Source organism: Agelaius tricolor, unplaced genomic scaffold (assembly GCF_023055355.1).
Source record: "Agelaius tricolor isolate 1412-34295 unplaced genomic scaffold, bAgeTri1.0.p SCAF_12, whole genome shotgun sequence".
NCBI lineage: Eukaryota > Metazoa > Chordata > Aves > Passeriformes > Icteridae > Agelaius > Agelaius tricolor.
Window position 1 is genome coordinate 9,834,973 of NW_027269272.1, and position 288,358 is coordinate 10,123,330.

General features: G+C 41.5%; 3 protein-coding genes across 16 annotated transcripts; 1 reads left to right on the forward strand and 2 right to left on the reverse strand.

Annotated features, from left to right (window-relative positions):
• Positions 1 to 19,841: 19,841 nt before the first annotated feature.
• On the forward strand, positions 19,842 to 38,500 carry LOC139594890 (guanylate cyclase soluble subunit beta-2-like). Its single transcript, XM_071437501.1, has 16 exons — positions 19,842 to 20,103; positions 21,310 to 21,383; positions 22,366 to 22,460; positions 22,654 to 22,814; positions 23,224 to 23,323; positions 24,447 to 24,667; positions 24,756 to 24,861; positions 26,518 to 26,621; positions 28,083 to 28,299; positions 29,853 to 30,173; positions 30,890 to 31,038; positions 33,236 to 33,382; positions 33,667 to 33,821; positions 35,270 to 35,484; positions 35,573 to 35,695; positions 36,406 to 38,500. Exons 1-16 carry the CDS (start codon positions 20,101 to 20,103, stop codon positions 36,555 to 36,557), a joined length of 2,343 nt encoding a protein of 780 aa, XP_071293602.1. The 5' UTR covers positions 19,842 to 20,100; the 3' UTR covers positions 36,558 to 38,500.
• CCDC195 (coiled-coil domain containing 195) lies at positions 38,494 to 45,342 on the reverse strand. The gene is made up of 3 exons (XM_071437502.1): positions 44,944 to 45,342; positions 43,327 to 43,588; positions 38,494 to 40,369 (listed from the first exon to the last, which is right to left on the reverse strand). The coding sequence occupies exons 1-3, from the start codon at positions 45,200 to 45,202 to the stop codon at positions 40,237 to 40,239; spliced, it is 654 nt and encodes a 217-aa protein (XP_071293603.1). The 5' UTR covers positions 45,203 to 45,342; the 3' UTR covers positions 38,494 to 40,236.
• Positions 45,343 to 55,616: 10,274 nt separating this feature from the next.
• On the reverse strand, positions 55,617 to 199,707 carry DOCK10 (dedicator of cytokinesis 10). Of its 14 annotated transcripts, none has more exons than XM_071437513.1 (57): positions 199,535 to 199,707; positions 142,524 to 142,640; positions 134,957 to 135,046; positions 126,775 to 126,857; positions 122,992 to 123,064; positions 122,541 to 122,675; positions 122,111 to 122,245; positions 117,564 to 117,747; positions 115,862 to 115,947; positions 113,339 to 113,422; positions 112,289 to 112,444; positions 110,572 to 110,793; positions 109,711 to 109,833; positions 109,033 to 109,115; positions 104,746 to 104,868; positions 103,408 to 103,487; positions 102,127 to 102,314; positions 101,442 to 101,507; positions 100,460 to 100,552; positions 98,419 to 98,542; positions 98,154 to 98,275; positions 97,405 to 97,491; positions 96,766 to 96,858; positions 94,638 to 94,756; positions 91,877 to 91,946; positions 90,017 to 90,130; positions 88,859 to 88,930; positions 88,319 to 88,465; positions 87,198 to 87,281; positions 84,524 to 84,620; positions 83,872 to 83,916; positions 83,244 to 83,419; positions 83,001 to 83,117; positions 81,960 to 82,071; positions 81,131 to 81,252; positions 80,931 to 81,045; positions 80,698 to 80,764; positions 79,918 to 79,965; positions 79,179 to 79,280; positions 78,184 to 78,308; positions 77,699 to 77,811; positions 76,814 to 76,951; positions 75,146 to 75,328; positions 74,483 to 74,593; positions 72,884 to 73,099; positions 72,130 to 72,187; positions 71,705 to 71,803; positions 70,013 to 70,119; positions 69,422 to 69,544; positions 68,380 to 68,493; positions 63,352 to 63,498; positions 62,809 to 63,019; positions 60,635 to 60,825; positions 59,878 to 59,978; positions 59,402 to 59,540; positions 57,431 to 57,506; positions 55,617 to 56,333 (listed from the first exon to the last, which is right to left on the reverse strand). In XM_071437513.1, exons 1-57 carry the CDS (start codon positions 199,646 to 199,648, stop codon positions 56,266 to 56,268), a joined length of 6,588 nt encoding a protein of 2,195 aa, XP_071293614.1. In that variant the 5' UTR covers positions 199,649 to 199,707; the 3' UTR covers positions 55,617 to 56,265. The 14 variants fall into 14 exon arrangements, with proteins under 14 accessions (XP_071293614.1, XP_071293613.1, XP_071293612.1 ...); XM_071437512.1 differs by having other exon boundaries at positions 142,524 to 142,643; XM_071437511.1 differs by lacking the exon at positions 199,535 to 199,707 and adding an exon at positions 174,253 to 174,992.
• Between the last annotated feature and the right edge of the window lie 88,651 nt (positions 199,708 to 288,358).

The following is a 288,358-nucleotide window of genomic DNA, read 5'->3' on the forward strand; positions in this document are numbered from 1 at the left end:
AAGAGCAACACAATAAACAATGATTGCAACATGACTATGCAATAGGAACCAGTCCTTTTCAAAATTACAGTATAGTCAAAATGCAGATCAAAGATGAGAAGGGAAAGATTACTGGTTGTTAATATGAAGAATATGGCTTACACATTGTTTCAATATAATTTCAATGTAATTTCTCCTCCTAAGTATTTTCTTTGCCAAATGAGGATAACCTCTTATGTTAATGCAGGTTTTTTCCCAGTCCATAACAGTTAGGATAAAATAATTTGAAAATGTTTGACTCTTGAAAAAACAGTTTGCAGAACTAAAATAAAAGTAAATTTATACTAAAACACATATTTTTTTTCATTTTGAAAATGCTGCAAGAACTCTTTTCAATAAATTTAGTGCACTTTTCAAAACCCAAAACTTTCCCCACAAACCATTTTTGAAGAACTGGCATTTCTTCTTTCAAGAAAGAAAAAAACCCCAACTTCTGTCCCCAGTACTGCAGGGAGTTTGGGATTAACTTCTCTGATGATTGCTTCTGTGCTTCCAGAAGCCTTATGCTTATGGCAGCCCTGGACAACCAGCCTCTTTGCCTTCTAAGTTAATGCACATTTTTTATCTAAAAGTAGAAGAGTGCTGACTCACCCTCAGACACTGTTCAGGCTGGCACATAACACCCAACAAAAAATAAAATATTCTCCTACTAAGTAATCTCTATTCTCACATCAAAAAGCTTCCTTTTACACATGAGTTTCTAGCTACCACACACTAGCTCAAGTGTAATGATAGCTCTAATTTTATTACTAAATGCTGAATTTGGAGCCTGAGCCTTCTCTTTGTGCAGATTTATGGCCCAGTGTGTCACATCTGCTAGCACAGATTCCTCTGGAGCTCCTTCTTTCATGTCTGAGCTCTGTTCTGTGGCTGTCCAAGGTGCAGACAATTACCATTTTTAGTGCAAATTTTCTATTTCCATACCTAATATCCAAAAGGAGGTTTCACTATAAGTTACCTTTTAAGCTTACACAGAGAACTAATTGAGATGTTTGTTAAGTGCTTATAGTGTTAATTCCAGGTGGGTCTAACCAGAAGGAGGACAGGCAGGTGGAGGAGGACAGATCAGCACAGGAAGGGTGATGCACCCTGTGGCTTCCCAGGTCACCCCAGCTGTGTCCCAAACCTCTCATGTCCTTCTGTGGTGCAGCCACGAGGGAATGGTTCTTGTGCACAGGAGGGTCACCCCTGTTGGAATGTGAGCGTTGAGCAGCCTTAAACCCAGCTTACAGCAACCACAACATGCAGAGCTATGAACAGCCCCAGAATCATTTACCCCAGTGCAGAGAACAGCTCAGCATGATCCTAAGAAGTCATTTACAGTTTGGGTTTTGTGTTTTCCTGAAGTCCTGTCAGTCCTCTGATTTCAGATACTGCTGATCTCACTAAATGACAGGGGACATTGCTGAGGTGCCCGCCAGTTCACACAGAATATCTCCACCTGAATAACACATCACCTCCTTGCTGTCAGCACCAGCGGGATGGCCCTTTGCATTGACCTGGATGTCTTGAAGGTCACAGCAAATCTTTAATTATTTAAATACTGGGTTTATAATCTGATCTATATCTTAACATACAATTTTAATCATGTGAAGGGCATCAGAAATTTTAGAAGAATGTAAAGAGCACATTATATTGGAATTGATCTAAATTTACATTTTTGTAATTAGGCCTCTAGGCAGAACATCACTTGTGCTAACTTCCAGAAAAATATTCAATATATACCTGTGCAAATATGATTTCTTTATTTCAAATCATGACTTTCAGCTTGGTGAGGCTTAATTGTGTTTCACCAAAGCCAAGAACTGTGACTTATTTTTTTAAGTAACCGTCCGTTCCAAGGAGTCATACATGCATATTCTCAGGTCTTCCTTACGCAGGGGTGAGGGATTGAAATACAAAAACATAAAGAAAGAAAAGTATTTCTATCACAGAATGACCACATCCTGGTCTGCAGAGCACTAAATGCCTGACTGCAGACTCAGGGACAAACATTGCAGGGCTTGAACTCACTGTAAGGTAGAAAAAAAATTTCCTTGTGTGATGGGAAAAAGTGAGATCCCTCCCTAAAAAACCCAGATTCAGAAGGAGGGCTCTGCCCACCCCAAATCTTTTTTATTTTTTTCACTTTTTTTTCCTGTGAGTGCCTGGATCATTTTGCACGCAATGGTTGCTTTCAGATTTGCATAATTGATACGTGACACACTAACCATATACAAGCCAGTTCAAGCATCCTATGAATGAACCACAGACTGGCTTTTAACTGATTATATTGAGGATTCTGCCAAAAGCAGAATCTTATTCTAAGTCACTGAAAGGACAAAAAAACAGCTCAGGACAACCTGATAAATATATACTTGTAATGCCTTAATTCCTTCCCTGCAAATCACAACCAACTGACTGATTTGTGTACGGGATTCCTAGATTTCAGTAGGTACAGGGACAATAGCTTCCTGTAGAAACAGGATCAATATTTAGAAATATGATTTACCAAGATGCTATTACATTTCTCTTTGAAGAAACAGAACAATTTCAAGGCATAACGTTTCTCATTATTGTTTCTCTATCCATTTAGAGACTTTTTTTCCCTTTCATGTATGTCCTGGATGAAGAAAAAACTTGTTTTTATCTTCCTCAATCACTATTTCAGAGAAGTTTAGGCAGAGGTATAATTCACTGTAATAAAGCTACTTGCATTTCAGGTAGATCTGTAAGTTTGGAGTTGGTTTTTTTTCCCCTTATTTCTTCCTTCTCTGGAATAATGTACAAAATATTTTGTTTGCTCTAACAAGGATCACAGTTGGGTTTTATTTTTTGTTTTGTTTGGGGTCTTTTTTGACATGGTAGGGGTGGCTGAGAGGCCTGGGGGTGCAGCGAAAGGCTGTGGAGTGCTGAGACAAGAAGGAAAACAAGCAGCATAAAGTTACTTGCTTGCTCACTCATGGAAACTTGTTGCTTGGAACATTTAGCTAGGATATGTTTAAATTTAATTTCTGTTGCATTTAAATGCCACCACAAACACAGTAAATGCTAAAATATGACAGTCTAAATAACTCAACAGTTTCAAAATTAAAACAGACTAAATTACTTTCAAATATTTTTGCAAGCAGGAAGAGATGTGGAGGTACTGTCTCAACCCTGTTTTCTCTGTTCCTGCCCTGACTGACAGGCAGAGCCCTTGCTGCTGGGCACAGCTGAAGGCAGGCTGTCCCTCAGAGCTCTGTGCATGGCTTTGAGCAGCAGCAGCAGCAGCAGCAGCACAGGCTCAGCAGCACTGGTTGCACAAGACCTGCCTGCAGTGCCGGCCGGCTCACAGCGGGCTGTTTACAGCACGGTGCTCAGCATGGGCAGGAGGAGATGATGAGGCTGCTGTAATGAGCACATCATGTAGTGGCACATTTCAAAAACAGGTCTAACCAGACAATGCACATAATAACCAAAATTAATGCTGTCCAAACACCACTGGCTTCCCTTTCAGTACCTGACCCACTTCAAGTTCGTTGGAATAACACTGAAGTCCTTAACAGGCTAAGTCAAGTGTCAGTTCCAGTGCAAACTGCCATCTCTGATGCAGGTCGTTGGCACTGATCTTGCACAATGTGACTGCAGAAGACATGAGCAAACCATGGCCTGCAATTCCTGTAATTTCCCAGCACTGCAGCTTCCCTGATGGCAGCAATCCACACCCTGCCTGGTCTGTGTCAAGCAGGGGCTGCAGCAGCACTGTGGGTCAGTGTGTCTGTGTGTCTGTGTGTCCTCGCTGCAACAGGAGAGGCTGTCCCATCGGGAACAGGCAGGCTCCTGGCATACTGCCCCAGCTTTGAGCTGTGAAACCACTGCTTCACTCTCGAGGGCAGAGTGTAAACAGACTTCCAGGAGTGTGACAGGAGATGTAGTTGGAGCACGTTGTTTGTGCAAGGCTCACATTAGAAAAAAAAATCATGCTACAGAGTTCCAGCCAAGGGTGAAAGCTGCAGTGGTGCGGTCAGACAGATGGTTCAGTGTTGCAGTAGTTCAGGTTCAGATATCTTCCCTGTCACATCACAACAATCTGCTCTTAAGAGGTGAACAAATGTGAATATATTGTGTCAGAAGATAGCCTCAAAGAGCCAGATGCTTCAAAACACTCGAGGCAACCTTTCAGGAAAAAAAAAACCAACCTGCTTTCTGTGACAAACCACAGAAGAAAATACTGTGCACCAACCCAAGTAAAAATTAAAAAACTGCACCAGTACCATCATCTACACAAACACCTACCAAAAGGTTAGGGGTAACTTGTTCTTGGTGCATAAAGCACCCACCTGGGAAAGTGGTTTCTGAGAGTACTGCCATTTAAATCTAGTAGGAAAAGAGAGCCCGACAAATTGCTTGGAAACTGAAGCAAGATCAAAAACAATGCAACACCAAAGACAATTATTCCTTGCAACTATTTACTTACATATGTGACAGATGCCTCATTATTCAACCTGTCAAATGAAGCTTAGTAACCTGCTAAATACCAAGTCAGACTCCAAATGGGGTGAATTCTGTCAGGAGTAGCCACTAATGCTACATCCTTCCAGAACCTCTGGATTTAGTCACTTTAGTAATAGCAGCAGCAGCTCTTGGCATCATCTGCAGATGCAGGTGTGTAATGTAGACTTTTGGGAGCATTTACCTGCTGCTTTGTGTGGCACAGACAGGGCTGATGGAGAATGTCTGAGATAGCTGACAAATCTTTCTTCTTATGAGATCTAGTGTCTTAGTACCAATTCAGTTTCTGTGGGACTGGAAGAAGTTACTTTGAAGCTTGAGGGAAAAACACGTTTCACATTTTTCATGGTTACATTCACCAGAGATTACTTTATTTGTGGCTGTTGCTGACTTTCACACCTCAGCTATTCTGACGTTTCCTGTTTGATAACTGACAGAGAATTGCTTGTCTTGCATACTTAAAATGCCTGTACATTTGTGGCCTTTTCACATTCTCTAAACCTAGGTAAAACTCTAGGTTTCCCACATGTACATTTCTTCTAAAATGTACATATTGTTCTAAAAGTTACTTTTGCATAAGAGAAGGCTCTACCCAGGTGCAGTTTGCATCCTTTGCAGGTCCTTTACACTGCTACAACAGGCCTTGGGCTGTCAAGTGACTAATGTTCAGTCTCACATCATGCATTTAGTGGCCAAGCAGCTGTGCCAGTTTAAGATGTGACCAACATTCAGGTGTTTGTCATCACTCTGCAGCAGCTGTACAGTCAACACAGAGTATAAAAAGCGACATAAAAAAATCAGTGTTTAAATTCCAGCAGAAAAGTCAGGTAGATGAACTCACATCACTCCTACCAGCACTTACTAACCTGCTGTCTTTGCACTAAAACTCATGATGAGTGCCCAGATGATGTATTCTGGCATCTCAGCTGTACCAGGAAGAAGGTAATTTTCAGCTTATGGCTGGAGATGGACATCTTCAAGTGCCACAAAGCCATTTCTACAGTGACCACGTGACTGAAGCCTCAGAAAACAGTCATTATGTTACAGGCAGCTGGTAAACATCCTCTTCCAGACCTGGTTCTGCAGGCTAAAGATGCCAGGCATCTGGAATGGGCATTCCCAGCTACCAGGGCTCTCCCTGGAATGAACTGGAATTGTGCTGCAGTTTTCCTGCTCTGCCTGACACAAAGCATGCTGGTTTGTCAAGCCTGCCTTTGGCAGCTGTTTGATCTAACCCACCAGAACTTGCCTGGAACAGAGTAGTTAGCGAGCATTAATTGCCCTGGTTACACCTTTTTAGCAGAGTTGTGCTGTTGGTAACTCCTGGTTGTGATGAAAATGCAAAACTGGGGACAGAGAGACTAAGATTTCAGAAAAGGGGTTTGCAAAATGGGAATGGCACATGACCATCAAGTAGTCAAGTAAATTGAGTAGTACAACTGTCCATTTTTTTTCTAGTTCTGATTAAAAAATACAAAACATCAATGATAAACACAACTGTCTTACGGCCCTTAAACAGCTCTCAAATCACAAGGTTGAGTTCAATGCAAGAAATGATCTTTTAATAGCTTTTATTCCATGACAGTGAATTGAGACAAGATGCCTCTTTAAACCACAAAATTATTGCTACTATCTTCACTACACTGTCATCTGAGAGGCAACAAACAGTACTTTTATCTGGCACTAGACAAGCACAAAAAATAGACAATTTCTGCAAAAAGATTTGCAAATCATGCAGATATGGGAAAGGTTATGGGAAAGGTGTGGCAGGAAGGAAGATGTGTTTTCAGGAATGGGATTATGGTCCTTGGCTTTACAGTCTGAAAGGAGGCTTGAAGCAACAGAGAAAAAGAAGAAGGTCACATAGTAGATAAACTGAACCTGGTGTGAACATGCATGAGATCACCTTGGTGTGCATCTGTCTCTTGTACAGAGTCCAGTGGGTTTGGCAAAGCAGGCCCACGTGTGCTGAGCCTGGCTTTTGGAACAGTCATGACGTGGATGCAAGGTAAAAAAGCAGCTTTGGATTCCAATGTGTTATTTATTTGATCTTGGAGAAGTACCTAAATAAATAATCTCCTCCTGAGAAAGAATGGTGTGTTGGTAGTGCAGACCCATTCCCATAAAACTGCTACAGTTTCTCAAGACATTAAAAGACAAAGTTCAGAAAAAAGAAGAGTTACATACACCTAAATAAAAATCTATATGCAAGACCATCTTCCTCGGATGGATGTATCAGATGCATGGCAAAATTTTCCTAATATAAATACAATGTATCAAGAAAAGTTCATTGGTACTGATGTACTTTATACAAGCCTCCTGTGCTGGTAAAAAGAAAATAAATATTTGATCAAACAATGTCTCCTTTTCAAGGTGATGCTCAGGTTGGCAATCACATTTCTTTGTGTCTCTCTCACACCCAAATTCTTTCTAGGGATTGAAATCAGCTGTGGCCATATCTCAAGGCTTATTTGGCTCCAGCTTCATGGCTAGGGGATGTTTTATTCATGTCATTACTAAAATCACTACTTCAATTTAAAATGCTGTCAGACAGTCTGCAGGTTCTGCCCATAGAGGATAAGCCAAGCAATATTCCTCAAATGAGCTGTATTGCACATAGCACTCTTGAAAATCAATTTTTATTGCATATACCATTGATATTTCTTAATTTGAGCAAACAGCAAGTTCAATACCACTGTAAAAAATGTGACTCTGTAAAGCACTTCTGGTTTAGTATGGAGAGAGAATACTAGTAGTAATGCTAAGACAGACAATAAGAATTATTTTTAGGAGATATTTTTCTTCTATTATTTCTAGGAGATATTTTTCTTCTTCTCTGTTTAATGGGGTCCTTCCAATATCTAACTGGGAGTGGAGGGATTAAAAAAAAATTCTACAAATTTCTTAACCATAATTTCCCTCACCAACTTTTCTGGTTCTTCTAATTGAGAAATTACAACAGCTAGGAATAGGCACATGTTATTATCAGAGACCTTTTGCAACTGGTAACATGGATCCAGTTATACGCTTCATTACTTTCTATTGGTTTCTATATGAGTGTAGTATTAAAAAACCCCAAAAAGGACAGGAAAACACAAAAAAAAACCCCAATATTCTGGCATTTAAAAAATGTTATAAATTCATTTTTTGTCAACATTAATAAAAATTTCCTTCTATTTTACTTTAAAGGCCATTTTAAGGGATATTTCTGATGTCTGCAGTATGCAGGACAACTGTGTGTATGCATATTTATTGGAAACCCCATCAATCCACCTGTCTTTAAAAAGGCTCTTAATTAACTTGCAAGGGTTTGGGTTCACGTTAGCTAAAGACCCTCAGAAATTCTCCTCCTCAAAGATTTCCAATTTTATTTTATTTTTTAAGCGAAGCAGGCATCTTAGCAGAACATGAATTTAACAAATGTGTGTATTAATGAAGTGAATGTGGGATGAATGTTAATTGCAAACCTTGTCTTTAGTACCAGATTGTTCAGGAAATATAAGTAAGTAAATTCTAGGGTAGTCTTGAGGTGTTTTAGAAATAACAGGAACAACACTTGTGCTATTTTAGCCATTTTGTTGTTGAAATGCTATGACTTGGAGTTTAGCAACTCCTAGACATCAGGCAACAGCTCAGCAAACCCAGGTTTGCAGATTTCTTCAAACCAGGAACGTCAAAGAGTTTTCTTCTGCCAAATTAGACAAAGTCAGCCAAATGGAAAGGTGTAAATCCTGTCCTCTTGAGCCCTGAGCATCTCTAGCCCCCTCCAGGGCCTGGCAGAGGTCGAAGCTGTCAGCTCTCAGCAGCTGTAAAGAGCATGGGGCATAATGCCAGCTTTTAAATTAAACAAACAAAAATACTTTTCTTGTTGACTTTTAAAGGCATGTATATTTCTTTCACACTTAGTGCTCAGTACATGGTCTTATTTAAGTGAGTGGCTGGAAAAGTACCAAGGACTTTTATATGCTTTCATTGCCAAAAGGAAGACTGCAGGATTTTTGAATGCAGGATCTAGGAAGAATCCCCCGCTCCATCTCTGGGCCAGCTGGACTATTAGGAGTTGGGAGTATTTTTGACCAGATTGGAAAGTCCTAAAGGTCATTTCACAAGCCCCATCAATCAGCCTAATGCTGGGCCAGTTGCCATAGCAGAAACATGTTTAAAGAATTTTTGATTAGTTAAAAGGGCGATCCATTTAATTGTAGGCTTTTACCCAGGAAGAGTGGCAAGTGTTTGTTTTTTAATTTATTTTATTAATTTTAATATTTTTTTAATTTAATGCTGCTTTCACATTGCAGAACAACCCTGAATTAAAGGATTTGTCCTAATGAATGGAAATCTCTTATTCAAATACAAATGTTACCCTTAATAAAATATTCCAAACACTTCTTCACCATGGGTAAGAGAAAACATATATAAATGCTTTTCCAAAAGGGGGAGAGAACTGATGAAAAGTGACTCTCTTACTGGAATTTTGCATAAGGTATAGCTGGTGCATCATATACAGGAGGGGTGTTGTTATTTAGCACACACACGTGGGTTGCAGTAAATGCAGTGCTGGGCTGTGGAAAGAGTGACATACAGTGCTTACTAACAAGAAAATATGTTCAGTTGCCTATGAGAAGAAATGCTATGATATTCTAGAGTTGCTTTTTTCCCTGCAGCTTCCCAGATGTTGGAAAGCATCCAGAAAGAAGAGAGTAACTTCAAAGTCTGACTCTGTGTACCTTCTGCCAAACTTCCAAAATCCTCATATGATATGAAGAGGGCTAAATAGCTGAAAAAAACATGTGGTGGAACAGGTGCAATTCTTTCCACGGGGAACATAAATTTTCTCGTTTCCAGAGCACAAACCATTAGCACTCTCTGTCTCTCTCTTCATGTCCTTTTCCATTTCTTGTTTCTTTCCTAGTTATTCCTCTCCAAAAAACCCCAACCAAGCCAGCCTTCCCTACATGTAAATCTACACCACACCAGCCAGTCCTTTACATAACTCTGCCAAGCTCTTTCCACACATTTCAGCACTAGCTTGTGACATTATTTTTAGGCTTTTTCTTTCTCGTTGAAACTCTTTGCACCAGCATCTGGGACTCCTCCTCCAGAGCAAGCTTCCAGAGCCACCATTGTGAAACTGCTGCAGCACTGAATGCAACCAGAGCAAGGCAGGAGGCTTGCATTCCTTCCTGCAGAGGTGTTACTGGCCCTGATGTCTTGCTTTACAGACATTTATATTGTATACATAGACATATATGTACATTTCTTCTCAGTGGGGAAGGACCTCCCTACTCATTCATAGCATTGTACATATCACCAACACATATCTTGAGGAGGCCTTCTAAACCTGAAGGTCAAACATTTAATTAAAAATTACTATGCCTTTCAGGCCTCCTTGCACATGAGATCCATGGGAGCCCAGTTGCTGTGTGTGGTGAGGCAGTGCCAGGCTGGCTCTCAGGTGCACAGTCAGACCCACTGCTGGCAGGGAATTCATCCAGGGTCCAGCTTCTGCAGCCATAAGGAAAAAAAGTATCTACTTTTGGTTGGCAGGAATGTAATGATTCAAGCAAGATTTGTACTCACAGTGTTTTCTTCTCAGTATTACACAGGGGGTGGAATGCAGAGGACTTTGCTCTGTGTTTTAATGAAGACTTGCAGCGGAATTTTTCATTCAATGATTTTTTACCGGCCTACAAGAATGACTTGGCCTGAAGGATTCGGTGTCCAAACACACAGATTACCCAATGCAATCTATTATTTCCCTGGTGTTCATTAGTCCCAGTCCTGTGAATCAAGAGCTCTGTTGGGTAATCCTGCATGCATTCTGATGACATGCATGGATTCACAGGATTCTTCAGGATTACTTTATGTACCAAGTGCTCTCATACTGCATGGCTGTTGGATAGCTCTGCCTTGTCTTCCCTTCTTTTAAAACTGTGCAAGGAAATATTTGCAATACAGAAAAGACACAGGAATCACAGAAACAATCCTGAATGTGGGATGGATTTTCAGACCATCATGTCAAAGGCATTACTTGTCAGAAGAGCCCAAAGCCTGGGCAGTTTCCATGACAGCAGTGACCTTACTGCTTGTGGCCAGTCTCTGTTTTGGCATCAGAATATTCCATTGCTATTCCCATCTCTTTTCCCCAAAGCATGGAAACCAAGGCATATGGTTGAGGATGTTATCCCATGTTAGAAAAACAGCCTCAAAAGGTACTCTAATATTTCTTACCCAATTAACAATTCTCTCACTTTCAGGCATGGAAGCAGGAAATGTTATCTTCTCCTTAATCCCATTAAAGAGATCATTCTTCCATGTGAGAAAAGAGGTATTGCCTAGATCCCTGGCAAGTTTCATAAATACAACACCATTAGAAATTTTGGTAGCTGGATGTTGCCATAGGGCAAACAAGGAATTAAACTGTTGGCTTATGAGCAGCAAATGGAAGTCTGGGGAGCAGTGGAAGCCCATGTAACTTAGACTCTGTCATCCTAATGGCCAATCCTTGAAAATCCTTGTCACTAGAGATTTGGGTTGGCTTTACCTGTGATATTCATTCCTGCATCTCTGCATCCAGCTGCAGGTAAGACTCTAGTAACTAGCCTGTACATGTTACTGGACAGCAGGATTATTGTTGTTTTTAATGTATTACACCATCAGGCAAGCTGTTAGGACAGAAAGCTGTACAAGTTGGTGCTAGCCTCCTCCAATTAACTGCATGGTGGTTCTGCTTCTCACTTAGAAGCTCACATCTCACCACCTATGCATTTGTACTTGCTTATTTCAGCTAATAAAATGGGTCCAGAGTACAGGTCTGATGGCCAGCAGCTCTGGAGTTACATGCTGGATCATCAGCCCTGTGTCCCATTGCACTGCTCCTCTGTTTTCCCCCTGGGAAAATGTGGCCATCACCATTCCCCTGCATTCCAAGCACCACTTGTGCAAGGCTTTGAAGAGAGACACAGCATACTCTGGTATCTGATGTTGACTTTATACAATACTCACACCCATCCAACACGGATAAAATTAACATTTAAGAGCTAATTCACCAATTAGTTTAAATCTATTTCTCACAAACACTGTCACTGTCAAAGAACTGAGGTCCTCCATGTCCTTCAGGCCATTCACCTGCCTGGCAGTCTTCCCTTGCAGCTCACACATACTGTGATGGCCACACTGTGCAGCACAGATTTTCCTCGTCAAGGTTCAACAGGAGCTGGTTTGTTTGCACTGCAGTGCTTCAGAAACACCCTGCTTTGCCTTCCCCACAAGGCTACTCTGTCAGAGTAAGGAAAAGAAGGGAGAAAAGCAAGGGAAACTAGCAAAGCAGCATGAAAAGAGGGGAGCAAAGCCCCAGCACACTCCTTGAGGGGCTACAGGCGCTGCTGTGCATGCTGCAGGGAAGACAAATTGTTCCTGCATGCTTTGAAATGGTTCCATGCACACAAACACACTGCAGCATGCTTGCTGGCCACACAGACACATGCAGGGCTTTGCTGAGCCCTGTGACTCCATGCAGCCAGAGACAGCACTGCACCTCTGAGCTGTAAAGGTGCTGCAGTGGAGCTCCTGTTTCCATGTGCACACATCATCCCCCTGCACTGATTCCACAGCCAGCTCCCACACTCACTTGTGTCCCTCTGCCTCCATGGAAGAGCAGGATTTGGATTCTCCTTCTTTCAGCAGGGAAATCCAGTCCTGGTCCCGACAAAAAATGGAGCAAAGCTGGCATTCACACAGCAGTAAGAAGTTAGCTGTACTTGCAAACTGTGTTTGTAAAGGCCAGTGATGTCCAGATTTGGGCAGCTCTCTGCTACACCCCTGGTGAGGTCAGTGCCAGTTTCCCAGTGTGTGACACATCTACACTGGAGCATGGCACACACATACATCTATTGTCTGCTTCTGATCCTCCTGGTGGCCCAGAGATGAGCACCAGCAATTCATCTTGCTTATTGGACAGATCTTACACTCTTTGGCAAGTTCTTTGTTCTTCATCTGTCTGGGGCAAAACTAGTTCAAGCAGCCTAGACAGGGGTGCAGATATAGGTTCTTATTCTAAAAAAAAAAAAATAGCCTTTCAACACAGCTCCTCCCTAGACTCAGAGACACACTATAAAAAACAGTTTTGATGAAACCAAGATTGTTCAAGTCAAGAAAGGAGAACACTGGTTTTGGCAAAACAAATTATCAGAGGAAAAATCAATCTCAAGGGAAATGCTGGAGATCTCAAATAGTTGTAACCCCACATTTACATTAAAACACTCAAAAATCTCAATTTTAGTATATCTAGTGTTCATATCAGTGCAATACAAAGCACAAAACCAAAACCAGAATAAAGACCACTATTGTCCCCAAATTAATCCATAAGGGCTATTAGATGTCCACAGCAGAGGTCAGAAAGGTGCAGTGCATTTTTGGTAGCTAGCCTAAGCTAGAAAGACTTTTTTTATTATTGCTAGTTTACAGAAAGGTATTTTCTGTTCCTGAGGATGAGTGTAACTAGCTGCAGCAGAAGTCAGAGCAATAACTGAAACTGTGTGGTGAACCTTTTTAAACATCTAATGCTGGCTGGTTTGGCTCTATTATTTTGATTGGAGAGGGAGGGAAGGACCTTCCTGCATTCCAGTATAAATCAAATACAAATACACAGGGAAGTCAGAAGACAGAATAATCATCAGCAAGCACCAGAGGGATCATTTCTCAGGTTTTCTTGGTAGTATAGATTTTAGCTCTTGTCTTCTCTGCTCAACTGCTCAACACACTGGGCCTTCCAAGTTTGTTCCTTGCTGGTTGGATGGAAGTGGGTGGTTTAAGGCTGAAAGGAAAATGACAGAGATTTTGGGGTAATTCTCTGAAGGGACTTGCTGGGTGACAGCCACTCCCCCATCACATGATCCAGCTGCCCTCCAAGTACAAATGTCTGGCTAGTCAGGTGCTGGTTAGATCAGCACCAGCACCTCCAGTTTCGAAAGCAGAGATCAGAAAGGAGATTGTAGTTGTAGGCAGAGACAGAGGAAACACAGGGCTGCCTCCAACTACTTCTTACTAGTTGCTCTCAGCTAGTCTGTGAGCTTCTCATTCCCTCAGCTCACCTACCAGACACACGTGTGTCACTTTAATTGTCCAGCTAAGCCCTTACCCCTTGTAGAGCCCATTACAAAAAATAAAGCTGCTCTAACATCCAGCAAGCACCTGCCATCTTCCTCACTCCTGATCACAGCATTTCTCCCTGTGCAGGAGGAATGGGAACCACCATCCCTTTGTGCCTTTAAAAACCAAGCTGACACACACTGGTCACAGAGGCAGCACTTCATGCTTTCAGTCTTCCTTTTCCTTTCACTTCGATAGAATTTACATTTCTTTCTTAGAACTTGAATTTTTTAAAGTCATTAACCATTCTGGCTTTAACATTTATAAACTCCTGGCTAAGAGCCCTGCTACTTGACAAATCAACAGGGTTTCCTTAGAGCTTCAGCCTTTGGATCCCTCTTGTATTACCATCACAGATCTCCACTTGGATTTTCCAGCAGAGTCTACTACTCCCTATTTAGCATTCATACTAAATTAATAATTTTGGAGTTGTTTTTTGTATACTTCCTCCTTTTCATAAAGTGCTTTGCTGTCAAAGCTCAGGTCCAATTCTTCTTGGGGATCATGGGAGCTGTTGTCCTCTGGAAAGTCAGAGCTAAAGGTGTAGACCAGCTTGTCCCTAGTGACAGAAAAGGATATTAAACTTCACCTTTGCATAGAATGGATTCAAGTATTTTTCAAAGGTACCCCATGGGATATAGTTCATAGATTTAGTTCAAACAAGGAAAGCTAGAGTAAACATGTATTTGCTAATAATGGTATGAGAAATCTAAGCTTGCTGTATAATTAATATTATTGCAAAATGTTACTTGGAGGAGTACAAGCAACAAGGAAGCAGATTGTTACCTCTGAAGGTAAGAGAGGTAACAGAGCATCGGTGGTAGGTGGTTCACTGGGAGAGGATAGCCAAGCAGAAAGCTCACTGGATCATCACATACCCAGTAAGATTTGCTATTTAACAGTTGGAGGTCATAATGCCCACAGGCACAGGAAACCTTGGCCCACCTCTTAAGCACAAACCCCAGCTACTTATTATGTCACAATGGAGGATATCTAGATTGTAATTTCCAAAAGTAAAGGACCAATCTCTCACAATATGAAAGACAAATAAAGCTACAGCCAGGATTTACCATTTGTTGGTTTGACTTTATCAGTGATATGCTGCTAAACTGCTTTGAACTGGGCCTTTGGAGATTTTGAGTTACATGGCAGATGATTGGTGACATTATATTGAATATATATATGAATATTCCAGGAAAGGCCCTCTCTTCCAATCACTGGTGAGGTGGAAGGGAAATACACCACAGAGCCCTCAGATACTCCCTGTTTAGCAGCACCTCCTACACAGGCTGGTACTGCACTATTTCTTCATTTGGCACAGGCACCTTGTCATTTGGAGTTACATTTCCAAAGGAACAAGATGCCAGAGAGTGACCAAACAGCCCCACAGGCTCCTGTGCTGGAGCTAGGAGGCTGGAGTACAATACAGATACAATAGCAAAGCACCAGAGATTGATGAGCCTCACCTTTTCCCCATTTTTGCATTATTCTTGACTGCATTCTTCCAGTCTCCTGCATAGCTGTGCCATCTGTGAGCTGCAGCTGAAAGGAGCCCGGCCCAGGCACTTGAGACAAGTGATTCTTTGTAGCTCATTGCTACAGTGATGGTACAGCTGGAACCAATTTCATTAACTAGCAATCAGAGGGGGAAAATACAAGCAATGAGCCATTTTCTGTGCAGAAAACAAAGATATCAGATGCTAGCTCTTGAATGTGAGTAGCCATACAAGAAGGGAGAGAAAGAAAATACCCAGAGGAATGTGCACAAAGACTTGAACCAGAAAGTTTCATGCAAATGTACCTCCAGAGCCTGTTTCTCCTTGGCATGAGACATTTCCAGGGATACAGGCCTGACTCCCATGGATCAGAGGAGTGCTGAGGAAGGGAAACCTCAGGGGATCACACACAGGGAGAGCAGAGCTCCATGGCAGCAGACATGGAGAGCCAGGGGAGAGGGAGCTATGCCACTGACCATCCAGCTCTTAGAGGAATTAATTTCCTCAGTTCCCTCCCCGTCTGCATGCTCAAAAGCACCTGTGGATAGGTTTTGGACCTGAGCTGGTGGCTTTTTCCAACTTAATTCCCCACTAAAATATTATTGATGGCCTCCTATCTCCAGCTCAGCTTAACAGACAACCAGAGGAGCTGGGATTTTTAAAGCTTTCTTGAGGACAAAGCCTGCACTCGTGCAGTTTCACTGCTGTTGAGTTGGTCTGCATTAATGTCATTCAAATTTTGCCCAGGGTCTTTAATAAGAATTCAAATATAACTGCTGGGGGTTTAAAATATGTGTTTTGAAAATTGGAGCCATCCAAACTATGCAGGACAGCACATCTCCAGTGTTTATTTTTATTCCTGATCTAGACTCTGCATCAGCTGTCTTCATGGTTTGGTAGTGTGAAGTACTGGAAGCCTACCAATGCATATATATATATATATAAAACTTCCCTTTTGGTTTGCAGCAGTAGAAGGACAGATTCTTTTTCACTTTGAGTCACTAAAAAGTCACTGTGCAGGCTAATTTAAGACAAATGTGAACACATGATATCTGAACAACGGATGTGAGGCTGTGTTTGAAGGAAGTATGCTGAAAAGCCCTGCATCCTTAGGGGTCTTGGGTAGGAGACAGTGCTGGCAACCACTTGCAGAAAGGATTCTGTTACTGCTGTGGTATTTTGGGCTCCAGGGTGCAACATTTAGAATGTGCTCTGCTCAGACAGTCATGGAAGGAGCCCTTCCACCATGGCAACTCACATCTGACTTTGCATTGTTGGTAATGATCACACAGCAGAGAGAAAAAGAAGAAAAAGGGGGATGGCCTTGCATACGCAGACCATGACGGGCTATGACTGCATTCTCCAAGGCTGTAACCAGGAGTTATAAATTGCTATATTGCCTATTTTCACCTCTCATCTAATTGAAGAAACTCTGTATACAGCTTTGCAGATGGCCCATTTATTTTGCTGAACTACCAAGGCCTCAAGGATTCTGTTTAGAACTAACTGGGTACAAGCACAACAAAGGCCAGGGGAAATTGGCTCTTGAAAACATCAATTGTCAGGTATGGATGAACATATTTTTTGCAAGGTCACAGCACCTCCCTTCTGAATTAATGAACCTTTTGCCACAAAGGCAGAAAAAACATAAGGCACACTTCCTCACAAACTGCCAGGAATGTTGCAGAAGTTTACAGAGTTTCACAGAGCACAGTCCTCAGGTTGCTGTTTGGATATCAGGAGGAAGGAATGGCTATGTGCAGGTGCAGCCCCTGGAGGACTTTTCAGACACACTTCACCTGAAGGTATCCTGTGCCCTTTGCAAGAGGCTCAGCCTCCCAGGAGAATTCCAGTGTGCAGCTCTGTCTGAGCCTATGCCTACCCACCCTGTGTGCTCTGGGAAGCAAGAAACCCTCTGAAAGCAAAGCCATCCTGCCCCAGCCTGCCCTCCACATCCCCAGACATACCTGCTCTGATGCAGCAAGGGGCAGGTTGGGCCAGTGCCAGATCTCTGCAATGAGGGCCAGAATAGGCTGGGAGACCTGAATGGGCTGTGCCAAGAGAGACCAGAGTCACCATCCCCAGAGCACAGCAACAGATTGGAAAGGGGAGTATTGTTTCCTTCATTTCACACAGAGTGGGCTGAGATACAGAAACATGTTGGATGTTGTCTTTGATTACAGACTGGGGGTTATACACAGAAATAACTGCTGATTTCAAAATTCTAGGAAGTGTTGATTACATTGTGCCAAAGGAATAAAGAATCCTTAGTGACACCAGAAGTGTATTATAATTTTTTTACCCCTTGATTTCTGTTCTTTTACTTGGAAGGTTTCTGTTCTCTCACTTGAGATGACCGAGGACACATTATGGACCAGGGGCTGTGAAGGATGAGCAGCCTAATGACCCACAAAACCCAATCCTGACTTGAATATTCTTTATCCAGATTTCTCTCATAATCACAAACAGACCAGAAAAAACAAATAGAATCAATTCACTAACCAAAGAAGGGCTAAAGCAATAATGAATTCAATTACAGTATGACTTACCTTGTACAGTATAGGTGTAGTAAATAGGTAAGTTATTTGCAGGGACCCCCGTGGCAGGGAGGAATGATGAATCTGACTCCATGTTCTCAGAAGGCTCATTTATTTTTTTGTGATACTATGTTATATTAAAGCATACTAAACTAAACTGTACTAAAGAATACAGAAAGGATACTTACTAAATGCTAAAAAGATAATAATGAAAACTCATTACTCTCTCCAGAGTCCCGACACAGTTTGGCATCCATTGGCCAAAGAGCAAAAACAACTCACAGCAGAATCCAATGAAACAAACAATCTCCAAACACATTCCACATGTGAGCACAACACAGGAGAAGCAAATGAGATAATATTTTTTTTTCCTTTTTCTCTGAGGTTTCTCAGCTTCCCAGGAGAAAAATACTGGGCAAAGGGATTTTTTCAGAGAATGTGAATGCCACATATAGGTACTAATGTGAGTTTTGGATAACTTACCTGAATTGCATCTCCAAATATTTTTGATAGTTGCTAATCTTTGCTACTAAAATCACTGTGTTGCTTATTTAGATGTCATACAATGAGAAAAAGAAAAGATGCTAAAGCACTAGAAGAGAGGATACTAAAGTTCTTACTGTAATTGCAAATCTCACCAGTGACTCAAGTTTTATAAACCTTAAAATGAGTTTCATTTCTGTATAGTATAAATTAATTTAGACATGGCAGGCAGTAAGCATACCTATACGATTGTTAGATGACATGGTGTTTATTCCCCCCAGGTACTGCTGGCTGGCTGGGCTGTGGGGCTCAGTCTGTGGGTCCAGGACCACCTCTTGCCCTGCAGCAGACAGGGGTGCTCCCAAGAATCAGAGCAGGGAGAGAAAACCAGGAGATAGGAGCTAGGCCATCTGTTGTGCTGGGCAATGCTAGCTCCAACAGGTGCGTGTTTGAACAAATATTTGATATTGTCCAGGAAATACACAGGGTTTGTGTACATGTTTCTGTGCTAAACTAGTGCTCTGCACACAGCTCTGGGAATACAGCAGGGCACAGACTTTTGTCAGTTCTCTTCCCCTGGGCCTGGCTCTGACAGGCTTTGGCTCATGAGGCAGCATTTGAGAAGAGACACAGGTCTCTTAGTGAGGTCACTGGTGGTGTGGGACAGAAAGGCTGGGAGGAATTTAGAGGAGGCTGTGGGAGGGCAGAGACAGCACAGGGCTGATGGGAAGGCTGTGATTGCCAAAATTTCAGTGGTTCTGTAGCCTGGTGGAGGGCTTTGGCCCACATTTTGATGTGTCTGCTGAACACAGCAGTGGAGGGCTGAGGATCAGAGACAGAGCCATGAGCACAGTGCCTTAGAATTACCACACCAAGAGCAAACCCCTCCCTGCCAGACAGGCACAGAGCCCTGGCTGAATGCACAGACCCCTGCAGCATCCCACAACCCTGCAGCAGACAGCAGCAATGAGGTGGTGGCACAGGGCTTCAGCATTCACTGCCTCTGCCAGTTTGGCTGATGGAGGACAGAAGTTCATCTTTATCAAGGGGAGAAGGGTTTTCCCCAAATAGTTCCTCATTCTGCTCCTTTGGGACTCTCAAACCACTCAAATCTCTCACTCTACAAATAATTATTTAAAAAATAAACCTAGGAAATGAGATAACTCTGCCAAGCACCAAACCCCATGAATTCATTGCACCTAACACCAATCACTGTTCCTGTTAACATCCCTGCTGCTGTCCTTCCCTCTGAGACAGGCTGGGTGGCTGCAGACACAGCCTGGATGATGGCAGCCACATGCAGGGAGCTTCACCTCCCGCTTCTTGTCAGGCCTCTGGCAGCAACTCCCGGCTCAGAAGCAGTCGAATGGAAAGTGCTGCTTCTCCCCACAAACCTCCTGTCCTGGGGTAGGGGTGGCTATCGACTCCACCATTCCTGCTCCTGCTCTGCTAAGGGCAGTTTTAAGAAACCCTTGGCAAGAAATCTCCTCCGCTCTTATCACCCTCCCGGCTCCCTGCCCTCCGGAGCTTGGCATCCGCTGATCCCGGCCGTGCCCGCAGCGTCCGGCCGGGGCTCAGCAGCGGTCAGCGGGCCGGGGACCTGCCGCGAGCTGCCGTCGTGCGGGCGATGCCGCGGCCCCGGGATGCTCCTCGGCATCGCTCGGAATTCCCGACACAGCCGCAGCTGCGGGGAGCGCGTCTCTCCTGCGGAGAGCAGCCGGGCCCGCGGGGGGACCGGCACCGGAACCGGGACCGCAGCGCGGCCGGCGCGTCCCTGACCGCGGCCACCGAGCGCTACCCAGCGCTACCGAGCGCTACCGGGTGTCACCGCCGCAGGCGAGCGCGGCGGGGCCGGGCCTGGCCGGGCCGCCGCCCCCCGGGCCGGCAGCGGGAGGCGCGGCGGGACCGGCGGCAGCGGCAGGATGGTGAGCGGGGCGGCGAGGCGGGCCGGGGCACACAGACACACAGACAGATCCTGGCAGGGACCGACAGATAGACAGGTAGCCCTTGCTGGAGACAGATATGCAGACAGGTAGCTCCTGTCGTGCGCAAACAGCTGCGGCCGGGGACAGACAGGCAGCCCCTGCTGGGGAGGGACGGACAGACAGACGGGCAGCCCCTGCCGGGGACGGACGGACAGACAGACAGACAGACAGACAGGCAGCCCCTGCCGGGGACGCACTAACAGACAGACGGGCAGCCCCTGCTGGGGACGGACGGACAGACAGACGGGCAGCCCCTGCCGCTGGCCCCCAGCCCGAGAGCCGGGGCTGAGCGCCGTGCCGGGCAGGCTGCGGGGCACTCGGGCGCACCGAGCGGGGCTGTTGCGCTCTGTTTCCCGGGCCGCTCTCCCGGCGCTGCCCCGGTCCCAGCGGGGCTGGCGGTGCGGACGCGGCAGCGCCGCTCGGCCGTGTCCCCGCGGCTGCCGCAGCCGGGCCGGGATGCTGTGTCCGTGCCGGGATGCTGTGTCCGTGCCGGGATGCTGTGTCCCTGCCGGGATGCTGTGTCCATGCCGGGATGCTGTGTCCATGTCGGGATGCTGTGCCCGGGCCGGGATGCTGTGCCCGGGCCGGGATGCTGTGCCCGGGCCGGGATGCTGTGTCCATGCCGGGATGCTGTGCCCGGGCCGGGATGCTGTGTCCATGCCGGGATGCTGTGCCCGGGCCGGGATGCTGTGTCCATGCCGGGATGCTCTGTCCATGCCGGGATGCTCTGTCCATGTCGGGATGCTGTGTCCGTGCCGGGATGCTGTGTCCGTGCCGGGATGCTGTGTCCGTGCCCGGATGCTCTGTCCATGCCGGGATGCTGTGCCCGGGCCGCAGCTCCCAGCTCCGGCCGCAGCCGCACAGGGCACCCCCGGCCGGCCCGGCCTCGGCCCTTGCCTGTGAAACACCGCTGAGTGCGTGCTCTCCCGGGCTGAGTGCTTGTGAAACGCTGAGAGAAACGCTGCGCTGTTTACTGAGAGATATAATGGCTGTCCAACATTACTTTCTCTTTAGGCCGTCATGCATTATTACTTCTCTTGCAATATAAAATTAGCAGAGGAATCTGAAATACAAAAAGGTGGAGTGTTGGGGCAGCATTTGAAAAACCAGTACATCTTTTCCATGTTCATATATTTGCTTTTGCAGTATGGATTTATAAACATGTGCCTGAAGTCTTTGGTGGTTGAAAAGTATGGTGAAGAAACATGGGAAAAATTAAGGTAATGTGTTCCCAATAAATGTAGTGCATTGAAAGAAGGTGCTCAGGAATTCAGCAGCAGGGGATATAATTTCTTATTGGTAAATGGTAGCTGATGTATCTCAAGTAGTAATTAGGATTAACTAAAAGGGCAAAAGCAAGAGTTTCTTGCCTTGTAACACTTCATCCTCTGATACTAATTCGTCCCAATTAATTTGTCATATCAGATAATTAAAGATGACATTTAGTCTTATAGACAATTTTGCAATAGACTTGCTGACTCACATGACAATATTGAGAAGTAATTACACTAAAAAGATGTCATCCTTAATATAAAGTCAGTTTAATTCCAGTACTCAGAAAAGCAGCTAAATCATAGAATCACAGATCATCTGGTTCCAATCCCCTTGCCATGAGCAGGGAACCTGCCACTAGACCAGATTCCTCAAAGTCCCATTCAATCTGGCCTTGTTATCATCTCTGGTTTTGTCTTTTTTTGTCTTTTATGAGCTATATGGATTTCCAAAATACATAAATGATACTTTGATGCCATATAATCCATCCATGATATATTATCATCCATTGAAGCCAATATAAAAAAAATCAGCAGGTTTGGGGAGCCCCAATAGCTATTGTGGCTATTGTGTCCACATGAAACAACAAACCAGTAGACCAGAAGACAAATTAAGACTCCACTTGCTCTAGCACCCCACAGTATGATATCCTAATCCTTGAAAGAGTTTACTGTAATACCATAATGTGAAACAGCAGAAATGGTGAGGTGGACACCACCATTCAGCCATGTTAAAGCAATTTAATTAATTTAAAGCACTTTAATATTAAACTTACATCATTAGGTGAAGTAGTATGTTCCAATACAATGCTTGAGGGAGGTTGAGGAGTGCATTCACAGCAAACAGTCCTTAAGACATGCCAGTTGGGTCACCTAAGCATGTTGTATTCACAGCACTGCTGAGACAAGGATATTGTCTTCTCTGTTGCAGGCTGCAGGCTGGAGTCCAGGATTCTTTCTTGACTTTTGAGGTTTACAAAGATGAGATCACAATGCAGCTTGTGGACAAAGCCTGCAAAGTATTAGGTATGTGTTAGCATGCCTCAAAATCGGATCAGCCTGGGTCAGGCCTGAGACTGCAGCCCAGCTTTTGTCTCCTGTGCCCTTGGGAATGCCTTCCCTCTGTTGCAAATTTTCTGCCTTCAGTCTTAATCCACCTGACAGCATTGCAAGAACTTCCAAACCCTTCTTATTCCTTAAGGTATCTTTATTTTGCCAGGTGTCCCTGCTGACATTGTTCTGAGGGAGTTTGGAAAGTATTTCTTTGAATTCTGTAAGCGCTCAGGCTACGACCATATGCTGAGGACACTGGGTGGAAATCTCTATGAGTTCATAGAGAACCTGGATGCACTGCACAGCTACCTGTCCCTTTCTTACCAGGCAAGTCTGATAGTAACTGCTGAGCAGGTATGGATGGATGGACTCTGCCAGAGTGCATAACACAAGGAACAGCATCTCATAGGTGTGAATAAATAATCACCAAAGCATGTTCTCTTCTGCTATGTTCTGAAACAGATTACTCCAAATGTTAGGATAATTTCTAAAAATTATTGGTTTTGAATAGTCCTCAACATAGGTATTATTTACTACATTTGCTCTAATGCCTAGCAGATTTTTCTTCACAGGTGAGAATATTTAATTTTCTGGTTTTTAGCTTATTTATATTACAGTTTATGTTATAAAGGCATGAGATGCTTTTGTACTAGTAGAATTCATCAGTCTACTTTCTGAAAAAGCAGACTTTTCCAGAAAAAGAGATGCTGAGGTTTGGTTTTGTTTTTTTCCTCAGGAGATGAATGCACCATCTTTTAGAGTAGAAAAGAATGAAGATGGGTCAATGCATTTACATTACTATTCAGACAGAAGAGGTCTGTGCCATATCGTGCCAGGTAATGAGACTTAATGCAGAGTACAGATCAGTGCAATACACATACAGGGTAATCATATATTTGCAGGTGCACTCAGAGTTCAGTATCTTTTTTCAGCTGAGGCCTGGCCATGGAGTTGAAGCCTGGCAGACTTCAGTGTCCAGACTCTGAACTCAGTGTTTCCCTAATGCCTGATCCCTCCTAGCTCCCAGTAAATTTCATCAAAAGTTGATGAAATTTTGGGTATGACAACCCAGGCCATAAAAGTCCATTCTTGCTATAGAATTTCCTCCCTGGAAGAAGAATTCAAGTTCATGGTGTGTATCGTGTCTAACTGTTTACTAATTCTCTGTGGCTCGTGCTTTTTAAAGTCCCGTGAAGTAGAAATTCCAGTTGAGTTGAAGACATTCATCCACCCTGTAGTACATCCAATCTGTGAAACTCCTACTGAACCCTGCTCCAAACTGAATCTTTTACCAGCATTTACCAGCATCTCCAGAGCTGTGCTTGTGCAAGCATTAGAGAGCTCTAGGTCTGTAAGAGATGATCATATTCCTTTCTTTCATAAATGATGGTGAATTTAGAAGTTCATCAAAACTTCCCTTGTTGTCAAAACTTATTTGATATTGAAAGCACAGAATTATTTGTAATTTCAGACAGAGCTTTTGATGTGATTTTGATGTCCAGTATTTTGCCTAATACCTGACCAGAAATGAGAGAACTCATTGTGCATCTGCATGAAAGATATTTCCTTCCTTTCAAAGTACAGTACTCTTCAATGACTGAAATAGATTGTATAGCACAATCTCTTTAGACTCCCTGCATTCTTTGGGTTGATGGGAATTCATATTTTTGCTCTATGGCTACTTGAACACATTCTTCAGATACCCTGCTGAGCTGCTCCTGGTGAAAACCAGCATTTATCCTCAGCCAAGGCAAAAGCAGCAGCAACTTTGAAGCTGACCTCCTAGGAGCATACTCTCATCATGGCAGCTGCAGCAAGGACGACACATGTTGCTTTCTTCTTCCAGAGTTCTTTGGGAAAGTGATTTCTGAAACAGTGAAATTCCACTGGGGGCCCTCTAAAAGGGGAATTGAAAAGGTTTTGTTCTTGGCAATACCTTGTCTTTTGTTTCCCCTTCAGGAATCATCGGTGCAGCAGCCCTGGATTTTTTTAACATTGAGATTTCAATGAAAATAGTCAATCAAACAGAAGAAGAAGAAAGAACTGGGAAAAAGGAACATATTGTTTTTCTTGTCACTCAAAACCCTCTATTTCCGTGCAAGGAGAGAAATGAATTTTCTTCCTCATCTCAATGTCTTGCTGACTCTGAAAAACAAATTGAGAACCAACTGAATAAAGAGGTATTTTTAATATTCATTATCACCATGTTACTGAAATATATTTAAAATAAAAACACCCTTGAATTTCCTTTTGGATTTATTTCAACAGGACCTTGAAAAAGCCAAGAATGCAAATGGAGACAGAGGAAACTCTGTTTGTCCTGTTAAAAAAAGTCACTGGAAAACATTAAGAGGAATAATCACATTAGGAAAAGGTGAGAGATCATTCAGAAGGAGCTCATCATGATTTGAGTCTCTTCAGCTAGAAAGTCCCCATCCCCACCCACCCATCCATTTTGAAGCTACCATTTATATTTCCTCTGCAACTTTTCAAAATGTTTCTGGTTAAGTTTCTTTCAGTTTGACATTGATGATCAAAGAAAAATTGCAGATAATAAGCATGCTTAGTAATGACAGATACTTAAGTGGAATATGACCTATCACTTTTGTCTCTTAAACAGGGCTTTCATCTGAAAAGTGTTCTTCTGTAAAATGCCATTGTGTGGTGAATTTGATTCTTCATTCTTATGTCACTCGGTTTAGGATGCTGAATTTAAATGTGTGTTTTTTAGCTTGGTAGATACTACTCCTTTCCAAAATTATCAACTGTAGTAAATTTTGAAAGCCAAATTACATCCTCCACTACCAAAAGTCTACTGCTAATCTCTAAATCTCTGTTCTTGCCTCTATGTATTAGATGTTTATATATGTTTATAAAATGGAAAGAATTTTTCAGTTAGGATCTTTTGATTCCCCAAAAGGAATGAGAATCTAGCTCAGCATTGCCAAGATGCCTGCATTCTGGGATGAGTGAAAAATTGAACCTGGTATCACCTGGTGCAGTGTCACATGCATTACAAGGGCAGATATACTAAGTAAGAAATGAATATATATTCAAAATAAAATTTTAGACTAGCATTATTAATAAAAAAATATAATTCTTTAGGAATAAGTAGGATTTATCAAGAGCCAGACTTTGATAAATTAAAATCCCACACTGACTTCCCCTGAAGCAGTAAGAGGTCTAAAAGCTAGGTTCTAAGTTTGCAATAATTTGCATCAATTTCCTGAGTGACTTGAACATTTGTTCTCAGCAGAACTTACTGGAGTAACTGTCATAGCCACCTTCAGGGGGAAAGAGATCACTGGATGCAATCATCTTTTGATTCTGCTGGGTTACTGGGAATCCAAGTATATGCCATGAAGATCAAGGGTTTTGGGTGCTTCACTCAAAAGATGAGCTCTTTTGATACTTTACCCACTGTATTCCTTTTACAAAAATATCTGCTAGTAAGCACAAACTACTCTGTAGATTTGTGACCATTCTGTAAAAAATTTCAGGGTAAGTAAACTAGAAACCAAACAGTAATTCTATCTCTGTGCTATGGACATTGTACATATGGTTTATTGTACAGGAGATTAAAACTCAGATCACACTGGGTATTTTTCTCTTAGTGTTCCTTAGTAGCTGGCAAAGTGTATTAAATCCACTTCTGTGCACGTTTTTATGGGATGTGCCTGTGTTATATTGCTATGGCATCTGCAGATTCATAGAGAAATAACATCTAGTTGTTCATCTGTTTTTATTTTTTCAATCTAATTTCATGCATCTAGTGAAATCTAGTGCTCTATGTTTTTTGTGTGCTTAAGTTTTAAACACTCAGCCGACTCAGATTAGTTGCTGATCAGCTGTGGATTACACTGCAGAGCATTTAGCACAGATGGGGGCACATTTCTGGGCCCACACACTCTTTACTTTGTCTTCACTCACTATGATACAGGGTCCTGTCTCACTGAGGGATAAAAAGTCATGCTGATTGGTTTTATGAAGTGCAGCCTGATTTTAAAACAACACATCTATCTCACCACAGGTAAGCTCCTGAGAGGATTTGATCCTGTTTATCCCAAGAGCCTCTGGATTGACACAAAAACATTTTGCAATGGACTTCCTTTTCATATGGTTTTTGACAAAGAGGTAGGACAAGCATGTGGGCAGGGCTCTTAGTTTGCATAAACCTCAGAGTAATTTCCCTTTGTTTAGACTGTCCCTGCTGCACGTGCTCTGTGTGCAGTGTACACTCACTCACAGGATTTGCAGAAATACTCTGTACAGAGACATGCTCTCTATCACTGCAGATAGGAATCTCCTTTGAATGCATTGAGTTTCCCATGTCTGAAACATCTGCAGATATGCTAGCAAGGTTTATTGCAGCAGTCTATCTGTCACCAAATAGTGAGCAGAATTTTTTGAGGTTTCTGGTCACCTTCCTGTCCCTGCATACACCAGAGCCATGCCCCATCCTTTAAAATGCCTTTGCATTTACAGTTTCCCTCTCTCCTCCCAGTTACTGATCTGTCCCACAGCTGGGAGGGCTTTGCTGGCAGCTGAGGCTCCATGTGCTTGCTGAGTCTGCTCCTACCTGCTTCTGCTGGGAAAGCCCAGCCACCTCCTGCACCAGGCAGCCCCTGTGGGACCCACAATCTCTGTACCTTCTGGGGCAGCACTGAGTCTCCTCTGCTGTGCTCACCCCTCTGCAGCCCCTTGGCAGGGCTGTCCTCTGGCTGCTCCCCTGGGTTCCCACCCAGGTACAGCTCCTCCTGCTCTGAACCCTGTGGAGAGAATATTGGCTTAAACAGGAGCAAAGAAAGGAGAAGCTGAGCATGGGACAGCAGAAGAACCATGAATACATTTCCCTCAAGGAACGTGTTTTGGCATTGTGCTGATCGAGATAGCAGAACATATAATCTGCTTCATGCCACTGCCCATGTCAGCCAAAATACAGACTCTTAAACCTTTAACCTTAAACCTAAACCTTTCTTTTACTGGCCTGAAAAGAAGGCCAGTATGCATAATTTAATAAAATTAGTAGTGTGCAAAGAAGAAAAGTCCTACACCCACTACTGGTAGCCAGGTCAGAGCTTCAATAACCAATGACAACCAGAGAAGAACATTTCTGCAGAATTTAAGAGCTCATGTATGGTCAGCAGAGTAAGGAAAATGACTAAACCTTTACACTTCCTTAAGAGAAAGTAACCCATGGCATCTATTAGAAAATTAATATTTGCCAAGGCATTTTATGCCACAGTTATTTTCATTTTGGAATACAAGGCACTCCAGTATCTCAAATTTTCTCCTGTAAGGCTGTTTGTGAGGCCTACAGAAATGCAAGCAGGGATAATAGCAGGTATCTTTGGGGGATTTTCACAATTGACAGGAAGGAGCATTTTAATAACAGCATGCCTTTCTTGGGGCTTTGTCTTGCTATGAAGGGCATGCATTCAGGGCTGTGTAGCACTACACTGACAAGGTAGAAACTTTGCCCAGAAATAAGCCATGTGCTCTAGAAAGGCTAAGTCTGGAAATGTTATGAACAATTGCTTGGTCTGAATCCAAAGGGACATGAATTGTAACATTTGTCCGTGTTTTCTTTTTAAGCTCAAAGTGAAGCAAGCTGGGGTGAGCATTCAAAAGATTGTACCTGGCCTTCAGACCATGGGCATCTGCTTGGATCAGTATTTCAGGATCATTCACCCAGAAGTGCCCTTCACCATCTCCAGCATTCAGAAATTCATCAACAGCCAATTTGTGTTCCAGACTAGAAGAGAGATGATGCCTGAGTCATGGAAAGAGCGGCCAATGCTAGAGCTGAGAGGTACTTCAGTGTTTGAGTAGCCTAAGTGCTGATATTAAATCAGGAATCAGGCTGAGGTGCACTCCTGACCTCACTCCACTCCTATAAATAGCCTTTGGCCAGTGAGGAGATTAGATGGTTCTGTTTAGAGAAGCAGTAGATGCTTGTACACAAATTCTGCTATCACCTCACCAGATTTTGAAGGCTTTCACTCAGAAGCAACAACTCTGCTCCTATTTGAAAGGCTTAGAAACATGGTGATTTTTCTGATACTGCAAAACCCACATGTAGATACATGGTTTGTTCTTAATTTATGCCTTTGAGGGGAGTTATTTGCTGCTGGCTGGGTTTCCAATGTGATTAAAAATAGATTAGTTCCCTGTGCTTTTATTTTTTGTGGCACATTTTCAGGTTCTGTCTTCAACACCCCCCCAAAGCCACGTAAGAGAGTTTACCAGTTAAAATTATCTCAGCAAAAAAGATACTGTATTTTCTTTATTTTTACTGAGAGGACTGAATATGGGATGATCCTCTGCTTGGTGTAATTAACTATAGTGGCATTTGGTTTAATTGTTCTGTGACTTCAGTTTTTCTTTTATGAGCTATGTTATATGACCTAATTTTCTCTTGTCTCCTTTCACCTTAATGTAATGAGTGTCAAATCTTGTTTTCCTGGGATTCAGAAAAAGATTGAGGGTTTAGGGACAACCTTGAAAAAAGTAATGCTACCAAAACAAGGAACTTTGACCAGCCATGAGTACAATTATACTTTCTCTTATGTTCTAGGGGTTAGTTCACATGTATTTCTGATGTTTCAATCCTCTTAGTTTTAAAGCTGTTCATCCAGTAGCCCTGGGGATGATGTGAAGGAGAAAGAAAGAAATAGGAATTTCTAGATTGCTGTTTAGAAAACAATGATACTTATGAAGTAAGATGGCAACAACAACAACAATAGTAATAATAATAATACCTCAACCAAAACTCAAAAAACTAGATTCCCCACCAAAAATCCCTTTTACCTTTCAGGCATTTTTGTTACTGCTTATTTAGATTATGTCAGTAACTGAAAGTTCCAATTTCCAGGGAGGAAAGTGCCACTGACTTTACCAGGACACAAACTATGCACTGTGAAATTAAACTTCAAATGTTTTGCTTAATCACCGTGAGTCTCAGTTCCCCTGTGCATGATTCTGACTGACTGGCTTTGGGAACAGCCTGAGAATTAGGAGGAGAGGAGGGGAAAATGCAGAGAGGAGCAGAAAGGAGAGGGGAGATGTTGTGAGCACTGGGGTTCCTCATGAGAAGGAGGGAATTGAATCCTGGTTGGGCTCTGCCCAGCCCCTGCAACACCTGAGGGAGTGACTGCTTCCTGGGTTCCAAAATTTTGTTTGCCCAGTGTGGCTCCTCTCAGCAAGTTCACCTCGAATTCCTAGGAAATAAATTCCTGTGATCATTCAGACCCTACAGAAACCCCCTGACCTTAGAGCTCATCCCCTAGCGCTAGCAGCAGTAATGCAGAGCCCCCTGTGAAAGGCCACCCTGCTGAAAAGCCCTGCCACGGCTGTTTCCCCCAGGGCAGATGATGTGGATGGAGCCCCTGCAGTGCATGCTGTACCTGTGCTCGCCCCTGCTGCGCACGCTGCACGAGCTGGAGGAGCGGCAGATGCACATCGCGGACATCGCGCCCCACGACGTCACCAGGGACCTCATTCTCCTCAACCAGCAGAGACTGGCAGAGATGGAGCTCTCCAGCCAGCTGGAGAGGAAGAAGGAGGAGCTGAGGATCCTGTCCAAGCACCTGGAGGAGGAGAAGAAGAAGACTGAAGCTCTGCTCTATGCCATGCTGCCCCAGCACGTGGCCAACCAGCTGAAAGAGGGGAAGAGAGTTGAGGCAGGTGAATGAACAGGGTGCATTTGGGCTGTGTGATTTGTGCAATGGGGATGGGGATAGAGAGGCTGGGGTGCTGGCACAGCCCCTTTGCCACTGCATTGGGGTCCATTCTCTACTTGATGACATCCATGTGTAGGAGGATGATCACAGACCATTAATTTCACTGATAATAAAAATTAGGCTGTTCTTTCAAAGAAAGCTTTGGAAGCTCTTTGCCAAAATTGTTTCTAAGGTGGTGAAAGGTGGTAGTGCTGCCCATTCAGTGAACAAAATTCAGTGTTTCAGCAGTAATCTGAGATTTTGGTTTTAACATGGATATACAGGAAAACGAGGGCTCAGGAGTGAAGGGAGTAAAGAAAGAGGTCTTTGCTAGAAAATTCTCTTAGTACCTTTATGCTATTTATAAATGTAGGATCATGATGATTCCCATTGTTATTAAGGGTAGCAATAATATGCCTAAATTCCCTTTAGTAAGCACATATATGAAAGGGATAAAGAGTTAAGTGTTTCCTGTATATGGTGCATTCAGATGTTTGGGTTGTTTGAGATGTGCAATTACCCTGTATTGATACATTCTTACTCTGACACCTCTCCTTCATCTCAGTACCTGGGTGAGGTTATTACAACTGAGAGGCCATAGAATGATCTTTTCAAGCAAGCCTCAAACAGATCCTGTGACTGTGCAGCCATGACAAACACCACTGCTCTTTGTGCCCACAGGAGAGTTCAAGGAGTGCACTATATTGTTCAGTGATGTGGTGACCTTTACCAACATTTGTGCCCAGTGTGAGCCTATTCAGATAGTTCTCATGTTAAATTCAATGTACCTGAGGTTTGACAGACTGACCACAGTGCATGATGTGTACAAGGTAGGTACTGATCAAAAAAAGCTGCAGAAAGTTTTGCTGGGCTTTTTTTGTTTGTTTGGGTTTTTGTTGTTTTGTTTTTTCTTTGTTTTGTTTTAAAGTACTTAAATCCTCTTCACCACAGCATGATTGTTGGATAAACCATAAAATATTACCTATTTGTAGTGGCCACACAAACTGAAAAACAGGAAGAAGTGCACATTATTGGACAGGAACACAACTTCTATCATAGGCTAAAGACTCTTTCCACAATGCCAATAGCAGAATGGCTCTCCTTTCATATATATTTCTCTCTCCCTCCTTTCTCAAATGCCTATCCAAGATGAATAATTTGCCTAGTTCTTTTATTTGTACCTCTTCTAAATAGGTCACTTTGTCATTGTCTCTTTTGGTGGGAAATAGCATTTTAGACAATACCCAGACAATGGGTAGACTTCTGTTTCATGGAGATCTTCAGCAATGGTATCCTCTCCTGCTAACCCCCACAGAGCATCAATTAGACCTAGAGGGTGCATGTGGTCTCCAAACTGTGCTGGAAAGATCAGAGCCCTGGCTGGCCTACAATAATAGTGCTATCAACACTTCCAGAGGTACCAGATTTGATGTGCTGAAGAACAGTTCCTAAGTTTCTGTCTGTCCTCAGCTCATTAAATATTTAGGAAGGCAGAAATAGTAAAGGGTGAAATCCAAATCTCATTTATTCTTTGCTCAGGCAAGACTTGCAGTTCATCCCACAATAAATTGTACTGGGAAATCAGAAGCATTTCTTCCTTGGCAAGGAATCTGTATTCAATAATTGAAGAATCCAGGACATGGCCCATGGATTTCAGGATGAATTAGCATCATATTCTATCTAAATCATCCATCAAAAGTAAATGATCTGTCACTATAATAATGTCCTTTTGAAGCCTGTATATAACTCCTATTAATATTGAAGGCAGTTACTGGGGTACAGAGAGCAAGGATGAGATTACTATTGCAGGGAATTGGGAAAGCAATGAAATAGTGACATTGATCAAACAAACTTGGCCCAAGCTTATAAACATCAGAAGTTATGAATAAGTCTTGTTAAATTAAATCTTCTGCTATGGCCGAAAAATAATTATGGTATCTATTTGCATTAGTAACTTTTTACAGTTGTTTTTAATTTGTTACAGAAAATTACTGGCATCACTGTGGGTTTGGCTGTCTGATAGAAGGCATGGACAGGAACACATTCTTTGAGATTGAAGTGAGGGACTGTTTTAAGTCACTGTTTGTTAATGAACAAACCCAAATATTAAATTATGTTTCCACTCTCCCACTGGTGTTAATTTTTAAGGCAATTAGTTTAATCTAAAAGATCTCTTTTTTATGGATGATAAATGGGCCAGTGAAACCTCATAAGAGCAGTTTAGAAAATGTCATTACCATGTAACAGGCTTTTACAGTGGAACGTTTAAGAATTCTCTTTTTTAAACAGGTCTGCTCTATTCCTAGCAAAATTTCTGTTACAGGAACAAAATCCAAAGTATTTCTCAGGTACTTTAGCATGAATTTCAAGGAGACTGGGTGCCTGAAGGAGGACAAATCCTTCAGCATTTGTCTCAGAGACTGCAGCTGTTGTGGGAAAACAGCTGGTTGTAGGGAAGGATGCTCCCAAACTGTTTAGCTCACACTCTGTTCTGTGAGATCCTTGAGACTGGAGGTTCCTTAATTTTGTGTGAATCCCTTAATCATAATCAACAGTGAATGGGCTCCCTTGCTGTATTGTGACTTTTAAAAAATAAATCTCTCTAAAACAAGAAATACACTTTTAGCACCAATTGTGAATTAGAGCTAATTAACAGCACTCATCTATCAGGTAACCTCTGGCTCAGGAGGCTGTGCCTCAGGCCAGCTCGTTGCACATCCCCAGGGAAGGAGGAAGGCAAACAGCCTGGCACTGGCACAGCAGCCCTTTCTCCTTAGGGTCTCTCACTCTGATATCTAAAGTGGCTCAAGTGAGCAGGGCCAGAATGCCATGGAATTTTTAGTGTGGAGTGAAGGAGAGAATCTCCATCTCAAGGAAACTCATGTGTACTAAAGCTTTTCAGTGATTGGAAGCATCTTTTAAGAGAAAGGGGGAGTTGGTGCAGATGAGAAGGGCCCTGAAGAGCAGAACAGAAACCTGAGTGAGATGCACCTGGCGTGCTCATGTGCTTGTCCCTCTCAATTAAAGGTGGAGACGATTGGAGACGCCTACATGGTGGTGGGGGGGGTCCCTGTGCCTGTGCCCACTCACGCAGAGAGAGTTGCTAATTTTGCCTTGGGCATGATAATGGCAGCCAAAGGAGTACAGAACCCAGTTTCTGGAAATCCTATCCAAGTAAGTCAACACAAAGGTGCATGTGTGTCTCCCTGTCTGCTTCTTGTGCTGAGCTTCTGCTTAATGTATTGCAGCAGCAGCTCCAAGAGCTGCTTCTGACTCCTCTTTGGCTTGGGGCAAGGCCCATGAGGGCACATTTCCATGAGGAGCCTGTCCCTGTGCATATTTGATATCATACTGGCACCCAGTGTCGTGTTGAGATGAACTTTTCGGTGTCTGCACAGCATTAAGAAAGATGTTAAATAACAAGTGACATTTTTGGGGGGTGTTTTATCTTTGTAAAGATTCGAGTTGGGATCCATACAGGTCCTGTCCTGGCGGGGGTTGTGGGAGAAAAGATGCCTCGTTACTGCTTGTTTGGAGACACGGTGAACATCGCCTCCCGCATGGAGAGCCACGGCGTCCCCAGCAAAATCCACCTGAGCTCCAGCGCCTACCAGTGAGTGACCCTGAGGGAAACCTCACCTGCTCAAATCCATGCTCAAATCCACTGCCCTGGCACTGCACCTTTCAGGGGAGATGGTGCTTAGTCACTCCTTTAAGCAGCTTGTAAAGGGAAGCCACTGCTTGTAAAGAACCTTATGTTTTTCCTACTTATTCCAAATATACTTACATATAGAAATAGAGGTTTGAGAGTCTCCATGCTAGATAGCAAAATATTAAAAAAAAAAAGAAAGTGATAACTTATTTGGAAATACTGATAAATTGATGTAGGTGCTAGAAAGACAGAACATCTAGAACATTTAATAACAAAAGGTTTAAAATCTCTCTGATTGAGCACCATAATTTGTAGTGAAACAGTTTCATTTACACTTACTAAGGACTAACTTCATAAACAGCTATCCTCTTCATGCTGTAATTTACTTTCCAGAAACTCATGTTTGTAAAAAATTAATACTGCATTTCCAAGAACTTTATGTAGGCATAAAACCTGTATGCCAGCGTGGAAGCAAAGACAAACTCCAAAGGAAGGGGTACAACAACATTATCTGGGCACACAGGAACGATGTTGGGAAAATGAGAGCTCAGCTGGCATTGAGATGGCAAACAAAGTTCAAAGGCAGTCAGAGGAGCTCTGCAATGTTAGAATATAAATAGAAACATGGACCTGCTGTGGCAGGTGATTTAGTGACAGTGTCCTGAAGAAAGGCTGAGTTACTCAAGGCCTCTCTTGCTTTGGCCTTCACTGATGAGATCTTCAAGGTCCCTGCACCAAGAGTGAGGGTTCAAGGAGTAGGTGAACTATGAGTACTGGAAGAGGATCAGAGCAGGGGTCTTTTGAGAGATCTCAATCTACAGAAATGCACAGGAGCAGAAGGGATCTGAGGTAATGAGAGCTGGGTGATGGCAGTGCTGGCTGTCAGCACTGGAGCAGCTGAGGAAAGCTACAGCTGTATGGAAAAATGGCAAGGGGACATGGTGAAACTGCAGGCTGATCAGCCTCATGCCAGTCCCAGAGAAAATCAAATGGCCATTTCTGGATACATGAAAAAGGCAATTGGGAATAGCAAGTCTGGATGTAAAATAAATGAGTCAATCGTGCTTGACAGACCTGATTGCCTTCTCTGATGGAATGACTGGGGATAATTCTGTCTAGCTGATATTGGCTGCCTCAGTGCTTCATTTCTATTTACTGGTAAATAAGACCCCTCCAGCCTACTGAAGTATTTGACTTTATAATCCATTAGTTTTTGATCAGGCTGTATGTGTAATGCTATGAAAGCACAGCAGGCTTGAATAAACAGTTGAAACAAATCCTCAGTTGTTCACAAATTGAGACTCTTTTCCCCAGACTGTTGTGATTTGATCACTCAGCTCTTTGAAATCATCAGTGTCATTTCTACTTGTCTTGAATTTTCATGTGTCATTTTGCTTCTGATACTTTAGGTGCCTAAAATACAAGAATTTTGAGATTACTGAAAGAGGAGAAATAGAAGTAAAAGGCAAAGGGAAAATGCACACATACTTCCTCATTAGAAATAAATCTGCAACTGAGAATGAGATCATGGGAAGGCCAATGAAAGATTTAGACTCTGGCCATGAATCTGTTCAGTCCTTTCCAGAAGGCAAGACTGAAACTATACCAAGTTCTCATCAGCCAGGTAGAGTCAGCTCAACACATATTTTCCTCCTTGAACAAATGAACAATAATACAATCCAATTAAATGTCCTTTTGTATTCTTCTTTCAGCTACTCAGACTCAGCAAAAGAAGGACCAGACCCCAACTATTGCAATGAAGTATGTTGATGGCCCCACAGATGCACAAAACAGCCTCAAAAGAAGGAATCAGATGAAAGCTGGAGGTTTAACAGGTAGTTATTTAGTTACCATCTCACAAAGACCACAGAACTAGGAAGTAACTGAGGCTTAATCTTGCAAGTACTTCATATTCATCTTCTAAATAACCATAGTTTTGTCAAGCCAGAAATTCATGCTAACATTTACACATTACCCTTCTGCACAATCGTTAGGGCCAGACAACTTTCACCTCTGGAGCAATCCCAGGTGTTGGTTGGCACCAGTGAGAGAGAAGCTGACAGAGCTGCCAAACCCCAGAACCCCTCTGGGAGTGCAGATAGAATGGATAAACATTAGACAGCTCTTCACAGGGCAGACCCATGAACTGTTCATGTACACAGCTTTTCCTAGGAAAGATGTAGTTATGGGGCAGCCTTGCCAACTCAAGAGAGACCTCAGTCCTGCCTGCTGCAGGAGTCAGGAGGATTTATTGCCATGCTCATGTTCTGTGACCAAAGTTCATTCTCCTTTGAAGTAGCTGATACTGAGATAACAGATTTGATGCCATAACAACCTAATCTAATGCAGCAAGTCTTGTAGTTCTATTTATGTGCTTTGTGGATTTTAAACAGACTAAATATGTTGTCCCTAATTACTAGAAAATATTTTACTGCCTTCCCTCCCACCTGCTTAGATGTGGTGGTTAATCTAGTATGTGGTGTGCTGACAAACAGAAACCTCTCTGGTCCTTCAAAACTCACAGTGCAGGAGTGTTTCCTTTCAGGCAGAACTTGTGATTCCAAAAGCGATGGGAGTCTCCATGGCAACCAGCATGCAGACGATGGTCCTCGTCCTCCAAACCAGGGGAGAGTCAAACCTGCTGCTGAAGAGCCACAGAATAGAAATGTTCGCTCCAATTTTTGCACTTTACTCTAAGTTTCTTACTTTTGCATTAAACAGAGAAATTTTATTATGATTTTGTGCATTTTGCTGTTATGGGACTGATTTTGTATATGAGTACCACATGATTTTGTAAAAAAAAAAAAAAAGTAAAAAGATATTTCATCACAGTTTTCAGTAAAAATAAAACAGCGGAGGAAATTTTTTTAATCCATCTACATGGGACATATAATATTTCCAGTAGAGAAAGAAATCCTTGCAGGATGCTTTGAAGATGCATTTTCAGCCTGTGCCACATCTTTGAATATCCTTGTGTAAAAATCATGTGTTGGTATCTGATGCAGCAATCGAGAAAGAGGTGACTCATCCAGCTAGAAATATTCCTACTCAAATGAGCACTTGCCATAAAAGAAACATTCCCTGAAGTGACCATCTGTCTTGACTCCAGCACAGCCAACAACTTCCCCATGTAAGGTTAGCAGCATTCCTCCTATGTTTTAACTGCAATAACAGCTTAATTTCCTGACAAATCTTTGGTTGGGTCAAGGCATTATGAAGTAGAAGTGCAGAATAGATCTAACACAACCTGTATTTTTTGCATCCTGAAGAGAGAATAATGTGTACTTGATAGCAGCCAACAGTAGAAAAGAGCACCTGTGGTCTCTGAGCCAGCCATACATACTGTGCAAAGAAGGACATGGAAATGGTGGAGTTACAAAGCATCAGATTTGTCACAACACTGAAGGACTGTTCAAGGCCTACAACCTATCTGAGACCTTCAAATAAGTTTCAAGTTTATTTCTCATTTTTTCACCCCAGCTAGACCAAAACAAAGCCCCAAAACAGCAAAGATTCTGGACTGCAGGAGGAGACTGTCAGTGCTGGAATTAATGTTGCTAGCATCATTGAAAACAACAGCATTAGAGATCAACATTACCTGGTATCAGAGGCTGCTCAACTGAAATACTTCCATGCTGACATATTCTTAGATTGGGTCTGATCAGAAACAGGAGAGAAAAATTGAAGCTCATTTGTCAGGGATTTCAAAGAGAGGAGCAAAAATACAATGGATATAAAGGTTGTAGACAATTTGGTGCATCATAAATTGTGCTCTCACTCCTATAAATGGAGCTTGGACTAGGTGGGTGACTTTGACAGAAGATGTGCCCTGCACACTGATTTATTACCTTTGGCTGTGGATTCATCGACTAAGGATGCAGGCATGAGACCAATGTGAACTCTGGGCTGGAACTCACTGGACAAGGTGATAAAGTTACTCCTCTCTGACAGTCTGGAGCATCACATTTCCACCTCTGTGTCTGCAGCAGGAGCAAGGCTCTTTAAACACCAGACAGAGAGCAAAGACTGATGAAAGGCATCTCCTCCTCTTTATAGTATAGCCAGATGAAATTTCACCTGGTTAGAGTTTTTTTTTCCAAATCTCTGAGACAGGAGCTGGGCAGCTCAGTCTGCAGCAGCAATTAGTGCAATTATTGCAGCAGAGGAGGATGCACAGAGTGAAACCATTGGTGCTGTTCTCCACTAAAGAGGTGTTCCAGGGGTTTGCCAGGTGTGGTCCCATGCAATGAGCACCTGTTAGGTTTTGGAGCACCTCACAAGCACAGGCTCTGGCTTAGCTTCCTCCAGAAGAGATCCATTGAACACTTGCTTTGCTCAAACCTGCCCTTCTTGCTCTGAACAATCTATGGGTGTTTAATGTTGGAATGTTTTAATTGCCAGTAAGTGCTCCATGGTAAGTTACTTCATGCTGTCCTGTGGTAAAAATGGTGTGCTCAGTGGTTTCTCTGTGGCATCTGCTACAATCTGGTTCTCCTTGAGGTGCAGAGCTGGGTGAAATCTGCACAGCTGCTTCTAAACATTAATGTGCCTGTGCATCATCATGTGTTCTTAAATCTGTAGGCACTTCTAAAGACTGCAAAAATATAATTCAAAAATAAATCTTTTCATTAATATACCAACTGCCATTTGTCAGTGATTCCTTTGATTCCTGTCCTTCTTTTCCCTTCCACCTTTTCTATTCTCCTTTTCCTCTAGGCCTACAAAAGTGCTCAGTCTTTGTGTCAGTCACAGATCTACAGTGAATTGACACAAAAAGGGTGGGAGAAAGAAATTCCCACCACTGCTTCATGGAAACTGAGGCTTAGAGAAATTAAAAGTTGAAACTTTTGAAAGCTTCCTAAAGCATATGAATTCCCAAATCCCATTAAATCTGGTGTTAAAACCCTAACTGTAAAAGTTTAGGTATCTTAAAGGTCCGGGGGCCAGATTTTTCAAAGACTTTTGTTACTTTCCTGAGGGAAAACAACTGGATTTAGGTGCTTAATTGAACACATATGAAGTGTTTAATTCCCACAAATGATGCTTTCCTTAAAACATTTATAAAGCACTTCCTTGTAAAGCCTTCTAAAATGGGCTGTTTAGTAAACTTTCCAAACTAGAACCTCATTAGCATTAATTCATTACTTCTGACATTACAATGCAACTCTGTATGGATCCAAGCTGAACATAAAAATGCACAAATAAAATAGCAGTGAAAAATTGAAATTATTACTTCAGTAGTGAGAATATATTAAAACCACACTTGAATATAAAAAACTATGGTGAAATTCCAAATGAAAAAGGAAACACACAATTTCATAGAAGTGGACAACATCATGGAAATTCCAGAGAATTTTTTTCCTACTAAGTCTCTGCTTTCCCCTTAGAAAACTCAAGACTTTAAGAGTAGACAATGAGATGAAAATCTTCCTTAAAATTATCTGTACAAACATCTACTATTCATGTATTCTTCATACAATATTCAATCATCAGTGCTTCCTGTACAGAAAAAAATAGCAGTGTGCAGTATTTTGATTCCATAAATAGTTGTAATCAAAATAAACACATGGAATGTTATCTCCACTTATGTGATTAGACTAACAAGCACTGCTAATTTTTTGCAAGCTGTCTGTAGTTCTGTCTCACAGTTTTGTTATACTTGCTTGCTCAGACCAATGGTTTTTGGTCTGCGCTGTGCTGAGAAGCCTTTCCTAAAAAATTCTGATATTCAGAGTTCTTCCTATTTTGACTTGGTGTCCAGCCTTTAGTCTCCAGCTGGATAAGCACACCATGTGAGAAGATTTGTAGTCATATTTTCATACCAATAAGCACTTTGCCCTGTGCTCTGTTAGAAGTGAACCCCCAAAGGACATAAACTCATTGCCAAGCTTTACAGAAATTCAGGGCAACATTACCTGACTCTGTAATATCTCCTTAACTTTGCTGTACTAGTGAAGTCTGAAAGTTTTATCTACAGAGAAAACCTCCCAGGCTCTTTGATAGTTCTTATTTTGTCATTTGCATCAGACACCTTTCTGTCAAGGGAATCAGCAAACACAAATGGTGACAGTTTCTGCTTTTTGTGACAAACACACCAAACCTGGCTTCAGCACCCTGTTCTCATCAGTCCTGAGGTATCCTTGAATGCATTGCCCAGGAGCACTGTGTGGAGGCACCTTTGCAGTGTCTGGGATTCCAGCTCCTTGGTTGTGGTTCCATTTCCATGCCGAACACCAGGCCAGTGACCCAGACCACGGCTGGGTGATGCTCTGTGGGCATCCTGCCAAAACGTTTTGCAGGAGAGGAACCTGACACTCAGCTATCATTTAAGGGCAATTGATCTCAGGAATCAATGGGCCTTTAAAAATTCACCAGCTCACATATCCTTTTCAGTGATGGTCATCAGATGTTTCGTGCTCTGATTTTGTGGGCTTTTGAGAGAACCTTGCTTTTCAGCAAATGATGACATATCTGTTGGTAAGAGGAAACTCACAGCCTTCACTTTACCCCTGGAGAAAAAAAGAGAAATCATTATGAGGATTACAAATGTATAAAACACGCAGAGAAAGTAAAAAAAAACAAAACCAAAACACCAACCTGACTGAGGAAAAAGTAAATGCTTTCAACTCTTGCAGGATTTCTTGCCATTCACATGGCCATCCCAAAGGACCAGGCATGGTGCTCTCTGCTGGAAGCATCTGCCTTTTTCCATCGAGTCTCACATCTCCCTGACCTGTGTGTACAAAGCTGTGTGTGCACAGAACCCTGGGGGTGCATGTGCACCCACAGAGACCCTTCAGTTATTTTAGTATAATGGCTCTGAAAAGAGTTCTTAGCCTCTCTTATCCTGGATTTAAATATTTAATGGGGTTTTTTCATTCACCAAACACAGTGGGAATCCCTTGGTAGAAATAATACTTTAGCATATGTGAATTAAAATATTTTAGACGTGCAAATTAGAGATGATCTGTTAGCGGTGCTGTTTTTTTATTACTTGGGTGCAATGGCACTCTATAAAAATTCAAGGTGATACTTCTAGAGAGTTAATTTTAAAGCAAAAATATTCACATCACATACAGGATTATAGCTTTGGAGCAAAATGTGAGGAAGCTACAATAAACTAAGAATAGGAAAACCCAACATGAAGCAGCATGCTGAAAAGCAAAAAATGTCATCCTTGTAAAAAATTAAGCTTAATAAGCTTGCTGAACTAATTGCTAGAAATTACCTTGCTGGAGAAAAGCTGCGATGGGTGTCTGTGTCAGACATTTGAGTATATAACAGAAGTATCCCCCATTAAGACCATAAAGCATTCTAGGTGGCTTTTTTGGGTGTAAGAAACACAAAGCTTTGTGTTTCAGGGTACCACCCAGCCTGCTGAGGGGGTGAGGTGAGAAACTCTTCCCACAGCCCCTTCTCCTCCTGCAGGCAGCAGGGAGTGCCCTGAGCCACTGCTCAGCCTGACAAGGCAGCTCCAAGGGCAGCCATCAAACCATCACTGCTGCCTCTGGTCACGGGGCTCCCAGCAGCTCCCCAGCACTCCATGGAACAGATCTGGGCTGCAGCTTTGGCTGCTTTGAAAGCTCTTTCCCCTCGTGAGCCAGCAGCAGGATTTGCCATTGCCATCCCAGGCCTGCCCGTGCTTGCCTGCACGCACACCTCCCACATGAGCTGGCTCCAGGGCAAAGCCCCTCTGGAAACCCAGGGCACTGGGATATTTCTCTGTCTGCTCTGGGGTGCCCTGACCCCCAGGGCAGCACTGACTTTGACCCTCATTTGTGGAGAAAGTTTCCCAGACTTCAGGATAAACTAGAATCCACAAAAGTGTGAAATAGATTATAGAGAGCAGTGCAGGTGTATCACTTTGTAAGAAATTTAGGTTTTGGGATTTTTAGTGTGTTGTGGGTGGCAGCAAGATGGAGGGCACAGGGTGTGGTCCTGGGTTGCTTCTTCTTCCTTCTTCTTCATGGGTTTGGGTGGCATTTTGTAATTGGGCAGAAAAGTCCCCATTGGAGCTCTTTGGGATCAGTTATTGGGTTAAAAGGGAAAATAATCCAGGTGTCATTTCTCAATTGCATAGTTTAGTCTTAAAAGACCTTGGAACAAGAGACTGTTGGCCATTTTGTGCCTTCTAATGAAAAGCTGCCAAACTCACAGTACTGAGACTGTTTTACTGATGAGAAATAATAAACACCTGAGGCCAAACATGAATTACTGTCTCAAGTGCCTTCAATCCAGACCCAGGGAAACCCACAACTGGGACCCCACAACCCCCAAAGTGTCCATGTGCACCCAGAGCCCTGAGTGTCCCTGAGCCAGCAGGGCATGCACAGAAACCCAGAGTTACAGGGTCAGGGTGATTTGCAAAGCGACACCAGTTCCCTGCCAGGGACTAAATTTAGGTGTCCAACTGCTGTAAAACGCCTGACCCTGAAATGTCCTTGCAGGAAAACCCAGGTGCCTCTGAAAGCTTGACCTTGCTGTCCCCTGCAGCCTCTCAGAGAGGAGCTGGGCCCCAAATCAGCTTTGCACAGGGAGTGCAAGGGGCTGGGCACTGGTCTGCTCTGAGGATTTAGGGGGACAGAGCTAAAGCTGTTGTGCCATGCACAGGCACCTCCACACAGGTGACACAGCCACAGTGTCAGCCCCAGGGTGGCCACTGGAGCCCTGTCCCAGCACATGCAGGGGCAGGCAGGCAGAGCCTTGGGCTTCTCCCTGCTCAAACACCTGCTTTGAGGGTATTTGGATGATTGCCCTTCTGAGCACAGCATGATTTGCTGAACCCAGGAATCAGCATGAATTCCCAAGGTGGATGCACCAGCTACAGGATGTGGCTGGGCTATCATACATCACAGTCCCACTGCTGCTGGTTCTACCTGTGGTTCTTGTCCTGTGATGGAAAGCTTCTCATCAATGAGCAGAGACACTCAGGGCTGGTCCAGCAGCCATTTCACTTAATTCAGAAGCTGTCCTCTGACTACTTTTTTCGAGGCTGAAAGCATTAACTTGTAATGCTTCAGTTACAGGGGAAATATGATACAATACATCTAAATCCATGAGCCACAGCAATCACACTTCTAAAGGTATAGTGCAGAGTTCCTTGGTATTTCTGTACTTTTTGTTCAAAGTTTAAAAAGCCCTTTCAAGCTTAGCTTGTCAGAACATCACATCAATCTGCAAAACTCTGCCTGGCTTTAAGAGAGCAAAGATTTCAACCCCCTTCTCTCTGCCTCAGCCTCTCCTTTCCATGACAAATTTAACCAGCTCCCACTGCCAAACCTCATGCAGTGCAGGGGGGAGCACAGCTCCCTCAAAAGAGGTCTCCAGTCTGCTCAGGGCCCATCCACACTCAAACAACTGTTTTGCTGATAGCATACTAAAACCCAGAGCAAAATCCATGTATCTAATGAGGTGAAACCCGTGGCCAGCCCAGGCAGGTGGTGCTGTGGAGGCAAACCAAACCTACTGGCACCTGCAGACACGCTCCTGAAACAGCTGCACGCTGCTGGGGTGGCTGTAGGAGACACAGCTGGCTGGGGATTGTCCAGGCCCTTCCTCCTGCTCCCTGCTGAGCTGTGCTGCAGCACCAGGGGCTGCTGGCTGGGCACTGCCTGGCACCCCCAGGAGCCCCATGCTGGGAGGCTCCCTGCCAGCCCAGTGGCACCTGGGGCTGGAAGGAGCAGGAGCTGGGGAGGCAGTGGGGTAGCGTCTCACAGTCATGGCAGTATCTGAGGAGCAGAGAAAAAAGCAGAGATACAAACAATATTAGTACGATTAATAATAATGACAATTCAGATTTCCTCAATGTATTTTTGAAGAGTGACTTTATGTGTGCAGATAGTGCTAGAACAAGGGGGAACAGTTCTCAGCTAAAAGAGGGGACATGAGATTTCAGCAGGTGAGGCACTGGCACAGGTTGCCCAGAGAAGCTGTGGATGCCCCATCCCTGGAAGTGTTCAAGGCCAGGATGGATGGGTCTTTGAGCAACCTGGTCTGGTGGAAGGTGTCCCTGCCAATAGCAGGAGTGTTTGAACTAGATGATATTTAAGGTCCCTTCCAACTCCAAATGATCTACCATTCTATTTTTAATCACTTTTTTGGGGCTCAAAACCATTCTGTATGTGGTGAAGCTGAGAGGCAGAGGATGCCAGACAAACCCTTTGCCCTAGAAAGCAGCTGGAGAGGAAGATCCACAGGGTTAGAAAGCACTTTTCACAGCTTTCCCCTTGCCAAAAGGCCATGGAGCTGCTCCCAAGCTGATGACATCCCTAGCCACCAGCAGCCCCTTCAGGCTGGTAGCCTGGCCACGGGGTCAGTGGGATTGGCAGCAAGCACTGCTCATCAGAGCACCCCTGTGGCTGCATGGAAATCCACCCGTGCTGCTCAGCCTCTCATCTTATTCCTTCACACAGATTTGTCTCCATGAAAACTTGCGGGGCCATTTCTCCAATACTTCTCACCAAGCCACATTTTGCTCTGATTCCTGCTTCATTAATTCCTCCAGAAGTCCCAACCAGACATCTATAACTGAGGAACATTTCCATGTTTCCCCTCTGATAAAGTTGTGAAGAGAATGTATTCCTATATATTGGCCCCTCTCTGCCTCAACAAGAACAAACTGCGTTGTCTGCAAAAATAAACTGCACATCTGGCGTGATGCATGCAGCCAACCCGTTATTTTTTGTAGCATTTTCCTCATCTTTGACTAAGGCAGGATGGGTTATGGCATGGTTATGAGTGTTGGCCCTTTTCTGCCTGGAACAGAGAGGGGACAGGCATGGAGAGGAGACTCCACGCCTGTGAAAACCTGAAGCAGAAAGTCAAATTCTGCTTAAGCAAACCAAACTCTTTGAGTTGAATCCTTTGTTTGAGCAGCAGTAAAATGCTCCACTGAGCTCAGCTGGGAGGGATGCACCCTGCAAAGCCCACAGAGCCAGGCACGCAGTGCTGTGGGTTTGCTGCGAGCACAGAATGGGGCCAGGGCTCTTCCATGGAGTCAACCAGAAGGCAGCTGGCAGCTCATCCCCCTTCCCTGCGGGCACATCCCGCCCGGGCAGTGCCAGCACAGCCCCCTCGCCGGTACCTGTCTGCTCCCTGGGCGCTGGGGCGGCCGCGGCGCCTCCCTGCAGGGATGCTGGGGATGCCGAGGATGCCGCCGGTCCCTCGGCCCCACGGGCGGGCTCCCATCTCCCCGCACGGCCGCTCGCATCTCCCGGTGCCGGCAGCGCTGCGTGCCCGCAGCCCCGCAGCTCTCCCTTCAGGGCCCTGTTTTCCCTCTCCAGCTTGTTGATTTGGGAGCGCATCTTGCGGATGAGCTGCAGCAGGTGCGGGTTCCCCTCCATGCTCCCCTGCCCCGCGGAGCCGCTGCCCGGCCCGGGCGGACCCTGCCCTTAAAGCCCCGGTGCAGCGCGGGTCAGATCCCGGCCTGGGGGGCTGGACCGAGCTGCCAAGGCATGGCCATCATTTATTCATGTGGGGCTCGCGTTTCAGGGCAGAGCTGGCCCCTCCCGCCGCACAAATCTCGGTCAGCCCCAGCAGAAACCCGCCTGCCCTCCGGGCTTCTCATTCCCTTTGGTCTGCCCAAAAAGCCCAGCGGTGATCTGCATGGCACAGAGAGAGAGGATTTTTTGTAAACTCAGTGGGGTCCAAGGTGTGTGCTGACCCTGCCAGCTCCTGGATGCTGCAGGGAGCCATGCTGGGTGCCTCTAAGCCATGGCACACTTGCAGGCTGCAGATTTTGGTGAGTGCATCTTCAGTGAGCCTGCCTGAGCCTGCTGCAGGCACCTGTAACTGTGTGGGCTTTGCTATAAAACACCTCGACTTTGCTGGACAGCAATTCATCTCTTCCCTAGCACGGGGTGATTTAAGCTTTTTTTCTCCGTGTATCTGGAATTCCAATTCCAGAATTAGTAATTTCTCTCAGGAAAATTAAATTTCGAAATGAAAGCTGATACAGTGCAAGAACCCTGCTATTAACAGCACGTGCCAGCAGCTGTGATGGACAGCAGGAACACCAAAGCTCTCCTGGAAGGCTGCAGCAGGGCCTGGGCCCTCTGTGGGCACCCAGGGAGGGTCACTGGAGTGGAGCTTTGGCACCAGCACCCAGGAGAGTAACAAGAGACAGACTGGGCTTGATTCTTGCATTAGCAAGAGAAACACAATGCCCCTGCATTTCTCTCATCATCTAGTCCCTAAAGCCATCTTTCTTCTGGCTGTAAGATGCAAAAACCTGTGGAGCAGTCTTCCCATTCCCCAAGACCTACTTAAAACACAGAGCTGAGAATGCCAGAAAGTCAGCAGGGAAGTAATTTAACACACCTTCTGCTTTGAGATCCTTCACTTCCCAATAGCGCTCAACAGTGACTCAGGAATAACAGAGAGGAAAAAAACCATTTCATCTGTGTGCATTTCCCCACTCTGCTGCTGGAGGGTGAGGGAAGAAAGGAAAACTGTTGTGAGATACTTCAAACATGAGATGACTCAGTCTTTGTTTTTCCAGAGGTGTCAGAAGGGCTGTGGGTCTATGGGGAGGTGCTGCTGGCCAGCATCAGCCCTGCTGTCACCTCCTGGGAGCCTCTCCAGAGGGCTCTGCATGGTTCATCTGCAGGCAGAGGTGAAACAAATGTGAGTTCTCAGGCTGCAGATGATGCCCACAGCACCCATGCATTTTTCTTGGGTCTGGACCCAGGCCTAAATAGCAGTGCAGGTGCCCCTGTGCTGGGATAATGTGTAGGGAGCATTATGGGCCTATTTCTCCAGCAAGCAGATCAGGCACTGAGCAGTGACAGCACCCATGTGTAACTATAACATTGCTGCTGACCCTGCAGCTGGCAGGTGTGGCTGGGCAGGGGACAGTGACCAGCTCAGCAATTAGCTCACCCCAGCTGTAGCTGCAGGTGTCTCCTCTCATCCCATGCCTGCTGCTCCTCTGGAACCAGACTGCAGCAGGCACAGACCTTTTGATGTACCAGAAGCATCTGAGCAAATGACTTTTGTCTTGTAACCCTGTACAGCTGCCCCTGCTGAAAGGGCCAGATGACTCAGGAGTTTTGGACAGTGAAAACCTGGCAAAGCTGTCCTTTGCCACTGGGCTGACCAGTGTGTTCCCTGAAAGCAGAAAGAGCTCCATAGCTCCATGCACCCAACATTGTTTTTTGTAAATTCAGAGGGGTCCAAGACGTGTGCTTACCCTGGATGCTGCTGCTCTGTGCCATGGAGGGAGCCATGCTGGGTGCCTCTTAGCCATGGCACACTTGCAGGCTGCAGATTTTGGTGAGTGCATCTTCAGTGAGCCTGCCTGAGCCTGCTGCAGACACCTCTAACTGTGTTGGGTTTGCTATAAACCTCAGCTTTAACAGAAGGGGCAATTTCTCACACCTGAGATGCTTCAGCAAGTTATCCTTGGCAGGATATGGACCCAGGCAAAATTGTTTTCACCCTCAGTCATATCCAAAGCTCTTGCTAGGAGCCCCATAGCAATATCTCTGTGTGGCTGCTGGTGCATGTGCTCTGTCTCAGTGCACTGTACAAACTGCATACCAAATTTCTGCAGCAGAAAACCTGCAAACCAAACACAGAAACCTTGTGGAGCATCTTCATCCAAAGCATGGGGAGCTCAGCTCGTTGTTCTGCCCCTGCCCAGCAGGGTGACATGCAGCAGCTCTGTGTGTGTGCAGGGTGACATGCAGCAGCAGCAGCTCTGTGTGTGTGTAGGGTGACATGCAGCAGCAGCTCTGTGTGTGTGTGCAGGGTGACATGCAGCAGCTCTGTGTGTGTGTGTGTGCAGGGTGACATGCAGCAGCAGCAGCTCTGTGTGTGTGTGTGTGCAGGGTGACATGCAGCAGCAGCAGCTCTGTGTGTGTGTGTGCAGGGTGACATGCAGCAGCTCTGTGTGTGTGTGCAGGGTGACATGCAGCAGCTCTGTGTGTGTGTGTGCAGGGTGACATGCAGCAGCAGCAGCTCTGTGTGTGTGTGCAGGGTGACATGCAGCAGCAGCTCTGTGTGTGTGTGTGTGTGCAGGGTGACATGCAGCAGCAGCTCTGTGTGTGTGTGTGTGTGCAGGGTGACATGCAGCAGCTCTGTGTGTGTGTGTGTGCAGGGTGACATGCAGCAGCAGCAGCTCTGTGTGTGTGCATGGCTGCTGCAGGGGCTCCCTGGGGAAGGGACAGAGTGCAAACTGCCACCAGCAGGAAGCAGCACCTGCACAGCCAGCACCACTGCTGAACAGCTTTTGGAGCTGTCTCACTTGCCAAATCCCTCTTGCTCCCCTGACCTAGGTGAGATAAAGTCAAAAAGGACTCGTTGCTACTCTAGCACAATGATTTTTTTTAGCTTACCACAACATTTTGTCCTGGAGAATCCATCAGCAGCAGGTGTGTGGATGTTTTCTGTGACATGCTGCAGCTGGAGGTGTGTCCTGCCTCCCAGTGGCATGGGAGTCCCTGTGCAAAAAGACAGAGCCTGCCTTTCCTGGGGCTGAACCCGACCAACAGAGCACAAATACTGACATCGCACCTCCGGCAGCAGTGCCTCAGGCATTCACCTGGGCAATCAGCTAATTACTCACTGACCAGATTCTTTACAGGGCTGTTTGGAGCAACCCCAGTTTTAGCTATGGGGGTACCTCCCCTCCTCTGAGCTGGCACCTCTCTGTAGCCAAACAGAGGAACCTGGAAGCCCATTTTGGTACATGATACAAATGCTGAAAAATACCCATTCTTATTCTGAAAAGTGTGGCTTTTGGGTCTTGCCTATTGCACAGCTGAAACCTGCTATTCCTAAGCCCCTTCCGAAGGACAAGGGGGAGAGCAAAAAATGCACTTGCTTACTTTAAACATAAAATAACAATACTTATATAACCTTTACCTTTTTAACAGGCCCATAGAAAGCGGCATGGAGATCTGCAGAACCCATGCACAGGTCACCTATGTACATTTTCAGAGTGCTCCCAGCAGAGTGACAGCAACCCAGGGGCTCGGCAGGACCAGCCCAGGAGGGAACTACGAGGCTGCAGGATGCTCTGTCCTGGCATGGAAGTGGCAGTGCTCCACTGAGTGGGATGGGGACATGGGACAGGGGGACACAGGGCATGGGCCAGGGGCTGCCTTTGGGCACAGACAGGAGCAGCAGCACTCAGGGGAAAGAGGCAGAGCCCATGGAATCCCCCAGCCTCACGTGTAGCCGGGAGTGAGCGGGCAAACCTGGCCTCGCCTCCCTCTCATGATTAATTAAACTAATTAAACACTCCCTCTCAGCCACAGCTGAGTGGGGACTCACTCATAGCCTGCACAGCAAGGCAGTTGTGGGGAATGAGCTCCACAACCTCCTAGAAACAAGATGGCAAAAATCAATTATATCTGTAAAGCATTCTCAGGTTTCGACATCTCATTAGGTAATGATGGCACAAAGATATCTGATGAGCCTGTTAAATGGTAATTGTTTAACTTATTAATGTCTGCTAAGCATCCTTTTCCTTTTGCAAGGACCATTTGCCTGACTGTGCCTTAACTCCCACATGTATACAGAAAATCCCACATGTCCCAGATTAAATGAAGCTTTGATTTTGAGCATTCAAGGTTCCTGAAAGGGGTCTGAATTCCAGCAGGGGATGCTCAACACTTTTGAAAAACCAAGCTTAACCTGAAAATGTGAAATAGACACACCAAGATACATGAGTCACATCTGAAAACCTTGGTTTTGGACTGGGCTGGCATGAAGTTTGGCTACAGAAACATTTCAAACTTTTAAGAGGACACTTTAGGTGTCTGTGTTGAATTTCCAAGGCTCTGTCCCTTTAAATGGATCCTCAAGTTAGTGTGGAATAATCAGAATTAGTCTCTTTTATGCCAGCCCCCTGCAAGCACAACATATGTTGCAGAGTACAAACCCATGCCTCATGCAAGACAATCTTTATGCTCAGCTGGAGATTTTCATAATGAGGAGCTCACAACTGGGCCCAAATTTACCTGCACAGAGCAATAGCTTTCAAATTAAAACAAGCCCTCACTCATGGGAGAGAGCATCATGGTTACAGAGCACAAAATACATACTAAAATTATTATGATTAATAATAATAATAATAAAAAATAATAACAATAATAATAATAATTTCTTACTCTGCTTTCTTTTCTCAAGCAAAACACCCCATATAAAACATGAATATATTTGAAACCCTGCAGCTATAAGGTATCCCACCACAGGCAATCTGTGCAATGACATCTACATCAGAACTACAGGCAACATCACATGGCATTTGCAGGTCACAAAAACCCATCACAGTGTAAGGAACACCCTCACAGCTGTCCCTAACAAAAAGTGAGTGACTACAGCTCACTGAAACAGCACGTGGGGAGCATAGCTTAAAAACCACTCAACTCAGCTTCTGTAAGATGAGGAGTAGTTCATAGGAAAAAAGGAAACTGCTGCTATTCAGATATAAGATGCTCTAGTGAGTTATGAAAAACCTCAACCTGGACAGAGAAGTCAATAATTATGATTGCACTTTTGTGTTACTGAGAATTTTCTAAAAGTGCCTGTACATTTTCAACTCAATGAAACATTACAAACCATGCACATATCTTGTGTAGGCTCTGACTCCCAGGTTAGAGAGCACTCATTACTCTGACTCCCACCTGACTGTGCCTCAGAGATGCTCTTGAAGGCCCAGGACATGCCCAGGGCTGATCCCAAACCTCTGTTGGGTACAGCTTCCATGAGGGGCAGCAGCACCTGCTCCCACTGTGCCATCAGCCAGAACTGTTTGGGTGTTGTCACCTTATTGTAAATCTTCCATACCTTCTGGGTGATCTCTCACGGGCATCTCCTCACAGCACTGACTCCTTCTTCACAGCACAGCCAACAAACTCCATCTCTCTCCTGACCCAGCTCACCCACTCTTTTATAGCACTCATCCTTATTGGACACAGCTGTGGCCTATTAAGGGCAGGCCTGTTCCTAATCTTTTGTGATTAGCACAGCTGCAGCTCCTCAGGGGTGAGACTGCCTTCTGCACTATCTTTATTTTCTCACATTCTATCCCCCCACATTTGGGTGCCAGTGTTTTTGCATCTTGAGGCTATAGTGAGAAATACACACACCATTTACTGACTAGGAGGCTCTCCCAGATGAGCTCTTTACCATCCTCCTTAAAACCACTCAATACTCTCTTGGCCTGATAATCTACATGCTGTGGCAGCTTTCCCCTAACACTGCTGGTTTCACTGTACTTTTACTTTTTCCCATCTCCAAATGCTCCAACACATGCCTGGAAGGTAGGAAAGTTACTTGATATTTTCCATAGCTAATATTTCACCAAGGAACTGTGCTGGATTGTTCTTGAAAAGAATAATAATGTTCTCATTTCCTCCCCCAGCTGCCCAGCGAGCTGATGGCTGCCCAGAGCTGCTCTCTGTGGCCTGCAAACAAAAACAGGCTGGAAGGGCCCGTGTGGGCACCCAGGCTGGGGTCTGCATGCTCTGCCACTGGCCATGAGCCCACCCTGGGCTGTCAGGGCTGGCTCAGCCCCAGGGACCAGCCTTGTTTGGAACAGAACAAACTCTGCACGTCCCTGATTTAAGTAATTTTGAAACAAAAGCATCAATTTGGCCTTTCCCAAAATTTCCCCTGCTTTTCCCAACTAAAATTGGTCATTCTGTTCAGTTTTAATTAGCAAATAATTTCAGTTGTGTTTCCCAGTAGGAAGGGTTCTGTGTTTGAAGTCGAGGAGAGGCCAGCCCAGAAGGAGGCAGTGGAGCAGAGCTGTGAGAACGGCCCCTGCACAGGCTTTGTAAGGAGGCAGGGGATTACAGCCCTGGGTCCCTGTGATCCAGGGTCCCAGCCCTGGCAGCTCGGACCCTGCCCTGCTCCAGCACCTCTGACCCTGGGGAAGTCCTGAGCCCCTGTGCCCAGCTCTGTGTTCACACTTGGACCTCCCACGAGCCATGCTCTGCTGTGGTACAGGGCAGCTGTTCCCATCACAGCTCACCTGAGCAGGCAGAGGCTGTTCCCATCACAGCTCACCTGAGCAGAGTGGCTGTTCCCATCACAGCTCACCTGAGCAGAGGCTGTTCCCATCACAGCTCCCCTGAGCAGGCAGAGGCTGTTCCCATCACAGCTCACCTGAGCAGGCAGTGCTGTTCCCATCACAGCTCACCTGAGCAGGCAGTGCCTGTTCCCATCACAGCTCCCCTGAGCAGAGGCTGTTCCCATCACAGCTCCCCTGAGCAGAGGCTGTTCCCATGACAGCTCACCTGAGCAGAGTGGCTGTTCCCATCACAGCTCCCCTGAGCAGAGTGGCTGTTCCCATCACAGCTCACCTGAGCAGAGTGGCTGTTCCCATGACAGCTCACCTGAGCAGAGTGGCTGTTCCCATCACAGCTCACCTGAGCAGGCGCAATGCCTGTTCCCATCACATTCTCTTAAATGAGACTTGCTTTCTAGTTTGTTTGGTTTTTAAAACATTCTTTCTTTTTCTACAGATTTGAATGCTTTCTTTTGAATCCTATTTCTTTGTTCTCATTTGATACTTGATTTAAACACCCTTTGATTTTAACTGCCTAGGTTCAGACCTTACTTCATGGTTTTAATTTGTAGTGACTGTGAACACTGATTATTTTTGTGATAATCTAAATACTAAGAGAAAAATCTTCTGTGTGCACACCAAACTTGTTAAAAATTGGTAAACACATTCAAGTCCATAGCAGATATCCTGGACAGATCATCTGTCTTGAAAGATTCATTGCCCCATGTTACTTACAGCTGAAATACTGAGCAGACAGTGAGCAGTTTAAAAAATGTTCAAACTGATGTAAAAAGTACCTGCAGCCTGGAGCTTCTCAGCACATGTGGGACAGCAGTTTTCCTGCTGAGATGAAAAAAGCCACATTTAAAGCTATGTGTGGATGCAATTTCACTTCCCAGATCCCAGGTCCATGGATGGCCAGCACAGGGGTGGTGTGTCTGGAGTATGAATGGTATAGATCATCCCCTTCCATTTCTCATTTGGATATTATCCAAAAATAATTAAAAAAAACATTTCCTCTTCAGATCAATATTACATTGCCAAGATAACATCTCTCCAGTGAATGTTAAGATATAATTACCCTGTAAGGAATGATTCCTATTAATCATTTAATACAACTCCCTCTAATTGAAATTTAAGCCTTTGGTTGTGGTTGGGTGTCACTAAAGATGTGATTAAACATAAAATATGTATAACACTTAACTCCTTTTGGGGTGTTGAGATAGCTCCCACTAAGTAACAAACATGAATAATTTCTTTTGCACTCTGTAAAGTTTCTAAAGCAGCTCAGTTTGAGCCTGGCTTGCACAGATCTCCCTCCCTGGATGAAAGGGAATCTGTCACCAGCTTCGCCTACAGCACCAGGGGGATGAGCCTCCTCCAGCTGGAGGAAGAGGTGTAAGAATAGATTGTGAAATAATTTACTGGAGAAACCCTCAGCCCCAAGAACAGCCAATCAAGATCTTATGGCTGCCCTAGACAAAAGGAGTCTCAAAGGGGAGCTTTTGGTAGGAAAAAAGAAATGGTGCAGACCTGATGTAATGCTATGAGTTTAAAAAGCAGCAATTGAGTGAAGAGCCTTTTCCTACAGCATCACAGACAGGCAGGGTGTGGGATTCAGTGCTACACTCACTTCTGCATTTTGGGATGCTGAATTTCATCATGGGAAAGGGCCAAAGCCCATCCTTGTAATCATCCTACAGCCTCGCATGCCTCCTGCATTTCTTTCATTCTCTCCTCTCAGACAGTGGGACCATCCATGGTTTAATGCTTTGTTTTCTCTCCCTGCTGCAGCCTTGGTTCAAAGCTAATGTTTGTGCTAATTGCTTTCACCCGACTGTGTTTAAAGTGTGTGAACACAGCAGGAGGGGAGGAGCCATCTGGAGCAAGGACCCAGCTACACTCAAGCCTCAGCATCTCCAACACCGGCAACAAGGCAAGCCCAGAATATGGGCTGGTTCTCAAATCCCAGAGGAGGCTGCAGAGCTGAGTGCTTAAAATAAACCAAATCCCTTGGATTTGGATATAAATATATAATAATATATTATATATTTATATCCAAACATATATATAATTTGAATATAAATAAACCAAGCCCTTGGACTTACTCATGAAACTCATTTTGTGTGCAAGCTATTGAGAAAACAATCCAGGGATTTCCTTACCTCTGCTTTACAGACCACAGCTTGGCTTCAGCCCAGCCTGCCATGTTCCCTCAGTGCAAACCATGCTTGTGCAATCCAGTTATTCCCAGAGGTGGCCACCAACAGATGTAGCTGCTCATTTCTTGTGAACATTAACTAGAAACAGTCTGTCTCCAAATCACCTTGATGGCTTCTGATGTACCCACCCATAACCATCATAAACACAAAAGGAGTCCAGTGAGACCAACCAACCAAGGGACAGAGGACTTGGTGCTCACTCACCTCTCGGTACAGCACAGTCCTGCTGCCACCTCTGATGACACATATATACATTATATATATATATATATATATATCCTCCCATAGATATATATAAACAGCAGGTGTATATATATATATATATATATATATATATATATATATATATATACATACACACAGCACAAAGCAAGTTACAATTTGGGCCAGACCCCATTCCTTTCAGCAGATCACTGTTGTTGCACAGTGCAGTGTCCGAGGAGCAGAGCCGGGCCTGTCAGGGTGAGGATGAGGAGGGCTCAGCTCCTGCTCCTCAAACCCTGAGCTGTGCTTGATGCTGCTGTGCAGTGTCCTCTCCCTTTCCTTGGGCTCTTTCCAGGTCCCAGGTGAGGGTCACGCTGTTGCTGCACTGATGCTGGAAGAGGGCCATCCCAAACCAAGGTGTGCCTGTCCCAAGCACTGCCCTCCTTCCCCCACCAGCCAAGGACACTGTGGGGTTCCAAACCTTAGCCAAGAATTCTGGAAAACTGCTGATGTGCAGAGTGAGACAGCAGCAGGTGCTGGCAGGTGGAGGCTGGGTCATGGCACCTCTACCTTACACACAGAGATGAAGGTGGGGGTGAACTCAGAGCCCACCCCTGACTTTGGACTGCAGGGCCAGGCTACAGCTCCAGCTGAGATGCACCAGTTGTGAACTTGGGGTGTTAGGAGAAGAGACAGGAGGGCAGAATGAGGCAAAACACTGGAAAATTCCTCCTGGTACCCCCAGGTAGAAAGCCACAGCGCTGGCCTCTGCCCTGAACAAACCTGTGGAGGCCTCAGGGCAACCACCAGAGCTTCTCCAGGGGAAATGAGCTGAACAGAAAAAAAACAGCTTAGCAGAATTGTGGGGACTGTGTGCACAGGAAGGAAGAATTCTAACACACAGGTACTACAAGCAGGGACTGCTGCAAGCAGGGGTTTTCTGTGAATGAACATGAAGGAGTGTGGGAACTCCTAAGAGCTGGAACAATCACTCCACTTTATCCCCACGTGATGCAGAAACTGAAACAAACATCTCATAAAGGCACGTGGCTTCCCAGTGTGCCCCAGGGAAAATCTGGGATTATGAACTTCAAAGGAAAATCTGAGTTTTCTTGGTCTCAAGCAGGAGAACTACACCAAGCTGCTTCTCAGGGTGACTTCAGTCTGGGGCCATGGAGAGAACCCAGAGCCACGTTCTGCAGATGTCATAGGTGCCTTTATCAGCATCCACAACATCACAGAGAGTTGGGATGATCCTGATCTCCACCACTCCAGAGAGTGCTGTCACAGGAATGAACCAATGCACAGAGCTTCAAAGAGAAAATTTTATGGACGCTTTTATACACATACACAAATATTTTAATATAATGGTAACTGAAATGTTATCCATATTCTTAGTACTGTCATAATTAACTAAAAAGATATTTTTTAAAATTTTGTAAAAATGACATATTTTACACATCTTCTATTTACAATTGCAATATGCTTAAATGTTATAAAACATCCACTCTGACCTTTAAAATATATGTATACTAGGACTTAGTATTAGATATATTATAATTTATAGCAAACTTAGAGTTTGCTGTGTACCTATCTATTCAACTGGAATTTTGTAATCAGCCTGGCTTAATAAAGGCTGCTCAAAACCAAAAATTGACAACAAAAAAGAAAAAGAAAAAAGAGAGGGAATGTGCAAATATTGGGGCAGGCAAAAAAAAACTTCTCAAGCTTGCATTTTTAAAATAACACCGTGAAGACTTCCAATAAATTAAAATCTTAACCCTCAAATCCTTTTCCTGGTATTGTCCATCAACTTAATTTTCAGTACTATTAATCTAAAAGGAAAAAATCTCCTCAACAACAAAGGACAAACCCCACCCCAGCCAGCAGCTCTTCCTGAGGCTGCAGTCAGGCATCAGGGTTTGCTGGAGTGGCTGCTGCTGGCACAGAGGAGCTGGCTCTATGGATGACTCGGGAATACGTGCGCTCCATCCCTGGATGCTTTGCTGAGTCCTCCTTGTAGGCAATCTTTTCAGGGGAAAAAAACAAAAGCAACAGTGAGAGAGATCTGAATTATTTGGTGTCTGAAGTGTCTGCTGTCTAACCAAGGGTTTCCCATTTTTTTATTGTTACACAATGATGCTAAGGATCTGACAGAGGAAAGGGACCTTGCCCTGGTAAATGGAGTCTGCAGGGATGGGCTGGGCTGACTGCTGCCAAGCTCCATGGGGTTCCCTGAACTGCACCACTCTCACACAAGTCCCCTACACTTTGCAAACTCCTGGACACCTACATTAGCACCTCCTGACCATGGCACAGACAGGCCCAGCTCTGCCCACGCTGTCACCTGGGGGTGCAGCAGCCCCACAGAGCTGCCCAGGCTGGGCAGCAGGGCTGGGACCAAGTGCCAGGCTGAGCCTGTGGGCAGAGCTCCAGTCGAGCAGCAGTGGCAAAAGCTCTGCCCTGTCCTAAAGAAGGAAGATCTTTTTCCTGAAGAAGCTCTTCTAGCTTTGGTAAAAGCCCTTTATAAACCTGTCATCCTCCATGGGTGCTTTGTGGAAGCATACAGAGCAGAGACAGGGTGATCCCCACTGACCACACGGCACCAGCACTGGAAGAGAAGCCTCTCCCCTTGACAAAGCTGCAGGTGCAGCCCTACACCATCAGTGGCAGCTGTCCCTGGCCAGGGCTGCAGGCCAGCCACCCCTCAGCTGTCACCAGGCAGACCTGAGCACAAACAGCTCCAGCAGCATGGGCAGCTCTGGGCAGGAGCTGCTCTCACATCCTGGGCTGCAGGGAGGGCACTGGGACTTGGGCATGCCCTGGCAGCCACTTTTGCTGCTGTTGGCACTTGCTTTTGTTGCTATTGGCACTTGCTTTTGCATCAGAGGACTCTCGTCCAGCTGCCTCACTGGCCTCCCCAAAGTTCACAGCTAGGATCCTAAAGAACAGGGCTCTCAAGACTGCTCATGGACAACACATCACACATACAGCTTAGATCTTTTTCTAAACTCCCTGAGAAGGGAGAAGGGAAATGGAACAAACATATCCAGCAGAAAAAACAGCAAGTGAGGGAAGTATATGACCTTAAAAGAAAAAAATAGATGTAAGAAAAATGAACATACCACTTTTGGCTATAGTATTGAGGGAAATGTTAGACAGGGAAGAAGAGAAGCTGTATAAGCAAGGACCATGACAGAGCTGTCAGAAAAGAAAAAAAAAAAAGAGAAAAACAAAAAAGAGAAAAAGATATGGTGATGAAAAAGTCACTGTCAGTAGGTGAGAAACAAAACTTTCTTGATACAACAATGGGAAAGATGGCAAATTGTACTGGTGTAAAGCACACAGCACAGATGCAAGAGAGCCTCAAGCTTTCCAGCTGTAAGATAAATATTTCAGCCACAGTTTATGGCATGTGATTTCTCTGAGGAAATACTCTGCTCAGAAGCAGGGAGTTCATGAGTTCATGACAAGAGGAGTAGAGTTTTCTCAAAACCCCCCACTGCCCAAAAAATGGGGCTGTCACATTTTAGGCTTCCCCAAAGTATTGTAAGTGGGAGACTGTTTTCAGAGTGGACTTTAAAATTCAGATGATTTTGGTAAAAGAGATGACAATTTTGACTTTTGTTGGATGAACTCTTTACACATTAGCACTGATTTGTACACATAATTTTGTATTCTTTAGTATGAAGAAAACTCAGAGCTCATGGATATAAATACAGGTATGAGCATTTAACAGAACTCTCCAAATGTTTTATGAATGCTGAATCTCATGGGCTGCTCATGCCTCTTTTGAGCTGACCATCCATTTTCCATTCTTGTGGGAAACAGTGGTTCACACAAGACATATGGTGCTGCCTATGCACACTGACTGATGGCCAAAATAACTTCCATGTGAGATGCATGGATATTGATCAACAAACAACACTCTTAACACTTACATACTTTTCAAAACAGTGATAATTACTGGTTAGAATCACTGGAAGGCTTGAGGTTCACAAATCTTTATACACCTGAAGAGGAGAGGAGCACAACTCCCAGACCTGCAGCCACCCCTGACTCCATCCAGCAGGTACCAGGCCTCCAAGCAATTGGGAGCTTTACACCCAAGGAAAAACTCACTCAGTGCCACAGTAAGTACAACAATGGCAAGAAATTCAGGTCAACCCTTATTCTACTCATATGTGAAGATGAATAATACAGCATGGGGTAATGGAGAGCCATGTAGGCACTTCTGTGAGATGCCACCACTGATACCAGTTGTTAAACCAAGTTACTGTGCACCAACAGGGCTTTTGGATGCTACAGGCACCTGGAAATGCAGCACAGCTGCTAGAGAGGAACTATTTATCACATGCAATCTAAGGTACCCTGCCCATAAACATGGAGAGATATAATTAAACATGGTTTAATTAGCACTTCAGTATGCAAATTGCTCAATATTTAATTTAAACTGAAACTATTAAAAAAAAAATCTGCCTGGACACAGCAGTAGAATAGCTGCAAGTGTGCACTGGAGTGCAATTCAGAATTTTGGGATACAATTCATATAATGTATATATGCTTGCTCATCCTTCTGAAGCTGCTAAAATACATGGCATCTATCTTGACAGTGTACTCAAGCAAAAAAAAAAAAAAAATTGAAAAATAACCTTCTCTGAAAGCTGACCATAAATAGACACAATAAGGATACCTCCTGGGGTTATAAGCTACATCTTAAAAGCAATTTACTGTTTTAATTAAATACAACACAGCTATAGGACAAAGCAAGCAAAGCATTGAGCACTAGTTTAGGCTATTTTTCTATGCCTCTAAACCCCAGCCAGCATTTAGCCTCACAAACATTCAGCTTTTCAATATGTAGCAAGGCAGAAAACAGACCTTTGTTGATCAGATATAGAATATACTTCTATTAAAGAAAAAAAGAGGAAGAAACAAAACCCAAAACCAAAAAACAAAAAAAACCCCTGCTTTCTGTCACTATTGCATTGCAAGGTTTTACTTCTAGTATTTTTCTCTACAGCTTCATTTGTCACTAGAAGACACAATTAGTCCCCCTCATGGAGCCCAACCAGCACCCAAATAGATGTTCTGACCTGTTCATTCATGACTGCAGAGAGCTCGCTGAGCATGTCCTTGTAGTGAGACTTCATCTCTCCCTGGTACTCAAACTGGTCCTCCTTGATGAGGCGCTCGTTGACATCCAGGGCATGGCCACAGGCTTCAGCAAACTGCCTGCAAGCACCAAAACACAAAAACCAGTGACACAGCTTTTGTAGGAATGAAAAAGCCTATCTGTACACACACAGTGCTGCATCTCTTCTTCCCCTTGCAAACTGCACCTTGTTGGAAGTGAATTTCAGAACTCATTCTCACATCAAAAGGAATGTATTCTACTCGGGTAGCCCAGAACTACAGTAAATGTTTCTCAGGAGTGACTTGTCAGATAGGGTAAATGCAGATGTAAATTAGGCTGGTTCAAATCAGCCTGACTCCATGTCTTGCCTGCCTGTGCCATGCAGAGTGTCCTATGTGCTATGTGGGGGGTGAAAAGCCTAATATTAATGTTTACCTGAAGATTTCCTTCAGAAGCTTAACTTGATTATCAGGATATCTCTTAGCATTTGTCTCTTCAAGAAAAGCTCGAGCATAGGCCATTGGTCCAGCATTTACCTGTGTGGGAAATGCACAGCTTAGGAACAGAGAACAAGCCATACATTGTTGTTTCTCTTGTGCTCCAGGGCTTGGAGACTGGCCTCAGGCAAGCTAGGCTGTGCGAAGAACATCCCCTCAACTCCTTCTGTCACCAGGATGGAAGCTGAGGGGTTTTATTGAGGAAATAGGAGCTGCTCAGCCTCGTACAGGCTGCAGATCTGTGCTGGCCTTTCCAAGTCCCCAGCCAGCTGAGCACCCAGACAGTTACGTGTTTGTTTGTAGATACTTCAATGAGAGCATCAGGAATACCTGTCACAATCCCAACTTTCTTGAATAGGAAATGACAAAGCCAATCCTAGCAAAACTCCCTTTAAAGAATCCACCTGCTTGTGATGGGTCATATTCTCAAGTGATACGGGACAGTCTTGTTGGAAAGGTCTTAGTTGTTATTTAGAGTAGACTTGAATTGAATAATTAGTATGAATAATATAAAACCAGCAGTCATCAATGCCAGTGGAAAACTTGCCATTCCTTAGTGTGTTTAGAGTGAGATCTAACAGCACTATAATACAAAGTATGCCAAAGACAAAAAATATCTCGAATGATGAAAATCAGAATAAAAATTCAGGTAGATGCCTTGAAAAAAGAGAAAAAAGGCAGCAAATGGACATTACCTTGACACTGACACTTCCTTGAAGCTTGAGCTGCAGTCGGATCATGTCCACTTCTTCCATTGTGCAAAGCTGATTGAGCTCTGAGACCTTTTTGGACATCTCATCAATGGCCACTTCGATGGGGTTCAGCTCTGTGCTGGTCTGGCTTATGACCTGAATCCTCTTCTTCACGTAGGGAAACAAGTGACTGGCTACTCAAGAGAGAGAGAAATGGCTCAGAGAACTCACCCAACAAGAGAGTATTTAGGAAAGCAGAACAACTAAGTCAAAGTATTAACTTTTGACTTTGTCAATCTCTTTATTAATCCACAAAAATTAAGTTTTAATCACTGAATGAGTAGAAGTGGCACAGAAGGTCCAAACTGAATTCTGATGTACCTGGCACTGGAAGAGCATTTCCTTTTGAACTCATCAAGGACTGCAGCCACACTGCACTTGCTCTTGGCCCAGCAGGCTCTGGAGCAGATGCAGTGCAGGTGCCATTCCAGCACCCAGCCACAATTGACTTCAGCCATAGCAGAAGCCTTGCTTTCTTCTCAAACTGAAAGTGCTTCAGTTTACACAGGAAGGAAATGAAAACACATGACTTTACCAAACAGGTGTGGGGGGAAAAAAAAGGAAAAAAAAGAGAAGAAAAGACCATTTCCTTTAGTGAAAAGCACTGATGTGAGGTAGGTGCCAAAGGGAAAAGCAGGGGAGAAGTCATCAAATTCCCACCTCATGGCAAAGATGGAGCAGGACTGAGAGCGGTGGGAGCTGATGACAGCATGTAATAACCCAGGGAAAATATTCTGCCAGAAAAACAAGCCTCTGTTTTTGCCAGGCAGACCATAACAGACTTTCACTTTCAAGTCAGTGAAAGTACCTGCTTCACTAGAGATCTCAAAACATCTACTGCTGCCCAAGCACTTAAAAAAACCACACACAAGCTGTTCCTCCTTTCTTCTTCTTACAAGCAGAGCTGTGTCATGTAACAAGACACCCTCAGACATCAGTGCCTCTTTCCTGGCTTGCCAGAACAAAACTTTTAGGTGACTATGCTTGCACTGTAAGCAGTTTTTTTCACGCTGTCCTTTGGGGGAAGGAGATGCACCGAAGCTGGCAAGGAACTGGATTTTCTGTCACTTGGGAGCCTTTGCTGTGAACATCGGCCTCTCTGCCCATGGCTGCCCATGAGAACAACGCCTCCATCTCAGTTCCTCATACATCAAAATTAAGACATGTCAAGTTTCAGCAGTAGTCTCACAAAGGAAGCTTTTTAAAAGAGAGATTTCAATCATGATAGGGAGCAAAAAGTTTCAGTTTAATATGACTCATTAAGAGAAGACATATCTAGTGCTCCTGACATTCCTGCCTTAAAACACTGATTGAAATCTTACGTCTAGCTTAAAAAAATTCTCTATAATGTATCTTACTCCCATTTTGAATACAAATGTCTATCTGCAAGTTTTACTCTTAGCAGAACAGACATCCTACTTGGCTTTTTCTTAGAATTGTTTTTTATTAAAAGAAAATGGTTCTGAGGGCTAAGCTGCCTCCAGCAAAACCACTCCCAAGTTACATCACTGCAAGAACAGTTAAGATGTTAATTATAAGGAAAAATAAAGCAGCTGAATGAAAATAACTATCCCTAAGATGGTCAGCAAGGAAGACGTGGCCAAGACCCACAGTGAAAAGATGAGTTATCATCCTGCACAACACTCACCTGCAGATGAACCTACTATTAAAACATCATCCTTAAAGCAGTGAAGAGGTACTTTTAACATTCAACCAAAATACTGCCATGGGAGCTGACAGAGGAATTATTCACCTTTAAAACTCTTTACTTCTAGTCAAGGCCTTTCATGGATCTCAAGGAGTTTGGCAAAGGCATTGTTATGGTGCATTAAGTCTGATCTGAGCTAAAACTTTTCTGATTGCCCTACATGCTTTGGAAGGTCTCCAAAATCCACGCATGCCCTTCTCCACTAAGCATCTGCTTCCAGCCAGCTCAGACCTAACAACCTCCAGTTTACTGCATGTCTGTCTCATTGGAGAGCAGGAAACGCAGGATCTCCAGAGCTGGACACAGGAGCCGGGCATGGCAGAGAGGCAGCGAAGCAGCGATGGATCCCCGGCCCTTGGGCTGTCCCTGTGGGCTGGGCAAGGCAGGATGGAGCAGGGAGCGGACGTACTGGTGAGGATGGTGCGCCTCTTGCACTGCTCCTCCACCCCGCCGTGCTTCTTGCCCGAGAGCGTGAAGGGCGTCTCGAACACAAAGCGGTTGATGTTGTGGTGCATCTCAAAGTCTGTCCTGCGCTCCTCGGCCTCCTTCTCCTCAAAGAAAGGGGTCACGTAGGTCACCTGGATGTAGGCGTATTTGGGATCCAGGTCTTTGGGGTTCACCTGGGGGACAGTGGGAAACAATAAAATTATGTTAAGTGTGATGAGCTTCCAAGGCATCCATAACATTTTTGATGTGTTTATTTATTTATAGCCACACCGATGAAAACTGAGACTTCCAAATGTAACACTCAGATCATGGATGGATATAAGGGCATTTTACCAAGAGTTCCCTAAGAAGAATGGGACCTTTGACAATAGCCATTGGCAAAAATGGATGAGAGCTAAATGAGACAGAAAACAACCTGCTTCTGCACAGCAGGAAACATCTGCCTGCTCCTCTTGCACCATGCACTCAGTTCTCTCCCTCGTGCAAAACCACATGCTTTTCATACCTTGTTGGAATCCTGGATGATCTTCACGTTATCTATTCCAAACTTGTCTGCATAAAGTTTCATCAGCCTTTGAGAAATCTCAGACAAGCCAGTTAATTTGGGCTCTTTATAAATATACTCTTTACCTTCCTCTTCTTCAAAAAAGCCCTGTTTAGAAAGAAACAAAAGGATACAGTGAACATAACAGCCATGGCAAAAATGAGGTGCTTACATCAGGAATCAGTATACCCACCAGAGCATCCAGTAGGCCACTTCCAGCACCTGAGTGAAAAGCTTACCTCTGTCCACTCCTAGCAGACATGTCCCCAGAGGTCAGTGTTTATACTGGTCTGCAATCTCCAAAGTTACCCAGGAAAAGATCCCTACACATTTATTCACTTAAGAGACTGAGCAGCTTAAAGAGTTAAAGGGCTTTCTTGAAAACGATGATGTGTGTATGATGCAAAAACCCTCATGGATTAAAAACTAGAATTAAAAATTCTTTAAATCTTAATAATTTGGTTCAATTAACAGCTGTTTGCTGGACACTGAGCCCAGCTGGGGTGTGTGCAGCATGTCACCTCCAGTGCATCCTCTGGGAGCCAGGTGTGCAGGCACAGGCTGCCCATGGCCATGGCATGGGAGCACCTGGGAACCAGTCTGCATCTCCTCTGAGCAGCTGAAGAGAAACTCTGGTGGGCACCTTGAAAGGCCACATAGAACTGCAGCACTTCCAGAGACAATTAGCAAATTATTCACGTTTGAAAAGAAAAAGAAAAACAACAAAAAGACACACAGACCATGTTCCTTTGCAACAAAGGTACAGTCTTGTTAAGGTCATTATTTAATACATTGGATGGACTTGGCAGAGCTTCAATAAAAGGGTTCACTGAAGAGCTGAAGATGAATCTGTCAGGCTTCAGAAGAAATGCACACTCTGAAAGTTACCAGAGCATTGCATCAGCTGCAGGTGAGACACTGAGCTGCCCCAAGATGAACATGTACATCAGTGCTGCAGGAGCAGCTCTCCCAGCTGGGCAGAAAGCAGCAGGTGCCCCATGAACAAGGGCTGCATTTGTCCTAATGCCAGGAGCAGCACCAGCCCTCTCCTAGGGTGTCTTGTGCAGCTTGGTGATGGGCACCACTGCAGCTACACTCAAAACCTCTTCCTTTCCCCTTAATGCAAAGTGACCCAGAGAATAACACCTGAAGCTGCAGGGATAGGGGGAAAGGCAGACAGCATTAATGAGGTCAGACCCAAGGCCCTTTGCACTTCACATGATGTGGCCTGGATGGCCAATTCTACAATATGCCTAAGCAAACTGCTATCTGTAGAAAAACAGAGAAGCAGAAATTAATGAAGGCAAGAGATATCTCCAAAATCTATTCAGAAGGTACTCATGCAAAATTCAGCTTTTTTACCTGGAAGTGTGTTTCAACTTTGCCCTCTAAAATTATTGATTAGGCAAATCTTCACCAAAAAAACCCAAACAGAATTAAAATAAAATAAGCTATGAATTTCATTACTTCTTTAGGACCTCCCAAGCTTTATTTCAATGGGGATTAAGAAATATGTGCATCTCTGGCTTCTCCTTCAGTGAGGACAAGGGGCAATAAAATTGTCTTTGAATTTGGCAAGTGTCAGGAGTACTGTGGGCATTACTGGAAACCAATAACTAATAGCTGCAAGAGCAGCTCATCTGACAGCATCTTCTTCAGCCTCACAGGGACCTTCTAACATCGCATGATTTTTAACAACATTATCAATTAAATTCCATAGGCATATGAAGACCTTCACAGGTAATTAGAGAAAAAAAATCTAGAGCTCCAAAGTTGCCATCCTACAAAAATCTGTTGAGCTGGGCAGGCAATTGACTTCCCATTGATTACACTGAGAAAATATCTACAGGATCATAATCTGGTTTTTGATCTTGTTTCCACTGAATCAAAACTGCTTTATGTGGGAAAACCTCATTAGTTTGATGCAATCATACTTAAACATACTACTCTGCACTGTTTCTGTCAAAAGACATCTGCTTTCTGTAACTATTTAGTGTTTTCAACAAAATCCCTCCTGTTTTCCAAAATGATCACATAGGAAGCTAGAATACAGTTTATGCTCTTAAACCCTGATTCTGTGTATGTTTGCATGCTGGAACAATCTCTGCTGATGCTGCATGGCACACTGATATCTCTGTTAATCGTTTTACTAAAAAAAAACAACCTGAAAACAAAAAAACTAAACAGATTTAGTCTTATCTCTAATACAAGAGACATCATTTAAGTAGATATTCCCTACACTATTTCAGCTGACAAGTGATAAGCAGAAGTTAACTGTGAGCTATAAATAATCATGTCTGCCATATGCTATATGTCTGGCAAAGACTATTAAAAGTAAGATTAAATACTTTTCAGAAGCCAAATATCCTCCAGTTTCAGGATTTTAAAATATTAAGCAGCCAAGGTTACATTATCGATGCATTTCCCTGGATTATTTCCACCCTGGCTGGTTTGGTCCTGCAAGGACAATGCAGCCTCACAGATGAAAACTGTGCCAGGGAGCAGCTGAGGGTGATGGAAGGCACATGACCTCCTGAACAGCAGGTTACTGGTTTCCACTGAGCTCTGATGCTCTGAGAGACAAGTTATCACTGTGGGAGTTCTGATAAGGCCCTTCCTCATCCTCACACCCCTCCAGACACAGCCTTGTAGCTCACAGTACATCAGACCCTTCTCTGCCCTTTGGTGAAAGGTGCTGAGGTCAAGCCTTCTGCTTGACCTGCCAGGAATTGGCATCTAATGGTTCTTTCCCTGTCTCACCTCACAGTAAGGGATTGTGATCACTATGAAACTGTGCCCTCCAGCTTCCCCAGCTTCTTGTACACACAGCAGAACAAACCCTCAGCTCTGCCTTTGCCTGACACTGCTCTGAAAAACAGGTCTTGAATGTCTTTGCTTATCAGCACAATATGAGTTCTCAGCTATTCAGTATATTTAACAGAATGCTTTTTGGCTCTTAATTCAAGAAAGATACTGACTTCTCAAACACTCATCTGTGAGTAAACTCATATGCACTGGCTAGTGTGGTCACTTGGGGGTGCAATGAGACATTGACATAAAGGCCTTTAACAGAAAGTGCAGTCTAAACCAGCAGCTGCCATAAGATCCAGCTCCCTGAGCTGGTAAATACATCTTGCTGGTGAAAACAGATGACTGTGTCCTCCCTGAGGATCACATTAATTCAAACCATCCTTGTACAGGGTCCCTGCAGCAATGCAGTAACCAAATTCTGCCTCTGCCTTTGCATGAAGAGCAGTTTTCAGGTGCAGCAGCAGATAATCTTTCTCTGCTAAGAACCCCCAAAATTCTCCCTCCCAGTATTAATCTTTTGTTCTTTAATCTGCTTTCCCTGCAGCTTTTGTTTCAGTTAAGGAACAGCAGCCACATCACATCTCTCCTGCAAAGGGCAAGGGGAAAGCAGTGCCTGCTGCCTTTAGAGCCCAGTGACTGGGGGGAACAGACAGAGGAACACACAGCTGTGACACAGTCATAATACCCTTTAGAGCACTAAAGCTGTTTAAATGAAATTGTCCTTGTGGCACTAGCACCCTGGAAGTCATTGCACTTTCACAGAGATGCTAACCCACTTCAGCAGAAGTGCTGCAGCTAAATTACCCCTGGGAGAGCCACTGGCTCTGGGAGAGTGCTGGCCAGAGGCTGCAAGTAGGAGAGCCTTGTTTTGCCCTGTGCTGCTCCCCTTTTGAGGAAGGGTAGGCATAAGGAAAACTCTGCCCTTCCTCAGGTGCAGCTCCTTGCATTTGGCAAATTCAGCTTTGCTAATCTGTCCAGAGAGCCAGGACCTGCCATTCCCCCTGAATTCCATTTGCTTGCTCCTGCAAGGCACTGCCAGGACCTTGGCCATGGCCATGACCTGCCCAGAGTGCTCCAGTGGCCACTGCCATGACCTCAGACTGACACAGCAGCCCTCCCCTTGGAAGCTGCAGTGCAGGCCAGGAAAGCAGGCTTGCATTCAAACAGCATTAATGCTACCCCAGGACTTGCACAGAGGAAGAGGGGCTCCAATCCCACTGCCAGTGGAGCTGGGAGGAACTTCCACTGAGATGAGATGAAGCAGCATTGGGCCCCACAGTGCACACACAACATGATGATAGATACAGCTCAGTAGTTCAGGTAACTGAACAAACAAAAGTTAGTTTGCAGGATGCAGCAATGAATGCAGCAATGTTATTTTATCTGCCATGAACCAAAGAATCGAGAGCACAGGAAAATTAATGTTAATTAACAGTAGAGGGAAGGATGAAGGATGTGTGAGGAGAATTAAACAAAACATGCAACAGAACTAGACTTACCACAGCCTTGAATAAGATCAAAAGGAGAAAAGAGCAAATTTCTGCATTAAAATCTAATTAGCAAACAGAATGATTCACATCAATCTGTTGTTTACACACTTTATAATTTAGAGCACAGGACATTTTATGCTTGCCAAAACCAGGACTAAAAGGAACATGCTGGATTGCTACACTGGTTTGTGGTGGAAGAAAGCACAAAATAATGCTTCAAGGGTGCTGAAGCACAGCAGAAGGAATAATGCTATTCTACAGTACATTGCACAGAACCAGAGGTAGCCTGGAAGCAGAAGGCAGAGTCAGTGAAAAACACAACAAAGCATCTATTCCATACTGCTCTGCTTTAAGATCTATTGGAGGAGAGTGCCATTTATCAAAGATGCCTTATCTGGTTCTACTTATGTTGTAGCTTGAAAAAACCTGCCCTGCCTCAGTCTCAGCTTTGCTTTATGAAGTCAAGAACTAAAGCTGACATGGAAGTCTGGTCTCTAATACACTCTAAATCCACAGCAGTGGTTTGCACAGAGGCAACTGAGTGCTCCCTGCTGACTAAAATCCTGCTGGGAGTCTGACCCATGAGGCAGCTTTCACCCTGGGATTCACCACCAAGTGCTTCCCTGAACTCTATCAGGAACAGGTCTGAAACCTGACTGTGGAGAGAGGAGAGCCCAGGCTCACTTACCTGCCCATAGAATGCCACCCTGTAGTATCTGCCAAAGAGGCGTTTCTCAGAGTTCACCACCTCTGCAACCTTCAGGTAGGAGCGGTGGATGTCGTAGTACAGGTCAGACAGTTTCTGCATGGACAGACAGAGGCAGGGCAGGTGAAGGCATGCCAGCACCTTGGGAAATGCCACCACAGCTCTGCACAGCCCTGCTTGCCTTAGCTGGCTTCCCAGGCCTTTGCCAAGGCGGCTGGACGAGCTAAGGGAACAGTTTAACCTCGTTAGCAGTCACTAAAGAGTCACTGCAAGGTTTCTGTCACCTTCTAGGGGGTTCTGTGGCAGTGGAGCCTTTGTGTGCAGGCTCATAGAGCATCACCCCACCACCAGACAGTGCTGCTGACCTGCCAAGGGGGCAGAGAACCCAAGTGTTATTTGTGCAAGTGAGAACAAGGTGCCAATACCTCCAATCAGCTCCCAACCCCACACAAAGATGTGCTTTCCACAGTTACCACTGAACAGCACTTTCTCAGGATGAAAGTGAACCAAAATTTCAGCTAAGTTAACATCTGAGGATCTGCTTCCCTAGCATACAGCCTATTGCTACCTACCACTTTGTGTCTCTTTCAATTTAAACCCAGAAAAATCAGTAAATGCAATCATCATCTGGCTATCCATTATGTATTGAAATTGCCAAGTAAATAAGAAACTAAGAAACCCTGAAATTGTGAAGAAATCATGCAATTTATCAGCATTTTCTGAACTTAAATACAATGCAAATGTGCTCTTGGTTTAAAACCCATGTAAAAAATCATAGCCACTGGCTAAGACGAGAGGTTTATTTGAAATTTTTTTACAGTTACTGTTGCATTGATGCTGAAAAGAGGCAGGAAAGACACCAATGTTTTTATTTTCTCACAGCACAAAACATTAAAAGGAGAAATTACAGTCAGGAAGAAAGAAAACATTCCTTTTAAAAAAAGCACATTTTTTTCCCTAAAAGTTTTGATCTTTAGTGTTGCCTTAGGATAATTAAAAAGACCCAAACCAAACACCCACTTACTTTAAAGTCCCTCTGCTTTTCACAAACAGCAATGATAGGCTTGTTGACCTCAGCAATAAGCTCATATCTCTCAGACTTCCAGAGGTAGTCAACACACAACTCCAGCTGTTCCACAAGGATATTCTGCAATTTCACAAACACAAATAGTTCAGTGACTTGACAGCTGGAGGCATTTAATTAATAGCAATGCAGCACAAGCACATATCCACGACTTCATTTTTATTCTGGAACTTCTGTATTAAGGTTTATTGCAATTGCACAATGTTTAATCAAGTATTGGTGACTTGGCTCTTCTTTAGACAAAAAACCTGAGATAACAGTAACATGAAAATACTTGAATAGTTGGCATCTCAAGCAGAATGATGGGTTTGCTTCATGGCCTTCCCCTGCCCTGACTTTCAGCTCTGGTACTTTATGCTCTCCTTAGCTAAACACCACTGCAACAGCTGTGGCACTTCACTCAAAAGCTGCGTGCCTTTCAACATTCCCTGAGTACACTCACTCTGTTTTTTGCCACAACATGCACAGGATTGCACTAGAAACAACATTCTGTTAATACAAACCAGGTATATAAATGTTAACATTGCTGACCTCATTATAGGGAGTATCTTGCATCCCAGAGTCTTCCTTCATAGCACCTTCTTCTTTAATGTTGGGGGTAATGCTCAGAAAAGCAGGCCATCCCATGGAGAATAAGCCTTAAAGTGCAAGTCACAAGAAAGGCTGTTAATGACTCAGTGACCAGGTATTTCAAGAAGTTACTAGATGCCACTAAAACAGAGCTGTTGAGTTCATTTCTTTTGCAGCCCAAGTAATGAGAGGCACAAATGGAGCTGATGGAATTTTTAAGACTATTCCACATTTTCCTCAGTGATATAAATTCACTTCTCCAGGCAAAGGGGAGTGCCAGCATTCTCCTGATGCAGTGTTATTCCTCTCTTCAGCATTTTGGTTCCTGAGCTCTAAGTGCTGGCAGCCCTGGCAAAGCTTCACGTGCAACGCTCCTTTGTGCACAGGAATGACCCTGGCAGGCTGAGGTGACACAATTCCCACCTGGGGAACCTGCAGGTGTCCCCCCTGTCAGTCCCCAGGACTGCAGAGCCCAGGGGAGGAGGCTCCAGGACACACTGGCAGTGGCTTTCCTGTCCTGCCCTGGCTCAGCACTGCTGCCAGGGCCCAGACAAGGGACTCCCCTGCAGAAAGCTCTGGCTGGTGGCAGCAGCTGTGGGTGGAAAGGCTCATAAGGAATAAAACTGAGCTTAAATCAAGTATTTGCTAAGCTGAGGCCTTTAGTACCAAGGTTGCAGCAGAAACAACTTGCACAGGCATCACCCTTTACAGATCAGCAAGGGTCTGCCCTGCAAGGATTTTACCACTGCTCTGGACCGGAGAAGGTAAAGCTGCCAGGGGAGGTGACAAACTCCTGACAAAGCCATTAAAAATGTTTAATTAACAGTAGGAAAATGCTATTATGGCTCAATTAAAAAGGCTAACCCATAGACACTGAGATGGGAGCCTCCATTCTCCCTCTCCAGTTTTGAAAACTGTTTAAGTTTAAAATCATCCAAATTATTCACTCCAGCTACTCTAATCTTTATTCAGGCAAAGTCTTTTAACACTACTGAACTGTCTCACAAGTGCTGCTCTTCACAAAAAGCTTCCTTCTAAAAGGATGCATTTTTTCATCTTGTCCAGAGACACTTCCAAATGTATTGAAGGACTATAGTCTTTCCATGTTTTCTCTTCACCAGATATTCGCCCTTGACCCTGGAAATTGCTCTTTGTGGAAATTGCTAACATATTTCATGCTGAGAATTACTATGAAATACAGATTTCATAAACTAAATAACCATTGGCATAGAAGCATTAAAAATATAAGCCTGCACTTTATTTTTAAATAAGTATCATAGATTTAAAATAGCCCCTTTATCTATACTAAGTTACATATGGACAACCAGATATTAATTCCATCCCCCTGCCCTCCCAGCTTTGGACAACCAAGGAATTGGACATGGATTTGCATGCTAAACACCAATTGACCCAAGAGGGATTTTCCTGCAAAAGCCCATAACCAGAGACATTCTGAGCAATCCATCAAACCAGCCAAAGAGCATCAGGAAAGGAACTCAGGATGTTTCCAACATTCCTTTCTATAACAGCCTCCAACATGCACTAGAAACAGGTTTGATTTGGTTGATATCTTTCCAGATCAGCTGGAAAGCAGCAGTTGGATCTCCTAATCATGTTATTTGACCCACAAACAGGCACGGTTAGAGCACTCACTTCCTCCATTGTGAGTTGTTAGTAACACATTACTATCAGAGACTTGAGCATCTTCCAGGAGCATACGTGAGGTACAAATCTTTTCCATTTTCCAGTAACCTATGGTATTGTAAGATGGTATTAGTATACTGCTACTGGTATGTGTTAATACATGCATATTTAATAACAACAGACTGACAAATGAAGCATTCTCCATTAGCACTAGCTTGCTAAACATTTAATTAAACCTCTTTACACAAAACACAATTTCACTGTTCCAGTCTAAGACAGAATTTATGATATATTTTAAAAATAAAACATTTGGGAAGAATTCTAGCTGCTTTAAGAATATTTTACATACAAGGAAGGAAAGCAGGGTAGCCAAAAATGATTTTGAACAATAATATTTATGGATATACAGTTGGTTTTGGATATGTTGATCTTACCTTTTCTCTTCAGGTACTCTGCAATGAGAGCAGCAATATGAATATAGCACATAGCAGCCTGTAACAAGAGACCAACAGACATGGATATGTTAAAGCAGCCTGAATTAAAGCATACATGTGATAAGGAGCATATACTTTCAGCACTGCCAAATCATGAGGCAGAAAAGGGAAGACAAAAGTAATCTAAGAAAATAAAGGATTAAATGATGAAATTCTCTTCAAGTGTGAATTTCACGAGGTGTCTTACATAAGTGCATAGATTTTCTCAAGAAACTATTAAGATGACTTAGTTAATAAGGTATCCCTAGGTTATGCAGTGGAATTTTGCATCACCCATTTAGTCTTTGATGAACATGGCAACACATTATAAGCAAAGCTCCTCTCCTGGGCCATAGTGAGGGAGAAGAAAATCCTTTCTGTGGGTTACTCACTGCCCATAACCTCCTCCACACCACAGCTACTGTGCCTGTTAGGGGCAGGCAGCAAAGATGCCAAGGTGACACTGCCCTCAGCTTCCCTGTCTGCCAGTTTCAAGTCTTTCTGCAGCATGTATCAGGCACTCAAAGTCAGGCAACCTGGGATGAGCATACCACATCTCCAGGTGTTTTCAGACCTCTACTCCTCTGATTTCAAATATATGAGAGATACTGTATGATTCTCTTAATTCACTACTGTTATCAGTGTTCCAAACCCCTTTCATCAGAACAGCTCAGCCTAAAGACAGCTGGATTTCCTGTTCATTTATTCACATTACCTCTGATAAATCTCCATTTCTTGCATGAATCTTGGCCATGCTTTCGAGCCACGTCCTGCGCAGCTCAGGAGTGCTGGCATAGGAATTGGCCAGGCTGTACTGCAGATCCACCAGCATCTCAGGGTCCTTCTCGTGCTCTTTCATCTGAGCTGTGGCCATCAGAACTGTCCTGATGCGCTTGGTCAGATCCTTCACCTCTGCTGGGAAATTAACGTTCTTTGGGAAAGATAAGCAATGCATCACTGAAACCATCCACAGAGCCCCATGCTGCACCCCCAAACAAGACAAAGCTCTGCTTACAGAGGGCCTCCATCCCCTCCCTAGCTGGGCAGGCTTTGGAGCAGTCACAGTTCCAGAGCATGCACACATGGCACACAAACCCTGGGTGTTTTTTCCTGATGTCTCACAGGATGGTCCAAGTCCGTCACCTGTTCCACTGCCACGTCCAACAGCCCTGCTGAAGTCAGGGAACTGGAACAGGTGCTCCTCCATTGCTTTCTGGGTCCAGAACTGGACCCTTGCACAGTTTCCTCTGAGCAACAGCACCATGTGCTATAGATAGTCCTGCTTAACTACACTCCCAGCATGTTTCACCATGGGAATAAAGCACAAGTCTGGCTCCTGACCTTCTCACACTGTGCTAGATTAAAACAGAGTCCTTATATTACTCACACCAGCTGTTCTCAACATATTTAGCTCAGCTCCTCAGTTTTTCTTTTCCAGATAAGCAGTGAAATACATTTATTTTCAGACTTATTTCCATCCTTTGTTTTGTTTAAAAGCAAAACATTCAGAAAAAGTAAATGAAATTGAATACTCCCTCCTCTATGTCACACAGAGATAAGCAAGTCACAGAAGCAGTGTGACTGACTGCAGTGCTGTGAAATCAAAGCTGGACTTCAAAAACAAATAGAATTATAATGACATCTTATCAGATAACACACTGAATTACTTCTGCTAACTATCTACCAATTTGCTTATGCTAACTTTAATAATAATCTCAGTGGAGATATCCTAAAGTCACCTTCAGGAGAACAACACCTCCAAAGTATAAAACTGAAAATGCACATTGACATGTGTTTGGACAAGAATTGTAAAAATTAAAAACCAGAATATTTTTTCAACAATTTCTGTATAGACAATAACTATAATAGCAGTGGTAACTTGTCTAAGAGCCAAGTACGCCTTCAGTGAGCTAGCAAGGTCTTACAAAACCCAACTGTTGTGCCTGTTTTTGCTACACATTTACTGAACAGAGGAAAGGGAGCAATTGTAGACTAAAAATTGCTTGTTAACTGCAATTGTGTTCCATTAGTCCCAATGCATGACCTCTGACATGAGGCAAATGAACAAAATAAGCAATAAATAACAAATAATACAATTTTCAAATAAAAATATGTTTGTTTAAATATTATTTTCACTTATTAAGCTTCTGAGTCACAAACACGTTCACGAACTTCAGATTGCCTGAGAAAGGCACACTATGAATGCATAAATCACTGGCTAATAGAACCAACAATTTTATTTACTGAAACACTTGCTCCTGTGAAATTGTTGACCTTTTGCAAGAGGTAGTGATTGACAAAAAATGTTTCTTACTTTCATCTGCTTGTCTCCATTAGCAAAATTATTTATAATTGCGAGCGAATGCTGAAATCGAGATCCGCCAATCCCGGCATCCGCTATCAGCTGGCTCACTGCCTTGATGAGCTGCACAGGGAGCAAGCACAGGATGCAATTAGCAAAGAAATCAAGAGTTTCAGAAGAGGTTTTAACCCCTGTTTTAGTATGACTTGATGTACTTGTAATTTCATACAGTGTAATTTCATACCTCTCCTATAAAGGTAACATGTACAAAGACAGAGACTGTGAGTAGTCTTTCAAAGTTTTGTAGCTGCTCACATTTGCAGTGTAAATATGTTATTACTGGACTTTACATGTCTGTTCCTGTACTGTCAGATTCTGTTTAGTTCCTTCATCAGCTGTGCTCCAACTGCTGCAAGCAACACGTGAGTCAAGAATAGCCATTAATCTGGCAATGCAGATACATTCACAGCTGCTGTCTCTGCCTGGAGCAGAGCTGAGCAGCCCAAGAACAGCAGAGAATCCAGTCCAACTTCAGACTTGGCAGGAAAATCAAGCTGCCACAGAGAACTGCCTGTCTGAGGACTGCAAAAGGATTGCCTTGCTTCAATGTATATAAAAAAAAAAAGATAAAAACTGATGCACATCAGTTAAATATTGATCTCACACTTCACTTACCTGTAGATGGGACCTGACTATTGATTTCTGCTTGTTAAATTCAAAGTTCTTCCTCATGAAAAAATAAAGAAGAGCAGATGCTTCTGTCTGAGTTGAACGTGACCTATGGTTACAGCACTTCAGGATTTCATAGCAGAGGGAACCACAGAGATCTGCTTGTCCTTGGAAGAATGCTGATGGGAACTATTGAAAAAAATGTGTGAACATGTTCAATTCTACTCTCAGGTCTTGGTGCAGTTATTCTGAATTAACAATTTTTTTAACCTTTCAGTAACTCTCCCACAGTTATTCATACCAGGGTTTAAACAAAGCATAATCCCACATTCAAATTAAGATTAATTAAGAACAATACTCAGATTTTCCTACAAACACTGTATGCCATCAAACTGGCCTCTAGGAAGCCCAGAAGCAGCAAGGAATCTGCCAGGAATGCACAAGAGCTATCCAGGAAAAGCAGGGGGAGTTCTGCACAGATATAAAAGCTGTTCAGCAGAAGGAAAATACTTTGAGTAGCAAGGTCAGTGAACTTCCATAGGTCAAGGGTTTGAAGAGGAGGAGACAACAGAGGAGGGTTCTTCAAATCATACCCACTGTTGCCAGCAGGGTGAATGTAACAGAATGAGGGAGGAGAGGTGGAAATGCACACATGGGCTATAGATCTTAATTACTGCCTGAGGGGTTCTGCTGCAGGAAACACAACAAATCCCTGCTCCCACAGAACCATGAAGGGAGAATGCAATCCCAAAAGCTACAGGATAAACGAGAAGGGCAATTCTGGAGACTTATTCATTTTCCCCATTGCATAGAGTTCTTCTATTCCCAGCTCTCTGGGATGTCATTTAAAGCTGTCTGTGGATGGTTTACTTCATATTTCCCCCATGTGCTCCAGCTGCACTACTGGGAGAAGCATGATTTCCTCTTCTTTCCCCTGAGACAACAACCAGAGGGAGGCCACATGCTGTAAACTCAGCTACACTCCTGTGTTTCATAGAAACACTTAGGAACCAAGGCCAGCCTTGCTTATTGTCACTTCCCCAGAGCAACTGTAATGTGAGTGGTACATTCTGGTTGGTTTCCAGAGGATCTCATCTAGCTCTGAGACTTGGACATTGTGCAGCCTTTGCAGCTAGCATCAAGTGCCTAATTGACCATGCCAATTTACACAAATGCAAGGCAAGCAAAGAAACAGTTTGACACATATCCATACTGTTTCCTGTGTTTAAAACCAGGTATTGGTAGAACTGTATTAGTGTGGATGAACTTTTGGTGAAGTGTCTGGAATACTCTGCTGCTGGTTCCTCTGGGGACAGCAGTAACCATTCACTGGTGGATTCTGGAAACCAGCCACAAGGACCACAGACCTCTAGGGTTTCAAGCTTCCTTCCATAGGTGGCAAAAGCAGGAAAGGCAATGGATAAACCACAGAGCTGGACATTACTCATCTACTTACATTAAAACTTTCACCCTCTTAGCAAATTTTTCAATTTCAGAATAGAACTGTTTTTTCAGACATGGTGAACTTCTTTCATTTAATCAGCAATAAATCAGACTATCTTTGTCAGGAAGAAGTATTAATAGAGTAAGTTCAGAACTTTTGCCAAGTGTCCAATTGCCCCCAAGCTGCACTTGCTGTAGCATATTGCCAGTCATGAATAAACCCAGAGTTACCTTGCCCACAAAGAGCCGGAGAGCAGCAAAGACATGTTTGAGAGCTGCTGCTGACTGGTTGATTTGCAAAAAGAGCATGTGTGTGTCAAAGACCTTCCTCATCAACACATTCTGACAGTCAGATTGCTGGAGCTGCCTCTGAAAAGTTCACAGACAAGACAGGACATTGTGGTTATTGAAGTGAATAAACAGGAGAAGGATCTGCTGGACATTACCTTGGAGTGCTCCTAGAGAGATGCTGTTTTCAAGGTAAAATTTCTGCAGATGATGCTTTCCCAGCCTGCTGCAGACTCTGGCAGTTTTTCAAGAAAAGCAATTGCTATTCCTGTACTACTCATGGATTTGCTATGCCTGTACTACTCATGGATTGCATACACTCTATTTAAGGGTTAGGCTGACAGAGAGGGAGCACTAAAATGCAAAAGGAGCTGTTTGCTGTATTGTGGCTCTGAGACCTTCAGCAAGTCATCTGGGCTTGCTGAAGCAATCTGAGCAATTTTCAAGGAGGCAGAGGATTCACCTGCTGACTTGCAGAGATAGAGATAATAAGCAGGTTGAAAATCTGTTGTTGAAAATCACTGAACTCTAGTGAGATAAGCATGGTTCAGAAAAGGTGATGTAATACTAGATGCAAGACACTTCCAGGCAGAGCAGGGTTGTACATAGCCCTGGATATGTAGGATGTTTTTCTTCCACCTCTTTCTATTCAGTTTGGGTACTATGAACCAATTCCCTTCTAAAAGACCTTCACTGAGGCCTGGCATATCTTATTTCCCTATTCTGCTGTTGGACATTTCAGATTTTCTGTGTGCCTGCTCCCCCCAGGCCTTCCTTTCACCCCATATCCCACCAATTCAAGCAGGAAAGAAAACCAGCAAAACATACCTGGTGATTCAGAGTGTAAAGACACAACAGGTCAAGGATTATGAGGGAAACTTCTGTAGCAATGTTTGCCTCTGTGTCTACATACTGTACAATGTCTGTTTCGTTGGAGGTGCCTGCAGCATAAGAAAAGAAAGATTAAAAACAATCTTCTGAGTGTCATTAAGGATGATTAATTCTGCAATCTCGTCCTTAAGTCTCATCACAGCAGAGATGGGGTCCTAACTGCACTTTTAACCAAAGTGGTATTTTGAAGAAAACTGCTCATATGAGATGAAAGAAGAAGAAATTTGAGTCAACTCTCACCAGCTGCACCAGTGATGAGAGTACATCCTCTGTTTCAGTTCATCCCCAAAGGAGGGAAGAAACCTGACTGGGAAGTGGGATAGATGACTCCAATCTCATAATTTTAAGAGCCTCTGGTCAAGAAAAGGCCTGATCTAAATCCCACAGCATTCCAGAGGGAAGTAAATAATTTCTGTACTTACTTGCAGTGCTACTGTCAATCATCTGCAAGAGTTTGGGGTTAGAAAATGGATTTTTGCCCCGGATTATTGGTAATGTTTGAGATCTGTGGTGCTTGTGGCCATCGTGACTTGAAGTAGAATGCATCCTGCAATTGAAAGGTATCATTAAGATCAGAAAAAAAGAATAAACTACTGTGCCTATTCAGAATTTTCCATGTCAGTTCCATGCAATGCTTCTCAATGGCTAATTAAACAAAATGAAGCAAAATTCTTCAGAGAAACGAAGATGAAGGAAGTCAGTGAGGTGGACAAAACAAACGTGCTGTGATTTCTTGAAATCACAGGGGACAAAACTTCCATTAAGCACTGAAAAAAAAAGCATTGGCTTTTTCAGGCTGATGTTTATAAAACTGTCTTCGGGTGAAGAAAAACTGAGGTAAGTTCTGTTAACTCAAAATATAAGAAAAATATTTACTGTTCAAGAAAGAAATAATACAGTTTCTGTGAGGTGAAAGAAATGATGATAAACTGACAATGACAGTAAAAATACATGTGTGCATATTCCTGTGTTCTTTTAATCCTCTTTGATGCTGAAAAACACATCATTAATTTATAATGAGAAGCTTAGAACTAAAATACCAATGATTATTAAGTTTTGAAAGGATTTTATACTTTATATTTGTAACTAGTGTAGAATTCAGGAGGACTTAACATCTCAAAATTCAGGTAAATTATTTTAAAATACACTTCCTGCTACTTCTTTTAAAAATGTAATTTCATGAATTTACATGATTAAAATTATTCTAGGACAGAACTACTCCCTGAACACAACACGAACCAACAGCTTTTAAGTCAAGCCAGAGAGACTCAACTTTATTACAGTTTAAAGCTCTGGGGCCTCTGAAAGTTGTTACATATTTTGTCAACCTCTTTTCAGTCAATGACAGAGTATGAAGGCTGGAGGATGAGAGCCCAGGCTGGGGCTTTACAGAGTTAGGAATTCCATGCACCATTACCATTGTGAGAGCAGCCCTGATGCCTGGCCAGAGGAGTTTGAACCTTTCAGAGTTCCATTATTCTGGGTGGCCTGGACAAACTTAAAAGCAGCTGCAATTTTCCTGTTAAGAGAAAGAGAAAATAAGTGTTGATCTGTTATGAAACCTGACATTGATTTTGCCATGTCCCTGAAGAGTAAATGCAGGCCTGACTAAACCTGGTGTGGAGCAAGAACTAGTTCATCTGGTGACCTTTAATTTTGACAGTGCATGACATATAGACAAGTTCACAGCAGTGATATAAAATTAAAAATGAAACATGAGCTGAGACAAAGTGTGCATTCCACATTTCACAGCTGAACATGATGTCAGGGAGGCAGGAGATTTTTTTTATTGCTGTGAAACAATTATCTATGCCCATTAAAACTAATGTTTCCATGACATGGATGGAAACACAGTGTTCAAAGTTCCCTTGTTTGGCATATGCACAGAAATGTGGTCAAGAACGGCCCCAGTATTTTGGGTTATAAATGCAATAATGGTTATCACATCATGCAATTCATCCTTTATAGCAGATATTTACTCAGATATGCAACACATCACAACAACATCATTTGCATAAAAGAAAAAATGAAGCATACATTGGCTTCAGTTTCACAAAGAAATTCTTTCAAGAGAAAATTGATGTTAATCTCATTTAAGTCTAATAAATGCTGCAATATTTAAATACTGCAACACAGAGTCTGTAATACAGAATTACCTGACAATATTGCGTTTTCCTAGATATCTGAAGTTTTGCAGACAAACCCTGAAAGATAAAACAACACATTTTATGCCTATTAATGGCTTTGTACTTATGAAAAAAATGTCTCAATGAGACCTATGGTACATGCACCTGCTAGTAAGGAAAAATAACAATGCAGCAACTCCCAGCCTAGGGACACACGAGGTGTGGCAGCACTTTGCACACCCCTGTTCTCTTTCTCTGCAGTTGAAGATTTCTGCCTGGTGAGACGGCAAGGCAAAAACCCAGCTGCAAAAGCATTGCAGCATCACCAGCTGAAGGTAAATAATTCACATTTCAACTACAAGATGGTGAGGAAATTCCAAAACCAGCTACCTGCTGGATTCTGCAGTCATGCATAGAGTGCACTGAGCAAACCACCCTGGGGATGTGAAAAGCAGGTCATCCTACATTATAGGACTTTCCTTATGGCTGGGAAGTTTTGAGGAGCTAAATACTTTCCTCAAATGAAGGACAGAATCTCAACACCAAAGGGGAAACTAATATGAAAATCTCTTTTAGAAGGAAGACCCAAAGCATTATGACCCTTGTTCATGGTAATTACAACATATTGGAGGATATGTATCCTATTAATAATGTCTCATTACAACTTTGGAAGATTATAGCAAAATAATTTAAGATTCAAGAGCTATCTCAGACTATTTCAATAGGTGGACAAACCCAAAGAGGAACTGTTTGCAGCCAGCACTTTAGAATATTCAACACAAACATCAAACAACCACAAAGTAAACTTACTCTAAAATGCTGAAAAAGTCTGTTATTTCTGAGAAGGGTGCTCGCAACCAGTAGGAAATCAGTGCATCTAAGGGGAGATATTAAAATATATTATGTATCCATTACAGGGAATTAAACTTAGCCCAAAGCCTGTAAAATACACTGATAATTATTCTAATTTAATGCTCACTTGGATTCAGTACTCACAGTATTTTATAGCAGCATAAATTAAGTAGTGAATGCACAGTTTTTACCTTCTGAAATGGTTTTCATGATGTGAAGGAAGCACATAAGAAGGCTTCTAGTTTCAGCTTGATCCAGCTTGTCAAAACGAAGAGTTGACCCAATCAAAGACAAAGGTCTCATGATCTGTTGAGGTGACAGCAAAGGGCCTCATTAAGCACAGTGATGGACTCCCACCTCGAGCAAGCGTTCCCAACATTTGCACATGTACCTTTTCACACGTGTCAGTTCTCTCACTGTTTTTTTCATTGGTACTTGGGTTAGATTCAAGACTTGCTAAGGAAGCTCTGGAGTCAGCATGGTTTGCTGCAGAGATAGCTATTGATGAAAAGGCTGTAAATGAAAGTCACAGCAAACATGCTAAACTAAAACATTTATGGATACAAAAACCAACAAAAAAATGGAGAACTTAAAATGTGTCACATGCTGGATTGAGACGAGTGCTTTGAACTTCCAATAGCAAAGCTATTGATGGGTATGTTTAGTACTGAAAACATGCAACAAGTTGAAGTACAACGATTCAGTTTGCCATTTTTCTTGGCATTAAAATGGCCTGTTGCATTCTGTAAGAACTGTCCTAAGGACAGAAAAATCAGTGGAAAGATGCCTGAATTCATTTCCTTGAATTTTGAAATAGAGTTGGAGGTAGTGAATAAAATAAGTTGCGTTTCTACTCTTCTGTTAAGCATGGACAAACTAGGAATATTTGCCTCCATGAGACATCAGGAGTTTTCAGGTGAAATCTTGAAACTATTTTTAACTCAGGCAGAGACTACAAGAATGAACTCAGGCAAAGGGATTTCTTAGAGCCTGAATACTGGCATCATTCCAAAGCAGGAAGGTAAGTGAAGCAGTGGAAGTAGAACAGCTTCACAAGAGAAAGTCAATCCAAAGACACCCAAAGGGAAGAGAAACATTGCACACCATGTTTCCCTGGATATGGTATAAACAGAATTCCTCCATGAATTCTAAGCAGAAAGCACAATGGATTCAGATACACACAAATCTGCCTATGTGTCTGTTCAATCTGCCATTTGTACCTGCAATAGAGTTCAGAACATCTTTGGAGAAGGAGGTGTCCACAGAGTTTGCATGTTTCATTGCTGTCTGGCTCTGAAACCCGCCAGCCGTGCTCAGGTCATCCCTGGATCCCTGTATTTGAAAGAAACAGAACCAGCTCCAGTACTCCATAGCATTATCCATAACTTGGATAATGACAGCACACCCAGGAGGCTTGTCTAAGACTCTGAGTTTGAGAACCTACTGCCAGTTGTTTTGACATGACAGCCTTGAAGGATCAAGGTATGCTGAGCAGTTTCCTGCAATATGAGGCTCTCTCACAGTGGAAGCTGTAAAGGACTGGTCAAGTCTAACTAGTGTTTGTTTCTGAAGCATTAACACAGCACTGGGAAAGCAACATTAATTGCCATTAGCAATGCTCAAATGAAATGGAATTTCATTTGCTGGAAGGATTGAAAGAAACAATACCTCTGCAGAAATCTGCTTCTAGTTTTTGAAGCAGTATGGTTATAACATATCTTCTGTGAAACAAACATATTCTCCAGATGTGCAGTTTAAAGCTGTTTTAAGATGTTTCTGTACCCCTTCCCTCCTTCAGTTACTTGTAAGCATTCCCTCTGCCTCCTGGTATAGCTTATGGTCCCTCAGTTGCACCATCTTTGGCACAAAGCAATCCTGCAAAGACTCCATGGGCAATGGGAGGTTTACTTTACACCACTGTGTCCCAGCCTCCTGCCTGAGGACACATCCTCAGACCCCAGCCTGTGGCACATTGGGCACATTGTCTGGGGCTCCAAATCGCTAACCCTGAAATTCCAGCCCTGGGACAGCAGTGTCCTGGCTCTGTTCCAGACCCCCATTCTGTTTCATGACAGTACAGACTCCCAGGGTTTTGCAGGTGCTCTACAAATTGAGACCTCCCAAATTAAACTTTGCAGATACAAATACATCAGCAATTTCAGAACTGTATTCTGCTACCTAACTGGCGACCAGCTCTTCCCACTGGATCACACTGGCTCACTTTGATCATTTCAGTGCTCCAAGAAAACCACATGGATTACCTGATTGGAAGTATTGATATTGAAGAGGAACATGTCTTTCATGTAAATCCTCGGCATATTGTCCAAAAGCATTCCATAGAGTGGCATATACAGGTTTGCTATTTGTGCTTGTTTTGCCTGAAAATAAAAGACACAACATAATCCTCAAGAAAGCAATAAATGCATAGCAGTGGCTAAGGAAGTTCCATGGATGTTCAGGTGCTGCATGAGCAAGCAGTGGGGAAGGACAGGCAGTTTCTTTACCGGCTCAGCGTATCGGTCATCGAACGAGTGCTTGGCCATCAGGTTTTTCAGCACGGCCAAGGCCAAGTGCCTGATGTCCTGGTCCTCTTGCAAGGCAAAGCCAACCTCCCTCAGCAGGACTCCAATCAGGAAATGCTTACGGCAGAATTCATTGGTCAGTGTGTACTCTGGAATGTCTTGGGGCAGAATGGACAGGAGTGTTTAAATTAATATATAGGTTACATACATCCTGCCCATCCCCTTCATTTTCCAAATGTTCCATTGTTAAACCTTGAGTTCCTGGCCTGACTGCCTCATTTTGCCCCTTCCTTTCTCAGAATGAATGAATCCAATATAATTATCTCCCAAAATCATGCAGTTTTTACTATTTAATTATAAAAGATGATTTATATACATGAGATGATTCCCACATGAGAATCTCAGCTGTTTGCTCATTAGACTATTGACTTCTTGGAGGCACAAAGTCCAAATTTTGTTGTTCCCACATCCTAAGCTAGAAGAGTTCTAGAACACAGAGGTTGAGAGCAATTCCACTTCTGAAAATGAGAAATAACTTTTGTCTAAGATTTGCCACAATGCAGTGGTCGAAGTAAAATTCTGCTCACTGATTCAGTCATATTGCTCATACCTGATGTTCGATATTCCTGTGCTGATTCTGAAGGTGTCACAGTGTCTTCATTTTTCATAAACATAAGAAAATGGGCAAAAAAACGCAGTTTTTAATTATTAGTAAAAAAAAAATTGCTTGCTTTTTAAAAAATTTGACTCCAATTTGAACTAAACAGCTTCTACTTTCAAAAAGAAAGCCCTGAGTGTCAAAACTGAACTCGTGTTTTGATGCTGAAAACTGAGGTAAAAAGGAGACAAGAGATCATTTTTTGTTTCTCTCTCTTCCTGCTGTACCTGTTGAAATCCTCTCCTAGTTTACCACCTCCCAAGGCTATGGCAGTAGCTTTACTGATTTACTAACTCAGTCATCACAAAAATTCCAGATAAAACTTCCAGTAAGAAGCTTCCACCTCCCACCCCCTGAGCTGCCAGAGGTTGCATTTATTTACAGGCAGGCATAGTAAAATTTTATTTTTAACTGAAAATTTATTATTTTTATTTTTAACTGAAATGTTATTTTTATCACACTGCTTAAGTACCACACCTGAAAAGCTGTTGGGGGCTTCTGAGCCTGATGCACAGACATGGCTCTGGGGAGAGTTATTTATTACCTGCTCTTTGAACCTCCCAACAATTCACTGTGGCACAGAATTCCCCTGAGGGGGCCTTACCAGGTATGTTTGAAGACCTTATTGGCAGGCACAGAGGGATGAAGTGCTCATGGTGACAGACTTCTTGGAGAAAGTCAAATTTGAACTGGTGCAAAGTCTGAAAATCACAACAAGCAATGGTTCAGTTCACATTAAAACAGGGAAAATGGTGAGACAGAGCTTCACTCCTTATCTCCACCTCAAACTTCACACTCATACCCAACAATGCAACCTTAGAGCTTGCTATGCCAAGCTGCACAAACAGTAAACATGTGGTTTTCATCTCTGTTATCAAAAGAATTTGTCTCAGACAAAGAAGCTTTTTGGATTTTTAAACTATGATTTTTGATTGAAGATGAAGCTACACTGGGTCTTTTGATGGCATATACCCCAGCATTGAATCATAGTGAGGTATCTTCTCCAGTCCACAGACATTTTGAACCATCATAGCTGTTATGACTTTTGTTTTAAATAAAGTTTCAGCCACACAGGTCACACCCAGAGCTTCAGTAGCAAAAACTTCCTCTGTTGATGCCAATGAGTTCCACCTCCAAGGGATTTGGCTAATATATAGTTTTGGTATTATTTATTTAATATCTCCCTTTAAAGAAGCCATCCAGATAATTTCTGGAGCCTTGCACCTACCTCGAGAATTTATCATTCCTTCTGTAATGATGTGATATTGAGCTATAAAGACAATGCACCATTTCCAGCAACACATTTTTATTTCCATCATCTCACCTCACTGTTCTCAGTGGCCAGGCAGTCATTCAGCAGCAGGGTTACTCTGAATGCCCTAACACTAGAAAGCACTTGTAAAAGTCTTTTAATTTGCACTAAAATTAAATTGTAGCATTTCTGCTGCCACCAACAGGCTTGGATACCCAGGAAATGCACTTTTCTGAGTCTACCAAGTAGGGGATGGTAGGGAATTTTCTCCTAAAATATTTTCTCCTAAAAATATATTGTTTATTGCCCTGTAGTATCTCTTCAGGAATACAGCATGTTAGCTGGACATGCTAATGGCAAATAAAGAAGTGAAGCATCTGAAATGTGTTCCCCAAGAGGAACTGTGACATTTTGAGGGAGCACAGCAATGAACTGATTTCTAATGAAGTATTTCAACTTTTAAATACATGTTTCTCAAAACAATATTTAAATGTCACAATATGGAATACCATAAGGGACATTTCCCTGGAACAGAAATTATGTTGCTTCATCCAGAATTACAATATATTGAAACTACACTGCTACAGACTGATACACCCACAAAATATTCAGGCAACAATATACACTTAAATTTTCTGAAAAGACAGGTCAGATTTCAGTATTTTCTTTTGATACATAAATAATCAAGTTAAAGAGGCAAAAAACAGAAAAAGAAATCTTTCAGCTTAGGCATTGGACTGAAATTAAAATGATGCAAGGCTTCTCTCTCCTTGAGTTCAGAAATCTCTGATTTTATTTTGTGACTATTGTTTCCAAGTGGCACAAAGCTGCTCCAGCTGCACATCTGTCACAGCTCCACAGTGAATCTGCTCCCACACACTGGCAGATGGGTCTGGAGGGATGCTGGCAATGTTCACACACTTACTGCCAAGAAGGTGCTAAGTACTGCTCTGCACACTGATTAATCTTAGGCTTTTCCAGTGACCATTAATGGGCTTTTTTAATTAAACATCTGTTTTTGTGGCTGAATGTATTTAGGGAAGTCTGAAATGTGGAAACAGTTTTCAGATTGCATAATATTATTTACAGAATTACAGACTTCAGGCTATGACATTAATAACTGAGATACTCCATTCTACAGATGTTCCAGAGATTAAGGGAAAGACCTGAGTTCAGAATGAAGTTGGTTTTAGCAAAAAGCAAAGCAGACCTGGAGTAATCTCAATCTTCAGCTACAAATGCACATATTACCAGTAAAGAATTATAAAAAGCTAATGGACAAAAGCTTTGTTAGCTTTCTGAGGAAAGATGAATCATTCAAAGTGTATATCTTGACTACACTGTGTTACTAAATATATGCTCAAACTCTGGCATGGAAGAGAAAACGCCCGTGACTCATCCTGATGGATGAAGAGCAAAGGAGTCATGCTGAATAATTTGGGGACCTCCTGCTGTTTGAGATTTATTGTTCAAACTGTATCAGTGACTAGTGCAGGTATTACAGAAGAAATCCAGGCTGCAGGGAATTTTACTCATAGCCAGCACAAGCTAATTTGGATTAGATTTACCTTCTTGCATCATCAATGAGGTAAGACCATGGCATTCACACAAAGCAAAGATGTTACAAGCTCACTTGAGTTTACACAATGATAACTTTTTAATATGCTCTTACTTTATTCTCCTCAAAGAAAACTACTGCTGATGATATTTATAGACAGATGTACTTTCAAAAAATTAAAGCTTAAATTCAGTCTTTTGGATTTTTTGGTCTGAGCAGTCTGTGCAGAGTCTGCTTATGCAGGTCTCACTGAGTAGTTGTTTGAACATGGCTATTTACTCCCAGAGAAGGGGGCACATGGATATTAAACCCAGGAGGTTTTAATCCATATTTACTCTAAATGTTTTCACTGACTTGAGTTCTGAGCACGGGGAAGTCATGGAATCATAAATAGTTTCAATATAAAATACATTCTGCTAGTCAGTCACTCTAGAAAAACAGACACAAACAGATAAATCAGAGCCATACCTTGCTATCTCCAGCCCCAAACATACTTATATAGTTGTTGACCATCCTGAACACAAATCCACGATCCATAAATGTAAAACAGCGCTAAGAAAGGGGGAAAAAAGAATTACTATTTTATAGAAAAAAACCCAATACATGGCCTCAGTTACCAGGCTGATCACTTTTGTCACCTGCACACTGGAATTATGTGCACAGATGAGATAAGCATTAGGCAGGTCAAGGAACATCAGGGACCTGGTGAATCTCCCTTGATTTTTATATTTGTTTTCAGTAATAATGAATTAATCAAACTTTATTTTCACTGTGTCTCCAGCCTAAAGCAACCACCACAATGCACTGGAGAAAGCTGCTCTGGTGCAGCCACTCCTGTGGGGCAGCACTGCATCCCCCACTGGAGGAGGCAGCTGAGCTGAGCATCCCCTCAGTGACAGGGCAGGGACTGGGGAGGAACCAACTCCTCCAGTGCTCATGGTCTGAGCTGTGCTCTCTCTCTGGGACAAAGTGTGACACTACATTGCTTCCTGGTGAGAACACGGCTCTTCCTGACTGCTGGGGCTAAATATTGTCAGCAGGTGTAAAGGTTTTGAGGGCCTTGGTTCTGCAGTTGCTGACATCTTTTCCTTGCAGACTCAGCCTACAGGTAGAGAATGCAATCTTGAATTCCCTCCTTCTCTGCAGTTCCTGAACTCTGCAAAACTAGCAAAGCCTTCTGCTACACACATTCAAACATGGTTCCTTGATTAGGAACAGTTAATCCACCCACAGTCATTCAGAATTACAGCATTTAACAAAAGAACATCAGCTTCAGTCTAACTCACATTCCTTACCAATTGTTTGACCCATTTGAATATAAGGTAAGAATCTGCAAAACTTGAAAACTTTGACTCTTTAAGAGCATAGACAGAAATGAATTAAAATTGCTGTAGAGCAGATTTACATGAAGCTCTTGCATCCTCAAAGACCAAAGGCCATAGAAAACTGAACAGTCACCACTGAAATTGGGAATTGAGCCATCTTCACTCAGAATTGGTTTTATTCCCTTTGACTAGACTGGACTGGTCTGGAGCTTGTATTAAATATGGGGAAGTAAGTGCATGTGCTGTAATGCCAGAACACCTCACCTTGAGAAATCTGGCAGTGCTGTAGTTTGCATTCCTGGTTTCCTCAAGAGCATCTTTGTACTTCCAAACAACATGGTCTGCTAAAACCATCACAAGTGTGTCCAGCTCAGTTTGAAATGATTCTGGAAACCTCTGAGTCCGAGAAACCTAAGCAGGGAATAGATCATCAACTGAAGAGTGCATGATGTTGCACATCAAACATTCTGGCCAAGAATAAAGACAATAAACCACTGGCCATTCTATATAGAAGAAAAATATTCCTAGAGTTCCATGGATCTATTCTGAGCACAAACCCCAAACAGAAGAGTCTGGTCCATAGGCAAATGGGAAATATGTCCTCAACCTGTCTTTGTACAATCAAGAACAGGTTTGAGCCTAGCAGGTAAGATAATGTTTTTGTAGGTCAACTAAATATTTTACCAAGTATCACAGGATTTATTTTATTGGCCAGCCAAACAGTTAGGTTCAAGTACATTCAAGTGTATTTGCCAGGATTCTGCATTTTATATTTTCCCTAAGAGATTTTGTATATAAACTTACCTTTATTTTGTTTGTATCAACCAAGTGCTGTGCCATTGATTTTAAGATGACTGCAAAGAAGAACCAGGAATGCTGTTCAAAAGAAGGAAAAGAGAGCAGGAATAATGATTACCTGATAAACACCTTATGATGCATCACCATTCCTTCCAGATGGATTGCATGTCTTGGTAATGCACAGCGTTAAACACTACGTGACAAATAAATTTAAAAATCTAAGTGCCATGTATTTGAGTAACACTGGATCATGTCCTTAAAAGAGGTGAAGCCATCTCAGGCATTTTGTCACTGTGGCTTTTTGCAATAAGGAGCCTCCAAACAGCACTCCTACAAACTCCCATTCCTACTGAGCACTGTCTTCATGGTTTGCTTGCAGGGACTGGCAGAAAGGTGTGATGCAGAGAGCCTCAGAGAATAACGTGCCCTGTGAGTTCCAGCAGATATTTGGTAATTTGGCACAGAATAAGATGGTACTTGAACAGAGTGGTTCTTCAAATACCATTTGAAATGGTGAATAAGTATGATACAGATTAATGACTCAGGATATATGTGAAACAAATACACTCCAAAAGCTTATACATTGAAAAAAAACCCCAAACCTTCCCACAATAAACCCAACCACAGGCACTTTTTTGTGGCTGGCCCACCATTTCTACAGGTTTTATGCTTTTTTCAGACTATTTTTGCTAATGGCTCAATAAAGAAAATCAGAACTGGTTCATTTTAAACAGGTGAACACATTTTTTGTCTCTGGGAAGTCCTGGGCAGCTCTTGTATTATAACCCAGAGGCACAGGGACAGACCTTACAGATGTATGAATTTCATACAGATCAATATTTTCCTTGCATCTTCCAAGTTAAAAATTAAAACAGAGTATCTTAAAAGCAATTACCCACATCATACTGTGTAAGAATTAGGTCTCAGGTTCTGACTGAGCTGTAATAGACAGGAAGAATTTTATTATGCAAACCACAGCATCCTGAGATACGTGTTATGCTGAGAACCTGCAGCATCTCTGCTCATTCTGACTGTGGAATCACTGCAGGACATGATTTGGACAAAGGTCATTCAGGGAAAAGGAAGAGGAGAAAGAGATGAGTGATTTTCAGGCAGAAAACCAGTAGTAAAACTACTAATGTGCTAATTCAAGCTACGATTCACCTTTAAGACCTGTTTCACAGTTACTTGTTCATTTGACTTCAGCAGCCCAGTCACATTCTTGGATAGCTCCTCATGGACAGTTCTTTCATCAAATGATTTGGTCCTGAACACATACTGGAGAAAGAAAAAATGAAAAATTTCAAATGTCCATTAAAACAAATACAAAAAAGCCTCAGTAGGAGATGATAAATCATTTGTGTACCACTAACAGCTGACAATCTTTGCTGCCAAAAGATCTTGAGCAAACAATCCATTCACATAAAGTTTAATTTCCCTGGAAGTAATGGCACAACCCTACAGAACCTCAGCTTTAAACACAGCATCCTGTTGATTTCAGCTTAATGTGAATCAAGAGGAAATTCTGCTTAAAATCAGAGTTATCATTTAATTCTCAATAGATTATAGGATCCTGACACCTCCAAACTGCCTAAGCCATTCCACCTGGGAAGGAAGGAAAAGGCAGGCAGAGGAAGAGTGGAGGGTTTTCCACCCACCTAGTCCAGGTCACTTCTCACCTGCTCCTTCCCTCCAGTGGCAACAGCTACTCAGAGCTGGTAACAACTCCTCATCCTGAAAGGTGTAGAGCACCCACTGCAGCTGACTGATGGGCAAAATTATACTCCTTGTAAAAACTGAGCCCCCAGGGGAGGAATTTACCTACCAAGTTGCTAGGAACTCATAAATCTACCATGACTCAACAATTTAAGCTAATAGTTTGGTACCACTGCACCTTCCCTAAAGCAAGAGCTCTGACAGGGAATCACTTGAGATTAAAAATCTTTTCAATACAACCAGGTTGGCAAAAGAAACAAATATTTCTTGAAAACACATTATTAATATTCAGCTTTGTTTCCACAGCAGATGCCATAAGCTTCTCCCTGTGCAGTTTGGCACTTCTGGGTCCAGTTATTTAAGTCAGTGTAATTTCACATTATTGCTGCATTGTGAGTCACAATTCTCGACTTACTTATTCCCAAAACAGCATTTGTAAAGTAGGCATTTGTTTCCTTACAGATGGAAAACAAAGAGATTACCAGTTATTGAGTTTTGACTGCTGCTGGAAATGAGAAAACAGACCAAGTGGACTTATGGTGTAACTTAATGATCACCTGAAATTTCAAACATTATTAGCTGGTCATGTAGTAGATATCTACTGCAATTTTGAAAAGGTATTGAGTAGAAGAAGTTTTAATACCCATTTAATTAACCTCATTTACATGTTACATAGTTTATTTATTTTGGAGCCTGAAGAGCTCTGCTGGACCTCAGCAGAATTCTTCTGTGCTTAAACTGGGGTACTTGAGACTAAAATTGAACTACTGAGAGGCTGAGGTGCATGACCTGTGAACACATACATTCATACAGACTGCAAGCAGCATCAAATGTCTCTACTGGTACCTGTAGAGTTGAAGTTTCACAATCTTTCATGTTAACTGCCCCTTCCCTTCTCTCAAACCCTGCACAGTGGGAAATACTTGCTTTAGCATCATTTCAAAGGCTGACACCCTACCCTCCCAAAAGCTCAGTGGTAGTACATTTGCACCAGGTTTTGGCTCTAAAATGTAAGTTCTGGTTATCAGCTGAAAGCACTGCAGCTTCTCCCTTCTCTGCTTGCTCAGCTTGGTGTTCTATGGGAAAAAAAAGCTGCAGCAGCAGCAGAGACCTGAGCAGCTGCTTGTCCTCAACAGAAGAGTTTTAAAGTCTCTTAACCAGAGTCTCTCAGTGGTAGAAAGTTATGATGCAAATGCAGAAAAAGCTACAAACAAGTAGAACTAAGAGTAAACAGGAAAAAAACCCACAAAACCACCAAACTCAACCCATCTCTCCACAAAAACATGAACATTTCAACACCGGCCGTACCGTCACGTAAGAATTGATGCAGTTGTCTAGTTGTTCTTCATGGCACTTGGCAACAATGTTGGTGAGGACTCTGCAAGATAAAAGAAGAACAAAAATTGAGCTACTTTTTGTCATAAGGCAGAGGAAGTCTTCTTGATACTCACATTGTACTGTTCTTGTAAGCTCATCTGAAACAGTGCATGAGGGATGTGATCCAAATGATGAATAACATGTGCAAAATCTGTCCACTGGGAAAAGCCAGTCATTTCTTGGGCTTTCCACTGCTTGGACTGTGCTGTTATATATGCATTTGCTTAATATTGCACCCAGTGCTAAGGATAATAATTGTACTGTCACCACAACAAGAGAAAACATTAACTGAACTTTATGCAGGTCTTGGATACGTAGGGATAACAAAAACTAGAATATTTTAATGAAACAGAGAGGCAAGAGCACCTTTCTCCAGGAATGCTACTTGCTAAGTTCTCTCAGCCCTTTGTAACTGCAAATCCCCTGACACTCTGCTCATGCTGGCACAGCTGCTCAAAGAGAAGCCCAGGGCTGGGCTGCAGCCTGAGCAGGTCCCTCTGCAGCACTGGCTGCTCCTGTCCCTGCACCCTCAGCACAGACAAGTGAAGACACCACAGACAAGCTTGGGGATCAGCCACAGAGAAGAAAATTGCTTGGATCACACCAAGCTCAAAAACTGAGCTCACGCTCAAAACCTGAGCTCCTACAAACAGCAGGAAACTGTGAATTTAACTGTGTGAAAGTGAGAATGGCAGCAAAGTTTTCTCTTCAATTTGTATCTCAAACCATCCTTGCTTGAGATCATCCTGTTCCAGAAAACATAAATCTGGGCAAGAAGTCTTCAACTTGACCATATCCTTTCCTTTTGATTATTGGGAGCTCATTTTTTAAGGATAGTTAATATAAAAAAGACTCTGCAATTTTATAATCTTATTTTTATGTTAAAGAATTCAGGGTTAGGCATAGTAACAGTATAACTAAAATAGATTAATAATATGGCCCACATACAAGTGCTCCTTTTGACTGTCTTGGTAATTTGAATGACTTCTGGCAATTCTTATTATTGGATCCAAAAGCTTTCTAAGTCCCTTAAGTATTTTTAATTTATCTCATTTCTTGCTTTTAGTAGGAGAAGCAAAACTTGTAGCAAAACACAAAAGCTATGGCAATTAGTTGTGGGCATTCTGATTTTTTAACCTTCATTATGATTTGAAACTGAAATGAATTCTGGCAAAAATGTGACAGAGAAATGATGACATGACTGGGCCCCCAGACAAGTAAATAACCATGAGTATGAGAGGAATAATGTTTCCTCCACAACACATAAGCCAATCCATGCTCTCATTCTGCTGTTGTTGCTTTCAGAAAGTTCAACACAAGCTGCTTCAAGCTATTCAGAGCAAAACACAGTGTGTATATATAGGACACATCAATCAATGAATGACACACAGCAGACATGCATATTCCCATTGGCATCAGCTCTGCCAGCACAAAAGACAAGACACCACACATGCAAGAAAAACACTGAGAATCCTTCTTATTTTCCTTTTTTTTGGGCCAGGTGTGCGTATAGTCAAAATTTGAAGCATGGAAAAAAAGAATATCCGTCCATTTTTCCATCTAATCATTAAACCTGTATTTTAAACAGCTGCTTCTTCTGCAGCATCTTCCCAGCCAGTTAACTGATGCTGAAATTCTACCCTAGGACACAATTCATCATTTTCTCTAGACTTAACATCAGTTGATTTGCTGGCCACAAAGGTGTCCCCAACAAAAGTCTGCTGGCCTCTCTGCCTTTAAAAACAGTGCGCAGTGATGAAATCCCACACACTTATGAGGAAAGGATCTTTTAACCATAGTACCTAGCTGTGGTAAAACTGGACTTTGCCCTGAAAAATGATCCTTTGATAAAGCAGATTGAAACTCTTGCTTTCCAAGGCTAAGATGGAGAACTCTGCTTCCTTGTTCCTTTAAGTTCCCCTAAATAATCATTCTTCAGGAATGAATTCTGAAGCACAGTGTGTGGAAGGAAAGGAAGAACACTGACAGCAGATCAGTCTAACGGGTTGCAGAGGACAGTGGTAATTTTTTCCTAGTAGGAGTATTGTAGTCCCCATGTTTAGCTGCTGGAGGAAGGACAACAAAAACATCACTATGGACACAAGTAAATGCAACACAACTTTCTGCCCTCCTGCAGAGACCAATAATAATAATCTTGCCAATATTTTTTTCCTGCTGCCCTGATTAACAGCATCAATAAAGACAATTTCATTATGTGAGGGGTGAGAGACTCAGCAAATCATTGCAGTTATTTGCCTGCTCTCTGGAAAATGCTTCTATTGCTTTTCAGTTATTGCTGATATATTCTAATTAAAAAATGCCCCTGAATGGTGTGACCTGGTTCCATCTGCACTGGATGCAGCAAGATGTTGAGCTCTCCCCGTGCTGAACTCCACATCCTCAGAACCAAGTAGAAGCCAAAGTTGAAACCCAGCTTTGTCAGGAAACTCTTAGGGGCTCAGGAATGAGACCTTCCCCTAGGATTGCCTCAGGGCAATCAGACATCCCCACCATGGTCAATAATTTCCAGCCACATGATCCCAACACTTCCATGTGCTATTTGCAGAGCCCAGTTCTGGGGGAAGCAGCATTCTCACCTACTGAAGTCTAAATGAGCAGCTATAACTGGACTAACATCTGCATTTGTGCTCCTGAGTGAACTCTGTACATCCCACAGGAGTTACCCAGATACCTGGTCACAGCTGTTCCAACTTCATCATCACTGTTTTGCACCAAAACCCAGAAGAGTTGGTTCAGGACCACAGGAAGAAAATTCATAATCACATGGATCTTCTCAATCCTCAACAAATTCTGCAAGGGAGGTAAGAAGGAAAGTGAGAGACTTTCAGTGTAAGCAATGAGAGCTGGCAGGCGCCAGCAGGTAAAATGCAGAGCAGCCACTGGTAACAGCAGCAGGAAAACAGGGCAACCAAGTAGAGAACTGGCTCCCCATGAGGCTTACTTTAAATATGACCATCAACACAACTGTAGGTATTGTCCAAATTTCAGAATTCCAGTATCTTGTGCTATACTGACTTAAGGGCAAGAAAAAAAGGAGAGAAACCAAAACCAATTTTTATATTTCACTAAGGATACTATCTGAGGGCAATAAAAGAAGTCAACTCTTTCCAAAATATGCATTTTCTAGTATTTTTACTAGAAAATGTATAGTATTTTATCTCTTTTTTTTTCTTTTTTTTTGATGCAGAGATCTGATAAATGCAACATGTGGTGGCTAAAATACTTCTGTTAAAAGCACAGTGGTAAAAATGAATAATAACACGCTATCCTGACATTATTATCTTCTCTAACCAAGGAAGGCACTGAGCTTTTAATAAAAAACAATAAAAAACAAACAAACTCCTTTGAATTTCTCCTATATTTTTATTTCAGGCATGTCCAAATAATTCCAGAACTTCTAACAAAGTACTAACAATTCATAAATAAAAGCAAAATATCCTAGGGAAGATTATTTACTATGGTCATATTGCATAGTTAATTCCTTGTTGCATACAACACTGTCTCTGTTTTCTAATAAATTCAATGGAATATTTTCAGAAGGTAAACTAGAAACAGCAGATAAAGAATGGTGCAATTCTGGTGGTTTAGACAACCAGCTTACTGACTAGCAAGTTTTAAAGCTTTTATGGATTCCTAAACTTTGCTCATTATGCTTAATGGCTTTCCAAAAATTAATTTAGGACTTCATTCTGAAGAGGTATAACCTCTAAATAACACTGATGCTTTGATTTGTGAACACATAACTCAATAATTTCTTTAAATCAAGACATTATTTGAAAACACAGCCAGTCTTTTCAGGTCTGCAGGTAGAGCTGCATCTACAAACAAAAGTAGTGGCCATCCTTATGGATTTGTCCAGGGAACTACCACAGTTTATTGGAACTATTCTTTGCTTATTAAAGAAAAAAATCTCTTCCCAAGCAGCTGGTATCTGATGAAGGTACACTCCTACAGGAAAACATCACCAGTGAAGGAAAGGGGAAAGCACCTACATGGTGCCAACATCTAAACCCCCAAACACCTGCTGGATTTTACAGAGTGCTAAAAGGAAATACAATAAATGTCATAATATGATATTCCAGTCAGTTCAGAGATGGAACAGAGTCACATCTGCCTTCACTTTTCTTGCTCATCTGTCTTTAATGTTCCACAAGCACAGTGCACAGCAAGAACTCTGGATTTCAGCACTCATGAACAGATGAAGAATTAGGACCTTACATTTATCTGCTGCTCTTCTAATTTTCTGGTCACACTCCTTTCTTCTCAGAGTTTTTGACCTCTACTGAATACAGGCACATTTAATGCAGCTCTTGCTTCATTTTTGCAGATGTTCTTTCTGGTTTCAGAACTTGGGAGGCAACAAGCACCCTTGATTTATACACACCAAATTCCCTGAGCAGGCCTTGGAACAGCATCCAGGATTTTAGAGGAGGTTAGGATAGAAGTTATTTAAGGTAAGAGAGGATTATCAGCAATACTGCAGCTCCACATCTCCCTTCCTCAGACATTACTGGGGCAACATTCCCTGATCCCTGATGGGATCAGAGCTTGGCATGGCTGGATTAGCTGCTGCTGGGGCAGATGCAGCCCTGCTCTAGATGAGAGGGGATGGGAGGCAGCTGGTGACCAGCAGAGCATCTGTCACATCAGCTCCATCTGACTGGAGCTGTCACAGACCCTGTGCCCCCTGGTAAACCTGTGCCATGGTTGGAGCTCTGCACTGGGGGATGAGTGGAGAGAAAGCCCTAAATGCAGTTGTACAGTACAATTTGTGGGTTGTACTATATGGGTTACTTTACCTTACAAGAATTGATAAAGTGTGAGGTAGGAGGCTGAGACAGATCCTTTTCCCTCTCCTGGCACTGATGGAAAAAGTTATTCAGGTAGGGATCCTAAAATAGGAAACATTCAAATTAATATATATTATAGAGGATTAGAATTTGGTGCCAGAAATTGATTACAGCAGTCACCCATGACACCCATAAACACACTTGGTCCCCACCATCTTATATGGGAGTCACTGAAAGAAAATCAATTCATTGAGTCCAACCCATTGGTCAGCACAGCTTGCTAAATGCCAGGTGCTCTGACAAATCCTTTTTCACTGTTGTGAGTGATTAATTTTTTCCTCACAACCCATGAAATTTCAAAGGTCAGACTTTTTTTTTCTTGGTGGTGCTTATAATTTATTTTCTTGCTGTTTAAACTGATATTCCACAATTTTTCTATTGGTATAATGTTAAACAATTTTTATTTTTGCTTGAATTGTGTCACCTTAAAATATGTATTCCATCATTGGCATCTTGTCCTTCTGTATTGAAATAATCTTTAAATGTCACAGAAACAAATTCATGCATGATTTAAAAACCCCTTTCAGACGTGCCCTGACACTTTTTGTGTGTAAGCAGGTCACAGAGCTAAGGGGAATGTTGGCTTACCTGAGTATTTACTGTTGATACAACGAAAGTAGAGACTTTGAAAAGTGGTTTCCCACTGTCTACCCATTTTATATCACTGCCAATCTGCTGTCAAAGCAAAAACAACAAAAACATATTTTTCCACCTGTTTCCTACTTATTGAAGTTTGCATCAAATTTTCAGTGCACAGCTTTGCACACGAGAGTGCCTGACCTGCACTGGCTGCTGTGCCTTCACAAACACCATCACTGCAGCACAGACCCACTTTTCAGCACAAGACCAATGCTGCCATTCAAGGGACCAGATCCTGCCCCACCCTGTCCTCATGACAATGGCAAAACAAACACAAGGAGGCAGAAATAATCCAAGCTGGACTGGATCAGCAGGAAAATATGATATCACACCACAGAACTGGAGAATGAATCATGACTGTGGATCACATCAGCTGGAGAATGAATGTCATATGGCCTGAGTTTGTGAAAGAAACTCTTTTTGACCACTCTGATTCACATTTTGAGGAGTTATAACACTGGAGAATACATAAAATACACTTTTCCATATACACCTGTGAATCAGCAGCATAGGACACTCAGCTCAGTGCTCCATATATTAGTTCCTATAGTCAGGGATATACAAATAAATATCCTAAACCAGAAACCCTATTTACATTTACTATCCTCAGCAAATGCAAACGGAAATCTGATCTCATGAAAAACACCTGGAGATGAGAGCTCTGTGCCATGTGAGTGGCAAGGAGGGGGAGTGAATACCTTTGTGCTTGCTGGCTCCTGCAGGCTCAGGTAGTTGGGGGGCAGGCTGCTGGCCACTGGCACCTGGTGCTCCTGGGAAGCCAGCTGGGCATCTTTCAACAAAGGGAGCCAGGCAAACCCCACTGTGCACAAGAACAAATGAATAGGACTCTTTGGAAAAACAAAGCTTAAAGGAAGACAATAACATCCAGCCAAAAATTTTGAAATCCTTATTTGAATGTATATAATGCATATTTATAATTGAAAATAATTCTACTACAGGTACCTGGTGTTTCCAGAGCCTCTTTCTTTTTGGCATTAGCTTTTGCATTTATATCACAGGTGACATGATAAAATGAAAACAGAATGTGGTGTTTCTTATGGAGTTGAGTGGGAAGTTCAATTTTCACCTGAAATGTAAAATGTTACACCTCACTTTAGTTTAAAAATCAATTAAACCAGGCATCAGAGATGGGCTAAATGAGTGACATCTCTCTACACAGAGGTCTAAGTACAGCCTGCCTTTACTGGGTAATGTTTGCCCCATGGTAAACATTATGGTAAGAAATGCTGTCTTAAGGAAATTGTTTATGAGGATCATCTATCACTTTTACTTAAAACAGCTTTTTTCAACTTTGTCTTGGGGAGGAATATTTTCATTAATGATGAAAGAGCATAAGACGAAAGAGGACAGAACTAAAGAGTGGTGGACTCTGCTTAGAAGTGATCACCTGCACTTTAGCAGCCATAAATAGCCAGCCCCCATAAATGCTCATATTTTCAGGACAACCAAACTGAAACTAAAATTACATCTCTGCTACTGCTTCAGCATCATTTCATGGCCAAGACCAAGTAACAAAAACTGACATGAAAATAAACTTTTTTATAATTTCTGCTCAGTCTTAAATCCCATATCATGCTGTCCATAAAATCCTACATACTGCTTTTTAGGTATTATTAACCTATTGGAATAAAAATACAATAAAAAACTAATAAAAAATACAAATAAAAAATTAATCAGAACATGTTACCATAAGAACTAATAAAAATGACCCTTTGCTCTTGTGAACTGTGATGGAATTTATCCAAGCTAAGCCTGTGCTAAAGTAAGGGTTAGAAATGGTAGATAAATGCTTCCAGTGTTAAACCAGCTTATGGGTAAGAACCTAATACCATAAACACAGATATAAAATGGGCCCCCAGAGATAGAGATGAAGACAACTTTCTTCTTAACATCCTATATTCTTTTAAATTCTGCACCTGCTTCACTAGGGACATTTAGGATAGGTGCACACCTCTTCCAGCCAGATTGGCTACTCACATCTGAATTCAGCTCCTCATTTAGGTTGAAGTAATCTCCCCAAACCAAGTGGCTCACTAGCATCACATTGAGGACACTTTCAGATGTGTTAAACCCCAAAACACGTCTTGTAAAGGATTAGCAAGGAGTTCACAATCTCTGAAAATCTAATGCTTTAAGTTCCACCCCAGTTCCTAAACAGAAATCTTAAAATTTATACTTCACAAGTGGTTGTACATCATCTGCTGATCTTGCCTCAGCAATTTTATCAAAGTAAATTTTAACTGAAAAAGGAAATTTTACTGACTATGAGAACAGTTTGGAAAATGCTGGCTATAAACCCTATGCTGTTTGCCAGTCTCATCACTGCACATAAAGCAGCAGTGGAAAATCCAGAACAGACAGTTGACATTCACAAGCCACCAAACACACCAGTCCCTGATAGGGTGAAATTAATTTCACCTGCAGGAAGCCTGGGGAACCAACACTGGGTGAAACAAGAAGATGCAGCTGTGAGTAACATTGGGCAAAGGCATCCCATGAACTGCTCTGTGGCTGCACCCTCAGAAGCAGCAGCTGAAGGACTTGCTGCAGCCACCACACGTCACTGCACATTCTGTTCAGACCACTGCATCAACAAAATGCCCCAGTGCACATCTTGGATGTCAGAGAGGGATTTGTTCTGTCACTTGGCTCCACACTTCACCATAATGTTTACTGTTTCCATTAAATTCAGAGATGCAGCTGGATCCTTAATGTAATCCAGACATGCATTTCAGAGAGCTGGACTGTTCCTAATTAATTCTACAGCATCTTAACTGTACTCAGAACATCTTACAAAAGAACAATCCACTGAGTTGATTTAAGAAGAGAAAACAAAACATGATCCTGCGGGTCAATCTACACAGCACAGCCCTTCCAGATACACAAGCAATGGCAACAGAAGCATTCTGTACAGATATTTTTCTGTCTCACTGGCAAACATGTGGGATTGGCAAACATTTAATGAAAGAAAAAGCAGACTGACCTCATCATAGAAATCAGGATTCTGGGAATGATGTAGCACAGCAGTGTAGGCTGAGGTTGTAAATAAGGGTCCACCTGGCTTCCCATAAATGCACTGATAAAAGTAACATGTTTTCATTACATTGGGAAATTCTGCTGAAGATACTAGTACTGGTATATCTAATATGTATGCACATTTAAAACAATTATCATGAAAGATTGATCATTACTTTATCAAATATTAAAAGAAATGTTTTAAGTGTTCAAACCTGGATTTTTTAATACACCCTTCCAGTAAAAGTCCATTGATTCTGTGATAATTACCCTATGCTCAATTAAGCAATGCAGACTCCTTAGACTTCTTCCCTGCTGTTATCAATTTCAGAGTTTTCTGCAAAAAGCTTTACAAAATCTATTTCAATTTTATACAGTTCAATACACAATACAGTGCTTTTACTGACTTTCAAATGTTGCAAAAGCTATCCCTGTTAAGAATCTATTTTCTGGCAGGGTCCTGTCTGGGAGCTCTTGATGACTGAGTAATGCAGTTTTATTTATTGCTGGGAAAACTAGACCACAACTGGACTATGCAACAGCCCTTGGGTAATACCAAAGTTAAAAATGAAGATTAATTCTTAACAAAGTTAAGAATAAAGTCTCAGGTCCTTCTAATTTTGTGCCTCACTCTTTTCAATCAAGTCTCCAGAGCTCAATGAGAAACGTAGGATAAGTGATAAATTCTAGAAAAAGCAAACTGCTCTGTAAAAAATGGTTCCATTTTCTAATATTATCTCCTTTCCCCTCCACCAGTCAGAGCACTGGCACTGCAAAATGGAATCACTGTGACCAGCTGGGATCTAACAGAGCCACAGTGCAAAATTAGAGGGATGTATGACAACATCCACTCTTGAATTGTTCTGGGTCAGTATCACCCTTATTCCTGGGTTTTATCAGCAATGTTCTCAGAAACAGCACCCTCTGAGCATAAAGCTCTAGCAGCTCACCTTGAGTGGCTTTGCTCCTTCTTCATCAGAGCTTTTGAACTCAATGCACACTGTTATATTCCGTGCCTGGGGAGACAGGAGCATATCAAAGCTGAGATCAGAAATGGGGAGCCAGAAAAACTCAGGTAAACTACAGAGCTGGAATAAGGCCTTTTCAGAATCCAAGAGAAACATGCAGATGGTGTATAAATATTTATAAATGCCTGTAAGTCTCAGTGATATCACTAGAAATAAAATTTCCAAGAAAAATGCAAAATGCAAGCCAGGCCTCAAAATGACTGTGTAGAAGCAGACTCTTAAGTGATCAGAACTTACCTATACCTTGGCCTCCTTAATTAGTTTTCAACCACCATGGAAACACAAGTGGTACCAGGTTTCATTTAAGAACTACAAACATTATCAAGATTAATTTTATCTGCACACGTTTTGTCATTAATATAAAGCCCTTCTGAAAACTGTGAAGAAGGTATTACCACATTATCTCTCTTTGAATCACCGTTACAACTTAATCCATAGATTCATTAAAATGGTACCAGTGTTTTATGATTGCAAAAGCTGAAAAAGATGAAGAGCCAACTCAGTGACATCTCCATTTTCCTCTCCTTTATAAATTATCCTGGATTCCTGAATGAGCTCATGCAGGCCACTGCTAGCCCATGTTGGCCTGAATCAGTCAATTCTGTACCTTGTTGAAGTGTTTTTGGCTGTCATACTTGAGGTGTTTTGGATAGATGTATATTTGGTTCTTGTACACTCTGTAAGGTCGAGAGTATTTTGTTGATTCCTGCACGAACTCCTCCACTTCCACTGTTGGCTGATGCTCCTTTACATTATGGAATGGCTTGATTGGAATAAAGGATGAAGTAACACAGTCTTCAAAAGAAAAGAAAAGAGATCCATCACATATTGAGTTTGTTTTCACTGTCCTACTACTGAGAATAAGCATATTGAGATGGAACATACAAAATCCTGCCTTAACTTACCTAAAATGACTGATGCTGAGATGCCTTAAATTTACACATTACCTCAGAACAGTGGCAATATATCATCCTTAAATGATTTCTCTCACTTGAATTAAACTGGACAGCACTGGTAACCTCTTTTGACACCCACATTATTTGGTGACATTTTATGGTTTAACAGCCCCATTGGTATAAGGACAACTTCTACAGAATGCACTGAGTGATGCTGCTTCCCATCAATTTTACAGCTCAACACCTCATTTAAGTTTCTCTATTATCTAATAACATGCTACATAAAATGAAGAAATGAGCAGTGCAGCACTAGATCAAATATATGATGCAATTGGGATAACTGAAATCAGATCAGGAAACAGAAGATGAAAATAAGCCCTCTGTCACTGAGACTGGGAGAGATTAAAACTGGACAGAGAATACTTTCTCTTCCTATGTCATTAAAGCAGTGAGACATTTAACTACATGGGGAACTCAAGCTGAGAGGGGCCACCAATTTAGAGATGTCCAGAGCAACCAGAACTATTTCTGGGAAAAGCCATTGGACAGATCCTGCCTACAAATTCCTTCCTCAAATCATAGGATAATCCCCAGGAAAAGTCTACCAATATGTTGTGAGGAAGCTGAAAGGAGCTTGTGGTCCCTCACATACACCATGCCAAATTTTACTTCCTTCCAACCTAGAACAAGAGGAAATTGCCAGTTTCAGAGCAATGCAGGTGCTCTGCAGCCAGGGAGAAGTGGCTCCAGGCCAGCTGCAGCAGTGGGGTTTCTTTCTTCTCTTTCACAGACACTGAAAACTGGGCTGGATCTGGCCAGGTACAGGATGAAACAAAGAGTGGTGTAATCAAATGACAGCAAATCAAAACCACTCCCCTGCATACGTTTTCCTACACAAAGGACACCCCTCTGTCAGAACTGTCTCAAGGCACAATTATGGATGGAAAGCCTACTATTTAATTAGAATAATTAATTTTAAAGTGGAATCATACTTGGATGTTCCAAAGGAACACAATCAACTGCAATGTCCAAACAGCCAGGTATAGTCTGTATTTTGCTAATCTTCTCTGCTCTGCAATGAGATAAATGAAAACATTTTAGAAAATTAGGAGAACAGAGATCATAACATCACAGGAATTAACTGAAAATGAAAAACAGACCCTTATTTAAGATATTTAAGTTACATTAAACACATTTAACATATACCTATTGGCTATTAAACTCTAATCAAATGTAATAGCACAAATAAAATATGATTTGGTTTGTGGTTTCTTTTTTTTTTCTTAGTCTCACTCCTGCCTTCTCTTTGCAAGCAGTATTATTTTGTAGAAAAGGAAGGAAGTGATGAAGCAAAATTTATGAGAATTAACTTATCTACTTTTACTTCCTAAAACCTGAATGAAATATTCCCTGAAAGGAATTCAGTGAGCACTGGGATGAGAGGAGTTCACAGCATTGTGGCTTCTGCAGGTGCCATGCTGAAAAGGGACCAAGGCATATTCCTTGTGCCTGAGCAATTTGAGCAGAGCCAAAACCACAATTCTAAATCTCTTTTGTCCAGGAGATGCTTTAGGAACACAAACACAGCAGAGGTGACACTAATGAATAGTCAGTGGAGTGTCCTGACCAGTAACAATAAGGTGGCACAAGAAGTTAAGGGCCTAATCCAATCCCTGTAGCTGACATTCAATCTTTCTATGATCTCTTTTCATATAAATGGAACAGAAGTTATTTAGATTAATTCATTTTTAGGCCCATTTAGAGCAGAAGAGACAAGGAGAAATACATGGTACAATTCTCATGTCACTTATCCAGTATAAACACAGACCCTGCTCTAGAATTAACCTAATTTATACCTGTATGAAAACTACCCAGCCAAGAAATTAATAGGCTGTAAAATACTTGGAGAAGGTTTTTACTTTCGATGTCCATTCTTTGGAATTTGCCATGGAGACAAACAAACAAAAGCAAGGAGTTGGGAAACTCACAAAAGAATGATTTTGTATCTCTGTCACTCTTTTTTGGTTTTTTTCCCCTGAGATAATGTTGGGTACTTCACCTGCATTTCCCCTGATAAAAGCTGGTTTAAGCAATCACTATTTTTGGTTATAATAACATTTATTTTAATGTGCCAAATGACATCTCAATTTTCCTGGAAAGCCCAACCTCAAGCACTCTTTGGCAGGTAATAACCTAATGTGAAAAACACTAATGTAATATAATTTAACACGGCCACTTTGGCACACTGTGGTAAATGAAGAAAAAAATCCAGCTACAATTATTCTGCACGGCTTTATAAAGCTCCAAAGCAAACTAGAAGTTTTCCTTACCTTCTGTATTCTGCTATTAGTTTAATCAAATCTTCCATGGAAATCTTACTACTTTCTTGCCTGAATAAGGGTGAGAATCGGGAGTCTCTGTCAACATTTCCCTGATTATCTTTAAACACTGGCCTATAAAAAAAGAAAAATGACATATTAATAAACAGTCATCCATATATATGTGTGTATGTATATATTTGAGCATTTGAAATTCTCATGTAATCTTTTAACAAGGTTGTGATAGGAATTCTTAACACAAATTCACAGCCTCTCTGCAGATTTTCACCCAAGAGAACCCTGCCAAGCTTTATGCTTGCAGGACAAAGGCAATTTCAGTTTATTCCATGTGCATCCCAGTCCTGCAAAAACCTCACACCTGGTTTGAGCAAGAGCCTCTCATCCATCATGGACATGACTCCTCCCTTCAACAAAGAGACTGGTTCCTTATTTCAAGGAATCAATTTGAAGAATTCAATGTATTAGTAGGTAGTTTCATCCATAGGTAATTTCATCCAAGAAGTTATTATCCAAGGAAAATCATTATAGTTTTAAAGAATGGAAATCATAACTAGCTGTCAAATCTCAACCACCACCTCTTACCACAATGAAACACAGGCTTTTACAGAACCAGGTTAGAGACTTCAGGGAATGTTTCTGTGCATTAAATCTGTCCTGTGCCCTCCAGGAGCACGACACCAACTCACTGTGGCTTAGCATTCCCTCACAAAACAAGTTTGTGGAACACCAACTAAATTTTTGATCAACCAGCTATGAAGTGCCCAATGAACTGGAAAAGAAGGATATCCATCTATAACAGAACAATAAATATCAGTTGTTGTGTGCACAGGAAAACATTTCCAGCCATTTCCATTCCTGCTCATTGACACTTGCAGGATTTAATTACGACACTGCAGTGCCCTTTGTGTATCCTCAAGGGTCACACACGCTGCTGGACCGGCTAATGTAACAGCTATCCAAATTAATGAACCTTGGATTCAACTGCAGGATGAAAAAACATTGCTTAACAAAAGTAAAATGTTCTTGACACTAACTGCTGTTCTGTGAATCATTTGGCCAATCTTGCTTCCTTAATTTACTTCTCTGTTCCACTGCCAGTGAGAAGAAGAATTGATGCCAGGACAAATTGCCAGATGCAAAATAACAGAGCAAACCTTTGGAAGAGGAGCCCAAGAATAAGTACAAATGCACCATATCTTCACTCAATTGACTGAGAGAAGCATCCCTATCTCATTTCTTTGCAACTGTCAAGAATGATCAACTCTCTTCTATCAGATTTTTACCTCCAGCTGTTGGAGGGAATAAGGTCCACACCAACAAACCATGTCAAAAAGCTTACTAGGGAGAAACCAGACCTCATTCTGGCAGCCACCACTTACTCTACAGATCCTATTAAATTGCAGTCAGAAAAAAGTAAAAGAAAAGAAAAAAGATTTAATAATTATTACAGTATAGGTGACGTGATGATATTTCTTGGACTCAGCACTGCTTCCTCCTCCAGACTAACAGAGAGGACCAAAACATTGGGTGAGTGATTTCTGCTGTGCCCCTGGGCTCTGCAGTGTGATGCTGAGCAAACCCAGCTCTGCTGGAAAGATTTCAGAGCAGGCTCTGACACTGAGCAAACCCCTGCTCAGTGCAGCAGGGTGTAGGGGCACTTGCCAAGGAGGGCTGTGGATGCAAGTGAGAAAGGAAATGAAGCTGGAAGTAGCTCATCTGGGTCAGTGGTATTGATCACTGCCCTTCAGGAGGCTCAGGGACACAGCATCCTGATCCTCAAGGTATCTTCAAACCCAAAAGATTCCACCATTGCCCTTCCCTCTGGTTTGGAGTCAGAAGGGCTGTACAAAGTCATCCTGCCTACAACCACTGCTCCAGAGCATCAGTGCTCCTTGGTTATCACATGCTCTGCCTCTAGGACTGGCTCAGCAGCATGTCCCTGCCTAAAAAATGCACCCAGGACAAAATTAAAGGCAACTACTAAAAAACAGGGAAGTACTTTTTAATCTCTCCAGTTTACACACAGTACTCCATTTATATAAAGTTCTTACAACCACATGAGTAGTTTAGATGTCCACTGAAAACAAGATAACCTTTCTTAAAAAGGTATATTTTATGCACAGATCAAATTGTAGTGGTGTCTCCATTCCCCAGGTTCATTAAAGCTGAAGAATTGCCAGAGCAGCAAGAATTGAATGTGTTACAGCTGCAGTTAAGTAACTGCAATCCCATGTTTTGCTATATCCTTGCAGGTGGAACAAGAGTGCTCCTTGTCACAGGAATCATACTGAAGGCACTTGAGAATGACAACTGTCACATTAAAACAAAAAATGCTTTAAAAACTTCTACAGTCCTGGAGTCCAGTAACTGTCTAACACATTAACAGTGTACCTTAGTGCTCGGTACTTAATTACTGAGATATTTTAATATGAAAAATTTCACCAAACTAAACTCCTGAGGAGATTCTAAAAGTGGTAATTCAGGGAAAAGCAAGTTAATAGATTACACTAAAAAAACTGAAACATCATCTCAGTACTTAATAATTTACATTATTCTCTTCCTCTGACATTGTTAGCTGTCCACAATCCTAAAAACTAGTGAAGCACAGAAAACCTGCACATTGTTCATAATTTACTTTTGAAAAAGGTTACTTTTGAAGTAGTGGTTTTTGATTTGGGGGACAATTGCTCACCTCCAGGGTTAGACATTCAGTGGAAACCAGTGCAGTCTCACTGCCTTCAGCTACCTCAACCCTTGGCAGCTGAACCGAATGAGGAGCTGCACAAGCTGCTGAAGGGTTCCAATATTAGGCTCTAAAACATGAAGTTTATGAGGGTGGAGAGGGTTTGAAGGAGTAAGAGTGTAAAAACTAATCTCTGTGAATGAAGTTTCCCCCCACATCTACAATATGTAGCTGAGGGAGATATTTGCAAACTTTGGCAGTTCTGGCAGGAATATGAGACTCTGACACACTGCAATTCTAACACGTACTGTAATTATACCTGCAAGAGCACACAGACACCAGATTTCCCAGCAGGAACTCAGGGAAGAACCCTGAGTCATGCTTTTGAGCAATGCTAACAAACTGGTGCCACAGGAGCTAATTAAGAGTTTCAGTCACATGTGCAATACTCAGCTGTCAAGAGTTTGGCTTGCTGAATGCATACGTAAAAATCGCACTGTGGCCATCTGTAACTGCTTTATGGAGGGAAATTTCCACACAAAAACAGGAGTGTGGTTAATGCCAGAATGAACTGACTGGAAAACACATTTCCAAACCCAGGGTTTTGCTATTTATCATAGCCAAACCATTTCTTTCCCCCTGTAGTGCGATAGCTGCATGTGGAAACTTCTATTTTCAAGCTGTGAAAACAGAAATATTTTATACTTTGCTTTTATTAAAGTCGTACCTGAGCAATGTTAACAGACAAGCAGATGTAAATGAGTGTGGAATTTGAATTTTCTCAGTGCACCCTAGCTCGGCAGGTATTTAGGGGGCTCTCTGCCTCACAGGGACAGCAGCAAAACTTGGAAGGGAGAACAAATGGGGAAAAAGAGCCAAATTTGGTAAAAGGGGATCAAAAATCACAGGGGTGCCTCAGTCTTGAGGTGAGACAAGCAAAAATTATACAGGAGGAGAGAGAGAAAGAAGTCCATTACTGCCACTGCACTGACCTGCAATAAAACCCAGCTGACCAAATGAGAAAACAGAAGTTCTCCATCAACTACTAACATGAAAAATGCAGGAGTACCTGAACTGTAATCCCTCAATATGACCCCCAAAGCATCTCAAGTCCTTGGTCAGATTTTTCTTAAAACTTGACAGCCATCAAAACAAGAATAGAGCCTCAAGAACCTGTGCACCTACTTTCTAGATGGCCACTGCAACTTATTTCAGACCACAATTATCTTTGCAGAAAATTCTTATGAGAACTGTAACTTTGAAATCTCTTTGGTCATTTTTAGCACCCAATGAATGGTGGAGCTCATGATAAATTGATATTCTGTCAGCTACCTTTGCTGCTCCCTGGCAACTTCACTACATACCTGAAGAAAAGATTCCACCACAGCAACATTTAATGAGCAAGTAACTGACGTTTAGCTGTGAGAAAAATAGGGCAATGAAACGAAAAGCCTGCAGGATATTCTGGGGTCCTGGACCAGACAGAAAGCTTTGCTTAGCTTCAGGCAGGAAAAGTGGAAAAGAATAAAAAGATAGAAGTCCAAGGGAATAAGCTATAAGAGGCTTATAAAATCATGAAAAGAATGAATACATACCTCACTGACCAAGCAAAGGGCATACGGTATCTCCCCAGCTTGCTGCAGAACTGTTTATTGGATTTTAACACTTTCTGTGCACACTGCAAAAAAGGAAATGTGAATTATTTCATCAGTATCATTCTAACATCTTAAATGCTGCATGAAGTACATCCAAGCTGAAGAGGCTACAGTGTCCTACAATAATTTGGCCTGATACTGTTCATAACAAAAGGTTCTGGGGTGGACAGCAGAGATAGCACAAGATGATATGATGCTGCTGACAAATTAAACCCTGTCACCACTCCTTTATTCAAAACTGCATTAAAGTTGTTATTGCAGTTTTCTGTCACTACCCAATGCAGGTGCAGTGCCTGCTCTCAGAGACAGAGAGGTGCCTACCCCAGCTTTTCTCCTGTACAATGTTCCATAGCTCATAATTTCTAAAACATTGCTGAAACAGAACATCCCTGTACTAAGGCAGAACCAGCACAGCCATGCACCATGCATGGATTTGTAAGTTGCAGACAAAATGGAGCTTCATTCATCCAGCCAGTGGAACCTGGACATTTTCTTTCTGAAGCATGGGGCTCTCAGGAGCCTGTCCTGTTCAGAAACCTGAGGTTTGTCAGCATGATTTGCAATGCCTTCAGCAGGCTGAAGCTCACAGAGCAGGAAATGATGTTCCTATTACATTACCTTAAAAGAATCAGGATTCTTAATGTAAGGCTCGGCACTGCTGGCAATGTTTCCCGTAAGCACCTTTTCGATTTTTGCCACCAGTACAATCTCAGAGTGAGGATTACTTATGGAGAAAAGAGCCTGTGGATAAAAGGGAGAACAGTTCAAAAGTATACAGTGATACTGGAGGAAGGAAATACTGAGCAATACTGAGCCAGTGCTCTCTGCTGATGGAAAGAGTAACAAACCAAATCCAGAAAGGATTATTAAGGATTATTATCTCTACTTATTCAACACAGCCAGATGGAAAAGAAAATCTTCATGCTACTGCTGAAGTCAGCTTGTGCACATGCAGCACCTTGCAAACAAGGTGATTCAAGTCTTGACTGACTCAAGTCAAAAAGCAGTATGACCATGTTGTATGGCCTAACTGTTCCTCTTGGGCAGCACCTAAGAGCTGGCCTGAGTCAGTCATTCCCCAGGGGAATAAGAGGAGAAAAGGTAACACAAGCTGTTTCAGCCCACAGCTTATGGCAACAGCAAGAATGTGGAAGCACTTTGAGATTATTGCAGCATCTAGGTGCTGCTATGAGGTGTGATTTGGTTTGGCTGGTTGGGAGAGGTCAGCAAATGGACCCAAAGAGCACAGGGAATATGGGTGCTTTCTCTAAACAGGAGACATACCTTTTATCAGTTCTGACTGTACATAGTCTATACAGGGAACTCAGAAAGCAAGTGCCTTTACATAACTGACACACAAAAGAGAATTCTGTTGAAAACAAGAACATAGCATGGAAAAGTTCTCCAATGAAAAGGAATATTACCAAACTAAAATAAGTCACACAAGTCACTAAGCCATGCAAGTCACATGTGGAATACCTGTTTGGGGTATTTCAGCCACTCTTCTGGGAACCCTTTGACCTGTGGTTCTTCCATTTCATTTGAGTCAATATTTTCAACTGCACCATTTTCTAATGGACTTGAGGAACCTGAAATCATCTGTCTAACCAGAGTGTGGTTCAAATCCACATGAAAATCAGCAGAGATCTTCCTGCCGTCCCTGACATCATACAGTGCCACACTCACAAAGAAAGGCTCTACCTGCACGAAACACCAGAAACATAATATAATTGAGAGGTAAAGGCCATCTTTTTATGGGTTTCTGCAACTAGAAAAAAAGAAAGTAAACAAATATTATTTACAATATATGAGACACATTAAAAACACATGTTCACACACACCCCAAGATTAGTTTCCAACCATGCAATTTTAGGGGCTTTTAAAGAAAGCTTGTTAACAGCGTGCCAGAAGAGGAGCTGACAGCTCAGAAACTCAAAAGCAAAGAGATAACTAATTATAAGAGTAAATGAATAGAGCCCCAGAAAACACACTGCAGGATTTTTAAAATGCAGATTGAGAGACATTATAAAAGAGGGAAGAGTGAGTGTGGGCTTTCCAGGGATTGTCAGAAATGCAACACAAAGATGACGAATGTAAGGGGATGGAAAATGTTTACTGGTACAAACACAAAAGCTTGGGTGTATTATTCTGTGGGAAACACATGTTCCATTTTGCTGGGAAACCAAGAGCATTCAAACCACTCTGACAGTGCCCACTTATCCTATGGCAGAGTACCAGGGAATTCAGTCCTGTGACTGAAAGTAACCTCCTAAGAGCATCCATAGTTCTGACAGAATAAATCAGCCTCAGGATAACACCACCTGAGCTGTCCAGAAACCAGAACCTTAAAACTGAGGAGATAAAGAGCAGTGCACAGCAGGTACAATGTCCTTTGCTTTTCCAGCCTCTGCAGTGGATATTGCATGCCCTTGGTGCAGTTATCATGGTTTTATTTAAATAGTTATTCCAGTCTGCCAAAAATAGATATTGATTACATCATGCTGAATTTGCACTCACTGTAGAGGTCATCTTCAAATGAAAAACAAACAAATCAGCAAACAAATCAATGCCTCATATGTAATATATGAAAGTGGAGCTGCTGGGACACTGATGTCTCATAACTTTACTGCTTCAGAGGAGAATTAACTAAAAGCTATAGACTGACATCTACATCTCAATTTTCCCAGCTCTTTTTTTTTTTTTCAGTAAGAATAAGCAAAATTTTCTGTTTTGTCCTGGTTTTAGCTGGATTTTTCCACTAGATGAAACATCTTGTCCTTTCTATTTTGCCTTCTCTCCTGTAACTTTATCTGCTTGGTTCCTTCTCTCCCTGAAAAACAACAAAAAACCCCCAGTTTACCAGCAACTGATACTCCATTGCCTCCCTACATAGGTCTTGGAAGTTTAAACTTGTTCTTCTTATAGCAATTGTTAAGAATCCTCAAGGTTTGAAACATTTTTAATCCTTCACTGAACTATAGCTAAAAGTCTGCAATATAAATCAGCTTCAAAATATCTATTGAAAAGTTAATCAGTTTTGTTATTCAGTCCAAAGGGAGCACTATGCATGTGTGATACAGCTTTCCTTTCACTTCTCTCTCCAAACTAACATATATATGAAAAGAAGAAAAACCCCAACCAACAAACCAACTAAAAAAAGAAAGAAAAAAATCACAGAGAAATAAGAAAAGCTTACATTGGTTAAGGGATCATTTTCATTTTCAGTAACACAGGCCTGGAGATTCAAACTGAGGGATTTGCAGGTAACCAGGATCCTCTTTGCAGGCTTTTCTTCAAATGGCTTTATCACTGAGTTTGTCCCTGGAAACTCCTTCTTCTGAGGATTCAGTGCCTGAAATAAGTAGGGCAATTTGTTATACATAGGAAAAAGCATCATATTCCAAAACAAAGTAAGCTTTTTAAAGGTCTTTGCAATTACTAAAACACCTGAAAACCTCAAAAGTCTCTGTTGGTCTCTTCATATTACTATAGTAAACAAGTATTATTCCTAATTTATAGATTAGGAAGCAAACAAAAAAGGTTGCCTGAGGACATATATAATGTCAGAGGCAGAATTAGGGATTTGAATTAGTTTCTTATAATTTTAGAACTTACTTTTTTCTTGTTTACTTACTGTTTCTAAAACTTCAGCTTTTAATTTCCTCATATAGATTAAAACCCCTCACATTTTCAGATTATTAACAGTACATTTTAGAATGAGATTCCAAGCATTTTCCTCTTTCCCCATTACTTATATATCACATCACTATTTTAATTTGCTTAATACTTGGAATAAAGGTCTTATAGTTGATTGACATCAGACTCAAGTTTAAATACACACTGATCCCAATGTTACTTAAGCCTTCTTTTTAACTAAAATAAAATTTCCATTTAAATCACATTCAGTGCAAGAAATAACTTTCTTTGAATCCTGACATTAAATGTTAAACTTTGCTTTAATGCTTGTTTTAAACTAATTCAGAGCATAGCTCAGCTGGACTGGATGACCTCCAGAGGTCACTGCCATCCTCAGCCATGCTCAGCCCAAATGCAGAGTCTGTACAGAAATCTCTGTGGGCTGCAGACAGCTCCTCTCCCTCTTCACTGCTGAAGCCTTGGCTATTCCCAGCTTGCTCAAGTTCAACCCACTCTGCTGGCTGAGCTAACCCAGTTAGCTCATTTCACCTGTATTTTAAAACTTCTAAGAATTAAAAAAAAGAAAAAAGAAAAAAGAAATATTGCTTACTGCTATATCAGGATCCAAAGAGAACAGGTTTAGTCGCTCTGTATTGCGAGAGGCTTTCACTGTTTCTTCTGTTTCTGTGATGTACTGTGGTGACAGACAATAAATTAGTTTTCTGCACAAGAACAGAAATCCATAGAGCTGTTAGACTTCTAAAGGAGTGATCAATGTTTCACTCAAAAGAACATTTCCCCCTTCTGCAGCAGTTATCCCCAAGCACCCCTTGTTTGTGAAGCAGGGCTTTTCAGGCCATGACACAATTCTAAGGAATCCCAAAATAGATCAATTAAGTAATTCAAGTTTTTGTATGTTCACATATGCTATCCATTATCATTGCTGGGGCCTCCCCAACACAGGGAATAATGTGCTCTGAGTCCTTGAATCAGAAGGCTGAACTATTGCTTTATTAAGCTAAGTTATATTACACTTATACTAAATTACATACTAAAGAGATATACTACACTAAAAGAATACTAAAGAAAAACCCGTGACTGTCTGAGACAGCCAGGACACAGCTTTGACCTAATTGGGCAAGGAATCAAATCAACTTCACTGGTGTCTAATTAACAAATAACTTTGGGTAAACCATCTCCATAACACATTCCACATGTGCAAAACAACAGGAGCAGCGAATGAGATAAGAATTGTTTTCTCTTCTTTGTGCTTCTCACTGCCTTCTCCAGGAAAAACCCTGGGAGAGAGTTGTGCTTGCTGCTCTCTGTGAAGAGAGCTGCAGTCACAATCCATTGAGGAAGATGTCAGATCTCTGCACCAAAATCAGTTTACAGATGCCCAAGCTGAGGGAAATAAGCCCCCAACAAACCAGCCCACAGAAAAACACCTGAGCCAGGGGAGGGCAGAAAGGGGAGCAGCAAATGTCACCCAGCCTCACAGTGTCACCCAAAGGGAAGGCTGGCAGTCCTCTGCCCCCACCCTCTGCCACAGGGAGCATCAGACATACCCATCTCCTTCCTGACACATGCTTAAGTCAATAGCCAGCTCTCTGACAAAAACTTCACCTTCTGAAGCCACTTGGTGCTTTCCTACCCTACCTTCTAAAAGTTTATCCTTACGTCTAACTGCAAAAACCTTTTTCCTTGCTATTAAGCTCATTTATCCAATATGTAAAGTAAGCCCTACACATTCCCCTCCCCTTAAAGATCCCTAGGGATATTTCAATTGCTCAATTCCTTCAGTCTTTCTTTGCACTCTCTAAGATTGTTCATCTTTTCTGGTTGCCTAGGACTGAGTACAACCCTTAGCTGACATGGCACAGGATATTCTCTTGTTCAATGTTTCATGTCTCCCACAACATCATGGTATTGCCAGTACACATTAAGTAACAAGCAGCAGCAGCCCAGCAGGGCCAAGAGCTCTGTGCTCACTTCCTAACATGCCCTGCCCATGGCCTGACCTGCAGAAGGAGCTCTGGCAGCCTGGTTTAGATAGAGAAGGGGCCAGGATGTTCATCTGCATGGACTAGGGAAAGGCCACAGAACACTGCTGCAGCCAGGCCTGTAGAGCCAGGGTAGGGGAACTGGAATTATCCATATAAAGGGCAAAAAAAGCATCAGAAAACAAGCTGACCATCTCCTATAGCCTTGCAGGCACCAGTGGTCTTGGAGATATCTGCAAGACACGTCTGAGATATCTGCATCAACTAAACCATTAGAAAGAATCTACCCACAGACAAGATGATCAGACACTTCTGCTGCCCTTAATACATAAACTCAGATATGTTTAATTTGGTTGGTTGATTTGTTTTTATTTTGTTCGGTGATTTTCTTTTTTTTTGCTTTTTCACATTCTAGGTGACCATTTCACATTTATGAATATGACCTACAGTAAAATTCTGTCCTCAATTGCACAGACAGCTTTCAGCTCAAATCTGTGTGACATCCTCAAACAGCATTTGGCTCTGTAGGCAGACAGCATCTACAGCAGCTCACTGGCAGAAGGCTACAAACAGATTGTACACTCATTTAAGAGAAAGCAGTGAAGCATTTCCAATCTAGCTTTTCATTAAAAAGCTTCTTAGCACCATACACAATTATCTCATCCACATGAAGCAGTTTATGAGCTCCAGAGGACAAAATGCCTCCCCTGGCAGCACATGCATCTTTCAATGAAGTTACAGAAGGCAATGAGCAGTTCAGAGCTCACCTCCTTGCCACTCACACAGGAAATCTTGGCTCTCCAAGGGCCAGATTCTACTGAAATGCCGTTCAGATGAGCAAATATTTCACACATAACTGAGGGGACCAGACCCTTATTGACTTCACAAGTCTCAATCAAAACACACTGTGGAGCACCTTCTCTTTGCATCTGGTGGAGATTTTCTCACTTAAACAAAAGGATGAGGTGCTCAGAAAGGATTATTCCTGTCACTTGTGTGTCTAACAATTGTAATAGACTGTGCTATATTTTTCAACCTCTCAGAATATTAATGATCAGGTATTGGCAGGCATTTTCCACATAGGAAATTCTTTCCACTAGACTTGTAAAGAAAAGTGTAACATCCATTACTTTTGCGAAGTCTGGGTGCAAGGTGCTCTCTGAAGAATCTGCCTCTTCTTGAGAGCAATCATAATTCACTGGAACTTCTGCAGGGTCTTGAAGAGAAGGAAAAATAAACACAAAATGGTTTTATTATTCTTGCTATTACCATAGGGTTTAAAAGCTAAAAACCCATATTTCCATGTAATTTCTTTTTACTCCTTTCAGACCCATCATCTCTCCAAATGGAAGGGATGCTCTGTAAACCTCTGTCCTCCTCAACTTCATCTCTCACTGCTGCTCACTCTATCTTAGTCTATTTAAGCTTCCAAACAACAGGCCTGACTGCTCAGTGAACCATCCCACACATTCAGCCATGACAAATATTCACACCCATGACAAAGACACCTTTTCCTCTCAGTCCCTTCTGATGCAACACAAGGGTTTACATCAACCAAAGATTTGGGATTCCCATAAAGGGAGTGTTCAGTGAGGCAGGCAGGGCCTTCCCCTCTCTCTGGGAAAGGGAGGGATGCAGTCTGCACTCCATGGGCTGCAAAAACCTGTGGGTGCAGCAGAGAGCCCTGAACACAAGGCCTGGGCTTTACCCAGCTCAGCACAGAGGGCTCTGCTCTCACGTGGTAATTCAGCCCCATGTGAAAGAAGTCACTACAGTCACTTAGGGCTCTTCTTGCCAAGAAAATTTCATGGCTTTTGACAAATTAACTCTATAGCACATTCCTGTTGCTTGTTATCAGCTTTTTTATCAGAAGAGACTTCTGTTTTCTCTTAGCCTGTGTTTTTGACCTCTTATGCACATGTTTTTTCCTGTTTTATTAATATTCCGTACGGGTCACATTTTCAAAAGTACTCCTCTGATTCTGAAGTGCAAGTCTCTTGTGCCTCCAAGTTCTAAAAACATCTTTGTCTATATGAGTATCCTGTCCTTCCAGAATTAGAACTTACTATAAACATCAGGATAAAGAGTTCAATTAGCTCTGAACATCCCTAAGATTCAGATGCCTATGGATGCAAAGCTTTGACTCGGCTCAGAGCACACGCATTTTACATCTGTATTAAGGTTTCAAGTGTTTTCAGCCTTACAATTTCAGCTGGAGTGCATCCAAACTGCATGTGGATTTATTATGTGGAGGAATGAGTTACTGCCACATGAAGACTGCAGTACAACAGAGCATCCAATTCTTTCTTCCACAGTGAGAGCATAATGTAAGCTCAAAAAAGCAAGAAGCAAAAGTCAATAAGCTTTCAGAGAAAGAGCCATATACCACAGCTGGTTTTTTTTCTTTTAAATTATTAGCTCCAGATTTTTAAAGAAAGCATAATGTTGGAAAAATAACTGATCAAACCACTCTCCAGCACTTTTTTAAACCTTCAGAGTTCCAGGACAGTAAAACACAAAGTACCAGCAAGATCACTAACAGAAAGGACTAAATTTAAAAAAGAGCTGCATATGCAAAGTGGAGCCACATTGCTCCTGCTGACTTTGTGGGAACAGCTTTACCTCCCCTCCAGCCATTTGAAAATGATCTGAGGGGAGTTAGCTGAAATTGTTCAGAGATTGCCAAGACTGGTGCTGCCTTGTCAGGAATCAATAGGTACAGAATCCATTACAGACTCAGGCAGTTAAAATGATTAAATACTCATATGAAGGTTCCACTTTTTTCACTTGTTTAAAAAACCCCCGGCAATACAAGAGATTTTTCACTCTTACCAAGTCTCAAATCAGTGAGATCTGCACTCTTCCTCTCCTGAATGGTTCCCTCTGGATTTATTTGCAGGATTTTGTTGAGAGTAAAAATCCAGTCATCCATATCCTGCTCATTTTCAGCTGCCAGCACAAAGTATGTGAGGTCATTCATTTTCAGCTCAAAGGCATGTTTCCTAAGCCTGTTATTCTGTTGGAACAAAAGGAAAATAAAAATAAACACTAGAACCAATACAAAAAGGTACTGAAAAAGACATCCATCTTATGGACTTGTATATGGTCACTCCTTAATCACATTTAAGCAAACTTCAGTGGCTTTAAAGAAAATTCAAATAGTGTGATATTAACACAAATTTCTGTCAATTTGTGCATTTAAGAGCTTCTGTGGCCAGACATATGTCCTATATTTAGCCACAGAAATCTAAGATGGACAATAGTTCAGAAGAGAATACCTCCCATGTGGAACAATAAAAAACCTCTGGTCACAAAATGCAGTTGGAGTGTCTGGAGAGAACAGCTCTATAAACAAGTTCTTACACTTGACCAGCACACCAGACACCCAAAAGATAAAACAAAGTATTGCTAAGTCATATAAATATTTGGGGGAGAGTGGGAATAGGACTTTCCAGAAGATTGCAACAGGACAAATTCCTGCACAGTAACCTTTACAATGGGTACTTCCCACATCTACTTTTGCCTTAGACGGATTTTAAATACTTAGGGGATTTCAGCAATTTTTCACAAAAGTCAAAGGTGAAGTATAGTGCTGGTCAGTCATTGCAATGCTATCCTTTTCTAGCACAAAATAAGAACAAATGCCCAGTATATGGGAATAGACTGAGTCCTGAGAGCTGTTCTCTGTCACCAGATTTTATCTGCAGGAGATAAGTCTATCAATTTCTATCATAAGAATTAATGGGTACTTAGCTACTGAAACAGCTCAATAAAATCAAATAAAGTGATGGGATCTAACATAACGTGCTTCTTTTCTCAAATTTAGCCAATTAGTGAGGCACACATCTCTTAGTCCTAAGGAAGCAGTTGCATCACTTTTCTCTCCTCCTTGCTTATATCTGAGAGAACAGTAATGCATTCCATCCCCTATTGTTACACTGAACTTTTAAAGCTGACTGATGATGGACATCAGTGCCACCATTTTGATTTCAATATTCCAGAAGATTGCCATCACTTTGTTGATAGATTTGACCTTGGAGCGATGCTGACAAATGAAAAAAAATCATCCACCCCATAACTGGACATTTCACTTTATTTTTTCTTCCTTAACAGTCTTAAATAACATCACAAGGGTCTCCTGTATTTCTGCATACTGGAAGTATTTTTCTGCACAGTTCTGTATGTTAAGTTATTAAGAGGTTTCTAAGCCAGATGGTGAGATGATAGTGATACTTATATTTAAGAGGAACACAGGCAAAATCTGATACTGATTAGCAGAGGAGGATGAGAACCCAGGACACTGAGAAGCAAGTTCCATGAACATTTTTTTCCAGCAGCAGAGATGATTTAGAAGATTCCTACCCAATCTGTTGCTAATCACTTGCTCCAGTTCTTATTTTACATGTCATGACCCAGATCAGGAATCACTTAAGACTGAACTACTTCTTCTGGAGCTACTTGGGTCAATGAGGTCAGACAAATCTTGGCTTTTCAAACTGACTTGGGATTGTCTGTGTGCATATATGTGCACGTGTGCTATTTTTCAGTTCTGCTACTGGAAATTCTCTTGATAGGAAATAATTTTCTTCTCAAGTACTTTATGGAGGTGAATATTCTTTCAAGGTTATAAATTTTAATTCATCAAGTGCAGAGTAAGAACAGGCTTGGGTTTTGTAACAATTGGTTCTTAGGTGTTCAGTATTTATCCTGATCCTGAAATTACTACTCTCCTCCAACCATACATTCCAGATAATGTAAAACAAGGACTAAAACTTCACTAAAACCTGTTACATATATATAAAATCATAACATATATAAAATCATAGAAGAGCTTGACCAAGAGCTAGAAGTTAAACAAAACTATGCCAAGGATCTTAGGTAATGGCCATTTAAAACTTTTAAAGCCAGATTACTTGTAAAGTAAATTATGTACACCAGTTTATGCACAATCTATAAAGAAGAATACTCTGTTTCAATTTTACTTCAGATAAGACAAAAGCATTTAAAATTAATGGGTTTATTTTCTATTTTCCCTTTATGACATGGCCAAGATCGTTAAATCAGGTACTGAAAGACTATCAGACATTATCTAATACAACAATATATTTTGCATGCTGAACCTTAAAAACATCAGGCAGGGCAGGAAAACTTCAATATCCACTTTTCCATCTGCATTTCAGACTTCTGGCAAGCAGATGAGATCTACAGCAAAGTCTTTGTTTCAAATCTAAGGTCAACTATTTTACCTTCCTGATCAGTTAAAAGGAAAAAAAACCAACCCAAAACCAACAATGTACCATTTCTCAGTTTGCTCCTCTATAAAACTCCTTCCATACGGCATATAGACCTTAACTTCTAATCTTCAACAATTAATTTCAAGTTCAAAAAATTTCCTTCAGAAAGAAGTAATACAAAATTCAAAGAAGAGACTATGAATGAGCTATAAATGAAACATCAGGCTAAGTCTAATGCCTGCAGGGTCATTCTTCCAAACTAACGGATTGTTTTGGAAGCATTTTGTATTTTATCTGGAGATGATTTCTCTGGGATATTTGCTACAATTTTGATATTCTATCTCAATCAAACAAGAGCTCCAAGTCATTCACAGAGACTTAAAACAATTTATAGTAGTATTAAAACTCATTAAATCACAATGTACATCTCACATTTTTTCACTAAAAATTCAGTTTTACCCAACTCTTTCTCCACATTCTCTGGTCTCCCTGTTTATGGCAACTCTAAGCCAGGTTTTGTTTTTCTGCCCTATGATTCCAAGTCCATCACAGACTTGGCCAGCTGATGGTATTCACCCTAATACACCCTTGGCTAAGTTTCTAACCTCTTGCTAGTGAAGCTAGCTCAAATTTGAGAGTCCCATGGTAAATGTCAATCAAAACCCATCACAGAAACTTGTATTTGGGGGCAGGCAAGAGGAGAACCCATGTTCAACCAGTGTGGGAGAATCTGGAGGAACGCTGTAGATTTAGAAAGCAGCTGTTGAAGGTTCAGTGGGACAAGGATTTCAAAGGTTTATTGAGGGTTTTTTTTTGTCAGAAGTTAGTCAAAAAGGGCAGAAATCTTGCAACCAAGACATTTTCTTGGAGTGTCATGAGAAACAGCACAGCAGAAAGGGCACCCTCTGGGGCAGAATTAAATATGTGCATAACACATTTAAGACCCTACAGGGCTGGACTCTGGCTGAGACCCAGCTTACAAGAAAGCCCCTGCTGCAGGCAGGAGCAAGCAGCAATTTCTCAGCAGGATTTCTCTCTAAGAATCTCCTCCATGGCTTCTGCTACCCTTCCAGGCTACCTGTGAGGGTCTCTCAAGCCAATGGACTGACACTGGCAAACATCACTGTCCTACATTCTTACCTCCATCCTCTCCCACCCCTGTCTGGACAAACAAACACCCTTCTGAACAGCACTGGGACAATGGTCACTTCCCACAGAGCTGGGGACTGCCAGCAAACACTTGTTCCCAGGTGAATCACTGGGAAATGATCACTTTTCTTGCTCCAAAGGGGTTTAGAGGTAAAGGAGGGACATCACAATCAAGAAAACGTCTTGTTTATCAGGGGCCTTCCCTTGTGTTACCTGAAAGGTTTCTTTCAAAGCAATCCTCAAATCAGCCTGCCCAGCACTGTTACTACTCTTTACTGGTTAAGTTGTAAAGTATGGATGAAATAAAAGGTATTTCTCCTTATTCACTGACACATTGGGCTAGATCAGTCAATAGTCACATACCATTCAAGGTAACATCTTGGTTTAGAATGAAACAAAAGAAAAAAGAGAAATATATTATTAGAATGAGAGGAAAGGAAGAACAAGATGGGAGAAAAAAAGCTAAGAACATAGCCTAAGGGTAACAATAAGGAAAAGAAAGATTGATTTAGACATTTCTGGATAACAAACAATAAGGTTCTGTCCTACCTGATGCCATTAAGACTTTCTATCATCTCCAAAATGACGACCTTCAAGGAGGCTCAGGATACAAGATTAATTTCACACTTGCCCAACAGGCAGCGCTTTGTAACCTGGATCTCTTTACCCCACAACAAGCAAGCATGCTCTTAGTAAGCATGAGGTAAAATCTGACATCTCAGAAGATAATTTCAGTGAAACCCCTCCTAGATATTTCACAATATTTTTTTCTCACGTTCGCCATGGACAAAGTGTGTGCATGGTCTGCCACCATAATTCAGCTGTGCTTTTTTGTAACTTGTCAGTCTGCAGCAAATTAAAAAGCAAAACCATTGGTGCTTTCATTTCCTGAAACTGCTAATGAGACCATTATTCTGCTAATGAACATGTTCTTCCACTTCCTTTTTAAATGCATCCTACACCCAAAATCCAACAATGAAATAAACTGGAACTTACCTGTACAACTCCCGTACAAGAATCCAAAAAAATACAACCCTTTGGCTCCTTTGATATTTTTTCATCTTTATAAAAATTCATAATATACGAGTTATCCGACAACTGGGTCAGCTGGAAGTAGCGCTTTTTGAATGACTGCAGTGGTGGGAAAGAAAAAGCATGAAAATTGTTGTACTGCAAATTATTTTCACTGATACTTTATTCACAGGGTTTAAATAACAGGTAACTCCTGACTGCATTTCAATCACTAGTCTGCAGACAACAGAATTATTACTTTATTATCATTTAAAGCAATGTAATCAAACCTGAGATATAAACAATGTAATCAACCCTGAGATATAAACAGCTAAGTGATAATGGCAAAAAAGTGTGCCTCTGTGGGGAAAATAAATGCAAATGGAATAAAGAAAGAATAATGCTGTTTCCTTACCCGAACAGTAATGCTATTGTTGACAGTGCTGTTGAAATTCCCTTTATAAAGCCATCCAGACTTGTAAACTCCTGCTGCTAATCCTCCTCCTCCTCCACCACCACCACCTTTAGATGATGAGTGGGATGTTGTGTCCTATAGGGCAGACAAGGTCAAAATTGCACAGGCTTGTTTTCTGAATTCCAAGACAAAAAACTGTAATGTGTGACTATCTGCTTGATAACGAATAATCACCCTTTCATTCCTTTTGAAATAAGACATCATTAATAGCCCTCCCATACATGGGATAACATGAGACAAAGCTGTTCCACTAACTTCAGAGCTATTTAAAACATGAAATATTTTATAGGAGATAATGACCCTCCATTATAATTTTTTATTTGATATTAAAGTAATAAATAACTTCCCCAGTAGAAAAAAAAACAATCTATGCCAAAATCAGAATACATACTTCATCCTTATCCACATCTTCATGATCGATTTCAAAGGAATGTGATGGCAGTTTCTCTGGTCTACATTCACTTCTGGCAGGGGAGAAAAATGTATTTATTTATTTATTTTTTAAAAACAAATAACATACCTGCTATTTCAGGGAGGTAACCATAATGAGCCTTCACTGCAATGTTAGTACACCTTTTGCTCTGATCCTATTGTCTCCTTAAAAACCATGACATTTTTAAAATACTTTTTTCCTAAGCCGCATGTATCTTTTTTCCCCAAGACTCTGAAGCTGTAACAGTTCTATACAAATGATAAAATACCAATTTTTGGTCTCTTTGCAGCTCTGCCACCACAACAGGCAACAAACCCCAAGCAATTTCCAAAGAGAGATCCCATTCAAGGCTGGCAAAGGAAGGAGACTGAGCTTTTCAATAGATTTCATAACCAGGACCATTACAGCTTTCATCTTAAAGCTTCTATATCACTTCATGATTTCAAGATTTATTTTTCTGTTTAATATGATGAGCACAGCCTTCAAGCAATTTTTCACAATACAAAAAGATGTCTTTTTGATGTGATGCCATTTATGTTCCTTATACTGTATACTCAAGCCCACAAGTGAACATGAAAAAGCAAAGCACTTTAACATTTGCTTATTTTAAGCACATGAATAACTGTACATAGGCCCAGAGTACTTCTCATATTGCAGAATTAAACAGTAAGTAACAGCCAAATACGCACAATAAAAATTCAAGGGTATTTTTAAATGGAAAAAATAGATTTTGCAGTGCCCTGAAAAATTCCAGCACTGTTTTCAAATTCCTAAAGATTACAAACCTCATCTTGAAAACCTTCAGTTATGATATGAAAACCTAAAAAAGTTTTCATGCTAAAAGCGATTATTTATTAGGAAGACTGACTTCTCCACAGTAAGAAAATTAAAAAAAAAGAAAAGATAATTTTGACCTTTTTCATTTTTATTCATTCATACATAAATTACAGATAAGGAAGATCAGAGTAATGAGCAATACCTATCTCCTTTCATTTTCTCCATTTCAAAACCAGTGCTCCCATGAAGTGCCCATATCATCACAAGTGCACAGAGAACACAAGAGTGTTTCATTCCCTCTTTGGTTTGTTCCAGTTTTGCAGTTTATTTACTGCAAAAAACTGATCAATGTTGTTGAATAAAACAACATTTACAATCTACTGGCATTTTTGATATCTGTAAAGTTTTAATAGTCAGGATATTTGTGATGGAAAACCATTGCAGTTTTTCCAATGCACCCAAGGGAAGCTGTTAAAAATTCTTTTACAAAAAAAGAGGTACCAGACCTGAAATATCTACCAAGTATTCCAGGTTTCCTCTAAACAGCAGCAAAAATTTTGCTAATGACTCTTTCTATCCCCAGGCAGTCAGCACAGCACACACTAAGCAACCCCTAATCTTTTCCCACCCATCCACTTGCTCAAAAAGCAAGAGCACACCAGCACAAAGCATAAAACATGTTGTAAAAGAGGTAGTGAGAGCTCACAGAGAGGAATTTAAGGGGTTAGAAAGAGCTGAGAAAAACCCCCAAGGAGGAACACACTCAGAGAAAAACCAAAGCAATTGCTAAATATTTTGATGCTGTCATGCACACGGCGCTGAGCTCTGTCCTGGCACCACAGCAGGGCTGCAGTGGACATGCTGAGCACTCACTGCCTGCCCTCAGCATCACACAGCAGCTGCTTCCAATCAGAAGGGGTCAGCATTCAGGAAAAACAACTCTGACAAAAATCTGCTACACCATGCAGCCACTCCTCGAGGTGTTGCATGACTGTGTGACCCAGCACAGCCTCAAGCACATGAAGTCCTTCAGCACTGCTGAAAGCTGCTGAGACCCAATATGCTTGTTTATGCATGGAAAAGCCCACAGGGAAGTTCAGCACACCCTCAGTGAAGGGAATTACTTTAGCCACAGTTATAACTGGTATTGTAAATGATATTCCTTTCCCACAATGTAAAGCTAAACACTTAACACTCATCCAGTGCACAATGACTTCCCATAAGGGAGTTGATACAAGAATATGTTCAGATTTCTGAAAGTATGACAGCAGGTTTCTTCAACTGGAACAAAAACCAGTAAAAACGGTAAAAAGATCCAGAACTATCAACAGTGAGATACAGTACAATGACCAGGACATATCAAGTCTCTTTATTTTTCTTGAAAAGGTTTAGTCTAAAACATCAAACTTTGTAATATGCACATGCAAATCAAGGTAGAAGAGGCTGGAAACAATATGAAATGAGGTGGATCTCAAACCAGATCTGTTAAAGGTATGTTAAGCTCTAAAGCCATGGCAGTTTCCAGCAAACGAAATGCAGAGGAGCCCTGCTATAACATTGTGTCTGAAATATCAACAAGTGTGGCACCCAAACCTTCCTTAAGAGATACAAGACACAAGATCTGGTGTCAGTATAATCCTCAGTACAATGTATGTGCCAGCAGGGGGAAAAAGTAAGATGTAAGACACCCCTGGTACCCCTGGAGCATGAACCCATGAAAGCAAATCCCATTAAGCACCACACTAAAACATCCTTTGCAGAAGGGGATGTATGTAATCAGCTAAAATGTACTTTTGTGCATAGTAATGCACCCACATCTGCCCCATGCATATTTCATAAGAGTGAAGACATTTAAGGTTAAATGGAAAACTGCTGTGCTACAACCATTTCTCTTGAGCACTAAATACATTAATTTTCTAAACCAATCAGCAGGCTGGGTATTTAAGAAAGGGTGTTTTTATAATCTCTAATTAGCAAAACTGCTCTTAATGGCTTTTTGTACTACCACGTACGCTGCTCATAAAAATGCCAACCTACAAGAGCAAATGCAGGTCTAAAGGAAGGTTTGCAGTGCAAAACCTTCTGAACACAGCATCTAACTGGGCCATAAGGCTCATAAAATTGAGTTTTTTCAGTTCTTGCAGCAATGAAGTTATTACTAGGTTCCATCCAACCCAAGCTTGGAGCATTCATGCATTCCTGTCTTATGTGCAGGTAAAAACCTTTTTCATACAGTAAATTTTAATGACACAAACTCCATGAAAGAGGCAGTAAAACAGCTCATTCTGGCTCTTAGTGATTTTGGTAACCACTCTCTAAAACCTTCCTCAGGGGCAGGACACAAACCTTCCAGAAACAAGAGTATGGGTAGAAACTCCTGCATGTAGGAATGAGCACTAGATTCTTTGTTTCTTTCCACTCAAGTCAAGGAACTTGTTCCTGCTCCTCCCAGCACTTTTCCAGTGATTTTCATGTTCATGTGCCTCCAAGCACAGGAGAAATGCCTCTTGCCCTGACACTGGCACACCTCCAGTGCCTTGTACCATCAGTGCACCCAGCTCTGCTGTACAATGCAGCCATAAAGCACTGAAATCCTACTCTCTGTTCCACAGATGAACTAAAAGGAGAATGAATCCCACTGAAAGGTGAGTGACATTTATGCATTATTAAGGAAAAGGAAAAGCCACCTCTCCTGTATCAACTGTGCTCTGAAGATGCAAATACACTTGTAAGGATTTGAATCAGCACTAATGGAGTTTGTTGATACCAGTGAATTCTGCAGAGTCTGGAACTTTTCTGAAGGACCTTTGCTTCCCCTTTTTAAAAATGCAAGGCACTAAAAATACGGTAAAACAAGCACAGCTTAGAAGACAAAGGAAAGTGCAAATATGGACAAAGCTTAGCAAATAACACAAGCTTAATGGGAAAAAATAATGGAAAAAGGGAACTTATGTGAGTTCTTACTGTGGTAAGTGTCGAAAATCTTCTGAATAGGATTCATATTTGTAGTTCACAACATGCCAGTGGGAACTGTAGTATTTACAAGCCTAAAAAGAAGAAACACAAACAATACAATAGAATTACTCCAAGGGTTCAGACTCAAGAAGGCTAGAGAACTGATAAAGTTTGGGCAGCCTACATGCTAGAGAACATATTCTTCTCCTTTAGAACTGAATGCTCAGTTCTTAAAGGAAAGCCAGAGTCATATGTTTCCATATTTTGAAGCACAATTTCCCTTTAAAATCAAATGCACTGAATCACACAAGATGGAGTAGGGAGCTGATAGCAATTTAACATGCTTTACTGATTCTCATCTGCTTTCTAGGAAGCATCATTAAATTATATAGTTACTGCCTCAAAAGACATGATCTAGTTTAGGCCTGACTTCCTCCATGGACATTGATTACACATTTTTTGTTTGCATCCTGTTTCATTACCTAGGCCTTCCACTGTAAATACATTTGCCTCACTCTTTTATTCTCCCTTGTTGCAGCACAAGTGCTCAACTTCTTATTCTGCCCTTCAGGATTGATCTTGAACCTCTTAATAACATTCAGGAATATATTAATAGGATTATAATTTTTCACCAGTCTCATTTTCCCTTCCACACTGAATTTGCTCAGTCATGCCATCATGCAGTTTTTGCTGTCTAAAAATTTTCTTGCAGGTTTTGCATTCACCTTTGAAAATTGTTCTTTGTACATCAATCTCACTAAAATAAGGAAGCCAAACCTGAACTATATAGAAAAGCTTGGCTGTGCTGTCAAATAGACCAGAATATCTGTGCAATTTATTTGATGCAGAACTTTTATCAATGCAGTTAAACACAACATGACATTTTGAAAGGCAACAAGATGCATGAAATATGTACAGTTATTGCTAAAGTGCACATCTACAAGAAAAATGACACTATGTCAGAATTTCCAGTGATTCTTCATACAGAGTGGAAATTGCAAACTGATATTTGTACAGCATGCTGAAGATTTCACCACTGTATTGAATTGTTTTCTCCCCACACCCCACCTGAAAATTTGCACCAGCCCACCTGAGATGGAAAAGAAGAAACAGAGGGATCAAGCCTAGAAACCAACAGTAGAAGTTGCTGCCCAAGACCATAGAGAAAAGGAGGCACATCAGGAAGGAAAAGGGTGGGCATCTACAGTAGAGGAAGAAGCAGGAGGACTGAAAGGAATCTGGGGTGGGAGCAGTAAAGACAGTCTCACAGAAAGGCATGGGACTCCAGGAGTCAAATAGAATGGAATAACAGATGGATCAAAGGTGTCTAAATACCAAAAGCTGCGCAGGGAAAGTAGAAGGAAAGAGAATAAAAGGACAATTATAAATATGTATAAAAAGATTGACTGCTTCAACTGGGAGTATTCCCTCTCTTCATTTCCAGCTCCTTCTGAAGTGCCCGTGGGAGTCATTGCTTGCACAGGGCTCTTTGCCTCAGAGGGACAGAGAGGGGACTATCAGGCTGCTGGAGCAAACCTCAGAGGGGCTGTCTAGATTACTCAGCACTGGCTTAACAGATCTCTTTTTCTACATCTTGTGCAAAATAGGCAGAGTATGCAGCCATAAATGATTTTAGGAAGTAATCTTTTTTGTATTTGGAGTCTTCTGTGACAGCTTTATTTGGTTTAGAATGTGGAAAAGGTGGCAAGGAAATGGGTGCACTTTTACAGGCACTTGTCTCCCTGGTAGCTCAGCACAACCAAAGGCAGTAAACACATTCCATGTGGATTCAGTATCTACCTTCTCATCTGACACAAGACCTCATTATTTCACAGCATGCAGAATAAAGTGTGACCATTAGACAATATAATGCCATATTCTCCAAGAATGAAGATAATATTCCAGCATTAGAACTGACTCTCTCTGCACTTGCCAGGATCAGGTTCAAAGCTACCCCTGAAAACCACTCCAGCACTGATTGCACTTGGCCTCTGAATGTAGAGATAATTAAAAAAACCACTTCACACCCAACTTTCTGTTTTATGATTCTTCATAAAACAACATGGTCACTCTTGTATTTGTGTTAAATGTGTGTGACAGTCACCTAGGCTATAAGGATACTCTTACAAGAGAAACATATTCTCTATTCTACATAAGCCAAGGAGAAGGTCACAGAGCATTGTGAGGGTGAGCCCAGACCCTCCAATTCACACATCACTCCCCTTCTCCTTGGCAAATGTAAACCAAGAGAACCTTCTACAGAAAGGACCACTTTTCCCCTGTGGTACTTTCATTACTAAGTATTTTATTTAATAGATGCATTTAAAGCCCACAGAGAGCTCTCAATGTCAGCTTTTATTGCAAACATTATAGGCTGGTGTGTTCAAAAAAGCAGTTGTGAATAACATATAAAGCAGGCCACAGTATTTTAGCTTGTAACTATAAAGGTTTATTGTGCTCCTCCAAGAAAAAGCTAATCAAAATAAAAATCAAAGGGGACAAAGCAGCACATTCAAGTATCACTCAATAAATTCACAAAAGACAAGCCAACCCAGTGCAAGAGCTACCACTGCTCTGAACTAGCTTCTGTGGGGAAACTAGAGCTAACTTAAATAGTAGCACCAAAAAAAGATTTTCTCTTCAGAATATCCCATCTGAAAATTAAATACTTCTGCTAATTGTACTGATTTAGAATGATTTTTTTAAGTTGGAAATTATTACTGGAAATTAAGTTTTAGCAAGGAGGAACAATACCTGCAAACCTGATTTGAGGAGCAAGTAAAAGCTTTATAGAGGCAGAGATTTCAAGAAGAGGTTAGAGCTGGATACTTCCTGGCAAAGAACAGAGGCACCAATGCAGGGGCTGTTGAGCTCAAGTGAACTGTGGGGGAGGAAAAATATAGATGGAGAAATGGAAGTTTTGGGATGTGGGAGGCTTGGCACATGCTTGAATGAACTTTCTGCCGCTCTGTTAACCAGGCAGGCAGCACAGCCCATTCCCAGAGGCCCTATCAAACTAAGGTCTTTCCTTTGTTTTTTTAATTTTTCTTTTTTTTTTTTTCTTTTTGTCCAGATGGTCTAATTTTTCCTTGCAGGGACAGGCAATCCTGCAGACTTTTTCCACGTGTAACTTCTTATCTCTGGTTCTGCTGATGACAGCATGATGGCTACCACTGTGAAAAAGACATTTAAGATTTACCCAGCAATGGAAAGGAACCTTTTGGAAGGGGAAAAAAAAAACAACCCAACCAGCCAATTCACAAAAAACCCAAATAAACAAAAAGAAAGAACAAAAAAAGGGGGAAGTGAGGGAAACAAAAAGGAAACAACGTCCCTGCCTATATCCTCTCTGAGACAGCATTAGTAAGTGGCCTTCAGAAATAGAGATGTAGATACAATAGAAGTCATTGGTGGAACAAGAGGAACTGCATGCACAGAGAAACTCTGTCCCCAGCCTGGCAGAGTGGCTGTTCCTGAGGTGGAACAGGGCAGGGCCAGCCCGTGCAGGAGCCTGGAACAGAAAGCCAGGACGTTCAGAGCTGGCTGTGGCCATGGTGCTGCAGAGGAAGCTGCAGAGGAGGCTCTGTGCTCTGCCATGACGTGCACAGCCCTGCTCACAGAGCCTCCCCTCTCTCCTCTGACCTCAGCAGCAACACCAAAGGAAGGAAATGTGTGGGTATTTGGGAGCTGGAAGGAGCTGAGATCACCCTGGGTGGAAATCCAGCCCAGTGAGCAAGGCAGCATCACCAGCAGCGCTGCCAACCTGGACCTGCATTCTGGGGCTCTCAGAACTTCCCAAAATAACAGTTCACACAAAGTCCAGTGACACAGGCAAGGAACAAGCCAAAACATTGAAACACACTACTGTTTCAAAGTATCAAACATTTTAACAAGTATTTATCTTCTGTGCTATCAAAAGGCTCACTATCCTTTAATAATCTATGTCTAGCCCTGACACTACAGCTCTTTCGTGCACTGAAAAAAACTTAGATTTTGAAGATGGGGAAAGAGAACAATGCAGAATGGTCTGCAAATCTTAAAACCTCCAAAATCAACACTATGGGCACACCATCATTTTCAGAAGCTATACAGCAGGCTGTGGCTTTTTTACATTGTGATTAATAAACCCCATGTTTTGTAATTACTTACAGATCCTGTAAACCCAACCTGCAATTCCTTGAATAAAAACTCCCTCAGATGAGTAGCAAGGGTTTTGTAAGCTTACTACAAGTGACAACTCCCTCTTGTGTATCTAGAAAACTCAACAGGAAAGTTCAGAGACACCCACATGAACACTGTATTATCACAGACAAAATTAACTACATTATTCACTGAATGAAACTGCAATTTTCCTATACTGTTATTTCATTTTGATTTGTTTCTCACCCAGGAAGATTTCTCCTTCTGCCCCTGCACAGCTCCTACACCTCCTCATTCATGGGTACAGCCCCTCTCTGTAAACATATTTCCCCAAAACTCATTCACAAAGCACCTTTTATTTTTTGGAAGGATCACCTGACTTAAACTCCTTTCTTAAAGGAGAGTTGACAAATAATATTTATTTACTTTCTGCATTTTATTTTTACATATGCCTAGAATTTTATTCCTACAGATACACACACATAAACAGCATGTATTTGTGTGCCCATGCTTGCATTCTTCCTGAAAATACTGACTTGTTGCAAACCAATATGGGATTAAATACATTACAGTTAGGTAGTTTAGGTTCCTCAAACTGAATGTAACTTTGAATAGCAAAGTGATTTATCTCCTTATATTTCCAAATGAAATGTGGGGAAAATCCCAAGAATTCCCATTTGATCTGCATATTCAGGATATAGCCTTAGGAAAGGTGATATTAGGAATGTTTTAATTATCTATAAGGAAGAATTTAATTTTGTTTCTAGTGAAGTGAATTTTTCTTTTTGCCAAAATTATGGACCATGAGGGCAATGCTGACTGGCATTAATGCAGCAGACGTGCAGCAAACTCTGTGAGGAATGAGAAAATTCAGAATTTGGAAGGAAGCAGCATGACAAAGGAAGTCAGGAATACTTAAAACAACAAATAACTGAAGACAATTTTATTCTGGCTTTAAAAGTTTCTGGAAACTTATCCTTTCTTGGAACCTGATTTAGTTCCTCAGGCTGCTCCTGCCTAAGAAAAGTTAAGGTGGAAATAATCCAGAAGGAAAATATCCTAATACAGCTACAGGTATAGGAATAATCAATTCACAAAGTATTAACTTTAAAATAAAGCTAATACTTAGGAGGTATAAATTAATAAAGGGACTCAGATATTAATCAATCATAAAATGCAAAATATTTATTCTCTTTGCAGGCATAAAATACTTATTAAGGGATTATTTATTTGCCTTGGTTTTATTTTGTTTTAGATTTTCATTTTGCAGTTTCAGCAAAACACAGGTGGTCAGACATCTTATTTAAAGTCAATTCTTCTGCCTCGCCCATTTCAATATCACAAACCAGGAAAGTTTTGAGTTCCTGAGGAATGCAAAAGCAGTGTTAAGAGAACTCAATAGAGAACCAAAGGCAGAAACCCCCCTGTCCACTACAGGTGGACAGCATCAAATGCCATTGATACTGAAAACTTTCCTCAGCAACATCAGCCTCATCTGTCTAGTCAGCTCTTTTGGATCCATAAGCTGATACTGCCCAGGCAGTTGAGTCCTCCTGGTGTGTCTCTAAGTAATGTTCAGGGTTGCTTGAGGAAGGGAAATCTGATCAAATCCCCAAGCTGTCTTTGTATGGATTTTGGTAAGGGCTGGGGGAAAAAAGCTCCTCATCCTAGAAGGGCTATAGCAATGAAAGGGCTGGAGGTGGAGGAAAAGCTTTCCTACTGCCACCAGTGGGAAACACACAGCCAGGCAGAGACAGACAGGATGTTAAGGCATTATCACAGACTTTTGACAGCCCTTTACAAATGATCTTGTCTTGTAGACAAGACCACCTGAACAGCACCAATCACCCAGATGCAGGAGAGAAGAGATAATGGATCTAAGGTGTTAAAAAGTTTCAGTACCTCACACTGCACCATATGGAAGAAATTGGTTTCCCCTCCAAGATCAGACCCCTCTTTTAGAGCTCACCAACTTGCTCCATGTCTTTGTCTCAACTTGCTGAAGTACTGAGACAGTGAGCAGCCAGAGACAGCTGATACCAAAATGGCTTCAGCATGTGGAGCTGGACATTCCCCAGAGTCTCATCAGGAATTAGGCATCTGCTCCTGGGTTGCCACAAGTCCAGGTGACCAACAGTCAAGTGTGCACAAGGTGGACACCTTCACTGCTCATACTGTGCTATATCTGAAGCAAGACTCCTTCAGTGAGTGAAGAGTTGGCTTTTCCACAGTTCCAAGACAGAAATGAAGGCCACCAACTCCACTCCTGTACAAGTATCCCAAAGTGCCCAACACCTGCCATGAACACAACAGGCTGCAGCTGGGGCAGTAACATCCCAGCAATTGCTGCAGGGGACAACCACCACAGATCTTCACAGAGCCCTGTGCTCAGTTTTGCCTAATTTTGGACTGGAAACCATCCTCTTCATAAAGCTTAATTTATTGTGTATATATGCATAATTTTTGGCTTTGTGGCAAATTGGAACATATGCATTACTACTTTAAACAGGGTCTCTACCATGCTACTCTTCATGCACAGCCTTAGTCCGGCAGTACTGTTTTTTCCACTGCTTTGCTCTCCTGTCCCCCTCCCCTTGGCTCCCTGGTATTGCAGGGAGAGCTAATAGATGCACTCAATATGTGTTTTACCAGGTTGCCATTAGCATCCCCTTGGTGTACTCAGCTGTAACGATTCCCAGGCACTGTGCACCGTGTTCCATTTTTAGACCCTCCACTTTCTCTGTAAAGCCATGAGCGCAGTGCTGACCTTGCAACTTGTGGAACCTTAAAATAAAAAGCAGACCCTAAAGTGCTGAAAGGGCAGTGAGGCTTCTGGGAAGGTAGATAACTCCACAAGCTATGTTATCTTTTAACACTGCTGCCAGATTAACAGAGATGGCAAAGTTCAGGCAATCTGAGCCAGTAGTAAATTATTATTGCTCTTTTAAAATCTGCTGAAAAGAAATAGGGCCAGCCTGTAAAATGTCACATTGCATACAATTCAACAGCTACATTTTGGACTTAAGGATTTCTAATCCCTGTGCTTGTCTGTGACTGACTTTTCCTCACAGTTTTCCCTTGCAATTATAGCACATATGAAATATTTTTTCAGACCAGAAGCAAGGTGTGAAAAATCCCGATCTGTGAAAAAAAGGCTGAGAACCATCACATTATGGGCTAATCAGAAGTGCTTGGAATTTAACTCCTCCTCAAAGCTGGCCAAAAATTTGGTTTCATAAACCTGGTTTGTTAATGCAAATGGTAAGGTATTTTCTACATCCATAATGAAAGATGGGAATGTTCAGGGGTTCATCTAAAGTAAATTCCTTTGAACAGTGCAACCAGCTCCTCTCAAGTCCTTCAAAATGATAAAACCAGTGACAACACAAAATATTCCTGAGGCAGCAGGATGAGAAATCTTCTCCTGCAATCTGAGATCAGGTATGGAAACAATACAACTGTAGGGGTTTTCTAAAGATAGAGAAATTTTTCACTCCTGGTGGGCCTCTAACTGTCAAGGAAGAACTTGAACTTTCTGTTATGGTAAAGCCAAACAGACTCTAAATACTGACAATAAATAGAAACCCCTAAACACCCTTCACAGTGCACCTACTCCTCATATGTACACCTCCAAATGAGAAACATACCTTGTAATAAGAGTCTAAACCTAAGAGTCTAAAGCAGTGCCAATTGGTTATCTATTTTTGGAAAGGCATCAATATTTTCAAAGTGCAGAGCACATGCAGATCACCGATCATTAGCAGTGATGTAAAAATACCAACATCAATATCAGTGGACTAGTGGTGACAGGGAATGCAGCTGGAAGACAGTACAATGACAGGCTAATTCAGTGCATTTGCATTTTTTCTAGATACAAGCATCTCATAATGGGCAACTGCAGGCATGCTGTTAACCCTCCCCCCTCCTACTGGCCTTCAAAATTCAAACCCGATTCAAATCACCTAAAGCGTATTAAAAGAAAAAAGATGCTAATTATAAACATAGCAAACCTCCCCCAAAGTCTTGGTTGCATTTAAAATTAGATACTCACCTCTCTAACAAATAAATTTTCTGCTTTTTGTTCTGCATCTTCAGGTACAGAAGGATACAGTGTCCTGATTTCCAGTGAAATTGTGTCTATCTGACAATAAACAAAACAAAAAAAAAAGCAATTTAGTCAAAGCCAAACAGAAGAGCAGTTGTGTCTCAGGAAGAGGTTAAGAACCTTGCTATCATGGCTTGCATTTTTCAGTTTGTCATGCAACCAATACACATGCATACCAACAACTGCAACCCAGCTCCTGCCCACACACACCATTCAATACTATCAGCTAAGGCATTAATTATGAGCAAGAACAGTGTTCAAGCGGATTTCTGGGAATAAAACTGTTCCAAGCAAAGTTCCTTCAGTCTGTGAGGTTTCTGATAAAAAAACAGTCAAGTTCTCCTTACATCCTCTCCCAGACATCCATGCCAAATCCAACAGTGATACTTGCTTCCTCCACTTCCCTTCTCCACCCCATGCCTTTTTGGGGAGGAATGTGGAGACAGAACTAAAAGCTTTGATTCAAGAGGAGCAGAGTGGCCCCAGGAAGCTGCAAAAGGAGTGCCACAGGACTGCTCCATGGCTGGAAAGCAAGGAGAAGCAGGCAGCAGCTTCTCAGAGGGACATTCCCACCTGTGGGCACAGGCAGCAGGACACTGGCACTGCCTGCAGCCTTTTCCAGCCTCCACAAATTAAGCCCTGTTTCTGAAAGCAGCTGCTGGCTGAGCTGTCTTGTCAGGCCCCAGAGCAGGAAACCACAGAGAGAAGTGGATCTCCTGCAGTTCTCCACAAGGAGCCAAGCTGCTCTTGGCTCCCAGCAGGACAGCAAGAGGCCAGGGCCACCAGCAGTGCCTGTGTGACCCCGGGGCTGGCCAAGGCAGCCACTTTGCACAGGGCTCACAAGAGGAAGCTTTGGGGTATTTTCAATTAACCTACAGATCTGACCCACTCATTTTCTCTGCCATAAGAGAAAACAACCAAAATCAATGCCCAGCAGCCCAGATTATGCTCTCTGTTACAATGGAGTAACCCTGTCATTCAGGACAGCAAAGGACTGAAACCAGACAAATCTGGCCTCCCAAACACATTTTGTCTTCCTTTACAGAAAGACCCACAGTTTCCAGAGGAAGGCCTGAGGCATACAACTGGTTTAGTATGAAGAATCACCACGTACTAATCCCATGAAGCAGCTTGCAGTACATCCTGCATCCCTGGAGGCTCTCCTCCATATCCTCACCCTCAGAATAAAAGGTGATGTTTTCTCTCCATAAACTGAAGCACCCAAACTCTACACAAGTGCCTGGATATTATTGACTGCATTTTTTCCTTAGAGTTTATGTGAACTGCTCTGATTTCCCTTCATCACTTTCCACATGAGTAGTGATGAAAAAAAGCCACATATCACTCAGGCATAAACATCATGGGATTCCCCAAACTTCTGCTTCATCTGGAGAGCCCAGGATACAATATGATTAAACCATGTCTCTTACAAAAAATGATGGGGGCCTCATAGACACCAGAAAGGGAAAAAAAAACCCCATTGTTCTGACAAACAGAGCACAGTTTTCTAAAATGTGGGTTCCTGGGCTCTACCTATCTGTGTTACCAATGCCTGCATGAAGTGATTTACACAATCATTGAGTCTATGAGTAAAGGTAGAGAAGTATGAATTTTCAGGCCATGCTTAGTAATACATGTCTGAATTCTTGGTTGCTTAGGGACTTCCCAGTAGTACTCTCAGTCTCTGAAAGGCACCTTATTCCTTTTACTTCACACATATGTGACATTTTAAGCAGTGAAGTTTTTTGAGCAGTCACGACAAGACACAATCCCTGAGCACAGCTGGAAAACCTGGGGTGCCCCTGTAGCCCCTGATATGGAGCTTGTAATGCAGATGTAATGCACCCTGTACCTCACTCTGACCCTGTCATGGTGGTGAATAAGCTTCAGAGACCTGTTCTGCTTGCCCACAGCAAAACTTGCCTGCTCCACATATTGCACAGAAAATAGTTTCAAGTATCTTTTTTTGTAGGTAAGATATAGAGCAAGTCAGTTTTTTTACCTAATACAACACTTCTTGACAAATGATATGAACACACTGATTGAGAGAGCTAATATTTGCCTTAGTGGGGCCATTTGCCTCCCTGTCCTTACACAGCCTGTTAAAAATACTGTAGCTGGACAAGACAGGTAACCCAAGCCCACTGTTTCGCCAACAAGTACATTCCCCCACTGTCCTTCCCAACAAGACTGCACTTGAAAGAAAGAAAACAACCACAGCCCTACAAACCTGAGAAATCAGGTAACACTGGGCTTGTTGCCTTTGTAGACTTTGACAAAGAATATCACAGGTTTATTTACAAAGAATTGAGACATGGAAAATGTTGCATATTGTTATATTTAAACTCGTGTTAAAAACTACAAAGAACTTCCCTTCTGAGAACTGGTTAGGTTTAACCACTTAGCTGCAAAAGCTTGGCCACAAAGGCTCTTCCTGTTCATAGTTGATGACTTTCAAAGTTAAATGCTCTTAAAGGCTCATCAGGCATAGCATTATTCACCAAAACTGCTTTATTCAGAAAAGAACTAAATTTCAACAACAGAATATATGCTTCTGAAACAGTCATCCAAAAAATCAGAGATTTTATTTAGAGAATTCAGTATTTATAAATATGCTGTGAATTCAGCCTAATTTTCTAATGTTTAGGCAATCATGGCAATTGTTTGTTCAACCCAGAGACCAATTACCCTCTCATTTGTGCATGCAAACTGTGGTAATCAAATAATGCAGGTATCAGCCTAAAGCATTCAAGTCTATAATATTTCTGAATTATTTTTAATTTATTTTATATAAATATCCTATATCCAACCATGATTTCTGGCACTGCCAGGCTGTCTCATCTGCATAAGCTGTCAGCCTCAGGTGTTGGATGAGCTATAAGGTGCAATTTCACTAAGCACATTCTCTTGCCACATTCACCTTCTACAGTGAAGCACAGAAGTTAATACTGCTCCTTCTCAAACACTGATTAGGAATAATGTTTTCAGGCAGTAACACTTCCCAGCGACATGGTGAATTTAGCATTTGAAAATGGAGTTCAAACTCCATTAGCCATTTCAAGCATTTTCAGTCTCAATCTATTCTGAACAGCTTTTAGTCTGAAAGCATGTTAGCAGTGGTTAAATCTTTAGAGGGATGCACCAGCAACAATGATATTTAGTTCCTGCAAAGGCTGCCCTTCAGAGACACCTAACTACACACTGGCTGACATGTTCCTCCCTGGCAATGCTGAAGTGCAGGTTCTCTAATGAAAAGCTGCTCAGCCCCACTTTCATCCAAGTAAACAGATTTACTAAACGTTACCAGAACATGCAATGACATAGTCCATCAAAATAACAAAGGCTGAGATGCAACTATGCTGTACAAATACCATGGTGCAGAGGCTGCTGTGGTACAGGACCCTCTGAAAGGCTGCAGCCTCAGCACAGATCTCACCACATGTGTGGAGAAAGGAAAGCAGGAACAGAGCACATTTAAAGGACAGATTTTGCCCCATCACTCTCCAAACCATATCCAGGGTGAGCAGCTATGCTTTGCCCACAGCTTGCTTTGCTGACTGTATTAGCTCTCTCTGTTTACAGCTGGAGTGCCTCCCTAGGAGTCCAGATGGCTCTCACTGTCCTCTCTGCCAGCCCATGCAAACTTGCATGTCAAGGACACCCATAACTCCATTAATCATGACATAATGGACTCAGTTTCTGCTCCTCTAAGAATGAGCAGATACTCACATGGAAAGTGGGAGCTAAATCATGTGCTATTTGAAATAACTCATGATTTCACCACTGCAACTCTTCTGATCTTAGAAATAACACTCAGGTTTCCAGGGGATTTTCCAAGGAGTCTCCAAGGCCTGCATTCCAGTTGCCCCTATGGCACACACAAGAGACAGTGTCCTTGTCTTGCTCCCTCCCCTTACAGATGCATCGGGTTTTGCTATGAACTTCTGTATCCAAATGAACAACTTTTGTCCCTGCACAGCATCTAGAAAGCAGAGGTTTCGCAACCTGAAAAACAGGGAGATTCTGGCTTTTGTTCAGAGCTAAAAAAAAAGAAGTCTGGAAACAATTATGCCTGCAGTGATGGCAAGTACAGCATTTTCACAACTCAGCCCCTCTTCTTCTAAGGCCTCCGTGATGCTTGGAGGGAACAGGGCTCCCAGGTGGGCTTTCAGAAGCCCAAAGAGTCAGGAGCACATCAGACTGAACTTCAATAAGTTTTGCATTATGCAGGCAAGATTTTGCCATCTTACACCTGTCCTAAATTTATGCAATGAATTATTGCAGGTTGAAAACCAGGCATTCAGCCATATTTATACAAATAGTTTAAAAAAAGTCTGAGTTCCGCTTCTCAAACAGATTTAGGAAAGTCATACATGAGAAGGAGGAACAAGTTTTCATGACCCAGATAGTTTTAACATGCTTTTATACCATACAAATTTAAGTGACTATTAAATACTTTAACCTACTTTTTAAATACAATTAACTTATATTTACCAACATAGTATTAACATATTTAGTTCTAAACCTCCTCACAAGAAAAGCTATTAGAAGGAGTGCTGATCCTGCCAGCCCTCCTTGCCACTAAGGAAGAGCAGTAGTGATTTTAAGCAAGACTTCAGATCCTGGAGATTTGAAAAGAGACTGCTGGGTGTCCAGTAAATTTCCAAAGGATGGAAGAAAAGATAAAAAAATACCTATGAAAGGATCCAGCAAGTATTTTGTTTGGATGTATGACAGTGCTTAGGAGCAGAAGTACAGATGTATAAAAACAAATCCAGGTAACACTTGGATGTCAAAAGTTAAAGGTGGGAGTGAGACCAATATGAAGGAAGGTGAAACACTGCCTTCATGGCTTCCTTTCTGGCAAACACACTGTGGAGAAGTGAGAAATAGGAATGCCAGACAGCAGCAGCTCCAGTTGTCAAGGAGAGTGCAGCCAGGTTTGGGGAACAGAAGGTGAGGGAAGCACAGCAACCCAATGGTGAGGATGCAAAACTACCAGGATCATCACCAAGCCTTTTATAGGTACAACAGGAAGCCCATCAACTCCCTCTCACTACCACCAAGAAGTACAGTGTGAGCTCTGTACTGATGTACTGCAGCAGACATTTCCACTGGCCATTATTTCACAGCACAGCAACAGAAGGGAAATGAGTCCACTAGATCCAGGAACAGGTGAAAAACAAAGCTGAGCTGACATGCTTTTTCTGAAATAAAAAATGGACTTTAGGCAGGCAAATGAGTTATAAGGAAGGAATTGCTAGGAAAACAAGAAGTGGAACTGGTGTGAATCAAATATTTCTTTTTTAAGGGGTTATTAAGCATGGTTACAAAAGAAGTGAAATATCTTTTCCCCAACTGGAATAAAACCAGAGAAGGCATCTGTAGTGTACACATCTTGTACCCTTCTGTGGAGATGCAGGGAATGGAGGAACACAGTCTATCAGGCTCAGATTGATATAAAGAATTCTCTGCTGTTCCACAGACTTCACATAAGATGTTGGAAATTTTTGAACTTGAAATTCCAACAGGAAATGACCAACAGAAGTCATGTGAGAATAACAGCAGTCTCTCTGAATGCAAGTCAAAAAGAGAAACAAATCTGAGATGAAACAACAGCTACAGTAATTCACCCATAACTGATGCATGTGGTGAAGATGACAGATCCAAAAATAGGAAATCATTATTAAAAGCAGAATTTTCTCCTATGTTCACTACTTGAGCCAACTCTTTTGGTTGGGGTTTTACTCTGAAGAGATTTTTGCCCATAGGCCCAAATTGGGGCTGTACCAACACTGAGACACGAAGTCTGCAGCAAGTGTAACCATTAGGAGTTAAACAGAGCTGGCCACCATTTCCTGGGGCATTATCACATTAAATCCCACTCAGAGCCAGCCTGTGCACCTCCTAATTCGGTCAGACATGGATCTCTTTCGACTCAAGTGGCTGACCCAGACTTTTGTGCTCAGGTAATATTTCAGCAGAAGGGATCAGGACTGTAAATAGATACTTTGCAACTGGAAAACCTGCCTGGGACAAAAGCCCTGCAGTCCTGTCTGGTGACAGAGGCTCTTGCCACTGACACTGACTTCAACAGGAGATAACAAACATGAGAGAGGTTCATGGCAAGGATATGGACCCTACCTACCATGGCCTTTGCTCTTCTGTGAGTACAGACACCTCAACCATGCAACTATCTCTCTTATCTGTCTTAATCTATTTTTTATTATTATTTATTGAATTAAAATAGATTGCGCTAAATAGTTGCAGAGCATAACACAGAGGAAACAAAATAGAACTAGCCTCTAAAAATCCAATCAACGACTGCTCAAAATAAAATGAAAATAAGGATATGAAAATATGCTTGACAGACAGAGGTCTTCAGCAGTAGGACAAGGTTCTTCTTTCACTGAGAAAATTTGCTCCATGGACTCAGTTACTCTAAATCAAAGGGCTCAAGGGCCTTGTGACAGCACACAGTATGTCTAGTCAGCTTTGTAAAGCTAAGTTTCAATTTCATAAATTGACAAATGTGCAAAATGGATAAAGGAATTAACAATAATGAGGAAATCTATTCTGTTTAGCTTCTCTCAATCCCATGAGCACATTAACTCAGTTAATGCCACCAAGGAAATAGAGCCATTTAGTAAAACAAAGCTGTCTATTAGATTAAGCTGCCCTCCTAGGACAGTAGCAGTGCCATGAGCTGATGGGAAGGGCCCTCACAGAGCAGTTACAACTAGTCACAAATTGAAATATCTTTCCATTAGAGAATGCCTATTCATCAAAACCTAAACGTTATACAAAGATGGGGTGATTTTGCAGAAGTTGCTGTTCAATGCAGGCAATGTGCCCAATGAGCCTGGCAACACAGCTCCCCAGGCACCCTTCTGAGCTCCCCAGGCACCCCTCTGAGCACCCAGCACTGCCCCTGGAGAGCTGCCCTGGCCCTCCAGGCCCCCAGTGTCTGCAGTTTGCCAGGACAAGCAATGGGAAACCCAGGATGAGGTCAGGCAGCTCCATGGCTGTGGGGTCAGGGATCCACTGCTCCTCAGTGTTCCACCATGAGAGTTTCCTCAGCACCAGAGACTCTATCTAGTGGTCAAATACAGCAAACAGAACAGGATCAGAAGATTATATTAGACTAAATTAGACTATAACAGTATGGAGAGATTCAAAGATTGGCCAAACTAATACTGTACTGAGCAAACAGACAAGTATACATCATAGAATAACATGTTTAGTGGGTTCCTGAACAGCTGTATCCCAGAACAACCAGGGCTTCAAACTTTATCTAATCCTGAGCAGTAAAGTCATGCATATATAAATGACAAAGGAAAAAAACTCCAAAAGCCAAATGAATTTGGTGGGAGGGAAGTATGGCATTATGCATGAGTGAAGAAAATATTAGAGAGCCCTCGGACAATTTCTGGCTCTCCCTCTAGCAGTGGAGATTAAATCAATGAACAGCACAAACCTAAGCAAAGGAACAACACATTTGCCTTGTACTTACTGAAAAGTCATCATCAGGGAATAATATCAGATCCTTGAACTGGCTGTCCCCAATATTTTTTTCGATCTCTGTGATAACAGCTTCATAATCCAAAGGCTGCAAAAGTTTGGGTTTTTCCTGCTGTGGAAAAAAAAAAAAAGATCAAGTGATCTCTTTACACACAATTTGCTTTCCCCCCCCTTCATAAACTGAGATCTGTGGCATTTTTGCTTTTGTACACCGAAGCATGAATAACTTCTCCTTTCATTCCATTCTGCTCAGCTTGTTGTATCTGAGCTCAGGCCACGAGAGTGAAGTGAGGAAGTTGGGCCACTTGTAAGAGCCACTCTCCTCCTCAAAACTCCAGAGCAATCTGTCAGCTCATTACAGAGACTGACACCACCACGTTAATTTACCTGGAAGCCTCAGGAATTCTCTCTCTCTTTCTCCATAAATACATCAAGACAACTGATGGACACAGTTTGAACTGAACATAGACACTATGAGCTAATGTGTTTCAGAATAAGAAATCTACTTTTTCTTCACTGTCTTACACAATTCACCTTTTGAACTGCTGGCAGCTTGTGAAAGCCACCATATTGTTTTACTTGGTAATAATCCAGGGTTATTTTCCTGGGATAAACTATCTGGCATCCACCTCCACAGCTTCTCTTGTCAGAAAGCAGGACTAGTATCATCATAGCAGAACTACTATTGCCTGAGACAGCACTAAAGTAAGAAACCACCACAGGAAAAAGTAAAGTCACAGTGTCTTGAAATAGAACCCAAAAATAGAAAAAGAGAAGCCTGCCTGACATGCTAGAATACATTAAACAAATGAAGAGTCATGTACTAGAGTGAGAACATTTGCTCAATTCAAAGATGTAAGCATCAGAGAGAGTGAATGAGAAAGAGCAAGAGAAGTTCCAGAAGGGATGAAAATGAAAGTGATGAGAGAGAAAAAGGACACTAGTGGAAAGCAAATGCAGAAACATTTACTGTCTTAGTCTGATTCAAAAGAGGACATTAGATAAGTAGTATTTTATTCACTGTTCTTTCATTGGGCTATTCAAAATGATAGAAAATTTTCCTCTGTCTTCCCTAAATCAAAACCAAGGTGTATTGAAAAAGAAAGCTTTGACATCTCCATAAAACAACTTTCTCCAATGAGACTGTCCATCATATATGATTTTACCTATCTCATTCATGTATGGTCCATTATATGTATAATGATTAAAATGTAATAGTCCCTCTCTCTTTTGACTTTGTCCTAGAAAGTTGTTTATTTTGTAATCTCAAGATCTTTTATGAACATTGTTTCCCCTCTATACTGAATCCAAGACTCCCCTTGGCATCAAATGCATCTATGAATACTTAATTAATTATCAGTAACACAGCCACACAAATTAGATTAAAACACAGGAATACACATGTTCTAAGAAAGTTGTTCAATTGCTGAGTAACTGCTGCAAGAATCACAAAACAGCTCAGGACCCCTGCAGGTCATCTACTCCAACTCCCTGCTTAAAGCATCAAAGCTCCACCAAAGTCTGGCAAGGCAATTAAAAACAATTATAACTGCTTCTTCAGCAGTTCAATCTATTACCTCTCTTCTTCATCTATTAGCTCTCACACTTCCATTTGCACACTTAAGAGCAATAAACTTCTAAAAACCATTACTATTTAGCAGTCACAGGCCACAAACACTATCTACTGATGCTGAGACATTAAAGGATTATAAAAGAGAGGCAAGATCAACACATAACAGTAACAAATCGAAGAAAACCACTTTAATGTTTGATTCAGATTCTGTGACAGGACTGGATTCTGGTTTTGTGATGTTCAGTTAAGACAAGGAGCCCTACCAGGACATGAGATTTCAAAATAACCCAGCCACATCACCTTAAATTGTCCCAAGCCAGTACTTAGCCCTGGCCTGCCCCAGTTGACACATAAATATCCAGTCCTGCTCAAGAAGCTCTTGGGCTCAGTATCAGCCATACCCTGAGGGAGGTCCCTCTGTCTTTTGCTGACACTGGCTCCCCACAGGAACTTAATGGGGTCACTTGGCCACGTCACCATGCACAGCTTGCTCTCATTCCCGTCCAAACTCTGTTAAGTCACTGCAGTATCTTTTGACGGGAGTTTCAGACTTTTTGTCATTAAAGCTGTCATTGCATCTATTTATTAAATATTACTTTAAAAACATATGTTTCAAGGAGTTAGAACCATGAAGAGAAAATACCAGTGCACACTGAGTGTACCATCTGTGCTGTACCACTGATTTTGGTAATGATACCTAGGCCTGAACAAAGTTCACTCAGTTCAAGTTCAACAGAAAGCAAACTGTTACCTTCAGTAGGAAACCTTATAGCAAACATTTACCAGAAGACTCAAAGTAAAAGAAACATATGCACTGACATTTATGAGCCACCAGTGCTTCACACAGGCATTTTTCCTATGTTGTGGTTTCACTAAAACATGAACATTTTCTACAGAAAATTTGTGACATTGACTACACTGATAACCCTCCCTTCCCAGAGCTGATACTGTCAGGCTAATGATTCTGCAACAATCTCAACTCTTAGTAAGACAGATATGCCACTGAAATCATCAAATGTCTGCTCTCCAAAACAAGACATGTGCCAACACAATCTTAATCTTGGTCAGATGCTCCTTGGAAACATCATGAATGTCAGTTTTCAGAATTTCCAAAAAAAAGAAAAATTAAGAAAACAAATGACATAAGTAGTCACCTTCCTACTGAAGTTGTAGACTAGGGGAGAGCCAAGAAACCCCAGAAATTTTGGGACTTCTCTTGAAATATTGGGAAATCCCATAAAAATGTGTAGCATTTGCAGGTTTTCTACGCCTGTGGAAACCACCTTTTTTCTGGGGCTGGCAGAAGGAAGAGGTATTCCTTCTTCCCCCTGGAAATCCCAGTAAGGTTGGGGTGAATGCAGCTACATCCCCTTCAAAGTTACAATTCTTCAGATGCTGGGGTGCAAGTGGAGGCAGGGTAAGCTATGCCACATTGCCCTCTCTTTGCTCTTCAGAAACCAGCAATGCTCACAAAGCCATTGCTGAATTCTGCTCTAACACTCCAGGGGAAAACTTCTCCTTGGCAGCTGCAAGGTCATTTACATGAGACAAAAATACAATTCGAGAAAACCCCGGAGCAGAGGAACACAGCAAGCATATGAACATCTCTGTTCCCACAGCACTCATCCTCCTGCTCTCAGTGCTGCAAAGGGCATGATCTGATGGAAGCATTTTAACAGATGTTAACAGAGAAGTCTTTGGAGAAACATTACACATCTGAACTAAATACAAGTAGATATCACATTATCAAAGCTACAGCAAAACTTTTCACTGAAGCACTTCAATATTTATGCTGATCTTTTCCTACTGATGCAATAAAAATTACTTCCCTCCATGTCAGTACAGCAAAATCCTGTGTAAAATGCAATACTGTGTTATGCCAGCTCCCATAAATCATAGATGCAAGTAATAGCCCACCCTTGTCAATACACTGGCTGCAGAGATAATTTAGTCCATTCCCTGCCAGCATCAAGCATGATAGCATAATAAACATGATGCCTCTCTCCATCAATTCTGCATGTTCTCACAGACCAGAAGACTCTGCTCTGTGGACACTGACTCCATGCTTTGCAGAGGCAGTATTTTGCACTTGGCAGGGCTCAGCAGTGCAGTGCTGGTGTTGCAGTTGTGATGGGAAGTGGCAGCTGGTTAGTTAGCAGCTTATCTCTGCGGGTCTGGGGGCTGCTCGGATTCTCCCTCCCAAGCAGACAGAAGCAGTGATGTGGGGATTAGCAAATTCCTCCCTGCAAGCACTAGCAGAGATCTGTAAATGAGTGGGGCTGATTTAAAGCTAATTTAATAACCACAGCACTGCCTCTTCTCAATTTAACTTGTCTGTTCTTTTTGGAAACAGGCCAACCTGGCAATCCGTGCCAAAATCGCATTATGCTGGCTTGGATTTCTGTAATGCTTTTTATATTCTCCATCTCAAGTGAGTAATGAATTTAGTTGTGCTGAAATGGTTGTGAATACATCTAGTAAAAAGGCACTCTCTGACTCCTCACCTGCTACAACATCTCAGCAGTACCATTTACTTCACACCCTGACAGTGTAGTGCAGCTTTGTATGTTGTTGAGCCAGCTTTTCCACACTCCTTTGGAACACTGGAGAGATGTTAAATCAGAGCCAACACCATAAGAGGACAATATAGTTTCACAGGGGTGAAACCAGCCAGATTCCACCAGTGATAGATGGCTTCATTGCCATCACTTTCTGGTCTAGGTAAGAAAGGATTATATTTCCCAGGAGTAATTACCCAAAATATCCACATAAATGATATTACAGAATCAAACATGGTACTTGACTTGCCTCCAGATGCACAGACATTGTGCACTGATGTTAGCACCCATCTTTTCTTCATAATTATATCTCATCCTCCTAAAGCTGCATTTCTGTGAACACTGTCTGAAGGAGGAAACGATGTAACAGAGACCAATAATCTCTGAACAGTCATCCCAAGAACTTCCCCATTCTAAAAATAAACTAGACTAACTGCTATGATCTCTATGCTTTAATGTCATATTATTCTGACACCAAATCATGAATATCTAGAATTTATTGAATTTAATAGAGACGTTTAAATTAATTCCTTCTCTTCCATGTACCAGGAAAAAAAATATACGGAAACAGATAAACAGAAACAAGTTAAGTTGATAAAATTCAATTACCTGGACTTCAGTTACCCTAACCCTATCTCTGTGACAGGAGGATCCCTGTTCAAAAAGGATCAAAACTATTGTGATGGCCAGATTGGTAAAGATCAAGCAAGACTCAGAGTTTATATTTCATCCAAGCTATGGCTTGTCAAAAATGACAATTCATTCTAATAAACATTTGAAATACTGAAATGGGCACTTAAAGAGAAAAGGCCACTTACTAAAACAGTAGCATCACCTTCCTTCATTTTTTTAGACTTCTTAATTATATTATGAACCAAACCCAATCTCACCAAAACTCACAAGAGCAAATTAAACTGCTTTCTGGGATGACACCAACATCAAGTGCTTCTCACACTCCTTTGTTCTTCTTTTCCTCTCCCCAGTTAAACACTGTGTCTCTGATATAACACATGTCTTTCTATGTTTATATATGGTTAATATATGTAGCTAATTATATTCCACCAGGGCAGGCCAACTTCAGTTGAATATTTCTTTGCCAAGTCTGTCCAAACTGAAGCTAAAGAACAGCCAGAACTCCATGACTTTTGGAGAAAATACAGCATAAAGGCTGAATTTTACCCTGTCTCAGATATGCCAGAGATCCAGCATGCCCAGCAGTTCTGAGATTTGCTATCTGAACATTCAAGGAGCTGAAGCTGAGGCCATAAAACAATTTGGGTTTCACAGAGTCACCAAAACTTTTGCATTTCTGTAGGACCAACGCATGTCCCTGTTCCCAGGGCAGCAGAGCAGTTTGGTGCCTGGGGTGAATTCCATGGGAAGGATATCTCCATGGAGTGCACCTTTTCCCCCACCAGAGCACGGGTGAGCAGCCCAAGAGCCCGTGAACTCCTGGCAGGCAGTCCCACGGCAGCCCTTGTATCCAGGGGCACACACAGCACAGCCACTCTGGGATTAAGGGGTCCCCAAAGCCTCAGGCAGCTGAGCTGGGAGTGCCAGGAATCACCCACTCAAAATGCTTCACCCCACAGGCCTGCCCTCCTCTGCTCCCAACACACTCGGCATCACACAACAGATTTCCTTTAAGGAAAAGAAGCTTTGCATTTCAAGCACAGGGCAGGCAACTCAAGGTCTGCAAAAGGTGTCTGGGGTATGGATGGGGAGGACAGCCAGAACCAGCAGGCAGGTCTCTGCTTTTGATTCAGATCTTCTTTATGACTGCTTGGCCTGTTCTGCATCTATTTACAGTCAACAAACTCTCTGGCCACATTACAAAGGCTTCCTTTGGCTCAGTATGTGATCCACAGTCAACAAATTTATTAAAATTAGTGGTACAATGAAAATTTTCTTTGACACATCCCCCTCCCACCTTAAAAATACATTCACTTGTCAGGTCCAAAATGTTTAATTTGTCATGACTTTAAGTAAACCTTGGAGAATTGCACTTGGAAAGAATCCAGTCAGGGCTGCAAAGCACCACTAATATACTCTTCAGTGTCAGCACTGAAGCCAACATGCCAATAAATTTCATTAAAGAGATTTCCAGTTCCCACACAATTCTGCTACAGAGAAAATCACAAAGAATTATGAAGAATCCAACCCCCAATTCCTGGTGCTTCAGAAATTACTTGCCAAAATGCTATAGTACCCATCAGCTCAAGCAGAGCAAAAGAAAGGAAACCTGTTGAAGGCCCTTCTGGGAATAACAAAAGTGAAAAGTAATTTTCAATCTTTAAAGCCTCTTTATTCAAAGAAAATTCTGGTTGATACCAGTAAGTGACCTGCTTCACTAAATGAGACTTACTTTGTACTAATGCAGCTGGGATAGGATGAATCCTAATTGCTTACACTACCATTGTTTTATGGATCACAATCCCTGTAAGCCTACTTTACATTATGTTCCAGCTTTAAAAATTACTGTCAGAGAATTCAGCATGTCTTGAAAAACAGAAACACCTCTGATGTGGATGAGCTAACTCAAAACTTTCACATCAACTGATGATCCAGCTGGAGCCTTGGAGCCTTCGGTGGCGCACGGAGCCGCCCCAGCACGGCGAGCGGCCGGGCTGAGGCTGCTCAAACCACAGAGAGCTGTTCTCAGGCAACTGGGTGTGACCCACTCCTTCTAGCACTTCTTGTTTCTCAAGACAGAACTTATCCTTCCTTTCATTATGAATTTTGAAAGCTCCAGCCCTTACAAAGCTACCTCCCTTCTGGTTAAACTGTGGAAGCCACACAGGACTGTTGGTCCAGCAAAGCATCCAGCTGGGGGGTGAGAGAGATGCTTTGTGCTATGTCTGACTTTGCCACATGCATTTCCTGAATTCTGCCTCCCAGCCATGGCTGTGCACCTGGCATTGCAGCCTTGTGACTCTGGAATGTCCATCTTCATGTACTAGCACTTGTCCTCTTAGACAGTTGATAAAATTATCAGTACAATCTGTGAAAAACATTCAGGATAACGGCAACAACTTACTCCTTCTATCTGCTTATGGAGTATCTTGAAACTCTCCTTAGGAAGGAGGTTAAAAAATTTCATTTAATCATGAAACTACTAAAATCAGCCACTGGCAAGAAAGTGCCGAGTTTTAAATTTGGATTTAAATGGTTGGCCTCTCAAAATGCTTCTAAATAGTGAGGACTTCTGAAGCCTAGACTAAATATTTGTCCATAGGTCACCTCAGGGGAAAAACAAGAAAGTTTTGTAAAGCGTCGTAAGGTTTTTTTTTTTTTTTAAATAATTTACATAGACCTCTAACCTAGCAACACTCAGCCACTTTCTCTCTCCTTACCTGACCTAAACCTGGAAAAAAAAAGGGCAGTTTTAACAACAAAAGGCTTTCTTTGAATCTTCCACACAGAATCTATTCATGAAGAAAGCAAGCAAAAGCCAAAGATGCAACTCACTGCTCTTCAGGCAGGCATCTGAAGGGACAGGAGGATGTGGTGGAAGGGGAGTGGGCAGAAGGGATGGGAACTGTGGGGAGCAGAGGGGAGCTGCCCACAGAGCTGGAGTGTTCTCCTCAGGCACTTGCCTCGTTAGTGATTACTTCAGCCCAGGGCAGGAAAAGGGCATTGTCCTGCCTTGTGCACCACAAAGGGGATGCTGAAGTGAGTCTGGTTCAGCTCTTCTGGGAACTGGCTTTGCTTCATGTCTGCTTCTTCCAGCACAGTCTCAGGCAGGCAGAGCCATGGCCTCAAGCAGAAACAAACCAGCCTACAAGCTGCTCACAGTGGATTTGACCAAAGCTCCAAAGCCTGTGAGCTTCCAGTATAAAGTTGATGTAAACAGCACTTCTGAGTCTGTTGGCGCAAATGTGCACACACTCACACACACACACATATAACTTCACATAGACAGTCTTTGTAGGCTCAGGAAAATCTACATTTAAAGAAAAGATACTCCCAATTTTTGCCCTTAAGCAGCACTCCTAGCAGAGGCAGAAGCCCAGCTCTGACACCTATAGCATCTACACAGCAATAATAGAAGTGGATAGAGCAACAGGCAAACTGGTCCCCTCTGTTTGTGCAAACTGGATGAATTAAGGAGACAGAGGGCTCTACCCATGGTTATCAGTGTACAGGTTCAGGGAAGTACAAAAAGGAGGATGTCCCAGGCATTCCTACCTCACCCACCCCTCCACCAGGTGCATCCAGCACAAATCTGCTGCTAAAATGGGGTAGATTTCACACAACACCATGCACAGCATGGGACTGTCTTTAAAACAGTTTTATTTACTTTGAAACTTAAGATTTCTTTTTAGCAGACTTTGGTTTTAGAATACATAGAAGAGTTTGCTTTTCAAGGACCGAAGGGAAAGCTCTAATGTCTGTTCATTAGATCACGCTCTGATGCTGAAGACTTTGATCACTGTTGTATGTCTGATGAAGTTGCAATGCAGTGCAAAGGCAAACATCCATTGTTCATTTTCCATTAAAACCTAAAATTTAGATGTATGAAGACCTAGACTTGTTGACTAAGCAAACAACTCTTTTGAAAAGGGCTCAACCACTTCAGAAGCTCCTGAAGCAAAAACAACTAACAAAAATGTTTGCATTAGCTCTAAATAAACTTTTCAAAGATATCATTTAACTTTTAGAGTACTTAGTAATAAGTCACTGTCCCATGGGGCAAGCCTCATGTATGGTGCTCTGCTTCATTTTACTCAGTGAATATATCTCTTTCTCTACTTGCACTATGTTTATTTATTTCTTCACAAGTGATAGGTATTTCTCATGCTACATAACTGAGTAAATTATTTTAAGTATTTCCACTGAGGCTTTATCTGTAAAATTAACATCATGTGTACATGACCACTATAAACTCAGCTCTCACAATGACGTTAGGCTTGTAAATGTTTCCTTGATGTCAACTCCCCTCCCAGTCAATTATCTGGCTATCAATCCATTTACACACACAGGATGTAAATGAGAGCAAAATCTGGTCAACCACACTGAACTCAATCATCACCCTACTAACAATTAAAGCTAATCAGATAATTATTAGTCTTACAAAAAAAGGAGCTTCCAGCCAATAATGCGAGTCCATCTACAGAAAACACAGGTCTAAGAATAGTATCTGAATAAATGCATTCTTTGAGTAAGGTCCCCATACACAAAATCCTTTACAGCTGCAGTGGGAGTTGACATCACTTTGAAATCTGTGTGGAGGTGCACAGGGCTGATGCATGAAGGAGAGACTGGCTGCTGGTTGATAGCAAAAAAGTGCCTGTAGGCCAAAGATTTAACATGCTCCAATTATGAGATATTGGGCAGAAAGACACAGATTGCAAGGCACAAAAGTAAAGCCAAGTGTGCCTGCATTTCCTAAGGGCTAAACAAACTACAGAGAAATACATCTACAGAGTAATATGACACAGTGACCCATCTTATCTATCTTATGTTGAAAATAATAGAAATCAGCACAGATTCCCCTGCAAAGCTGAACTGGGTAACTGACATAAAGGAGCCACCCACGTCAGGGGAAGTGCAGCATGACCCACAAGCCCCTGATTAAACAGGCTAGTTTCCTATTTCCAATTACAGGCAACAGGCCCAGGGTTACCAGTGCTCTCTGTGTATTAGGTCAGACTACAATGCATTGTTGATATTTCTATTTAGCACCACTAAATTGAATGCTCAGTTTCTGTAATCTGAGGATGCACGCAAGAGGGAACAAATATATTCCTCTTTATCTGCAGGCAGGCTGCTGGCTTACTGTTACCATTTGGACTTTTTTTCCAGGCATGGAAAAAAAGAAGGGCTTTTTTTCCTGTAGGGCTGCAACCACTTCTGGTGAGCACTAATAAAGTACAGTCAGGATTTGTACAAAAATGACAAAAATCTCTCCTCACCAGGATTTAAGAGGATAAGTCAAGTAAGCAGTGCCTACCTCCTACAAAAGCCCTGTGAACTGCCAGGGTCAGCACCAGCAGCTGATTCTTGGGACCCTTGACCATGAAGCTCAAACATGTCATTTTTGACTGCATGCCAATAGCTCAGGGCAGCAGAAATTACACCATAAAGTAGCCTTGTCAAAAAGAGCCACTTCCATGTAAAGTACCTTTCCAAAAAGGCAGCTAGTCACAAGCAAAACCTGAACATTACTAGAAGAACCACAAACCATCTTAACTGGCCACCAAGCGTTACAACTGCAAAGTTCTTTTCCTTCCTATTTAAAAAAGAAAATGAGAATACTCTTCTTGGTTGTATTATCACTGATTGTGTTACACTGAACATGCTGAAAAACCTCAAAAGAGCCCTCTGCATGCACATGGAAACAGAGTAACTGGATGAACAAAACTATGGAAGAAAACCAAACACCTCTTGCCTTGAGGAAAAAGATTCAGTTTGGGAAAAAGATTCAGTTGGGCAAGCCATCAAATGTTTTATGAGCTAAAGTAGACTTTCAAGAGAATACACTGAAAACCAGTACTTGCCTAAGACTCGCCAACAGCAGGCTCTAAGGGTTTTACCTCTTGCTGTTTGCAGTTTCGATTTCAGCCAGGAAAGTTTAGGCACAGCGCAGTTAATGTGAGCCTCCCAGTGCCCCACAGTGCAGCTTCAGGAGGCTCAGTCCTGTCCCAAAGACATCAGTGGCAAAGCTGCTGTGTAGCCCACGGGGAAGAACCTCACCCCAGCTTTCCACCAAGGCTTCTGGAGCTTTCTCCAGTGGCTCCCTGCACTGTCTTCCTCCTCTTCCTGGCCTTGAGAGGTGCCCATCACAGATCACAAACTCTGAAATAGCACAGAGGAACTTTCCACTCCAGAAGAGCACTATGAATTTTCATGGAAGTTCCAGGCACTAGCTATAGGTGCCACAGAGACTGTCAAACACTGCTGCTGTCAGAATGCAGCTATGTGAGGCTGTAAAAGTCTCCCTAATGTGCCTGAGTGCTTTAAACTCCTGAACTCTCTGTGCTTCAGTCTCACTCTCCAGTGCTCTGTCCCTATTCACAGACTGAATGAAGCTTGGTGCCTCCTACATAAACAACAAGCAATAAATCCTACTCTTTCCAAAGTGCAGTCCTAAGAGTGACCTGCAATTTCCTAGCCATTTCTCAGAAGAGGTGGAAGAAGGGTGCATACTCACACAGCTTAATCTTTGAATTTCTCCTTGATTCACTCTCCTAGTGGTCCTTCTCTTCCTCCGCAGTTCACTGGCCTCCCTTCTGAATCGCCCCCGAAAGCTCATCGTGTCCGTAGGAATTAAGCAGCCAAAAAATATCTGTTTAAAAACTGTGCTCCTACAACCTCCTTCCTTCAGCAGCTTCAGCACAACAACTGGAAGCTGCATATGCTGTTTAAGGCAGAAGTAGGTCTAAAAGTTACATGCTGTATCCACAGTAACTGAACAGAAAGAAGAAGAAAACCAGCAATAACTCATTTCTTCCTGTGAACAACATTCTGCTATTAAGGCGAGAGCGTCTCATTAAACCATAAATACACCCAGTCCCCACCTCTAATGCAAATTGAAATAGGAAGTTGTAGAAAAAGCCCTGCAAGTGAACATCTATCTTTGTCTCAAACACCATCACATCCTTTCTCCTCACCACCCTCCCCGATTCGAAAGCCAAAACAGCTGCACTTTTACTTCATGTGTGTACAAGATAAAAACAGCCATTCACAGCACAGCCATCTCCTACAGAGCCCCTCAACAGCTGACTTGGCCCACAGAGCAGGCAGTGACAGGTTTGTGCTGCCAGGGCCATTGCTGCTCTTGGACCAAGGTAGCAGTTCCCCTTTCAAAATAGCATGAAACACCAATAAGAGGAAGAACCCTGCAAATTCCTAACTTTGCACACAGTTAAAAAAGGAGAAAACAGAGAAATTCATATGCTGATGTCCAAAATACATTTTTTGCTCGTAAAAAGCAGGTCTTAGACGTGCTTGTAACCTGCCAGCTAAGAACTTTCTTGCTTCACACCCTGCTGCCACCTCAGGAGAAGTAAAGCTGCCAGACTGAGCCTGCTCCCCAGATGCCCCACACATGGGAAATGCCAGCAGCTCCCCTTGCCCACTGCCCCATACAGGGGCAATCCTAGCAGCACCTTGGCAATGGAGAAGCCCTCACTCAGGGCCTCAGAACTGCACTGGCAACAGGAGCAGTGACATGGCCAGTCAAAAAATTCTTAATTAAGGTAGGAGACTCACCCAGTGCTCAGCTGTCTGAAGGCTGGCAGGGCACAAAGGTCTTTTAAAACTGAACAAACTCCCTCAGTGCCCACCCATGGGCAGGCACACACACAGACCCTTTTCTTCTGTGTTCCAGCTGAGGATTCATCCTGCTGCAGCAGCAATGCTGCACTCCCCTAGGCACACAGCCCTCATGAGGCATGCATTAGGTTTTTATTTTTATTGAGTATCTGTGTGCATAGCTAGGACAAAGGGATAGCTTTTCTGCTTTCTCATTCTGTTTTTTTTTTTGCCAACTGGACAATAAGCATCATTCTCACAACTTGTTTGAATTAATTAATTACTTTTTTTGAGATCTGCAACTTTATCCTGAGCACCATGTTTTTTCCTTTCCAACAAATAATTCTGACTTCTACAAAATCTAGGAACTCTTTCACACGTTAAGTAACAAAGTAACAAACCTCTGCAGGAGTTCCAAGGACTGTTCCATACGCTAGGTTTCCATTCTGGGAGAGCAGAGACACTGAGCCCAGCACGTCTGACCCGAACACCACAAAACCACATCCGTCTGATCAGTTGCTTTTCTCCTCCAAAGTTAAAACATGGTGCTACCCCATAATTCACCCCCCATCTCAGTTTTATCTTTGTCATTCAGCTTTGCCTTTGAGAAGATCACCTCCTTTAAACTGAGTGCTACCAGCCTGCTGTGTGATGCCCTAAAACAGATTTCACTGCACTCCTACTTAGTGGTGAAAGGCATCTGTCTGGCCCTAGGAAACAAAAAAGGCAACAGAAACGCTTTGCCAAGGTATGCAGACATTTCAAGTAGCTACCAATATAGAAGCACAGCATTAACCAAGCTGGAATCACCCTTGTTTTCACTCAAACTACCACGCTATCTCTGCTGGAGTCCCTGGTGCCTCTCATGTAACACAGGGAACGCAGCAGCCAAGACCAGAGCTCCTTGCCAGAAGTTAAATTTAATGCTGGAATCATCAGCTCTGCTGCCTTAACTTTGGGCAGGTATCAGTTCCTCTGAGGCTCCTTTGCTTATCCACTCCTTAACTCAGCTGTCACACAGAACAAGCAGAGTTCATCCTTCCTTTCCTTGGCAGGGCTCTCCTCAGCTTCCTGCCTCCCCCAGCACAGAGGAGCCTGTCCAGGGTGCCCTTTCCACTGAGATAAGGGTCACTAGCACTTCCTGAAACTTTAATGAACTTGAATTACTCCAAAATAATATAAAAGATGAACTTAGGTTCAAGCTTCCAGCTGGTCCTCATCCAGTTTACTCCAGTGAGTGCTTTTTGTCCAAAAGATTTTCATTCCTAATATTATTATTAATCCTCATTTATTGCCATATCTCTGGCAGATAGGTTTCAGGAACAATACTAAAATCACTGTATTTTCTCAACACCAGGGCATTAAAAAGTTGAAGCACTGAAATAACAAATAAGCTACAGCATTCACACAGAGATATGAACCAAAATAATAGTAAACAACAGCAAATAAAGACTCCACTTTCTTAGATCTATTTGGGATGCAAATCCCTCTTGTAATGGGCAATAACAAAACCATTCAAATGTCTAATAATGCTTTGTCTTGTAGCAAAGTAAAAAGCAAACTTCACTAGCATCAGTGTGACTGTAAAAGATTTCCTAACTTTTCCTCAACACTTCTCCATCTTTTCAGTTAAAGATGCCAGATAATTTAAGATGATTATAGAATTGGTTATGTTATGTTAATATGAATAAAGCTCCTGTACTGCTTTTAAATTCAGCACTATAATGTATAAGGTGAGAAGCATTATCCATACCCCAAGGTATTCCAAGAAGAGAGGTATTTGGCCCCAGGAAAACCACAAGCCTTGGTTCACATTTGTGAACTGCTGTACCCAAGTCATAGAGTCAAAATAAGGATGCTGAAGCCCTTCAAAAAACAATCCATCATGTAAAGTAGTCTATTAATTGTTTAATTGCCTTCTGCTCTGCTGGGACATGTTCCTCTGCTCCCATCAGTTTTCAAAATGTATAAATATCCAGATGGGAAGAATAATGATATTTGAAGTCTCTGCTCCAGTTCAGGAAAAAAAAACTATGCATTCTTTTTGCTGCAGAACCAGTAGCATTTAATTTTCCAATGGGGGTCACAAGTTCTACAGTAACTTTAATTCCCTTTTCCTCCATTTCTTCTAGAGTTTCTTATTTCCCTTTTAGATCTATTAATTTTCATGCTTCATTTGCTTTGGTTTGAATTGTGAGATACAGCAACATGTAAAAAATAGCATTGAACAAAACAAATTCACTGCTACAGTACATCATGTGATCATTGGAAAATACATTTCAATTGTGCTTTGCTAGGAGCCAGAGAAAGATACAAAAATTCAGTTCCTAAAGTGTGTACCTTCAACTAACAAAAAAGACACCCCAAAACAGGCTGAATATTTGCTGTGTAGCAAATAATTCACCATACTGTCCTTCTAAAGAAATACAATCTAGCAACTCCAACCAAGCAGGATCAAGGATTGATACTTTTGTTTCTCACAGTGGTATTTTTTCCACCCAGATTTAGAGAAGAAAAAAAAATATCTTATGCAAACATCAAATTAATAGCAAATTTTAGGGAATGAATGCTTCCCTTCAGCTCAGGACTTCTGTCTGGGAGCAATGCTGACCTGAACAGAGTGCAAGTCAAAAACACAATCTTGACTTATGCCAGTGTATAGATGAATAATTGTATAATCCTGACTCAGGCCTTTTGTTTAACAGATTTGAGAAAAAGTTTAATTAACAAGTAAGAAAGCTCCTTTTGTTTGAACAAGCTGCATCAACTGCATATTATGCCTATGCTAAGGTTAAATTCTGAAATGAAGCACAAGCTTTTAATAAAAACACTTGTTTCATTTATAAATGAAGACCCCTGTGATGACAGTGAAACTGTCATTGAGAAACTCTGTACAGCCCAGACCAGGACAGAGAGATCTTCTGGTACACTTGATGTTTCACAGCTTGGCAGAGTGCAGATAAGAACCTCCCTACCTCCCCTGAATGGCTTGTGGCACTTCTAGCACTTCAGAGTTCCTGGAAAACCACTACAATAAAGTCACAGAAGAAAAACCAGAGGATGCCAGCCCTGCCCAACACCCAGCCCCTGGGGCAGGACCAGAAACAATCCTGCACTCTGTGACCACAGTTACAGGCTGGCACATGGGGCAGCATTAGCTCAGGTACTGGGGAGAAGAAGAAAAATCACGGTTCCTGGAGAGGGTCACAAAGAGCTCTTTATATTTTTCTTTTGAAATTTTAATATTTTCACATAACTTTCTTCAGAACTTGGAGACATAGCTGGTGCACTCGTCTTCTGAGGCCAATAATGAGGATTTACACAGTTAATACCCCACAGCACCCAGACAGTGCAGGTGTACAGGCTGATGCTGCTTTTCATGAGTTCAGTGTTAATCCCCAGCAAGTCCCCCAGCACAGTCTGTGACACCCTGAACAGAGCAATGCTGCCAGAAGCCAGTTTGGGGTTTGGACAAAGCCAGCAGGATCAGATATTACACACTGTCCTCCTGTGGTCAGAATGCTCTCTAGGACATTGATTGCACTGAATGGCCACGCACTGGATGTGGTTTTTTCAGATATGACTGTCAAAAACTTCCTAATGGGACTGTTAGACTAAAGCTGAGGTGACAGGGACTGGACACCACGTTCACCTTACCTGCATGGTCCAGGCTCTGGAGTGGTGCGTGACTGCCCCCAAAAACTGCCCTGCAAAAAGCTTCATGCTGGACAGGTAAAGCAGATCCCCACACTGAAACCAGGGACAGATAGCTGCTTTTTACTAGCACCTAACAAAGACCACAGAAAGCACCAGTGACCTCCATCCCAATCCCTTTGTCAAGGACTGAACATTCTCTCCTCTCCTCCTCCCCCATCAAAAAACTCCCAAATCAAACAAGAGGTTGTATTTTGGAATTAAGTGCTCACTATTGATCCATACACATATAAACATGCCTTTTTTTTTTAAAAAAGGAATAATATTAAACCAAAACAATGTAAACAGAAAGGTAAAAACAACTGAGTCAGAAAAACTACATCTACAGCAACCTTTTGCAAAGCCATTCTGGTATTGAATTGACTGAAATTGGATCACCTTTTTTTTAAGAAACATGACTCCACCTATGGTTTAACAGCTTAAACTGATACATCAAGCCTTGCATGCAAACACTCCACAAAGCCTTTAGAGCAGCTGGTGCTTGCATTTTGCCCACACATCCATACAGCTCACTCTGACCAGGCAAAGGGCTGGGAATCCATCACAGTTAAAACGACATCAGCACACAAGGTGAGCTCTCCAAGGCAAGGGAACAGTGCCCCCGCATAAATATCCATGAAAAGCAGCCCTTCTATCTGTCAGAGCTCTGCTAACAGATCCTTCCAGAGAGCTCTCCCTGATGCCAGAGACTCTGCCTGTGTCAATCCATCTCTGCTCCTCCCAGGCAGATCAGTGTGCTGATCTCAGCAATTCCCCCCTCTGTGCCTTCACCTTCTCTGTGCTCCAGCTATCATCAGTGCACTCACACACAACACCTTGGGAGAGGCTGCAGTGTCTCTTTGCCGTGGATGCAAGGCTGAAACAGCCCCTGCAGCTCAGCTGGTGGTGACAGGAGCCATGCACAGGTTGTCTGTGCCAGTCTGTGCCTTGCCAGAGAATCACCCAGGACCAAAGGGGTCCCTGATGGTGTGAGCAGAAGACAGAGCAATTTGGGAGAGCAATTTGGCAGCTCCCAGTCTGATCACCCACACAGCACCAGACAGTCATTTCAGCATCTCAACCCCAACAAGGGCTGGCTGCTAACATCCACACCCCAAAAGCCACTTGCTACCTCCCTTTGCTGAATTTACAGCTCCTGAAGGACATCCTGCTGCCCTCCTGTTGGGGAAGCAGGCTTGGCTGAGCAGAGGCAGTCCCTCCCTGTCCCACAGCCTGAGAACACAGCTCCTCCTGCACACCCCATCCTGCTCCCAGCCTGCCACCACAACATTTCTGCCAGCTCACCCCACAGGAACACTGATGGAATGTAGCATCATTCCAGCAGCTCCCCAAGCTGGAAACCCACCTGCACATGGCAGGAATATAATGCATTCATCTGCCACAAGGCTGAATGAAAATGAAAAGGGCCCTGGAGAACCTAATGATGGTCTCATTTACAGACACCATCACCTCAGCTCTCGTGTTTGCTGCTGTTCCTCTCCTACCACATCAGCCCTCTGAGCACAGAGCCCCAGGACAGCACAGGGAGCAGGGCACTGGTTCTGTGCCATGGTGCTGCCAGCTGGTGCCCTGTGCCAGTGCCAGGCTCCCCAGGGCACTGCAGCCCCATGAGAGCACAGCTGAGCACAGCCTGGGCACAAACTGGGCTGCACCTACTCTCTCTAGGCAAACAAAATGCTGCTTCTTACACCAGCAATCAGGTTGGAAGAATAAACTTCCCATTACAAACGTTGTCCTGCTGATGTGTACAAAAGCAAAATATGCAATTACTTTAATTTCTGCTTTAGCTTTATCCATTGGGAAATTTCAAATAAACATTACCCCATCTACTTGGACTGGAATCAGCCCTTGATAGCAACACACATAGTGATGAAGGGACCTGAAAGGTGATGAAATAACTTAATGATCTGACTTTATACTACCTCCAGACACAAAAATGCAGCTGTGACTTTGTCTCCTGTTGCTTGCTTTTCTGAATGCAATTTTAATCCTTTTTATTCAGGTCTATGCTATGCTGCAAAAATGATTTTTTCTCTTTCTTTACTAAGAGAAACCTCAGATCAACACATCTGGTTTATAAAGAGAATCCACATTTTCACCCAATTTTCCAGCTGGAATAACTGAAGCAAAAGGAGGCTGGGCAACTCATTTACTCAAGGTCACAATCAACATCTACAATGCCATAATATTGATATAAAAAACCCTAGAATCCTCTCCTTTTCTTTTTTTTTTTTAACACTAAAACACTCCTCCATACATGTGCAAGCTGACTCTACAATCATTATTGTGATTGATATCATATATTTGTAACTTACAATCAATGTCACAAATCCTGTAATATCCTCTCTCCTAGTGCCTGTGGGTTATCTGAAGCAACTGAGAAAACAACTGCATGTAATAATTCATCATCTGGATCCTATAATTGAAAGTTAATAATGGCATTTTGTAAGAGACAGAAAGCACACAAATTTCAAAAGCAAATAAGCAAGATTATTTTCTCATTTTAGAAAAAAAAGGTGTGAAGTATAAAACTCTGCAAGTCAGATTTACATTCATTAAATCTGGTGTGTGGAAAAGAGAGAAAGACAATTTGTGTCCTTTTGACATTGTCCTTCTCTTTTTGTTCCCCTGGAACACAGAAAATAAAACATCATCAAATTGTGCCAACATCTGATATGTTATTTCTCACTCTGACACAACTTTCTGTAAACCCAGAGAATTGCTTCACCTTTCCAGACCTTTGTGTTTAATTTCTTAATTAAAAACTGCTTATCCTAATTGAGACGTAAAAAAATATGCAATCTTCAGTATTACCAAAATAAGAAGGCAAAAACCATAAGGGAAATACCCAAGTGGCAGTGCTTAGTGCCCCTGAGTGAGCCCATGTAAAGTCATTAAAACTACATGTAACCCAACCTTGCCCCAAAAAAATACACAAAGTAATCCATCAAACTGTACTCCTTCAGTTATCCCACTCCAAATTTCAGTTTTTCTAAGCATGCTTAGGTTTAAACCACATTTTTGCACCTGTGTCTGCAGGTGCTTAGGTAGAAGTACAGAACGTGGTGACTGGAACAGAATTTCTCCTGGATACCCTTTCAATCTGCACTGATGCAGGTTCCCAGCCTGACACAGCACCAGCATATTGACTACTTCTCAAAGACTTTTCTCTCAAAAATTTTTGCAGTCATCCTTCAAGCCTATACATTTTGTGGCAAGGAAATTCAGTTTTACTGTTAATCCTGTACATTTTTTCCCCAAAACATGTCCTCCACAAGTTCAATTTGATGATCCCTAGTCCATCTTCTTTCACTTTTCTGAGAAAAAACTGCAAGCAAAGTTTACATGCCTCTGACCACTCTTTGTATGACTTTCATCATATCCCCTGACAGTTATTTCTCAGGGCAGTCCAGATCCACTCCTTATGTACAAATGCAGTCATGGACTAACTTTGCTGATTCTCCTCACCCTTCTCTGCAATATTCCTATTCCTGTAAGTCTGTCTGCATTCTGTGAGGTATTAAAGGCCTCCCAACAAGTTGCTATAGAACTCTTCTATCCAAGGATAGGCCAAAAAGCAAAATTTATTTGCAATTTCTCAGTGAACTGGAAAACAGTTCCAAAAGGATGTTGTTTTTAACACAGTAAAGCTATTCTAAGCTTCCAGGTCCCAGCCCCTGCAAGGCAGAGAGCTGAATCATAGTGATTCCTCTTCCTTCACCCTTTCTGGATTATTTTCTCCAATGGGATAAGCCAGTATTCCTCCCCTTGTGTTTCTCTCCCCTCCCATATCATGCTCTTTGTATCCAACACAAAAACACAATTGTTTGCACCTTCACTCTGGCCTGATATCAACCCTGAACTGGTCACTGACAACTGACTCTGTACCACGGAGTCTTTTTTTAATTTGGAAATTCTGGGGGGTTTTTAATATGGAAATTCTGGAAAGTCCAAAAAATTCCCTTTTACTGGGAAATTGCTCCAACATCACGACTTGTGTTTCTATTAAGCGTCACTTGAGCTGGAAACAAAAGAATTGGTCAGAAAATCAGAAACTAAAAGGTTAACTTCTGATTTCCTACAAATACACACTACAGCTAGGCATAAACAAGTGCCAGAAAAGGATGTGGATGGGAAATAAAGCAGAGTTTGCTGCAGTTCCTCCTCACTCAGCTCCTTGTTCTGCCTGAAACACTGCAGACACGTCCTGACTGTAGGAACAAAACCTTTTTTGAAAATATTTCCAAGAAATACAGTTGTCTTCTGAATGCATTTTACAAAACACAATGTTTAGCCACCAATTCAGATTTTTTTCTTCAGGCTCATGTAACTTAAAATTGCCTTTGAGTTCTTTTAAAAAGGAAAAATTGGCAAGCACTTAGCACGTACAAAAGCTTTTGGCAGCTTAAAAATACTGTGTAAAGAAACTTCTCAGTGGGAGCTGGTACAAACTTTTATGTCAGCTCATCTCAAACATTTCATCTGGGCAGGTCTGCTTTGGTGCATTCTTCAAGAATTGGCTTTTTTAATACAGTGAAACGTTTCAGAACTACATTTTATTAACTGATACTTACAGTTTCATTTAGATTCAGAGAGGACAGGCTAAAACATATTGGTTTAATTCCAGGCTTGGATTCACTTTAATATTTTATATAAAAAGCAGAATTAAGCATATGGTAGTAAAGATTTCTATTACTTCCAAATAGTTCTTCAGTTCAAACTGTGTTTATGAGTATCCTGTATACTTCCATACATTCTGCATATTTTGCATTTGCAGATGAGTTTGAGGAACGAGCATGCTGTCTGTCAGAGCTGCTTGGTCAGAGGGTTTCTGAACAAAAGCAGGTGACAGAGGCACAAACACTCCAGTCACGAGTCCCTCCCCAAGTGACACCTTTGCTGCACTGTCACCACAAATAAAATCAGGTGCTGCAAGGGGCAAATGGTCATCACGAAGAATCAGCTGCATCATGAACAACAAAATACATTGTGTATCTGAAATACTGGAAAGTGCAAAGCAACGGTGAATGTTTCCTGCTGGGTGCACCAGATTCAAGGTTAGGATTGCTTTCCCTTTGCCTTTGACACACGTGATGCTCACATTCATCTGGAGGATGTCCTAGGGAGCACATGCCCAACACCTGGGAGCAGACAGCAAACAAGGGACTTGGTTTCTTTCCTAACAGCCCAGTTAAAGATAAAAGGAGAGCCAGCTGCAAGGTTGAAAGGCCAAAGGAACTGGACATTCTTGGCAACAAACAAAATATTAGGTAACTGCTTAGATCACTGCACCTCCTTAAGGGCTCTGCCCTTGCTTAAAACCAAAGAGTGATAGCAGACAATAGCTGGAGGAACTGGAGCACTGCAAAAGCCAACCAGAGTCACAGCTGGGATGAGAAAAGTCAGGCTCAAGCACCACCTGCCAGGTGGAGAGACCAAACAGGCAGCTGGGTGCATTTTCTGGGGAGCTCTAGGGAGGTGAGAAAAGCTCTCCTCAAGCTCACGGGAGAATAAAGACAGGGAAAGGGCTAATGCACTCAGAAGAAAGATCAGCTGGGTGAGCACTTTTTATTCTTTAACTTCAAGCCATGAAAGAGAAGGATGCAAAAATGAGAAAGGATAGGCCCAATTCCAAGAGCAGTTTCTCTCAAGAACTTCCTTGTAATCTCATTAAGATCAGATCTCCTATAGTGATGGCTGCAATGAATGTTTGCACATAATTTACTAATGGCAGAAACATCTCAGACAATGAGGGAGCATCTGGTTCCAGGAATCTACATTTCAGTAATTAATCTCTTTACTGCTAAGGCTTATACTCTGCACAAGCTAATTTTAGCACATAAGTCACAACCTGTGGAAAACATCAAGGTAATAACACCAAATCCTTGCTTGAAACACCAAAGAAAGTCATGAGTGATTGGTGGCATGATGTTCAACTCCCAGCATCCTCATTTCAGAGCCAGCCACTGACTCTGATCCAGCCAGGCCACACACATTTTCCACTCTAACTTCATGATTTCTTTTTTTGGAGAGAGAAACATGCAAGCAGTACAGAATTAAACTTCAGATCTGGTTTACTGCTTTAAGTCAAAACCTTATTCTGATGGATTTGCACACATTTAACTGAGAACTGAATCTGGCTGACTCATCTTCATGCAAGTATCAATACTAATGAAAAGAAAATGAGCACAGCAGTTGACAGATGAGAAGTGAGGAAAAACAAACACCAAAGACACAAAGTATTCAATTCAACTGGCTCCATACACTGTACTCAGAGTGATCCCTGAGGCAGAAAGTCCAACAAACATCACAATGGCTATTTTTCATCGAAAACCACACACAGAGAATCTATTATTTTTTAAGCTAACCACAAATTGGCAATAATTATTAACAGACAGCAATTGTAAAGTAAGATATTGCACATAGTTTCTTTCTGTTTGGACAGAAAATAACATTTTGTTCTGAAGAGGCACCACTTTAACAGGATAATGAAAGTACATTTTTATAGAATATATTTACTTACAGAGTTTAAAATAAGAGCAATAACTGAGGCCCAGAACAATGAAGTAATCAGTTTCTGTCTGACTGTAAATGTGTGCACACATGTACAGCTACCACACCTTGGCACAGGAGATCATGGCCCATGGTCTGAGCCAGCTTCAGCTGGACTGGACTTGGAATAGAGCCTTGAGATGATGTCAAACCCTTGCCACCCAAAATATCCATGTGACTTGCTTTTTGATGCTGAATCCCTATCCTTTCACTATTGTGGTATTCCTCACTCCAGTCACTTATTCAAGCTGGAAGCCTTAATTATTCAAGGAAGTGCTTTAAAGCTGAAAGACCAGGAATGGTTCCTATATTTCCTCAACAGTCCATTTTCCTTCATCTTCCTTAGCTCCAAACACTCTGAAGGTAACAAACCTGCTCCTATATTCCTGAACATTACTGCAGGGAACAGGAGTTCAGGTGAGTACTTCAGCAGGTAATTTAATTTTTGTTTTACTCATAAAAGTGCCAGTACTACCTGACATCCTCAAACAGGCTGAAATGCTGTGTAAACCTAGAAATTAAATCCTATGTTCTGCCTTTACAAACTTCTCTTTGGTCAAGGGAACATCAAAACCATTTGTCTGTGTCTGTCCAGTTCCCCTTCCACTACAGGAGATGGTGCAAGCTGGAGCTGGTCTGTACTCACCCCCACCATGACAGCAGGCAGCTGACAGGCATGAAGCACTGCTGCCTTTCATCAAAACCCTGTATGGCTCAGGAAATGTAATCCACAAGTCAGAATCTCTTGAGAGGTTTTTGAAATCAGGTGGGAATCCCCCTGAGATGCACAGAAAAAGCCAAGAACAAAGCTACCCCCATCAGGTTGTGCAGCACACAGTTGACCACACCTAATTTTATGCTGCAGGTGCATTCCCAGTATCTACTCATCCATTCAGCTTTCTGACAGCTGATGGTGGAAGGGTTGAGCAGCTGCTATGAAGAGAAGTGACTCCTGTTACAACATAACCTTGCTTTGCTGCCCAGAGGTTACAGAGCAAGAGACCCTCCACATACACCAAAACCAAATAGTTCTGCTGGATGGAAGAGTATGAAGCATGGAGATAAAGGTTCAGAGATATAACTCTGTCTCTCAAGAGCAGTGAAACTTTACATAATGCTTTTGTCTGAAATGTGCTAAGGTGGCATTCTGGTTTATTTAAACCAGGTTTAGAATAAGTGTATTAAGATTGGTGCTGTAAAGAAGAAATTTCATGGAAGTGAGAAATATCAGGAACAGTTCTTTTGCACTCCATACAGATTTCCAATCCATTCAGGGGAGGGGAATGCAGCATATTTATGGTGAAATCAAAGCAGAAGATAATTTTACACTTTGGGAAGGGGGAGATGGAAGAAGGACAAGGGAGAAGTATTTAATATCAGTAAGGGACAGACTCACTCTGAAGTAAAAGCAAAGCTTTTGATGAAAACAAGGAAGGAGGCAAAAAGCAGCATTAGAATATGATATATCAACAGAGCAAAATGGTGGGTAGCCCTCTAAAACCAAGTATCTGACCAAAGTTTAACAGCAGTGTGCCTATTTAATTCCAGATGAGAAGACAGTTCCCTCTTGGCTTCTCTCTCATCACTTAACTCTTCCTCTCTTACACACTGTCTGCCTCGACAGCCCTCCCTGCCAGCAGCTTTTCCTTTGGCAGCACTTTTGGCTGGCCAGTGCTCTCTGAGGGGCCTGGTGTCTTTATGGCTCCCTTCTGCACTCAGCACACCTCTTCCAAGGCAGAGCTGCTTCCAAGCTAAATCAATATCCCATATTTGTGGCCAAAGGCCTGAAATGGACTCTGGACTCAGCCATATGCATTTAAATCCAGTTCAGTGCTACACTGAGGATTCTGTACTGACAGCAGCAGGAAAAAGAAAGCCCAGCCCAGCTCTGAGGGCCGCAGCCAGCAGTGAGTTAAGGCCAGTGAGAGGCAAGGGCTGAGGGCTGGCACTGATATCGCTTTCTGAAAGCATGAGCTTAATATACTGTTCCTTTGTGCTGTGCTGGAGGCAGCTGCAGCTCCCCTGCTTCAGCCAGAGAGACCCAGCCTGCCAGGGCCGGGGCCAGGACAGCGAGCGCACGGGCAGATGTGAGGGCTGCGGCCACCACGCTGTCCCTGCGGCCACCACGCTGTCCCTGTCCCTGCTGCCACCACGCTGTCCCTGCCCCTGCTGCCACCACGCTGTCCCTGCCCCTGCTGCCACCACGCTGCCACTGCCCCTGCTGCCACCACGCTGCCACTGCCCCTGCTGCCACCACGCTGCCCCTGCTGCTGCTGCCACTGCCACCACCCTGCTGCCCCTGCCACCACCCTGCTGCCACTGCCCCTGCCAGTCAGAGGCTGTCCAGCTGCCCTGCCCATCCCAGGTGAGTGCTCCAGCAGTGGATCCCTGTTGGAATGCTCTCACTGGTAATGTGTGGTGGTAGGCCCCCAGCTGGGTAATTAGTATTGATTTTATGATCTAGAAGGTATGAAAGATATTTTATTTTTAGAAATCTACAGTTCTTATAGAAACAATGGTGGACCTAGGACTTGATTGGTCTCAAAGTGAAAACTTCTCACACACTATTGGTGGTTATCAATAACACACTCTAGAGAACCATATCTATAAACAATGGTTACAAAAAGAGAGATAATAATTGTTGGAATTCTTTTCTTCTAAGTTTCCCACAGCTTCTACACAGCTTCCCAGGATTTTTCTGGGAAAGTCTGTGCCTGCTCTCTGTGGCCAGAGAGCTGCTGCCACAGTAATGCAGTGCAAACACCTGTGTTGTGCTGGGAGTGGGAATGGAGCATCACAGGGGAATTCTGCACTCCTCTGGCAAGACAGACTGCCTGTGCTGCCCCAGCCTGCCTCCTGTGAGCTATGGGCAGTGACAGTGCTGCTGAACTCAGAGTGTGCTGTGATTCTGTGAATCCTGCCCAATGGAGATGGGCTCCTTGCAAGGGAGCAGGGAACCACCTGCTTCTCAGCCAAGACACCACAACAGGTTTATCACTGTTATCACTTAATTAGATAACTTATGAACGTAGATATGAACTATCAACCTAAGCCACTCCCACAGCCTGGTCAGTGCCAGCAGCAGCCACACATCCCAGTACCAAAACCTCACTGGGGAAAGCAAACAACCAAATTATTTGAACAAAATCATGAGTCTGGAACTCCTTGTGTAGCTCAAGACCTGCATAAAAAAGGCCAGAGATACTCTGAAATTATATCTAAAGGCTGCTGGTTACAAATACACACATGCATGTTTTATATTTCTATCCAACATTACACAGTCTCCTGTCAAAATGAAAGAAAATACCTCTACTAAATTCTGTGTGAAATGCATTACAAATCAAGTCTCCAGAACTTCAAAGATATTACTGTGGTTACTTTAGGTGGCTCAGCCTGTGTGTAGCACTTGGCATTTAAATCTATTTAGTATTTTAATTATTACTGAGTTTATCTTTTTGTTATAATTCATTCAAGTATTTAATATTGTGATAAACATAGGAGAGAAACAAACAAATGCAAAATCTGTGCTCATGATTGGCTTGGTGTATGAGTGCACCCCACCACGTTCAGAGCTTCAGGTTACCAGAACCACTGCTCACCCAGTTCCAAAATCCCAGACTACACAGATCACTGGGATCTTCTTAGCTCTCCTACTTTCCTCTGGGTGACAATCCAAAGAACAAAATGATGAAGGAAAATATAGAAAGCTTGCATTTGCTAAAGCCCATGAGAGCTGGAGCCAAGCTGAACTGCAGAGCATCATTGACTAAACTGTGACCAACCAAGCATGTGTGTGCACAGCTCTGTCTGTGTATGTGCCCGTGCCAAGCACTGTGCCTGCAGGTGGCCAAAGCCTGGAAAACCTGACTTGTCTTTTTCCTGCTTTTCTTGTGCAGGTTTGTTTCTCTCTTTGTATTCTTTAATCAAGTTCCCCTGCCTTTCTATAGCTCAATTTTCTTCTCTCTCAAGCAGTATTTTGAACACACATCCTAAATAGAGATTTTTGTGTAATGCATAAATCACCTTCCCAAAGCACTCCCAAGGACTGAGAATTACAGACTTTTTGTGCCTCTTTAATTTATATCCTACTCTTTCAGGTAGGCATTGCTTAAAAATAAATAGCTTACTTCTCTCTTTTTTCCCTAGGAAAAGAGAATAAATTCCTCATATATAGGAGAATGTTTTCATCACTTTATTGCTTTGAGCCCACGCTCTTCATAAGCTGTCATAAAAAATTTGGTTAACACATTCATAATAATTACATTTCACACACTGTCATACTATACACATTGCTGCAACACTAATAAGTGAAATCAATATAAAACATTGCTCAGAGTACCAAAGTCAGATGGAGAAGATTTGCTCAGTGGTAAAAGGGCACTTTTAACACCAGCTTTTCTTGAACCATATGCATATACTACATGGTACTGCAATGCTGAAGAATGAAAACCAACCCACATTTCCTCCCCTCTGTATATAAGAAACTCTACCCAGAGCCACAGCTGCTGTCTGAACTGGTAAACACCAAAACAAACCCAACATGCTGCTGAGGAGCAGCAAGGGACACTGTCCCTGGTGCCCAGGGGAAGGAAAGGCTGGCAGCCACTGCAGTCACTCTCAGCTCTGAGGGGCACTGGGCACAGCACACAGAGAAGCTGCAATGGTAACAAGAACACTGGCCAGGATGACACTGAAGCAGAACTGCATTTTGTGCATCACTTACTACTTCTCCTCTTTACACTCTAATGTTATTCATTTATTCAAACATGGGCTTGTTTCTGTTCCTGCTGAGGTCAAGTGCTGAAGTGGAAGTTAAGGTCAAATAAAGCTTCATATGCTTATTGTTGCTTAAAAGTGTATTACACATTGAAGCTACTGACTTGAGCTAAGTCATGAAAATTTTGAGTATTTTTTTTTTTTATTTTCCAGCTTTGGGTAATCTTGCTTTGCAAAGACAATCCCTCCTCCAAGACACTGCAAGAAGGGAACACCCTTCTGTTCCCAGGGTTGAGCCTCCAAAAGCCACTGCAATTCCCCACCATTTGAGTATACACAGACACATTCCCACATTCAAAACCAGTAAGTTATGAGTCAGAGATCCTGCAACTCCTAGAGTTGCCACCCATTGATAGCACCTCTATTGTACAGGCCTTCAGGAGAGAAATGCATACAAATGAGATGAGTGCACAAAATTACTTCAACTGAAAGTAGAAAATTAACACAGACTGTACAACAAAACTTAAGGAACACAGTTCTGGAGAAAAACTTCAATACTAGATGATGGAAAATTGTCAAAGCCATGCTTCTGTTCTCTCTACTGCTTTTAGAAGAGTAAAAATTCATTTACAAACTAAGTTACCTGAGAAGCAGCTTGGTCACCATTAATGAAGTAAATATTGCTGTGTTCAAGCTAATAAGTCAGCTCAAGTTTCACTATTTTATTAAAAATACAAAATAATTTTTACATTTTAATGTAGCTTATTACCAAGGGCAGGAAAGCTGGGGCTGGGGAAAAGTAGGATCATATCCTCAAATACACTTTGCTCTTATCACACAAACCTCAGCTGGCACAGTTTGTAATAAATTGCATGAACAAACCCAAAGAATGACCTACTAGATAAAGCTCAACTTCAAGTCACAAGTTCCAAATGCAAACCATCATCTTGAATGTTAGTGCCCCCCTTAAAACACCAAACAGCTTTACAAACCCATGTACTTCATTTTCTTCCTTCAGGCATCTTCCTGTTCTCCTTTTTGTTGTGGAAACAGCATGCACAGCCATTTGCATTCACTCTAGAAAGGTTTTTAGTACCCCAAACCTCATCATCTCAGTCTTATTTTGAAAGCCAGTTCTTGCAGACATGCTCTTAAAGGTACAGAAAACAAGGGTCAATTAAATCACTGTCACTGAACAAATTGATTGAACTTGTACACCATATTAGAGGTTGTTTGGACACTTGCTTTCCATGTCTCTGGCACATTCCAGGGTTTCATCCAAGAGAAGATGACACACCACAGTAATTGACAGAGAATTTACAGTTTTCTCTTTCCAACATCTCTCCCAGCTCTGTGGATCCAGTCAAGATCTAAAACTAATGATTTATCTGTTTTGCCTAAGGGTAAAATCAGATTTTCAAACTAATAAACAGAAGAAAAAAAATTTCTCTGAATAAAGACATCAATCCTCATGTTCTGCAAGGACCAGAATGTTAGAAACGCCTGCTGTGATGCCTAAAGGCTTCACACAGTGATTAGTAGGTAGCCATTAAGCAATAGCTGGAGGGACTTCTTCCTTTCTTTTCTCATAGAGTGCACCCACAGAATCTCCTGTTTGGAGATGCCACTGACAAAAACAATTCCTAGAAGAACATCCTACCAGGATCTTTCTCTTCAGTGACTAACAAAGGAAAATGGGGCACATCCCTAGAGCTGTTTATTTACTTGAGGTATTTTAGGGTAGACTGCTGTTCTCTCTGATTCAGGGTTGTTTTCTGTATCAAGGCAACACCAAAATGTTCCTTTTGCTACACACAGGACAGGCAAACCTGCAGGAACAGACCACAGAGCCTGGTGACCTCACAAAACTGTTCAACCAGAAGGCATAGTTTGTCTCCTGAAATCAATACCAAAGGCTCATAGAGGCAGTGGCACACAAGCTACAAAGGAAGACCATTTCATCTGAAGGCTGGAAGAGACAGAATGCCAGATCTGCAGCTGGCAGGAGCCAAATGATCACACCCAGGCCCACCAGTGTACTTCTGGTATTCTGCATTTGGGATTTCCTCACCTCTCTTCTTTGGGCACTCCGATTATTCACTGCCCTCAGACACGAGCACTTGGGAATCTCATTTGGATCAGTTTAGCTCCTGGCATCTGCACAATGTGCATAATGGCACTGGGAACCAAACTCTTTTGCTCATCTACATAGTTGCCTCCACTCTATTATCCAGACATAATCCTCAAGGATCTACAACAGACCCAGGGGAAAAACTCATTTGTTAGGACCATAACCTGTTGTATTAAGGCCCAGTAGCCTCCAGCTCTCTTTATCATGCTGCTCTTTTAAGTAACATGAATTCAGGTGGAAACAGCACTTTTTTCTCAGTTCACCAGGTCTCCACATCACTCCTAAGCCTAACTGCAAGGTTTAATGGCAAATTCATTTAGATATTTACATAATTAACTGCTTCAAAACAAAAGCATGGTAATAATACACATCCTGAAGAGAAAGATGTGTCTAAAGTCAACCTCTGCCCAGCAACTTTCTTCCCAAGTGCCTGCCTGCACCTACCCCAGCCTCAGGACAGGGCTGGACCACTCCTCCTCCTCTTCTCAAAGGGACTGAGAGGGAGAAAATGATCCCACAAAGCTCCTGGGGAAGGCCAGCCTTCTGGCAGGACAAGCACCAGTGCATGTCCTGGGGAATGAGTTTGAGGGGCGCTTGGAGCCCACATCCAGCATCAGGTAACACATCACCAGAATGTCTCCCCTCCCACAGCTCCCTCCACACTGCAGGGTAAAGCCTCACCTCCCTGAGAGCCCAGGGACCTTGGCTCTTGGAGCCCTGATCTCACAGGATTTACCACACAAGGAACACAACTCAAGCTGCTGATGAGTATTTCTGGGTTTGGCAGGGCTGGCACAATGTTTTGCTGCCACAACACCCAAGACTACCCTTTTCTTCCAAGGACTGAAGCAAGTTACAGATGATCCATACTCGGATGTGCTTCCAGACATTTCTCACTTCATCATGCTTGAAATTACTACCAGAAAGGAGCCATTTATTCATGTAAATGCTGCTGAGGTCATTTATTTAACCATTAGGTGGAAAAAAAAAAGTTTGTTGTAATAGACATAGATACTTTTAGAGCAAAAGAAGCTTTAACATCAGATTGATAATGATGAAATCAATTTCCTTCCTCCTCATGACAATGCAACTCCCCCCTGCACTGGAGAATACCCTCAGCTGGTACTAAAGCACTGCTGAGATTGGGTCCTACTATCGTTGCCATGACTGCACCACACACCTCTCCATGGGCAGCAATGCTCTACTCATCTAGTCAAAACAGCTGCTCAGGACAGCTATTACATTCTCTAATGTTCCCTCTACCACTAAGTTACAGCCCTGTGTGGGATCAGAGTACCATGGGAGTGCACTTTGAACTTCATCAAATCTCTACCACTTAAATGATATAAATGAGTGTCCTGACAAACTGCCAAAATATTGAGTGTCTTGGTAGTATTTTTATCAAGTGATAGCCACAGAGTAACAAATTATTGCCACCTCAGATGCAAACCACTCCAGGGTTCTGGAAATGCTCACCATATGCGTATTTGGCAAGGAAGAGCAGTAACTAGGCAGTAAGTGTATTCCTCATTCTGAAACAGTGATTTATAACCAGGAACAACCCTGTCACTTATTTCTAATAAACCTATAATGCTTATTATATTCCCATGACAAAATAAAAATTTAATTCAGGAAGAAAATGACACTCAGAGACAGACAGCCTTTCAAGCCCTCCTTCATTAAAGAACAGAGGCAACTCAGTAACCCGGAAAGCAGTGATCCAGCAAACATTGTGCTGCTGCAAACTGTCTGAGGCAAAGATATATGGGAGTTTATTTGCATATAACTTCATATGAATTCCAACTGCATCCTGGGTGCAAGTAAAGATTGTTTTTTTTGTTTTGTTTGGCTTTTGGGTTTGTTTTTGTTTTTATGATGAACAGACTTAGCAAACATTTCCTAAGCTGTCTACTGTTTGGAATTCCAAGTCTGAAATAAAGCATAACCATGCTACCGGCTCCAGTGCTGCCTATCTCACAAACAAAACCCACCAACAATTAAATAAAAGAACATTTACTTTACACAGAGCTTATGTGCAGCTTACAGCTTCATCTATAAAGTAGTATTATAGAAACAGCAAATCTAGCAGCAAACTAACCAAACTGACAAACTGCCTGTCAATGCCCTCTCTCTATGAATATATTCTCAAAGGAAAAAAATAATCACATCACATCTGTAATAATAATTCTGTCACCTCTCTCTTGGTTAAAGTGTACCATACCATTATGATGAGAGTCCTGGGTCTGCTCATTTCATCATCACTGTCCAGCGGCAGAATTTCATGTGACAACTCCTCTCGTCGCCGGCGCCTGCAGATATGTGGACAGTTCCTCTGTACCACAGAACGAAAGGCTTGGAGCAGAACAATGCTGGCAGCACAACCCATATCTGCATCCTGAAGCCTACAAAATAACTTCTATGTTTATGCTATGTTTGAAAAACAGTGGCTCCTTGTCCCTGAAAACAGCCTACAGTGCAGCTGCAGCCAGCTCGCTCTCCAATCGCTTCCTTGAGCTCTGATCATCTGATCACAACCAAATAGCTTGGATGCAGACAGAGGAAAGATTTGATCCACTGAAACAGAAACACACGCAATATTACGATGCTTTGCTCTCCCTCCCTCCCTCTCTGCTCCTGAATTCGCATGAGAAAATGCACTCCCCTCTCTTGTACAATCATCCGCCAGCTCTGATTCCAGTTTCAGGGAACTGAAAGTATTAAAATTCCCAGTTCAAAAGAGCCAGCTGTTCATTAAACACACACAGAGGCATCCACAGTAACTGCCTGGATCAGTTTAAATACCTTCTTAAAAAAGTTGTACATAGCAAAAAAGCCAATATCTGCAAAGTTATTAACTCTTATTATCAGCACTGCTGGCTTTAAAACACTTTGCCTAAGGGGTTTTTTACCACACACACAAAAAAAAAAAAAAGCTCACAGAGGGATTTGCCTACAATGTTTTCACCACTTCTTGCAATTTTCTGAAGCACAGCAAGTTCATTTGAGTTGTAAATATAACAAGTGGCAAAAAGGCAGAAATCTGTGCGCTTCATCCAGCTCATGCTGAAACAACCGTGGCTCAAGGCAAAGCAGCAGCTCTGAAATGCCTCTCAACAGTGGGGCTGTTCTGTGCTCCTACACACAACCTTCTGCCTTCACTGAGAAACATCTTTACACCTACACAGGGTCTCACTCTGAACCACACAGTGGCGACCTTCCCAGAGGGTGAGAAGAGAGGGTTTCTGTGTGTTATCAGGGGCTCCAGGCTGGGGGAAGCTGCTGCTGGCAGCCAGCACCCACAACTTGCCTCTCTGGCTCCTGCCTGGCAAGTCATTCAAAAGCAGGCAGGGATGCTCGGCAATCACATGGCTGACCTGGAAACACAGCAAGCACTAATGGCAGAGTGTGTAAGATAATAGCACAGGAGAGGAAGTCAGCACTAAAAATACCTACAGAAAATGGATTTCTCCTACACATTAGGAAAACTAAAAATTTCCAATAGGGTTTCCAGAGCAGCTGCTTTTAAGCTAATATGTGTAACTTTATTATATGTGCACCCAAAACCGTATTTACCTTGCATCAAAAGGTTTTAATTTCTAATGAAGGCCATGAAAAGTTTTGTCATCAATTCCCACAGGGGCATAATCAACTTTAAAATGTCTGTTAATGAGATATTTGTAAATAATACCCTCTTTCACAATCTGAGCCAGGAACTACATTGAAAACTTTTTATGGAAGTACCTTTTCTGGGCTTAAGTAGAGTTTAATTGTTCAGCAATCTGGCAAAAGACATCATAATTCTAATTAAAGCATTTCCCTGAAAAGGTAAATCCTTGAGATCTGTCCTTTAACAGCAACAAACTCATTACCATTATTTCTTGCCCTTATTTCTTTAGTGCAAACAGCTTTAAGTGCATGTAGAAAACAGTCAGCAGCACTGGCAGGCACTGCACAACCTGGCCCCCAGCCCTGCCAATGCACCCACCTGGCTCTTCCTCCCCTTGGATGCTCCTGGGCACACCCTTCACACGCTGGTGAGATGTCCCTGCCCCCCCAGCAGCAAACCCTGCAGAGGGGGCCTCCTACCATGCTTGTTAGTCTGACTTCCTAATGGGATTACAAGGGCACAGTGGCACAGCTGAGTAATTCCTGCACCAAACCAGCAATCCTGCTGCTATTGTTTGTGTTTTCATCAGCCCCCTGCCTGCTCCAGAGCTGCAACTGACACCTTGGCCACACCAAGGATGCACTTGGCAGCTGGGACACCTCCGTTCCTACTCTAATTCCAGCAGCAGCAATCCAGTCCTGGGTAACATCTGCTGCTGGCTGTTATGGCAACTGCTCTGCTGCCTTGGGGGCTGCTAACACATCTCCTGTCTGTCTGTACAGCATCCTCCTTCACTCACCAGTGCTCAGCTGGGAGAGTTGGCAGCATTTTTTTGAAATTTGGTTTCCATAGCGCAGCCCAGCACAGTTGCACATGTGCACGCACGTGTGTCTGGAACAGCACCCTAGGGCTCGACTCAAAGCTTCCCTTTGTTCTCAGAGAGGAATCCCATCCATTCCAGGGGTCTTTGGATCACACTATTCTCTGCCAGTAGCCTTAGTAACTTCATTACAATTATTTGTGGATTAAGCTATTATTAGATACAAGCAGAAATGACACAATCTTGGCATTTTGGCTCTTCGGAGAGAAAAATGACACTTAGCCTGAAAGCAAGTAAACTAACAAGCCAAAGCCAGCTAAAAGTAGCCTCCAGCTTTGATCAAAATTCAAGAACTGAAAAACAGCTAATGCACAGGGGGAAAAGAAACCACTGAGGAGCTAAAAAAAAAAAAAAAAAAATCTCTTCTGTTTTGAGGAAATCTCACAGAGGCATAAGCTATTACTGGAAAGGAAACCTCCCAGCCACTAAAAATGCCTGGACACATACAGAGTATCAACAGCTTTGTTTTACAAAGGTAGGGATCTCATTAGCATACACTATGTTTATACACCAGTTATCAATAGTGTTAGTTACTCTTACAGTGAAGCATTCAGGACTATTTTGTGTTAATTAGCACTTTAATCCAGAAACAAAATTCACTGAAACCCCCTGGGAAGCAAAATACTCCTTAGTGCAAGCAGCTCTTTATTCCCCATTACGAAGGCTTTCGCAGCAATGCTGGGCTAAGGAATATGCACACTGGAAACCTCCCAGTGCCCTCTCTCACCCCACTCTTATCCTTTTAACTATGCTACGTAGACATGTAACAGCAGCATCATGGTTTGTGGGGACAGGCTGGGAAGGAGACCACTAAAGGCAGCTCAGTGAAGAGAAGGAAAAGAAAAATTAGGCAAGACAATTGTTTTAACCCAGAGGACTTCAGTGACCCAGTCCTCAGCAGCTCCTGGGGCTGGGTCTGTGTAGCAGCCAGGCTGTGCAGGAACAGAAGTGGGTCACACTTGCCATGTCTTATAAAGTCCATGATAAGAAAGCAGAGTTCAAAGGCATCTGTGTCCCTGAGCTTACAGCTATTCCAGCCTCAGCTTCCACATGAAAGAGATACCAGCTCTGCAAAAAGGCAGCCAGGGTGTGAAGAGGGAAACTCTCTCGTGCACTAAGTCTGTAGCAGACAGTAAACTACTCCTGCAAGCACTGAGTTATTTCTCTTTCACAGTATTCCTGTGTTTCTGTTTCTGCAGGCTGCAAGATTTTCTAAAGATGCTACCAAACATTTTCTTACACACCTATTTCATACCTCATTAGCACATCACATTAAAAGCTGTTTTCCTTCCCACAGCTTACTTTAGTCCATTAATTTTCCTTGCTCTTGGTGCCATTTGAATTCCTGTGATCATAATAAACAGGATACAATCTATTGGTATTGTGGTCTTCAGCTGAGGGCTTTAAAGAGGAAGGCAGAAAGACAAGCGTTGGAGAATATCCTTTAGTGAGAGGTTGACTTATCAAATTCAACACTGATCCTTCTTGCACCCCCAAAGGAGGCTGCATTCTTCTCAACAAGGAGGATGGATGCAGGTTAGAGCCCCCTTTGCCATGAGACCTCTCAGCTGCCAGCATGACAGGCACCATTTTGTTGGGGTTTTTTAATATGGGAAACAAGCCTGCCTCTCCAGGGTATTTTTACATGACATATACTGGGAAGCTCCACAGAAGCTCTTGTAGTGTGACAATCCTAAAGCAGCAGTGCCAGGTGAGCCCAGGAGCCCTCAAAATGAACAGGAACACCCCTGGAACTGCTTACAGCAGTGTGTTCAGTCTGGCCCACAGAAGCCTCAAACCAGTAGCATTAACTAAAGGCAGCATAGCAGTACAAGCAATAACAACTCACTGTTACAAATGATAAGGCTCATGCCACCATTACAGGTTACCATTAAATTTATCATTCCACATACATCATATCCTGGTACAGATGATGAGCAGCTCCCCAGGAGCACACAAACAACACAAGTGGCCAGTGGCTGTCACCCACAGCTCCACACATAGATCCACAGTTTACAGTGAAACTTCTCTTCAGTTAGTCCATACAAGTAGCAGATAAACATTTGAAGCAAGACATGACAACAAAATTACAGTCTCTGCCTTGATGCAAACAAGGATCACTCACATTTTGGTAAGCTCATGTCTCATTTCTCAACACTTAAATATTTATCACCCACCCTTTCAAAACAAAAAGAGCTTATACATGTTTTCTTAGCAAAGGTCTTTGTCTCCAGTATTTATTTTCATGAAGGCTTGAAGGCACTTGCAAAGAAAGCAGAGGGGAAAAAACACACTCAAGTCTGAAAGACCCTTATGCTCTGTTACTCCAAAACAAACAGGGGAACCCTAACTGGCCCCCAAGGAATGAGCATGGAGACCCAGCTCAGACATGTGCAGTACTCCAATGGATGGTCTTCATGGCAGGCAGCTTAAGGAGACAAACCCCCATTAATGGGGCTCTTTTCCTTGCACATTTTATACATGAAGAAAAGCTATAAGTACATATACCTGAGTATAATCTCAGGTCTTCCCATGCCTTTTTTTCTACAGCCTTGAAGCACTGTGGAGGATACCATGTCAGAGTGGCATCACTCACTGCCACAGAGGCAGCGTTTCCAACACACCTCAAGGAGCAGCCTCGTCTTCTCTTTCCAAAAGTTATGTCCCAAACCTTTCACACCCAGCCCAGAGGCCAACAGGAGGCTGTGCAGGGCTAGGCTGAGCCACTGCTGCCGCCATATGTTTTGAGGGAGGAGAAAAAAAAAAAAGTGCTTTAAAGGACACATGGGAATCCCACATTTATTTCAAAGAAAGCTTCTGCAGTCACAGGTGCTACAAGCCATAAATAACATCTGTGCCTTCCTCATAACATCTCTCTTGCACTCATTTCAAAACATTCATGCACTGTATCTTTAAGTGTTGCTGCAAAAATGGTTAAATATCAGAAACATTGAGATCTCACATAGCAAAGGGGGTGACTAAGAGTCAGAAAACACAGGCTCTGTAATACTTTAGTTTTCACCAGCTGCTCCCAGTGACTCAGGAAAGCAGGTATTTACTGCAGTAACTGGTCAGCACAACTCCTGAACCATTTACAGCTGTTTTATCTTGAAACTGTTTCCTTCTCACAAAGTTATTCTTGACCAACACAAACGATTCATAGCACACCAGTTACAGTAAGCAGAAACCCAGCAATGAGAGCACACGGTTGAGGCTGTGTGAGAGCTGCTTGAACCGTTCAACCCAGCCATTTCTGCTCATTGCACCTTCCAGAGCCAGCGATGCTCGCACTGCTGCGGGCAGGAGGAGCCAGCAGTGCCACCGGGCCGGTGTCACCGGGCTGCAGAATGCCAGCAGTGCCACCGGGCTAGTGTCACCTGGCTGTGAGCACAGCCTGCAGAATGCCAGCAGTGCCACCGGGCTAGTGTCACCTGGCTGTGAGCACAGCCTGCAGAATGCCAGCAGTGCCACCGGGCTAGTGTCACCTGGCTGCAGAACGCCAGCAGTGCCACCGGGCCGGTGTCACCTGGCTGCAGAATGCCAGCAGTGCCACCGGGCCGGTGTCACCGGGCTGCAGAATGCCAGCAGTGCCACCAGGCCGGTGTCACCGGGCTGCAGAATGCCAGCAGTGCCACCGGGCCGGTGTCACCGGGCTGCGAGCACAGCCTGCAGAACGCGGGCGTCTGGCACCCTCTAGGGAGGAGCACATGAAAGACCAGCTCTCAACTGCTGCTTCCCCACTCCATCTGCTCGAAGCAGAAACAACTGCTACAGACATGGCAAGAAAGGAAAAAAGTCAGGTAAGCACAGAAATAGATTTCCCATGACTGTCTGTGCTAGTGCTGCCTTTCTCTTCTCAATATTTCTTTGTTCTTTCACGTTGATGTCTGGTGCAAAGTGCTACACAGACTCTTAATTACTACCACACTGTACATGGCCCAAACACAGGTTTCCCCCATTAGATCTTCCAGCTGATTGCATCAACAAATTGCAACCACTTGACAAAAAAGAAAACAAAGTGATAAAACAGTCATTTAAGGACTTCCAACAGGCTGGTCTACAATCCCCTATCTCTGGAGCTACAGCCTCTAAAGAGGTCTTTCAGAATATTCTCTTTACACAAAAAGTGAAATAAACCTTTAACCTGCATACAAGTAGTTTCCACATTCTTATCTTCAACTCAGGTGAAGCACCCTGCTGATTTTCAAGAAATTCCTCACTTTGAGAGGTAGTTTCCCACAATTACAGCCTCTGTGAGATCAATGGGGTTATTCTTAGGTCAAGTAAAATGGAGAGCTGCAACCCATAGGCAGTGATGAAAACCTCCTTATTTCAACTTCAGTGGCTTCTGGATCTAGCAGGGAACATTCTAAAATGCAGCTAAGAGCATTGTTGTGGTTTCCTTAAGCATGTAACAGGAAAAGAAATCTTTGACTTCAAACCAGGAAAAATAACTACTTAACCTACAAAGCAAATGTTTGTTTGTTTTTAAAAAGAACTTTTATTATCCCATAAAACTGGTTGGGAATTAGTTTGAGCTACCAAAACTCATCTTTTCTTTGGCACACAGTTAAATAAAAACATAATGTATTAAGATAAACTCTGTGAAGAGTTTTCACCAGAAGTTATAACCCTGGCTGAGCTCAGACTTCCAAAGCAAAGATTTTACAGATAAGTCACAACAGAAAAAAAGCAGCCACTACCCCACTGGTTCCCAAAAAGAACTGGTAGCAAATGATTATCATCTTTCAGAAAGATATACATGTAACTTTCACACAGCCCCTCAAACTGCATGATCAACAGCTGAGCCTGTTTCCAGGTGACCTCCATTTCACTAGCCCAATGGGAGAGCATCTGAGAACCAAAACTGGCATGGAGGAAAAAAACCTAGAAGATCACAGTGCCTGTTTTCACTCTAACATGTTTATTTTGTGGCATTCCTTACAGCTAAAGAGTGCTACTCATCTGTTACCTGTCACAGTCCAAGATCTCCACGACATGCATAAATTCCAAAGCCTTTTGCCTAGATGTTTCACAAATCAACTTTAAAGAACAAAACACACCCAGCTACATGGCAAGGTGCTCCTCCCACAGAAGAGCAAATGCATTCTCCATTTGCTGCCCTGGCACCAGCCCTGCCACTTGTGGAAACACTGGAAAGAGAACCAAGCAATGGGGAGAGCAGGCAGGAACACCCCCCAGGGCACAGGGAGACAGAGATGTCAGCAGCCACTAATGAGGTTTTAGGAACAAGATGTGGGTTTGGATGAGGTGTCCCTTGTACTGTAATGTTCTCCACACTGAATGGCCTGAACAGCACCATGCTTTAATAAACCAACACTTCTTCTCTAAAATATGATCAAAGGCCTAAAAACACCACTGCAAAACCTCTCACCCACATTCACAACTTTGGACAAGAGCCACAGAAACCTTTGTTGCTGACATCTTCAGGATCTGCAACCTGTTCTCTATTTCTGTAACAGCCACTGCTTGCCATAATCCAAACCTGCTCAAATACAGGCTAGAAATACAGAGCAAACACAAATAGAGACAGACTGGAGTTACTTTAAAAAAGACTACTCAACTCTGGACTAGAGCAGAGTTTTGGACAGTGATATCTTGGCAGAAAATGCGTTTCTTATTCTAATTTGCCTCCAATCCAAGCCAATGACATCTGTGTATTTATAACCCAGCTAACAACAATAACAAAACCCAGAACTGCTCCATAACCAGAGCACTTTCAGTCTCTAACTCTTTGAAAAGATAACTCTTTTTTTGGGCCACAAGAGAGCCTGCAAAAGAAGGTCTTTATTGGCACACTCCAATCTACTTGTACACTCCTTTTGTTTTCAATCAACTCACCTGAGCAGGAAAAAAAGGACATGCCTCAACATTTGAGGTAAGAATTTAAATAACAAATGAATTCTTTTATTTAATGCTTTTCATATTGTTTAACAAAGAAAAACTAATGGTTTACAATGAAGAAAGAGTGGAATCAGGTATTAAATGAATAGGCTGGGCTTCATACACAAATGCCACAGACTACACAGGACAGGTCTAAATTCAGGCCATACCAGATAAGCTAGACAAGCAGGACCATATTGATTGCAAATGCACACATGGTAAAAAAATTTGAGAAATTAAGTATGGAACTCAGCAGGCTGGATGGCATCTTGACCTCAGTCACAGCCATCCAGCACAGTTTCCCATTCTTCAGCACTCAGAATGGGAGCTCAGCATGTTTGCTTATTTGTCTGCATGAAAAATTAAAAAGAACCCAAACCCCACCATTTTTTCCCCTGCAGATGAAGTCAGGGCAGAGATATGCAGTCACTCATCTCTTGGCTCCCACTTTTGATGCCCTTCCTCTCTCTCAGATGCCAGACTGACATTACAAAAGTAGCACCCAGCACCTTCTGCCTCTGAGTCAAGCCTCTGCACGTGATGGAGGTCAGCAGCAATTCCCACCTGGCTCTGCACATGCTCTTCACAGAAGGCTGCTGGATTTTCTAGCCAAGAAAGGCCCTTCCAACGTCCCTCACCAAAATAATGGGCTGTCCCAGGGAGCCAGGAGTTGAGCTGCCTAAAGCATTCCAGACTAATTTAATAAATTTTTAATACAAAACATCAAATTCCTTGAAGCCAAGAATTTCTACTGCAAGCTGGGCAATCACCAGCTGAAAACAAAGGAGGAAGAGCTGGAAGCAGAGGCCAATACCAAAATGATCAGCAGCTACCAATATGACACCAGCACAAACAGAGTTCAGTATATCATGCCAGGTAATTCTAGCAAACTCACACTACTGTCTTTAAAAGCAGTGACATGAGCACCCTGCTGAGACATCACTGAAAGCACATGAATGGGCCTGGCCACCTTCAAGAATGAACCAGCTGCAGAACAGACCTGCCAACGTGCCAGGAAATTGATGTGGCTGCTGTGTCCAGCTCTCAGATGCCCAGCACAAGCCCACTGACACAGAGGATCAAGCTCTTTGCAAATCACCAAGACAGACTGAGGCTGGAGGAAATGATGAGGAAAATACCTTTGTCCAGCCCTAAGACATGAGGGTTGATGGAAAACCTTGCCAGTCTACACTCTCATAGGGTAGAGAGAAGAGAGAGGCTTTCCACAGAGACATAGCAGCAGGGGAGGAGACAATGAACAGAACACATGTGATAGTGGACATTTCAACTAAACACAGCAAAATAAACTTCTACCCATGAAGGGTGGTCAAACACAGGAACAGGGCATCCTTGGAGAGTGAACAAGGTCCTGAGTAACCTTATCCCTGTGGAAGGGAGCTGGACCTGACAACCTCCTTGAAGTTCTTCCAAGAAGTTCTCTCCAAACTGTTATTTCATGAATGTGTAAGAACAGGGCTTATTCAGCCCAACAAACCAGAGCCCAAATTTGTGCCCTGTTTGGGACAGCCCAAACACAACTAAAGCCATCTAAGCCAAAGCCTTAAACCAAAGGCTAGCAGTGATGAACTGGCCATTCAGGCCATACAATTTCTTTTCACACAAGGCTCTGTTTCTAAACTAACCCAGAAATGAACAAAAGAGGCTCCCAATCAGGCTTCTTTCAACTCTAAGTCAGCTGCACAATCCCTGCTTATTATTTCAAGGCAATTTCACTTTGAGGAATATACAAAGAGTTCAGCCAGAAGCAAGGAACCAAAAGGAACAATCTCATTCAATTTCCGAGCATAAGCTTCTACAGCTGCAAAAAGGAAAATTAGGCACAAAACGTGGACAAAGTAAAAAAAAGAAATGCAAAGTAAAATCTATACATATGGGGCCAGCAAAAACTGTGTTGTCTCAGGTGCTGCTCTCCCATCACCCCACTCCCCCAAACACAGCAGCTGCAGATGTATCCTTGTATCTGTCAGAAAAGATCCCACAAGAAGAATATGGATTGTTTCCACTAGCAGTATAATAATGTGGCTTCAGATTCCTTTTTTATTATCAGTGCCAAGAATCCAAAAGAAAGAAGCTAAGAGTTGGGACTCTCTGAAAGTTTTTAAGGCTATAAATATTACAGAGCTGTCTTGATTTTTTTGTTTGTTTACATATTACTCAAAAAACCCTGCCCAAATCTGACAGGTCCAGGGGCAGCCAGCCAAGCACCTTTTGCCTGTTTGACCATGTCAAGTATCACCTAACCATGACACTTCTTGGGCTAAAGCACACAGGGCAAATTATTAATTTCTCCAGAGCAATCCACCTACAGAGAATCCTACTGGCATAAACATCAGCCCTCACCAGACAAGAAAAGGGATCTGTGTGTATACAGTGCCAATACTGTAAGAGAAGTTATCCTCTTGATTGCAATGTGGGGGCTGATTAGCCCCAAATCCTTTCCTTTCTTAGCACATCTAGAAGCTCAGGGAGGCTCACATTCCTCCTGCTTTAGACCAGCCAGGAAGCCCAGGCTGCACAGTGGAATAGTGAGACCACCCAGACAAGAGCATGGAACAGAGACAGGGTCCCTCAGACCCACACTGCTCACTGGGTCCTTGTCACCCTGTCAGAAAGGGGCAGCTCAAACACAGCTCCTCACACCACACCCAAGGAAGTGCCTGAATCCCACAGCTTTGCCCTTATCACCATGGAAAAGGAAAAGCACCCCAAAAGGCAAAACAAAACACACCAACCCAATCCAAAAGCATCCTGCCCCTTTTAGAAATAACATTGCTGGGCTTTTGTCACAGCACAACAATGTGCTCACTATGTCAAACCAAGTAACAGCTATTGTAGCAGCTAATGAGTGACACTGTCCCCTGGACAGCTCTTCTGTACAACATGTGGTTTTCATTTCATGTCTCTTGTCAGGATTTCACTCCCTTTCTTTCATTTGACCTCCAGAAGATAATAAAATCATACAAAATCTAAAACTAACGGACCTTACACTTCTGGCATCCATTAACATTCACATCCTCAAGGCTGTTGATTCAACAAAATACAAAATAAGCAAAACCAGGCCAATTATAAGTTGTTTGGCCTGTATTTGTTAAGTTCTAACACAGTCTCTATAAACATATGTCTTCTGGTTGGTATTTCAGGAAGAAATCCTTAAAAGAATAATATTTTGATTAGTAACATGTGTGTTTTGAAAGACTAATACTGAACTCCAAGGGAGATTAAAATATGAGTAGAAACTATGAGCTAAATACACATATATGCAAAGAGCTTTCATTCTCACTGACTGAAATGTCTGGTTACAAGTAATTTGTTTTTATTATTGAAGTCCTAATAGTCTGTGCTATTGACTTTTGTAAAATTAACTGATACTTATGAAAATATCCTGTTCTTACAAAACCACTTTTGAACATTACTTAAAAAAATTACCTAGTATATAACAGAAGCAATGTTATTCTCGAGATTATAATGACACATCTCAAATGAACATCCAAAGGACCCTAGTAATTTTAGGTATCCAAATGTTGACCTCTTCTCTTTTTAGTCTTTCAGGACTTCTCAATCAAGCAGGAAATAAAGATCAGCCAGAGAGTGTTTTTCAAGAAATCACAACTATTTACACTCACAAAGCTATTGATTTACGTCAGGGCATCAAGCAGTTCCCTGTGTGCAACATGCAATTAGATTTTTAAATAGATTTCCAACTTCCTAGGCCACCTCCTCATTCTTCTGCTGACAGCTGGGCATTCAGCAGGGTTATGTTCTTAAGTAGTTCCAGTAGAAAAAGTGTAAATGCATAAGTAAATTATTTAAATCTTACAGAGTAAACACCTGAACTTTAACCCAAAAGATTGTTTATAATTGCTTTTAGGAAGTCTGGTTGTCTGTGCTGCCAAAGCTTTCATTAGAACATGTGATATCCAAGTGAAAATATGATGGTACATGCATATTCCCTTTAAACACACCTCTTTCCCACGCCAAGGGAAAATATTCTCAACTTTCTCTTACAATTCAGATGGAAATTTAAATGCAGAGATAGCAATTTTTCATTTCTGTTGAAAATCACTCCAATATACAATTAGTGCTCCAATTGAAGTTAACATTCATTTATCACTTTCTACGTAATGTTACAATTATTTCATGGTAACACAGAGTTGCAGCCAACAGAAGAACTCTCACCTGGATGTCATTTATGCTTTTGTCAAGCAACTGAGCAAATTAGGAACAGTTACAGCTAAATACCAAGCACACACTGCCAGGCATAAGGGCAGCCTTGGTTACAATTACTCACTCTCAGTATCAGTGCTTCACTCTTGATGCAGTAACACTAAATTCAACACGACTGCTCTTCACAAAAGATCAGGCTGGCAATTTACTGAGGAGACTGCTGGGGACAGTGTCACTGGCATGCACAAACACCAGGAATGGAAGCTGCTGCATTTCCAGGGAGACACCTAGAGATGTCCTTCACCCAGCACAAACGAGCCTGCAGAGCTCAGCTCTCTGGGAAGCAGCACCCTCTGCCTTTCAAAGCTCATCTATCAGCATCTGATTTGAAAAAAACCCAAGTTTAAAAGCCAGCCCCAAAAGACTGGTTGGTGCACCCTAATAGGAGGCACTGCCCTAACCAAGACATCCTGCTGAACCAGGGCTCACATGACTGTGCCAGGCAAAGGAACAGGCAGGGTGAAAGGTTAGGAGAGGTTCACCTCTATCACACAAGAGTTTGGGTTGGAAGGGACCTTAACACCCCTGTGGACAGCACTTGCTCGGGGTTTCAAAAGACAAGGACACAATTCCTCTTAGGAAAGTAATGGAGAAGATGGATCTATCATCTTATTCCAAATATAAATTTATCTGGTGATCTGCAAAGCACATCAAATGGCACTATAATTATTACTCAGAGTGCTGAGGAACCTTGTCACAGCAGATATCACATTTGAGATGGCCATAATACACAGAGTAACACCACACAATTTCAGAAAGCTTCAACCCATCCACAGTAACACCTTACCTCATCAGAAGGCTTCAGGTGTCTGCCCAAACAGAGGAACATCAGGTCACTCCAGAAGGCAGCAAGTAACTGCCCTTCTTGTTCTTTAGCCCAGCCTTTTATCCCCTCCTGTTGATGCCCTGCACCTGTGTGCCCTCTGCTCCCTTTGGTGTTGGTCAGTGCCCCTGGGCACTCCATGGCTCATTGCTGTCAGTGCTGCTCACAGCTGTGCCCATTGGGGATGAGGCTCACACAGCCCCATCCCAATCACCACAAACTGTGTGCCTACAGAACCTGGCATCTGCCTATGACACAGGACTTCTGGAAGCTCTAATCTGATCCAGAAGAGCAAGCCAAACCAGTATGAGTCTGTATTTTAAAGGCAAATCTAATCCCACTTTCCAACTTGACTATGCAGACAGAAATCTGAAGACGTTACACTGCAGTCAAAAGAACTACAGCATAATTCTGCATTTTTTAACCAGAACCTGTTCAATCTACTTAAAGGAACAGCTACATTTAAATTTGGCTGTCACTGACATTGTCTATGCCACCATAACAACAAATCTTAAAGCCCCAGATGGGTTAATATTTATGAGAAAGTCAACAGAACATCAAAAGAACAGGAAACAGCATTTCCTGCCAAACTGTCTAAAAGCAGTCATACCGTTAGCACTGCACTTTGCTGGCTTTTATTCCTGTTATCTCACAGACAGACATGAAAAAGCTAAAAAATCTGCTAAGCTGAGCCCATGATAATAGCTACTAGAATGTATTATTCCTTAGTCATGGCTCAATTTTCATTTCTTTTTGCACCCAAATGACAGAGAAAGGTATTTGTTAAATTGTCCGTGTGAGCTAGTGCTAGCAGGATGTGTTTGGCATACTGGCTCTGGGGCACGTCTGGAGCTCTGACACTGGCAAAAAAAGTCAGACAACTCTTTTGCATTATCTTTTATACCTCATAGATGTTAGAACAACCAGCTGCATTGCAAACTATGCCAGGTGGGTTCAGGAATTGCAGCTGGGATGATGACAGACCCAGTTACACACTGAGCAGCAACCCTTCATTGTGCATCAGAGAAATTTCACACCTCAGTCTTCAAGCTCTAATTACAAGACACTTGCTGACTCCCATTCTTGGTCACACAAAATCTTCCTCCAAAATAAAGAAACTCAAATTTCTGATCTGAATCCCTGACAGATCCTTTAGGATGAGGAACGAGCATCTTCTGAAATATGCACTGGGAAAAAGTGGTAGAAAACAGAAACCCAGAAGCCTTGGGGCACAAAGACCAAGCAGAGCAGCCCTTATACCTTATTCTAGCACAGCTCAGTAGCCATCATCACGGAATTTAAATGCAAAGCTCTTGTCCTAACCCCCCCCCCAAACCAGGCATGCCACATTGTTCCAAGGAAACTGATTTTAGCCCTCTTTACCTGAGTTGATTTTAAAATAGATATAAATCCATTGATATATTCACACATCATAACATGGACTTGTCTTTCACACTACACTGAACAGAGAACCACTGCTTCCTTTAAGGAAACAGACACAGGAAAAATTCTTTCAAGAAGAGTCCCTCAGTATTATTTGAACTATATTTTATCTGGTGAAGAGCCATTCAAATAGCACCTATCAACACAAACCCACGTGTTCAATGCAAAACCTCACACCAAAGGCAGAGGAGAGGCCTATGACCAAAGCCAAAGGCTTTGCATTGCCAGTTTGGGGGAGAGGCAGGGCTGGGCAGAGCAGCACGGGGCAGTGCCCAGGAAGGGAGGAGCACAGAGATCACCCACTCACAGAACTGGCAAGGAACATTCCTGGAAGAAGTGGGTTTTGATGTGGCATGGATGGCAGGCAGAGATAGAGTGCCTGACACAACTGACACACTGTTCCCTGCACAGAGAGGCTTTAACAGAGCCTCTGAGACAAGTGGGAGAGGGACACAAAGCACAACAAGGATCCAGGACTGGAAGGGGTGAGGGCAGCAAAGCAGGGAGTAGGCAGATGTGAGAATGGAGAAATGAGAGAAAGATAATATTTAACTGCATCATGCAGGTCATGGCTAGTGGTTTTGAAGGGTTCTCATTGTAAGAAACACTCTAAGGAAAAAAAAGGAGATAAATTTCACATTGAGGCATGTAAGACATTGTGTTCCACTGTTCTACCGCCCATCCTTATTGCAACACAAGTAACTGGTAATATTCACCTGGAACCCTCTGCAAACAGTTTTCTCCTCACCCTTTCTGAGGAAAGAATATATAGAAGGCAAAAACCATTTCATTGCCAACATCTCCAGCCAGCTGGAACTGTCATGGCTACATAAACCCCCCAAAACTACCATTCCGTCTTCTTCCATTTCCAAGCCAACTGGAGTTAAACTACTTTGAGCTGGTGTGTTACATGAGCTCCATTTCTTTTAGAAAGTATACAGAAACATGGAAACAACTGTGTATGCATTTGAAATATAAAAAGAAGCAGGTGTCTTCTGAAAGACACCTGAAGAAAAGTAATCATCTAACTTGACTACAATTTTTTTGTTTATATTAGGGATTTCCTAACATTACTGTTAAATCACAAGTTAATATTTGACCAGGAAAACCAAATTTCTGTTCATGGATCTCCTGGATTTCTGTTTTGTAGGTTCTCTTACAAAACCTCCAAAACAGTTTCATTGATTCAGGAGAAGCAATGAGGATAAAATCATCCAGCACTAAGGAGACCAGTATAATTCAACCCTACTTAATGTTGTACAACTTCGTTTCCATCAGTGCTTGAGATTTTAGCTGTTTAATGAAAGGGTGTCAGCAGAACAGAGGCACTGTGCAATCACACAGCTCAAAGAAAAAGACAACTGTTACTCATGGAAAAGGCAACTGTTGCCTGAAGTGAGATGCAGCTTTGGAACAGGCAGATGCTTTTCAGTAACTTGCTTTCAGAGGAGAGCTGTGCAGGATATTTAATGTCTGCACAGCTTCTGTAATTGCTCTCTATCCACTGCTGGAAGTCCACCTGCCACCCATGAATTGGAGGGGAAAACATGTGCCTATATACTGACAACAGAAACATGATGGCTCAGCACAGATTTTACTATGCATTGCAAATATGTGAGTACAAAAGGTATTCACACACCACATGATATTCTAGAATATCAAAGTCTGCTCATTACTGGTTTTAATACTTACTCATCACTCCCTTTCTCTCTGCACACAGAACCAGAGGTATGACCCAGGACTTGTTTTCCCAAGGTCTCTCCCTGTCAACATGCTGTTGTTCAGTAGAACAATCTTTTCTGTATTTCATTCCATATAACTTAAAGTTCAAAGCCACAAAACAGTTCTATCCCCAGGATGGCCAAAGTGGCCTGAACCACTTTTCAGACTTGAGACCACTTGAGGCTAAGTAACAGAAAAAGAAGAAAAAAAGAGAAGCCAGAAAAAAGGCTGTGCACTTGTATCTTCAAAGAGAGACTGAGATTGCTACAAATACCACAAGTTATTTATGGCCTGTGAAATGCAACAGAGGCATTCCTAACAAAAGACATCAAGCCTGGCCTGTGCCATGGTACTTGCACAGCAATGGAGAAAGCTCTTGCACGGGACAGGCTCCAAAGATGACTTATTATCTAAACATCACAGCCCAATCAATAGCCCCCAGGCTGACTCCAGCCCACCACTTTCACTCAAAGACTCAACAAGCTCTGAATCCTTTCTCCTGCACCTACTCATAGCATGGAAAGGAGTGCTGTGCTTGCTTCCAAAGGGGAGAGAAGGGGATGTGGAGGACTGGCATCCTGCCCTCCCTCAAACTGAACATGCATTTTGCACAGTGTCTGGGTATAGGCAGCCTTTCCTGCCTCTATTCTGTTGACTTTTTGGCTCAGACTCCCCCCAGGGCTGCCAGAGCTTGCAAAGGACTAAGAGGGAAAGAAGGCAGGGAGTAGAGAGTGGGCAAGGAGGAAGCTGCAAGAAGCACTTCACAGCAGAAGAAAGAGGCAGAAAAAGTAGTTTAATACTTTATTACACACCACTGTGGCCAGAGGATACCACAGCAGTCTTCCCCCTCCCTCTCCTCATGCCCTTCTGCCATGCCCTTGCTCTGTCCCAGGGCCTGGCAAACACTCAGATCACAGGAGAATATTCTCACACTTTAAAAATACATTTTCTTCAAACCAGGTCAACCTCTGCCCCTAAACCACAAGAAAAACCACTCCAGAACAAAGATCACTGAGGAATTTGCATCAAAATGTAGACATATTAACCATTAGTTGAAATGTTGCAGGCAGTTTTTGGATAAAAGATGCTTCCAGGCCTTGTTTGCAGAGCCATTGGGCTCCCCATGTGGGGAGCTTTTGATTTAGCCCTAAAAAAGCAGAGCCAAAAGACACTTAAGAGTCCAGAATTTCATTCTTGCCTATAAATTAGAAATACACTCCTCAAAGTCATCAACCTAAACATGGTTACCAAAGCAGGTACATCTAGCATGGGCAAGCAATACTTTTAGATGATGACAATTTAAAAACTAAAATACAAAGATAATAGATTTTCTTTTTGCTATTCTAAACATTCCTAGTCACTCCACTTTCAGAGAGAATATTTCTGCATTACTCTTGTGATAAACAGCAACACATAAAAAAATGAAACCTTTTTCCCCTCTATCATATCCAATTCAATTGCATTCATTAAATTGCATTATATCCACATCATTTAATTTAGGTCAACATGTCAGAGTAACCTAGGATCATGTTTGTTTAAGTCAGCCAGCATTATTCTCCCACCTGAACAGCCCCTTTCAGACTCAGTGACAGAATTGCACTCCTCTTCTTCCACACTCCATGAAGGAGAAACTACACTGCAATTAAAAAATCACTGCAATGCTGACAGCACACTAAGCTTCTGTACACTGAATATTATACAACTGCTCAACAGCAATAAGGGGAAGAAAGTCTAGCAGCAAGTTAATTGTTATTTATTAATGACTGCATTAGGAATTTAAAATGTAATACAGTGTATCTTTCAACTTTTGAGGTTTCCTTTTTTTTCCCCTTTGGGTCTGCAGATACAACCTTGTTTCACAGAGGCAGCAGAAGACTCTCCTTGCAGGGAGGTACCATCTCCCTCTCCCCATATTTTCCTGGGATTCCAATGACAGTAGCTGCAGTTCCCACTGCTGTCTGCACAGTGTGAACCCACACACGTCACAAACATCCAGATTTCCCCATCTGATGTACTTTTATACAAGCTTAAAGAACATCTACATTAAGTAATCTCAAAACATTACACTGTGTTCCAAAACACGCAGTATTTGGCTTCCAGCTGAAAAGTAACTTTAGAGTACCCAAGCAGAGAGGCTGGATGTTGGCTCCCAGTGTAACACTGGGAAGGAGAGGCTGGGCAGCATCACCTACCCCCAGGGCTCCAAGGAAACTCTCTTCCTGTGTAAAATTCAAGGACAAAAATGCAACATTGACCTCTTCCTGTCTGTATCATGAAGGAGAAACTAGTACCAGTAATGACAAGTAATCTACAAAAAATGTATTTAAGCAATGCAATTTAGGTTGTGATTATGCATCACTGACATGAAGGAGAAAAAATAATAGACTACTGCCTTGAGCATCAAACTAAAAAATGGAGGAGGGGTAAGGAGATTTGGGAAATTTTAAAAAAAATTAGAAAAAAAAGAAAAGAGAAGTAGAAAAAGCCTTCCCAGCTCTGGAAGGCTTCACTGACACACATCACCACCTAACACTAATGTAGCTCAGTACCCTGCTATTTGTCTGTTTGTGCTCTGCCCAGAAAGGGACAACGTGAGCTGAAGTCATTTACACTTAGCAAGCATGCAAAGGACAGGCAGCCTTCAGTTTTCTTACATTTTTCAAGAAAGGGAAAAATTTTCCCATGTCAGAAATGAGAGGAATAAGGGGGATTACAAAGCCAGGCAAATTATTCATCCATGTGGGGCAGGACAGCCTGTGAGCGGGATAAACTTGGAGACAATCATTCTATGGCTTTTTCTATAGATTTATTGTATGAACTTGGGTAGTTAGCTGTTGGTGTTTTGTTTCTCTTATCAACAAAAACAGGGATAAAGTTGGCTTTTGCTAAAATAAGAATATACAGTTGTTATAAAACAGCAAGTATAATTCAGATTCAGAAAATTTTTACTGAGTTCTGTGAAATGTGGGGAATTCTAAACTGGAAATATTATACACATGACAAGCAAGTCTTTGTGCAATAATCACATCTGTGTCACTACTTCATAGGCCTTTGACCTTATGCTAGAAAAGTTACAAACATGTTTTGACTTCTGGAAGTGACATATGCACTGCAGAACTGCCTGTTAGAAACCACAACAATATTAAACTATCTCTCTGTGTATCCATCCTCCTCCAAAACCAAACCAAGGCTTAGTTTTCCAGCTTCTCTTTGCTATTGATGCTCATTCTCTCCCTCTCAAGACCCCTTATTTAACCTTGCAGGCAAAAGGAAAAAAGTTAATGCAACTTCTATAAACTGAGAGCATTCTGAGTTACTCAAAATTCAAGTGAGTTCACTTTCCATGAATTTAAAAGGAAGTGTTAGTCAAGTGACAGGCACAAGACAAGAGTAAAAACCCTGCATTTAAATCCAAGAGCCTGGGTCTCCCCACCTCCTAAATGACTGTCTAGGGGTGCACATTAATGGCTTATCTGCACAAGTTATTCACCAACCTGACGGAACTTCCTTGCAGCTCTCTTAGTTTCTTTCCTTCGTTTTATCGTCTTCTTCAGCCTCTCCTTCCCCACAAAGTCTTTTCTTTTTTCCCCCATTTTCTCCAACGCTTTTCTTCTTTCTAAACCATTTTCTTCCCTTCTCTGTCTCCACCCTCTCTGAGGCTCTGTTCCCTTATCTCCTTCTCCTCATTTCTGCATCAATTTCGTCCCCAGTGCCAGATGAAGTTCCTAGAATTGCTCAGAAGCAGACTTTGCCCCTTTTGTCTGCCTGCAGAGGAGGGAGCCTTGCAGCTGGAGAATGTGCAAGTAGTGCATTCTTGCCTGTACCCTTTGCTTGATTTGCCCTCACATCTCAGCTCCAGTAGCCAGCTGAAAGCAATCAGAGCCTTGCCTGGGCCAGACCAAGTGTTCTTGGGATATCCCAGCTGAAAAACATCTACAGAATTGCTTGTCAGACACTCCAAAACAACAAAAAATGGTTAATAAAGGAGACTACTTGCAAATAACGTGAGGCTTGTGCTTGAGCAAGTAAGGGATGTCACACAGGCTTTAAATGAAAGGTAAGTTTCTGAGTGTAGATTTCTGAACATAGTTTGCAGGTAAATTACAAATATAAACAAACTATTTAACATTTCAACATTGCCCAAGGTTGTTAACATTCTAAACTTGCCTGTCAGGTTGTCTGCCCTGAGCAAACCCTAACTCATCTCAAATGCCAAGGCCTGCCATAACAGAACTCCAGCTCCAGACCTGCACGTGAGACTCCCTTACCCTGCTGTCATGAACAAACTCTCCCAACCACTAGACCAGGATGAGGCTTTCTCTGTATGCACATGCCCTTAAGATTACTGCACCAGTTTGGGTTTTTTCTCAGGGAAACAGACATGGCAGGTGTGTGAAGCCAGTGCCTGTGCACCTGTGTACAAGCACACAGAGTCTATTTTGGGTACAACACCACGATAGACTCAATGCCTTTATAAATGCATTACTTGGGCTCACCCTGGACTAACAGAAGACATCAGGACATCCTCAGGAGAAAGGAGTCTTTCACAGTGCAGTTTCTGTCTTTGAAGTAGCTCAGGTAGCACTGCACCTTCTCCACAGATGGGGTTTTCAGAGATATTTCATTCACAACATGCAAGCCCAATGACATAATGAGAAGAGGCCATACAGAGTAGGCACAGTCCAAGCTCTGGTATCATTATCCAGGTACCAAGGCAGTGGGTGCTCCCTGTGAGGCTGGAAACCACACACATCACTCTTCTTGAGAGACTAAAACACAGCACTGGAGTCACAAACCAGTTCATTACCCACACAAAACTAGAAATATACAACCACAACATAAACAGAGATGTTATTTATTATTTGTAAAGTACATACTACATGAAATACACAAGGGAAACTAAGGGGTTCTGTTCTTTCAGGGAGGAATTATGGTGGCCCCAGGTAAGGTAAAAAGGAGAAACCCATATTGTGCAGAAGAGAGAGCCAGGTAATCCAGACTTCCACATGGGAGAGAGCCAGTACTGAGGGATTGGACACACAACTCTGTGCTTGGCTGCAGTGGGATGGAAAGAAACCTGTGCCAAAGAAAAGATACGTGGAGCAACAGGCTAATTCCAGACTGCTATTAACTTGTTTAACGATGGGAGAGAGATGAGGAGCAAGACCTGCCACAGCTCTTTTATAAAAGCAATGTCACAACACTTTATGTAAAGGATGAGGACCGCAGCCAGCAGTACTTAGCCAAATTAATTGAGATCTGGAAATAATAGCATAACATGCAGTTCAGTACTAGCTGAGCAGTTAGCAAGCTGATTTCTAGGAGAATTGACTGGCCCATCCCCATTCTAAAAACTTTCAGTAGAATACTGCTGCAGTGACAGACACAAATGAAGCAACAGATATATTCATTTCCCTTTCTTGTGCACAGCTATTCAGCTCTCCTGGGCAGTGGCAGCGAGTGTTCAAAAAGCAACTTTCAAACAAGTGTTTCCAATTAGAAGAGACAAAGAATTTCACATCAAAGTTTCAAAATACAATAAATTATTTACCTTCTAGACGATGCTGATCTATTTCATCAGCTAGTTTGGTGAATTGCCATTACTACTTGAAAGCTTAAGGAGGCAATGGAAACAAGCTGAAGTGCAGCCATACACCATTAACACCTGATAGCAGCACTCCTCCCACCTGCTGAAGAGTTGGGTAATTAATGTAGAATGTGTTACTTCTGCCAAAACACTGCAGTTACTATCCCCTACCAGTGAGATGTACACATATATTCCACCTTCAATCTCTGTTTCCACTTTTTATCTTTCAGGGCACTGCAGAAGTTCCTCTCTTATACAACACCAAATGACAAATATCCTTACTTCTGCCAGCTCATTTTTCCTGATTATAATGGCACCTTCTGTTTTTTTACAAACAGATTTGTGTGCTGAACACTAGCAACAAGTAAATGACTAAATGAGCAAAAGTAAAGGTGAAGGACACAAAAGAAGAAGCAATCTATATGAAAACAGTAAAGAGCTGTAAGACACAACATTTCACTTTAAGACAGTTTAGACATTTGATCCCTATGCTCCTACTGAACTGAATGGTTGCACCTAGAGCAGGTGCTGTCCAAACATTACCAGCAGAAGTCCAGCTGCAACTCAATACAGGACATACACAAAAGCAGTACTAGAAGGCTCAGTTCTTTGCTCTTTACACATAATTCTTTACACATTACACGTTTATGCTTTCCCTCCTTTGAGCTGCCAGTTGTTTGCAGAGACAGCAGCTGAGCCAACTTTCAGGACACTCCAACACAAGCCAGATTTAGTATAACTGGAATATTAGGCACTGATACATCCAGAGCAAGATGTGCTGAGAACCAACAGACCTCACTGAATACACCCAATTTTTCTTTCCTGTAGGAATTTTCACTTCTGGTACAAAACGTCAGTTGAAATTCAGCCAGCAATTTCAGGTTCTGTGGAACTTTTTAACAAAAACAACACAGCTTTAGTGCAATGGCTGTGCCATCCCTGAGTGCAAGGCACAGAGGCTAGAGGGAACTGGCACACCTCAGCAGACCTGCCACCCTGGCATTCTGTGTTACAGATCCAAAGGCAGCAACCACTGCCCAGGACAGAACACCACAGCTCCACCTGGCAGCCCCAAAATTGCAACCTGGCACATCTGCCAAGAGACCTGTCTGCTAGCCAAGATGCAATGGTTAATTCTGCTCAATCTTGTTGATGTAGGTAGAGATGATTTAACCCTAAAGGGAACAGCTTTGTACTCTGTCATGAGACCTCAGCATAAGGCTTTTTATAAAACTTTGCCTTTCAGAGGCAACATTACTCACAACCCAAAAAAGTATGGTAAAAAGATGGTAACTCCATTAAGTTCCCCAGAGCCTTACATATTCAACACAGCAAGCAACTCAGACTTCAGAATCATTGTGCCTGCTGGTGAATAAAACACATCTGGAAGTCCCTAAGTGATCCCACTGAGCGGTATAACTGAAACCAGAATTTGGTCTGGAATCTTCAAATCTTGACTTCAGTATCTTTCAAAGACCATCTTTTCAGATCTGACTGTATTTGCCTCAGATATTGCATCAAAAGCCCTGATGAAATCCAGCACCAGTGTATTTCATCAGTCAACAGGAAGTCTCACAGAAGACTCACAGGAGTGGCAGATGATTTTTGTCACCCTAGAACTGAAGTCTCGATGTTTTAAAGACAGATTGAATAAAATACAATGTGAATACACGAGGAGTAATTAAATGCTATATTGAGATAGCAGTGTAAGATTTGTTAGCAGCACATTAAAAACACCACCATCCTTTAAGAAAACAGACCATCAATTTCAGATTTGCTTCATCAATTTCATTCTGTTTTGTTTCTGCATTCTTGCAGCAAAGGCACAGCAGAGAAAAATACGTTGCTAAACATGGCCTCTTAGGGGACTCAGCACAGTGTCTGGTCAGAGCCCAAACCAATCCTGATGGTTCCTTGAGGGTTTCCACCAAAACTCCATCAGTGTAGTGCATCCTGTTTGATAATGAGCCAAATTCTGATCTCTGTGCCCAGCAGGTGGAACCATGTAAATCTGTTGGTGGTGCAGGGATGCTTTTGTAAGGATTGTAGAGATGCTTTGGAATTGATAAAGGCCAATAGCATGCACAATATTTGTGGAAAGTCAGGAGAGACATGTAACATCTTCTAAGTTTTCAAAAATCGGGAGTTTTGGAATACTTTATGAAGACCTTCAAAGCTGACTGTAAAAGCACTTCAAATCTAGTGATGTAAAGAAAAAAACTCACAGTTGATGTAGAGGTAACTAGGAACTATGAACTGGCTGCTGTCTAAGCCCAGCAGTTGCTTTAGCACAGCTATCCATTTGTACTGGGCAAGACCACCAAGATGATGGAAAATGCCCATGAACTTTATGGGAACACACTTACAAAATTGCTTTCTGTTTTATGCAGAGGATGTATTACAGCTAGGCACTGCTGTAGGGTAGACTGATGACTGATGACCTTTCACTTAAAACTTTCCCTCTACTTCATGAGCTGTCTTGCCTGAAAAACTAGAAAAGGGAAATATTTATCTGAATTAAATGATTCACAGAAATGATATGCTTAATCATCTAAAGAGTCATATAAGTCTCATAATTCATAGCTTCAAGTCCAAAGCAATCTTAATATCAAAATGGCTAATAAATGACTCATAAATACCTAGAGATTTGAAAAGGCTCGTGAACCCTAGCAATTTACCACCTATGCCTACCAGCTATTAGGTACAACTATGTAACGGAGGAGAACACTCCACTGATGGAGAGACACGGCTTGAAGCCTCATGCGGTGCATTTTAAAAGCGAACGCAAGTAGGAAGAACGGGCTCTGCGTTTCCGTGGCATTTGAGGCTTCTTGCGCGGGGTATCCAGTGGAAATCACCGGCAGCGAGCGCACACGCTCCCCGGCAGCGACGGTGCCAGCCGGGCAGCGCGGAGCGGCACTCACGTGATTGTCACACACCGGGACCCGCGCCTGTCCCGCTCCGGCCGGGCGCTCCCGGCTCACCCTCCGCCCGCCACCGCGAAGCGCAGCCGGAGGGACGGACAGCAGGCGAAGGGAGGATGCCGGGCCGCCGGCGGGGCTGGCAGCGAGGGCTGGCAGCGAGGGCTGTCAGCCGCCGGCCGCAGCGCGGGGAGGCGCGGAGCGGAGCGGCTCGGGCGGGCCAGCGCTGCCCGCGGGCTGCTCCGCTCGGGGCCGGGCGGGCCGGGGCTCCCGGCGCCGCCGCCGCGCCCTCCCCGGGACCCGAGCGCGCCTCGCACCTGGGCCGGTGCCCGGTGGCCGCAGCCCCGCCGGGCGCTCCCCGCCGCACTCACCCGCAGCTGCAGCCGCCCGCTGGCGGCCGCGGCGGCCGCGCTGTGCCGCAGCTCCGCCGCCTGCCCCGGCCGCAGCAGGCTCCGCGTGAAGCGCCGCGTCCGCTCGCCGGCCATGGGCGCCGGCAGCCCCGCGCTCCGGCCGCCGCTCCCCGCCCGGGCCGCGGCGCCGTCAGGAAGCGGAACTGGGGGTTTCCCTCCCGCTCCCCCCGCGCGGGGGAGGTGTGCGGGGCGGGGGCCGCCCGCCGACCCTCCCCGGGGCAGCGTCGCGGCCCCGCCGCCCGCGCTCGCCATGTGCGCGCCGGGGCAGCGCCGGCCCCAGAGCGCACCGGGCACGGCCCCCGCCGCTCCAGAGCGCTGCGCGCCCAGGGGGTACCGGCGCTCCGGGAGGGAGCCCGGGCCGGGCCAGCGCGGCCACACCGCTCTCCGTGCCTGGGGCCACCAAAGGATGCTCTCCCGGCAAGGCTGCGGGTGGGCTCGGCACAGCAAGAGCTACTCTTGGTATTAACCACTTGCTAAGGTGGGAACTGCGGTTTAAAGTGGTGTCCAGGTTTCATGAGAAATCTACTCTCTGGTCATCGCCGCCGTCCACTGAGCTCTTAGAAAGCAGCCTCCTAGCAGCACGGAGACCCTGCACAGATCAAGGCTGCATGTCTCCCAGTCCTTCTGCCAGCTGGAATGGCATCCCTCTCTCTTCACCATGGAAAACTCAGCCGATCCACAATTAAGTTTAGCCATTTAAGCCCACAGAAGTTACACAATAGTCACAGCTCTCTCAGCCCCCAGCACAGCGATCATACCTTCTGTTAGTAGGAACACAGCTTTATGCCTTAACACTAACGCTGCAGTGTGGAGAATAAAGGATTGCTGTGAGCGCTGTATCTTAATTTCTTTGCCCAATAATACTTACATTCTCCTCTGTAATGCCGAGTTTTCTTTCTGCAGTTAAACTGGTAGGCATGGGAAAGGAGGTAACCTTGAGAGATAACACACCTGAGTCCATGGCAATCCCTGTAAGAAAAGATTGAATTAAACCCGAGGAGCTTCAGGTGCAGTCCCTAAAGGGCAACACTGCTGTACGAGTTCAACACTGTTGCGAGTGCAACAGCTGAAGCTGCAAAGGTGCTAAAACACAAAAACCAACTGAGTCAGTTAACATTTAGTTAGACTTCCTATTGGGGAATTAACTGTTGCAAGAGCTCCTGGATTACATCCTTGCCCAGAAGCACCCTGTGTGTTTTGAGGTAGTTGTCTGTAAGACACGGCAGGTTGCAGGAATTCACTGCAGCCTCCTCGTGGCTCCCAGTTCTCTCCTCCAAGCTTACTGAAGATACCAAAGGCAGCAATGAAAACAGAGTTTAAGTACTGCTCTGCAAAGAAAATGTTTCCCCAAAAAGTGAATTCTTTGAAGTGTGCTCCAGAATTGGCTTAAAACAATTAAGTTCTCTAGTCTACCCATTTCTACCAGGCAACAGGTGCTACATTGTAATATCTTGGAGATGGCATTTGTTTGAAGCTAAAGCTCGGTAAGAAAACACTACTGGATTGGAAAAGATTTCTTGAGAAATTTGACATAAAAAGCTACTGTGAGATGAAAAAGGAGACTCCATTCATTTTGCAAACAATCCATATAAGGCTCGTTTTAGGAATGCAGCCTGATGTTGCAAAGAAACAAAAAAGAAGAATAAGTAGCCTCAGGGACTAGGGAAGCATTCTGCCTCAACACAAGGATGTAATTTAGGATAAATTTGACTGCAATTTAATGCAGACAGCAAAGAAAACACACATTGCATATGTGAGAAAGGACAAAGAACACTAATGGTTTCTTCCATTCAGTATGTGCATGGAAATGGTTTTAAGAAAATCATCACCAAAAAGCAGACCAGAATTGTCCAGCCTTCCCTGTCTTTGGGTACAGTGCTGTTGCTCCTGCTCAGATGTGGTCAGCTCTGTGGTCAGGCCTGTGCTCCATAGTGCTTCTCCCTTCCCAACTGCACATGGGCAAGCTGGGGTTGAGTGAATATGCAGATACTTGTCAGTGAGCATTTGGCTGCTGAAATCTATTAGTAGACATCAAGAAGTAAAAGAGCCAGCTGTTTCTACACCACAAACATTTTCAAGCCTGCAGGGAAGCAAGAAATAACAAATACTCAAATAATGAGCAAAAAAAGACAGTAGGATTAAATAAAACACATTTTTTATTATCATCCTCCTAAGTAAACATTCAGGGATTATCTAGGAAAGGTCCTTTGTCAAAGACAAGGTGAGCCTCTCAAATTGTCACACACAGTGCAAAGCACAAGTGGCCAGGATTTTACATGCATGTGGTTGTTAACCAAAATCTCTTATGCAAGAGTAACTCTTTGGGTGTGTTTCACTGTTCTTCTGTATTTTAGAAGTTCTTTGGTTTTCAGATTTCAATCAGTTGTTACTCAAGGCCACTGCACTCTCTAAGAGGCTTTCCTTTTGATTTTGGGTACGCCATAGTGCAGTTCTGCTAAAAAGCTGTATATGCTATAAGCTGTTAATTCTCCACCTTTAAAGAGCTGCTACCTTGATAAACATGTATTTAGCATTAGTAAAATAGCAGCAACAGCAGAGTAACTTTGGATATCCAATTGATCTAGGACTAGAGATTTTTATTTACAGAAACAAGTCATTCTAAAAATATGAGTTTGAAGACTATTCCTACAACTACTTAAGACTGCCCCCGAGAGATGGATGATATAGCATCACTGATGGAGAGCAATTTCAGCACAGCATAAAATGGTTGGCAGTAACTGTTTGGACTGGGTTTCACACTCAAAGTTGGCTTTGGATCTGGAACACTTTTTTTTTTTCAAATTTCAAGAATGTTTGGAAAACTTTTGTTTCAATACCACTGGTAATCTGAAGCAAACCCCTTCAATTTGCAGTTGCATTAAGTAGCAAGGCCATGTGAGTCTTGTCTCTGTTTAGCAAGACCATGAAAACTTTTCTTTCACAACTGTGTGTGACCTTGAATAGACAAAAGTTCCACTTTTTCACAAATGCATCAAAGAATTGACTCCCTTTCCCCCAGCGACCATTTCCCCCAGGAAAACGAAAGTGACACTGTTTAGGTTTGCTTCTTTAACATGCTTGGGAATCTAACATTTCTAGAGCTGCCTTTTGAAGAAAATAACAGAAATCTGTCATTTTATATATCTGTACTGGCACAACTTACCCAATATGCATTAGTTTTCTAACACAGACATCCAGCTTTGTTATCTGGGGATTCTAATTCATGCCAACAGGTCACTCAGGAGTGTGCGTATTTAAATATTTTACCTAAGTTTTCTTTGTCTCTGAAATGGTCACTAATTTGATTAGTGAAAAAGGCATTTCTTATGTATTTCTTATACCATTAAGCTAGTGTAAGCAAACATTCAAGAAAAATTCTTTTTTCATTGAGATAACACCTTCCCCTCCCCGTGCCTCTTCTGCCCCTGACCACAAATGCATTTCTTGTTATCAGCACGCACTAACTGCGAAGTGAAACTAACTGCTGTGGGTTTTTTATCATCTGAGCTGCAAAAATCCCAAAACATACTGTACAGTGTAGCTTCATTTTCTCATGGGCTTTGAGCTTTTTACTGTGTGCAATGTAAAGAATCTTCCTGTCCATGAGACCTTCCTTAGCTACTATTACAGTTTTAAGTTGTCACTAAATGCTGATGCAGATGTTTGCTGCATGGAATCTGGGACTCTCCACCCCTACTCATAGCTCAAGGTTGACTCTTTAGCATGATTCTAAGTGCAAGTGCCTTTTACATTGGTCCAGTAACTTAGAAACTTTTTCGTTTTCACTATTCACTTCCCAGGAATTCCCACTGTATCTGATTTGTTACAAATGACAGCACAACCTTTAATTGTTCTGCCACCTGCAGAACATGACAGCCAACCTGCTCACAGGCACTGCCCTTCCCAGGACAACCATGGTTGCTCTGGAACACAGCTCAGCCTGCCCAGACACAGCACTGAGGAGAGCTTTCTCCCTCCACAGCTGATACCTGCTCTGCATCTACATTGCTTCATCTCACAGTGGATGAACTCAACAAATTCGAGGTGACAAATCTGTTTAATGTGTCATAACATGAGAGAGCAACAGAAGGAAAAGAAAACCTGCAAACACAAAATGCCTCCTTCAACGCCCAAATTAAAAACTGCAAAAGTAATACTCCTGCACATACCTTTAATATCTACACTTCTAGGCCCACTCTGCTGCAAAGTTTACACTCTGTAAAAACAGGCTTATAGCATAAAGGATATTAAGAGAAGTAAGTTTCCAGCCCTTCACTTACCCTTTCTCTAAGGCACCAGGTTGGGTGTAGCTGCCTGAGTAGAAGCATCATTGGCATCAGTAGGGCTATTTTAGCAAAGCATGTTAAAGGGTCATGGGGTGGCTCTAAATATTTCAAGCTTCATGCTATGACCTACTCTGTGAATGCATATAAATTTAACTATTTCTGCTAGATTTGTGAGGATGTAGGCTCATCACCGAGGAGCTACAAATCACTGATAAATCACAGTGGAACTGTTATTATAAATCAATTAATACATGTATGTCTTTAATGAATCAGGATCAAGTTGGTAGTTAAATCTCAAACACTGGGCAAACAGTCCCCTTATCCTTTTTAAAAATTCTTCTTAGTGGAAAACACACTGCTTGTAGAAGACAGGCTGTGTTATTATTTTACATGTTCAGCAAGGTCAGAATGTCTTTTCTTAATTACAGAATATCAAATCTGACTCATATTTCATTACAATGCCAGGGCAGAATTCTAGTCCTTCTAGAGAGTTAAATGCAAGAAGTTAAGAAGAATAGAACTGCAGGGTTAAAAAAAAAACAACTCCATATTTAAAGGCCTCTAAAGTACCCAAGTACACAATTTAAATGAAAACAAAGATACATACATATTTAATGTTATCTCTGACCAGGGCATGCAATCACATAAGCAGCCAGAAAATCCAGTATGTCTTGTGGGTCTGAATTCATTCATGCTTTGAACTCTAGAGATAAGCTCCTCTCCCATCCCAACATCCTTAAATTTAATACTACAAGAAGCATTTATTCATCCAAACCAGTTTCTTTAGGGTAATGTGTCTTTGCATGATGAATAGGCATAAAATTTACTGCCAGTTTTTATGTGGTATGGTTTTAAACCCGAGAGGGCACTACCTAATGGTTAAGGCAATAATCTGGACACTTGTGTTGATTCCTATTCTGCAGGATTTATCTTCTCTATCTGACTTTTCTCCAGAGGATGGGAAAAACTATATCCTCACCATGGGGTGTAGTTAAAGGGGTTCAAATGTTTAGGTCACAAGGTCCAAATGAGTAACAAGGCTATTTATGTCTATATGTAAATATTTGTAAGAATAGTCTCATTCAGAGCTGGAGTTTCACAAAAAAATTCCATCTAAATATTGTATTCCATTTTCTGGTCAGCTGTATAATTCACATTAATCATTCTCCCAATAAACAGTTTCAATACTTTCCCCTTTATAAGGGTAAAAGTTCAAGAGCAATGTTGTTTATAAAGCATGCAAACACTGCATTCAAACCAGCATTATAACTACCTAGCTGGAACATACAAAAAAAATCTTTTGACTTCAGCTGTGCAAATGCAAACCCTTGAATTTGTGACAGCTGTATTAGCCTCTTAGGAGAAGATTCACACATGGATTTAAGCACCTTTATGGAGCAGAAGCATTACTCAGTGATTCATGAGACACTCATCCTGTAAGTGCTCAGGCACTCACAGGACTACAGACATTGTTAAATACAGAGTGCTCTTCTTAAGTGTGCAGAAAATAACAAGTTTGGTGTTTAAACCTTTCTCTCCAAAGCTGTTATGAATTCTCAAGCATGGCAGCACTGAGCACTGCAGCCCTTCTAAGATTCATTCTTCACATCCTCTCTCTGTTGAGTCATCAGACTCATTTTGGAAATTCTCATAAAATTCTAACATAGAAGCTGCAAGGAAAATCATGTCAAATCAATTTCAAGTTAATCTCAATCACTGGATGATTGATATGTTCTCAATTTCAAAATATGACTCCATTATCAATAGCATTAAACATACATTGGTGAGAGGCTCCATTTGGTATGATGGATGCAATGTCATGCCTGATATAATTGTGACATCAACACTCTTGTAAATAGACTGAGGTCCATTGTCACAAAAACCAGATCTCTGCCATGTTTTGCATTGGTGAAAGTGCACATAATCACCCAAATTAAACTACAGCTCAAGCAGCCTCTTCCCTTTTAAAGTAGAAATTCTCTATTCCATGTAGCACTTGACAAGTGTGCATCATTAGAACCACCTCTTTAGTTTAAAAAATTGGCAGAAAATTTAAATATAAAATAGCAGAAGCTTAAGGTAATTGTGATCACAGTCTTAATTTAGGAATATTCAGAGCAGCTTGAAACTTCTAGTAAGTGCTCCACCTGCACATTTTCCACTGTACTTATAGATGATACTAAAGGCAAGATTAATTGTCTTCATTCTTTTAATTCTCACTTTCATGTCCCATACCTCCACAGCACATACTCTTCTTTCACAGTAAGCATATTTTACCATTTGTGGAAGTCAACCAGGTCAAGATCCCGACCTTTCCATTTTTAAATGCTGTTTTTTCATGATACTCTATACAAAGTGTACTTGGCATTGAGGATTGCATTCCAGGATCCTCTTTTTTCTTTTCTAAATACGTAGTCTGCTTGATTTTTCTACTGCTTGAAATGACTAATAGGATAGGTCTTGTGATCTCTAAATTTAAATTTTAAAATGCATTTGGTCTGCTACCTCACAGGTAAAAATTCCCAATGGAAAAGAGCTGGCATGAGAATTGAATCCAACCATAATTTAATGGATAATCCTCTTGGGTGAAATCTGGATTTTTTTGTCATATTTTTTTTTTTTAAAAGCAGATGTTGCACAAATGTTTTTTTCCTTCATGAAAATGCAGAGCACATAGACAATAAGATCAATGGTATAAAACAATAAACAGCAAAACCAGCCAACCTGACTTTACTTCTGCCAAAACTCTTGGGCACTGCATATTCACAAACAGTCAACTCTCTGGAAAAGGAAGACATAACCATAACCAAGAATGAAGCTGGAAACAGAAATAAGGCAGAATGCCCATTATATAGTTCAGTCATTTTTATAAAGGTAGACATAGATTTCAATAGAGTACAGGTCCAGTTTCAAGCAGGAGGAAGTAAAGGCTGAACCTACTACTGCCCCTTTTTTTAGGTGGTTTGTTGGGATGCAGCAAGATCCTATAGCAATGTACTGCTGCCACGGTGGGAAGCAGCTGCTGGAGACTGGAAATTCTGCATGACCAGATGGGAGTGAAAAGGATAAATGTGTTGGACATGATTCAGTACTTTCCTTTGGGAGGAAAGAACTTTTTTTCTTTCTTGCTCCATTTGAGAAAAAAAAAAGAAAAAAAAGGCTAGATGTTCATAGTCAGAGCACTCAAATTGTGGAAGAGGCTGTTCAGGAAATGCATCCACCAGCTTGCACATCCCTAAATACAGCCTGGAACATCAGGGAGTGGCCTCTGCCCTTATCATTGACTTCCTCCCACCACCCTGACTGCACAGGGGGAGGAATTGTCCTCAAATGTCACAGGAAAAGCAGAGACCTTTCCTCTGCTCCCTCTCAGACTCCTGTTCTATTGCTGTGCTGGAAAAGTGAGTAGGAGCCACAGCAGCAGCCCTGTGCAGTCTTGTCCCTACCACAAACACTCACACGCTAGCTACTAAAGCCTGCTCCTTGAAGTGGAAACGTGGTCACATCATGTGGCTTTAGGGTAAGCTTTGTTCTCTATTTCCACTCTTGCCTCTCACACAAAGTGGTTGAAATAATTTTTCGTTTCACTTCGTGAGCAAACACTCACAGTGAGACCTAATCTTCTCACTGTCTTCTCCACCAGAATGCACAAAGATTTAAGATGTCTCCCACAATCCCTCTGAAATCTTGTCTGGACACTGCGAGAACACTTTTGCCAGAGTTGATTTAGTTGTGGAAAACACTCAGATTGATGTAATCTGGCTCTTTATAAAACATCCAGAGACTTGAATTTTCCAAGTTAGAAGACTCTTGGGCCCACTCCTGCTTCTGAGTCAGAAGGGTTGAACAAAGTGCTACACCATAAACATGTGTCAGAAAAAAATGTAAACAGGCATTCTGAAATTTACTTTCCAGAGGTTAGTTTTGCTAAAATTTGCTGCTTTCTTCTTCACTTACAAGGAAACTTGTGGAATAAGAAAAAGAAGATAGTCAAGTTATCTTCTCTCTGTCCTATTCAGTGACAAACAGCTAAAATACTAAAAACCCTCAACAACCCAGAGGGATGCATTGGCAGGAGAAAGGGGAAAATGTCATCCCTGAAGTATAAACTCTTTGCTCAGCAGCTGATTGTAACCAATTTATGTGAGTGAAAATCCAGAGTTTTATCTAGTTTCTGTGACTATAAGAGCTGCCACTGGGTCCAATTTACTTGTACCACATAAAGTTTGTATGCCCTCGAGCAATCACTTGATATTTACAAACAGCAATACTAGAATGGCAATAGGTTTACTTTTAACTTAAATTTAGACACTTAATAAATTAAAAATAATTGTATTTTAAACAAAAATCCTTTCACCTATCCAGCAACAAGGCTAATTTGAGGTCAAGCTCAGATTGTAACTCATAAGATGTAAATGAAAGCAGCAGGTTTTATAGCATATTCCACACTGGAGAATCAAATGAGTTCTTTCTGATGGACTTCTTGAATCTTTGGAGGGCATCACAAAATCTATAAACAGAAGTTCTAATACAGTAACAGAGAACAAAAATACTAATAAATTATTAGAAAGTGATTTGTTCTTAAATGACAGCACAGATGGGCACCATAGCTACATAACATCCAATGGAGAGAGCTACCCATGGAGACCAACTGAAAATCTGAACAGGAACTTCTGCCAGCATCAGTCAATGTAAAATAATTCTGCTCCTCTGTCTGTAACAATGGCAGGTGCCAAAACATCTCTCTTTCTGTACTCATAAATAAAAACATTCAGCAAGATGGAATAATAAGTTACTCTGCTTAGGGTAACTCTATATACTTAATGTAACTAGAGAAGAGTGTTAAAAACTGGCCTGCAACTGTACTCTGAAGCTGTTATCAGATTCTGGCTTTTATTTGATAGTAACCACACATCATGTTATTGAGACTGACCAAATCTCATTAAATAAATGCACTAATTTTACTGGACTCTGACATTCTCTCCTTCATAAGCGAGAGGGACTCACAAGTAACTTACTACTGAAGTACATCTTTAACATGAGGGAAAAAGTCTCTCCTGAAGTGTACACACATATTCTCATTCAACTTCCACAGATTAATTAATGTGGCAGAGGGGAAAGATGCATATACTGCATGTAAGGGAGGATTTTTACAGCAATTACCACCTTCTTTTTTCTATATGATACCTTTTCTGTTACCATCTCTGCAGTGGAACACAGAGTCACTCATTTCCCCAGTGCAGAAAATTAAGTTTAAAAGAAAGCCTTCCCTCCCTGTTACCTCCTATAGTGCAAACAGTCATGTAGAATATTCTTGGCCCACCTTTGCCTTCAACATGCCATGATAGTAAACCACTTGGTTTTTTAATCTTACTTACTGCTACCATTATGTGACAGGTCCCTGTAGCCTCCAGGCCCAAATGAGGTTCCACTACAGACCACTGTGTCTCATTAGTTTCTAAGGCAATAAAATACTGGGAATGACTCATGGGTGGATCAGAGACAAGCAAACAGAAATTCTTCTACTCACATTTGGAGAATTGGTGGGACAGGAAAACTGGAAATGCTTTGGCAATACAAGCAGCAGGTAGAGTTCAGAGCAGGTGCCATTTTCTTAAGCAATGGTTCTTAAAAGAAAACTACATTCAAAAAGCTGAAAAAAGATGCAACTTGAAATGTGTCACACATAAAAGATAACAGCAGAAAATGCAAGTATAACAGGCTGCATTAGTGCACTGCCTGGGACTTGATACTGCAGATTCACAAAGGCATTTACTGTGTGTGTATTTCTCCTAGAGCAGTGGGCTCAGTAGCCAGATATCAAGACCTAAAAACCAGTCTCTAGCCTCAGCCTCTGCCTACATGATAAACTGTCCAGGTGACTTTGACTGCAGTTCTGGATCCATCACAATTAGACTACTGCTCTGTTTTCTGAGCTGCTTCATCTTCCTTAAAGCCATCTCTTCAACTTTGGAATGAGACATTTTTTCCCTGCTCAGCCAGAAGACCTGAAATACTTAATAGCTCCTTTGAGGGACAATAACAAAAACATCAGGGGCTGACATCAGGATTGCTTTTATGACTATTTAATATTTATTTATGACTAGTGGCACATTAATAATTATAGTTCCCTGGATTCCCTGTTTAACATGCAGGGGGTCTCTGACTGTGTCCTTAAATGTTGTTTTATGTGGACCCCAACAACTTACAATTTCTGGGCCCACCTTCTCAGTGCCTTCCATTTACACAAAAGTGGAATGATGCATGCAAATCAGACATAACACATGCCATAAACAAAAATGGGGATATTGCAGTCATTCCCTCCCCATAGATGCACAGTGTAAATTCCCTTTTAAAGCTCTATCCCTACCCAGATTTCACCTGGGGGGTGACACTTGAGTTTCTGCCAGCTGATTAGTCACAGGTGGAAGATAAACTCTGTCCCTCTAAATGGTTTCCCACCTATAGTGAAAGTTACAATTAGATGATTAAACAAGAATATTATTAATCCATTAATCCTAAAAGCCCAATTCACTTGTCATTATTTATTCCATTTTACATTCTCTCTTTTCACCTCAATTTACCTCAGATTAGGTAAGGAAGCCTTTATGTAGAAAAGATGTAAGGGCATAGGGGTCATAAGAGTTTACATCTTTTTTTGGAGGCAGGGCCAAGGATATCCTCAAGGCTTGGTGTTAGGTCTCTTTCCTCCACACACCCTTTGCCTTCTTTTCTTCCTGGACTAAACTCTTTCATTTTTCTCATCACTGAGAGATCTGTCCTCACAGTAACATCACCATCTTGATACTCCCATTGAGGTGTCAGACACTCCTGCATCTTTCTTCCTGTTTCATATTTGAGTACCCAATTTCTCTGAAATGCAATGTTTTGGACCTGGACTGAATGTCAAGTGGTGAATTTCAGACCATTTTTTAAATTTCTCAATATGCTGGTTTTCTACATCAAAGTACTGCAACCCTTCCCTGCACAGCTTCATCTACAAATGTTAATAGACCATCTTTGTTCTACTCTTATGTCAGTAGCCAAGAGATACATTACAATTAAGCTGAGGACAGCTTTCTCTTGAAATTTCCTTCTGTTTTAGCAAACCAATTGACACCTGACCTTTGGACTGTTTTCAGCTGGTCATGTACTCAACTAATGATGATTTCATCTAGATTCTGCTGCCTTAGTCTGTTTATGAAAATGTCACGTGAGAATGTGTTCTCAGTGTGCCACGTATCTGATATAGCACGGCCCTGCTCTGGAAAGTCAGCTGGTCTGTCAAAGAAGAAAATTTTACTGCCTGAATGCAAATGCTTTGACATATCTATTGCTAAGGCAATTTGGGCTACAGAGTGCACAGAGAATAAACAAGATGCAAATCCCCCCACAGATATATATACCTCTCCTCTTCTGGGTAATTGCTAGTGCCTCTAGTTTTTCATGCCCTCTCTGTCTCAATCCTTATTTGTTTGCTGCCTGCACCTAAAAGGCAACAGTATTCCAGCTTTTTATTGGAGCAGGGAAATGGAGAGATGGGAGGCCATTCACTTCCAGCTTTCCCATGTGCTCTGAGCAGCCTGTGGCCATGTCCAAGTGTAACTCCAGCACCCTGCTGCTTTTAAGAGACAGACACATGGTCACACAGTGATAAGGGACTGAAAAATCCTCAGGAAAGCTGGAAAGGTGCTGTAGAGTGTCTGTGATGTCCTTCTGCACTGCAGACACTCTGGGCTGAGGGCTGTGTACCTCAACCCTAGAGACGTTTATTAGGGCTTTATCCTGGGAGAGAGGGATTCAGATTAACTCACCTAAATAGAAAGCTGATCTGGGATTTCCAGCATTTCAGATGCGTGCCCTAGCCATGGAGCTGCTGGATAAGGCATGCATGCTATTTCTTTTCACTGCTGTGGGATGTTCTCCACAAGATCCCTGCCCCAATCTGTCAGGCAGGCCTGGAATGCATCAGCCTGTGCCCTGCAGATGAGTAAATCAGAAAAATGCAGACTGTGAATCCTAAAAGGGGCTAAAGCATTGCTTTTGTGCACTGATACTAAATACTTACTAAAGTGAGACATTGGGGGGCATTTCAAGAAGCCAGAATGTGATGACTTGGGACACTGGTACAAGTTTAGCAGAGTCATAGTCTTCCAAATTTTGAATTTTTAATGAAGTAGCAGTCAAGTACTTCAACTTTAAATAGTATTAAATCCCATTGTCAGTCAGTGACATTTTTTATGCTGTGCTCTAAAACAATTATCTAGAATGTTCCAGTGATGCAACATTTAGCTATTCCTGTACGTGACTCCTGGAGATCAGGGATTTTAAGTCAGTGTAAAAATATAACCCCCTCCCACACACATTGTCTTTGTATATAGGACAGCAACGCTCAAGAGCTGTCCTGCAGGCAACAAGAGAATTGGAGATTAAAGTAGTACACAAATAAAATGAATTCAGTATATGAACTCATAAAAGTTTAAGAGTTTTTCCCAGTGAAAGCCTTTCAAATAGAAGTATCATACATTTAAAATTTTACAACTCTTCTGTTTAAAATCAGAAGGAAAAAGTCAGACTGGTTAGAATTTGGAATGCCCTGCAATTCTTTATTTCTCATTCCACTCAGCATATCTTTGGGTAAATTAGTCCTGTTGATATCATCTTCACATGTCAGACTGTTACATGTCTCTTTTTATATGAAATACCAGATATTAGTACAGTAGCCAACTTCCTCCCAGTCTTTGCTTGCTTACAATTAGAACTGACTTACATTTAGTCTATATTTAACCCTCTTATTTTTTATTATCATATTTAAACTTGTTGCCCAACCTATGGATATAAAAAATTACATTCTCAGTTTTTCATCTGATGTTTTCAAACTTTCTCTGAAGTTGTGAAGCTACATAGACATAAACACAAATGTCACATGCACAGTCATGCAAGAGAAACACCAGTATTTAAGTGAGAAAATAACATTAACAAGGTAAAAAACAAATGCATCTCCTCTTAACATAGATTTACATAAAAAGGAAAGCAGAAAATTACTTGCCAAAATGGTCAATATCAGAATGCAATACTTTCAGGTATCAAGGGAAGACTTGAAGGCAGCAAGTGGCATGCCCTGGCATGGATTTTTAGAGCAAAAACAATAGTGAATTTCTTTGGACGAGATCAGAAATCTAGTTTAAAAAGTAGCTGTAGTATTTGACATAAAAAACTTCAGCATTCCTACATAATGCCAAAATGCAAGGACATGTTCATTCTTTTTGAAGCCTCTTGTCTTTGTGTATTTCCAGAGAGCTGAACTGGTTTTGTACAAAGGTATTGCTTCAGCCAGACACAGAGCAGTTACTGCTGCTGACACTATGGCCAAAGGAATGGGAAACATGGCTTTGAAATCTCTCAAAAAAGGGAAAAACTTTTCCAATCCACTATTTTCTACACAACCAGTCCCAATTCAAAATACCAAAATGGTTTAAAGAGGACAATTTAGAGCAAGGAATTCCTGGACACCTTTTGCTTAGGAAATGTGTATTGAAACAAACAGCCACAACTGAGCACCCTCCTATGCACTCCATGTGCTCTGAGCAACTTATTTCCAGACCCATCACCAAACTGTGTTGCTCAGGTGCTGTGGCAGCAGTTTGGTGGGGTTTGCAGGAGCACAACTTTGCACCTAAATCACCCAAATTCCAGCTGGCTTCATGCTGGGTAGCAAATCCAGTTATAAATCAGTGCAGTCTTCATCTGATGGTTAGGAGACTCCAGGAGAGCCACCAGCTCAGAGCAGCCCCAAACACACAGAGATTTTAAACTACCTGCTGTTTTCAAGAGATAAAATGGGAAAGAAATAATGGTCTGCAATATCACAACTGCTTTTTCAGAAAGGCAAACATTAGAACATCCATCTAGAGTTATGACCTAGAAAAATGCCTACATGATCTTCTGTGCCAGATTTTCTGCATGTTTTTCATGGAGGTGCAAGCCACCACCAACAGTCTACCCACAAGGTCTGCATTTTGAGGACATTTTGCCTCACATGAACCATTTGTAGGCATTCTTTTCTATCAGACTTAAAGTTCTACTTTCTTCCAAACTTAAATTCTACCCCTCTCTCAGCTCAAGTAGAAGTCAAAGTACTGTATAATGGTGCTAGCAGAACATGCAAATCACAATGACTGGAAAAGGGAAGCTGGGGCAGGGTGGCACAGTGAGGGAAAGAGAAGTCCTAGTGCTTCAGAAATGGGGAGGGAGAGACACTGCAACTGTGGGCTGGCACTGCTCTGTGCCTGCCTGGGACCTGTGCGTTCCCATAAGAGCAGGCACTTTATAAGGAAGTGAAGAAAGGAAGAACAAAAGCATCAACTACAATCTTTAAGGTTTTTCTTTAGCTTCAAAACCCCTGTGTTTCACATAGTACATTTCTTTCTTCAGTTTTGATCCAGCCATTTTCCCCCTTCAGAGTCTTAAATGCTTTCCATATGTTTAACATTCTTCTAATGTATTTTCCATCTATATAATGCATTGTCTATTCTATTTCTATTCAGCCACTTTGTCTAATCAGCAGGACACTCTCTCTGATCCAATAACTAATTTGCCAGCATAAGGCTGGAACTCCTCTGTTATCTAGGAGTACTCCTATTACTAAGAGTAATTTGCTAATATACTATAGGTAGCACTTCAGATGCTGGTGTCCTTGCTTTTGCAATATTAATTACTAAGAATCATATTCCACAATGCTCTAGGTTACAGCTGCCCCAAAACATATGCTTATAATTTCCTCCTGGGTTGAAACTTCCCCAGCATAAATTATTTTCTTGTGATCCCAATCTGTGTAAGTGTTCTGGTGCCCAGGACAGTCTGAAGTATATTGGATTGCATTTGTTTCAATTTAGCAGTCCTTGTTGATTAATAGCTCTTAACTCATCTCACACAATTTCCTCCAAGTATTCAGATAATCCATCTTCTTCTGCCAGTGTTAAATTAAAGCATCATCTCTCCTTTAGAGAATATCATGGAGAAGTTCCCACTCCCCAGAACTAATACGGTATTTCATAACTCTCTCCTAGGTGTCCTTACCCAAGCCATTCACAGCTTAATGAACTTCTGCTCCCAGATTGTTTTCCTTCAGGAGCTTTTTATCCCCCAGACCATTCTGTGCAGAATAGACACCTGGAGGTCCAAATAGGGAAATAAATTGTTTGCTCTGGTTTGGTTATTGGAACCAAAACTAGCAGAGGACTGCTCAGGCTCAGACAGCAGCAGGTGGAGGGCATGGAAGTAATGTGGGAAGAACATTCAAGCATGTCCTGCCACCCCTTGGCTGCCTTCCAGACCCACAGCAATTCTGCAGCTCTTGTTACATGGGCTCTCCCATTGGAGCACATAGTCCTTGAACCACTTCCTCCATGTTTCTGTACAATTCATCTGTTTTCTACACTTCTCACTATGCCAGACAGGCTTCTAAATACAACCCCTCAGACAGCTACAGGCTGCTGGCTTTGCTCCTTGAAGGCAGTTCAGAAATGGAATAAGGTTGTGTGATGTATCTTGAGAGGGGTGAGCGTGTGGGCTGAGCCAAACCCCCATTACAGCAAATCTGTCACATCAGGCTCTCCCTGGGAAGTCACTGCTGGGCTGGCAGCAAGGCCTGGGCCATCCAGGTGACTGGGAAGTCACAGGGTGCCAGCACCAGCTCTTGAGCTGCTGAGGTGGGACTGTATGAAATGCTGGCACCCTCATCTGTGACACACCTGAGTCAGGGAAAAGCAGAGCAGGTAAGGATCACTGGAAGGAAGTGCCCATGTCCTGTGTCTGCTGAACTGTCCTTTCAGACTAAACTGCAAAATGCTTCTCCCTTGTTTCTTTTCTGATGTCTAAGAACTACAGAAATATGTTCTTATTCTCTGACTTATTCTGTGTAGGAACATAAATCAGCTCCAGATCAGGCTCTGCTATTCCAAAGCTCTTCACACAATGGCAGGGATTACTCAATAGCACTGTGGTGGATTTAACATGTGAAAATTAGACATGGGGAAAAGAGCTACAATTAAGATTAGTGATGTGTGGCCCTAAAGTGAGAAATATTTTTAGGCCAAATGTGAAGGACTAAGTAAGCCAGTAGAGTACTTATGAGCTCCCTCTTGAGGTGTGGGGCTTGAACCTGAAGGTGGCTCAGTAGGCTGGTGAAATCAGAACATGAGAGCAACACTTTTCTTTCCAGGTTTTTTTATGCAAGTTTTTTTTTCCCTCAGCTCCTCTTCAAGTACACTGGAATAGAAAGCATGACATGCTCTGAAATAATTTTGATAGTGTGTAATTTGGGAACTGTTTTAAATGCAAAAAAACTTAAAGAAGTACACTAGGACAGCTTATGGTAGACTGTGAGCCTCCCCATGTTCTTTAACAGTTTGCAAAGAAAGATGCAGGGCACTGCTGCTCTGGTCATTCCAAAGCACACCATAAAGTACAGCTACTGTGGTGTCCATAGTTACCTTTTCCAGTTATTTAGTCATCCTTCTTTCTACTCATTTTTTCTTAGAATCATAAGCTCTATCTCCCATCACCACCTGTCAGATAATAGAATTTGGATATTTCCTCACCCATCTATCATCTTTGTAGGGGTATCTGTGGTAGATCTTGGCCAGAAATCTGGCTTGTTAGTCTTTTCCTAACACCAGCATATACTTAAGCAACCAACACTTCAGCTGTACAACCAGAGGAATGATCTTCTTGTCTCTCATGCCAGCTCAGTGCTGGGCTCCTCATTTCTACTAAAATTACCAGGACTTAGCAGCTACTATATGTGCCTTTGAAAATTCCAGATTATCTCTGCACAGCTTATGAAGACAAAACACTAATAGGGCACATAGTAATTGCCATGATAGAACAAGGAAAAATCCAAGCATCTTGATTTGAGGCACTTTGGAGAAAAAAACTCTGCTAGGTTCTATACATATTATCATTCTCAATAGCTTAATAGAGCAAGTTGCTGCTGCACACCGAGTGCTTACTAACTGTTACCAAAGCTGACTTCATTAATCGTTCTGCATAAATTCAGACAAAATTCTAGAAAGAATTTAGCACTGAGAAGGAAACAATTCCTCATGTTAGTGACTCTACAATCTGTTCATCCTGCTGTGCTCATCAAACTTGACAGCCATTTTCAGAACCAGCAACTCATTTTAAGTTTGCATTTCAGGAAACTTTCCAATATAGAAACGCCAAAATAGAAGAGCATTCCCCTCCAAACAATGATGCCACGAGTGCTGAAAATGGACTGTTTAAATTATTTAAAACCTTCAGCTTGGGTGGGGCTGAGGAGGGATTGCCCAGTCTGTAGTTCCTCGGAGCATCAGTAGGTTGCAGCAGAGTGTTAAGTACAGCCTGGGACGAGGGTGTTCAAAGGGCAGGAGCATCACAGGACACTGCTGTCACAAAATGAGACTGAAGCCAACACAGCGATGTCTTGGGAGATATGTAGGAGAATTTTGCTGAACAGACCTGAACCTTAAGAGGGTGGGCTTTAAATTACCATACATCCAGAACTTGTGTTTTCTTAGGATGCCAGTGTTAGTCTTGGAGCCTCATCATCTGCCAGTGACATGATTGACATCACTGATTTGGGAAAGGGAAGTTTCATTTCTGTGGTACCATCTCTGCAATTTGGTTTGGATTCAGGAAGGGAAATGCTGCCATTAGATGTTTTTCTCCATAGAACACTACAGTGCAACCCAGCAATTTATGGGAGAAAGAAAATAGGAAAAATCAAAGCAACAGATTAATATGATACAGTAGTTGTACAAAAAGTAAATTCTGGCAAAGTAAAAACAACACAGTCTAGTACTGCAATAATAAAACTACCATACAGAATTGTTTGTCTCTTGATGATACATTTGGATATAAGAAAAAAGAGAACTTCAATCAAGGCTCCCAGCAGTTATTAGTGGGGTCTCTGTTCCCTTCAATTGTCCTTTTTCTCTAATTTGATTGTAAATAATAACCCCACAGCTGTGTCTTCTGTAACCAATTCCATCTCTCTGGGTTCCTATATTTAGCCTACGTACAAGCATGCGCAAAAAGTAACAAAGGCACGAAGAATGCTGCTTAGCCTTTAGCAAAATCATACAAAAGAGCTAATGAAGCTCACTCTAATAAGCTTTACTGAATGACCAGCTGTAAACCTTCATTTGTATTCCACAACAGGAATACTCGGAGAATGTTACCCTTTCTCTAAAGGTATCAAGTTACTCCCTTTCCAAAGTATCACACTTCAATGAGTAACAAAGATTTCTTGCAAACTGAAAGCAATGCCATTGCCAGAAGTGGCCCTGTGCAACTGGTCAAAGGATGCTTCTCCATACAAAAAAATTTCAGGTAATAAAACTTCCACTTCTCTATTTTTAGCTAATCAGCAGGTTACCTGAAAAAATAAACATCACATAACTATGCTGGTACTGATAACGACATCTTCCTTTTCCCAATTTCTTCTTTGTCTGCATCATATCCTACACTAAACCTACCATTTCTGTGCTGTTGTGCTACCAATGAAGCCAGTAGCCAGTTATTCCAGTTGCAGGGGAATATGACTTAGGGACTCATGCTTCTGTACTGTCAAGCTGTGGACACTCTGGCTAACATCACTTATAGCAACCTTGGTGCATCCCCTGTCCTAATGAACAAATGGTATCCAGAGGAGCCACATACTGTGCTGTCACAGCACATGTTGCAGTTGAGATGGCCATAATACACAGAGTGCCACCACACAATTTCAGAAGGCTTTAAACATTTGCAGAGTAACACCATACCACATCAGAAGACCTCAGGTTTCTGCCCAGAGGAACATCATGACACTTCAGAAGGCTGCAAGCAACTGCCCTTCTTGTTCTTTAGCCCAGCCTTTTATCCCCTCCTGTTGATGCACTGCACCTGTGTGCCCTCTGCTCCCTTTGGTGGTTAGTCAGTGCCCCTGGGCACTCCATGGCTCATTGCTGTCAGTGCTGCTCACAGCTGTGCCCATTGGGATGAGGATCCCAGAGTCCCACTCCCAATTACCACAAACTGTGTGCCTACACTGTGTTATTTGAGAGTTTACACAGCTGTGTTACAGCACTGATACTTGCCTGTAAGCAGGGCAAGTACAGAAAGATTAAAGTTCCTCTAAGGAGCATATGAATTATGGCTGTCTACTGCCAGTATTGTCTTCTCCTGACAGAGCCTGGGACCAGAGAACACCAAAGGAGTGAAGGTAGAGCTGGTGGCTCTTCTTCCAACCACCCTAGGGAGCAGCTGCCAGATCCAGGCCTCAGCTCCCAAAGCCCAAATGAAAATATTAATGCACATTTGTGTTGTAGCATGAAGGGCCCACACACCACAGTGAGCTACACTTGGTAGCTGCCTGTTTGGGGTGCCAGCACAGCAAACTGAAGACATTGATGAGATGAACTCTGTAGAGGGCCACCAAAATGGTCAGGGGGCTGGTGCATTCCCCTCCTGCATATTCTGGGACTGAATGGGGACAGTTCTGTGGAGGCCCATAACTGCAGTGTATTTGCACAGACCAACCTCAGTTGCTCAAGCTGGATCCTTTGTAAGGAAGTTGAGAAGCTGAAGTTAAAACCTTCTGTTTTCTAGTTATGGATTTGGCTGAGGACAACACTGGCCAGGGGACACAATGTGCTTATTAAATACTGAGGCAACATGGGGAACATGAGGAACAAACCCTTTAAATAAGGCAGCTACATTTAGACAGTAGGAGATGTATTACTGTCCTCTACTTGGAGTTATTTCAATTGTGCATAGCAAGAGTTGGAAAAGAGCCTGGACATCCAGAGTAGAGAATATAAAATCCCTCCAAAGTAACATACTTCTCTGGAAGCTTCATTAGCTTCTATAGAAAAAGGTATATACTCTTGTCCAAAGAGGTTCAGAATAGTGGTTGCCTGGAAAGCACAAGTAAGGAAAAGTTTCCACCCACAAAAGTAACCTAGCAAGTAAATACATCTTGAGGGAAATATATAACCACTCTCTTTTAAACTCAGAAAACACTTTCATTAGGCCTTCTGTGCTAACTGCTATGAGAACTAAAGTGTAATTTCTGTTTCTGATTGAACATTCTTCCCCTGGAAAATACAAGCTCTCCAAAACTAGAATTTTCACCTTGAAATACTATCCTAGTGTGGAGGAACATAGGAAAGGAAGGTTCATATCCCTTTCTATTTGTGTCAGTGCCCTGACTGTGAATTCACAGAGTTTCCCTTAGCATATAGAGGCTCTTGTGTCCATGGTGCAGTACTTGGCAGTAGAACACAATTAAGTTCAAGGTCAGATTAAATGGTTCATTTCCATACAGGAACAGGGCAAAAACTACTCTCCTCTGTGGAAGGTTTATAGTGGTGAAAGCTTGCAGAGACAGAAAATGCATTTGAGAGGAAAATATCAGACCTTTGTGAGTCATGGTAAAGCACATCTGGTTACCAGAATTTTAAGTTCATTGTATTTTTTGTAAAAGGAAGCTATAATATTAACAGTAGACTTTATAGAGTCTGCCTCTTTCCTGCTGGAACTGTTTCATTTTGGGTAGATAATTAAATATTCACTGAGCCAAAGAGGACTACAAAGAAAGAGAGTTGTGAGCAGGAAAACCGAGGCAGAAAACTTCATTTCAAAAGAACATGTTAAAGGAGTCAGTTCCACTTCCATGAAAAATTTTTACAGTATTTTATCTTTTTTTTTAAACCAAAGAGTCAGCTTGGCTCTGAGGTTCTCATCTAAAAGATTTACATTCTTGAAACTCAATAACCACAAACAAGGTAAAGAAACTAGAGGAGCAGAATAAATTTAGTCTTGGTACAATATTCAGTTCTGGTTACCATAGCAGTATCTGCATTATTTTTCTGGACTTAAGGTAGATAGAGAAGGATCAGCTAGCTTCTCTTTTATTTTATATAAGTCTTTAACAAAGCTATGCTTGTTAAAATTATTTCATTCTGAATGCTCCATACACAACATTTCAAACTAAGAATAAAATTGTCCCCAATCTGCGGGGTAATTTGAATACAATGTAAAGCTAAAAAAACCCACTCCCTTTAATTACAAAGGGCAAAAAATAAAAATATTTTTAAAATTACTATAAGAGATGAAAAAACTCTATCTCTTTCAAAAATAAATGCTTTGTTCAAGATTTTGCATATTTTCAAATTGCATTGTTTCCCTTCATGAATATTCCAGTGTGGGTCTCAAAGTCCTGGTATAGTGAATATGACAAGATGTTCACACACTTTTTATGGAAAGGAAGAATGCCAAGAATACAGCTGAAGAGGCCAGATTTGTAACATGGCAGAAACAGTCTGGGAATTCCTGATTTCTGTCTTATTTATTGGCAGCCAATACCAGATTTCCAGCAGAAAAGACCATTCATCCAGAATTAAAACAGCCCTCCCTTAGCATCATGCTGAGAACAATTTTGTGGCCAGTAGAGGCAATGGTAATTCCTCAAAAGCTCCTCAGTACCTACATAGATCCTTGGGAGGCTTCCATTCATTGATGTTTATAAATACATGAAATTAATGTTAGAAGGAAGACAGCTTTGTCTGGGAGCCTGTGCTGGCCACAGACCTCTCAGAGAGACACAGGACAGTAAGTTCAGAGGAAATCCTGCATGTTGGCAGGCAGAAAAGGGAAGAGAGAGTCAGAATCACAACACTGTAGGTCAGAAGGGGCATTCCAGAAACATAAGCCAGATATTTGGCATTGAAATACCAGGTAGGAAGAAGAGAGTGAAAAACAGTGAACCACATTTCCCTCTTAGCTCCCAGAATCATTTGGAGTTCCAGCAGTTCACTCCATTTGCTCTGGGAGTTTGCTCCCAGTAATAGCAATACCTGCCTTAGGATGCCCGCTGTTGGAATGTGCCAAGTGCTCTGCAGAGCACAGCAATATCTCTGTAGCTGCTTTCAGAGCTGGTAAAATACAGCCTAAGACACAGAAGAGCTTTGCCTTACACACATGGGACAAGTTTCTGCAGCTGGAGATCAAGTTTGCTGAGCCAAACCAAGGGCTCTCTTCCCTTTGCCTGCATTCCTGTGAATTGCTTTGTGTGTAGAGAAAAAAGAAAAACATTGGCAGTGAGTTAAGCTACACTCCTGCCATGTACATGCAGCTTTGTGTGCATTTACAGGATGAACTAGAACTTATTGCAACAGGCTCACTCCAGGTTCAAAAAGATCAACAGATGCTCCTTTGTCTGGCACCAAATCCCTTCTCTGTCCCAGGCAGGATCAGTGTAATCTAAATCACTGCTCTGAGCTCCTCTGGAGTGAGGGGTTCTCCCTCAAGAACCAGACAGTTCAGAGACCCAAAGACCCAATCCTTGGATGGCCAAGGGACACCTTGGATTCCCTGTTGTTGTTTTCCTCTTGCAAGCCTAAGGCCTCCCTACAAATACATATTTCAAATCAAGCTTGAGGAGGAGTAGAAAAGCGATTTAAATATTACATTACAGTGTTTGGACTCTGGAACACTGAAATAAATCAGAAATGCCTTTAAGCAAAACAAAGCAAAAGAAGATGCTTAAGCCTTTCAATCACAGATAGCTTCTTACCCAGGTACTGGCACATTTTTTCTCATCCTGCCTTACCAGCAGCAGCAGGTCTATGGTTATTACATCTCCCTGCTTTCTGAGAGAAAATTATCTTTTGCCTTGACAGCTGAAAGAAAAAAAGCCTCTGAAAGAAATTTGATTCAATGTTAAACATTTTAGATGTCAATATTATTTTGGAGTCCAATAAAAGGAAGTTAAAATACTTAATTTGACTCAAAATTAGATGCTTTACTTATAAATTTAGAGCTTCATTTACCTACTGATATTACTTAAATCACACATTTAAATGACCTCTCAAATATTAAAATCAAATATTCTGTCAGCTCCAGAATGAAATATTAAGGCTAATGTCTTAGCATTCCCATTTCCTTTTCTTAAAGAAAATATTTACCAAAATGTAGGTTTGATTTCCCAGAAATTTTCAGACCTCTAACTATTTATTTAAAAGTTAGACCTGGTATGACAAAATGAACAAATCATCATGTCATAAAAATGTGAACAGCTACAATCAGGCCAAACAAAAGAAAACAGGATGAGAAAAAGGAGTTTAATTTTACTGCTGATTTATCTCAATCCTTGAGTTTCCTTCCTTCTTCCAAATCAATCAAACAGCAAAATATAAAAAGCAGCAGTAATGCACCTGAAAACAGTGAAGAGGATGTAGAATTTGCATACATGTTCCATGTCTGTAAATCTCAACAACCACCTTGAAAACATGAATTTTAAAGTGATAAGGAAATAGGGGTGATGATCTCAAAACAGTTGTGGTCTGTAAACCACAGTGAAGATTTTTCCGGAGTTGTCCTTGGTTTCAGAAACAACATAAATTTCAGGTGATTTTTAAGCTGACAGGAGGATGTTTTCCTCCCAGCTCTAAGCCTTTCGTTCATGACAATTCAGATACTGTCTCTAGAAATTTAAGTTTATGAAATGATTTTAATAACATAATATTGCCCAGAACAGAACAAAACTTAACATAAGAATATCTAGTGAGGCCCCATCTGTTCAAGGAAAGAATGCTAATGAAGACTGAAAAAGGCAATTGCACTTTTATTTTGTTTTTAGTTGCTCTTTTCATCTATTCATAAATTGCAAATGAGAGAACTGAAACTGTCAGTATATTACACTCATGTCCAAGACCTCCACAGCGAAGCATCCCACTTCTCCCTATGGGTCTTGACAGCTTTTAGGAAAACCCTCTTAGTATAATTCCCACACTAGCCCACTAATACTTTGCAATTTGGCTTCTGGCTTCCACCCCTGTCTCTCAGATGTCTTTGTCTGCTTGCCCACGTCAAACACAGCACATTTTGTAACACTAATTAGGACTGGACTGTTGCAACACAAAAATTGCATCTCCTCTAGGAGCTTTTCTATGCCCTAATAACAATTTGTTTAGCAGATTTTGACTGCCCAGCAGGAACATGTGGCCTTGGTTGGGGCTGGGGCTCTGAACTGACACACTGAGGCATCAGTCTCTGTACAATAGTCCTGAAAAGCCCTACTGGAGACAATTTTGTCTCTCTAGAGTGTCTTTCACTATAAGATCATCTTCTTTTCTCTTGTGTTCATTTAATGGAAATAAAGTTTCTACTCCTCATTAGAAGCAACATTTGCATTCAATTCACCCCCAGGTTTTTTATGTGTCCTTGCACCAAAACCAAGGGAAATACCAGAAGAATCCAGTGAGTATTTCAGTGCCATAAGGTCACAGAATAAAGAGAAGATGACAAAGCAACAATTTTATACTAACAGAAGCTCACTCTCAAGTTTTTCACATTAGTAATAATGCCAAATCTTTAAGTTTAACAAAATAGAGGCAGAGGAACAACGAATGGCTGTAAAGCTGTTGATTTGCAATTTAGAGGAAGGGTTCCCAACTCCAGTACAATTGGTGGAAGGCACATCAGCTCCTGCATAATAGCTGATCATCTGAAGCTATGCTGTGACCAACTTTGGGAGCTGCAGCTGCCTGTTCTCCTTTATACACTTTATTTCTATTGTCCACATAAACTACAAGCGGTGCCTGTCAGGAGCTCTCTTCCAGGAAGCTCTAAGGCCCAGCACATCGGATTCCAGTCTTGGTGAAATTTGATAGAGGTTGCTCTAACTCAGACTACAGTAATAGTACACCACATTCACAAGGTTTTATGTTAATGAAATGGAAAAAAAAAAATTATTTGCCTGTCTTGATTTCAGCCCATGGCTTTGCCTCAAGCTAAAATACACGCTAAGTGAGCTTGAACTAATAATGTCATCTCTGTGATTGCTAATGATTTAATTAAATGACTATAGTTACATTCAAATAAATATCTGAATCTCATTTTCTGAAGTGCAAAAAACTATTTTAATTAAACCTGATTACAGAAGTCATCGAAGGAAGTATTCTCTTAGTACTTCTACAGTGAAATGGAATCCATTAATCACTTTGATCTTCACATTTGAAATACTACAAAAATAAGTGCCTGTAAAAGGAACTGTTGTCATGTTCTATAGAAATACATTGGTACAAAATCCTGTCTTAATGGGAAATTACAGATGGGAAATGAAAGGCTACTGAAGCTCAAAATTCAATAGTGCCGTTTCTTCAAAAATATATCACTCACTATGCAAGTGAAATTACTCAGATTCTTTCCCAGACAATGGTAGATTTTCAGTTTTAGAAGAAAATTAACAATATTGTTTTGTTCTATGGTGGGGCTACATTTGCTGTGGGAATTACCACACTAAATTTACGTACAGTTGTGTTTGTCCTCAGCCAAAAAGTGGAATTAAAATAGTTTTCAGCATTCATAATTTTGATTTTTTAATAAGTAAGAAAAATTCCATTCCAGTTGAACCTCAGATTCAAATAAAAGCACACCTCAATTTCAACAATTCAATTTTTTTTCATATGTAACAGGTTTTCAACATAAATAAATGCAACTGAAAATAAATTAATTTCTTTGACACATTGACCTAAATAGGCTTATTTCAGAAAGCAGAGGTTTCTACCAGGACTGATATGCCTCAGTGTATTAAAGTTACTAGAAAAACATAAGGCATGTGTTCTGGAACAGTTCAATTCTGCTGCAGCTGCTGGACTCCTTTTACTGCCATTAGAGGGTCTATGGAAAATAAGGCTTGTAAGAATTTAGTACTAAACCCTTCCAAAGTTGGCCAGTATAAATCTTTAGCTTCTGTATAGTCTCCTTCCTCCAGGATAATTCCTGCAGAGGAAGGCCTAGAGAGCTGTGTAGAATTGCTATTAGTTAGGAAAAAATAAAAAGTTTTATTCAGTTATATATAATGGATAATTTCTGAACATCTTGCCCAAAGATATTTAAGTCTGGACTGCTGCAACCATGACCTGGCTGTGTCCTGAGCTTTGTCATCACATCACCCTGTGGTTTCTATTCCCCTGTCATAACCTGCTTGCCTGAATTTTGAGTGCTCTTGCAGTCCTGTACATGTTATGGTTTCCAGTCTGGAAGATTCCATTCCCCCCATGTAACTAAAGCAAAGATGCTTCTGTTTCTTGAATTTTGCTAAAATTTTCTACAAAAATATATTTCCACAGCTACAGACCATGGCTAAGTGCTAGATAGTCACACTGCATCTTAAATGTGTACCTCTAAAGGTACAGTCACTGTAAGCTCTTCACATTTTTAACAAGCTGCTGACAAGCTTAATTTTCTGCAAATCCAGCCAGTAGAATATTCTTTGAGAAAAAAAAATAAGGCTTTCTTACATGCTATAAAATTGAATCTGAGTTTTCAAACTTGTGGGGCAAGATCTCAGTTGATATAAATCCCTTCTGTTCACCCCAGTCTAGACAATTCAATTTAGGCTGCCTAAGAATCCAGAGCAGGGCTTCCTTCTCTGATTAACAGCTATCAGATGATGTCCTGCAGAAGGACTGATATGTTCCTACTATCGTTCCCTTTCTTTTTGTATCTCCCATTTGCAATCTCCATTGCCATATTCCTTCCAACAATAAGATTCTACTTTAATTTCCTGTACATTGCCTGCTACACCTGGATTACACATTGCAGCTATGAAAGCTAGAAAATATCTAATTAAAGAGATTGGTAAAGGAGACTTGTGATTACATCTTGAGTTCTGGTTTTGTGCCTTTTCTAGTCTAACTGGGTGTGGTGGTGCATTTCCCCCATCCTCCTCTCTCAGGCTGCTCTATGGTCTCAGGAATCCTCCTTAGGCCTGTCCTTGGCTAATGGCCCCATGGCAGTTAAACTCCCCTGGAGCTTATCAGGAACAGTGGCTGCAGCAGGAACTTTTGTTGCCAAACCAAGGAAAGGGACAAGAGATAAGCAGTCATCCCTGGGCAGCCTTGGAACATGACTTGCCTGAACCATAGCCCAAGGAGAACAATACTATTGTTACTGGACTTTTGAAAAATTCCAGTAATTACTGTATTGGGTTACAGCCAGGATGGACATTGATGACTAACGCCATTCACCCTGCACCCTCCTAAGCAGTGGTGCTGAGTGAGGCCCTTGGGACTCCCTGGGGGCTGTGGCAGCATGTCCCCAAGTGGGGCAGCTCAGCTCACCAGCTGTCACCTTTGCAATGCTCGAGGGCCACCTCGAAATCTGCCAAAGGGCCTGAGCTGTGACCCCCATGGTGGAGGCTCACCCCTTGTCTGCTGAGAAAGGCAAAGGCATCCCAAGTGTTGCACTGAATGTGAGGGGAATTTCAGCAGGTACCTCTGCACATCTGCACGTACACACCCTGTGTGTGTGTGTTTTCAGGTGTGAACTGACTGAAATACTCCACAGCAAGCAGGGTGGGAAGGTTGCCATCTCAGATCTAGAGTTACTGCTGTGTTTTAGCAAATCCAATTAGGTCAGCCATTGATTAGGGGCTGTTAAATGCTTTTAATGTAAGCTGTTGACCAAGTTGGAGGCTGAGTTTGGGCTCAGCCTTGCTTGGGCTCCATCAGGAGCATAGAAAGCAAGGGGGACTATTCTGAACCTTATGACCCAATGTGAGGGTCTCCCTCACCTGACTGCATCCTCAACCTTTGTGTCCCTACCCCTCTGCATCCTTACCCTGTTGTGTTCCCTGTCTCTGAAAATAATTCTAAACACATTCTAATCTGAATTTCCTCTGCATGCTTCATCCATGCAGTAATAGAGTGAACTGTGCTGTCAAACTTCATTGTGTTATATTTCCACAAATTTCTATTAAACCCGCTTTTGCTAATAGCTTTGATGATGATGCTTTAAGCAACCTAAACCACTCATTTGTGACACTAGACCCCATTGATAACACTCCTGGCAAATATTTAAACCTTTCCAAGTACCTAGTTAATATTTATACTAGACAACACATGGTAATCAGACAATTAAAATCCAAAAAGAGAAGAGACTCTCTGACAAACACAATCAAACCTCTCTAGACATAGATCTCCTTCTATGTCTCCTCTACTGACATCACCAAGTGAAGCTGACAGATATAATAGCACACTAAAATCACATAATTTTTAATCTTATTTTAGGAATTTTATGTAATCTGCTGGCTGGTGTGTATTGAAATAAGAAGTGATAAGAAACAGCACAAACCAAGGCACCCTCTTACAGACAGCATCTTACTGACAAGCTATTTTAACCTTTTCCTGCATTTCTCTACTACTCTGTTGCCAGCTGTCAGAAGACATGGCAGAAGATGCATCTAAACATTCCAGGGCCCTCTGGTGACATTTCCATTATCCTGAATCTCCTCTTGACAAAAGTTGATGAGCCACTTCACTTCCATCCAACCCAAACTAACTTCTGACACTGCTGGAATTCTGAATTTTTTTTCTCTTGTCCATGCTGTGCCTTTACATGGAATCTTGTTAATTAAATCATCTCAATAAAAAAAAAGTTTTAAAAATTACAGGTTTGGCCCTTCCCACCACAGACTGAAAAGCCATCTGATGTTCATTAGCATGCAGCATGTGTTACTTTGAGCTGGCTGGGAGGTTGATGGAGTTGACTTGAATGCCATACTGGTACTCACATTGGCAGATCTCCAGCTCCTCTTTGCCACCTGCAAACCACATCCTCCCTCAAACAGGATGCTCATTTCACCATTGCCTGTGGCAACACCAGCTTCTGAACAAACTCCTGTTTTCCCTTATTTTTCAGGTATAGGAAGTGCTCAAACACAAAAGTAAGGCCTTTGTAGAGCTTTCCAGATACATGGCTTTGAGCTGTTGAAAAGTTTACCCTTCATTTGACTCAGTGCAGTCTCTTTGTCCTTTTTGAACAAGTCAGTTTTGAATTTACTTTTAACTATATTTCAGTACAAGTATGGCTATAGGTCTTCAGTCAGCCTACACAGGAGAGTCAGTGCTTCATCTTGAATTGTGGGTTGAAGAAGCTCTTTAAGAAAATGATTCATTTACTGAATGATACAGATTCAGGTCAGCCAAAGTGATTGGAAAACTGAATTGGTGAACTGTTTTGAAATTAATGGGGAGAAGGAATATGAAAAATATTTAGGAAATAAAATTAATGAGTATATGGCAGCATAGTCTGAAAAGCTTTCACAGAGATAATAGAGAATATTCCAAACCAATTCTAAGACTGATATTTTAAGGGTTTTCTGTTGTTTATCACATGATTTCAGTTCTAAAGACATTTGTTGCAAATTACTAAAATGGCAGTTCAGCTAGAGATGTTGCTGCATTACTGCTTTGCAAGATTTTTTGTGACTGATAAATTCTTCCTCTTAGAGGACAGTGGAATAACCTCTATAATTCAATTAGCCTTAACAAAATAGCTGCCTGGAATTAGAAAGAGCTACCTGAATCTCAAGTTTAAGCAACTCTTTATAGGCTAGCACTGCACTATCAGGTTAGTTTAACAAGCAATTATAATTATTGGGAGACCAGTGTCTCTATTAAAAGATCAGGGAAGAACCACTACAGCTCCAGCTATGAATAGAATTGGACATTTAATGAAATGTGTCTACCCAGTGTTCTTTTCCCTTTTTAACAAATTCATTTTAGAATTAGAATGCAGGACAGCAGTGCACTCAGAGATATTTCAGGGAGAAAGATGACTGGTTTTTGCTAAGTTTATTTATATCTTTTTGAAATCTGACGCTACGATTAACAACCTCTAGGAGTAAAAGTACAAAAAAATTAAAAGTTATTATTACAACTATTTATGTACAGCACAACTTAAGTTTTAAAAAATTGGGACTAAGTTGATTATTCATTCTGTATTTGAACACTCAGGTAATTTGAAAAGGTGGAAAGCTCCCAGGAGCAGTAATTTACATATCTCCCTGAAATCTACTGTTTCTAATTTTAGACTCACAATTCAGAAGTGCTACACCCTTCTAGAAATTACATGTACTGGAGAAGCCTTGACCATTTTCAAATCTTTAGAGGAAGAATTCTAACACTGAGATTGCTGTCTGCAGCAAACCAGAGCTCTGGCAAGGCCCTGTAGCTGAATAACCATGATTCTTAATTAGTATTTACACAAAGGTTCTTAGAATTTCTTCTCAGATCTGAGTCTTTAATCAAATATAAAGGAAACAAGCATAAATTCTCTGAGGAAAATGAATGATTTACTGTATCTAAATTATGTGAGAGGAAAGTTAATTCATCCCTGGAATACAGTGATATATCTTTGGTGGAACTCACTACTTCCAAATGAGCAGGAAGAAACAGAAAGGATTGAAGAATATGAAAGACAGAGTGCTGTAACCATTTGTTAACCTAAGTCAATAAAAAAAATTTATCTGTGGTCCATATCTAAGGCTAGGCTTGACTCCCTCGAAATGGAGAGGAAGGGATTACAAATTTGGGTACAGATTTCTGTATCCCAGATTAAAGGCAAGTTGCTTTTCAATAGAGCATATTCTGTAGCAAGGGCCAGTTTCCCATCTTCACTGTGATCCCATTGCTAATATGCATATTAGTAAGCATGAAGAATTGTACTGGTCTCTCACATGGTGGAAATAATTATTTTCTTATTTGAAATAGGTAAAATATTTATGGCTTGTTTGATTGTAGTTTTCTTGGTGAAGTAGCTATAGCAGATGATCTGCTACTACCACTTTCACACACAGATATTTTTGAAATCAGCTCTGGCTTCAGCAGGAGCTGCAGGACACAACATCTTAATGCCCATGGTGACAGCCACCATGGGAGAGGACCCCCAGGCTCCATCAGCAGACAGAGAAGGCAGCAGGGATCAGGCAGAGCAGCCACAGCCATGGCTGTGGGCTGGGGACCTGAGCTCTCTCAGACACCCCCAGGCTGCTGACCTGGAGTGAGGGCTCAGCTCTGACTCCAGCCCAGCTGGGAAATCACAGCCCTGCTGCAGACCTGCAGCTTGCCATGGACCTGCACATATACACAGAAGAGAAGGAAAGATCCAGCTATAGAAATTGTAAAAAAAGAAATGGCTTTTATGTACAAGTTTTAAATGACATCTGCAAATGTTTTTAATCAGGCTAACTGAATGAACTTGCTATATATTCTCTTGGAAGGATGCTTTTAAAGTAATCTAATAGTGTAAAATAATGTTCAGCTTTCCTGAACAAAACTAATCTAAAAGCTGCCAAATATGTCACTCAATAAGCACTTTGTGGAGCCTATAAATGGGCTTATTAAAAATAAAAAAATCTCTTATTTTGAGCCAGTAGTATAAACTCCAGGCTAAATTCAAGAACAAATATAAGAAACAAATCAAATTTTCTTTTAGCTATCTTCATATACTTAGTGATGACAAAATAAATTGTCATTCAATCTAAATTCAGCAATTATGTAATGTGAGACAAAAAAAGCCCTCAGCAAAAACCAAAACCTGCAGCAGATCTGTGCAGACCTTGAATTAAGCCTCTGCACTTTGTGCTGGAATGGATTAATAAATGTTTCCATGTTCTGATCTGCTGGCAGAACTATGGACTAAATGTTGAGCATTAGACAAATGCTCAACAACAACAAAAAAAAAAGTTGAAATTCACTAATTGCTTACCAAGTTAATGGATATTTATAGCTTAATGCTGCCCTTAATTAATTTAAGCCCAAACAAAGTGAAATCGAAATTTTACTGATGTGTATACTGACTTGAGGCATAAACTTATGACAAATGCCACCTGATACTTAAAACAATGCTAGACAGAAAAGTCTCAGTATAACCTTTCCAAAGTCACAGCACTGTTAATAATTGCAGCTGATCCTAACATAAGCTTTCTACACCTGTGGGCAGCATTTTCCCACCACCAAGTCAATTTCCCAAAGAAACATTACTTTTGGTGTAGACAAGCATTAAAGAATAAATCAGGCTGTGAAGAGTCCTACTAAGCTGGACACATGGGAATGAAATACCTGGTCACACCAGACAGAAATTACTGTGGCAGAATGGAAAAGAAGGTGGCAAAAGCAGAGGACTCCAAAGGAGTATGGCACAAATCAGATGAAAATAGAGCACCCTGGTGTGTCCTCGAGGATGGGGCTGGGGAGAAAGGTGGAGGGCAATTCAGTTGAGTGATGTTTTTGTCTTCTGATCAAATTATGAAAAAGAATGAACCACAAAGTTTAACAGATCCCTTTTTTCCATAACTGAGTTACAACATGCTCCTTTCTGCTTTGTCTTTCACTTCTCCCCAGTGCTTTAAATGACCTACTAACTCAGGTTTAGATCTGCTGGGAAGGCTGGATAAAGTAATATCTCTGCACAACAACTTTTTTCCTCTGTCTTGTTACAAAAGCAGAAATGATAAAACCTATCTTCATATTTGAAACCATATTATAACAAAAATGCTACATAAATTAACAAGGGGGTCCTTTCATTTGTAAATAAAATCAATTAAAAATTACTGAACAACACAATACAACTGCAAGATGCTTTTCTTGCTTGAAGTGATTGACTTGTTTGATGGATTTTTTTTCTGCCTTAACTAAGGCAAAATTATGTCTGTGATGCATTGGAATATTTTGCATACTGCTTTGAAAAAAAGAAAGCCTTAAGGAATTGCATGACATAGTGTTACCCGAGGATTTTTATTTTGTTTCTTGTATAGGAAAAGAACTAGGCTGCCATCCAGTTATCTATCAACAGGATTCCTTGCGGATTTAACATCTGGTGTATAGAAGAATCACAATTTTGAGCATACTAGTTAAGAGCTTTTGTTTTGGATCATCTTATATTTGCAGACATAGAACTGTTCCACATGTACACCAAGAAACACACCTTACCTAACCTGTGTTTTGAAATTACTGTTATTAAATTCTGTGAAAAAACATTGTCCTTTACCACCCAAAGGAATACAATCACAGTGAACAAATTTGCATCTGCTGTTGCTCTGTGTTAGCAGAGCCAAACAAAAGAAGAAAGCATTAATATTCATTTGTTTTTATTTAGCTCAGAAAAGAGTCTGACATTGTTAAAGAAAGAGACGCTGGGCTAATGAAATCCATAAATAGATTTGATGACATGTGGGAGGAAATCAGCTGGAGCAGTAAGTGAGGAAAAAAGAATGTGGTTCTTGAATTTTTCACAGATGAGAAAATCCCATCTGATATTAGGAAACAAGTCTGTGTACTTGCTTTTTTCATTCTTTTTTTTTTTTTTTGGTAAGAAAAATCTAGCATATGTTTATAATGACAAGAGATAAACTTAATTTGCTTCTATAAAAATGGTAGCAGTATCCTGTATTTCTGTGCATTAAAACTTGCAGTACCAGCATAATTAGTTTACCTGATAGTCACTGCCATGGTATAAAAGTCGCTCTGGAAACTCACAATACGTTCTCATTGTTTTTTGTATGTCCAAGTGTGGTCCTTTGTGACATTTGGAGATTTAAGTTTTTTTGTTTCACTTTTCTGGCTCTTACTCCAGAGCTATTCATATCCAAGATCACTAGAACCATGCAGGCAGAAAACGTTACACTATCCAGATTTTCTTCTTGGTCTAGACCCCATACAAATTTTCTCAATACTTTATTATTATATGCATGACATCTGGCCTTTAATGCCTTTTATTTCTAGGATTTAGTTGTCAGGCAGTTTGAATGATTATTTCCTGGTCTCTTGCAGCACTCAATTAAGTTTCATCCTTGACAGCCTTTGAAAAGTTACTCTGCTCTGCCTGAACAGAAACTTCACAATCTCAGACTCCATTAGAATTCTCTTGCTGAGAGGCTCAGTGGTGTCCCACACAGTTTTCACTTCAGCTTAATACAGCTGGAAAGCAGCCAGGTAACTTGAAAACCACATTTCACTATTTCCGTTTCTTTATAGTCCCTGGCTGCAGGATTAGCCTCCAGCACCAAAGCAAAAGACTGCAGTGCTTTATTTCTAGGAAGACAATAATGGTGATACTAAATTAACTTAAGAATAAAAAATAACTTTCAGGTTAAAAACATACCATGTAAATTTTCAAATTTATGATGGGTTTTAATCTGGTCAACCATCAACTCAGTCACATGTAAGTTTTCCTTTTCTCACATTTTCCCTTCCCTTCAGGTACCAGTATATATCACCAATCCTTTTAAAGTTAGGAAAAAATAGGCAAAATACAGAAAATTAATGTTACAGTTGAAAGATTCACTATCATTTTTTCAGTCATTTAGAAGCATTCAGTCAACTTCCACTCAGAATAGTTTTGGTTCCAAAACCTTTCCCAAAAAATACACACAGACTTTTAAAGACAATCCAGAACTTCCTCTGCTTATGCCAGCCTTGCTGGATGAGAGGCAGATATGAAGTGTTAGGTTTTCTGTATCAAAATTCATGTCTCTACCACTTCAGTGCACAAATCCAGTAAGTCTGACACTGGAAACTTTTTCAGAAGGGTCTGAGGCTTCAACTTCTGCAGTCTGAGAGTTTTGTGACCTTTGACAGATGGACAATACATTGTTTATGCTAATGAGAGAAGTTTCATATAAAACACCAACACTTCTAGAAGTCATTCACAGGACAATTCTTTCATAAAGTTTGCCTCCACTAATTAAATTATTAGAATGTTCTAAAAATGGATCTGGAGGAGATTCAATAAAGTTTGCCAAAGTTAAACCAAAGCTGCTTTTTCTGTCAGTTCTGAGTCAAGTCAGTCACTGCCCAAGCAGGGGCTGCACGCTCTGACTGCAGGGGAACAGAGCTTGCATGAGACCAGTCAGGATTAAAATCAACATATCCTACACAAATGGATCAGGAACCTAAGTGGAGGAAACGCCAGGAGTGACTTGGACCAGCAAGCACATCAGTGAATATTTCATTCAGCCTTTAGTAAAGACACAGAGTACAAGACCCTGTTGCCATCAGAGTTTCAGGCAACAAGTATCTTCTATTTATAATTCAGATATTTTGACTATCACTGATATAATTCCCATTTGCCTTTGCACACATACAAGAAAAAAACACTTGCTAGAGCAAATGCTCTAAGGTTTCAATAGAGAGCTACAGGGATATAATAAAGGAGAAAAAATTAAGCCTTTGGAAAATTATTTTCCACAAAGGTACCTTGAAGCCCTTGGCTGAGCTAGCATACATTTGTTTTTCTGGAAAGAGCACATACACTATTGTAGCTGATTACTTTTCCAGATTTATTGGCTTTGCTCTACTTACAAAATTTTCATCAGCTCTCTAATGCCAATAACTGGAAGAGAGTTTCTAGATTGTTCATGTCAGAGATAAGGCATTGACTTTCCTCTAAAGCATTCCAAGTGTTTTTCCAGTATTTAGGCTTTCATGACTGGTTCTATCAGCCTCAGAGCAGAGGGAATAGTAGTGGAGTAGTGACAGTACTAAAGAGACTTCTGAAAAAAAATCATCAGCCCCATCACTGAATTCCTTGCATACTAGTCAGCAATCCTCCCAGGGCAGAAAAGAAAGCTGTACACCCCTGTAAAACCAGGGAGCCCAAACATAAATGATCTGAATGGAAGGAATGTAGGAAACAGGCAAGACTTTCTCAGAGAAGCACTGAGTCACTGCGCTGGCACCAGAGAACAGTGGCAGGAGTACCCAAGCATTCAGGAACATCCAGAATTTGGCTCAAACTTCCATTTCCTGTAGAGCTGGATCTTTTACAGGATTGCTCTGAAGGAATGAGTTTTACCATCATTATCTTCTAGCAAGAAAAAAGGAGGTCAAGACATTTGGAATATCTCTTAGGAAATCTCCTTATTTATAACAGCTCCACATGAAAATTTACCAGTGAGAGAAATCCAGAAGCATGAACTGTCTGTTCTCATCACAGGTTGTGCTCAGAACTGGAGAACAAATGCTTGCAAGCCCACCAATCCCTTTAACAGTATTACTGAACTATCAACATACTGAGCAGGACCTGAGACAGTAAAAGAACAAATCAGCTGATGAAAACAGACTTGTAACCCTGCACCAAGGAGAAACTACTGAGTCAAAATGCTGGACCTCAATTAAATATACAACCTGTATTTAACACAATGTAGTCTGATACTTGTTAGTAGCACAAAGCATCTTCTCTACCATCATAAATTCTAATTAGCTGAATTTTGCCAGTTGTCCCTAATTTATGACCTCATTTGATCTTACACATAAATTTGTAATACACCAATTTAGAGAATCTCCTAGTCCTAACCCCACACGTAACATTATGCTTAATGTGCAGTAACCACAATTCACATCTCAATCTTGAAATAGCAACACTGTAAGAAATTTCTTTTTCCTTTGATTTTTAAAGCAAAATAACCTACTTTGTCTTCTCTTGCTGTAACCTTCACCCTCCCAAACTTGTGTTTTATATAATACCACAGTAACCACCACCTGCTCCATGTGATTTAGCAGTGCTAAACCTCCTTTCCCCCAACCCCTTGCTGCTCACAGCTAATGGAAGACCTAGCCAAGAAATAATTTTAAGGCATGTCTACACTAAAGAAATAAGATGCACTTTAAGAAACCCAGAGCCAAGTCCTGAGACCAGAGTCAGTATCTCTATGCAGTTTAGTGCTAAATGGATTTATTTACACGTGTCCAGGATGTTTTGGAATGCCTCACTAGGTCCATGCAAACATGATAAATGACATGCAAACCCAACCTGACTTGTATCTGGCCCCTTCACAGATCTTTGCCTTATGTTTCCTTTCATTTCTGCTTTTGAGGTCAATATGAGCACACGGTCTCTTACCAACATAACCATACAAATCAGCTGTGACTCTGGAAAATATAATGCATTCTGCAGCTCCATTTACTTGTTCTGTTGTTGAATGTGTGCCTTATACCTTTTTACTTGTCTCTTTATCCTGACATGCCCTTTAGTTTGATTTAAGCATGTGTTTATACTTGGAAGCTATTAAGATACTAATGATAGAGTTAATCACTATTATAACAAACACAGTCTATCTCCTCACCTGTAAGTATCTCCTGTTTTGCAGTATGTGAATCAATCTGAGAAGACACTTTTGATAGCTATGAAACCAAAGAAATTAATCAAAAAAATACAATAATCATGACACTTCAAGCAGAATCCTTATTACTATATTTAATAAAATTGTTTCAAAGGCTCAGGGTGTGCAATAGGTTCTACACTCACTATTTTTATTATTTTGTATTTTTAAATTGTAGTCCACATGGCTTCCTCCTCATTTTTTATTTTGTATGTTAAAGTTGCAGTCCATGTGACTTCCTCATTTTTTCCCTCAATATGTCAAAATTTTTAATCGCCTTCATCCTGAAAGATTACTCAGAGTGCATGAAAATGCATAATGCCTACAGCCATACTGTCTCCAGCTGTGATCTTGTCAGAACTTATAAGAGAACTGGGTCTGTACTTGAGTGGCAGGGCTCTAAGAGCAGCACAAGGTGAAGTTACACTGCTGAAGCAAGGGGTGGCTCTTCCCAGGCTGCTGCACCAGGCTCTGCCTTGCGTAGGTTGGGTTTGGTTATGCAGGTCAGCAGGCAGAGCATGTCCTCAAAACACCATCAATCCCACAAAGCTGAGCAAAGTCTGACTGAGGGGCAGGCCAAGTTCCCACTTGAGTACTGTGTGTTACTGCAGTGAGGTAGATGTGCCTCCATGGGACTGGAAACCAACACTGCTGGACAGCTTGTAGCCACTAAAACCTCACAAGATGCTTACCATGGTTTACTTGCTACAAAAAGTTGGTAGTCCAGAGGTGGTGAATTCCAACCTGGGCAGCTTTTCTTGCTAAAGCCTATCTACCACAATGACCTTGTTATTGTGCTTGAATACATTAATTGCTAAACTTAATTTACTTCTTTGTTTTGCCCATGATGTGTTACAGAGTGACTTCTGCATATTGCAGAGTTTGTATAAATCAAGGTTAAAACTCCAATGAATTTTGGAATACCTGTTGATAAACAGTGCTGAAGAACACAAGATATTTATCATTGTTAATATTCACTGGCTGGGCTAATCCATATTCATAAATAATTCCTTGAATATGTGAAGCACTAACATTTATAGTTTAGATTTGTAATTATCTCTAGGGTTACAGACAAAAACAACATCTCCTCTGATCTAATACTGCTCTAACCCAAGGACAAAAGAGAGGAGACAGGCAGCTGTCCCTGTGCTGTGCTTGGTTTGTAAACAGCTCAAGTGCTGCTCATCACAGATGCCACAGGAGCTGTGCACACAGTGCTGAACAGACCCTGTCAGCCCCTGAGCTGAGGGTCCTGGCTGGGGCTGTCCATGACAACCATATTTTGTTGATGCCATGCCTAGAATAAAGTATGTGCTAAGAAAGGACAATTTCATCAGGAATAAAGTTTTGGTGGTTTGGTTTTGTTTTTAAACTTAAAAATCTATGATCCAGTGTTTTGTATTTGAAAAAAATATTCCATACACTAGATATTGTTTCCAATCTTATTCTATTACAAAACATGATGTGAAATATGGACAAGAAAGAAAGAAAAGGTACATTATTAACAATTTTAATTGTTTTCTGCTCACTAACAGATTATAAATTGATTATCAGCAGTGGTTCAACTAGATGGAAAGGCTGACACTGGTTTGTGACTGCAAATGTTGACAGAAATGCCATTTTAGCACTACAAGCTCTGATCCCAGCCACAGTGTTAAAATTAAGAAGTTGGTGTCCAAGTGTCCTTGCTGTCCCTGCCAGCTGAAGTCTCTTGAGCAGCTAGAATCAGCTTCCTGTGACTATCAACTTCACAGCAGCTTTTTGCCACAAAAACCATGCAAACTTAGCTTTAACATCACAAAAAGCAGGCCCAGAATATTTTGGTCCCATATTTTGTGACAGTAATGCATGTAATATGTCTTGAAAATGTAATGACACTTCATGCAGCAAACCTGCTAGCAGTGGAAATGCCTTTGATACTCTACTCAGTATCATTGATTCATATTAGGGGAAAAACCCCTCAAACCCCTTCTTTAAATTATATAGCAATTTTTAAATTAAAAAAACCCAACAAAACAAAAATAAAATGAAGCACCAACCCCCTACCCAGACCCCAGATTAATTGAATAAATGCAATCTGTAGCTACATTCTTATGCCAAGCTTCAGTCTGGAACACTTTAGAGCCAAATGACAACCTCATGAAAACAGGAATTTTAAACAAGAACTTCCACAACTATCAAGGTAAGAATATGAATGTTTGTTCTGCAACACCTATTGAACCCTTTTCTGAGCCAATAGTAATGTATCAGAATCAGGCTATAATAAACATTTTCGATAAGGTCTAATAGTTAAACGTTTGGATATTTTAGAGATTCAAAATCATTGGATCTAATTCATTCCCGGCAAAACACAAATCTCCCAAACCACTCATGATAAAGCTATTCCATACAAAGTTCCGTTTGTGAGGGTCTCATTAAGGTATTTCCTTACTTTAGTCATGCTGTAAAACTTGCTATGGCCATGATGACAAAGATTGATATGGAAAACATCACAGCCTTTCTTTAAATTTGGCTTTTTACACTGCTGAGTGTCTTCTCTCCTTCTTTCTAAAAAGGTAATAGAAAAACAGGCTCAAAAAAGCTGCTGCAGGTTCTAGAACAGTTCTGAAAGTCATAGCAAATCACTGAACTGTGCAGGCACTCCATTTGCCATGAGAAGAGTTTGGTAACTAATTAAAATACCTCAGGTATCACTCACTATAGACAGAAAAGAAAGTAAAGCCTGGTCTAAATGGAAAAAAAAATATAGGAATCAAAACAGACTGGCTAAAGTGAAGGGTACAGACATTATCAGGAGTTGTATGGAAATAAACCTCAAGTGAATACATAGCATTGAGAAAATGAAACATACAGGTTTATTTCCATCCCCAAATTCCGAGTGGATTGGACAAGAAATGACAGACTATATCAGATTAGCTTGGATTCATCTAGGTTTCTATGATAACTGGTTTTCTAACCCAAAAGGATCTAGACTAGCTGGAGTCCAGGAAAGCAGCACATAGGAGTTCATTAGCTGAGATGAAGAGGATGAGGATGGAAAAACTAATTGTAAGAGAGCAAGGGAAATGGATTAGTAGAAGATAATGTATCAGCTACAGAAGATTGGAAGGCTAGACAGAAACAGAGTAGTAGAAAAAGAATGAATTTGGTATCATAAAACATCAGGTCTTAATGGCCTAATTAAGAAACCCATCAAACCCACAACTCATGTTATAAAATAGGAGTTCTTCAGTGTAAAAGTGACTGAGAAATATATGGACATGCAATCTGAATGTAAGATAACGAGCTGCCACAGTGACACCTGTGAAAGGAACAGAGACATAACCACTTTATTAAAAGCAGGGAATGCTTGAGGGGAGAATACACAACATTAAACAGCTTTCACTACAGTATTGGCTATAATTTTGCTCAAATGAAGGGGACTGGTGAAGCCTGACTTACTTCTGCTAACAAATGAAAGCAGAGAATGGATAGAAGCCCATTAGTGTCTATAAATACATCACAGGGATAAATGCCAGGAAGGGGAAAGATCTCTTTATGTGAAAATAGAAGATGCTGGCACAAGAATAAAGCAGCATGAGCTTTCCCTGAATAAACTAAAACTTGTATGTCAACAGAAGGTTTTTAACCAAAGGAATGACTTTTTGAGTCACAGCCTCCCTAGAGGCACAGCAGACCCAGTCCCTTGCTGAGCACCCAGGAAGCAGTGAGAGGAGCCTGCTCTGACTGGGAGTGCAACTTCCTCTCCTCCAGGATCCTCTCCAGTTTTCTTATTACTTCAGTTCAGGCCTGGTGAAAACCTTGGAGTTGACATAAAAAGGCAAAACATAAGAACCTGCAGACAGAAGCTGAATGTGTGGTCTCAGAGATTTACTCTTCTCACTGCAAAAGTATTAGCATTAATCTGCCTGGCACATGAGAATAGTTTTGTAAGACTAATAGGAGATGTATTTGCAAGAGCTGACTCCTTCAGACTTCTGAAATACAGTATCACAGACACAGCATTGCTACTCAAATTCTTTCTAATACTATTCAAGTCTAATAACAGGCTCTAAAGCTGGGGCACATCAGGGGAACTCATTGACATTGACACAAGGCAGAAAGTTGAGAAGTACTTGACTGATCTAAAAATAAAACCAAGCAGACATAAGCCAGTGAACTTTTTTCCACAGACCTCTTTGTTTTGCTTTCACTGCTTTTTCTTTTTTTTTTTTTGTGGGGGGAGGTGAGGCAGAAACAGCCAGGAACTCAAGTGTAAGGGAATGGGAATTTGATAAATGGGAGGAGGAGTATTCTAAGTGCCACTAAAGGACACACAGCAGTCAGACACTCCCATACACCTTGCATTTCTGCTTTTGGCTAAGTTGTCATCCAGATACTCAGTTTCATCTTTTTATTAGAAAAGAAAGTAAGTGGATCTTGATTTTTCAGACATGGATGAACACTACAGTGCAGCTCATTCAGTCTGGGGAGCAGCTCTTTGCAGTCTGCCCTCCCAGCCAAAGGAGACTTGTTCAACCCTCCAGTACCCTGCAAGGGGCTTCCATCCCCATGGCAACTGCCCGGCTGCCCACCCACCCACCTCTGTCCCCTCCCACCTGACTCAACTCCCCCTTGGGTTTGACCCATATCTCAAATTATACCATCAGCACTGGAAATTTCACCCTCATCTTCATGAGACAAAAGGGACCCTAGTGGCTGCAATTTGAACTTTAAGGAACTGTGATTTAAAAACAAAGCACAAAGCCCAGCAGTTTCTGTTAGTAATTTGCATAATAATTAAAATTATATTATGCTCTTTACAGAAAAAGCTTCAATATAAACAATAATTAGAGGAATAAAGCATTAATTTGATATGTGATGAGGAATTAGGTGTATCATATGTTTCCAGTTGAAATATGAAAATGACTGGTTTTTGTTATGCAAATATGCAGAATTCCATTTCTGCTAGACTACCCTTCTGAGGATTGCAACATGCAATCTTAACAAATAAGATATAAAGAGAATTTTCAAATATATTATATTTTTATTATAAAAGAATCCTGTGTCTGCGGTACAAAGACAACATGCTACAAAACTCACTTTATTTTTTCCCAGATAAGATGCAGTTGCCCTTGGGAGAGGCACATCCCTCCCACTGCTGCCAGGTGAGCCGCTGTCCCTCTTGGAGCCATCCCCCCCAGCACCACTGAACTTACAGGTCCTTCCAATCAGCCACCTCACTGCCCCAAAGTCACTGCATGGCACCCTCTGTGGCTCTCCCTGCCTGCTAACCCATTCTCAGGGCTGTCCTTTAAGAATTCTCTCAAGGCAAACAGACTGCAGGCAGCATATCCTGGGCTTAATCCTCTGAACTAGTGGGAAAAACAACCACCATGCTCACCCACTCTGCATTTTGCCTGTTGTTCTTCAGGGCACAATGACAGGCAATAACAGGGGGAAAAATAATTTTCTTGTGCACTTCTCCTTTCCATTTCTAGATGACCTTTATTTGTGGAGTGGAGCAAACTGTAGTGCAGACTGTCAGAAGAAAACAAACTTAACAAAAAGTCCCCTTGAAAGAATGCCCTGGTGGAGTTTTTCTCTTAATCAAAGAAACCTAATTCACATAGAAAGTGTCTGTTTGCTCTTTGTGTCTGGAAAAACATGAGAATTACAATGTTAGCATTTCCAAATGGCAAAAAATGAATTTCAAATAGCTGGCAATGACAATGCTTGATAAACATATGCTGGCTGAAATTCATTTCTCTTTCACACCCACTATGCCTGAACCCCATATTAACCATATGCTTTTGCAGATTAAGTCTAGTTCTGCATCTAGTTTATAAGCTCTTTTGTTACAATGCAGCTATAACAACCTAAAGTTCCTGAAAATTTAAGCTAAAGGGAAAAATAAGGCTAACTGTGAGACTTGCAAAATCATACAAGAGACAGAGCATTTGTCCTGTATAATAAAACCCTGCCAAAACTTTAACTAAGCATTTAGTAGTGACAGTATTTTACTATGACTCATACTGTCTGTTGCTGGCTTCAATTCCATTGATAATTTCATACTTATTGTACAAATTCTGTGGTTAATATTATAGAAAGTTTAATCACACAGAAATGAAAGTATGATAACATTTCACATGCAATTTCAGCCTCAGCACATGTCAAGAATTCTGAATATGTACCTTGTTTAGAGAATCACCTTGTTAAGTTGCTGGTTCTTTTTGACTCAGGTGACACTGGCTGCTCTCACCAAGCAGATGATGGCCATATGACACTCCTATTTGTAGCAACTTGTCAACAGCAACACCAGCTTGCTGAATTTTAGTTAGAGCTCTTAGCATTACATTGCATGGGTTATAATTGCAACTTGCAAACCACTGGGCCTCTAAATCACTCAATTAATTAAAGAAAAAACTTCCACACAGTTTAAAAATCCTTATATCCAAATGTACTGCACAAATTTGCATGCAGCAAATAAATCTTCTAATACAACTAGGATTGTCATGGGCAGTTTTCATCCTAAGCCCACTTCCAGTAGGATTCCTACAGGCTCTTGGAGGGGTTCAGCTGGGTGCTGGCAGAGCCTTCCCTGACATCTTTTCATCTCAACCCAGAAATAGGCAGCGACACGGAAGAGACAGATCACATCTGTAGAGTTCACCCCACCAAAAACCTCCACCACTCCCTTTTAAACTAATTTTCCTGATCCAATTCCCCATGACTCAATACTTGCTTATACAATGAGAACATCTTTCTGGCCTGTTGCTTTGGAAGGCAGGAGGAAAAAAGTAAACCTCTTTTCCCTCTTCCCCTTCCCCAAAGCATCCCTGTGAGTTTTCCAATAGAACATCCTTCTTTTGAAAAATGGAGGTTTGTGAAAACTGAAAAGTTTTGAAGAGCAGTGTAATTTTGTTGACTCTTCAAACCTCAATTTCTTGCTAGTTCAGCTTCTCACAGGCTGAGAAGTGCCAGGGCCTCAGAAGCTGTGGCTGAATCTGTCTCATCAAAATCCCTTGAACTCTGAGCTGGTGGTGGGCTCACCAGTCAAACAGCCAAACTCTGAGGTGCAAGATGAAGCTGCACAATTGGTTTTAGACACTTCTGTTCTACTACCTCTAGATGACAATATCTGTTTCTAGGAAATTAAGTTTAACTTTGATGTAGAAGTATTTTTGTTTTTCTCTCTGTACATGGGAATTTCAACTCTTCAAGATCTTTCATCATATAAGCAAGCATGTAAAGTCATGAAAAAGTGATCTTCTGGCTATCTACAAGGACAAGGCAACAGGAGACCATTTGCTTGAGAACTCTCTAAGTAGAGTCTGAGGACTTCAAACACCCTTCCCTTCTTCCAGGACAGAAAATCTCAAAGCAACTATGAGGTCTGGGGTGTCTATTTGCTCTGCCTTTCAACAGAGACAGCTACTGGCATATTAGTCTTCCAATAGAATTCTTTTCCATTCAAGCTTTTTTTCTCAAACATGCAGCATTCTCTGTTCCATATACAATTCATCTATGATGGCACTCTCAATACCCCAGCATTCTTGACATCATCAGAAAAGATTTGTAAAGCCATTACTGTCACAGCATAAGTTGCAGTTAAGACAGACACAATACAGAGCATCATCATACAATTTCAGAAAACTTCAGGCCATACAGAGTAACACCTTACCACTTCAGAATGCTTCAAGAGTCATCCCTCCTTGTTCTTTAGCCCAACCTTTTATACCCCTATGTTCGTGCATTACACCTGTGTGCCCTCTGCTCCCTTTGGTGATTGGTCACTGGGCACTCCATGGCTCATTGCTGTCAGTGCTGCTCACCTGCTCCTCACAGCTGCACCCACTGGGGATGAGGCTGGGCCGGCCCCACTCCCAATTAACACAAACTGTGTGCCTACAATTAAAGCTCAACTTTGTTCCGAATTCACTTTCAAATGTGACTGTACCACACACATAGCAGCCTTAGTCCGTGTTCATGAAGGCCACAGGAATCATCCCATCCCACAGTAACATTCATAATCAAAACCTGGCTAAATCAGTTTTGTTCCCTGTGTACCAGAAGCTGGACAAGCTAATTTGCACAGCTAGCTTACCTGCACATTTAAAAAGGGACCTGGGCTGAGGGAAGATTCCCTGCCAAGCTCTGATTTGCCTCCCCTACCAGCACAGCCATTATTTCTCTCATTATTTCTGTTACAATAACATCTAAGAGCTCCAGCCCTCGATGGGAACCCCACTGTTACCCCATACACAAACACACAGCAAAGACCAGTGCCCTTGTTGCAATGGAGCCTGGCTACTGAGCTTGAAGCAAACAGATAGAGAAATACAGCTTTTCCCTCTTATATTGATGGTAGCTCCCTGCTGACAAACACAGAATCCTGGGAAATTGAGGTCAGGTCCTCTAGCTGTTTTTACTAAGAAAATGAGCAAATCAATGCTGTAGTAAGGTTAAAGAAAGAATGCAAGCAAGGAAAAAGAGGTAATATGGCTTTCCTGCTTCTGAACTTGAAGGGATTTCTGAGCACCTCCTCAAGTGCCAGGCTAGTGCTGAATACTTGCAGGAAACAAATAATGTGACCTGGCGGCTTTGCTCAGGAATCACTGTGCATTGCAGCCAGTCAGCTCTGCCAAATGCAATGCCATGCACATCCTAGTGGGAGCTTCATGTCCACCTCTGGAGTCCCAAGCTTACTATTGGCAATATCACAAAGCAAGACACCTAGGCAACCTTTTGATGTGATTAGAAAGGAGATGCAGATAGAGCTGAGCATGAAAGAACGGCCAATCCCCACACCATTTATTTAGTATTGTTACTTTGAAAAATTCTTTGGACGTGTTGTCAAAGATGATCCAGGAAAATACTGTCTTGAGCACTCCTGAAACTAAGTGACAAGATCAACTGACAGCAAGGAAAAAGCTTTCAAATGGCTGCAAGTATTTAGAAATAGAATAAATGAACTGTTTTCAGGACAGTTTTAAACAGTAATACTTGTATCTAGACTGGTACAAATACCGCTACTATACAGAGTCCTTCACCAAGAGATATTTTTTTACTTAAATAGGATTGTTAAGTTTATTTCATGTTCCATGGCTGCTTGTTACCCAAGGTCTTTGCTGCAACCACAGAGACAGTCAATATTTCTACTTGATTACAGCATGTAAGACTTGCCTAAAAGAAACTCTTCTGTGGCAACAAACTCTGTGAAAATGAAGTGTTGAATCTGCATCAAACATCTGAGTTTAGTAAGAAAACCTGAACCATAGGGCCACATAAAATATAGGGAAATTTTGGCCACACTGTGTCTACAACAGTACAGAACCTGTTTATACCCTTAAGGGAAATCAGCATCTTCCTACATTAGAGGAACAATTGTCATCAGGATGGAGCAGAACATTGAAACAGGAATGACTGGGAATTGGAAGGAAAACTGGTACTCTATTTCCCAGCTTGCAATTCAGTGGATGATACCACCCAATATCACAGCCCGTTGCATTTTGTCTTTATTTTGTCAGTTTGGATCTATCTCAGATCAGAAATTGCCAGGAACAGTAACTTCTCTAACATGAGTCTGGACTTGCCTCTGTACTCAGCACCAGAACCACTGATCCTGTGAATACCCCTAACTGCTGAAGAGTTTTCTAAGTAAACAGTCTTAGCAAAAATAGCCCACAAACCAAAAGTGCTTCTATTTTCCTCCTTAGAAAATACAGTTTTGTTGAAGTTCCATAACTTTATATTCTGACTTTATTAATTTGAAGCATTCAACCTTACAGAGATGCATTTCAAGCTATTAAAAATTATTATATAGCTCCAAAAGAATACTTTTTATGAAATAAATATTCTTTCCATGGGGGAAAAAAAAGCCTATGATCAAATAAAAACAAGTGCAAATTTTAAACTTTCAGGGTATTCTAGAGATGTTCTGTCAGTGGCAAAAACACACACAGAAATTTCAGTTTATCTCAGGAAGGCGAGGTTGTCTGTAACGTGACATCGTTGCCAGATGCACTTAATGTCTTGAATGCCAGTCAGGTCTGAATAAGTATGAACTGAAAATTGTACAGTCTTTCATATTCCTTCATCTCCTTACAGGTCAGAACTGAGACCTGCACTGTCACTTCACAGGCAGCTATCTGCTTTGTGACTGAAAAGGGGATTTTATTCTCTAAGATTATCAGTTGGGCACCTTCACAGGCAACAAAGAAAAAACAAAACCCAATCATACAGCCTAACCTTCTTATCAAGGGCATTCATAAAGTGGAACAAAAGCCTGACAGCTCTGCAATGGTTAGTTTTGAAGCAGGCTGGGGTAACTTAGACTTATGGGAATTTGATGCAAATTCTGAACATCTTTTTACAGTCCAGCACTACCTGAAGCAGTGGGGCTGGGGAGGGGCAGCTGAAGCTGCTGTGCTCCAGCCCTTCCCTCAGACCATGCAGTGCAGTTTCACAGCCCCACTGCACCTGAATTCCCAGCCCAGACCCAGGCAAGCAGACTTGATGTGGATTTGGTGTGGCAATGGAGAGGGCTGATGTGCAGTCACAGCGACGCTCGCTTCTTGTGCTGGCTGAACCACACCAGGTTCATTGGGCTGACCAGCACAGCCAACGTGGCCATTCCCCACTCGAGCTACATTCCTCATCACCAGCACCCTTAGGAAGTATTAATTTCTTTTCCTTTTAGTACTGAAGACTGAAAACAATGCTAGAGGATGCCCTCTCTTTTCTGAAGGAGCAACAAAATCTCATTCATAAATTTAAGGTCCAATCATCATTTTCTCAAATAGATACAGAAGCTATTACAGCACTTTTGACACTTTCGAGTTATATTCTAAAACTTCTTTTCTAAGGGTGGTAATTTTTTCTTAATATTATTACATATTTTCTTTCAAAAATATTCTGCCTTTGTTGCTGAGAGAGGAATACTAACCAATAGTAAGCGAAATTGTTGCCTCCAGACAAATTGGTATTCACCATTCAAGCAGAAAAATAAATTAAGTGCAACATTTAGGCACTCTGCATTAGGTTAAAAAAAAAAAAATCAACAAAGGGGAAACAAATGCTATGTCAACTATTGACTGTAAAAACAAAATAAATAAGAATTTCTCCAGTACTTGTACGGCCATGTAATTCACTACATGCTTAAAAGTATGAAGCTTTTAATATTTTTGTGGAACTGGCAGTCAACTTTACATTTTTTGGGTAGAAATATGTGGCCTTGGTAAATCCTAAAAACTACACCTGTTCTTTTAATATTTCAACATGGTGTTTAAAATAACTATAACTATAAGAGTATTGCTATTAAGAATATTAAACATAATTATGATGTTTTACCACAGTCTGCAGGACTATATCACTCCTTTACCTTGTCTTTGTAGAAGGTCTTTCTTCCTGAAGAATTCAAGAGGTCTTACACATTTTAAGATGCAGAAAGCATCTAAGATCATTTCACGCACCAGGTGAGGCCATCTCTGAAGGAGAATGTCAATTTTGCTTTCCTCCAATACTGTAGGACAGGAAAGAGAATGGAAAAATTTGAACATAATGAAGTTCACTACTGGGACAGCTGTCAGTTGGCAAAAGTCATAACAGCATTTACTATGGAGCACATGCTCCTTATCACTTGTACCCCATGAACAACATGTATTGCTATTGTCAGACATTTTGCAGCATAAAAGGAGGTTTTGGTAAGCTTCCACCATGAAAACACCGTGAAATTTGTCAATAATTCATGTAGTTTTGTGTCTATCAGTGCTGATTTTCAATCACTATCACCCTGGCAGAGCCATTAGCATTCTTTAAGGTTCCCTCAATCCCTACATTTGATTAAAGTTGCATCACTAGGAATTTTTTTTTCACCCTTCTGCTCATCCACTTTCCCCTATTATCAATAAAAACCTTGTCATTCCACACACAAAATTATAGCTCATCCCACAGCTAATTTCTGCCCTTCAAACTGACCACCTATTCCTTGTCAGAGCCAAGGACTTCCTTCATTACTTGACTCCTGCCCAGAGCTCTGGTCTGCAGGTGAGCAGTCACCAAGTTGAGGGTTCAACACAGCAGGGCTGGTACCACTCTGACATGGACTAAATGTCTTAATGGTAATCCTCCTCCACATTCTTCCTAAATTCTGTCCTTCACAGTCCTTCCCCTAATATGTATGACCTTGTATTCTCAACACACCCCTGAAATCTTCTATGTACTCTTTATGGTCATATGTACTCCATAGGGTCATAGCTGTGCCTCCCCCAGAGCACATTAATTCACTACAACAGTCTGGGTGAAGCAATAGCCATGTATTCCAAGGTAGTTTGCCAAGCCCTGAAAGGGCAAAAACCCTGTGTGATACGCTGGTAATACACAGTTCCACTGACAAACATGAGTTAGTGTCTGCAACTCTTCATGCATTGAGCAGGGCACACAGTCCCTCTTACAGAGTATAGGATAAATCAGAAAAGAGTAGGGGCTTTAAATATATTTCTTGTTAATAACTGCATCAGCAATTCAATCTTTGAAAGCTCAGGTTAATATTTTCTGCCTAGGATTTAGGGTGGGATGCACCCTTCTTTCCCATCAGGAAATAATTTTAAGAACAGAGAAGTGAGTACTTATATTTAAGTAGGTCCATGCACTCTTTCTGCCTGTCATCAGCTCATGCACCCAGATCAAGTTTAACAAAGATGGTGATGAGGTGAGCTACAGTAGAGGGGAAGAAAGAAGCAAAGGGGGCAGTAGCTCCCCTTTTGTGTCTCCAGGAAAGAAAGGGCCCAGAATTAATGACTAAGGAGAGAAAATAAAATTTCAAATTTCAAGACCACTTCTCTTTTCCAAATCATTGTGGGGTCCTGAATTAATAATAATAAAAAAAATCTTAAAAATATGATAAAAACACCCCAAACTCTGCAAGAGTGTGTATTTGATTTGTTCTCTCAACCTGCTTCCCAAGATCTGTTACAGTGTGGCTATACTTGCAAAGTCCAGTCACATTTTACCAGGTCAGAAGTACTCATTAAGCATTCAAGGTTTTTGAAAGGGAGACAACAGGTGGGAAAGCTGCATGTAGCAGAATGCAACATTAGCATGCAAGGAATTTGGATGGATGCCACTTTTTGGCATGAAGTGACTGGAAGAGACTTGCTGAAGTAGTGAACCATGCCGATGCAAGGTCACTGCTGTGTTAAAAGGTGGCCCAGCCACTTTCACCAGTTTTCTTTTTTAATCTTATGTCACCATTCTTCTAGCACTACCTTTTGCTGGGCGATTTCTCCATCACTGGGCTGATACCTGGAATACCACAGACTTCCTCTCTCTGCATAGGTATACAGTCATACTCTGCAGAGAGATTCAGGAGTCAAATGAACCCAGTTCAGTTGTTAACTCTTTCCTCTTTTGGTCTCAGGTAATTTGACACAGTCCATGCACAACCTCCCTGTATCAGAGGAGAGAATATTTTGAACCAGAGCAGGTAGAACAAGAGTTAAGCTCACAGTGCAGCTGTACTGGAAATTTGCTATGCTTTTTTAAAGAGAAGGGTCCAATAATTTCTCTGCTTCAAGGTGATTAGCCTGAAGTAATGCATGGTGAATGACAAATGTTTGGTTGATGAATAATTTGACTATTTTGCTTTGCATGTAAATCTGACCTTTATAGTGAACATTACTGCATTAAAAAGGTTCTGCATAATCAAAACACTGTACAGCCAACATCTGTTATTCAGAAGACCCGAGGGGTAGAAAAAAAATCACAGCAAATCATTTGACCTAAATATGTTTTGCTTTGTGATATAAAGTGCACTTTTACTGTCTGACTTGCTAAATTCTTCAAGCCTTAGTGTGACACTGTTTGTTAACAGAAGCATGCAATTTGTGTAACCTTTATGTTTAATGTTGTAGCTAATTGTTATTCTTTAATAGTGTATACGTCATTTGTCACACAGTGAACTGTAGATGCTGAGGACAGATGGACCACCAGATGGACCCTGGGAAAGGATTGGTTAAAATGTCAGTGATAAGCTAACAAAATGAAACACAGTAGACTGAAGAGACTATTCAGCTGAAAAGCCTGTCTACAGAAATAAGTTTTGTATTATTCGCATTCATTAAAGTGCACTTCAGCCACGCTGTTTTGACATTTTTTGCTTTGTGACTTTTCAAAGCAGCCAAAGCTTTTTTTCCTTCCTGAAATACTTGTTTGATAATACAAACACGGCAGAACTGACCCTAGCTTTTAGTGGTGATCCCTTTTGCCAACAAGGAACTTAACCACAGTTATGTTCAAACCCACAAGTGCCCCAGTTCAGAGCTTGAGCAAACAACACAACTGCAGGAGTTGTATTGACCAGAAGGGAATGATTGCTTGCTCCTGGTCACTTACCATGACTTAGATTCCCTTATTCTGGCCATGCATATACTTTGCACTAATAATCACAACAGACTTCTTTGGGTCTACCCATGAAAATTGCATTAAATAAAGGGAAAAATCTTCAGTGGGATCAGAATATTCAACACAATCCACAAACCTCGCAAATCACAGAAGGGAACCAGTAAAGATTGCTTAGGAATGACTTTAGACAGAACCAATGCTGCAAAACAGAAATACAAAATACAGAGATTTAGGTATTTCCTCATTTCATATGGTTCCACATCCATTGTTTGAGGAAAGCAGCTTTTGCTGTGGAACAAACAAACCATCAAAAAAACCCCAAAAAAACAAGCAAACAAAAAATCTCTGGCAACCCTGGCTGTGATTTTTTACCAATGCCATATGTCTGATCCATCTATGCCCTCATAAAAGATATTTTTATGGTCCCAAGAACAAATCAGTTGTCACCAGAGAAACATGAAAATCTCATTTTCACTGAATTACTAGATATCTAACAGCTACTGTGAATATTGCCATATAAGTGAAACAGGAAATGAAAACAAATTATGGAAAATTTGGGAATTGTAGTAATCCTCCATTGGGTTAAACAAACATCCATTGAAGAAGAGGTTTCAACTTTTAATTTTTCTTACTTTCCATTTGGAAATTTTCAAGATTCAAACTGTTTTTACTGAAAGTGCTTTAAAACTGAAAAACCCAGCAAAATTCTGCTAGGTTTGTCATTTGATCTAACAAAGGTAAGGCCAATAAAATGAAAAGCCATTTCAAAGGACAATGAGGTAGGCTAAAATAATGGAGCTCTTATCCAAGGATGCACTGTTGCTTCCCATCTCTTGAGATCTTTAAGTATTTCTAAAAGGCATTCTCTGCCTATAAAAAAAAAAAAAAAGATTTGGATAATGGGGCAAAATATGTTATGCAGTCATTTAAAGAAGATAGTCAGAATAGCTGAAATATTCCTTTTTGTTAAAAAGCACGATTCATCAATCTGACACATTCTACCAGCAAACAATACGGCACAGAATGAAGTCACAAGCACACATGTTCATCATCCAAATGATGGAGTGGTGCAAAAATGCTCATAGAAGACTGTGCATAATCTAGCAACATAAAATCCTCTACGTTCAAATATATTGAAGCCCAAGAGGATGAAGGGCATTTCCTTTCACTTTAACCTAATTATGACTCTCAAAATACTAGCATTTTCATGTTCTGTGTGTTGCATTTACACACCGCTCCTTTGGCTTTTTTTCTTTCAGTTGTTACCATATGTTGACATATCTAGCTTAAGTAATGTCACAGTTACCTTATATGGCAGGAATTTTTATTACCATCCAGTAAATTAATCAACTGAGGTTAAATCCACTGACATCAGTAATGCAGCTGCATTTTGCTCAGAAATACGGAAACGGATCCAGAGGCGAAGGCTCCGATGTTTGTCAAATCAGACTCAAACAAAACACAACAAAGGTATTTGCCATTACTTTGAAAGTACCATGAGCATTAACAGCACCAGCCTCAGCTCACTTGGTGACCATCACAATGCCATGGGGATGTGGTCCCAGTTTGTCAATATGCAGCTGAAAAGCCACCTCGGGCATTTCTCTGCTTCCATCTGCTCATTCCCACTCTCAAACCTGCAGCAAGCAAGCTACAAAAGCATTTTTGAAAATGCTTGTTATTTTGCTTTGTATTGATTGTGTGACCCACCTGAAAATCCTGACCTCTAATAGGACAGGTGAAATGTCAGTAAACTAGGACACGGGGCAAGAGCTTCTTTTATAGCTTTACAGCGTTATCATTTTAGAGGATATCTCAGAATACAGGAGTTTGTTATGGTGGCACAAAAGCTGGACATTATGGTCTTCCACATGGAAAAAGGGAGGATTAAGATATTTGAGGAGGTATTCTGTAATCATATCTCAATTTTATGTGTTCATTCTTAACAAAGTCGCTTCAACCAAATCCTTACCACCTCAAAAGAATTTCTACAAGACTTGCTAATTGTTAGTATTCAAAGTTATCAAAGTAGACCTCCTCCCCAGTTTCATTTTCCATAGCTGGGATTAATTCAGATCTATGGGATTATGAAACAGGGTAGAGTATATTTTTCACTGAATGTAGCCTGAAGTTATTGGCTTTTCCACAACAAAACTTTCTGGCATCTCATATAATAAAATGGAAAATGTGAGAAACTTCAAATCATTAAATCAGTTATATTAGGGGAACTAACAGGATTTGAACATGACTCATGCATTACAGTTTGAAGTTCTTGATTGTTGTTTTAAGTGTCAGATTTTTTTGAGGCAGAAAAGAAATTAACACCATAAAATTCTTCTAATAACAGCTTTTTCTGAAGAAATACCCTGGGAAAGTTTAGTATGGTGTGAAGATTACATTATTATCTCTTAAAACACACAATGGAACCACTTGAAAAAAAAATCACAAGAAGACTGGTAACAAAAATATAGTTAATGTTACTATATAGCAATAAACAGCAATAGTACAGATTGATTCTGCAGATTTATAGCAACAATAACCTCACTTGTTTGTCATGTGTTAAAAAATGCTTCATGGTGACAAACACCATGATCTCTCTGTGTGTATACATCCATGGGCATGTGAAAAGCAGCTGAATAAACGTGGGTGCGCACATTTGTGCACTAATAACAAAATCATCCACCATGGACCCGATTTACTGTGCTGGCAATGACAGTGGGCAGCAGCTATGCGTAGTCACTGACAGCATGGCACAACATGGGAGTGCATAATATCACAGAAGTTATTTCCTAGCCTTAGGAACTCAGGAAAAGTTTGAGAGGCGCATAAACCATGAATACCTTGGCGGTGCATGCAACAGCTCTTCAAAGGATATTCTACATCAGCTACAAATTTTGAAAATATAAAATTTTGAAAATATAAAATCTTCAAATTTTGTCATATTTCATTAGCAAAGATGATTACGGATTCAGCTTTCAGACAAGAAAAAGTTACTATATTTGAAGATAGTGAGATAAAAAAACTTAAAATAAGCAACAATAAACAATAGTCCTCATTGTTTTCAGTGACAACCCAAGAGGAACTACTACACTCATTTTTTTCAAATCCTTAATGGTCCATCAAAACATATCTATATACATAAAAGACAAAATCAAGTCTGCTCTGGAGAAAGGTAATGTTCATTTTCCTACCCATTTCTGTCAGCAAAGATACCATACCCTGTAAGCTACAACTGCCTGGGGTCCTGGTTTGCATAGCATTGATAATAACATGGTTTTGGTGCTTTAAAGCACAGGCACAATTTAAACACTACCTTCATTCAAACAAGAGGAGAGTTACAAAGTCATGCTGGCTGCAGGCTGACCCCCTCAGATCAGTGAAGAGTGCAGTAAAGACATTCCTCTTAAAAAAACCACTACAGTAGTTTTCCTTTCTAATCCCTAGAAAATGCTGCAATGTCTGCTACTCCTAGGAAACAGCAAATCAAGAAACAGCTGAAAATAAAAACTTTTAGTTTCATACTAAAATGTCAAGGCTGTGCAGATCAAGGGTTTTCATTTGCATATTCAGTTTTGCACCCGAGTTCAGTTTAAACAACAATAAATCCCCGCAAACCTTCAAGGCTTAGGATTTTAAAAGCCAGAACTACTTCTGGCTTTTAAAAGACTGACAAAGCACCAAAATTAGTTACAAAAAACCTCTATCACTGCAATGTGGTTGTTTCCCTAATCTATGACCCACTATTGGAGTTTAAAATTCACTCACAGTCACTTGTAGGGAGGTCCATTGCTGTGCTCCCCAAAAACAGCAAGAAAAAACAAAGTGTGACACTACTGTGTTCTGCTGCAGACCAGAGACACGTGTAACCTTAATCTATGGCATGAAATCAGGGCCAGGAAAGATGGGGATCCTGTACCTGATCACAAGGTTGGTAGTAACACTAAGTAGTGGGCTCTGCTTTGGGCTCCAGCTCATTATGTAAACATCTCAGTGAAGTATTTTTCTTTAGTAAAATAGGTAAAATGATAAGTTTCTCACTGTTTGGGAAGCAGAAGAGATAACACAGAGACTGAATGCCTGAAACCATCCTCAAAATCAGGAAGAGCCAGAGTGATACAAGAGAAAAATTAAATGGCTGCTGAAGCCAGATACTTTGAGCAATTGTCAGACTGAGTCCTAGAAATATGCTGGGAAATGAACATACCCACTAGTGCCACTTGTAAAATTCCACTGCTGTTTGATAACATCTCTAAGAATTTATAGAACTTCAGGCCATGTGCCTAAAAATAGCATCTATAGCATTGCTATCTTTTGCATTAGCTTAGATTAAATATATTACAATTCCACAGAGAGCTCTACATTTGCAATTAGTCTAATTCTTGGAAAGGAAATTTAGTAAAGCTTTCACAAAGCCCAGTAGAAAGAAGATGATGAAGTTAGTGTATTGTAGTACAGCTGCTGACTGAGCTGGGAATAAAAAACTGGATAGTAAGATGAGACACTGCATTTCCTTTAAAAATATTGATTATTCTTAATTTTTATTATTTATTACACATAAATAGTAGTGCATGCAGGATTCAGCCATGAGTTACTGCACAAAAATGAAGAGGAAAAAGTGACTCTGTCCTAAAGAGTCTCCCCTATACGTGTAAACCCAGATGGTGCTTTTCAGATAGAAGTTATTGAACACAGGTCACTCAGCACACTGGCCATTGTACCATGCCCAAGCTAGTGAACTGTGTTGAAAGTTAAAAAGAAAAGTGCTTTCTTAATGCAAGCTTGTGTCTTCTAGGCAGGGAATTGACAAATCTTGCTTATCCTGAATAGCCAAAGCAGGAAAAGCAAGGAAAAAATTGGAAGTGCCAAGCTGAGTTACTCAAATTCATTCAGCAAGGGAGCAGCAGTCACAAACAGAGCCAGTCTTTGTCTTCCCACTGTGCCAAGCTGCCACTGCTGTATAGCAAGATTAAAACAACATTAAGGAGAAGTACTTCAGAGTTTTACAGTCCTGGCTCCTGGACATGTGGCCAGGCTGTCTCACACCACTCAGAGGGCATTCTTGTCCTCTGAATATTTGGAAACTATCAGGGCACCACCACCAACTCTGCCTATGCACATGGGATTTCTGGGGCAGAAAAAACAAGTGTACAGAAGAGCCACCACTTGTTCTGCTGCCATCACAAAGCTGAGACACAGCCCAGGTGCCCTCAGGGACTGCATGAGGTGCAAGCACTGAAATACCTTGTTCCTTTTCTATAGGCTCTGCACCTGTTCATAGGAATGTTCTATCTTCACAGGCATTGCACAGACAAATACAGGATCATCCTTAAACACAGACTGCAAAAATTTCTCTCATATCCAGGTCCCTGGGATACTTTAAGCAAGTGCTTATGGATTATTAGCCTGAAGCTTCTTTAAATTCAACATCCTACCTCCAAGAGCTGCTGGGTATAGACTACAAATAGAGCATAAGAACCCAGTACAATCCAAGTGTGGTCTTTTCCTCTTTCAGGCGTTTTTGCCATCCACTGGAAAGGAGATTTCTGTTCTGCACCATCATGAGTGAAGGCCACCAATTGCTATTTTTCTTTTAAACTCATTATATCTTGTCTCTACTAGCAAACTCCAAGATTTAATTACCTGGTGTGCATGAGAAGCACTTCCCTTGAGCAGTTAAATCTGATACTGAGTCGTATCACTGTTCATTACTTTGTCTTCAATTTTGTGAGAAATAGTAAATAATCATCCTCTCCTATTCACCTCTTATTCTCCTATTCACTTTCTCTGAATGCAATACCAGATCATTCACCCAGATATCCATTACTTTAAAGTTCAACTGCCATTATAACTCAGGGACTAAGCAGGGTTTTTAAAAAGTTTTCTTATGCCAGAAACATTCACAAGGATTTTTAATATCCTTTGTGAGATTGTCTCTGCATATATTTGTAATTCACACGTTTTGACTTTTAATAAAAATGGCTAAAACATCCCATCTGCATAACACAGATACAACCTACTTTCAGCTCTCATTCATTATTAACAGATATAACTCAGTTATTTATGAGAAGTTGCTTATTCACTCTGTGCATGCTTCTTCAGCTTTTTTATGAAAAATCCACCAACACAAAACCCCTCAATTCAGGAAAAAAATTTTAGATTTCTGTTCAAGACCTTTAATACTCTTTGGAAAAGCTACTTTTGATAACTGTAAATACATAAAGATGTTTGTGGTCGGTTTTGTTTTTCTTTTGCATGAATTCATACTCCAAGATTAGAAAAAGATGCCATCAATTTAGGCTTCTGTTAGCACCATACCCCACTCAACACCAACAATTGTAATTTCAACAATATTTAATTGTTTCATCTGTCTTGCACACTGTGTAATTCATTAGAGGACAGAACAAGCTGCTATCTGCCATAGAGCAATTTTTTCCCACTTTTTTTTTTTTTAAAGGGAACACCACATTGCAGCTCTCATAAATCAAGAGAAATCTCTTGATATCACTAAAGCTGTGCCCTTTTATAACCTGGGACATTTTGGTTTTACAGGGTCTTTTAAGATGTTCAGTAGGTGATACTGTAATAAAGACAGCTGGTTTTAGGTCTTCTCCTGCATGTGCTCTGAGGAACTGTAAAAAAACACATAGTTTGGTAATTCTGCTCATGCTAAAGGAGAGTCAGCAGTAGTTAGGTCTCCATAAGCATTGGGAGTTTCTGTTTTTAGCTTCTCAATCCATGTCCATCCCACAGCTGAGTTCCTGGATCTTGCTCCTGAGAATTGGCTGACATGGTTACCCCCAAAATATCAGAATGTAAAACTGCCTCAGTTTCTCTGGTCAAAGTCCTGGCTTCAGAAATAGCCAAAAGTGAACACAACACAAATAGCATATATATATATGGAATTTTTACCAGAAATGTTCTCCCAACTTTCAATTCATTTGGAGATGCAGCAGACACTAGGACACAGCCTTTAACTGTGTGGTCAAGGCAGCTATTCAGCCTGCACACATTTATAGCAGCATAACAAAGGGGTTTTTACTGATACAGATAAGAGAAGAGAATGGCATACACACCCCATTGTGAATGTCACTTTAACTGGTCATGGGAGAACCCATTAAAACACCTAGGGCTTTTATTTGGATAAAGAGAAAGAAATCATGAGTTGCACAAAATGAAAAGAAAGCACTGATTTATTACAGTGCCCTGACCATTTCAACATCAGAACCATCACTACAAGAAAAAAAAAAATCTGCTGGTCCTGTGAAAACCTAAGCAACCCAGCCATCACCTTCATTAAGTTCCAAACCCTGAACAAGCCTTACAAATTCAGCTTGATGAGCAGAACTAATGGTCAATGGTCTGACAAAGCACTTTTTCCCATGAGAAAAAGCTGATGAGTTGAAATGAAAGCATTTCATGAAGGTATTGATTTTAATAAAATTTTTAGGGGAAATAGCTCCTTAGCCCTCGTAGGATATTAAATCCAGGAGCACCAATACATCTAAGCACTCAAGCATCATACAGTTTCTAATTAACCCACATTGCTCTGGCTGAGTCTGACTGGAAAACTAGACCTGTTTTGCATATCACAGTAATTATCCACTCATCCTATTAACTACTCTTGTATGCTTTATTCTGTCTTCTGGCAGGACCCCACTACTTTATACAAATAAATACCAGCCCAGAGAAAGAGCAGCTCCAGATGGGACACTGAGATTTAGCTCCATACGCAGCAAAGGCTCATTTTTATCCACCAGGAAACTCAACAAAATATCCACTGGATACTGAAACAGCCTTGGGATCTCAGCCCTTCTTCTTGGATGTTGGCAAGCCAAGGTTAAAGCATTGGTGCAACCAGGCCAAACAAGTGTTTGCTGTCAAGTCTCTGTAGCCCAAGGGACTGAGCTGTCCCTCAGGGCTCTCTCCATAGAAACTGAGGCAGGATGAGGATAAAAAGGGAATTGGTATCAGGGAACATTTAGTGAGAGAGGAAGTTTGTGAAGAAAGGAAGAAAGAACATTCTCCTGGGGGGAGTGCTGTGTTCCTCAGTGGCACTAGAATTTGAAATCAACCATTCACAGATTGATTTGATTTCTGCTTTCTGTCCAGGCACTTATTTCATAGCATCTGTAACAAACTGGCCCCTGCAGGGCTCACACAGGTCATGTCCTGACTGCTTTCTTCTGTGGCTTACTCTGAACGTTTTCAGGTTCTGGTTCAGTGAGATTCCAAGGCAGTTCCTTGAGAATCCCCAAGCTCTTTGAACACACACTTCAACAAAAGCAAAGGCACTCAGTATCTCTCAGAAACAGGCTCTTAAACATTAAGGGCTGCAATCATTTCAAAGCATCAGGGAGTTACGCACTTAGTTCACCTGCATATTGATGCAGAACATAGATATTAAGTATAAGGCAGCTAAAGGCAATTATTCTGATCATTAAAAAAATCTAATCAGAATAACTTTGAATTTTGTAGAGAGACAATCAGAGAACTAGTCACCTTCCCATTTTCAAGGAGACTTGTGTATTTTGAAGTATTAAACACTAACTATTAGCTACTTTGTTCAATGCTTAAAGCATCCAGGTTTTGTTTAGAAAAAACTTACAATTACACATACCAACACAAAACATTGCATTGTTAAAATAATATTGCAATGATATTTCTTTCTCTATTGGGTTAAAAAAGCAAATTTCTAGAAGAAAACAATCAATTTTTGGGGTTTTTTTCAGCATAAATAATATTAGAGAGGAAGAAAAACTTGGCTTTAAAACTGATTTACCCAACTACATCCTTCCTTTGGTACTGGGACCAACCCTTTGCGTTGATTTAGAGCAAGCACCTGCAGTAGCTGCACACTGGGGAACAAAGCTACAATGCAGAAGGTGATCTCAAAAATCTCTAGTGAATGACAAACCAGAGGTTAAAAACCTGTTCTACCCATCAGTGAACATTAGTCAGGACAATGCTGCCCACTCTCAGTGATGTTATGATGACCTCCCTGAGGTTAAGTAATCTGTACCAGATGAGGATCTGAGTAGTTATTGACTTAAGACAGGGCTCATAGTACACAATTCATTCACCTTCCTGTGGCAAGCTTGAGTGAGAGTGACATGCCCCAAACCTTATTTTCCTCTCTTTCACATATTAGCTTGGACGGCAGGGGAAGGAAAGGGGCAGACAAAGCATTGCTCTTGTCCACTGAAACTCAGCTGAAAGCCTGGCTATCTCATGTGATTGTTATCTAAGTGATTCAAATGTCACCTTCTTATACAGAGCCTTGTAGCTTTCCCAGACAGGCTGTTGCAGTCTCCTCTCTCATTTATATTTTTCAGAGGCTTTTCTTTTAGTCTATGAAAGGAATAAAATATTATACAAATTATCTCACTAAATTATTCTCTTTAAATGTCTGCCTTCCTTTTCATGTTTGTCTCTGACCTACTGTCGATCCCATTTACATGAAAAAATTGCTGGAGCACTTCTCCTATATCAGCATTCATTAGCAGCTCCAAGTGCCTGGCACACAACAGGGGTTTTGCCTACTATGCAGTTTGAGGATGTTCTCATCAGAAATAGGAGCAGATAATGAGGGAAGAACACAAATCTATACAATTTCTGTCACCACTGCTCTGTTTACTTCAGCAAGCAGTAATGGGGAAATGTTTTCATATGCCAGCTTTTCTCCTGCAGTTTGTGTAGTCAAAGCAGTTTTAGGCCTGTTTTCTTCCTTTTTTTGCTGTTGTTTATTTCCCTTCTCCCATCCTGTACTGCACATATCAAGGTGTTCTGAGCAGCAAAGTTTAAACACACATGACTGTATACTTCTGCCTCAGGAAAACCAGGGTGTGTATTAGGAGTCATTGTGAAATGACTGCTCCAAGGACCTGCTTGAAAGTGTAATCCTCTGAAAATGAAAGGCAATTGTACTCAGGATTCCTGGAAAACTCTACAGAACTCAGGTGTCTGGCTGGAAGAATGATTAAATAAATTTCTCTACAATCAGTACGTATCTTTCTAGCCGCTGTCCTATGACCCTGCTGCAGGAACATACATAGACAGAAATCTCCCCTAATTGAAACATTTGAACTTTGAAAAATTTCCAAATGAAAATCTTCTGCATTGAATATTCTGTTTTCTTATTGCAGTTCCTGAGCCTGCCTCCCTTTTATGTCAGCTTTCAATGAAGGCTCACTCCACTGTGATTTTATCCTCAGTACCTAGCAAACCCTCTAGTATAATTTTTTTCTTAGCTGTCAGTATGATTTGACTATATTTTACATATCATATAGCTATATGTTTTAAAAACCTTAACCAAAAATAGAAGAGGTATTTCTGATGAAAAAAACTAGCATGGGAAATAAAAACAAAACAAAAAACCCCCACCCTCCTGTGGGGAAATAGAGAAGGCTGAATAAAATAAATAGCTGTACTTCTGGGAAGGCCTGAAAGCAGATACACAGTCTGTTCAGCTGTCTCTGCTAGAGAGGAGACAAGGAGAAAACCAGTATCTAGGGAAGGAATTGTTTCACTTGTCTTTTAAATTTGCTCCTTACTCTCCCCAGCACGTTGGGAACAAACTAAGATTCTTTGAGGAGAAAAGGCAAAGGGATTCTGCATAGCTGGGTCCTGGTTTCCACCCTTCTGACAGACTTGTGTTGATACCTTTCACTGTGAAGAAACAAATCCTGACACACAAAGCTGTGTCAGGGCTACCCCTGTGGCTTTTCACAGCAAGGTCAGAGCAGCAATTTAAGTTACTGTTTAACAGTCAGTTCTTAATTGGAAAGCTATCCACTGTGACACTGTGGAGTAAGCGAGCTAATCAGCAGGCTGGTGCAGCACAGCACACAGCAGGTCCTGCCGAGAGCTGCCAGCCCCAAACACAGAGCAGGGGAGGGTGTGGAAGGCACACCCAGGCACAGGGAGGGGATTCCTGTGCCACTGCAGCAGCGCAGGCTGTGACTGCAGGTGTGGGGGCCCTGCTGCAGCCGGTGGGAACTGTGCATTTGTAAGGATTACACATCAGCAGGCTCTACAATTTACAGACTTCCTACAGCAGAGCCTTGGACCCTTGGGGGCTTTCATGTCAAAATAGCAGCCAGTGTTTGACCCCAGTTGCCCACCCTGAGCACAACCCATACTGGTGGGTTAGCACTTCCTGACACCTTCAAGACCTCTATTTTACAAGATGCTACATTCCTTGTGGAGCTGACCCACCCCTCCTTTCCTTGATTCCTCTCTTCTATTTTAGCTTTTTTTCCCCAGAACCTAAAAAGAAAAATAAGCCTTATTTACTGTGCTTTCTAGATTGATGAAGAAAGCTGACAGGTGCATCAGCAACAAGCATCCAAGGCTTTCCATGATTAAACACTCAACTTCACATCTGAGGAGATAAAAGGATTTAAAGACCTAATTTTTCTTTTTTTTTACTCCTAATGAACTAACTTTAAATATTTAATGATTCTTAGAAAGCTTTTGAGTATGTAATTTTTTAAATGGTACTTTCAGGGAAAAAATTCCCAAAGTAATCCACTTCTATTCCTTTTACTACCTGATTTCTTCGCTTTAGCTGAAGTAACCACTTACCAACTCAAGGAAAAGTTTGGTTAAAGATTATTTAGTTTCTAAAAATAATGTGAGGTAAAATAAAACTAAAATCACCATTTCTGTGTTTCCTTTTAAAAGTCCTTAATAATAAAAATAATGTAACTGCATATTGTTTATTTCTAATGAAGACAAACAAGAAATTAAAAAAAAACCCCAAAAAAGTTATTAGAAAAAATATTTTCTCATGTATATACTTGACTTCCCTGGTTACACCACATTATATAACAGACAAAATAAATAATGTAGCTGTACAGGACAACTCATCATGCACTGCAAGCTTAGACATTTTCTTTCATCCATTCTCAATTCTAAGGCACAAAGCAATGGACTGGAAAGTGATTTCTCTTTCCCCTGTGTTAAGGTACTGCACCTGAAACCAGTAAAGATAGGATCTCATCTGAATCCTCTTAAAAACCAGTGAGATTATTCACCAGTTTCAATGATAGAGCCTTCCAGTGCAGTATCACATCCTTGTTAGAATGAGAACACTTTTTAAGATAGGTAAAAATGCTGACTGTGGTACCTTGGTGCCAGTATCAAATACGAATAATCCCTTTCTGAACAGTATTCCTACACATCTTAAGATGATGTTTTCCCACATCATCTTAATGCTACTGAAAAAAGCAGCAGGGAATCCTAGATATATGCCATATTCATGTTTATGCCAAAAAGTCTCATTTAAAAATAGAAGTATATAATAAACTTGTATACTGAAACTCATGTCCAGATTTCTCTCAAACTGAAGGTCCTACCAGGATACCCCACTACCCACACCTTTCTGCTGGAAAATGCCTCACTGAAACCAGTGCTCCCTTTCTACCAGTCTGAAAAGGAATTTAAGCAGTGAAAACCAGGATTTGATAACATTGTACATTAAGATGGAATAAAAAGTAATAAATGCTGTCGCAATTGTCAACAAGTACTCCTCAGAAGGGATGTGGGCACACATTAGGTTAGGAGAAGCCTGCTTTCCTTCAGGCATTCCTTCTACAAATCAAACAAGACAGGAGCCATGCACAGAACCCGCCTGGCACTGCTGGAGCTTGCACCTGGTACAAAGAGCCTGGGATAGCAAGTGCCTGGTGTCAGCTAATGGAGAAAGCAGAAGGTAGAATGAAGAATCAATGTTTGGCCCTTAGCAAATCTCCTGTGAGGACAGGGGCTGACCCACCTCCCCTCACATGGAGCACAGGCAGCAGCACATGGCACAAGATCGATGATCCCCTCCCTGCCCTGCAGCTGGCTCTCTGCAGGCTGGACAGGAGAGAGCCTTTCACATGGTGCAAGGTGGCCTGTGCCAAATGGGCTGTGCCACTAGAAAAACACAGCAGATGGGCCAGAGCATCTGCTTTGCAGCACGGCTTCATGGAGAGCACGTGAGCTCTTTAGGCCTCCTCTTTGGGACTGCAGGAAGATTTGAGCCCTGCTGGTTATTGTGCACCTTGAGAACACAGCCCCAGAATCTGCTCAGATCTTTCCCTTTTCAGTCTTGACTCAAGTCCAGCTCAGACAGAAAGAAGAATTAGAGAAAAAAATACAATAGGAAGAGCACGAAGGCTTTGAAAGAAGCAGCACCACTCACAAAGCACCTAATTACATTACTCACATAATTACTTTTCTTTCATAGTTTTTCTTCTTTTCAATAAAAGAAAGGGTATGCATTCAGCCAGAGTAATTAGATTTCATTTAATAAAATATTAGTGTTTAATTTTGAAGGGAAAAGAATAGAAATGTAGGAAGAAAGAAACACCAGCTGTTTTTGCAAAGGTAAAATCAAACAGACAATAGCAGCTCAACATTTTTCAAAGCCCTACCCACGAAGGGCTGCAGACCCTCAGGACTCATGCCCACCATCTCCCACATACATGCAGGAGTTTTTACTGACTGCACTTATGTTTCCATCTGTTGACAGACCTGGAATGAAATTTTGCATCCCAAAAGCAAGCTACAAATGCAAAACTAAAACTGTATGTCACAGATCATCAGCCAATCTAATTATCTGGCTTCAAGGATGCAGCATTCCAACAGGAAAACAGCATTTAAGTAGGCTGGCATAAACATGGTAAGCAGAAATAAAATGGAATTCAAACAAATGCCATGGGTAGGCATAATCTTTACATAACAAACAGCAATTGAAATAGTACAGGTAACTTGTCAAAATGCTACCACCTACACCAAAAATAAAGCAAGGAAAAAGTAAAGTTTACTACAGAAATGCACTCTTTCCAGGGCCCAAGCCTGGAGAAGTCTCCACGAACTGTGGATGAGTGGTCATATCATTCCAGGAGTTCTTGGAGTCAAGGAATAAGAAAGGGTCTGGAAAGACTCAAAAAAGAAGGCAGCAGGAATCATGTCCTGGAACAATTTCATGTTCACATCTAAAAACCTGTGGGAATAAGGGTGGCAAATGTTCCACGAGATTAACTGGGCTGGTGGCCAACTTTGGCCCACAGGCTGTAGGTTCGGCAGTCTCACTCTAAACTGCAGGGAAATACCATGTGAATATTCACTTGACTTTCCTGTTTTCCGACTCAAAGACTGCATTTTAACCATAACTTCTATATCTAGTGAGCTACAAAGCAGCCTCCTGAGAAACCAAACCTTTCTTCAGCTTTCCTTGGGACCCCAGCCTCAAATCTCTTGCTGTAGTGATTAGGTTGAAGAGTTTGCTCTGATTCCTATCATCTAAAGCTCTTTGATTCCTTGATTCCTTATCCTGCTGCCCCTCCTCTCTCTCTTTTCTCAAGGTCAGAGTTTTCTCTGTAAGCAGTACACAAACAAGTTACAAACTTGAGAACAAATAAAAAACCAGGACAGAGTTCAAAACTGCAAAGTACCTTACTCTGAGATAAAGTCAGGCTGTGAGACTACAGACAGAAATAGGTTACAGCAGATGGAGGAGCTCCAAAAGGACAGAGAGGACCTGTGAATGCAGCAGGGCGTCTTTGTCTTGATTGTCTTAGCAGGTAACACCCCCATTCTCAGAGGAGTTACCCTGAATTTACGCTTCTACAAAAAATAGTTGAATTCTTTAGGCACTGCCAAGTTACAACAAGCAAAGATAGCTGAGCTGCTCAGGTACAACTGCATTTTCTATGTATGGTATCCAAGCAACCCAAAACAACTGTGCTGCTTTTAGTACACAAAGATTGCAAAGGTAGCTTTTCTCTCCTCCTATTCTTCTCTGTCAGAGGCACTGGACTCCCACTTGAAGCCTGAGCACACCTCAGAGGAAATGATGCAGCCAATCCGACAAAAGAACACAAGATTCGATATCCAGTAAGAGAACTTAAGTGTGAGGAGCCAAAAGAAACCCCTGAATTCACCTGATAAACAGATGGCCAGCTGCAAAAGTAAACATGCACAAAAATACAAAGGAAAGCAACCCAAATTCACTGCTTGCCTACAGAACAGAAGGATGTGTTTTATTCCCCACTTTTCAGCAGTACCAAGAAGGTGTTTTCTGGAAGCCAAGAACACTGAGGAGAAGAATCCACCAACTGAGAACTTGGAGATTGCCCAGTCTGCATCCTCCAGGACTGATTCGTCCCTTCCCACTATTGTGACTGCCATTGTAGGCTCTGAAAGGGCACTCCTGGGCTCAAGCTCCCTTTTCAGACTCATCTGTTCCCTTGAGTTCATAAACTTCTATATGGATTATGGATATTTGATACTCATACAAAGCATGAGTATTTACAACAAGTACAAAAATGAGGGTTGGTTGAATTCAAGATACAAAATAGCTTCTCTCAGGTACTGACTTTGTAAAAATGCCTTTAAATTCCTCATGTTAAATCAAAATTGTGCAGTTAAGCGCTTATCTAGCTTTACCACATCTTAAAATACACAGTACTTTACTATTGCAGGAGTGTTTTGTCATTTCCCTTAAATCATCCTTGGCTTTTAGTGTCAATTCTCATTTTGAACAGCTGCAAATGACTCAGTTGTCATGGAAGATGGATATAGTCATCATTTCATTTACCAATGAATTATTTCTATAAAGTACATAAAAATGATTTTGAGCATATATGTTTAGTATTCAAGAAGCACAGATATGAAAATAAAGGCAAATGTCATCATTTCTCTGAGTAATGAAAAAGAGAATTTCATTTTGTAAGAACTATTGATAAACTGTGCCCAGGCTTCCTCATATTTTTAAGGGAATCAAATAATCTGATCATTGAAGGAGGTGGAGACAAAGTCAGGTTGGACTTGCTACCCATTATGTCTGATGCTCCATGCAAAGCAATCAATCCTTCATCATTAATACAGAAATTCCCTATCTTCCAAAAAAGCCAAACACGTCTTCAAGTCTTGCTATATGTCTCAATGCAACAAGTCAGCTGGAAAAAATTGTGCTCTACCTTTGAAATAATAGAACTAGATCAGACTTTGGACCATTTAAAATGATGTAAACACTTTAACATCTCAGATTTTAGTACCTCATAATTGACCTCCTGCAATCCTTTAGTTTCCAAAGCATCAGCTTTTCAGGGTTTATCAGCAGCCACTGAATCCAAACATAACTTGAAGACTATGCAAAATGCTATCATGTTCTGGCCTGAAAGAACTTTCACAGATATGTCAGTTTTGCTAATCCAGGAAATTTAGTTCCTGGTTTCAGATCTTTCAGGATCACTTTTGTACCACAGACTCTGATGTCCCAACAATTACACTGAAGTACACCTTCTTCGAATCTCCAAAGTCATATTTTTTCTTCAGCAGTATACTGAAGAAAATCAGTAAGTAATTATTCATTACCTACACTGCCAAAAGCTCACAGTGAAGGCCTGGAAAACTTCCCATCCATGAAAACAAAAGCATTTCCCTTATAAGAGGGTGTAACATTTGTCACCAAGGTTCCTCATTTCCTCTAACCAGGTTTCAGGTTGAAAGGTGCCAGTTTGACACCATATGCAGAGCTGCTAGGCACCTAGATTGGAAGTTAGCACTTCTATTCCCTACAGACACAAGAAGTACACATAAAGGTTAGAACAGATGGTAGGGAAGTCAGGAAACATATGTTTTTATCTGGACATCTCCACACCAAGAAATAAAAGAAACCACCTCTATCCTTTTAAAGCTGCTCTTCGTTTTTCTTGAGTTCCAGTTTGACAAAGGAGAGCTCATTGTGTTCCCGTCCCTGCTTTTCACCATGTACACACTGATTCCACCTCCTGGAACAAGCAGTGAGCCCTATCCCTCCCTTGCTGATTTCCATCACCCCTGGGAAAATGTAACAAGCAATCAGGGAGGGAGCTCTGCAGTTATATGCAGTGCTGCTTGAAACTCCGGCTGCCTTGCAAAATTGTAAACAGGAAAAAACTAGAGCAGATGAATCAGATTTTGCCAGTTACTGCTTTGAGTTTTAACTGCTCACACACCAATTTGCAGAGAGGCCCAAAAGACACATAAGCCTTCTACTGGGTTAGTAGTAATGCAGATAATGAAGGGATATTTCCATTTTTGTCAATAATAAATATTTTGCCTTGAATGCGAGGAAAAATTCAAACCCCAGAATGTTTAATTTACAAACAATTTTTCCAGAGTGACTAATTTTCATCTGCTCTTCCTGTTAAATTTCAAGATTTTGTTGAACTATCAGTTACTCAGTCACTGTATGACTTTGACTCAGATATCACAGAACTTCACAGAAATCCCAGCAGAATTGCTCCATTTCTCTGTGCACGGGCATCTCCGCACAGATCTGTTTTTTTAAAATATACCAAAGCCCACGATATTCCTATCACTTATGGAAAATTATGGTAGTGTGATAAACATCATCATAATACATTGCTGCTAAATCTACTCTGTCACTGTTTCCACCTCAAAAAGCAGAAAGACAAAGTGTTATATCCTAGATGCACAAGGATCAAACTGCTTATTTTAGATGAAAATGAGGAAGGATAAAAGCTTCCCTAAAAAACTACAGCATTTCTTCTAACACACTAAGAATACACACCAAGACAAAAATATTTGTCTCTGCATAAAGGTTCATAGAAGGCTGATTCCATTTCCACAGACCTCTTCCCAACACACACTAAAATGTCTTGATATTTTAAAAAACTAATTATCTTTCATGCTCCCCTGAACTTGCAAATACCTTTAATCAACAGTCAGACACTTTCCTTTGTCACTATTTAGTTATTTCATAAGCACTTAATCTTTCTGTCCAATTTGATCCTAACACATCATTAATCATTGTCCCCAAAATTCTTCATCACGAGGATGGATCACGAATACTTGACAAGCACACACTGCTGTGCTTCAGAAACACCATAATGACAATACTCTGTTTAACGATTAAATCCCAACCTTCTAAATGGCCATAATGGGATTTCAAAGGAAAAACTTGCTGGAAACACATCTTAACTCATCTTAATTCCCCAGGCTGACAATTGAGAGGGATGCAGGCAATTTTCTGCTGCCTGAAGACTCTACAAAGGGTTATAGGCAGCTAACTCCTGCTTCCTGGAGATGAGTGAGCCATCAAACCAGTGACATTTTCCAAACTGTAGGTTTGGCGGTGAATTCCATAATTTCAGGGATGTTCAAATGTACAAATTATGCAAAACTTGTCTCTAAGGGCAGTTTTGCATTGTAACTGTTTATGCAAGATTTGCAACCTTCCAATGGATCAGTTTCAGCTGGATGGGAGTCTCCATTCACCAGAAACATACCTGAAAATGCTCTAAAGCCTGAATTCAGCAGAGTACAGTGAAATTCAAGGAAAAGTACATCCCAAATCCTTGCAGCATGAACATTTGCTGTGTTGGGCATTGCTGTGATATACTAAAACTGGGGAAGGCTTTCTTGTCTTTTCTTGCCATGGATTCTAAAAAACTCATGCTTGTTGGAGACAAGCACTTCTCCAACAGTAATCATGACACATATACGTACGCTACACTCATGGGACAAAGATTTAAATAGTTTGAAAATCCCAAGATCTTTTCATTAAAGCATATATCCATCCTGAAATTTAATATCCCTAAAAATCACTTAATGATTTAACAATCACTGTTCATTTGGTTTTTTGCTCTCTGAAAGAAAGTTAAAAACCTTAAAAATTACTTACAATTATGGATTACTCAACACTACCTAGAGGAAAAAGATTATTGATCACATTTTGCTGTTACTACAGCATGAGTAGATGTGACATTTCATTCACAGTTGTCTCTAAACAGACTTAGTGATCACCAGGACTTCTACAAGCTGGTTAAGAATCTTAAAAAACACAAGAAAAAAAGGGCATGCATATGCCTTAACCAGAATTAACTTGAAGGGTATTCCGCCTTCATTCAAGAATATTTTAACTAGCTGAACCCCAAATGATTTCTTCACAATATTTTGTCAGGATTTATTCCCCAGAAAAAGTAATGGTATTCAATTTTTTATTGCTGCCTTTCGACAAACTGAAGATAAATTAAAAGTATTCCCTCTGATGCATTAAGGTAGAGTATGATTCTTTATGCTCCAGTTACTGAAAAGACCAGAGCAGTGAAAATAAATGAACTAAAAAACGCTATGAAATATACAGTTCCTTTAGCTCTGCAACCTGGGCAGCTTTTCCAAAATCACTAGCTTCAAAAGACTCTAAATATCCTAAGAATAGAAGATGATACTCAGAGAGGACAAGGCAGCAGAGCTATTGTGCCCAAGTCTTTTTGCAAGCTTAGCTGTTCACTTGACAGGTAAATTGTTAATGCCTGCATTAAAAAAATCCTATTGCACAAAACCAAAATAGACACCAAACCCAAAAGTCAAAGAAATATATAGAAGATAAGACTTAAAAAAAAAAAGGTTGGTATTCCCTATGGAAGAGATGCAATCTTTGACAAACACTGGTCATGTGAACAGGTATATTATAGCAAAAGGTGGGTGGTGGGGCACTTCCTCCTCCCCCACTTATTTCTGCCTTTCATGTCAGTGCCTGTCTTTATGGTCCATTCCCACACTTATTCCTTTGTCTTGAATCCACTGCTTAGAGAATATCTACAGGGGAAAATACAGATATGTAAATAACTCATTGTTCTTTCTTCAGCCTCTGAGACACTTCTAAAAATTTTCTAGAAATTGTACTTGGAGAGCACACAAGAGCTGAAAATCATTCAGCAGTAAGGCAAGTAGGGGAGAAAAGGGAAAGCAGAATTTACATGGGGCATAAGCATAAATGTTAAGTTTGGCAAAAAAAAAAGTTTGGAATCCCTGGGACAAAATAATGCCATTCCACTTGAAAACCTGCCTGTCAGGATAAGAGTGGGACAAGGATTCAGGGTACTTACTGATAATAAGAATGAACAAAGGCTGAGTGCAGACAGGCTATAAGGCAATCAAGAACATGCAGAAATACTCACACAAGCAAAGGCAGACATGATTTTGGGCTGCACAGGCAAAACCCAGTAGCAATCACCAGGCAAGCACAGGAACCCTGCTCTACATGACCCAGATCTGACAAAACTGACAATGTCACATCATCACAGCCCCCACTTCCCCAACACAGCAGTCAGACAGAGAAAGATTTCCTAGAATTAACCACAAAAATGAGTGAAGGGTTAATTTCTCTTTGAGTGGAACACAAAACACAACAGGAAGTAAAACTTGACAAATAAAATAAATTTATTAAGCAGATAGAAAATGATCTCTACAGACATAATGCTGCTCAGCTCTGCTGAACTTAGAGTCTCAGCCTCTCTAAGAACTCGTCAAGCTTATGCTGTGCTAGGGGAATGCTGACAGGCATCTGAAAGACATGGTTATTTCCCTGCCTAGAAAAGCACATCTCAATTTCAATGAAGAAAGATAAAGCACAATAAATATAACAAATATATGCAGCTTGATCAAGAGAAGGCTAAAGAGCAAAAGGCTGCCTTAATGAAATATTTAAAATAAGCAAAAAAAAAAAAAAAAAATTGACCATAAATAGCACTAATTGAATGAGAACAAACATATTTGGAATAGGAGGTAAAATTTAGAAACTACTAAAAATATGGTTTCTGGGGAAGCAGCTAAAATACAGTCATTTCATTCTTACTGAACTAGGCTGAGAAGAGCTCTCATATCACACACTAGCAAAGTGATGTTCTTACTAGGCATTCAGGAGAGCTTTCCTACCTTTACCACCTCAGGTCTGCTGCTCTTGCATTCATGATACAAAATTACAAAAGCCCCCAAACTCCAAGTCCAGAACTCATGCATGAAGCACAAAGAAGAACCACTTTTAAAATGGACTCCAATTCCTGTTATGGGGAAAAAAAATCTAATAGTTTCTTATGCTGCCAACCATGAAAAAAAATATTTTCAATGCATTTGCAAGTCACAACAGTTAACAGGTGCAGCTACTAACACCCCCTATGTGATGAAAAAGAATAAAGTGTCTCCATTTCTTTTAAGATATATAAGATATAAATTACAATTATGTATATTGAGAAAAAATACAATATTATGACAGTCCTCAGGAAGTCAAATCAACACCTCATTTACCCATACAAGTAACTAATGACCTGCATTACACAAAGCAGACTGGTGGGATCACAGTGATGACTTGTGAGAAATCAAAAGGCATTTAGTACTACTGGCTTCTCACAAGTAGATTGCACAAGTTCTACAATGCAATAGCATTTTCACCCTTTTGCAGAACAGGAAACAAGAGCTAGAGACAACAAATGATTTCCTGAAATGCTTTGACCAGGCCTGTAGTAAAACAAAGATGCACTATGCACAAGCAGTGTTCCTGCTGCAAGCCACAACAAAAAGGCCAAAGACAGGAAAGGAATGAAAATTATCATTGTCAATTGTAAGAAAAGCACAGAGAGGGAAAGTATGATTAAGCTGTTACAGACTAGAGTAGGTCAGAACATACTGCTCTTTTCAAGCCATGCTGTTCAGAATGCTGTCGTGAAAGAGAAAGATTTTCACATATGTCAGCCTCTTGGAGATTTGTTCTAGATCTCTAAGACCCTTAACAGCCTGACTCATGAATCACACAGAGCTCAATCATCTATGCACCTAAAATTCAAAAAAGGTCTTGGCTACGCAGACTTTTTGAAACCACAACATTAAAACCAGTGTTTATCAGTTTCTGGTTTTGTTTCATACAAAAAGAAATGGATATTGAAAATAAAGAAAACACAATTTTTACTCTCAGTCCCCTATAAGACTAAAATCAGACCTGCTTCATGCATTTCTGGGATCCATGTTTCCCTCAGCGACTTGAAAATCCCACTGTTTGTAGCTATAAACTTGTCACATTTAAAGTATTACATTCATTTTAGAAAGAAAAAAATCACCAAGAATGTTCTCACAAGGCAGGCAACAATATGTCCCTACAAGCCATAAAAGCTGATCAGTCAATTTTTAAACCGCATGGACAGACATGAGCCAAAATGTCTCATTAAAGTGTTCTACTGCAGTTTCACACTTCTGAGATAAATTACTCAACCCCAAGACCCTTTCACAAAAGAGCCTTTTTCCAAGAACCCACCTTACAGCAAGAGCATTGAATAGGATGCAGAGGAAGGGATTTTGCAGACTGAGATGCCCATGAGCGTTTTGTATTTTAACAAAGGTAAAGTTACAGTTTAAGGGAATGAATTACAAGACTAATAAAATAATTTATCCTGTCTGTATGGAACATGAGGGTATTCTTTTTCCTCATGTGTTTTCTAAGAGGTCTTCCTATATAAATAACAACAACTCAAGACCTTCCATATAAGTGCTATGCATTTATATACTTGCAAAAGAAACTTACTGACTACATGAATATCCAAACTCCTCAGGTAACTTACTATGTAGCAAATGCTTTGACAAGGCTATTGCTGTGGTCATTTGAGAAATAGTAAATTTATACTCATCATAACTCCAGTCGAAGAAACTCACACTTCATCAACAGAAAGTAAGTCAACTTAACCAAACTTGTCTTTGACTCTGAGAGAGTCTCAACCATTGCATTTTAGGCTGCTCAAACCCCTTCGGATCAGCAGTAATTCCTGTTGTCCATAATAGCAGTGGGGGTGTGGGTTGTTGGTTTTATTTTTGTTATCACATGGAAAACACTGTTCTTGAGCTTGCTGTTATGCTACATTTGCTATTTACACTTAATAGTTTTTGCTACAATTTCTTACTGATACATGCTTCAGACCCATAAACCCCCCTAACATTTTGTACTTACACTTGTGCTCCACATTTTCAGTTTCCCTGAGGAAGCAGAGCTCTGTAAAAACATTGTTCCCTTTCATTCATGGCTACCAAACCTTTCAGCTGCATTTATTGAAGCTCCTGCATTTTTAAACACATTGAAATACTGACTCCACAGTCCAGCCCACAGCTGCTTACAGGAAAACAGCGTTACCTCTGAAGCAGAAAACAAGGCTAATCTTCTCCGTTTTGACCTCTGTGGAGAAGCCAGAGGCAAGCAGGGTTCTCAAAAGAAGGAGGTCAGAATCATCCATTATGCCACCAAAAAAAGTATAAAAATATATAAAAGAGCAGTTATTGTAATAGCAGGCAGGGGGAACCATGAAAACAATTGCACAGCCCTAACCACATTCTTTTGTCAATGATTATCCTCAAATGGTCCCAAGAAATGAAGCAGGAAAAAAACCCTTAGTGGAATAACACTCATTAAGCAACTCAATTTTCAACAGCAAGCGAGGGGCTGTCACAAGTGAATTGTTCTTTGAATTCCCTCTTGGGACATTCGCCACCTGTTCATTCCCCCTCCTTGGAGCCAGAGGAGGGCTTGGAGCCCTCTCACAGCAGCAGCTGGCTGGTGTTACAGCCTGCAGCCACGCAGCTCGAGCTGTGGGGCCATGAATGTGGGGGCAGGCCGGGCCGCAGCCTGGCAGGCCGGGCCGCAGCCTGGCAGGCCGGGCCGCAGCACCCTCCATCACAGCACATGGGGCAGCAGAAGAGTCACACCACACCAGGCCTTGGGGCTGGGCACCCCACAGCAGCCCCAGCTGCCCCTAAGAGAAGGGCCTGGCCAGCCAGTGCCTCACTGCCACCATGGTGCTGTTGTGCAGCCAACCAAGGCTGATGGGCCTGCACAAAGGCTCGCCTCACAAATCAGCTGCAGTAATCCCAGTTTTCAGGTATCTTCTATCAATTGCTTTCCTTGTTTCCCAGGTTTTTTTTCTCCTTATCTCTGATTCTGATGGGCAGACTAATGACTAAAAGAGAATTTCTTTTATCATGTGAATCAAGCTAGATAATCAAGTTTTAATGTGAGTTTGAACGAGAAACTCAGGGGTTGTCAAACTTAGAGATCTGGACTAGAAACTTCAGGAATGTCAAACTTAAGGGTTTGACATTCTTAGAAATATCATAATAGAAGACCACAATGTCTACATCTCCTGATTTGGAATTAATTTCCTTACACAAAGGTCTCTGTAAGGGAACATGTATACCCAACCTCTTACAAGCACAAACTCTTGCACTGCAACAACATCCCTGATGGTGAATAGCCTGGGAAGGATCCAAGATAGCTGTTCCTACACTCTAATTCAGCTAAGCACTTAAACAAACTACTTTCAATCCTGTATTTTTCATACTGACCTGAGGCCTTCATGGAGATGCTTAGTGAAAAGATTGCTTCTTTTTCAGTAGTTGTGAACATTATGCTGTGAGTCCCTTACCTCAGGTCTGTGGATTACCATTGTAAACACCATTTTTAGCTTCTGTTTTTTCTCCTTCTGATGCCCTACACTTCTTTCCAGTATTTCTCAAAGACTGTGCTGCTATGTGTTATTGCATTTTATAAAAAAAACCCAAAACACAGTAGAGGTTGCTGGCTGCAACACCAGGTAAACCTTGATAGAAAGGGAGCAGAAATCCAGACTGCAATAAGACACCCCACTGTAGGCCATGCAGGTTCAATGAGGAAATTTTCTTTCCAATATATAAAGTTAGAGCAGACTTGTGCCATCTGGAAAGTTCCATGCTGGTGAGCATGCATTAGTGCACTGCATTTCAGTGGGAGCAGAAGGGAAATGCCTGGATGAGCTATTTGGAGAACAGCAGGGGGCCCAGCAGCCCCAACTCTCTAGATGCAGAGCTCCCTCCAGAAGCTGATGCAGGAGCATCTTAGAGAACAGATCCTAACTGTGTGAATTCCTTTTTCTTGCCTTTTCTCTGACTTCACTATTAGGAAATTTCTGTTGCTGCTTTTCATGCTGTGTCAGAGACTTAGTTCTTCACATTGATGCCAAAGTCTCAGGGTTGGAAGGCTACATCAAAAGTGAGTGTGAAGAGAAGATGAAAAGCTGTAGAGAGTAAGAACATGAGAGGTTTTTTTCTGTGGTTGGTTTAGCAGTATCGCCTTTGTAATTGTGACCACATCCTTAGGTTTCTTTGTATCTTGGCAGGAGGTGGCCAGGCTTTGTATGGGAGTAAGACTGAAGTTTTGCAATAAAACAAAGAGGAAGCTTGACTTCCCAGAGGAGGCTGTTTCCAAGCAATAGCTGTGGAAGCTTGATATCTATGATATACTTTCTGGAGGTGAGCACCAGGAACCTTCTCAATTCTTATTGCTCTTGAATCAATTCTAACTACACCTAAAAAAACTCCAAAAATATAAAGCAAGGATAAACCAGATGTTGCCATTACATTGCAAGAGTTCTATTATCATTATAGTGCAAGGGTTCCATATTACTAGAGTTCTGTACCTCCTTGATGCTTTCTTATAGGCAGATCCTCTAGGCACTGACTCTTCCTCATCCTCCAAGTAACCAACTAACTCCAGTTCCCCTCAACCAACCAAGCCACTATTTTATGACACTCTTCTGATTGGCTACAGCTGCAGCCGGTTAACATCAGGCCTGCTCCTAATCCTTAATAATGTGCTCGGCTGCAACTCTTTAGGAGGTAAGTTTATATTCTATACTACCTTCTTTTACCCATACTGTATCCCTCCCCACAACTAGACATTGTTAGTTATTGGAAAAACAGCAGGAGGAAAGAGAGATTGATAGGATTGTTGCATGGCTTTCCAGAATATTACATGTAATTACAGAGGATCTATAGATTGCTCTCAAGGTATAGCCCATAAAATTCAAGTCTAAGCTTCAAGTAGGATCTTGGTAGCTGGAGTTCAGCTTTTTTTTTTTTTTTTTTTTTTAAATTTTTTTTTTTTCTTCTCTTTTCTGTGTGTGTGGGGGCTGTTAGAACACAGGCAAAGGGAGTGAACGTTTGGTCATTGGGCTGAAGACTATTTCTGTTGTTTGTGCATGGTGGCATTACTGTTGGCATAATATAATTCCCTTGTTCAGCAGTTCAGGTTGAGATGCATTATGGATAAATGTAGATGAAGATCTGGAGCTCAGAATTGAAAACATCTTTGTTTCCTCAGAGACCACCATTTAAATGTTGATGAGGTTGGAGCCAAAGGCAAGACATAGGTAGGAGCTGAGAAGCCAATACAGCTGTCAGCTGATGCAGGAACAGGAAGAGAATTATTTTTGCTAGGTGAAATTGGCAATTGTTGTCTCTAGTAAATTGTATGTCACTGAAATATTTTGGTAGTGCTGCTAAATTTAATTTCAGGATAAGTTGCATATTTCTTCTGCAGTTTTTATTTTCCTTTCATGTTTGTATTGAGTTTCAAATGAGAAAAGTAGAGTTCATTCTGAAGGAATAAAATGATTCAACATGTCATCTAATTAATAAATGACAAACCATACTCTATTAACCTTAAAGTATACTTTATGTGGTTGACATGCTAATGCAATGTACTGTAATTGTTAATATATGGATTCATCAGACTGTACTGACCCTAACAAGATACCTACCCATTTCTTTCAGTAGAAAATTAAAAATAAATCATCAAGAGGAACTCCTTTTCAGAGTTCAAGTATAGAATATGCTGTATAATTATACAGTTGCACTAGGGATGGTTTAGAATTGATACTAGGCAAAATTTTTAATGGAAAGTTTTGTCAAGTATTGGAAACAACATTCTGCAAGTGTTTAAGACACACGTAGGTGTGGCACATGGGGATATGATTTAATTGTGGGCTTGGCAGTGCAAGGTTAATGGTTGTATTTGATGATCTTATTGGTCTCTCCCAACTTGAATGATTCTATGATTATGTATATCTTTTAAAAAGGCCTTGTAATGCTAAATTATTTTCCTCTTTGTATAATGCTTCCTTTCAAACAATGTACCTCTTTTATGCTGGAATCTCTTGTAGCTCTCTGATTGTTTGAAACCCTTGATTCTTGTCAAGTGCTGATAAATGGTGAAATGAAACTCAAGAATCTCTTGGACACTGGAGTTTCATTCTGTCTTTTTAAAGTCTGGAGGGTTGGAATGAATTTCTGCCCTGTGCTACTTTCAATCTTTTTCTCTGCCTGTGGGTTGGCATTCTTAAAGTTTGATCTCTTCTGATTTGAAGAGAATCTTATTTTCCCTGCATCCATTGTGAGTGATCCTTCCTAAATTTCAGTGTCTGGAAGGTTGGAATTTGTTTGTGGATACTTAGCAGCTCACAGTAAGCAGCTGTAGCATTCCAGATCTGCATTTTTAACCTTTTCCTTTTTAGACAGATGTCATGGACTGTTATATTTAGTTTCAAAACAGCGAAATCCTCATTTCCCACTTCACTCACTCTGATCCTTTACTGGATCCTTTTCAAGGTTATTCAGCCTTCCCTGGGGTTTTGCTGCCCAGTTAACCTCTCTGTTTCCAGCTGCAGTTCCTAAACTCTGCTTTGGGACTTTTAAGGAAAACTACAAGATGTTTTATCCTTGGAGGCTGTGTGAATTAGTATTAACAGGGTGGTGTTAAGAGTTCTACAAGCACTGTTTTTCCTCCAGAGATGTAAATGATTCCTGTGCAATAGCTGATCTCTTACCAGTGCAGGAAATAACATCATGTACTGTCTTCTTGCATTTCCAAGAAATAGTAAGAGTTTGAGACAGTTTTTGTTTGACAGGTGCAATTTTCTTAAATCTGGCACTGGAAATACAATTTCTTACAATGGGAGAGATATAGCAAGAATATTAAGCCAGTATATTTCCATGTATCTGTGCACATTGTTTAAAATTACATCTTGTTGTAAAGCCTTGTTTAAGGACATATCAAAGTGTAATTTTTTTAAGGTGTTCACTGTTCTATATTATAAAGCTGGTAAATTTAGGGGAGAAGCATTCTTGTCCTCATCAGAGACATCAGGTTGGTGTGGGAAGACAGGAGTCATATTCTGAGCAGATGTGCAGTGCTTTTGAAATCATGTATGCAGGCATTCTGCTTGCAACGTGGAGGGAATGTGTTCATCTCTAATGAATATGGCTCTAAGGCTGCAATTAAAACTGTGACTTGTGCTCATTTCTATTAACTGCTTCAGCTGTGCTGTTGCTGTTCCTAATAGGCAATAATACTTAAACTGACATTAGGAGAACCAAAGTGTGCTGTATTTGCAATTGTTTGCTTTAAAGTAAATTTTACTTCATTGCAAGTGTCCAGCATGATTATTTGGGAGTCACTGCTGGTAACTGAATGCTTAGAGCCATTATGAAGTAGAAGCTAATCAGCTTTCAGGAACTGACTCATTGTGAAATAGTAAAATGTTTTCCCATTCTGGCCAACTAAAGTTTTACTTAGCAATAATGATTAAAAAAAAAAGTATTTTTAAAACCAAATGAAATTGGAAAACAGCTGCTGAGAAGAATTTCCAGTAAAGTCTTTCATCTGTGAGGTTCACAGCAACCTCTAGGTCAATCACTTTGCAGTAATTTGTGGAAATATAAATGCCTTAATTAAGCAAGTTTTAAATAGAAAAAGGGGAGCTAGAAATTGTTGGATTTAATGTATTTATCTGTCTATGCTTTTCAGCAGCTGGGGGAGAAGTGTGCTAATCTTAAGTCAAAATTAAATATCTATTATATCCTCAAAATTTCTGTACAACTTCATCTGCTTTGTAAGTACTGCCACATGGTGTTAGCATAACTAACTAACCTAATGGAAGAAGATAGTCTTATCTGAGGCAGTTTAATCAATCCTTATGATGGCTATCAAATATAATGTCTTCAAGGGGCCCTGTGTTACATTGATTGTATATGGGCAAGCAATTGCCTAATGGAGTACATTGCATGCATTTAGTGAGTGAAAGCAATGATCTTGGCTAGAAACAAGATGTAACTCTTAGATGTTTCAGGTGACTGCTTTGTCTGCTAAATGAAGAAGAAATAGTATTTCAAATAATACAACTTGTTACTATTTACAAATTCTTTTTTAAAGAGAGATATTTAAAAGTACTGTTCTGTCCTGATTTCTTTTATTTTTAGAGAATTTGAAAAGTCCCCCTTATCAATGATCCTACAGCACAAATGAATAAAGTTCCTGGGATAACTGTGGAGGATGTAAACCATGATTGTAAATCTAGTTATAAAAGTTCACAGAGCAGCAAGATAACCAAAAACCAGACTGCTGCTAGGTTAGTGTTTGTGAGAATAGAAATGAACTTGGGTGTTTTGGGTGAACATGTTCTTGTAAAACAAAAAATTACATACACAGTTGAGGAGCAGTCTTAACTGTAGGTTAAACTGTGGTGATTGGGAGTGGGGCTGGGCTGAGCCTCATCCCCAGTGGGCACAGCTGTGAGCAGCAGGTGAGCAGCACTGACAGCAATGAGCCATGGAGTGCCCAGGGGCACTGCCCAACCACCAAAGGGAGCAGAGGGCACACAGGTGCAGTGCATCAACAGGAGGGGATAAAAGGTTGGGCTAAAGAACAAGAAGGGCAGTTACTTGCAGCCTTCTGAAGTGACCTGATGTTCTTTTGTATGGCCTGTAACTGGCAGAAGTGAGTGAAGCATCATTTCCAGTCACTTTTGAATTTCTGTCTTGAAAGGCCTTTCTTGGGTTGAAAGGAGAATGTTTTCAGTGTGAGGTTTCAGCTCTCATCTCTGGGCTGTTACTTTCATCCCCTTGCAGTTCATGGTCTTCAGGGCTCCACTGCAGCAGTATCAAGGTAGTGTGAATGAGGCCAGTTTTTCTCTTGTAAAACTTGTATAATGCCTCTGGGTCTTGCCCAGTGGAAAAATTAAAGTTCTTATTATGTTTGAGGCTTCTGCCTGGATGCAGAAGTTTGCTGACTTCACTAGTCTTATTGTATGTACAAATACCATTGATTGACTCCAAAGGTCTTTTGTCTCAATTCGAAGAGTGTATACCCAGGGTTACTTCCCTCTGATAAGCAGAAGTGATGGAAAATAAATGCAGTATTTCCTTTTTATTGATTATCCCAGGATATGGTTTGTAGTTTTAGATCTGCCAGCTCTGGCCTTATCACTGTAATGTGTCCTCACCATCTGTTCAAGGTTTTGTTGGTGAAGAACTGAGGCTTAATTGGTGCTTAACACTAATCAAACAGTGATAACAAAGGAAAAGTCATTACTAAGACTAAAGTGAATTAGTAGTAAAGATACTGTGGCATCAACTATCGTTGCTCTTGTTGTCTGGATCACTGGCTTCTGACAGAAGGTAGGCTATTTGTATAAAAGACCTATTTACAAGAATGGCAATTTCCCACACAACACTTAAAGGGAACCAGTGAGTAATGATGACACATCCTCCAGATTCACCCAAGTTCACCCAGGTGATGCTGTGTAAGAAGGAAATGGCAGATTAATCATCAAATATAAAATGAGGAAAAAGTAGGTAGGCAGCAGTACCACTGAAAATACTTGCTAGAAGACCATGACTGAATATAAAGCTTCTGCTGCTGCTTGAAAAAAGCAATGAACTTGGTCTTGGGTGAATGAATAGACTCATACTATGTAAGACATTATTACAGTCCTGGAGGTTCTCTTTTAGGGGCCATGTTTTAGGAATGATGTAGACAAAACCTGTAGCTCTCTGCTTTATCCTTGTTCTCTTAGATAACACAAGCTATGAGGAGAATTTCAGATGATTAATTTAGAGTGTGTGAAAGTTTGTTGTGAACAGAAAGGTGAACTGATGTTCTCTGTCTACCACAGAGAGCAGAGTAAGGAGTTGTTAGCTGCATTTTCAGGCTGGAAAAGGTTTCACAAGAAGATGGTCTGTTTTCCATCACTGGAAGCCTTTATTGACAGGTTAATAGCACCTGTGTGGGTTGGATTATGTATCTCTCTCTTGACTTGGAGCAGGGCAGTGGATGACACAGCTTTTCTAGGTTTATTTTCAGTGAATCATGTAGCATATGGAATATTTTAAAGTGGTGATATCAATGTCTAGCTGAATTGTTCATGCAGGTTTTCAAGTCTTAGGTATAACTTTATTAAAGAAGACTTGAAGATCAAGAACCACTCAGGGTTTTGTCCCAAAGTTTGGATCCTTGACACAAGCAGAAAAAAAAACCAGTTCAGATTTTGCATTATTTCAACTTTGATTTCTGGCTCCATTGGGTGAGCAGGTGGGATCAGTCCCATCTCAGTGTGCTGCAAGGAGAGTAATGATGATTGCAACTCTTGTTGAGGTACTTGGAATATTTATAATTCAGCGATTAAATTAGTTTCAAATTGTTTGTAAAATTAGTGCATGTTGTTGATCCTACATATTTGTTGTTATCATTATGGCAGGTCATAACGATAACATTTTTCAACTTAGCAAATATGAGCATAAACCCTCTCTTGATATAATCTGGAAAGCAAGGACATTGACTTGGGATATTCCAGAATTTCAAAGTCCCTTCCCCTATATAAATGCTGAAATCTTGAGATCTAGCCCAAGGCATTTTTATTTTTTTTTCAAGCTGAAAAGAGATCTATGAACTCCTAAAATAGCAACTTATTCTGGCATTGATGACACAGTAGTTGCACTAATATTGTTGGTGTGTAGTCTAAAGGTTTTTTTTAGGATAAAATTTACTGAAAATAAAAATATGCAAATTCCAGTAAATGTTTAAGTAGAAATAAAGGGAGTTTGTTGCTTTCAGCATAATAACTGAAATATAGAACTTCTATTCCCTTTTAAAACACAACTCTGCCATAACATCCAGAAATACTTCCTATTAATAATTTTTTCAGGCTTTGCCAGCTTGTAAATAGTGCCACAACTGGAAAAAGTTAGTCCCCAAAATAAAATGGAAATCAGAAACACCACAATAGCTATATATGATGTGTTTAGCATTCACAATGCTGAGCTATTGTTAAAGGTCTAAAAAGCAGATTGGCCAGGAAATGAGGTGGTGTGCCAGGCTGCTGCTGAGAGCCTGACAGAAGTAGCTTACTGCTTGATTAAACTGGTGCAGCACAAAAATGGGTGGAGAGGAGAGAGCAGGGTTTTGTGGCTGCCTGCAGAGCCCAGATGCTCTGTGCCTTTGTCACAGAGTGCTGCCAGCACATTTTTGTACAGGCTGGAAATGGGGCAAGGCCACAGCACAGGAGTACTGTACTGCAACTTCTGCTACTCTGTGGAGTAGGAGGAGGTGTGATGGACCAAGCCCCTTCAAAAGCATGTCTTGATTTGGATGGATTTTCCCCTTGGGAATACTGAACACTGCACAACCAGCAGAACACCTTCTGGGTCAATGATTTGGTTTTAAGGATCAAGGATCTAGCAGAGCAAAATACTGGAGTTCTTCCCTTGTATCCCAATCTCTTCTAAGTCATCAATGCCTTAGATATTTGCAGAGACTTATGTTAAATCTGAACAAAAAGAAATCCTGTTTGAGTATTCATCTAGTTGTTCATGCAATGAGTTTTGTCTTGCTGTGTTGCAGAATATTTCAGTCCTTTCTAAACACTCAAGGTCAATTGTGACTTTGGGTTTCTGCAGCACGAAGCACCATGCAGGCACTCTATATAATACCACACCAGTGTTTTTAATTTTTTCTCAGTACATATTAAAACTTATACATGCTTTAATGTCTTAGACGTAACCTCATTGCAAAGTCCTGTATGGAAGTATCTACCAAAAGAATATTTCTGTTCTTTGTCCTACATGGTACTTTTTTGAGAAGAGGTGCAGTCCTAGTGCTTAAATTGCTGTGAGAGATCAGGTGCCTTGTAAGACTTCTCTGCTATTACAATGCTGCTGTTTGAAAGAGTTCATTAAATCTTTAAGTATCTAAATTTTTACTTAATGTTTCTTAGTCACTTTCTAAGGTGTTGCTTAGTAAATAGTCAGGGCAATCTGCAGAGCTAAAAAAATCTGAATAACAGTAATTTTAAAAAAGGACAAAAACTGAAAAAAAAAATCCCAAACCATCTCATATCTGTTTTTCTAGAAAATGCAAAAAACTGTTCAGAACTTCTTTTACACTTGACCAGAACTGAATGGGAAGCAACAGCTTGGTTTGAAAAGTATTTATATCCTATTACTTGTCCCTTGAGTTGTGTGGCTCTGCCATGAGGGTTTCACAGAAACAAACCTTCCAAAGCAAATAAATAAATAAAATCCCAGCTGACAAGCTAATATAAATGGTATGAAACAGAAGGGTAAATGGGGAGGGGGGTGGGGGGAACTGATTTGACATAAACAAATTAGAACTGTTGACAGTGTGGGTGATTTTGAGAAATGCAGTTCCATTAAATTCACAGATATGAATCCTGACAAATAACAAGCCATGGCAATTTATATAAACAAGGAAAGGAAATAATGAGCGGATGTGGAAGTCTAACAAGAATTTGGTTGTTAGTACAGCACAAAACATTGTGGCAGTATGGACAGAAAAACGGAGAGCCTCTGCCATGATGAGGCAGCACTAATGTGCATTGTCCCACTGGAAACAGCCACAATACTGTGCCAGGATGAGAAGTTTGGAGGAATTAATGTAATTCTTTGCCTTTCACACTTATAGTAAAACCAGAAAACACATGATTAGATTGTAAAGTCAGATAAAAACTGAGGTCTCTTAGTGCTGTGCTGTAGAGGAAAGTTCTGGCGCAAGGCTAATCCAAGCTATGAGAACCTCTGCACTATTCAAGCTGTGTATATGTGGCTTTTTGGCCTCCAGACCTCCTTTTAATTCATCTGGTGTTTTATCTGCTTCACACTGAAGTTTCTGTGCAGGCATGTGGTGGTTGTTCAGTGGAAATGGTCAATACCATGCTTGATGTGCTGCTTCCTGCCTGCAGGCACCTCATGGGGTTTATATCCTTCTCTTCTTTTTTGTGGGAAGAGCCTTTTCCACCTTTTGTTGAGGGTTCTTAATGAACAAATCTTTTAAATATTCAAAGCACTGTATTTATTTAGATAAAAGCTGTTAATTATAAATGACTGGCCATATGGCCATTAAGACTAACACATAGTAGGATATAGAGGGAATGAATATTTTAGGTAATAAAGGACTGTTTTAGAAAATAGGAACTTCCTTGATATTATGTTTCATGTAGGTTTAACAATGGAGTGGTGATTGGTAGCCTGCAGTGGTTTACACTAAAGAACTTGGTTTTCTTTTCTTTTATATTTTTAATCCTCGCTATTGAAAATTGGCTATTAAAAAAAAAGCCACAAATGAAAAGCCTCAAGGAAAGCCAGATGGCTGAATATTGGCATTTGAAATAAAAATAAAATATTCAGCTATACATATGTCTCTTAAATACACTTAACTGTAGTCCTTTGTTTGTTAGCCAGACTGTCTTCTCTATTGCTTTTGCACTGGTAAATTTGAACTTGCTTTGCATATTTTTCAGTAGATCAAAGTTGAGCAAAAATGTGGTTAAGGAAATTTTAGTGCTTATTGGTTCTAGCCCCAAATCAAAGATACAAGGTCAGGTTTTTGCCAGATGTCCTAACCTGAAGTCTGGCAGGTTTCTTTGCTTTCTTTGAAGCTCTGCCCATGGACTGGGATATTATTAGCAACCTTTTGAACACGTCTCAGCTTTTCCTGATAACACTGCTGTTGTATAAAATTTCGCTGATACTGAAAATCTTTAAACTTTATCTGTAGTGATGGTGTCCTTGTTGCCAGGAACCCTGTGGTGAAAAATGAGCAACAGTTTAGGAAAACTTGTGTTAGATAAGCAGATACCACCAAAAATTGAAAAGTGTGGTAGAGGCATATGAAAACCTACAGAAGCCCAGCCAACTCCTGGAGCAATCTAAGAAATTCCCTGCAGGTATTCAGCATTTTTCATCTGATACATAAAAGAGCAACCATTGTATTGTTACTGCATTGACACCCTCCTGCTCTGGTGGAAAAATTTCCTTTTAATATTTCCTGTGCTTTCTAGTTTTAATAGCCAGGACACACATTTGAAGACAGTCATTGAAGACTAGGGTAGCATCAATTAGTGCCACTGATAATGCAGCTTTGGAAAATGTGTCTGTCAGGTATCCAGTGATGTGGATAGTGCCTAAATGGAACCTGCTGTTTTCTTTCTACCATCTTGGTTCGAAAGACCCTCAATGGAAATGGGCATGTTTGGGTTTCTCTCAGCTATGTGGAAAGCTGAAGAGGTTACAGTTCACTCCAGTCAGGCCTGTTTCCCTTTTCCTATGTCTGTCTCAGTTTGGAGATGAAGTTGAGATGTTTTTTGTGTGTTCCTAGCGTGGACTTGCTTTCAGGGTGCCTTTGCTACTGTCAGAAACTTGTCACTCCTTCCTGTCTTGAGACTAATAATTCAATCTGAAGCACCAAACTGCTGGCATTTGAAATTCAAATGTGGTAAGAAAACTCCATGATGTAAATTAAAATTGCCATGGATTACTGCTGGTGTCTCCCTGCAAAATCTCTTTCAGGCTTTTTTACAACCTTCATCTTTGCCCTATTTGCCCAGGAGTGCTATGAACTTTTGTGACATGTGAGACTAAATACCATTTTGGTAAGTCCCTGTGTATCTAGGGAAGGCTGTGGGTGGCTGTAGCTCTACCTACCTTACTCTCATTGCTGTAGGGAGCAAAGAAGGCATGAACAGAAATGAGACGTGGTGGGGGCTGGACTGGTGGCGTTCCATCAGGTCTTCACTGTCAAAGTTGCTGCCTACAGCACTATATTTTTAGAGCAGTTATATATTACAGTAATGCCAGATGCTCTGAAGGAAGATTTGGAGAGTGAAAAACGGATTAAGGCTTATTGTAAAATTTCTAAATCTGTGTGAAGACATGCAAGATCAGATTCCTGTTCTTCAGTACAGGGATGATTCACCACCCTGAGAAATATTAGGAAAGAAATAGGCCCATCTAACTGTTTTAGATTTATGCTTCAAGTAGATAAAAGGTTGTTTAAAATAGTTCAATTTTGAAATAACTTTTAAGTAAGCACAGAGTTTTCACTTTTCTTAGTTCTTAACTTATCCCAGTTGTCTCACACAGCAGCAATAGCCAGCAGAGATTTCCAGCACTTTTCTGTACTCACAGATGCTACTTGCCCAATAAATGAATAAAAAGTTCAGTCTAAGTTTGTGTCTGGCACCTGACTGGCAGAAACACTTAGTACAAAGTCAGATATCTGACCTACAGAAAACCCAAGTAATGTTTGAAATATTAATGAATAGCAGAATTATAGATGAGTAGACGCAAAATATTTTGACTGTTCAAATATTGGTAGTGTTTAATATTTGTAAATTAATTCAGCCACCAGACATTTTGATCTATTCTGGTTACTCAAAAACTGCAGCTGCAGAAGCCATGTACAATTCCTGACTATATAAAAATGAAATGAAAAATACTGGGTTCTGCTGCTGAGACAACAGAAGATGACTTAAACAAAAGCTGTCATTGCAGATGTTATCACAGGTTAGGGACTCTGTGCTGCATATACTTGAAGTTCCACAGATAATTAGACTACATGCCCTCTGAACAACCCTACTCCAAATAATAAAACCCTGTTTGTCCAAGGAATCTAAAACCCCTTGGGTGCAGGCAGTGATTTGGGGTAATTTTGTCCCACAGCTAAGGTCTTTTTTTCTACAATGGCAAGTTGCAGTTCTGAAGGGCCTTTCTTGAATCCACTAAAAGCAGCTGTCTGGTGTGACAAACTTAGAGCAGATCAACTCCCACAGGAATTGTTGTAGTCCTAATGTTAGCAGTGATCATTCTACCCTTCACTGTGAATGTTTGTACTCTGCACGAGGTGTAGCACTGTGTTCAGCAGCCTCATCTTTTTTGGTGTCAGAGTTTCCTTGATTGTGTTCTTCCTACAGAGTCTTTCACAAGAAACGTGACCAAAACCTGGGTCCAGCAGACATTCTCCCCTCTTCACTTTCCTTTTCTTTTAAGACTCTGTAGTCTCTTCCACAGCAAGGATGAGAAATCTCCAGGAAGTTTGTCATTGCTAGGAATGTCTCACTGTTCCTGAGATTTTGGTTTATTGTGTATATGAAGGAGAAACTCAAGAGGTTTCCTGGAAGATCAGCAGTGGAGGGTCACATATAGACTTATATACCAATATACACAGTGGTGCTCCCTATGGAATATGTTAAGGCAGTGATTGGGTCTTTCTGAGTGCTGGGCAAGGTGGTCAGATTGATCAGAAAGAAAAATCTCTTGAGATATGGCTCCCAGGAATTTGCACATAATAGAAAGCTCTTTGCTTTGTGCTGGAGTGTGGGATGATGTGTCACATCCCTGTCAGGATCCTGCAGGATGTTTTTTTATAAGCCTGTATGTCTATAGGGG

Bases quoted from the DNA above. Each gene is read 5' to 3' on its own strand.
- LOC139594890 (XM_071437501.1), top strand. The intron at 23,324-24,446 runs GTAATGAGACTT...TTTCCCCTTCAG, and splicing joins TCTGTGCCATATCGTGCCAG to GAATCATCGGTGCAGCAGCC. The intron at 26,622-28,082 runs GTAGGACAAGCA...TTTCTTTTTAAG, and splicing joins ATATGGTTTTTGACAAAGAG to CTCAAAGTGAAGCAAGCTGG.
- CCDC195 (XM_071437502.1), bottom strand. From the start codon at position 45,202: ATGGAGGGGAACCCGCACCTGCTGCAGCTCATCCGCAAGATGCGCTCC. The intron at 43,589-44,943 runs GTACCGGCGAGG...TCTGCTCCTCAG, and splicing joins AGCGCCCAGGGAGCAGACAG to ATACTGCCATGACTGTGAGA. The intron at 40,370-43,326 runs GTAGGTTTGGTT...TTTTTTCTCCAG, and splicing joins GAGCGTGTCTGCAGGTGCCA to GGGTAAAGTGAAGGCTGTGA.
- DOCK10 (XM_071437504.1), bottom strand. From the start codon at position 154,019: ATGCAGCTTCCAGTTGTTGTGCTGAAGCTGCTGAAGGAAGGAGGTTGT. The intron at 122,246-122,540 runs GTAAGGAAACAG...CCACCACTGCAG, and splicing joins ACAATAGCATTACTGTTCGG to TCATTCAAAAAGCGCTACTT. The intron at 79,966-80,697 runs GTAAGTTTACTT...TTTATCTTTCAG, and splicing joins GACTTTTTCAGCATTTTAGA to GGTTTGTCTGCAAAACTTCA.